The sequence below is a fragment of the Caretta caretta genome, chromosome 3, assembly GCF_965140235.1.
Source record: "Caretta caretta isolate rCarCar2 chromosome 3, rCarCar1.hap1, whole genome shotgun sequence".
Lineage (NCBI taxonomy): Eukaryota > Metazoa > Chordata > Testudines > Cheloniidae > Caretta > Caretta caretta.
Window position 1 is genome coordinate 102,769,159 of NC_134208.1, and position 288,358 is coordinate 103,057,516.

At 41.1% G+C, this 288,358-nt stretch overlaps 1 protein-coding gene across 8 annotated transcripts; it reads left to right on the forward strand.

Moving 5' to 3' along the window:
* Positions 1-14,752: 14,752 nt before the first annotated feature.
* EYA4 (EYA transcriptional coactivator and phosphatase 4) lies at positions 14,753-242,764 on the forward strand. 8 transcript variants are annotated; one of them, XM_048844512.2, is made up of 19 exons: positions 14,753-14,841; positions 34,097-34,198; positions 137,183-137,232; positions 162,745-162,869; positions 178,446-178,544; positions 189,360-189,426; positions 191,795-191,937; positions 192,071-192,214; positions 193,378-193,457; positions 193,706-193,889; positions 206,591-206,727; positions 208,439-208,522; positions 220,796-220,885; positions 229,597-229,655; positions 229,760-229,920; positions 232,267-232,381; positions 234,697-234,818; positions 237,552-237,652; positions 239,423-242,764. In XM_048844512.2, exons 2-19 carry the CDS (start codon positions 34,166-34,168, stop codon positions 239,501-239,503), a joined length of 1,875 nt encoding a protein of 624 aa, XP_048700469.1. In that variant the 5' UTR covers positions 14,753-14,841; positions 34,097-34,165; the 3' UTR covers positions 239,504-242,764. The 8 variants fall into 8 exon arrangements, with proteins under 8 accessions (XP_048700469.1, XP_048700468.1, XP_048700470.1 ...); XM_048844511.2 differs by lacking the exon at positions 237,552-237,652 and adding an exon at positions 237,692-237,792; XM_048844513.2 differs by having other exon boundaries at positions 193,706-193,871.
* Positions 242,765-288,358: the final 45,594 nt, after the last annotated feature.

The window sequence follows — 288,358 nt, forward strand, 5'->3', positions numbered from 1 at the left end:
GATGCAAATATAATAGCATTTACAATAGTTTAAGAGTAGAAATAATCAATATGGTCTTGGTGAAACATCTTCCAAAGCTGTGGATATATTGAATATTTTTCTCTTAACACTGACAGTTATTTTTCTTTTCTGTTTTTTTTTTTGGCAGGTACTCTGGATAAACCTGCTCAAATAAATTCTGGCTTCAGACTCATGTGTAGTATTCTTACTGAGGAATTTGGCCCAGGTTTATAGACAAGTCATTCACTTTTACAGGGATGGGAGGGTACATAAAAATCCTTAGGCTCATTTACACAGCAGTACGGGTCATTCAAAAGCCAGAAGGGCACACAAACCGACTGCATCCTTGCTCTACCAATCCTGAGTATGCTCAACCAATGCAGAAGGTGAAAAGAAAAGGACCAGCACCTGCCTTGTAACTGGGAGGTGCAGAATGGCACAGGAGAGGGAAAACAGGGTGCCACAAGGACTCCTCGTTGTTTTTGCTGATACAGACTAACACAGCTACCATTCAGAAACAGGAGAGGGAAAATTCCGTGAGTTCCCTGCTCTTCTTTTTTTCTAAGCAGCATTCCAACTCTCTCTGTACCTCTCTCCTCCCCTGCTCGGGCTGCAAGAGACTTTCCAAAACGAGAGTTGAAAGTAACCACTTGCTGCTCCCAGAAGGGACGTAAGGAGAGGCTAGAGCCAGGTCTACACTATCATTTGCTTTGAATAAACCACCACCCTGAGCTACGTAAATTACACTGATGGACGGGTCAGTGTGAACAGCATTATGTCAAGCTTCTCCCGCCAACATAGCAACTGCCTCTTGCGGAGATGGATTTATTATGCCAGTGGAAGAGCTCTCTCCCGTTCGCATAGAGCGTTTCCAATAGATGTGCTGCTGGGGCGCAGCTGCATCGGTGCAACTCCACCGACGTAGCACTTCTAATGTAGACTAGCTCTAGGATTAGATCCCTTACTATTTGTTTTTTCAAAAATTAAACATCCATCTTGCTGGAAGCAGTAGGGAATGGGCGGAGGAACGAAGGCTCATGGAGGACATCTTTCTTGGTGGTTCTCTTCTCTGAGTGTCCTGGTTTAGGACAAGCTTCACATTGGTGGGTCCTTTCTCAGTTCCGTTTTGGAGATGTATATCAGGAAACGCCCTATTCATGTCATATAGCCCATTCTGTTGCTTCTTGACTGTCAGGCAATCAGCTGGGGAAGAGCCTGCTGGGATTCCAGGGAGGAGTTGGGAAACCATTTGAGTTGTACGTGACTGACTCAGTGACTTGTCACCTCTAATGATACATACAAGTATAGGCACTGACTTCCCCTCTTTCCCATGGGTGCTCAACCCTCCCTCTGGCCCCTTTCAAGGTCAGCTCCCAGACTACTGCACTGGGCAGCACAGCATGAGGAGGAGGTGACCAGCCCTTTGTGGAGAAAGAAGTGGTTCGAGACTATTTAGAAAAGTTGGACGAGCACAAGTCCATGGGGCCAGATGTGCTGCATCTGAGAGTGCTAAAGGAGTTGGCAGATGTGATTGCAGAGCCATTGGCCATTGACTTTGAAAACTCATGGCGATATCGGGGGAGTCCCAGATGACTGGAAAAAGGCTAATGTAGTGCCCATCTTTTAAAAAGGGAAGAAGGAGGATCCGGGGAACTACAGGCCAGTCAGCTCACCTCAGTCCCTGGAAAAATCATGGAGCAGGTACTCAAGGAATCAACTCTGAAGCATTTAGAGGAGAGGAAAGTGATCAGGAACCATCAGCATGGATTCACCAAGGGCAAGTCATGCCTGACTAATCTAATTGCCTTCTATGATGAGATAACTGGCTCTGTGGATGAGGGGAAAGCAGTGGATGTGTTATTCCTTGACTTTAGCAAAGCTTTGGACACAGTCTCCCACAGTATTTTTGCCAGCAAGTTAAAGAAATATGGGATGGATGAATGGACTATAAGGTGGATAGAAAGCTGGCTAGATTGTTGGGCTCAAAGGGTAGTGATCAATGGCTCCATGTCTAGTTGGCAGCCAGTATCAAGCAGAGTGCCCCAAGGGTTGGTCCTGGGGCCAGTTTTGTTCAGTATCTTCATTAATGATCTGGAGGATGGCGTGGATTGCACCCTCAGCAAGTTTGCAGGTGACACTAAACTGGGAGGAGAGGTAGATATGCTGGAGGGTAGGGACAGGATACAGAGGAACCTAGACAAATTAGAGGATTGGGCCAAAAGAAATCTGATGAGGTTCAACAAGGACAAGTGCAGAGTGCTGCACTTAGGACGGAAGAATGCCATGCACCGTTACAGATGAGAGACTGAATGGCTAGGCAGCAGTTCTGCAGAAAAGGACCTAGGGGTTACAGTGGACGAGAAGCTGGATATGAGTCAACAGTGTGCCCTTGTTGCCAAGAAGGCCAATGGCATTTTGGGATTTATAAGTAGGGGCATTGCCAGCAGATTGAGGGACATGATCTGGAGGATGGTGTGGATTGCACTCTCAGCAAATTTGCGGATGATACTAAACTGGGAGGAGTGGTAGATACGCTGGAGGGGAGGGATAGGATACAGAAGGACCTAGACAAATTGGAGGATTGGGCCAAAATAAATCTGATGAGGTTCAATAAGGATAAGTGCAGGGTCCTGCACTTAGGATGGAAGAATCCAATGCACCGCTACAGACTAGGGACCGAATGGCTAGGCAGCAGTTCTGCGGAAAAGGACCTAGGGGTGACAGTGGACGAGAAGCTGGATATGAGTCAGCAGCGTGCCCTTGTTGCCAAGAAGGCCAATGGCATTTTGGGATGTATAAGTAGGGGCATAGCGAGCAGATCGAGGGACGTGATCGTTCCCCTCTATTCGACATTGGTGAGGCCTCATCTGGAGTACTGTGTCCAGTTTTGGGCCCCACACTACAAGAAGGATGTGGATAAATTGGAGAGAGTCCAGCGAAGGGCAACAAAAATGATTAGGGGTCTAGAACACATGACTTATGAGGAGAGGCTGAGGGAGCTGGGATTGTTTAGCCTGCAGAAGAGAAGAATGAGGGGGGATTTGATAGCTGCTTTCAACTACCTGAAAGGGGGTTCCAAAGAGGATGGTTCTAGACTGTTCTCAATGGTAGCAGATGACAGAACGAGGAGTAATGGTCTCAAGTTGCAGTGGGGGAGGTTTAGATTGGATATTAGGAAAAACTTTTTCACTAAGAGGGTGGTGAAACACTGGAATGCGTTACCTAGGGAGGTGGTGGAATCTCCTTCCTTAGAGGTTTTTAAGGTCAGGCTTGACAAAGCCCTGGCTGGGATGATTTAGTTGGGAATTGGTCCTGCTTTGAGCAGGGGGTTGGACTAGATGAATCATAGAATCATAGAATATAAGGGTTGGAAGGGTTGGAAGGGACCCCAGAAGGTCATCTAGTCCAACCCCCTGCTCGAAGCAGGTCCCTTCAGGGGTCCCTTCCAACCCTGATATTCTATGATTCCCCACTCCACCCCTTCCATGAGGCCCCACCCCTGCCCCGCCTCTTCTCACTCCTGCCCCGCGCCCATTCCAACTCCTTCCCCAAATCCCCACCCCGGCCCCACCTCCTCCCCTGAGCACATTCCCGCTCCCCTCCGTCCCTCCCAGAGCATGCTAACGCTGCCAAACAGCTGTTTGGCGGCAGCCGCACGGGAAACACTGGGAGGTAGGCAGGCACAGGAGCGGGGACGCAGCACACTCAAGGGAGGAGGGGGAGGTGGGGTGGGGTAGCTTGGCTGCCGGTGGGTGCAGAGCACCCACTAATTTTTCCCTGTGGGTGCTCCAGCCTCGGAGCAGTTTTGGGCCCCACACTACAAGAAGGATGTGAAAAAATTAGAAAGTGTCCAGCGGAGGGCAACAAAAATGATTAGGGGACTGGAACACATGATTTATGAGGAGAGACTGAGGGATCTGGGATTGTTTAGTCTGCAGAAGAGAAGCCCCGGAGCACCCATGGAGTCGGCGCCTATGCATACTAACTCTTGATGCAGAGTGCAGGCTGGCAGCAAACTTTGCAAGAAGAGTCCTATAACAGAAACTACAGAACATACTGCCCATTTACATTTTATATTTATTGATTTACCTGTTCAGTTGGTTGAATGAAAGTCATGTAGCCTGAAATAGGAAGGTAATAGTGTCTACCTGGTCTACAATTTTGAGCCTGTGGCTTCATATATCATATCAAATGGTGTATTACCTTTCTATTGCAAACCCCAACTCCAGTCAACATATATTATACTGCAATCCTTTCTATCTGTGTATATATAAGCATACATCCACCCAAAAGAAAGAGTTAAGGCATGTTAGACAATCCCAATTGAAGTTGTAGGGAGGCTTTCCATTGACTTTAATGGGCATTTGAACAGGCCCTAGGGAAGAATAACACCGCTAAGTACTTATGTATAAATTTTGTAGATGGGTTGCAGAAGAATGTTCCTAGACTGTAAGCTCTTTGGATCAGGGACCAACTCAGCATCTATGTTTATACAGTTTAAAAATGTATTAAAGCTAATATTAAAAAATTATATAGTATATAGTTTAAGAAGAGTGTCTGTACATCTGGGTATAGTGCTTCGATTATCCACAAATACAAAGTTTATTTTTAAAGTCATGGGATACATATAGTGCATAATCAGCAATAACCCAATTTAGGTGAATAACTTTAAGAATACAGTTTAGATATTAGCATCCAAGAATTCGAGTACATCACTCATGAAAAGTTATACAGAAAGTTGGTTGTGGAAAGCAAATATGGCAATGAGTGAAGATTGTCCCTCAGTAATTGAGAATTTAGGGTAGGTGCTCCACAGGGCGGATAAAAATCAATGATTCTTTAAAAAATATTTTAAAAATCAGATTTTTTTGATAAAATGCTTTTTGAGGAAAAAACCTATGTAAAGATAGTCTTAATTAAGATACATGTATAGCTCAAAGCTATCTTATCATGGAATAGAGATTATAAATCCTAATTCTATAGTATGAGACAATATATTCATGTAATGTTTAAGAAAAGTTTTGTAAATGAGTTCCAATAGTTCACGGATTAGGGACCCAATTTTATGGGATTCCAGGGGCTTCTGTATAGATTATTTAGGTTAATCTTTCTGTCTACCCAATGGGACTCAGTGTTCAGTCTTGAAGATACCATCAGAGATGCTTTGTTTTGCCATTCTCAAACTGTGGATTTGTGTCTCCAGAGATAACATGCTTGTTAACAGTCAAAATATTTTAAATAAATAAATAAATACATACATACATATATAGAGGTGAGAAATAACAAACCTCAACCCTATTGTCCGTCTGCAAATTTGTGTACACAGAGTCAATCCCTTACCTCTCTCTAAAAATGCAAAGTTTCAAAAAGTTCAATGAATAGAAGATTGTTGGGGTGGAAGAGATCTGGACAAGGAGAAGAAGTCTGGAGATAAATGTGAGAAGGGAGGGACAGGCAGTAGAAACAAAAGTGAAACTGTTTGAGCGGCATATTCCAGAAGTCTTGAATAGTCTTGAGGTCTTTCTGAATGTAGCCTTCATTGATTTGAGATCTACCATACCATTCTCGCACTAGAAGGGAAAACCTATCATGGCAGGAGGATGTAAAAGAGACCCAGTTTGGGAATAAGAACCATTCCAGAAATATATGTTTGATGATGATGTTTTAAAGTCACACCAGTGAACTGGTGGAAGTCACTTAAGCACTTGGATTCAGAGACTGTTGAAGTGATAATCTCACTTTTTACAGCAGTAGCTTCTTCTGCCTGTGTACAAAGAATATTTTCTTCCTTTGGACTAATTCATTCCAAATTGAGAAATCATTTGGGACCTGAAAAAGCAGGAAAGCTTGTTTTTCTTTTCCAGATTATGAACAAACAGGAAAATGAAGGTGAAGACGACTGAATTAGCTGCAGAAGCCAATATTTTTAAGTTTCTCATGTTGACCTGGCTGACATAGTCCATTTAATTTTGGTGTTTTTTTTTAATATTTCATATAACTATTTTAGTTAAAAACAACTTTAACAAAAACAAACCTGATTTTAAAAAACTTGAATGTTTAAATTCAAAAATTCATATGCTTGTTTTGTTAAAATATTATATGTTTGCTATTGAAGAAAAAAAATCCAGGATACATACTGTTGTTTTAATTAACTAAAACAATTTAAATGTCTGTCCGGTGATGTTCTCCTCCTAATACAGCATGGCAAGAAAATCCTCCAAATATTAATGATTAACCTGTTGATTTGGAGACAGTTCATCTCCCAATGACTTCATAAATATCTGCTTCTATTACCTTTGGTCAATGAAATAACCAAACAATCATTCATTTTCTGATATAGTTGTAAAACTAATCTGAAAAGTTTTCAAAATAAATCACTTTAAAAATGTATAGTGTGTACCTTCTAAAAATGAAACCTACATCTATTAAGATTATAACAACCAACAAGAATGCACTTTTATGTAGAAATCTATGATTAAATCGAGTCTTCCTGACTAGTGATTTAAATCATGATTTAAATCAAATCCACCCTGGTTGTCCATTTAGAAAATACCATCCATGAGGGAAAATAGAGACCCAATCCTGATCAGGCCTTTGAATGCTCCCACAGTACAAATATATTATTAATAAAAAATAAGAGTAATAATAAAAATAATACAAAGGGTCTGGCATTTCTAAAGAGTACAGAAGCTGTGAAATGCCATTGTATTCTGTTGATTACCCTTTTGGAATATGGTTATTACTTTAAAACAGCAATAGGACAGTTGTAGGTTGGGGCTTTGTCTGTTGTGATGGATGTTTTTAGTTTTCAAAACTTAAAGCATTATTTAATATTAAATTTGCCCTCAGAATTATGTAACTATATATATATATATATATACACACACACACACACACACAGTAACTCCTCACTTAACATCCTCCTGCTTAATGTTGTTTCAAAGTTACATTGCTGCTCAATTAGGGAACATGCTCATTTAAAGTTGTGCAATGCTCCCTTATAAAGTCATTTGGCTGCCTGCTCTGTCCACTGCTTGTAAGATTTTGTGGAAGAGCAGTGACTTTACAAGGGAGCATTGCACAAGTTCCTCTTCTCTGCCTCCTCCCCCGCCCTCCCAGTGCTTCTCCCACAGCTGTTTGGTGGTGCTTTGGACTTTCGGGGCGGGGGATGGAAGGAGTGGGGATGTGGCATGCTCTGGAGAGGAGGAGGAGTGGGGGTGGGAAGAGGTGGGCCTGGAGCATTCCCCAGCAAAGTCAGCGCCTGTTCTTCTCCGGGTAAGCTGCCACTGTTGCTGCAAAGGTGCTTCCTAGTGTCCTTGCCTGCAGCGGGCTGTGCCTATGTGGGGTAAGCCAGGGGCACTTCCCAACCACAGTACAGTACTGTACAGTATATGCCTTTTGTCTTCCTAAAAAACATTTCCTTGGAACCTAACCCCTCCCCCCCCATTTACATTAAATCTTATGGGAAAATTGGATTTGTTTAACATCGTTTCACTTAAAGTTGCATTTTTCAGGAACATAACTACAACGTTAAGTGAGGAGTTACCTTCTGTATATACGTATACTGTGTTTCAAGCCATACACACACACACACACACACACACACACACACACACACCCCTGATTTCCAAATGGCTTGAAAGTAATTTAAACAGTTAACTTCCAACTGACACCTATGATTCTCAGGTTGGAATCCTCAAAGGCTGACATCTGAAATGTATATTGAAAACTATATCAGAGCAAGCACCTTTTAAACAACTAGAGGACTTTACAATAACCTCTCAAAGGGACTGATAGCTGGCCTTTATTGTCTGCACTGCTTTCTGCATATCATCAAACTGTAAATGCTGAAAGTAAATTATTAGCTTGAGTTCCCTTTTTTGGAGTTACAACATACAAGTTCAGAAATGATGCATCATTTTGAACAAGGCTTGAATAGTACACATAAGAGGGGGAAAAGGAACTTTCACTATGAAATAAAACAGGTTTTCTGAAAACAATCATTTTGACATCATTTTTTGGACTGTCTTTATTTTTCATTTTATAGGTTTCAAATTTAGTGATGATGTTACTGAGTTTCCTGCTTCTATTGCTCATCACCTGCTAAAAATGACTGAAATTGATTGAGCTTCATTTAAATCTTTATTTATACTAGGAGAATAGAGTTCCATCAAAATTTCTGGAAGGAAAGAACACAGTTACACTGAATAACAAGAGTAAGGTATACTGTCCTTTGTAACGGAAATGATGACATATTTTAAGCATTAAAAAATGTACTTGAAATTTTTACTTTTATAAAAATGTGAATAAGCTCCCGGTGGCTAGGCCAATTCTTCTTTCCTGAATATAAGTTACTATATTGTAATGGAAGTCATAGAGTTTACATGCTATTACATTGTAGTAAAAAGATTCTTGGCATGAATTTACATTTGTGATTATGGCATAATGAGCTCAATCACACTAGGAATGAAATCAATGATTGTTTTGCCATTGACTTCACTGGAAGCAGCATCCCTGATGATGGACTAATAAACATGAATATTGGTTATGTAGTTCATCCCAGAAAAGGCCCATAAAATCATTATACCTCACCATAATGTATTTTGTTTATGCCACATACATGACAGAAAAAACTATTTTGATAATGTTAAAAAATATTTATTTGTACTATGTTTCATATCCCATAGAAGTTTGGAATGCTATAAGTAGTTTTGGTGGAGATACCAGAAGTGGACAGAGAGCAACAACTGATAAATTGGAGATAAGATTGCAAATGACTATAAATAAGTTAAGGCAAAAAGCTTTAAAAGAACATTGAAAATTTTCAGAAAGAATCATTAAAATTTCAAGGAACTGTTAAACTGCTTAAAAATTGAACATGGGAAAGTATGAAAAGTTGCACTGGATGGATGACATTAACAGTTTAATGAAACAGATTAAGATGTTCACAGTTTCATAAATCTGTGTATCATATCTACATTTATGAAACCTAAAAACATGGCATCTACTACCATACACCACAATAAAGGCTGTCCAACCAACTCCCAACAGATCCTGGAGGATCTGCAGAAAATCCTGTGCAAAACATCAGCTCTGGCCCTGAAAGCCCTTCCCAGTCCAACAACCCCACCTTCCTAGTTTCAGGATTTCACTGGAACTGTATTAAGGAAAGACTGGCCCTGGCCACAGCTGCCCCCTGGTTCCCTGAAGGTAGTCCACAGAAAAGATAATATGACCTAGGATGGATTACCTTTTCTACTCCTTCCTCTCAAGACCTTTGTACTGTGGAACAACCTCAATGGGGTCTGAATGATGCAAAACTCCCATTGACTTCAGCTGGACTTTTGTCTATGTAAGAAATACCAAACGGAACCCGCTACTGGTAAGCATAAAATCCAATTAAAGACATCCTTGATACAGTATTTGGCACACTACGTTAGACATGTTTTTATGATGAAGTGTTAAATCTAGTCACTCAAAATAAACTTGCCACTTATTAGAAGTGCTTTAATATTTGCAACCATAAAGCTTTGTGTTCAAGGATGTAATATCTTTCATATTTGTTTGATTTTTTTTAAAAAGAGACATCTGAATAACATCTTACATTAAGAAATACTTGAAAAGTGAAGCTAAAAAACAATGTGTTATGTAATGCATTTAAAGGCACACTTAGCACTTCAAGTTTAGAGTGACTAGCCAGTCATAACCTGCTGTTGAACCCACAGCTGAACTCTATATGTAGAATTACTGAAGAGGGTGGGTCGCTTTCTTTTTATACTTGAAATCTGATAACCATGGTAAAAGAACCCCCATTCATTCTTTCTTTGTATGACTGTAAAGCAGCTATGAAGTACCAATAATAACCTTAAGTATACAGATCAGCAAACTCAGCCTAATGAACTTGCTTTTGGATTTGAGATTTGAACCTGAAAATGTAAGAAACTAGATTCTGATATTATCACAGAGAAAACTAGAAACAGATACATAAAAATATGTGTTTGTTCAGTGCATAGCACAATGGAACCATCATCTCTGTTGGGTCTCTAGGCCCAATAATAATAGTAGTAATAATTAATAAGAATTGCCAAAATTAGTATTTTGTGTCAATTGTCAGATTTTTCCTCAGAAAACATAAATATAATCCCTTTGCCTAAAAGAGCTTCTTTTACAATGATGCAGTGTAATTAAATTAATTTCACGTCAGAATTGTTTACAATAATTTAAAAGTGCATATTATTTTTAATAACATATGTAAACAGGCATATTATCTGGAGCCATGCCATTTGAGGCTGTAATCTCGTTAGATTTCGCAAGCTAAGTAGGGTTGGGCCTATAGTACTTGCATGGAAGACCTCCAAGAAAATTCCAAGTTATTGTATGAGCTGGTATTTGTGGATCGGTAGGCAACATTCTTCCACTGACTCTGTAATGAAATGGTGCCACAGCTTGGTGTGAACAATCATAATGCTGTCTTTTAGATAAGAGGTAAAACTAAGATTATGACTACTTGTGGTCCTTAAAGAGCCTATGGCACTTTTTGCAAGTGTAGGAGTGCCTGTCCTGGCCAAATACCAACCTAGGTAATTACATCCTGCCTACTTACATTCCCCTGTTGCTTTAATTGGGTACGATATTATTTTTCTATTCTTCTGTAAAAATGGATTCCATAGCCCCTCCTTGAGCTGCCCTTGGCCTATTTCTTTCATGATCTCATGCATTAGCCTATGTTGGGCCAGCACAGGAACTCACTCGGTGTTGCATAGGCAGCCCTACATGGCCACGTAGCTCCTTTATGGGATTTAAGTGACATGGAGGATATTGTGCTTGTTCTTTGCACTAGGTACCTGATCCAAAGCCTGTGGAAATCAAGAGGAGTCTTTATTGATTTCAATGGGATTTGAATAAGCCCCTAGATCTGAACTGTGTCCTCTCTCAATTAAAATTGTTGTTCAAAATCACCTGTGGCACACATACATAGTTATAATAATTCACTTATTTATCCTGTCAATGACCTCTTAATAAAGAATGTTTGTTTCATTATGAAAACAATTCCCTTGGGGCTACATTTAGCACTCCTGAATGTGTCAAAACTCCCATTGTCTTTGGGCTTGTCTACGTGAACATTTAGTTTGCTGCAAACGGGAGCATAAATCTACCTTGCACTAGCCTGCCGTGCACTAAGTGTCCTTGTGGACCCTGCTGATGTGCACTAGCAGTTTCTCAGTGCACTTGAATTGGAATCAAAGTGCATGAAGTAACTGTTAGTGAGAGTCATCTGGCCCAGGTCTCCCACTAAGGGTATGTCTACATTGCAGTCAAACACCCGTGGCTGGCCCACGTCAGCTGACTCAGGCTCGTGGGTCTTGGGCTGCGGGGTTATAAAACTGAAATGTAGATGTTTGTGTTCAGGCTGGAGTCTGGGCTCTGGGACCCTCGCTGGGTCTCTGAGCCCAGGCTCCAGCCCAAGCCCAAACATCTACACTATAATTTTATAGCCCCACAGACTGAGCCCCACAAGTTTGAGTCATCTGATCCAGGCCAGCCACGGGTGTTTTATTGCAGTGTAGACATACCCTTAGTGGAAGATTTGGCAGAGTAACAAAAGAGCCAGGAATACATAATGGGGGGAGATTTTTTTTCCTCTTCAATTTGAAACCTGTGAAAAACATAACTAATGCATACTGCATTGAACAAAGAACATGCATATTCTTTTAAATCACTTACAGCATACTTTTGTTTTATAGAGGGTGAACACATGGTTAAAAGCTTGCTTTAAAAGTGATGTGTCTATTAAAACAAGCCATGTTACTATGTGATTGTTCACTGTAACAGGGATTTGCGTCACTGAAGTAAATTGGAAGGAAACCAGTCTTCAGAAAACCTTCATTACAGGGATCAGCTACTTTGTAGTAAAATGTACTGCTGTTCACATATCTAATAGAAACAAATGAGTTAGCAACACTTTTTCTTATAAAAGTAGTCTGTTAATAGGATGGGTACTGCGATCACTAATTTCATTTTGCATCAGAGTTGTCAATTTTAATTATTTTCTGCAAATCTGATTTTTTTTACCTTTGCCCCAGTTATCCTCTAAACTTTTGTGTTCAAAATGCACTTGATTTTTCTGGCTTGTTTCTACGCTGTGTCAATTTAATGTGTTTTTTGGGGCTGAGGGAATAGATTAAAATGTTTTTCTTGCTGAATTCTTGAAGGTCAAAGAGTTTTCCAAGGCTGCTTCTCTCTCTAAGTGGCAAGTCTCTGAAGACACCAAATATTGAGTTTTTATAAACTTGTTTTCATGAGGAAAGAATTCCCTAAGGGAGTTACTACTAAACCTGTGCATTGCATAGCTCATATACAAACAATTGCACTAACATGGACATCTTCCTACCAAATCATTTCAGCGGTACGCTGACTTAGGTCCAAATTTTCAAAAATCGGTGTCCAAATTAGGCTCCTAAATCCACCAGGCATCAAAATAAGAGACCTGACTTTCAAAAGCACTGAACACCCCACAGCTTCCATTGAAGTCAATGAGTTACATAAGGACTGAAGCACTACAAATCTGTACAAGTTTTGTTCCCATCTACCTCCTACCTGCATTATATCCAGTGGCATCATTAATAAGCAAAATGGTTTGCTCCTTCAGCGTGGCATCAATTTTCATGACACATATTTTCCCTTTGCAGTAAATTGGTTTTACCATTCCCCCTTTGACTATAAATAATTGTAAAGTTTTTAAAGTAATTATCAAGGACTAGATGGTCTCAGAATTGCCAACACACATTCTTCAAAAATCCTAAATCGGGGCCCTCAAAGTCATGAGATTGGTTTAAAAATAATTAGTTTAAAATATGTTTAGGGTTCTTTATTTACCTTCTGTTTCATAAGCCTTTTTAGGTTCATGTTTTCAATATGTTTTTCACAAGGTAGGGGCTAGAACCTTACTTTTTAAACAATGGAAACTGAGGTTTGTCATGTACGAGCACTGCTGCCAGTGCTGGAGCTCTGAGGAAAAACAAAACTCTCGTCAGACTCACTATAAAACTGCAGGACTAGGTGAGGAAGAGGCGGGAGGGTGCAATGAGTCTTCTGCTCTCCTCCTCCTACCCCTTGTGTGCAGGGAGTGGAACTAAACACAGTCCTTCAACTCCCAGCACATAAGGATTGGGACTTTGCCCCAGAATGCACTGGGCAAGGGCTCCCTTCCACACTGGCCAGGCAGAAAGAAGGGAGACAACTGCCAATGCTAAAAGGGTATAGTGGCAGGTGCTGTTGCGCGTTTCCTCAGTGCTCCCCATATGCACCTGCACATCTCTGCTTTAGCTTCCCCAAAAGTAGAGAGACTGAGTTAGAGCCTTCCTTTTTTAGAAGAACTAGAGATTACAAAGATTACAAAGCAAGGGCCAGCTTGTGGTACCTGTACTCATGTTGGGTATGTTACCGTACCTGAGGCTGGATTGTGATCTGTCCTGTGCATCATCAGTGAAAAGGAGTAGAGGAAGTTTAAGGCGTTCCCTTATTGCCTTGCACTCTACCACTACTTCCAGTGTACAGCGGCTCTACACAGGTAGTTATGGTGTAGGGGAGAGGAGAGAGTGTGTTGACGCTGCTTCTCCAACACATCCAACAACGTGCCCCCTCCCTCCCCCCCTCCAGCTCCGTGCTTTGGGGAGCTTATGCTGCATCCTAAAATAGTCTATGCCCTGGGCAGAGTATAACTCTGAATCAGGGGCAGTGCAACAGCTTGCTGACTATGGGCCAGACCGCAAGTCACCTAGCCCCCTGTGTAAGCAGTGCCAATTGATGTCAGGGAGCAAGGCACTACTCAACCCTAGTAAAGGTGGCACGAGGGGGGGGGGGAGAGAGAGAGAGTTTGTAAATATGAGCAAATGCAGCCCCCAGGTGCGTAACTGCTCAGTAACTAAACCCTGCAATCCTGGCTCAGGCCGAGCTGCCATTGGAGTCAACGGGAGTGAGGGCTGCAGGCCTGAGCCCCGGGGAAGACGAAAGGTCCCGGGGAGGCGGGGGGTTCTAGTTAAGCCTTGACACCTGGGAGACAGCGGCTCTCCTCTCGCCGGCCTGTGCGTGTGCAAACAGCAGCTCTTCCCACGCTGCTCGGCGGGCACAGGGTCAGCGGAGACGGCCGGCCCCGCGGAGGGTTCCGGGTGCGACCCAGTGCCGGGGGGAGGCTGCTGGGGCAGCAGCACGTGTGCGCGCCGCGCCGGGGCGAGAGGGGGTGGGAGGCGCAGGAGCCAGCCCCGCTCCGCACGCTGCCCGGTGAGCTCACCGGATACCCACGCGAGGAAACAACCAATGGCAACATGCAGCTCCCGGGGCTGCAGTAAATACGGTCACAGGCTCAGCCCCCCCCGGCACCGTGCCGCTGCTGTACCCTTGGCCCGGCTGCCTGCAACAGCTCCCTGCACAAGTGCAAAGCAGCGCCCGGGGCGGGGTTGTATCGCGCGCTGCCCTCCCGCTTTGGGAAACCCGCACCCCATTGGGGTTCCTCTGTGTGAAGTAGTTTTCGCGGGGCTGGGGGGGGGGGCAGGTGTGTGTGTGTGTGTGAGGGGCGCAACCAGTTGCACGCCCTAAAGTGAGGAGAGTGGTTGCTTTCTCCCTTACCAGCCCCCCTCCTCCTCCTCCTCCTCCTCAATCCCCTTTGCTCTGGGTTGCGGTGTGTGGCGAAGGGGGGGGGGGAAGAGCCGTGGAGGGGGGGTGTCCTGTTGTTTTGCCGGAGGAGCAGCGCAAAAGGGGAAGCTCGACTTGAAGAAGGGGCGAGAATCAACATCCCAGGAGCAGCCGGCACAGAGAGCTAGCGGCGTGTCCCCGCACCAGAAGGTGAGTGTCGCTGCTCCGCTCCCCTTCGCTTCCCACGTCGCCCCCTGTGTGTGTGTGCGCGCGCGCGCGCCGGGCCGCCCGGCTGCCTGCGCCTCGGGGTTATTGCGGAGCATTGGTTTCTTCTTTTTGAACCGGCTGCCGTGAGACGCGGCAGAGATCCCCGCGAGCAGCGGCTGATGGCTCTGAGCCCTGCTGGGCACCGAGACCGGGGCTTTTCCAACCCCCTCCCCCCAGTCTGCAGGGGGAGAGATCCTCGCAGACTTCTGGTCGCTCCTTTGGCCAGGCTTTTCTGCCCCTCTCCAGGTGACCCAAGGGCTTGCGTTTCGCCCCCCACCCTTTGATCTGCTCTCCCTGGAGCCCCGAGCCCTGCGGGTTTTGTCCCGTTCCGATGCAGTTCACTAGCCCTGGGCTCTGAAAGGCAGATCGGTGGTGCTGGCATGAGTGTATAGCAGGAAATTCACCAGCCTTTTCTTGTCATCCTCTTAGTGCCGCTTTTTGCAGGCGATTGTATTTTCTCTTTCAAGGAACCTCCTCCCCGCCTTGTGGAAGTTTTGTGCTTCGTAGTCAGGGAGACGTACGCGGCCGAGTTTGTGTCCTCGCTGCTAGGGCAGGGAATGTAGAAGAGGTGGTCAGAGATTGAAATTCAACGGGTTTTCTGGAGGTTTGTTGTGGTAACTTGACTAGCGAATCCTGCCAGCAACCTGAACGTGCAGCGTGAGTTTTGTAGGACTACAAACCTTGGGGGAAGGGGAGTTTCCTTAATTTATGGCAGCTTTTGTAAGAACATGCTTAGCTTTCAGCACTATAAAAACGCAGATGGTTCAATCTGGTCTGGAAAATATGCCCTTTTGTTCAGTTGTACATCCTCTGCCATGTAACTTCCAAACTCCCTCCTACCCCCCCAGACTCTGGCAGCATTTAAATCGAATTTCCTTTCTTAATAAAGAACGTTTACAGTTTGCAGCCATTAGAAAATATCTGCTGATGAAAGGAGACGGTCCCATAGTGGCAATAAAATAAGGAAAATACCTTAATGTCTGCAGCCTCTTTCGCAGTATTTGGAGGGAGTGGGGACCCAGGGCTCTCTTGTTTTTGTTCCTCTCCCATTTTCTTTTTCTAGGGGAATATTGTGGTTTAAAGCCAGACACAACCGTATGTTCTCCCTTTCTCCCTCTCCCCCGTTCCCTCTAACTCTCCACTGTAGACGAAAACACAGGAATAATAGCCCGTTCCACCTAGATGCATCAGCGCCGCATGCAGGGGCTTGTGTTTTGGTTTGAAAACACTTCCACGTGGAGGAGAGTCTGTGTGTGTTTGTACTTAATCTGAGGTGGTAACAGGATTCTCTGTGTTTAAACCCAATGGGCTGTTGGCCATTAATTTGCCTCTCTGGCTGTCGTTACGGACGCTTCCAAAATCTGATACCTAAGAAAAACTGCAGGTTAGATTTCACATTAAGGACTCGTAGTTAACAGTTTTGTTTCTCCTACCTCCGTCTTTTTTGGCGCGGTACATAGCATCCATTTAATCAATAGAGAGGAATATTAGTGGGGTATGGCAATTAAACCCAAAGTCGCTTTGACATTTTATTTTTAAGCAAAGGCGACTGTTTGCAGTACTTATGTTTGTGCCCATTTCGTGTCATGCAGTGCAGGGGTTTAGCAGTCTTAAGCATTTTTAACAAAAGTGAAAGGGATCCCAGGATAGAGTCGCTGCCAGTCAGTAATTGGCATCTAAAGTTTCATGTGCGTTTATGAAACTGACTACTATTAGAAACCAAGTAGATACATTGTTGTTTTTCCGCAATCCTGTGAGCAAGATTCAAAGGAAAGCACAAGGAGATACATATTTTTTTTTACTAGTAATAAATATTTTGCATTGCATAGATCCGATGTAGGTAGGGATAGCTAAAAAACAGAGCATTTTAAGTCGTTCGAATTTAAACATTTTAAATAATTGTTTTGCATTAAAATAATAAGAAATCCATATAGATTTTAATTTAAGGTCTGATTTGCACATATTAAAATAGTAGAAGCAGTAATATAAGCAGACTAATTAAAATATATTTAACATAAAGCAATAGACAATTCAGAATTGCATTGAAATTTACTGAGAAGTATATTTTCACCCTATACAGTTATAAATAAAGCATTTTATCTGATTTCTGTTCTCGATTTGATGTGATCTTTCATTGTATTATATATATCTTTTTATGTATTAAGGATTTGGATATAGCATAATTTCAGTTTCCAAATACAAGTTAATAGTGTTTTGTTGCATGTTTAACATTTTTCTCTGATTTCTTAACACAACTCATCACTTCTTAGTGACCATGTAAATCAAAATCTTAACATCACTGTAGACTTTCCACTTTTTCCCCCCTGCAGTGCACCCGTACAGTGCTGCAGAATGTAGATCTTTACATACCTACAACTTATGTTAAATGATATCAAGTAAGTGGAAATACAAATGGACAACTTCTACCCTTCTTCCAGTACATTTTAACATTTAATGTAATCTGGGCTACATCTAAAACAAACAAATTAAAAACAAATCTTTCCTGGTTTGTTTTCTGAATGCTGGTATTCATGTTACCAACTGTTTTTTAATTAATTGTAGTATCTTAAAAGGAAAATACAAGGTGAAAATGTCAAATAGTTACTTTGTACTTGTTACATATTTTAATATTTATTTTTATATCTTTTGGATTGTGTTAAATTATACTATTATATATGCAGTCGAATCATATGCTTAGAGGATTCTTTTATGTAGTAATGTCTTACAACATATTACTACTCTTCTGCAATAGAAATTTATTCTGATATAAGTGACTGAGAGATAATGGACAAAATTATAGATCAGGTTCCCAGTATCACCGAGTTCCTTGTTACTCATACTAAATAAAATGTATTGTGCATGACCATTTGAAATACAGAAAGACAATGTCCTATTTCATATTTTCAGCCTCTGATACAAGCTTTGAAAGTTGTTTGGCTCTTGTGTACCTTAGTTTTACTTTACAGTATTATAATAAAGAACTTTGTGTCAGAATTTGGTTGAGAATGGGCAAAGATAATTATGCACTTTTGACAAGAGTTGATTATATTGAACAGCATTCATTCTATTTTTCAGGTAATGTAAACTACTTTTTTCTGTTTAATATGAAATTCAGTCCAGGAATTTCCTCTCTCTTCTCCTCCCCCCTGTCAAGTGCTGTTGAAAGCAAATACTAATTATTTATGTGTTATCTTTTGCTGTTTTGAAAGTGAGGATTTTATGAACTCTGGGTAAAACGAGTCTCCCTTTTTATAAATGATAGTTTATTCAACGTAGTTCTACTTTGCAGCTGCTGATCATATTTCATAGAGCTGTTAAAGCACTTAAAATCTAAAATTAGGTACTGTCTGGTAGTAAATATTTCAAATCACTCCTTGAAGAAATAAATAGAAAAGTGTGCTTTCAAAATATGACATTTTGAAGTCTTTAATCATACAAAAGCAATCATGCTTTGCTTTTATTAAAAATAATATGCTTACTACTTAAACTATACACAAAATGTGTTTTTAATTTTCTTGATATCTTCTGAACTATCACCATATAGAGACTCTTAAACTAATTGTGTATGAGAGCATAATTAGGCATTTTGTTACAGCAGACAAGAGGCATCCAAATGAATTTCTAACATACCTGTATCTCCACGTATTATTTCTCACTGGGCTTAGAAGTGAAATGTATATTCAGTTGCTTGTTTTCATGAAAGTTTATGTAGGACATTTAATAACAGAAAATATAAAACTTACTTTTTTTTTATCCAGACCTGTGATCAGCTGTTTTATATAACTGCATTCAATTATTATATTTTGCTTTTGTTTTATAGTAGTTACTTTGTTTTCAGTTTGGAACATGGAGCCAAGCTCACCTATCCATTCATAATAATATAGTTTGGATTTTCAAAAAGAATGTAACCCAGACAGAAAAAGTGAATGATTTGCAGATAGTTGTCAAGTGTTTTTAAAGCTTTATAAAAGCCTAGCAATAAACCAGGTTTAGTAGCAGCACCACTTGTACTAAAATGCCTTATGATGATACCCTAGGTTTTACTGCATAGTTTAATGTTCCCTGTGATTTCTGGCCATCTCAGAGTATACATTTATTGTGACGGCAGAAACAATTTATTTCAATTAATAAATGTTTTAAAAATTGTGCAACGGAAAAGCAGCTCTGATACCATGTGAATTAAAGAGAATGTTTAACATTTTGATTGTTGTTTCAAAAGTTTGTAAGTAAATGTGAAAAATGTGATAGGCAGTTTTCTTTTTTAGTTTTAGATATATTGTATAAATGTGAGTCCAACTGTAACCTTTCCTGTCATTGAAAAGCGCTAATTGATCTTGCGGGCCCTGACATAATAATATAGTTTGATATTTGAAACCATTCAGCTTTGGTATGGCCCCTTAATCACCCCTGAGATTTCAGGACATGGTTCTGCTGAAGACATAAAACTATTCCCTTTTTTGAAATCAAATAAAAATGGTTTTTAAAACTAAACTTTGTATGTGTTTTCTTCCTTTTGAAGTCAGTGAGAGTTTTGCCTGCCTAAACTCTGAACTTGACTGTTTAATTAGACTTTATAGTCTGCAGTTAAAAATACTGTCACTTGTTGTATTTACATGTGTTTTATAATGGTGACGTTTTAGATATTAATATATAGAAATAGGTTGTTGGCAAAAAATCTCTTGCACAAAAAAACCCAAGTCCAAGCTTCTGTCTGAATGTCAAATTAAATCAGAAGTGCTTAAAGAAACCTGGGTCCATCTTACTTTATCATAGCAGTGTGAAAGCTTAAATGTGAAGAGCACATATCTGGTGAGTATAAAGTAAATTTTATTTGGAAAGCAAGTTTATTTAATATTTTCATTTTAAGTCCATATTATAAATTATTTTTGGCAATATTACAACCTACTTGGGACACCCATAGGAGGGGCCTCCGTCTAAAATACCATTCGACTCAAAACCTGAGAACCGTACTGGGCACATGTTCTACCTTTTGCTTAAATATTAAACATTTTATGTTTTTTCTTAATCCTGTATTAAAACAGACTGGACATTTCTGCACAATCTCGCTACTGAGCATTCATGCTGACAGGTTTATATATACTACTTGTCACATTTTTCAGCAAAATGGCCACTGTTAATGGCAGGCTCAAAATGCCAAGTATAAGCACTTCATTTTCAAACTTGTCATAGTGTTGTATGGCAAGAAATGATTCCCATAAGAGCTTTCAGTGCTGTGTTGAGCAAGGTCAGTGCAGTTTTTCCGTTTAAATTCCTACTCCCTAGAAAAAGAGGGAAAATCATTGTGATTCCATACTGGGCAGCTGTTGCTAGAAGTACAGTAGAATGAGTAAGTTTATGGAAAAATGGTTAATTGGTGATTGTGTGTTGCTTGAACAACACTTCTCAAGCAGTTCATCTGTACAACAATGGAAGAATGTTGTAGCTCCGTTTTGATTGCCTTATACTGTGGCCAGACTATACATTTTTGTAATTTTGTCTCCTCCGTTCATTATAAAGGCGTGTCATAGACACTGTCTCCCACAAAATACCTGCAGGTAGGAGTAATTTCATACCTGTAATAGCTCTCAACTTTTTTACCTGAAGGTGAATATATTTTTAATTAATTTGACAATGTAATATTCATAGTGTTACACTTTGATACTAACCTGAGATGACCCACTTACATTGACATTGTCAGCAATCTAAAGAATTACTGCTGCCCTTTTTTTTTTTTTTTAAATTGGGTTGAAGAGAGTAAGTATTCTGCTACTGACACATCTATAATTAAACCACAAAAATCTGAATCAACATATCAGTAAGGGTCTGACTGAGACTACAAAAGAATAGAAATACAGAGTTAAGCTTGAAACGTTGAACAGAATTCTGCTGGTTATATGCATATAACTCTATTAAAATCAATGCCTTTGCATGGATGTAACTGGAAACTTGATTTGAGTAGATCCTGAACTGGTGTAAATCAGTATAGCTGTGTTGAAATCAGTGGAGCTATTCAGCTTTATACTAATTGAGGATCAGAGCCTCTAGCTTTATCTTTAACCCAGTCTCTTATGCCTCAGATATTGTCGTACACTCAGGTTACATGCACGGTTTGGAGATTTCTGCAATATCTAGACAGAACAAAGTGAGTTAAAGATAAAGTTACAGTCAAATCTTTCAATTTTCTCCTTTTTTGGGCTTTTCAGACTTATGAAGAAATATTTTGTGTTAATTTTTTATAACAGTATTTAAAAGAGCATAACAGGGAGAACTGTGAGCCAATTACGTCTCTGGAGCATTGGCTCCATTAAACATAGTATATCAACTGACTGTTTTAATTTGTTTTAGGTAATTTGCGTGCTCATGAAAGTGAGCAGTCATAGAACCAAGCATAGTGTAGGTGGGTTAAATGCAAATTTCCTTGCCAAGTTCAGTCAATGCATCTCGGACCCAATCTGCTATTCCAGTTCTGGTCCTCTCAAATGCAGAGAATAATAATTGTGCTTAAAACTATAGTGGTTTTGTGAACTGGATAACTTTTTTCTAGGTAATTCATTTTCAGTTTTCACTTAAACAAGATTTGGATCTACAGTAGGTCTCCATAGGTGAAATGTTAAGCTGGTAATCCAGTCTACTGCCTATATTAATATTTATTCTACAATGGTGTGATAGTCATCACGTTAATCTTGGTTAGTTAATATCTCTTTCACCTCTCAGCCAGATGATTATGTATTCAGTTACCATACCAGGAATTGGCCTTATAGCTGACTCTGCCACTTTAGAGCAATAATATTGGGTGTGACTGCAATGAAAATGGTAATGCCTTTCAGATGAGTTTCCATCTGCAGACTCTCCTACTCATTTCTGGTAGCTATTTAGATGGGTATTAACAGTTAACTTGTTTTCATATCAAATATTTTATACTTATTGTATGTGCCATTTTCATTTCTCTGGGGGGGTACTGGTACAGTAATCAAATTTTGTCTTAGGCCACAAGTGAGATTGAATTTGGAATGCTCTACATAATCATTGATGGATACTTAAAACTACCTGCAGTTTTTGGCTTATTTAGAAATCCTGTACTCAAGAATTCACGATTAGAGTAGAGCTCAGAGATGCTTCAGAATCAGGAGTAACCTGCATTGGGAGAGCTCTGTAAGGCACAGTTTGGAGGTAACACTTTTGGGAAGTTCTGACAGGTTTCTTTCTTTCTTTCTTTTTTTAGGTGACCTTTTAGAGGTGACAGTTCTAGGATTTATTCAATAACTGTGCAGAAATTTAGGTGCAATATGAGATGATGGTGATATAAATTTTCCATTTGGGTTCACTTCTGTTTTGAACCTGTTCTTACGACGGAAAGACAAAGCATACTTCTACTGGAAGAAAACTTTGTCACCAAAGCTGGCAGCAGCAGCTGCTGATTGGGTTCTTTTACGGCTGTCCCGTGAAATGAAGTTGAATCGTTTCTCAAAAGTGGCTGTTACTTAAACCTTCACCATAGGAAAGGGTTTAATTTATGGCAGCTATTTTTTATTCGTCCCCACTGTCGCAAAGTACTACCTTGCACACTATCATATTGCAGGTGTGTTGTGTTGTGTTTGCAGATAACGTGGTACGTCACATGATTTGTTCGTTTTTTATGAGCAATCAGAAACTTTCTAGTGGAAAATTGTAGTTGTCTGTCGGACGTGTCATTTTATACTATGCCTATAGAAGGCGCACAAACGGCATGGTGCGTTTTAATATCCAATGCCCAAGCTGTTGCCTGACAAATCTAATATGATGATCTGTGTGTGACTTTGTATGCAAGGGTCTTGGAGGACTGACCATTTTTTTTAAACTTATGTTTGATTGATTTTTTTCAATACGCTGCTATGCAATATATTGTAAGCGTATCTAGTTTTCATAATTACAGTTGCATAGTTAGTGCCCTTCTTTATGGTTTGAAATTCACCAGTGGTGTGGTACATTATCCTAAGGACTTCCATACCACTTAAGTTCTGCACAGGGACTGCTTGGAGGATCTCCTAGGATCAGAGTGTCCACTGGGGGGATCCAGTATAGTGTCTTTATGCCAAAGAAGGGGACTCTGAGCCATGGGTCAACATGGAAAACCTTCACTGGAGATGGAGAGGCCAGAACAAGCCTAATGGATCCTCATTTTCATGGATTCAAGGCCTCAGCATCCCCCACAAGTGGAGCAGAGGAGTTGTAACCACTGTTTCTGTTCACATAACTAGGGTAAAGGTGCTGGCCTTTAGGTGGTGAGTGGATTTCACCTTCATAGAAACTCTGTTGTTCACGTACATAGAGCCTAAATATGGTATTTCAGTTTTAAAGGCTGGAGTGGATTTCATCCATTGAACCTAAACCAATCTTTATGGTTTTTGTGGGTTTGTTTTTTGTTCTCACAAAGTTGATCTTTGAGTACAGTTTTATGCAAAAGCCATGTTACGCTAATGAGAACCAGGCCCAAAATATGTGTGTGTGTGTGAGAGAGAAACCTTTTGAAAATCTCGATGTAAATTTAAGTAAAGGCTATTATATGCTTTCTGCATCAAAAGCCCATGATGGAAAAAAATGTTCAACATCCAACACTTACTGATATTTTTATTAAAAATTCTTAGAAATTTCCATTAGTTGGCACCCTAACTGTTCTGTTGTTTTTATTCAGATTAATTCAATGCCTATCTTGTGGCTACTATAATAGAAATGATAAATAATGATTTCCCTTGTTTTTCCTCAATTTCTCTAAGAAACAACCTCTGTTCTCCAAGAGTGGTTTTAACAAGAATTACTTATCCTGAGACTGTTTCTGTACACAGGTTTTTACATTTCTGATTGTTTAATGCTTCCCAGAGAAGGGAGTACCTTTTATTCCCAGATCTGCTATTTCAGGGATACTGCCAACTTGTACTCTAATACATTTTTTTTAAAGTTTAAAATAGTTACGCATAACTATTATGGGTTACCCATAACCCTGAGTACGCCTACCAATTTTTGTGGCTTTACAATCACATTTTCCTATATTTCAAAAATATTTTCTGCTGCTCTGTTAAAGACCCACACAAACAACAGTGGAATTGACTGTATGCAAAGTGTTGTCAAATGCTCAATGTAAAGAAGCTAAAAAGGAAACAGAATTTTTTTTCCTTGAAACACTTTCATTTCTGGTAATCTTGGGTGTTACTTCAATAGTTTAAAAATGTTCATGTTCCTCCAAGTCAGAGGATATTGCTGTTGAATACCCATTAATACTGTAGTATACTGCTTGAAACAAATTGAATGAGTTCATCGTATAGTAAGTAGACTTGAACATGAATATAAATGGTGATTTTTTTTTTTTAAAGTTATAAAACGTTTGCTTTTGTTAGAGTTCACATCTATGTTTGGGTTCCACAGCGGTTCCAATATGACATGCTAAGGGTTATTATCCTAGAAATAATTACATTATCACTGATATTGTACAATCTGAGTTATACATCTAAAGTACTATTTTTTTGTTTTTAAAAATTGAATTTAAAAACTGTGGAAAAAAAATCAGAGATGTGTGATTCTTTTTTTTAAAAAGTTGATTGTGTTTGTTTAAGTATACAGGGTATCCAGTGGTTATAATGGTTATTTTCTAAGGGGCCTGTTTAAGTAGAACAAAAATGATTACCTTATAGTTATTTTTCAGTTATTTTCCACAAAAAAAAAAAAAAAAAATAAGCAAAATGCTTCAGAAAGTCACCAAAATATGTAATTTTGGAAAACAAAACCACTGACCCACAAGACCAAAAATAACATAACATTAATGTTTCAAACGGAGTTCTTAAAGTCTTCTCTTTTTGCTTCTCTGCATTACTCATTCTTGAAATTCAGCACATGGTTTTTCTGCATCTAGATATAAAATAAATGTAGTAGAACATATTTATTTGTAAATTAGCTTTTCTTTATTTTTCAGGGGGAGACCAATGGGATTATAGATTAGATTTGGTTGCAAGGAGTCTGGAAGAACTCCTAGGAAGTAGTCTAGAACTGAGGAGACCCAAGTTCAATTCCTTACTCCACCCCAGACTTCCTGTGTGACATTGGGCAAGTCACTTAGCCTTTCTGTTCCTCACCATTTGCAAAATGGGGATAATAACACTTCTCTGTCACAGGGGTTTTGAAAGGATAATCACATTAAAAGGTTGTGAAGCCCTTTGAGATCTACTGATTTAAAAGTGCAATGTAAGAGCAAGGTATAGGCACTATACAAACAAAGAACAAAAAATGATCCCTGCCCCAGAGAGCTTACAAATGAAAGCACTAAGGCATTGTTTCACCAAATGTAAACATCATGCATAGTTTCAATGCTTTGGTAAGGTTTCTTAAGAGATTTTTCTATCTTCCCAGCATCCTTTTTACCTGTCCTCTGGTACCATAGTCATGGACAGCAAGCAAAAAAATATTCTATTGGCATGCATCCTTCCAACTTTCCACCTCCCCTGTGCTTGTATTACATATGCAACTGATGTATGGACCTCACTTCTTCGCGCTCATTGATGACATTACCGATACAGAGTTCATCTGTTTGAATTCTTATTGCTGCTGCTCTACCAAGTGTTAGATTTCAAAGCCTTGCAGGTCAGTTAAGGTCAGAATCAGTGATGCAGAGTATAGATATATTTTTTTAGCTTAATTTGTTTAGTTACTATATATATATATATATATATATATATACACACGTAGTCCTTGAACAGAGTTAGTCACAGACAGAACACAAGCAACCACCTCTTTCAGAAAACTCAGCCCAGACACCAATGCTCAGATCCTACTATGCACCAGAGCAATGGACTCTAATTAGAGGGATGAAGGCAGAGAGCAAAACTTATTATTTTCAAAAACTTCCCTCCTTCCAAACAAACTGAAGTACAAAATTAACACAAGCATACAATAAGGTTGAGTACTGCTCGCACATTAGAAAAGAACTTGTAAGACTATGTGTAACAATACCATGTAGTTATGCACGTTAACACTATGCTAATAATTAAATTGATGCAGAAAAACTTGGTGCCATGAACTAGATATTTACTTTTATTACCATATTTCATTTTCTAGTATCAATTCACATGTCTGAAAAAGAAAGATGGAAAAATTAAGAGGCAAGAAAAGATTCATGGGACTATTTTTGTAGGAAGAATGCAGGGAGTATAGAATACTTAAATTACGGGTGTAGCAGGCTTCTCTGTCTACTTTAACATTCCTGGCAGTCTTACTGTAGGAAGTTCCTTTATTTCAAGGTGTAGGGAAAACATAATTACTGGTCTGTTGGCTAGCTGCTAGGCTCCTCCCATGAGAACAACTACCAGACAGCAGTAGTAGGGCAGTTCCAGACTTCCATTTACCACAGAGCCTTGAGGACACCATTTTTCTGTAAAATGCACTAAAACAATTGTAAATCTTTCCTAATAACTTTAACTTTTATTTTTACAATTGGAAATGCCTAATTCTCCCTCTCATTCCTCTGGTATGTTAGCTAAATTTGCTACCCCATTTCAGCATATGTTCATATACACCGACATACCAGATATTCTGTTGTATAGGAACAGGATGGCCAAGCAGAGCCTGAGGAAGTGTTCCTCCTGCACTACCTCCCTTCAGGCACTTATCAAGGAGGATCTATGCTTATATGCTCATGTTCCCAATGTAAGTTATCTGTTACTGCCTTTTTGAAGGCATTTATTGATGCAGGAAGAGACTGGGTTTCTCCGTCATTGTGTAGGCCCCACAATGTCTCCTACACGCCTTCCACGTATATAGCTAACAAGGCGGTATGCTTCACTCTGAGGCAGCGGGAGCCAGGGATGCGCTCATTGGCAGGAGCGATTTTTTGGTGAATTCCTGGAGTGGTTGCACAAGCTCAAAATAAGGAGGGAAAAACTCCTTTTGATGAGCAATCCCACTTGGACCGCTGGTATCCTAGCCGCAGGCAGCTTTTCAAGGTTCTGCAGCACACAGAAATGAAACAAAAGATGTTTTCTCCACCAAGGGTCACTGGACAGATTCAGGGGTTGGCAGGGCTTGCTCAGATGAAATAAGCCCTTGCATGACACCTTTTCCACTCAGGTGGGTATCAAAGTCTAGATGGAGGGAAGAATCTCAACATTTTGCACGTCATTAGTAGACAGAGAAGTGAGTGTTGGAATTTGTACAAAGAGCCCCACAGAGCTTTCAGACTCTTCCAGAAGAAGATTCCCATCTCCACAAAATTCAAAATGTCTAAAATAATAAAGATATGAAGGATACAATATCTCATCCTCTAGGAAGGGGAGCAACAGAACAAGTCCTAAAAAGAAAAGGAGGACTTGTGGCACCTTAGAGACTAACCAATTTATTTGAGCATAAGCTTTCGTGAGCTACAGCTCGCTTCATCGGATGCATACTGAGGAAACTGCAGAAGACATCATATACACAGAGACCATGAAACAATACCTCCTCCCACCCCACTCTCCTGCTGGTAATAGCTTATCTAAAGTGATCACTCTCCCCACAATGTGAACGACAATCAAGCTGGGCCATTTCCAGCACAAATCCAGGTCATGGTCTCTGTGTATATGGTGTCTTCTGCAGTTTCCACAGTATGCATCCGATGAAGTGAGCTGTAGCTCACGAAAGCTTATGCTCAAATCAATTGGTTAGTCTCTAAGGTGCCACAAGTCCTCCTTTTCTTTTTGCGAATACAGACTAACACGGCTGTTACTCTGAAACAGAACAAGTCCTGTAAGAGAAAGAAAGGAAAGGAGAGTATTCTATATTAATCACAGTTCCCAGCACTTGAAAGTGAGTCTACTAAATTTTTTCCATCAGCTTGAATTCAAGTGGTGAAGCCTTTTTACCTCAACTAACTATAGGGCTCTCCTACACACCTGTCTTCTGCCCCCTGCAGGAATCCTTATCCTTCAAAATAACATTGAGAATACCATATGAGGTAAATCTCACTGCATTTTCTGTGAACTTTCTCTCCATGTATTGGTTTTCCTCAAGAGAGCAGCATGTGCCTATGCTATCAGACTGTCATGACAGCTATTTTTTTCTTCATCAATTATTTATTATATTTAAAACCTTTAAAGTTCTTTAGTGATTTATTCTCCTTTGCGATTAGAAATAGATAACATCTCATTTTGTTGTAGGGTTATTTTTAGTCGGGTCAGCATTTCTTTCTACAAAGTACAGCATTCACACTACTCAAAGGGAAAATATAAAAGTTAAGCCTATAAAGTTAAAAAAACATTTAACTGCCAGCTATCCAAAAACAGCTATTCTAAGACTTCAGTATGAGACGCTAAGAGTCTTTATAAGAACACACTGTAGAAAAACTAATATGCTTTCTACTCTTGCTAAAAATGGGAAAGAGAGACAGCTGGATGCTTTGGGTGGAGTTTTCAGAAGGGCTCATCTTTGGCCTAATGTTGCTCCATGGCTTCCATAGCACATTTGAAAATCCCATCTTTTATGCATACATTTTGAAGAATCTCCAAGTTGTGGGTAGAAGTGCCAGAACCCCTAACAGTGTGTAAAACTTAAGTACCCAAAGTGAAATCCTGGTCTCTTGAAATCAAATAGTTTTGCCATAGACTTCAATGGCGCCAGGATGTTGCCCTGAGATTTGAGAGAGGTTGGAATATTTCTGGAGAGAGAGAGAGAGAGGGGGAAGACAGAGGGTGTAGGATGAGCAGTGCAGCAGTAGGCATGCTCTGAGAAGCCAAACCAGAAGAGAGAGCTGGAATTGAACTTTTTTTGTCTTATTGTTAATTTAATTATTAGTCAAATTAAAACCCAGGAAAGGGGCAATTTTTTTTACCTCTGCACAGTGTGTGGACACTGTTTAAAGTGCGGGTTGGGAAAAATTAACTGATCATACATACAAGCTTTCCTAGGAGCACCAAGATATGAAGAGTTTAAAATAAATAAAAAGCTTCTATAGTCCTTGACTTCTAAGACATTTTAATCTGCTTTAATTATTACACAAGCTGATCGTGATCATGCAGTCATTACTGGAGATGTCAGTGGGAGTTTTGGCTATAGCTTTAAAGTAGTGTTTTGTTTGTCAAAACAATTGGTTTTTCCTTCCAGAATTTAGCTAATTGGTTTTTCCTTCCAGAATTTAGAGATGATAACTATTAGGTTTTTGTTTCCACAAAATCCTTTTCTCTCATGAAGTATGCCTTAAAATTGTATGGAATAAATATGACCTGTTGTATTGCGTCTTGCTAGTCGAGTTTAAAATGGGGAGTGAACAAAATAATAAGATGTATTATTGGTTGGATTTCAAATAAGTGGGGAGTGGTTGAAAATAACAGCTTATTTTCTGCTGGGTAAGAACACAAACCTTTTTTTTTTCTTTTATGATTGTTTTGTGTAAGAAGAATTTGAATCAATAGTAGGCAGAAAAAGATTCTATTATTACTTTTTAATCTACTACCCTCAATACCAAAACTATTGTTTACGTTACTTTATATTTGTCCCAGACACGTTGCTTTTATTCCACATAAGACCGTTCTCCCTCAAAATTACTCCTCCTACTCCTGCTCTGAACATGATGCCACGGGAAACTCTGAGAAAGCAGCATCGTGCTTTTCTGCCCCTTCAAAAGATTCTTTTACAGTGAAATCGTTATGATGGAACAGCATTTTTTAATTTTGTTGAATAGTATTCGTTGCACTGGAATATACAGCTTCAGTGTCCAATGAAATCAAAAGCTTTGAGTTGCTTCATGCACTTTATTTTCATGAATATTTTCATTAACACCAGGGTAAGTTATCATTACAATAAGTCACATATGTATCATATATAATATACAGAAAACTAGGTAAAATAATTTTATAAAATGGGCATTTCCAAGTTAGGACATGCCAATGTGTGATTGCCTGTGCATCTTTAATTCCCCTTCCTGTGCATCCATTCTGTGCACTGAATAAGGCAGGCGTCTTATGAAAAAAATAGTATGTGATCACCTAATTAGCGTATATCGTCATGTCTACCCACAAGGGTACTCTGCACTGAATAGGAAATTATTCATGTTCTCATTATCTTCCCTAGGGCTCTCATTAATACACTATCTCAGTGCCTGACAAATATGAATGAAATTATCTCTTTATCACCCTTGTGAGATAAGAGAGGCGATGCTGAGGTATTCTCCTTAATTTACAGATAGGGGAGTTAAGACAAGCCTGAGGCCACACATTGGAAGAGTGGCAGAGCCAGGATTAGAATTCATGCCCTTCTTCTTACTTCTGATGCTGTTAATTTCTGAAGACCAAAGTACCTTAATTCTAGCTCCCATTGACATCAGTTGCAGTTGAGTACTGAGAACTTCTGTATCTTTGTATGAGGTATCTCACATTGGGCACCCAGGAAATGAGGAATGCACAGTTCTAGCCACCTGTCAAACTTTTATATGAAGTGGCTTCCTCAGCATCAAATAGAAAGTCTGTGAAAGAGAGAAATCTCTTTGTGGCTGTCACCTGCCTTAATCATAAAACCACCCTTTCTCTTTATTTCCCTGTCTTATTTTCTACTCAACTTCTCATTTCTAGAGCAAATGAGGCAGTGATCCTACAAACAGACTAATTCACTACGTAACCCTTATTACTTCCCAGAGCATCTATCCTGTGCACTGAATGAGTCAGGGATCCCTTGGAAAAAAATAGTATATGACCATATAATTAATCACTACCATAATGCATATTCATAATGGGGGCCAAATAAAGGTTGCATGGGCAGGTTATTATGGTAGGCCCCACAGATGTCCCTATACTTTTACTTTGAAAAGGTAATTTTTATTGAAGCAAGGGAAGGGCATATTCTCCTCCTAAATGATCTGTGTTAGAGGGAAATGAAGGAAAGATGACAGCTCTGTTTTGGAGCTCCATTTACCTAAGTTATTCTGGAGGCAATTTGAGACCGTGGAGCAGTCTAGAAATGGAAGGGTGCAAATGGCTGAAAGCTACCTTGGCTCTCCAGTCCCCATGGCTGAAAGTTTGTGTTGCACCTCCCAGAAATGCAGCACAAAATCTCACCCTACAGGTTTTGGATCACCTGGAACGCTCCCCATCAATCTGATTATTTCCTCAACCCTAACTTTCTGCTGAATAGAAGATTGCAGTCAGTCACTGTTACTGGACAGACCACAACCTTGCTATCTTCTAAGCCAAAATCATTTTTGAAAGCATCATATGTGTTACTTACAAGCAGCTAAAGGGAGTTATAAAAATTGTTTTTTCATTGCTCTTAACTTATGTGTGCATCACTAGGAAGAAACACATGTTTCTGCTCTAGATCCAGTTCTGGAAGTTGCAGCTTTAAACCTGATGAAGTGTTTTATGCACCAAGATAAAAAAAAATATGCATTTGTTGATCAGGAAGTCAGGAATCCTCCTAATTAAGACACTTCTTGAAAAGATAAAATTTTTATCTTGAAACATAAAACACTTCATCAGCTTTAAAGCCACATCTGTGAGGACTGGATCAAGAACAGAAACAGATGTTTTTCTTCTTACTGGCTTGTCTAAGAGTTTAAAACCATTACCAGTTTTTTTTTTTTAAATAGTTGAAAACAGTTAAAACCACTTGCAATATAATAGGGATAACAGTACTATCCCTCTCTTTTTAAATCTGGTCCTCTTGGTAGGATAAACTACATGATTGAACTGGTAACTGGATTATTGGCTCATAAAACAGCACGAGGTTGCTATTATACCTTAATTTTATATCTTTATTAGGGAGTAATGCCGGTCTTATTTGAATCACTGAGTTATCTAATAGCTTCCCCCCACCCCTTACAAATTTGTAGAACTAACCCTAAAGAATATGGTCTCAATGCAATTGGTATAATCATTATTATGACATTATTATATAAATAATAATGTGTTCGTGGTTACTTACGATGATAGTTTTAACTTGGTTCAAAATGTAACATCATTTGAGCTCTTAAAATATTAAGAGTACAGTACAAGATATTTACCTAAGTATTAATTCAGGAATTATTTAATCATAACAGCTCACTTGAATTTTAAGACAACAGACAGATAAGCAACATAGCCCTCCTTATAGTATCATAGTACATTTGTGCGAAATTAGAATAGATGTAAGTGAACCAACAAAAACGTTTTGAAATTGATTAACAGTATCAGGCATATTTGGAGCAATACAACTTATACAAGTGACATCTCTAATTACACATTCCTGTGGTATTATTTCACTTGTAAATCATTCAATAAAGACCAGTTAACGAATCAAATTCTTTCCAAGTTCTACGTGGCACTGGCACGTATTTATTCATTTATTTGCCAGTCGTGTCAGTGTAGATAGAATTCGTTCACGTGTATAGTTTTGGAAGTGTATACACAAACTGCCTGAGTGAAATCCTAACTGCACTTAAATTAACGGCAATAGGGGCAGGATGTGTATATTTAAATTATTTAAAATATCAATAAACGCTCTTTCTTTCAAGAGAAGGTGTGACAGCTGTCTGCATTGACTTCAGTGGGGTTTGGATCCAGCTCTTAAAGATGTGAAAATAAGCTCATTAGGTCTAGGTATTATGGTTCCATAGTTAAGCTTGAGTTGAGTTTTGCACTTAAAGCAGGGATTCAACCACTTTGTTTATGTATGAAGCATTAGTCTTTGAGTACAGAATTCATTTTCTAAGTGTTTACAAGTAATTGATTAATTAGTGTTTGTGGGGTGCAGGATTGGAGGTAGATTTGAGAGGTAGGAAGGGAGGGAAATGTAGAGAGGTGCAATTGGCAGCTGGAATTTGAAGTTTGTGTGCATAGGAGAATGTGGAGGGCAGGAGGGAGAGGGATAAAACCCCAGCTGCTTTTGCAGTGCTCTGATGGTGTAAATGCAGCTTAGCTGGCAGGTATGCTCAAGCTGCTTTGTGCTGCCCCAGAAGGACATAAAGTAGCTGGAGCATACTGGTGAATATTGTCATAGAAGTTTAAAATTTAAAATAAATTACTTAAAATTGCTAATTCCTATCTTCAAATCAGTAGAAATATCACCTTGTAACTTTTTCTTTAGATTTCTTGTTTACTCCTCATGTATACAATTTTTGATTAAACACAACCAAAAGAAAGAAACAAACAAAAAAACAAAGGGCAAAAAGTGCGTTCAAACAGATGATGAAGTGTGTATTTCCCTACTTTAACATGTTTGGATTTCTTTGCAGGTTAACCTGACTCTGAGTTTCCTACATTTATTCTGCTTGGCTTGGGGATAATTCAACATTCCCATAATGTATTTTACCCTAAATTACTGCTGTGTACTCTCAACCTTAACTTCATATTGACATCTTTTTTTTTTTTTAAGTAAAATGGCTGTGGCTCTGTAGTTAGGGTTGCAGTAGTCGTTACAACACTGATCTCTTAAGTCACAAAATCTGCATACTTCAAATTACATCATTTGATGCAGTGATGTGTGTCATTCATCCTACTGGAGAAGGTGTAGAGACAGAAGATAATTAGGGTAATGCCCATCATTTAACATACTGTAGGGAGCTGCCTGCTTTAAATCACTCTGTGTATTTTGTTTAATCCAAAAGGAGTTTAATGGACATTAGAAAGAAGATAACATTCTGATAATTACATGATGATCTTTTTCTGCTAGCTGCGTAATGACTATCATTATCCGATGAAGTGAGCTGTAGCTCATGAAAGCTCATGCTCAAATAAATTGGTTAGTCTCTAAGGTGCCACAAGTACTCCTTTTCTTTTTGCGAATACAGACTAACACGGCTGTTACTCTGAAAAAAGTTCTCTTTAAATGAGTATTATGTGTTTTTGTTCTGTGTTCTATAACAACTTTTGGATGTAAATATTAGAAAGGTAATCTTTTGCTGTCTATTTAAACAGCTGCTTTCATTAAACATTTTTAGCTTTTCTACTGCTTTGTTTTCAGAACTGTTTTTTTTTTTCTGGCAGGATCTGAAGAATTATTACTTAAGTGTGTGTTTCTGTTTGTGTGTTTCAAATAGTTTCTGCTTTCCAAAATGACACTGGGCATGTTGAAACACAGAGAGTAAAATCCAGGCCCAATTGGAGTCCATGGGAGCTTTGCCATTGACTTCAGTGGGGCCAGGATTTCACCCAGAATGTATGTTAATACTGGACGTGCTTTAGAAGTAAGAATTAGATCATGACACTTTTTTCCTTTTTGTTTTTTAAAAATTTAGAAACCCCAATTGTAATTTAAAGGGAAGATACTTCTATTGTGGGTGGAAAGAAAAAGAAAAGCTACCTCCATGGAAGACTCTCAGGATTTAAATGAACAATCAGTAAGTACAAATTCAGTGAAGTTTTATCAAAGAAATTGCCATAGTGTTCTGTATGCCATGTTCAAAAGGATGTCTTCAGAAATTTCTCTTTGAGAATGGATGTGAGAAGTGTATCAGTACTAGTTTCTTTGAACAAAAAGACCCTGGGGACCTTCTGGGAATCTAGGTTCAAATAACTTTTTAGGTCAGAGGTGAAGTGAGTTTTCTGGTCTCACCTTTGTCTATTCTTGCACATTACAAAATCACCACACAGTTCAGCAGGGTTTGGCAGAACTGAAATAGTAAGCGTTGATGGACATAATTGAGGTACACTGGAAGAGCAGTATGTGAAGACCTTGCATAGCATCTGCCTGCATTGTGTCTGGCTCAAATCATTCTGTCAAAATATACTTTCATATTGTATGTACTGTGAATTCACACACACACGGGGCTGTTTCAGTGAGGTTAAGATCTGATAAATGTTAACATTTATTGAAAATTAAGGTGAATATTCCTTGTCTTACTAGTTATGATGGAGGAAGATCTTACATACAGTGGGCCAAATTCTGTAGATATATTGGTATGTTCCTATTGAAACCAGTGTATTGCACTGGTATAAGTGAGAGCAAAATGTACGCTACTATTCACAGGCCAACCATGTGTGTTCATGAAAGAACTGGTAGCTCTAACTCTGCAGTTCATTGCTTTTACTTTGCTAGATCTTTTAGAATATAAGAACATAAACATATTATAAGCATGACAAAATTTTTGTGGGAGAATTTTAAAGCACAAAGCATTTAATTTTGCAACAAAGGGAGCACTGTGTACAAGGTTCCTTACCATAAAGATAAGAACATTTATTCCTTAGGTTGCATATTAATTTCCCTTCCTACCAAAGACCATTCACTTTATTGCTGAATAATTAGCCTGTATATGTAATAGCTATTCTAAATTAAATAACTTGGGGCTCCATCATGACTCAAAACCCTTCACATGAACCATACAGAGGGAGGGCCCCCTGCTCCCCACAGAGGGTGATCCATAGTCTGGAGACCTATTTAAGGGGCGGCGGGAGATAGAGCTATTGGTCAACTGGGAGAAGTGAGCAGGTGAAGGGGGGAAGTTGTGCATCATCTTCCCTTGGTCCTGCAGAAATCATCCCAAAAGATAATACAGTGGATCCGCTCCATAGTGCTGGAGAGAGCTGTGGCCAGGATAGTGCATGGTAGTGTGGCTAGAATGGAGCTTAACTGCTAAGTACCAGGAATAAGAGCTGCAAGGTAGCTGGACTGCTGCAGAGATGCAGAATCATTATATGGAAGGCTTTGGTTCATTCTGATCTTCCTGGGACTCCAAGCATCTGAGGGGATCTGCGGGGATCTGCAGGGTTTGGGGACTGGTTCCATGTCCTGTTTTGCAGGGTATACAGAGAATCCCGCCACATCCTCCTTTGACAGAAAAATTGGGAAAAACCTTGGAGATTTCTTGTCCTTTTTTTCTAAGGAGTAATCGGGTGGCACAATGTTTTTATGTCTGATACATTCAGATACACCATCTGCATAATAGACTAGTTGTAACATTTTATTGTAACAAAGACTTTTGTAGGTAATAGGAGTACATAGAAGAATTTGAGAACAATACCTTCAGTTTTTCATTCTTAAAATTTCAGTCAGAACAGAAGGGTTTCTTCATTTTTGCATAGTGGGGAAAAATAATTCACTCCTCAACTGACAACCTTAAGTATGAGATTTTTATGCTGAAACGTGTTTTCATGGATGATTTAAAAATCCTTTAAAATAATTGTTGAATCATAGTGGTGGCACTGCTTGGTACAGCTGTATTTATCTAACACAAGTGTTCCCCAACTTCATTGTGCTGCAACCCCCTTCTTACAACAAAAATTACTATAAGAGCCCAGGAGAGGGGACGGAAGCCTGAGCCCGGATGAGCCCTGCCACCCAGGGCTGAAGCCGAAGCCTGAGCCCTGCCGCCTAGGGCTGAAGTCCTTGGGCTTTGGCTCTGGGAAGTGGGACTCAGTCTTCAGCTTCACCCCCGGGCCTCAGCAAGTCTAACACCAGCCCTGGCAACCCCAGTAAAATGGGTTTGTGACCCACTTTGGGATCCTGACCCACAGTTTGAGAACCGCTGATCTAACATATTCCCAACCAGAACTCTGGAGCATGTAAGAATTAAATGGCATCCTTATTAAATAAATAAAGTTATATAAAGGTCATAAAAGACTTTAAGTAAAGATTCTTGTCTTTTCATATCTGAGGTAACTACTCTGTGCAATTACCTAACAGAAATATTAACAGAAAATAGATCTGTAAATTTAAACTTAGTACAAAAAGATGTATACTTCATGATGGGTAAACTGTTTTTGCAACATTGGATGTTTGATAAGTGCATATTTAACAGCCTCTTTTATATTAAGGGTAGTCTAATTTCCATAATATTCTTCATAGTTAAAACGTAGCTTTCAACTATTATATGAAAAACATCTAACAAATTACAAGGTGAGGTGAAAGTTGAGTTGTGATAATTATTGTATATGGAGGCAGCACTTGCTGTCATTACACTGTTGTTAATGGTATAATGCTTAATGGCACAGAGGATCATACATTCAAGGCAGGATTTATGCTTTTTAGCCCTGCTGACATTATATGTGGTGGTGTTAGTCTTTACACACCAATAGGCCCCAGCAGATTTCTGGGAGCCATCATGCTAAGGCAGTACTCCAACATAGTAAGAAATAGTCCCTACCCTGAAGAGCTTGCAGTCTAAATCAGGGGTTCTTCAACTGGGGTTTGTGACCTCTCAGGGGGTTGCAAGGTGGTTATGAGGGGAATTGTGAGCTTTCAGCCTCCACCCCCAAACCCTGCTTCACCTCCAACATTTATAATAGTGTTAAATGTGCTTTGAATTTGTAGGAGGGGTCACACTCAGAGGCTTGCAGTGTGAAAGGGATCACCAATACAAAAGTTTGAGAACCACTGGATAAACAAGACAGACAGGGTGGGAGAAAGAAAATACTGTTTCCTCTGGTGCCTAACAAAGTAGTGTCACATTATTCCCCTATGCTGCCAGTGCAATTGTTATGTGCTGGACAGTGGTCCATTTTAGTCCAGGACAGCACTATATTGGTATTGGGTGGGAATGCATTCTTTTGTAACTGTTTTATTGACAGATGACGACGATGATGATGATAGATTCCTTTACTTTTAGAAGTTTCCGGAACTGACAGGTTGTTTGTTCAGAGTGACGGGAGGGCAAAACAAATAAATTTTAAACCTGTGAACCACTGCATCTAAATTAACCCTATTTTTATTATGCAACAGTCTCAGCAGGAATTCAAAGTGATCACCTTTAGTCCTAAATTGCTTAGTAGTGTATTTTTGAAATGATTGTCCCATCCTCCTGATCCAACCTGTGGAAACTGAAAACAACAAAACAAGGTAAAGGGGAAAAACAAAGCTATATAAATGTATTTATGCATGAAATAATTCTTCCAGGTGGTGTCAGCTGCAACAAGGCCACGTTCAATATCTACGGGTTTCTCTTAACATTACAAAACAGAACTGGCTCGAGCCCCCATCCAGTAATCTGGGAAAACTGAACACCACCCCGAGGCACCTTGAAGGGTATATCTACAAAGAAAGACATACTGCTGGTCACTCAGCAAAGAAAAACCGGCAGCTGGCCCATGCCAGCCAACTCCAGCTGACAGGGCTCGGGCTGTGGGGCTGTTTCATTGCTGTGTAGACTTCCAGGCTTAGGCAAGAGCCTGAGCTCTGGGACCATCCCACGTTGCAGGGTCTAGAGCCCAGGCTGCAACCAATACCTAAACATCTACACCTCAATTAAACAGCCCCTTGGCCTGAGTCAGCTGGCACAGGCCAGCTGTAGTTTTTAACTGCAGTGTAAACATACCCTAAGATTTCAGTCTAGCAGGTAGAAACTCCTGTCCTCATCCTCTCTAATTTCTATTTGGCTTTGGCATCACCACTCCCTGAATTAGGGCATGCTAAGTATAGTTCTGCTGCCCTTTACTCATGCAATGAGGATAACAACATTTTATTATCCCTGCATTCAATAGTATAGTGAATTGTTATCTAAAACAGCCAAAATTGATCACTTTGCCAAGCAAGTCTGTCTCCTGGTCACTCAGGCACAGTAGTTGTGTCTATGCAAATATGGTTTGCTGCTGAGGTCTTTTCCCCCAGTTCATCACTTATGCAATGGACAACGCTAAGCTTTCCAAGCCTGTCATAAGTATCAGCAGATTTTTATATCTACAATGTGCCGTTGACTCTTTAGGGAGTAGAGACACAATGTGGGTAAGGTAATATCTGTTATTGGACCAACTTCTGTTGGTGAAGGAGACAAGTGTTTTGATCTACACAGAGCTTTCCAGCTTCTTTGGGGAGTAGATTGTGTGTGTGTGTATGTGTGTGTGTGTAGTGGTCCCATCCTAAGGTTTTAGGAAGTCACTGAAGAAGCTTGTGAGGTATTTTGGGCTGCATTGTCATCCATAGGGTGATTATACTCATTTTGACTTTTTTCATCAAACCCAAAATTCTGTAATCTCAATAATGTCTGACTGTGGATCTGAATGAGAGTGAACTGGTCATAATTCAACCCAAATAAGGCAGGTGGATGGTGGTTGGAGGGGAAACTGAGCAATGGGTATGTGATGCTGGTTGGTTGTGATGAGTTGTTTGGGTTAAACCTCATCTAAACTGTTGTGACCCCATTTCCCCTCCCCCTCCGCCAGCACAATAATTTAAGACAGCCAGGAGAGACAGCTAAGCAGCCCCAGATATTTGGACTTTAAGATAAAAGGGGTATGTATGTAAGGCCACCCAGATATTTGGACTTTATGAGTGGAGAGCTCCACAGTGCATTGTCCCACACAAACAAACATAAGTTGGTTGAACATTTCATGACTATTAGCTGGGCTTTCTCATTGGAGAGCCCCCTTTTAAAATTCACTCCCCTGAGCAGTCCATTAGATCTGTTTCCAGCAACCTGAGAACAAGACACATGTATTTTCTTTAGCCCTTACATAACTGTTTTTGTGTGTTGTTTTTCTGTCATTCTGTCTATCTGTCATAGTAATAGACAGTATGAATCAGTAAAATGCAATAGTGTGACTTCCTGGTTCTGTGGCGCAAAAAAAAATATTAAAGTCTGCAGATAGCTGGTCTTCATGAAGTGAGACAGCCTACATTTGTAGCCTTAATTCTGATAGCCTTTTTTGGGATTGTGAGATCACTAACATTGGGGTTTTTTGTGGTTCACTTTCTCTTTTTTTCTTTTTTTGACCATACCATTAAGAAAATAATGCCCCAGTGATTTGCATCCTTAAAAAAAATCTTTTAAGAATCACGTTGAACTGAAATAATCCCAAAGGAATGCATATGGTTGAAGAATTGAGTCTGTCATTCCAGATAATGTGTCGGTCAAGTCTCCAGTATTTCCACTTCAATTTTAAAACTGTAAAGATCCTCCCACCTTTTGTCCCCATACTAGATTCTGCTATTCTTGGTACACTGTAATCTTGGCTCCAGGTACCAATTCCCTTCAAAGAAATGTTATTTCTCTTCAGATCATGCCAAACTACGATTGAGGTCTGTTCAGCAATGGTGATTTAGTAAAGTACTTAGGGACATGCTTAGGTCTGTCACTATTCAGGAAAGCACTTAAATATATGTTTAAGTCCTGTTGTCTTGAAGTAGTTTTTCTCTGCGGCCATGAAGGTTGAAATGGAAGCTGAAATTCTTGTATAATCACCTCATCTAGGAGTTGGGGCTTTCAGAAAAATACCAAATGCTGCAAGATTTGTGATAAATTCGCAGCAGTTGGTGATGCTGAGTTAGAGAGAATCAGAGAGGTGCTCCCTGTCGTCCATGCAAGGGAGACCAGCACTGCTGGATGAAGTCTTTGGTTGAACTGAAAAACGTTGCTGTGTTTTAGAGACAATGGTAGTATGTTTACAGAGAAAAATTCTTCACAGGCTTGAAGCCTTCTAGCGCAGATAACAATAGCAGTGAAGACTGCGCAGTGGGAGCTTTACAGTGGGCCAGAGAGCCAAATACATACTTGGGGTCTGGCATGTACTACCTGCACTGAATCCTGCTTTGTAGGGTCGTCACTGCTCTTGTTACCCCCACTCGCTGCACTGCAGCAAGTGTAGCCTGACCAGCCTATGCACAGCTTTTGGTGTGTAGACCTACCCAACAACTTATTCTTTCAGATACTTCTGCTGCTACAGTATGAAAAGAAAGCAACGGAGAAAGGGTAACATAGGACCATTTGAAAAGTAAGGGAGGAATCCTCGATAAGAGAATTTGAGTAGCTGAGAATTGAAGAGTTTTGCAAAATAGTTTGTTCATGTTAGGAGATGGAACATTTTTAAAGCCAGAGCAATTAAATTAGAAATAAGGAACAAATGTTTAACACTGAGGGTGATTAACCATTGGAACAAATTATCAAGGAAAGTGGTGGATTGTCCAGTCTCCATTTCTTGGGTCTTTAAGTCAAAACTGGATGCCTTTCTAGAAGATATGCTGTAGCCACATGCAAGTTATTGGGCTCAATGCAGAGGTAACTGGGGAAATGTTGTGGCCTGTGTGATACTGGAAGTCAGGTACCTTCTGGCCTTAAAAATCTATGGATCTATCTTCATATAATTCTGCTGAACATTGAGGTAGGGGCTGAAGATGGCCACTGGACTTGTGTACACAGCTAAAAGTCTTAAATCTTAATAAATAAATGCATGTCTTACAAATAGCTAAACAAGGATCTAGCAAACCCATTATTGTATATATTCACTCTGTATTACTAAGCATGCATATCAGAGAGAGTTCACGTTATTTCTATCTTTATCAGGGATAACAGTATGAAGCAGGAAAATGCAAGTTATATACTGTGCCTGGTTTTGTGCACCTTATCACTATCGAGATGTAAACATTCTTTGGCATGCCCAAGGAAAAGCAAGTCTTATTTTTATTTATTGATCTAGTAGCATAGGTGTTCGTGGTGTTTTACAAGCAGATTAAAAGGCCAGGAGCCAAATACTTTGATTTTATATCGCATACAGTAACCCATTGGAACTCACTGGTGATGAATGGGGTTTAACAAAGGACAGAATTTGGCTCAGGATCCATGTCCCCCTGAACTTTATAGTCTATTAACCCTGTCCTGCAGAGAGCTGCACTGTCTTCTATACTGAGGCCCCTGTTCTAAATTTAGATCCATCAAATTATGTCAAGACTATGGTGGCTAGTAGAGAGGGGATGAATAATTTTGCCCTTAGAATTTATCAGTGCTCTGTGCCTTATGTACTCATTTACACGACTGCAATGTGACTGTAAAATACTGCCATTCTGATTTGGTAGTCTTTTACACCCCCTTTGCTCATTCTAAAGGACTGGGCCATCAATTTCTACCTTTTAGAAAAAGCTGCTAAACTGATCCACATATGGAAGTTCTCAGCTGCTATAGGACAATAGGCAGAAGAACTCAAAAGGGTACCAGTTAAATTAAAATAACTGATTCTTAGTTTTGTTAATAACAATACGTTATAAACTTAAAACTACAATCTGTTTTGAAATGGAACGTTTTCCAATTTTGCAACTTTTTTGGTGAATTGTTGCAAATGACTCACCGTTTGTGTATACATCCTGATATTTGGAAACTCCTCATACCAATGGGATGATAGCATGGTCACACACTGCTCCTGAAATCAATGTACACTCTTTCATTCAGTCTTAGAAGGAATAGAATTTGATCGAGATGAACAGCTGTTGTGTTTGCTGAGATGTCTGTATGATAGCTTGTAATATATACTCTTTATTGTGTCATGTCACTAATGTATTTATTTTTCCTATTATTTATGCTTTAAACTATGTACCCATGGTACATTTCAAATCTTTATGCACTGCCTGAGAAGTTGCCTTCTCCTTGGTGCCATGGTGAGGGGGCTAGTGCTGTAGCCAAGACCTTCTATTTGTACTATCTTGGAGCACAGTATGGAGAGAGTGCAGTATCTGTACAGCTTGTTGCCTGGTGGGAGAAAAGGCTCTCTTCACCCTTTGCTCCAATCCCATGTGGCAGAGGGTCTAGCAATATGTAAACTCTCTCTCTCTCTCTCTCTCTCTCTCTCTCTCTCTCTATATATATATATATATATATATATATATATATATATATATATAGACTCTCAGGGAACCAGGACGTGGACTGTCTAGCTTAGTGATCAGTGTGGGGGTCAGGCTTAGTGATTAGAGTGGATGTCAGAAACCAGGAGCTGGGGTCAGAGATGGTGGCTGTAGTCAGAACCCACAGCCAAGGATCAAGCCAGGGGTCAGGAACTGGGTTCCAGAGTCAAGGGTCAAGCTGCAGACAGTAGTCAGAAGCCAGAGCCAAGGGTCAAGTTGGAATTACTTGGAGCAAGAAGATTAACAGGCAAGATGGGGGTCTCAGGCAGAGACAGGGCAGAGACAAGGCTGGGTGCAAGGCGAGGCATCAGGAACAGGGCGACAAAGGAGTAGTCACAGTGGTGGGCATGAGCATTGAGTAGCCAGTGAGATGCTGCTGCCTAAGGAGACAGTCTTCTGGTTCCACCAGCCAATCAGGGAGTCTGCGTGGGTTGCCTCGGACTAGCTCTGATTTCTGCCAGTATACTCCCCCTCACACACACACACCTTGAGGATGCTGTCTAGGAATCTTGGGGCCTGTTTTTTGGGGGTATGTGTGGTGGAAGGCATGCAGGGATGGATGTGGTGTTCTTTGTGCTTACACATGTCCATTCCAGTGTAGGTGTGTATGTACCCCAAGCACAGTTGCCAGAAATGTTTCCCTCAGTGGTACCTGTCAGGTCAGCTCTGGGGCCTTCTGGGGTCGTGTGCTCATAGCACTGGTATAAAGGACCCGGCTGACCCTGCGCCCTCTCAGTTCTTTCTTACCGCCCCGATGGTCACTGGAACTGTTCTGCCCTGCTGTTGAAAGTTTCTCAGTGGACTGCCAGACATTCAAGGGCCCTAATCCCTTGGATCCCTGGATCCAAGGAAATGATAGGCTGCCCTTGATTTGAGAGATGCTACTTTTCTATATTGATCTTCCGAGGCCACAGAAGGTTCGTCACGAGCCACGTGCACTACCAATTCACAGTTCTCCTATTCGGCCTGCAGTTTCCCCACGATTGTTTGTTTACAAAGTGTCTGGCAGAAGTAGCAGCCTACCTGAGGAGACAAGGGGTGCAAGTCTACCCATATCTGGATGACTGACTGGTCAAAGGTCAGTCCAGGGCCCAGGTGAAGTCCAGCATCCACTTTAACGCATCAACATTAAAGGCCCTAGGCCTGATAATAAATGTTCAGAAATTCACCCTCACTCTGGTCCAGAGGATAGAGTTTATTGGAGTGGTGTTGAACTCTACCCAAGCTGGAGCCTTCCTCTCAGAAGGCCAATTTCAAACTATTATGTCCCTGATTGTACAGCTCAAGGACCACCAGATTACAATAGCCCAGCATGGTTTAGGGCTTTTGGGCCACATCAATGCATGTATGTACGCAGTGCAGCATGCAAGACTACACTTCAGGCCCCTCCAGGCATGGCTTGCCTCGGTGTACTTGCCAAAGCACCATCATCTGGACTTGCTTATCACAGTACCTCTCCCAGTTCTTGCCTGCCTTGACTGGATCTGCTGGCGGTTTGCGCAAATGCTCTGTTTTCATGGCCCCAACCATTGGTATCCCTGGTCTCTGGTGTGTCAGCACAAGTTTGGGGGGCACTCCTGGGGCCCCTCAGGACTCAAGGTCTTTTGTCTTAGACTGCTCAATCTGTCAGGTAACCACGCTATCGGTGGTGTAGCCTAGTATTTGGCGTGGGCATCAGGCCTACTGTTTGAAGCAGGCATGAGGCCTAGTGGTTGGAGCAGGTGTCAGAAACTGAGTGTCAGAAACCAGGAACTAGGGTCAGAGCTGGAGGCAGTAGTCTGAAGCCAAAGTCACGGGTTAGGCTGGAGGTAAGGAACTGGGTACCAGGGCCAAGAGTCAAGCTGGAATCCGAGAGAGTGAGTGGGGTAACAAGCAAGTTGGGGTCTCAGGCACGGTCAGGGCAAACAAGGATGGGTGCAAGGCAGGGTCAGCAGGAACAAGGTAACATAGGAGCAAGCACAGTGGTAGCATGAGCACTGAGCAGTCAGCAAGCTGCTGCTGGGCCCTCTAGCCAATTGGGTGATGTAGCCAATGACACAGCCAGCTGCAGGCTAACTGCGCTAGTAGGCAGGCCTTTATTCCTGACATAGAAGGAGGGAACTTGTTGTTCTCTGGCAGTGGAACAGATATTGACACCTCTTCATCTGTAATTCCAGATAAAAGGGAAAAAAAGAAAACAGGGGGAAAGAAATAATTCTTTTTGCTTTTAATCTTTAAGCATTCTTTTGGCCTTAAAATAATTCTATGCCTCTATTTTTTTTGTGGGTAGCTATTTATCCAGTAAAAGAAAAGTCACTGCCACAGAAACTTGTTTCTGTATATTCTTGCTAATCAGCTATCCGGGGGTGGGGGTGGGGGTGGGGGGGGGAAGCTAGTTTTAATTATTGTGCTTGTAATGGGTTTTATGGACAGTATTTTAAAACTCCTGTAAGTGACACAGAGAAGTTTTCACCTTATTTTCAGTCTTCCAAATAATTATTTTTCCTCTTAAATTATGTTAATTCTTTCACAGATTAAGTATAAATATCCTTCTTTTAAAAGAAAAAATTCTTACATAGTTTTTAAATGAGAAAAAAATTCTAAGCTTTAACTTAATAAAGCTCCTGACTACTTGCTTTTTTAAAAAAAATTGTAAGTTTGTATTGGGAGGTGTGCATGCTAATAATAAAATTAATAATAATAATAAAATATAAAATGTGTAGTAGTTATATATTACTTGTGTCCTGGGGCAACAAATAATCAAAGGCTTGTAACTCCTACAAAGGTGTCAAACTTTTTATTTTGTTTTCTTTTAGTAATTATTTAGTGTTCAATCAGCATTAACAGAAGAAAAATAATTTGGCTGTTAACTTGTTAGTTTAGGATTTCAAAGAGCCTTATTAGAAGCTGATGTAATTTCATCCTCTGGGCCTTTATGTAACAGAGTGCATATTTAGATTACTTAATTTTAACCTAGAATTGAACAATAGGTTGAAGTCCATAAAATGGGAGGCTCTAGCAGATGTGTACAGCTATAAAATTGGATAAAAGTCTTTCATTTTTGTGAGGCGAGGACAGCATTAGAATTGTGCATTGTGTAAGTTATTTGTTTTCCATCATACTGTATAGCATATAGTGCATGCCACTCATATTTGTACAGTAGTTATGGCTGGACAATCCCTGGCAGCTCTTGAACCAATGTTATTTTCATGTTTTTTATGAGTGAAGATATTGCATGTGTTCATGTTGCCATCAGTTTTCGGTTACAATTTGCATGTTCTTGCTAATGCCCTGACCCTTCAATTTACAACAGACATACAGTGTTGCGTGCACACAGAGCCATACAGATAATGGGGGCCCCATGTAAGTGTGGCAGTCTTATCGGACATTGTAGATTGCAAGATTGGTGCCTTGAATGAAGCAGATTTCAATAAAATTAGATTTTTAGTGTTTTTTCTTAATTTAAATAAATCATACTCTGCAAAACTACCTTGTATTTAACCATAGCAACAGTGTAGTTGGTAGTGACAATATTGTTGTTCATAGCTACTTACTATTTTTATAGTATTTTGTCATGTGGACAAATTTCTGTCATGCAAAACTATTTCACTTAGTAGTAGTATTATGTCACTTTGTAAAAGGAATGAAGTTTCATTTAATTAAATGTCAACAATACCTTTGAAAGAACATTCTGAAGAAATGATTAATGTAGAAACAAAAAATAATGAATCTACAGGTGGTCGTTTTCTTTTAAAATTTAAAAAGATGTACCAAAGCGAAGTATTGTTGCTTGAAAGGCATTTGCAGAAATATAAATGATACTTAGCACTTGCACAAAGCTTTTCAATGGAAGATCTCAAAGCACTCTCCAAAGCTGGGTAAACATTTTGTTACCCTTTTACAGGTGAAGTAACTGAGGTACAAACAGATGATAAAAGGCCCGCCTAAGGTAACAAAATGAGTTAGTAGCGGGAATAAAACCACATCTCCCCACTCCAGTTCAATGTCCAGTCCACTGAGCTACAAATATCTCCCAGATAGCAACATTGAATGGATTTTCCTAATAAGTAAAATTTCCACATTCCACTAAGACTGAAACTGAATTTAAGTTATTGTTTCTCTTCCCTGGTACTACCTTTTCTTGTGGTATGGTAATCTTGGCACATGAATCGTACAGACTTTTTTCTGATTACTGTGCCCTTTGCTGTGTCACCACTCTATGATGTACATACCGTAATCTACCATAGACCGATATGGTAGGGGTTTTCCCCCCACCAAACTTTAGAAGTTGAGTATGTATTTTGTAATTCTCATTTACTAAAATTCTCATTTGTTGTGACCCTAGCTCTTTCAAACGTGGTAGCAGATTATGTATTTTGACATCTGTTATAATGTGAGCTCATCCTTAATTGATACGTATTGCATATGATTGGGGAAATACAAATTGGGGTTGGGCTCAGAAACAAACTTACTACTTTCACTCTTGATGTAACAGAAATGTACATCTAATAAGAAATAAAAAAGAATAATTTAAATGTTGGTTTTGGTTTAAAAACTCCAGTCTTACTGTTTACAAAAAATTGCAGTGGGATAATTTTTGCAGTTTGTAAAGTTAAACAATAACCACATCTTGAAAACAACTTTAAGTTTTAGGTATCACTGTACCTTTCCTCGTGCATTCCCCCAAACCATTAGCTGTAAGAAGTTATCAAATCAGCTATATCGGAGTTCTCATTGAAAAGACATCATTTGGACCTCTTTTAATAACCAAAGAAACAAATAAAAGAAATTTGTTCCATTGCCACACACTATCTTTAGAATGCTGACAAAAACTGACCACACAAAACGAAATTCGTCATGATTGGTAGTCTCAGTTCCACAGAGCAACAAAACTGGAATTTCAGGTGTGTTGCTAGTTAGGGAAACTTGCACTATATATCTAACTCAAACTAGGCCTTGTATTGAGTACCCATGGACCCCCCCTTCCCCATATATGGAGAATACTATCTTGGATTTAGTAAGTTAAAGACTGAACATGTCACAACCCCATTTCAAGCTTTGAAAGCTGCATTATTAATATGAAATACAAATTCAAATAAGTATATAAAATATAAAACATATAACAGTATTGCCATCTACAAGTAATCAAAAATATTGAGGTGGATCTCCAAAAAAAATCACGAGATTGGCCCAGAAATCACAAGATTTTACAAAACATCAAACTGGGCTTTTTAGTTTGTCTGTTTGTTTGCTTTTTACCCCCTCTACTCTTCTGGCTATGTGTGATAAATTTCAGACTGAAAAGTCAGCTTTTTAATGCACACAAAAAATACTCTTCTCCTTGACTTCTCAGATGGAGACTCCACTTACCCTCTTCTCATCCCTATGATAGGGGACCTCACCTGCCATCCATTTCCTACCACTGTCTTGCCCCCCCACCCCGGCTTGCTGCCCCCTGGGCTTCCCCCCTTCCCTGGACCCACCAACACCACCTCACTGACTCCTTTCTCCCCTGATATGCTTTCCGCATCCCCCAGAGTTTCTCCTCTACCCAGATCCCAAGTAGAGGAGAAGTTCCAAAGCAGCGGGAGGCCCTGGAGCCAATAGCAGCTTTTCCCTGACTCCCATCTCCCTTCTTCTGCCCCTGGACACTCTCTCTGCTGTAGGGTCATACATGAAGGCAGGGCAGGTCTGTGTCCTTAGCTCCAAGGCTGCTGGGTTGGAGGAGTTTCTTGTGTCATCACGACAGCTCCTACTGCAGGCACCAGACTCCTGTGACTCGCAATCAACTTGCAACAGTTAATAACCTGGTCTTTCCCTGGCTACTTGGCGGGCGGTACTCCTACCCACCACTATCCGAGCCTGGGGACTTGACATCCAATCCCCTCCCATTACTGTCCCCTACCCTCCAGCCTCCTTCCTGGCCCCACATCTACCTGTACCTCATTACCCTGCAATATCATGCCACCTTTATTTCTTAGAAAACTACTTCTGTGAAAAGTAAATGTGGAGAATGCTGGGCATCAAGCACTGGGGGAGCAGGAGGCAGATTTCTGCTTTGCACATTTAGATTGGCAGCTCTCTGGCTGCCCAGTTCTGAAGGCAGCACCGTCGGCGGCAGCAGCAGCACAGAAGTAAGGGTGGCAATACCTTGCTCTCTGGCCACCCAATCTGGGCTGGACAGGAAGGCGTTTCTGAGCCATGGGGTTCCCCCAGCTATACACCTCTGACCATCAGGTCCATGGGAAGGGGGCAGCAAGGGGCTGGCTCTGCAGGGGCAAGCCCTGTGCCTCCCCCCGGCTGGCAGCTCTGGGCGGTATCACTGCCCCCTGCCTGCCTGGCCAGGGGCTCCAGACCTGGGCTCACCCATACTCATCCCCACTCCGGCAGCCCAGACCCACCAGCTTGCGGCACTGGGACAGTGTCCCTCTGACCACGGAGCCCTGGGCTGTCGCTCACATCACACTCCCCTAAGGCCTGTGCTGTCAGTAGAAAAAAATCCTGAGATTTGGTAGGTCGATCACGAGATCATGGGCAAGGTTTAATTTTACTTGGAAATCATGTCTCTTGTGATAAATTCGCAAGAGTTGGCATGCTTGATATAAAGACATTTTTTTTTATGCTCAGAAGTGGACATGAGCTTTCCAAGAGAGCCCACTGCAATCCTGCATGAGCGTGCAAAATATTTCAGTTTGTTCTTTGTGTCTGCCACAGTTCCCAACTAACAATTATAGTGCAACACCTTAGATTTCTGGACTTGATCTTCTTCAGGAGGTGTTGCATTATATATAAAGAATTTCTTCTTTTAAAAAGTGGCCTGAGTTCCCTTGGTACAAACTAGATGTTTGACAAAACAGTGTTATAAAGCAATCTACTTTTTGGTAACCCTGTTATATGGTTTAGGCTTTTAATCTCAATGCTTTTATGTCCACTAAGTACAAAGAACTCCTTTTCCAAGGTACAAGTACAGAGTATTGTGAATACATATTTGATTTATTCTTATTAGGTTATTGCCAAAGGTCCAGATTTAGTAGTGTATTGAAGTATATGTGTAATTTTAAGCCCGAGTTGTCCCACTGACTTAAATAGGTCTAATCATATGTTTAAAGTTTGGCCCAGGCTTTAAGTACCTTGCTGACTTGGAACCTATATTGAAAGTAAAAACAATTGTTTCCAGTAGATTTTATTAGCATACTCTTCTAAATGATTTGTAGCAATGGATCATGTTTATTTAGCATCAAAGAACAGCTGTGGTTTCCTGTGTCCCCCATAATCTTTCTCTGAGCTGTGCCTCAGTAGCTGGCTGGCACACTTGCAAATTAATCCTCTTGAGTAGAAAAAAGAAATAGTTGGCATACATAAAATAGCACCAAAAAAGAACTCTGCTTTGATGAAGTATGTCTTAATGATGACCTGTAAAACCAGGCCCATTAAAATGAAGAGCCAAATTGAGCCTTCAATTACACTGGGGTAAATCTGAAGTAACTCAGTTGAGGACAGATTAAAAATCTCCAGACATAAGAGTTTCGGGGTGGGGGGGAGATCAGTGAAGTTAAACGAGATTTACCTCAGCATATTGGAGAGCAGAATTTATTCCAAAGGGTCTGACATCAAGAAACTACAGTGGAGCCTCAGAGTTACGAACACCTTGGGAGTGGAAGTTGGTTGTAACTCTGAACAAAACATAATGGTGGTTCTTTCAAAAGTTTACAACTGAACATTGACTTAATATAGCTTTGACACCTCCAGAGGTCTCTTCCAACCCTAATATTCTATGGTTCTATGACACTTTACCATGCAGAAGAAAAATGCTGCTTTTAACCACCTTAATTTAAATTGAAACAAGACCAGAAACACTTTCCTTACCTTATCAAATCTTTTTTTAAACTTTCCCTTTTTTTTAGTACTTTACATTTAACTCAGTAATGTACTGTATTTGCATTTTCCCCCATCTCTGCTGCTGCCTGATTCATAGAATCATAGAAGATTAGAGGTGGAAGAGACCTCAGGAGGTCATCTAGTCCAACCTCTGCTCAAAGCAGGACCAACCCCAACTAAATCATCCCAGTTACGGCTTTGTCAAGCCAGGCCTTAAAACCTCTAAGGATGGAGATTCCACTACCTCCCTAGGTAATTCCAGTGCTTCACCACCCTCTGAGTGAAGTAGTTTTTCCTAATATCCAACCTAGATCTCCCCCACCGCAATTTGAGACCATTGCTCCTTGATTTGTCATCTGCCACCACTGAGAACAGCCTAGCTCCATCCTCTTTGGAACCCCCCTTCAGGTAGTGGAAGGCTACTATCAAATCCCCTCTCACTCTTCTGCAGACTAAATAACCCCAGTTCCCTCAGCCTCTTCTCATAAATCATGTGCCCAGCCCCCTAATAATTTTCGTTGCCCTCTGCTGGACTCTCTCCAATTTATCCACATCCTTTCTGTAGTGGGGGACCCAAAACTGGATGCAATACTACAGATGTGGCCTCACCAATCCCGAATAGAGGGAAATAATCACTTCTCTCAATCTGCTGGCAGTGCTCCTACTAATGTAGCCCAATATGCCGTTAGCCTTGTTGGCAACAAGGGCACACTGTTGAATCATATCCAGCTCCTCATCCATTGTAATCCCCAGGTCCTTTTCTGCAGAACTGCCACTTAGCCAGTCGGTCCCTAGCCTGTAGCAGTACATGGGATTCTTCCATCCTAAGTGCAGGACTCTTTACTTGTCCTTGTTGGGCCAAATGAAATCTGATGAGGTTCAATCCTTCAATTTGTCTAGGTCACACTGGACCCTATCCCTACCCTCCAGCATATCTACCGCTCCCCCCATCTTAGTATCATCCGTGAACTTGCTGAGGGTGCAATCCATCCTATCATCCAGATCATTAATGAAAATGTTGAACAAAACTGGCCCCAGGACCAATCCCTGGGGCACTCTGCTTGATACTGGCTGCCAACTAGCTATCGAGCCGTTGATCACTACCCATTGAGCCCAATGATCTAGCCAGCTTTCTATCCACCTTATAGTCCATTCATCCAATTGAAACTTTAATTTGCTGGCAAGAATACTATGGGAGACCATATCAAAAGCTTTGCTAAAGTCATGGTATATCATGTCCGCTGCTTTCCCCATGTCCACAGAGCCAGTTATCTCATCATAGAAGGCAATCACGTTGGTCAGGCATGACTTGCTCTTGGTGAATCCATGTTGACTGTCCCTGATCACCTTCCTCTCCTCTAAGTGCTTCAAAATGGATTCCCTGAGGACCTGCTCCATGATTTTTCTGGGGACTGAGGTGAGGCTGACTGGTCTGTAGGTCCCCGGATTTTCCTTCTTCCCTTTTTTAAAGATGGGAACTATATTTGCCTTTTTCCAATTGTCTGGATCTCCCCTGATCGCCACGAGTTTTCAAAGATAATGGCCAATGGCTCTGCAATCACATCAGCCAACTCCCTCAGTACCCTTGGATGCATTGCACCCTACCCCATGGACTTGTGCATGTCCAGCTTTTCTAAAAAGTCCTTAACCTGTTCTTTCACCACTGAGGGCTGCTCGCCTCCTGCCCATACTCTGCTGCCCAGTGCAGCAATCTGGGAGCTGACCTTGTCTGTGAAGACCGATGTGCAAAAAAAAGCATTGAGTACGTCAGCTTTTTCCACATCATTTGTCACTAGGTTGCCTCCCCCATTCAGTAAGGGTCCCACACTTTCCCTGACTACCTTCTTGTTGCTAACATACCTGTAGAAACCCTTCTTGTTATCCTTCATATCCCTTGCTAACTGTAACTCCAATTGTGCTTTGGCCTTCCTGATTACAACCCTGCATGTTCGAGCAATATTTTTATACTTCTCCCTAGTCATCTGTCCAAGTTTTCACTTCTTGTAAGCTTCCTTTCAGTGTTTAAGCTCACCGAAGATTTATCTGTTAAGCCAAGCTGGTCACCTGCCATATTTGCTATTCCTTCTGCACATCAGGATGGTTTGTTTCTGAGCTCTCAATAAGGCTTCTTTAAAATACAGCCTGCTCTCCTGGACTCATTAGCCTTTCAGGTGATCCTGCCCGTCAGTTTTCTGAGGGAGTCAGTCTGCTTCTCTGAAGTCTAGGGTCCATATTCTGCTGCTCTCCTTTCTTCCTTTTGTCAGGATACTGAACGACCATCTCATGATTGCTGCTGCCCAGGTTGCCACCTACTTCTACTTCCCCTACCAATTCTTCCCAAATTGTGAGCAGCTGGTCAAGAGGAGCACGGCCCCTCATTGGTTCCTCCAGCACTTGCACCAGGAAGCTGTCTCCAACACTCTCCAAAAGCTTCCCAGATTGTCTGTGCACTGTTGTATTGCTCTCCCAGCAGATGTCAGGGTAATTATGTACTTCTGATTCCAAATGAGGTGTGTAGTAGACTGGTCAGTTTGTAACTCTGAGGCTTTACTGTATATAGTGTGACAAAGTTCCTGCTCTACCTTGGTGGGTCTTGCGCTTATTGGCGGATTTGCTCGCCTTGGAACTTCACGGCAGCCCTCAGCTTGGCCGTTTTTCTGAATTCACAGTCCAGGCCGACTGCTCCTGTGTCTGACCAGGAGTTGGGAGGATTTGGGGGGAACTCAGGCCCACCCTCTACTCCAAGTTCCAGCCCAGGGCCCTGTGGAATGCAGCTGTCTAGAGTGCCTCCCGGAACAGCTGTGTGACAGCTACAACTCCCTAGGCTACTTTCCCATGGCCTCCTCCCAACACCTTCTTTATCCTCACCATAGGACCTTCCTCCTGGTGTCTGATAATGCTTGTACACCTCAGTCCTCCAACAGTCCGCGTTCTCACTCTCAGTCCTAGTGCCTCTTGTTCCCAGCTCCTCAGACACACACCACAAACTGAAGTGAGCTCCTTTTTAAAACCCAGGTGCCCTGATTAGCCTGCCTTAATTGATCCTAGCAGCTTCTTGATTGGCTGCAGGTGTTCTAATCAGCCTGTCTTAATTGTCTCCAGAAGGTTCCTGATTGTTCTGGAACCTGCCCTGTTACCTTATCCAGGGAAAAGGGACCTACTTAGCCTGGGGCTAATATATCTGCCCTCTATTACTCCTCCTATAGCCATCTCGCCCAACCCTGTCACAATAAATACTATGCATGTTGTTCATTTATTTTATTATTTATTTAAATGTAAAATTAGTTGTCTTCAAATAAAATCTGTTTATGGTTTGTGCTCCAGAGTCATGAAAATAGTCACCAAACATATATCAGAGTAACATAACCTGCATCCACACTGCAGAATAGTTGTGTTAGTGGCTTGGGTATTCGTAACTCTCAGGCTTTATCCTGTACCCCTTGATGGATCAGCCAGTTCAGGTGTAAAGCACCACCACACTCAAGCGAGGGTTTTGTATGTGTGTGGATGGGACTCATGTTAGGGACAACTCTTGAATAGGAGCCTGAGTTAACGCTGCATGAAGACAAGTTGTAAGTTTATGATCCAAGTCTTGTCTTCACATGCAGATAGCTTCAAATTCATAAATCATAGAAGATTAGGATTGGAAGAGACCTCAGGAGGTCATCTAGTCCAACTCCCTGCTCAAAGCAGGACCAACCCCAACTAAATCATCCCAGCCAGGGCTTAGTCAAGCTGGGTCTTAAAAACCTCTAAGGATGGAGATTCCACCACCACCTCCCTAGGTGACCCATTCCAGTGCTTCACCACCCCCCTAGTGAAATTAACCAACTAGTGGTGGTCTGTTAATTTAGATGAAACATTTGGGCCCAAAGAGTCAGAGGCATTAACGTGACCCTCTCACTGTCCAACATTAAACACTGTTAAGCAAGGTCCAGGTTTTGGTATCCAGAGACCTCAGTCTGCTTAGTACCATGGCAAACACACCATTAAAAATCCCTTTAACCCTTTATTCAACATAAACATAAAAGGAAAAGAAGGAAAGACAGTTTATACACTTGAAATGTAAAGTATTACAGAAGGGTTTCATTTTAATAATATCCCTTGTTTCCTTTCCCTGGACAGAGATTTTAGAAGGCACCCCTCCCCTCCACCACCCTCCTTGTCTGATATTCTCTTAGATGGTATTAAAGATGGTAATAACTTTTGCGGAGAAGAGAAGCTGCTAGTTGAACTGGGCTGGAGCTCTTGTTGTTGCTGTTACTGATAGTCCTATTGTTTCCTAGATTTATAGATTCCAAGGCCAGAAGGGACCAGAGTGCTCATCTACTCTGACCTCCTGTAGAACAGAGGCCATAAAACTGCCCCAAAATAATTCCTAGAGCATATCTTTTAGAAAAACATCCAATCTTGATTTAAAAGTTGTCTGTAATGGAGGCTCCACCATGATCCTTGGTAAATTGTTCCAATGGTTAATTACTCTTAAAAATTTATTCCTTATTTCCAGTTTGATTTTTTCCTAGTTTCAACTTCCAGCCATTGGACTGCATTCTACCTTTGTCTGCTAGACTGAAAAGCCCATAATTAAATATTTGTTTCTCATGTAGACTGGAATTAAATCATCTCTTACTACTACTCTTTGTTCCGCTACATAGGTTGAGCTCCTGGAACCTATTACTATAAGGCATATTGCTGATCTTTTAGTCATTCTTGTGGCTCTTCTCTGAACCATCTCCAATTTATCAACATTCTTCTTGACTTTTGGACACTCAAACTGGACACAGTATTCCAGCAGCGACTGAAACAGTGCCAAATACAGGGGTAAAATAACCTCTCTACTTATATTCAAGATCCCCCTGTTTATGTATTCCAGTATCACATTAGCCCTTTTGGCCACAGTATCACACTGGGAGCTCATGGTCATCTGAATACCCACCATGGGCCTCCAAAAATGTTTCAGAGTCACTGCTCTCCAGGATAGTCTCATCCCTCCTGTAAGTATGACCTACATTCTTTGTTCCTAGATGTGTAAGTTTACATTTAGCCAAATTTAAAACACATATTGTTTGCTTCTAGATTTGCACAGTTTACCAAGCAATCCAGGTAGCTATGTATTAGTGACTTTGTCCTTTTCAATATTTACCACTCCCCTAATTTTTTGTGTCATCTACAGACTTTATCCGTGATGATTTTATGTTTTTTTCCAGCTCATTGATAAAAATGTTAACTAGCATAAGGCCAGGAACTGATCCCTGTAGACCGCTGCTTTAAACCCTCCCACTTGATGATTCCCCATTCACAATTAGGTATTGACTCTCACAATCTCGGTGCTGGAAGAACAAAAACATAGCAGGCAGTCTTATCAAGCAATCCAGCGCCTGGCAAACTTGTACCAGCATCAGGCTACTTAGGGTATTGCTCTTAGGTGTCTTTCTGTTCACAGGCTTAATTAGTGTTGCAAAATTTACGGTCTTGGCTGGCTAAGACAGACTTCCCTTAGACAGAAGGCAAAAGGAGAAGGATAGGAAAGAGAACTAAAATGAGGAAGAAAATGGACATGGGTGTGGGGGTCGTGGGAGGTGTGTGTGTATGTGACAGAAACTTACATCACAGATGGTGGTGAGGATGGTGGTGGCCATGTCACCTGGGTTCTTCCCGTGGCCTGGTCTGGTCAGGAGATCTCTTGGGATTAGGACAGTGAAGGCCAAATGGTTTCACAGTGGGCCCCAGGAAATGATGGGTGTGGCAGCCAGGATGGTGTAGGTCTCTCCTTTCCCTTCTCTCATCTTTCAGTAAGACAGCGCTGGCATCCGTCCACCCATATCGGTCAATTTTCCCCTAAAAGTCTCTTTTTGAGGACCCTAAAAGGGGAGCAGTGGGTGGAGTAGCCATTTAGTCCTCCAGTTAGACCTAATTTCCAATTCACCAATTTTGGTCTGTTGATTTCCAGTCCCACACTACTACTTTTTCTTTTTTTCCCCCCTTTTCTTTTTAAGCAGAGATGATCTTAACACAGTCCTTAAATTAGATCAGTAGCCTTTGCTTGGACCAATTCAGTCTTTCTGTCTCCCTTTAGCCCCTTTACCCATCACCGTCTGCTGTTTGTTGTTATAGTTCATTGTGACATTTTATAAACATTCACTCATTTTTTACAGTTGATCTCACAATTGTAGGCCCATTTATCACAACAGTGGCCAAGAGTCAGTGTAGAGGTCTTGTTGCTGGCTCCTAAATGTAGACAAGAGCAGCCAACGTTTGTACTGATTTGAGCTATTCATGGTTTAACCTTGCTTAAAGAATATTATATTTACTTATTTTCATTCTATAGAGAAGAAAATATTTTTTAAAGTGCAGACAATTTACATATATATATAAAATTATGTTCTATTTTTGCATCAAGGGTATTCAAGGAAAAAGCAAAGCCAAAATGGAATACTTATAGGCATAGACACGAAGATGCTGAATTTGTCTCCTATCTCAGCTCGGCTTTACAAAACCGTCCTCCTGGGCAGTGCCTTTGGAGAATCCGTGCCTGAAATTGCAGTTTGTTAAGGACTTATTTGCCTTTGCAGGCCTACTTAATCTCTGATACAATTTCTGTTTTTCACTGAGGCCATGATTTTTACTTAATTTTCCAGATGACTTGCCTAAAGTATAAAGAGGTTAAGTGGTTTGCATACAGTTATTCGATGGGTCACTGTCAATGTCTCAGTTGAATTAGAACTTGGGTAGTCTTGGTTCACTTTGAAATCAGTAGACCACAGAGCCTTTTTTGGCAGCAGGCAGACTGTAGGGATTCGTTTGTAAAATAATTCAGAATGATGTAAATTTTAACTCAAGAAGTTAACATGCTTTGTTTTTTGTAAAGTAGTGAGAGAAAAATTTAGAGACTGGGATTTGTATGGTTTTAAAGTTAACTGTTTTGAAACAATTAGGTGTATTTGACTCGTTGACATTGTAAATGAAAAACTATTGTTATACAATAAAAATTAATGTTATATAATATTACAAGGCCCAGCACATTTTGTTATGGTATACTGATTTCCAATATGATACTTTAGTGTATCGGGGTTCTTAAATATCCTGTTTCTGAATTTGACCTAGTTTCTGAACACAGGTTATTGGGAGTATTACTTCCCAGCACTGACTGAAATTCTTTTCTAATAGTAATCCACTTTTTATAAAAGGTTGTTTTCATTATTAAAAAAAATCATCATTCAAATCTCAGTGTATAACTTTTTTTCTCACTGCTACAAAATGCAAAGCATGGTAACTTCTCAAGTTAGAATTTATACTGGTCTCGATTATTTTATGTGATGATAATGATAATGATTCGTAGCTTTTATATTGCATGTGTCATCAGTACATCTCAAAGCGCTGATGGTCTGTTTTTAATATACTTATCCTTACAACACTGATGTGACAAAGGGAAGCAACATGAATCATTTGTTAGCATTTAGTGTGGAGAGTTAGCATTGGAGGAAAAAGATTTTACTTCATCACAGGTGTAAAAGGAATATTAAAACAGAGCATTTGTCCCAGTTGGAATAATTCATGGATCCTGCCCATGTTCCTTCCCCAGCTCCAGTCTTCCATAGGCTAGAACTTTCATTTGTATTCTTGAGGATGTCATGGTGAGAGACTTACTGTCTGAAAATAAGATGGAAGAAACATAAGAATGGCCATACTGGTTTAGACCACTAGTCCATCTAGCCCAGTATCCTGTCTTCTGATAGTGGCTGGTGCCAGATACTTCAGAGGGAATGAACAGAACAGGACAATTGTTGAGTGATCCATCCAGCCCAGCTTCTAGAAAAAAGAACCAAAGATGTGTCTCTGTTTGATAAATATTATGAAACCTGCTATATCTTTTGATGCAGAAGAAAGGCCCATTTTAATCCCGGATGTTACTCGGGTTCCTTCTCTGTTCTCCATTCCACATCCTCTCTCTGAAGCCCCATTCTGAAAAAAATGGAACTTTAAGCTTCTTTGGGAGCCTAGGCTATAACTCGATCTGCTAAAATCAAAGTAAAGCATTATCCTGTGTCTACATTAGGAAGTATAGCTGAGTTTAGATTAGGTTTAGCTAGCTAATGTTAACTAATCCCAACCTAAACTCAGCCACTTTTCTTAGTCTAATTTAGCTCTAAAGCGGAATTACATGCAATTGAGAATATTTCTTCTACTAAGTTTCACTTTTTTTTGCTCAGACAGGTCAAGGAAAAAAGAATAATAGGTTTTTACAGTAGGAGCAGCAGTGACCACTGTGTTTAAGATTGAAAAAATATTTCTTTCATAGCCCATGTCTCAGTCACTCCTGATTTTGTGAAACCATTTTTTGGGCTGAAATTTTTCAGTGTTTGAGTCTGCCCAAAAGTGAATTTTTTGTTTGTAACTTTAAACAAAAACCCACAAACAGACAAACTAAAAAACCCCACAAATAACCCCCACAATCCCAAAGAACTGCTTATGAGTGAGAATGAAAAAAATATTCTTCCCATCATTTAAATTAAAACAAAATTGTACCTTTTTTAAATATAATTTTGAATAGTCCTAGTAATTGAAACTGCTATGGTTTTGAAAGTTCCAGTTTGGAATGGAAATAGTCTTCCCCAAGCAGCAGTGCAAGACTATTCTGAAAGATATTATTTTTTATTTGAGAGTTACGTGCATTTGAAATTTGCCCACGAAGCATGCCCAGGTGTTTTTCTCAAATTGCTGAGCACATACCTAAGAAAGGATGCACTGTGCAGCTAAATTCCACCCATTTTAAAAAAAACATATTGTGATCCCATTGCACACAGTGAGATACTAAGTTTATAGAGGCTTCTGCTGTTTTCAGGAGCTCTTTTTACTGCAAAGTTGCCCACTGGGGTTAAGAGTTATGGGCCAAATTCTGGTCCTCTGACACAGCCTTAGTAAATGGCCCTTGTGTATTTATGGACCTAAGTGGATTAGGGAGGATAACGTACTCTTACTTACAAAATGGTGACAAGGTAAAGGAGACTCTCACAGCTGCTCTGTGGGTGCTGGTGACACCTCTTTGGCTGCAGACTCTGGACCACCTGTTCAAAGGTTCCTCCCTATTCCCAGGCCTCCCTTTGTTGGTCTGCAAAAAGATAGCTGCCACATGTTAATGCCCTGGAGCACACAGGGGGCACATTTCCCACCTCCACATGCACACAAGTAGTGAAATTGTGTTGATTTAACTGAGTTTCACTCTCACTCACTCTCCGAGGGTGGGAACAATGGGGAGGAGGCACTTTGGACCTATGAGGCGATACTCTTAATGTAGACCCTTTTAAAATGGTGCTGATAAGCAAAGCTATTGTGTGACTCCTGCTTACAGTGTTCTGGGCTTTCAAAATGAATAAAAACCTTATAGAAGTGAAGAACGTCCTGATGTAGGATAGCTATTATGGGGTTTAGGACTCTGCATGCTCTGTGCCCTGTGGTTTAGAAGTAGATTGAAACAGAAGGGGGAGCTCTTCTAAAGAGAAGGGGGAGCAGAAGAGGAGTGCTGCTTACTGGAGCCAGAGTGAGGGGGGGGAGCTCTTCTCTCCCTCTGCTTTTAGCAGAGGTGCGGGAGCTGTGCTCCCGTTACTACTTCTGTGAGTGTGCTGTGTTTTAGTCTTTGACTGTTGTTGCTGAGAAGAAACTGATTCATAGATTTCAAGGACAGACGGGAAGGAACATAGTGATCATCTAGTCTGAGCTCCTGTATAACACAGGATATAGAATGTCTCCAAAATAATTCCTAGAGCAGATCTTTTAGAAGAAACATCCAGTCTGGATTTAAAAAATTAGTGTTGGAGTATCTACCATGTCTCCTGGTAATTTTTTTCAATGGTTAATTACTCTCACTGTTAAAAGATGTACACATTATTTCCGGTCTGAATTTGTCTAGCTCTAACTTCCGGCCATAGGATTGTTATAATTTTGTCTATTAGATTGAAGAGCCCATTATTAAATATTTGTAGGTACTTGCAGACTGTAATCAAGTCACCCTTTACCCTTCCCTTTGTTCAGCTAGATAGATTTAGCTCTTTGAGCCTACCTGTATAGGGCATATTTTCTAATCCTTCTTGTGGCTCTTCTCTGAATCCTCTCAAAGATTTCAACATTCTTCTTGACTTGTGGATACCAGAACTGGACACAATATTCCAGCAGCAGTCACACTAGTGCCAGTACAGACGTAAAATAATCTCTCTTCCTACTCAAGATGCCTCTGTTTATGTACCCAAGGATTTCATTAGCCCATTTGGCCACAGTGTTTCATGGGGAGCTCATGTTCATCTGATTATCCACCATGACCACCCCAGTCTTTTTCAGAGTCACTGCTTTCCAGGATAGAGCTCCCCATCCTGTAAGTAAGCCTGCACTCTTTGTTTCTAGATGTACACATTTACATTTAGCTGTATTCAAAATGCATATTGTTTGCTTGTGACCAGTTTGCCAGGTGATCCAGATTGTTCTATATCAGTGACCTTTCCTCTTCATTATTTACCACTTTGTTATTTGCCCCCAATTTTTGTGTCATCTGCAAACTTTAACTGATGATTTTATGTGTCCCTCCAGGTCACTGATAAAATTATTAATTGGCTTAGGGCCAAAAACAAATCCCTGTGGGGCCTCACTGGAAACACTTCTGCTTGATGATGATTAAGGCTACGATTTAGTCACGGAGGTCACGGCAGTTACAGATTCTGTGACTTTTCCAGACCTCCGTGACTTGTACGACTTCAGGAGGAGGAGGAGGGACTGTGTGCCTCTACCCTGCAACTGGAACCACGACCCTGCAGTCCCAACCCCGCGGCTTCCACTGCAGCCCCCGGAGAGGCCGGGGGCTGCAGCCAGGGCTGTGTGCTCCAACCCCGCAGCGCTACAGGCTTGGCGGGTGATGCAGCTTGGGCCACACACCTCAGCACCCCCAGCTTCCACCAGGGGCTGCAGCTGGGACCGTGCGCCCCTGCCTGGCGTTGTCCCGGGCTTGGCAGGCCTGGGAGCTGCAGCTGGCTGGGGGCTGCAGCCGGGGCTGTGCGCCCCCGCCCCACAGCATCCTGGACTTGGCAGGGGCCATGTGCCCCATACTCGCGGCATCCCAGGCTTGGTGGAGCTGCAGCCGGGTCTGCGCTCCCCCCCCCCCCCCCCCCGTTCCGTGACTTTCGCTGGAGGTTGCAGCTGGGGCTGCATGCCCCCCCTTGTGGCTTCCCAGGGCCGTGTCCCCCTCTACTCCCCTTCCCTGCTGCAGCTGGGGCTTGGCAGGGGCTGCAGTCTGACTGTGCACCCCTGTCCCGTAGCTGGGCCAGCTCTGGAGCAAGGGCTGTGTGTTCCCCGTGGCTGCGCCCCACCATTGCGGCCACTGGATTCAGGGCTGTGCCCCCTGCCATGGTGGGGGGCTTGGCCTGTCAGTCCTCCATTCCTCCCCGCTACATAGCTCTGCCCCCAGTTATTCTCAGTAAAGTAAAGGACAAGTCACGGGCTCCGTGAATTTTAGTTTATTGCCCATGACCTGTTTGGGACTTTTACTAAAAATAACCATGAAAAAAATCTTAGCCTTAATAATGATTCCACATTTACAGTTACATTTTGAGATCTATCAGTTCAGAAGCTTTCAATCCATTTAAAGTGGGCCATGTTAATTTTATATCATTCTAGGTTTTTAATAAAAATGTTGTGCAGTACCAAGTCCAATGCTTTACACAAGTCTGTTATGTCATCACTTTTATCTTTATCAACCAAACTTGTAATCTCCTCCAAAAAAGATATCCAGTTATTTTGACAGGCTCTATTTTCTATAACTCCATGTAGATATTACCCTCCTTTAATTCTTTATTAATCAAATCCCATATTAGCCACTCTGTCATCTTGCCCAGGATTGATGTCAGACTGACAGACCTAGAATTATTCAGGTCATCCCAGTTACCCTTTGTAAACACTGGCACAACAGTTGCTTTCTTCCAATCATCTGGAACTTCTCCTGTGTTCTGAGACATATTGAAAATAAACATTAATGTTGTAGAGAGCTCTTCAGCCAGCTCTTTTAGAACTCTTGGATGCAAGTTATCTGGACTGGCTGATTTAAAACGGTCTTCAGTAGCTTCTGTTTAATAGCCTCCTGAGATACTAGTGGAATGAAAGGAGTGTTATCATATGATGAGAGTACATCATCTGCTTTTCCCCCAAATATAGAACAGAAATATTTATTGAACATTTTTTCCTTTTCTGAATTATTGATAATTCTACAATTTCCATGTACCGATGCAATTGTTAGGGTTCTTTTTGTTTCTTATATACTTAACCCCCCACTACCACCACTTTATTCTCCTTAACTTTTCTGGCCATAGAGTTCTCCATGTGTCTCTTTGCTTCCCTTATCAATTTTCTACAATTCCTAGCTTCTGATTTATATTCCTTATCATCAATTTCCCATTTCTTACATTCATTATATATTATTATTTTTTATAGCTGCCTTTACTTCCCCTCTTATCCAGGTTGGTTTTTTAACCAGTACAGCCTTCTTCCTCAATTGTGGGATTGTGGCTTTTTGGGATTGAGTAAAGTGTTCTTAAACTAGTCCAAATTATCATTCACATTTTTCTGATTAAATTTTTTCTCCTAGCTGATTTGGCTCATAATTATTTTCAGCTTTGAAAAATGGGCCCTTTTAAAGCAGCGAAAATATATATTGCTGTTTTGAACTAATTCTGTTTGCGTATTAGAAATCACTTGTACGTAAGCTACCATTATTTTTTAGTACTCTGTTCAGTTTTTCTTTGTCAGTCAAAACAAGGTTGACTATAGAATTCCCCCATGTTGGTTGCAACGCTCTTTGAGTTAGAAAATTGTCATTATAATATTTCAAAATTAATCGGGTTTAAATCTCTCTTGTGATGGCAAGTGTGCATGTAATGGTGAGTCTTATCCTCCGTTTAAAATGAGGTCCTGAATTTCAGCAGGTTCCAGACATGACGCTTATGTGTGTATGGTAACGATTGTGAAACAGCTTGAATGTTTAACAATGAAGGGTTGTTGCTTCCTCCTTCCTCCCCGCCCCCTGTTAATCTTGCTTTATTTCAAAAATGGGGTAAACATGACAGTAAAACAATGGTGGGGAAACCTCTGTGAAGGGGTCCTCGGGTTTCTCCCTTTTTTATGCCCTTCTGTGGATTTGACCACTGGGGGGAGTACTCTGGCTTACATTTATCAGAATTAGTTATTTTACCAAATGTACTATGTCTTTTAAAACAAGAAATATAGCTTCTTTACATATATGTCTTTGTTTATTGTAAGTCAACAGGGTTAACTACATTTATTTAAATATGAACTAATTTACTTTGTAGAATGTATATTGTATCATTTCTTTTTACATTCTTCCCACTTTACCATTTTGGTTTCACATGAGTAAGCTTTCTGTCCAAAAACATTAAACACCTCTTAAATCTCCTTGTTTGTTTAAATCCCCATTTACATGCATGTTGGCAAAGCAAAGAAACTCACATTTATCGAAAAAAATACTAAACAGACATCTCGAGAACTGAATTGTAAATTCCATACACAACATGGATTTATAGAGAGCAAAGCTTGCTACGCTTTAATGCTTTCTGAAAAGAATTGCAACACAGTTCAAGTATGGATTTTAAAAAGCATTGGTGTGAGATTTTCAAAGTAGCCTAAAGGAATTAGGGTTTTCAGTGAAAGTTAGGCACATAACTCTCTGAGGCACCTTTAAATATCCCAACCTTGATCTTCATCATATTTAATTTTTTGTGTGGTGAATGTTTTTGGACTTTTGTTTTGTATTTCCATGAGAGAGAAAACAAGTGCCAGTTCAGAGAAAAAACATAGCCTTAGTAAGCGTATTCTCTCTTTAATAAAGCTCTGTAATTTCATTGGGGTGGTCCCAATAAAGTAGTCTGGTATATGTAAACTATTTCAATTTGTACATTTTTCAGTGTTTAAACATGTAAAATAAGAAGAAAGCTTGAAAGGAATAGAAAACCAGTGTTCCCCTTAATAATTTTACAACCTCTGCAATCAGTTATCCTCATCTAACTGTACTCATATTTTATGAATTTTTGTGTATGCTGACAAATGGAATTTATAGAAAGTGAATAGTCTTAAACAAATCATCAAGTGGAATCCCAAACAAATGCCAAACTATCAGGTGGCAGTTCAATCCCTTCTCTGCCCCTTGCTAATCAGTTGGTACAGTTTAAATTTTAGTCTGTTCCAAATTATTTTGGGTTTAAGTGACTCAAGCCACTCTCTTGCTGCTTCCTAGAATATGAATTGGATTTACAGGAGGCATCACTTTCATCTTATAAGTGCCTGAATAATAAGAAGTGCTGCTTGCAGTGGTTTGGATTTTCTCTGCATCCTCTTTAAAATCTCTATTCCTTCTCCCTTTCCTCTCTTCCAAACACTCTTAACATTTTTCATTATTTTTATTACCTTTTCTGATTGCATAATAATTGGGAAAAAGTATTGTGTAAAATCTTGGAAAAACTCTCATTGACTTTCTTGGGGCCATTGATCAGCCATTCTTTTAGAATTCTTAAGACCATGAATTGCCACCCTCAGTTTGACCCTGGGCTACTTCAAATTTCTCTCCCTTCACAATCATTATCAGTTGCCTGGACCCTAGTGCCCTAAGTTGTTCTTCCTCCCACTCTCTGTCATTTGTCATGAAATGTAGCCCAGAAAGTTAAGATTGGGTAGTTTGCACATGTGACTACCAGGAAAGTTATGTGGCTGCTATAGCCTAGATCAGTGGTTCTCAACTTTTCCAGACCCCTTTCGCGAGTTTGATTTGTCTTGTGTATCCCAAGTTTCACCTCACTTAAAAACTCTTGCTTATAAAATCAGACATTAAAATACAGAAGTGTCACAGCACACTATTCCTGAAAAATTGCTGACTTTCTGATTTTTACTATATAATTATAAAATAAATCAATTGGAATATAAATATTGTACTTAAATTTCAGTGTATAGTATATAGAGCAATATGAACAAGTCATTGTCTGTATGAAAATTAGTTTGTACTGACTTTGCTAGTGCTTTTTATGTAGCCTATTGTAAAACTAAGCGACTATCTAGATGAGTTGATGTACCCCCGGAAGACCTCTGCATGGGGTTTGCATACCGCTGGTTGGGAACCGTAGCCTAGATGAAGCATGGCTTTGAAACTGATTTGTTTTTCATAATTGCAAGTGGCCATCATCTTTTAGGATTATTAACACAACAGGAACACATTATTTGCTTTTAAATAGCAAATAATAATTGAAATCATACGCTATAAAAGTCACTTGGGGGAAATGATGGGCCTGTTAAGGACCCAATGTTGAAACCATCTCTTTGAAGTCAGTGGCTGTTAGAAATGTGAATTGATCCAAGAGATTTGTTAGATTTTTCCTTCAAGAAACATAGTTTATTCCGAAGATTGTCAAAGCAATCCTAGCACTGCAAAAAATCCTCGTTGTGGGACTAGGAGTGGCTGATGTGATCAATCATCCATGCTTCACAAGTTGACCGTTTGTAAACCTTTAGCTCCTTATTGTTTTCTAGGAGTGAGTTAAGGATTCTGCCAAAATAAAATGCCGTTTAAAATTTTTTGAAAGTGCTGAACGCTGACCTAACTCTGCCCCCACTGAAGAAACTGGAAATTTTATTGTTAATTTCAGTGGGAAAGAATTTGGCCAATGCTGAGTACTTTTGTACTCAACCTACTGAGTACTCATCCTAAATTCATTATAATTCATTATTGATTCTCTACAAGAACATTGGCCCATCATCTCTGTATGTGTCGGCCAGCAAAAAAGTGCTTGTTACAGTTCAGTTGAATATAATTATAATCTGAGTTGGATTTTACCCTTCTTGGGTAATGCAGCTGGATCTATTCTGTTCTGGGCATTAATCTCATAGTGAGTCTTACTGAAAGACCTAGTGTTGAGCTCTGATAAGTGAAGCTGTGAATAATTGGCTAACGGGATATCCTGAAAATGCTAATCCTGCCTGAAGGAGTAATTTTCTTGTCTGTAGTTTCGTGTTTTGGGGAGTTTCTAACGATGTTATATTTTTGTGTGTAAACAGTTGTATATTGGTGAAAGAAGACAAAGAATTATTTTTATCTGACATCATTGCTCCTTTGAGTGCTGTATAGACATGCTTTAGGCATGCACTTGAAGATAGTGAGTTGATTTTTATGTTAACAAAAATTTGAACTTGTATATTCGCTCTGATCCAGACATTAATACTTTGCTTCATTCTCATGTAACATAAGCGTGAAATTCACCAGGTGCACAGGACCCTATCATGGGGGTTTCAGGCAGAGCTATTGTGCTGGAGGTTTATACACACCACACACACACGAATGAAAGGTATATTTACGTTGCTGTAATTGGTGCTTTTACTTTCAATGGGCTATGGGAAGCCGTATATTTTGTCATTCAAGTAAAGTTCAAGGTAGTCTACATACAAACATATAAACAACTGATAAATATAGAAAAAACGACTGTCAGTTTCAAATGATATATTTGAACAATGTGCATTACAGTTGTATCAAATAACATCTGAACATTAGCTAAACTTTAATTTTTGCTTATACAATTATGAATATTAATGAAATGAGACATTTATAAGAAACTTATTGCATGTTTAAGAGTTTTTTGTACAGTATTCCAAATGCACCCTGCTCTTAAATATATTGTATTTAACATTTATAAGTACAACCTCAAATACTACCCCCTCCCCCATTTAACTAAGCCAAGACCCTGAGTATTACCTTACTCAGTGTCTGCAATACTTGCTGCAGAATCTATCCATTAGGACAGAATAGTTTAAATACATATAAGATTTAATCCAAAATATGTTCTAGCTCATGGATTTGTGAAGAAAATCTTTTATAAACGTAACCCAGTGCAATGTCCTACTGCATTTGCATACTACCAGCCTAAAACAGCTGTAAGATAGGTCTGATCTACTCTCATTTATCTTAATGGGGTGTTAATGAGTAATCCTACAGATGGCATTTAAATGCCATCAAAATTGATAACCATTTCTCAGCTACAGAAAATATCAAACCAATCCATTGTTATAGGTTGCAGTGTCATTAATTGAGGCCAGATACAATGGGACATCTCACTGATGTCAAGGGTTGTTGGATTGGTAAAAGCAAACAAGTCTTCTCAAAACATTTAAATCCAAGTGCCTGTGGGCGGGAAGGAGAGGAGTTGCATGTACTCCTTATTGCCAGAAACCTAGGTTCCAGAACCCCATGCTGCCCAAATGCCAAAAGTATCAACTGGCCTCTATCCTGGTATCAGAACCTTCAGCTTTAGAATAGAATATTAGGGTTGGAAGAGACCTTAGGAGGTCATCTAATCCACTCCCCTGCTCAAAGCAGGACCAGAACTAAATCATCCTAGCCAGGGCTTTATCAAGCCGGGCCTTAATTCCACCACCTCCCTAGGTAACCCATTTCAGTGTTTCACCACCCTCCTAGTGAAATAGTGTTTCCTAATATCCAACCTAGACCTCCTGCACTGCAACTTGAGACCATTGCTCCTTGTTCAGTCATCTGCCACCACTGAGAACAGCTGAGCTCCATCCACTTTGGAACCCCACTTCAGGTAGCTGAAGGCTGCTATCAAATCCCACCTCACTCTTCTGCAGACTAAATAACCCCAGTTCCCTCAGCCACTCCTCATAAGTCATGTGCCCCAGCTCCCTAATCATTTTTGTTGTCCTCTGCTGGACCCTCTCCAATTTGTCCACATCCCTTCTGTAGTGGGGGGACCAAAACTGGATGCAATACTCTAGGTGTGGCCTCACCAGTGTCGAGTAGAGGGGAATAATCACTTCTCTCAATCTGCTGGCAATGCTCCTACTATACAGCCCAATATGCCGTTAGCCTTTGTTGGCAACAAGAGCACACTGCTGACTCATATCCAGCTTCTCGTCCACTGTAATCCCCAGGTCGTTTTCTGCAGAACTGCTGTTTAGCCAGTCCCCAGCCTGTAGTGATGCATGGGATTCTTCTTTCCTAAGTGCAGGATTCTTCACTTGTCCTTGTTGAACCTCATCAGATTTCTTTTGGCCCAATCCTCCAATTTGTCTAGGTCATTCTGGACACTATCCCTACCCTCCAGTGTTATCTACCGCTCCCCCCAGCTTCGTGTCATCTGCCAACTTGATGAGGGTGCAATTAATCCCATCACCCAGATCATTAATGCTTTCCCCCAGCAGCTTCTCAGTATCAAAGTCTGCATCACACTGACAACTGCATGGCAGTATAATCTAAATTTAATGCAATATTGTAATAATTAACAGAGACTATTATACTGATTGTTGTTCATTTTCATATTTAAGTCAATAGAAAATTCCTATTTTAATTTTCCTGAATCTGCTACAGAATTTCTAGTTTGCTGCACTGGCATGCTGCTGAAACCAGACATTCTTGCTGTGGAGTTTTGGTCCAGCTTTGCCTCAGAGAATAGGGGGCTAACTAAAGCTTAGCAATATCCCTGTGTAACCCTTCCGCCAGGTGGAGCCAGCAGCAACAAGGGCCAAGTTCAGTATCTAGGGGTTCCTTTTCCACACAAAACCCCGGCTCGAGCCCCCACCCAGTGACCTGGGACAATTACACACCACCCTCTGGATGCCTCTAAGAGGCAATATTTCCCTTCTCACAAGCACAGAGTCTGACTGTAGCAAAAATTTTAATAAAAGGAGGGAAATAACTCGGCATTCATTTGGGAAAACACCACAACTAGGTTCAGAAACATAAACCTTGAGCAAAAGACCCACCCCCAAGTAAGTTGGGCAGTATCCTTTTCCCCTCAGGTTCTTAAGTCCAGCAACCCAAAAGTCCCTTTAATGCGCCTTTAAAGTCCCTTCTGTTCACCCCACTCACAGTTGCTGTCATTGGCCAGTGCAGCCCCAGAGTTCAGAGGTTCATCCTCAGAGTTCATCTCCCACCCTGGGTAGAAGGGGGTAAGGGGGCACCTTACACATTCTGCTGCTCAGGCACTCGCTTGTCGCCCCGCCAGCTGCACCTCTCTGCCAGCCGCCCTGCTGGCCGCTTGCCCCGCCTCTCCACCAGCCCCCTGCGAAGATGTCCTCAGCACCCATCACTTAATACAGCTCTGAGTGATTTCAGCTGTTAGTAGGGGAGCTTCACTGCTGGTGCACACTGGGCAGTGTCTTGCAATAGAGACACTGTCCCAAAGTAGGTCTAATACTTAGACCTAGCTATCAGTGATTTCAGCTCCGCAGCATGTAACAAAACTCTCAATTGAGTCTAAATTAGCTCTTTTATTATACCATGGTGAGAGAAAGGGTCAAATGCTGTCTGGGTCCCTTAAACAGGGCCCACACTATCAGGTACCTGTCCCCACTCTCTCTCAACTCATTGGGCTTTGGAACCCATGTCCCCTGCCTAGCGAGTGATGTTCAGTTGAGGGAGAGTCCCTCCATCGGGGTATGCCAGGTACAGTTCTGCTGCCCTTGGTTCACACAACAAGGATAACAACACTTTATTACTCCTGTCCCAATAACAAGGAGACTGGAGATCCAACACCATCCACAAGTGATCATTTGGGCAAGCAATCCCATCATGCTGAGCACGTAGGTAGGGTGGGTGTGTCCATGCAAACGAGATCAGCTCCTGAAGTCTTTTTCCACAGCTCACCACTAGATGTCAGGGGAGAGCTCATTCAGACTCTGCTTACAACATATTTAAGTCAATAGAAACCTCCAATTTTAATTTTCCTGAATCTGCCACAGAATTTCTTGTTTCCTGTACTGGCGTGCTGCTGCTACCAGACATTCTTGCTGTAGAGTTTAGGTCCAGCTTTGCCTCAGAGAACAGGGGACTAACTAAAGATTAATAATATCTCTGCATTGTGCTATATTCTCCACTGTGCTCTGGGTTCAGCTAATCTGAAATACAGTGAAGAGGAAGGATGCCAGCTGGCTTTAAAGGGGCTGCATTAGTTGGAGCATGGTCCCTTAAAACCAGTCATTATGCAAACCCATCTGGAGTATTCTAAAGTAAGGAGCTGACCTGCTGGCTGGCTCCCACCAATTTCTGAGAGTCTCAGGGGACATTGTCCAGGCCTATGGAGAATTTGGGGTGTAGTAAGTGGTAGGAACAACAAAGGGCTCCATAACAGTTGAGTTTTTCAGCTCATTTCTTGCCAGTGAGCTTTCTGTAGAATATGAATATTTAAAAATTATACATCCAGGTAATGCATTTTCAAAAAAATTAATAAATCACTGAACTCAATGAAAGATTTTAAAATGTTAACCCTGAAGAATAAACCATAAAACTCAGAAAGGGAACAATTAACTACCATGTTGATAAAATCTTGTTGGAAATCTCCCCTTTATTATTCTATGGAAATACAAGTTTCCATTCTTGGGGTTTGAAACTGCATTGCCTTTAGTAATAGCCTGTATTTTTCCTGCATACATTTTTCAAAACTAGCCATTCCCTGGGTAGTGAAAGGAAGAATATATAGTGAAGTTTATTTTTCTTCATGGGTAGTATTTTAAGCTATTGTTCAAATGAAAAGACTCAGTTTGTGAGTTTTGGCTGCATGTCTTTTTGGCCTTCCTTTCTATGTCTATGCAGTGCTAGTTATCTGGCACCCTGGATTGGAAGGATTTAGCTGGAGACTCCACTGCTTCAGCATTTCAATTTTAAAATTCTTTTGAGTTAAGTCTGTTATGTAACTGTTAGCTGAGAGAATTCATAAGGGAAGACATCATCAGTGCTGTTTATTTTACTGAAATAGTATGGGAGCTTTGAATCACTGAAAGCCTTTTCTTTCCTTTCAACCTTCTTTTTAGTACCAAGACTTCCAAGACAGGGAAAAATAATTGCTCTAGGAGAAGAATTCTAAAGAGAAGATAGGCAAAAGACCTATCTGGCTTCAAGATTAAACTCGATAAGTTTATGGAGGAGATGGTATGATGGAATAACATGATTTTGGCAATTAGTTGATCTTTAACTATTCATGGTAAATAGGCCCAATGGCCTGTGATGGGATGTTAGATGGGGTGGGATCTGAGTTACTACAGAGAATTCTTTCCTGGGTGTCTGGCTGGTGAATCTTGCCCACATGCTCAGGGTTCAGCTGATCGCCATATTTGGGATCGGGAAGGAATTTTCCTCCAGGGCAGATTGGAAGAGGCCCTGGAGGTTTTTCGCCTTCCTCTGTAGCATGGGTCACGGGTCACTTGCTGGAGGATTCTCTGCTTCTTGACGTCTTTAAACCACGATTTGAGGACTTCAATAGCTCAGACATAGGTGAGAGGTTTTTCGCAGGAGTGGGTGTGTGAGATTCTGTGGCCTGCTTTGTGCAGGAGGTCAGACTAGATTATCATAATGGTCCCTTCTGACCTTAATATCTATGAATCAAATACACAAGTCAAAAATAGCAGCTAATGGACAGAACAATGACACCAACATTAGGAATTATTAAATTATTATTGCCTGTAGATCACTGAGAATATGCTCTCTAATGTACAGTAGGTGAAGTAAAACAGTCCCTGGCCCAGTTTATTTATAATCTACAAATTATACAAGCTGTACTGTCCACACACAATTTTGCATATATATGCATTAAATTCAGACATAAAACATGAATAAAGTAAATAGGTGGAAGATCACTTCCTCTTTCTCTTATTTTTCATATATAGTTGTTAAGCAATTAATCTGCAATGTTTAGTTATTATTGAAAGGCCTTTTGAAAGATGTGAATTTTAAGGGAGAGATTTGAATGGTCATTATTAGTGAATGGGGTCTGAGGTGACTTTTCTTGATAATTCCTTGCACTAAAAAAATTTTTAAACATAGGAAATTATATCCATGAGGAAAAATCACCAAATGTATAAGCAAAATGCAATCACAATGATATGTTTCTTTTTTGAGTGCTTGGTCATTTCGATTCCATTCTAGGTGAGCGTGCGCCCACATGCACGGCCATCAGAGATTTTTGCTGTAGCGGTACCCATAGGGTCAGCTGTACCTCCCTCTAGAGTGCCGCACTCATGCCACGGTATATCAGGCGCTGCCAACCCACGCCCTCTCAGTTCCTTCTTACTGTCTGTGGTGGTCAGTTGGAGCACCTCTCTTGCTTGTCAAGAGCTAGCGGTTTCTTCCATTGGACTTCATGCCTTTGGGCCTTTGTTCGATTGTAGTTAGTGTTAAGTAGTTGTTAAGTCATTAAGTGCGTAGTTAGTTGATAGTTAAGATCCCAGCAGGGACTTTGCTCCAATCGGGGCATGCTCTGAGCTCCCAGGTTTAAGCCCTGCTCGGCCTGTGGCAGGCCTATGCCTGTGAGTGACCCCCACGACAGCTGTGGTTGGGGGAATCACACATCAACGAGCGTTGCCGGATCCGTAAGAACTTGCGGCCTTGCACCCAGAAGGAGAGAGACATTCACCTCAGTGCCCTCCTGATGGAGTCTGCTCTCCGCCCAGCTTCCAAGCCCTCTACACAGGCTGCACTGAGTACTTTGGCAGTGCAGTGCGCCACCGGCGTCCGGCTCCTCTCGGCACTGTCACTGGTGCCTAAGAAGAAGGCGAAGAAGTGCTCACTGGCGCTGAACAAGAAGACCCAAGGGTCATCTGGTAGAGGGACCAGGCCTGTCCACCAGCCTTTTCCAGTGCAGCGCAAATGTGCCTCCACGGTGAGGGGATTGTGCACTGGAAACTGCTCTGCAGTCTGTGGCACCGCAATGGCAGCAAGGCCAGTGGCCAACACAGTGGCCATATTGGGGAGCATCAGTGGCCGCATCGGAGTGAAGATCGATGGCCCCACTGGCACCAGAACCGGTACCAGAAGCTCGCGCTAAGGTCGGAGCGGGGATCTGGTGCCCACTCCTAAACCTCCCTCTACAGCAGCCGTCAAGCCCTCAGCACCTCCACTGGTGGCCAGAGCCTCCCCCTCTTCCCCAGATGAGGTGGTTGCGGGACCTTCCAGGGCCAGCCCCCCAGATGACTTTAAAGAACACGAAGCCCTTCTCAGGTGGGTGGCTGAGAATTTGGGGCTAGAAGTACAGGAGATGGCGGAGCAGGAGGACATCCTTTTCAATGTCCTCTCGGCCTCCACACCCTCCCTGATCGCCCTACCTGTACATGATGGGGTCCCCAGGATTGCTAAGGCTCTGTGGCAGACCCCATCCTCTAGCCCACCGACCTCAAAACGAGACAAGAAAAAGTACTTTGTGCCAGGCAAAGGTTTAGAATACTTGTATACCCAGCCTCCCCTGGGCTCGCTGGTGGTGTCGGCAGCCAATGAGAAGGACAGTCAGGTCCCCACCACCTCTACCCCCAAGAACAAAGAAGCCAAGAAACTTGATTTGGCAGAAAAATTTATTCAATAGCTAGCTTACAATTCCAAGTGGCGAACCATCAGGCCCTGCTGGGCTGATACCATTTTAACCTCTGGGACAGCCTCCAGAAGTTCCAGGACTCCCTTCCTCAGGGTCAAGGTCAGGGTCAGGCTCAGGAATTTGGCACCCTGGTAGAGGAAGGGACCATGGCAGCCGGATGCTCCCTGCAAATGGCATGGGACGTGGTGGATGCAGCAGGTGGTCGCATCGGTGGTTGTTATGTGACACAGCTCCTGGCTCCAAACGGTGGGCTTTTCCCAGGAGCTGCAGGCTTCAATTCAGGATCTCCCCTTTGATGGAGTTGGGCTCTTCTCTGATCACCCTGGACACCAGGCTACACGGGTTGCAGGACACTAAGGCTACCGTTCGCTCGTTGGGCATGCACACCCCACAGTCTGCCAGAAAGCCATTCTGACCTCCATCACTGTCGAGGCCTTGGCAAGCCCAGCACAGATCTGTGAGGAGAAGGGACACTGCATTTAGCCGTCACCACCCTTCCTCCTCTTGCTCTCCAGCCCAGCCCAGACCCGCTAAGCACCCGGGGGGCCAAAAATGATCGTTTTGAGGGTGCTCTCCCCAGTCAGCCAGTCGGATCCTGCCTGTCCTTTCCTCAACTGTCTTTCTCCCTACTGCTCGGTCTGGTCATGGGTTGCCTCAGACTGCTGCGTCCTGGACATAGTAGTTCAGGGCTATACCCTATAGTTTGTGGATACCCCTTCTTCCCGCTCCCCTACTTCCCCATCCCTCTTCAGGGACCCACTCATGAGCAACTCTTGGTTCAGGAAGTGGACAAGTTCCTGCAGTTGGGGGCTGTGGAGGCAGTTCCTCGGGGCATGGAAGGAAGAGGATTCTGCTCCCAATACTTCCTAATCCTGAAGGCCAACGGGGGCCTCAGACCCATCCTGGACCTGCGTGGCCTCAAGAAGTCTCTCAAGAAGTTGAAGTTCTGCATGGTCTCCCTGGACCATGTCTCCCTGGAAGGTGTCTTTCTTGGTTGCTATAACATTGGCACGGTGGGTGTCTGAGATCAGGGCGCTCACTTCAGAGTTGCCCTATATGGTCTTCTACAAGGACAAGGTCCAGCTGCGCCCACATCTGGCTTTTCTGCCCAAGATTGTTTACCGGTTCCACACGGGCCAGGACATTTACCTGCCGGTCCTCTGTCCAAAGCCTCACGCATCATATGAGGAGCACAGGTTGCACACGCTGGACGTCAGATGGACACTGGCCTTCTACATCGATGGAATGCAGCCGTTCTGTAAGTCAACGTAGTTCGTTGCTGTCGCAGACAGGATGATGGGCTGCCCAGTGTCAGCCCAGAGATTTTCGTCTTGGATCACGGCCTGCATCCGCCACTGCTATGAGCTGGCAAAGGTGTCCCCACCCATGATTGTGATGGCTTATTTCACTAGAGCGCAGGCATCTTCGGCAGCTTTCCTGGCGCAGGTGCTGATCCAAGAGATCTGTTGGGCCATCACCTGGTTGTCCATCCATACGTTCGCATCGCACTATGCACTGACTCAGCAGGTGTGAGACAACGCTGGCTTTGGCAGAGCTTTACTACGAGCTGCACAATGATGAACTCCGAGGCCACCTCCATTGATACTGCTTGCGAGTCACCTAGAATGGAATCAACATGAGCAAGCACTCGAAGAAGAAAAAACGGTTACCTGCCTTTTGTAATTGTTCTTCAAGATGTGTTGCTCATGTCCATTCCATTACCCACCCTCCTGCCCCTCTGTCAGAGTTGTCGCCAAGAAGGAACTGAGAGGACGTAGGGCCGGTAGCGCCTGATATACCGTGGCAAGAGCGTGGCACTCTAGAGGGTTCTACAGTTGGCCCTATGGGTACTGTGAAGGCAAAAATCTCTGACAGCCATGCACATGGGTGTGTGCACACCTAGAATGTAATGGACATGAGCAACACATCTCGAAGAACAACAGTTATGAAAGGTAGGTAACCGTTTTTTCTCTCTTCACCTTACATATACACAATATAGCTTTAAACAAATATCTACAGTAACTCAGAAATGTGAAAAACATAGTGTCTGCCTGGCTGCCAAGGTGAATAATATGAATAAAATGTTTAGACCTGGATATTTGGCTGCATCTCTATTAGGTAACCATCTTTTTTTTTTTTCATGTGCTAATAACTGTTTCTGGTGTAAATGTGCTAGAGTCTGGTAAGAAAGATGTGGAAAGAGACATTGGTGAAGTCATAGGGCAATGACTTGGTGATAAGCACAGTGCCTAGCAGTCCCCAGCTGCTGAGAAGTATTTATACTAGGGCAGGGGTGGTCAACCTATGGATCCGGAGCCACATGTGGCTCTTCAGAAGTTAATATGCAGCTCCTTGTATAGGCACCGACTCCGGGGCTGGAGCGACAGGTGCCAACTTTCCAATGTGCCGGGGGGAGCTCACTGATCAACCCCTGGCTCTGCCACAGGCCCTGTCCCCACTCCACCCTTTCCCACCCCCTCCCCTGAGCCTGCCATGCCTTCATTCCTCCTCCCCGTCCCGCCCTGAACCTCCTGCACGCCATGAAACAGCTGATCAGGAGGTGCGGGGAGCGAGCGGGAGGCGCTGATCGGCGGGGCTGCTGGTGGATGTGAGGTGCTGGGAGCAGGGCCGGAGGAGCTGGTGGGAGGCTGCTGACTTATTACTGTGGCTCTTTGGCAATGTACATTGGTAAATTCTGGCTCCTTCTCAGGCTCAGGTTGGCCACCACTGTACTAGGTTCATCTTATTCTCGAGCACTATCTTTAATATCCGCTTCTAGCTAGTAAGTGTCTGGTAAATTCCCAGATTCCCCTCCTCACAGATACTCTGGTTGTGAGAAGAAGGGAATTTCTCTCCCTCTCTTTCACATCCTTCTCGGAGCCACTGATGCTGTGAAGCACAGTAGCTGACCACCCTACTATCTTTCCCTCAGCCTCTTGTCTGCATGAAAAGGGGGTCAGTCACTCTGTGCTACTCTATCCCTCCCAGTGTCAGCTTTAGCATTGTTTTTTTCCCTAGGACTGTGAAATGTTTTGTAGTTAACCCACTCCTGCTACCACACCACTCCCCCGCCCAAAGGAGTAACTCCTGTGCCCTTCTTGTCCAACCCCTGCCCAAATTCAGATTTTTTTCTACCATATTTACATACCACTCTGTATTAATGTGAACGAACAAGACAAGTTCTGCTTTTTATAAATAATTTTTTATTTTTAAACAGAAACTCTATTCAGACTATTGAACTCCAACTCATGCAAGTCAAAGTATCAGAGTAAAAATATCTAAAAACAGTATCTAGAAAATCACCTGTATCTAATCTAAGGGTAGGTCTATACTACTCACCGGATCAGTGGGTAGCGATCAATATATCGGGGGTCGATTTATCTCATCTAGTCTAGATGCGATAAATCAATCCCTGAGTGCTCTCCCATCGACTCCGGAACTCCATCAGTGAGAGAGGCGCAAGCGGAGTCGATGGGGGAGCGGTGGCAGTCGACTCACTGCCGTGAAGATGCCGCGGTAGGTAGATCTAGGTATGTCGACTTCAGCTATGCTATTCTCATCGCTGAAGTTGCGTACCTTACATCAACTCTTCTCCCCCCCCTCCCCCTCCCCCGTGTAGACCAGGGCTAAAGGTTTGCTGCTGCCCGCAGAGGCTGGGAGCCTCTCTCTGCTCTCCACTCTTACAGGGGGTCTTCAGCAGATCAGCTCAAACTGGGCTACACTTCCTGGGGTATTCCTCCTCACCTCTTTAGTTCTTAGGTTCTTTCTGATTCTGCCTCCCCGCCCAGAGAACTTCAGCCATCTTGCTGCTCCCGCTTTACTGCCTCCCCTCTGCAGGTTTCCCTATTCCCAGGGAGCAGGCAATGAGAGCCCCATCGCTACTCTTTCTGCCCTTTTCTTGACTGACTCTGATACACCCAGGCTCCTGATACACCCAGGCTCCTCCTCACCAAATTTTTCTCCTTCTCTACTCCAGTTGTCTGTTAAAGCTCATTTGGGTCAGCTGATGCTGCACAGGGTATACTGGCCCTGCTCCGTCTTTGGGGGCCAGTGTCATCCTGTGACCCCCTCTTCTACTTTATAAAAAAGAAAAAAGTAACATAATTTACATAGAAGAAAAGGTTTATTATTTTGGAAGATATGCATTTATTGTGTGTTTACTGCATATCTTGGATCCTTTGTTCAATAGTTACATTTTGAAAAACATCCAACCCCTGAGGCTCTACCAAGAGATTTGCAGAGTATTTCAAGTAGACTGACATTTACTCTGGCCTCATAAAGAGCCAAATCAATTAACAAATGAGTTTACGTAACATTTAGATTCTTTTAAGCCTTAGACTCTAGTCAGATGCACACAATTCCATCTTTTAAAATCACATCAGACAGAATCTTATATGTACGGTATACCACCAGAATATCAAATTTTATTGTGTAGCAACCACATATTCAGAAGGGAGCCTACCTCTTTGTTACTGTATCAGCAGAGACGATGGACAGTCATTGGGTATAAAATGTACTGTCTGGGAGATGACATAATTTACCATCTTAAGTTTATTATTCTTTAAAATGCCCAGTGAGGATTTCTGTATTTTAATCCATTAATCGTCAACTATTTCTACTAGTTCTTCTGCTATTCTATATAGAGTTGAAATATAAATTTAAATATATATATTTAATATAAATATAAATAAATGGTCATTCTGTTTAAGGAGGCGCTATTACCTATAGTGCTAAGATTTTATTTCCCTCCAATTTTGAAAAAAAAATAAAGTGGTTCTTATTATATGAGTCTCTCTTTTATAGGTAGATATCTTTTTTAGTAAAAAGTCAGTACAGCATATATTGAATAGAAGCTAAGTGTATAAGATCAATATTACCTTTGGCTTAAGTGTTATTGCTGCTCTGGGACTTAAGTAATTTGCTCACTCTCTTTTTTTTTAAACAAATATTTAAAATCATCCATTAAAATGAGCACTACCACCTTTTTACAACTGCCTCTACCCTTTCTTGGAGCTGCCTGTTCTTTTGCTATGCAACTAAACAATGTTTGCATGTATGCAGAGGAAAGGTGGTTTAATGAATTGCAAAAACCTCTACATCATAGGGTGAAAAGCAGTTTCCACGCTTGGTCTCAATGTAAACACCTTAATATGTAAAGATTCAAGTGGGAATTTTTTTTTAAATGAGCCAGGTTCTGCATCTGTTAAGTGTTCAGTAAAATCCCTCACTGTTTGAACAATAATCTCATTTGAATACTGAATTATGAGACAGTGTTGAATATCCATAAAACTGTCCTTTCCTTACAAAAATCATAGGTCTTAAATTTAAAATGGAGCAAACCACAAGAAACAAATGAATGTGTTTGTGTTCTCTTCCTATTAGGAGTAGATAGATCGTGCTGTATTGTTTCATAGTCAGTGAAGGGAAGGGGAAACATTGACAGAAGCCGTGGAGATGTGGTGGTGGTTGTCTTGGTTTTAGTGTTGCATTCTATACAGAGAAATCTGTCTGGAGAGGAAATTAAAAATTGACAAGTGTGAAGGAAAATCTAAGCTGAGAAGCTGGATGGAAGTTCCATAGCCTATTTCCAATTAACATGGCTTTAAGAAGTGCTTTTGAAGATAGTGAGAAAGGGACAATCCATATTCTAATAGTTGGGGCATTTTCTCACTGCTCAGAAAAGAGGGACTGTAAGTCATCCTTATTTGGCATAGTGAAAGCACAAAGTAAAAAACATATATGTGATTGCATAGCATTGTGATTTGACATTTGATGCTTGAGAGGGCCTTCAACAATTGTTGCATAGTGAAAAGTAAAGCCTTTGGTAGCTGTAAGTCAGTCTATGGTAGCAATGCTGAATCGGTATGCAGAGATCTCAGCACCCTGCTATTTCTGTCCTATTTACTTGTCATGTTACTTTGACTTGAAAAGAATCTTGCTTTACTTTCTTAACTACATCTGCAATCATCTACATGTTCATATTATACACCTATTAATTAAACTGAGTTAGGTTGATTTCTAGGTTCTTAATTTCTGAATGCAGCCTTCTCAAAGACTCTTCTTCATGTTTAATTCTGTGAAAATCTGTTTTCATGTCAGTTCAAGTCTCTTTTTAGTCTGTGTAAATTGTTAGTTTATTAGTCAGAATCCTTTAACATTTAAACTGATTTCAGAAAAGTGGTTTAACTAGCTGCTATATAATTTACTTGAAATGTTGAAAAGTTTTCATAAACTACATTGTAACAGGTGACTGCGTGGTAAAATGCTTCTGGTTTATTGTAAATGTTTGTTGTAGCTTCTTGTGTAGCATTATATCAAGATGTCTTTACTAAAGTTTCTGCTGTTTTTGAAGCCTAAAAGGAATGAAACTATCACACTGTGGTTCATATTTCTATATTAAAATGTAGTTATCTTGCACTGAGAGCAATTCAGAGTCCTTTAAATTCAGAGCTTTAAACTCTTTGGCCCCAAAGTGTTGAGCAAAGGGTATTATTAAACTTTGTGGCTTACAAGATAAAGGTTCAAATGATTCTACTGTAATATACTTTTATTCAACTTAATATTTTTAAATGATAGAAAATAAACATAAATTAGACTAAAGAAGCAATATCTTTTAGTAAAACAGTCGTTTGATACTAAATAAGGGGTGTGATATTCCCTTACATACACATAATTTTTTGACTTGGCTTGCTTCAGAGCAAACCACAGGATTTTCCAACTTGCTGACGGTAACGCATAGAAATGGCAGGATAATGACATGCAGAAATCACAGCCAATCAAAACTTAGCGTTTTCAGACCTTGCCAACGGCTCCGAACATTTTTTTCCTGTCTGCCCACAGTTTGCTTGTTGCTTTGATTAAAGCAGCTTCTTGGCAACCCATTTGCCTGTTGTTGTTTCACTCCCTTTGTTTAAGGTTTCTCATCACAGAATCAGCCTTGAATGTAGCAGAAAAGGCCAACAACAAATAAACTTTGCTTTCAGCTGCAGCCATTGGGAGAAACTGCCGGTGGAGTTGTAGCCTACTTGCATGTTTCGGTGTATGAATTTAATTCCCTCCCAATTCCAAGTTTACAGCAGCCTTATATCTGGCTGCTGACGGGCTTCCTCCCAGCCCGGAATTTATAGAATCCTAGCAATGAAGGGCTGTAAGGGAGCTCAAGAGGTCATCTAGTCTAGTGCATCCCTGTTCTTAAAAACCTCCAATCACAGGGATTCCACAAACTCCCTGGGCAAACTGCTCTAGTACTTAACTAGCAGGGTGACCAGATATCCGGACTGTCCCTATAAAATCAGGACATTTGAGGCTTTGTCTTATATAGGCTTCTATTACCCCTCCCAACCCCCGTCCCGATTTTTCACACTTGCTATCTGGTCACCCTATTAACTAGCCTTACAGTTAGAAAGTTTTTCATAATATCTAACCTAAATCTGCAGCTTAAGCTGATTAATTATTGTCCTACCTCAGAGGACAGAACTGAATTCCTGAAATGCAAGGAGCTCTGGCCGCTCCTCACCCATCCCAACTACATCCTTATGCCTGCAGCTGCCCGTACACTGGGGAAATTCCCCATGGTACCTCTCGGCACCCTTTTTGGCACCTGTATACTGCTGGACCAACATACTGGGGACTTAGTGGGGCCTACAATGTGATCACAAGTTTCTAATATGGCAGGTCTCCAAGTCTCCGCTTAGTCACGTTGCATTTTGGGAAGAATGTGCATGATTGTACTGTGTAACCAAAACCATCATACTCCCCTCCAGATATATCTCAATACATAAACGAAAGCTTACATTCTGCAGCACAGTGCTCAATTCCTTTACTCAAGAATTTTGTGTCTGTTATAATCTATGGTATTATGGCCCCAATTCAGGAAAGCACTTAAGTACATACTTAACTCTTAGAATGTTCTTAAGTGCCTTCCTGAAAAGGGATGCTTTCTTGAATTTGGATCTATATGGTGTTTAAGCTGAAATCTCTCACTTCGGGCCCACTGGGGATGGAAATTGTAAGCCAGAAGGGAAAAGATATGCTTATCTGTCATAATTTTTTTGAGAGCTGCAGAACGCTGGTAGAACAAAAGTTTGATACCAAAGCTTTTGGGAGCCCTATCAATGCTTTAGACTATTTCACTTTTTGATAAAAAAAAGTGTGCATCTGGGGGAAATATAAAATGTGTGTATATGTGTGTGTATATATATATATATATATTTAATTTTGGTTTTATTCAGTTAAATCCATTTGTTCTGAATTAATATAGTTTGTAATTGATAGTACGTATAATTAAAATTCATGTTAGAAAGCTTGATGCCATGAACCCTATTAAAAATGTAAAAAGCTTCCTTTTCCAACTGGAAAGCACTTATCTACTCTTTGTTTTTGAAATTTAGTAGTTTTACTTTTTTATTTTTACAATGAAATTAATTTAGTTAGTTTGAAGATCATGTGATCAGGTGCTCAAATTATATTTATTGGCACAAACCCAGACCTCTGTTCTCTATTAAGTGTTACAGCTGCAATAAATTTGATTTCACCCATGATAATTTCCATAATATATAGCAATCATGTATTACTGATTTAACTCTGTTGCCTTTTTAGCTAGAAAAAGTCACAAATAATTTAGTTAAGATAAAACGCTGTTATTTGCTGTGCATAATTATTTGTATCTACATAATATTTTTAAATTTAAACCAAGATTTGTTTGATAGCTCATTTGGGAGAGGAAGGCTGAAATATACATTAGTTTGTATTTTGCATGTCATGTGTCACTTATTTTGTTCAGTGTGTCCCTATATTTCATTTTAGGACCCTGTTTATCACTTTAGGAAAAAAGCCATCATGACTGATATGTATATCTCATTATACTCAGGTCACATGTATATTTGGACATGTTTGCATGGTAGTAAAACTAAATATGATATACATATTCAGTATAAGAATTCAGAATTCAAATTTTGAGTTCACTAAGGTGAGGATACTGTACTGTAATTAGGCTTTTATATTTTAACTTTGTGGCTTTTTAAAAAGCTTTTGTATGATTTTTCTCTGGCTGCTCCCATTTCAGACTCATAGGTCATTTCTTCTAACGTGTAAGTCAGACATATCCAGCTGCTATTTTCAGTATTTCCCTGTTCAAACAGGGATGTCTCACGTGGTGTGTTATGTGCTCCATTTTTTTGTTTTTGTTCTTTGTTTTTTCCTCTTTCTGCAAGCATGCTTGTCTTAATGAGCTTGGCTGAGGAGAGTCCCCTAAGAGAAGAACTTAAACTGTGAGCAAAAAGGAAGAGGGTAAAAAAAGATGATGGGGTGCCCTGCTTGGCAGTATTCTTGAGTCCTGTAAAACAAATATAATTCGGGGTGTGAGTGGAAATCTGTACTTTGTGGCAGAATTCTTCTGTGAGGATTAAGCTAATACTGACTGGCTGAAATTTACCATCCCTGTGCTTAGCTTGATTAAAGTATAGGGATAACTGAATGTTAAGGTGGAAGGTGGTATCCCTTCATGCTGCATACCGGCGCTGGAGCCAGTCAAAACTGCTAAAATATGCAATGCAGCCACTGAGTCCCCTTTTCTTACCTCTGTGGGAAGGTTTGTTTAGTAGGTCAATATAATCACAAATCGGTGCCATGTCCCTGCACCTCTCCCAATCCACCTGGTCACCCATCCCTCCCCCCTCCATTTTACCTTGATGAAGCCCCCATTAGTAGATTCCAATGCTTCCTTAGAACAAAGTATAGTGCTACAAAATACAGAGGCTATGGACTCCTCCCCCTTCATGGCCTGCCCTCCTCTAAATGGTAGGCCTGCACTGGTTTTGCTGGTCTTCACACCATAGATGCTTGTGGAGAGCAGGAGCAGTAAGATATAGACCTTTGTAGGAAGGGAACTGTTAATTCTAAAGCCTGTTCCCTTTCAACTTCCAAACGTATTACAATATCATTAGAACAGGTGCTTCAGTTCATTATTCTTCCCTCTGAAGTGGTAGAATTTGAATAAAGATTATCTGGAAACAAAGGCTGATGAATAGAATCAGGAAGAGGAACACTCTCTGTACAGGAAAACATTGAAAACAAAACATGACCCCACTCCTAGTGGGTTTATTTATTTATTTATTTATTTTTGTTCTCTAAAGACTTAACAATAAGGCAAAACATGAAAGAAAACACTCATAAGCAACTCTTTCCCTCCTCTTCTCCCTGCCCCCCTTCCCTTCCTCTTCAGATTCTGGGAACCTGGAGTCCTCACTTGCTCCATTCTCTGCAGAGGAAGAAATATCTAATCTTTGTTCTTCGGAGCACTTTAAATAATTTAATAAGTGCAAGTGATTAAGACATTAAGAATTAAAGTAGCTTCAGAATCAGCCCCTGACAATGAGGAAGCATTGCCCAAGTTTCTAGGTGAACACACAAGTAAAAAGTCCTTATTTGCTTCTTCTAAACTGGTGAAGTTGTGTTGGAAGTTAACTGACTACAAAACAAAATTTTAGAGACGCTATACAAAATAAATATTGTAAGACAGTAATGCCTTAAAATGGTACTTTTATTAACCAAAAGTGAACCTCTCAAAAATGGCATATGTTGGAAACATATATTTTACCTAAAGACTCTTTGGAATAAAAATAGGTAGGTTTCTATGCTTCTAGTATTTGAATTGTCAGTACCCTACTAACTAAAAGGTATCCAGCATATTTTTTAGTAGTAATACATATTTCAACTTCTTATCAGAACCAACCAAAAACCAACAGAAATTTTCAAAGTAGAAACTTCTGTTGAGAATGTTATCTCTAGCATCTAACAGTTAAGGGTAAGATTATCTTCATAATGAAGGGAAAATGGGAAAATATTTACACCAATAAGTGCATATTATAATTTCATTTTTAGTTAATCTGTGCAGCTTTAGATTTTGCCTAAAAGATGCCAGTTAAAAAACAGACTAACTGTTGACCACTTGAAAATGCTGCTGAAAATTGTGATGGTTGGTCCAGTTATATTAGAAGGTAAATTAAATTGCAAGGAGTGGGGTCTCAAGCATTTGACATGCTGATAAAATCATGGGAAATTTGATCAGTGTTAGATCTGCAACAGGAAAATCTGTTTCTTACTAGCATTTCTTATCAAAGGCTAGCTCGTCTTCCCATGAGTTTGTGTACTGCAAAAAAAAAAAATAGTTCTAGCAATCCACGCAGAAACAAGACATATTATTTATGTCCTACTTAGATAAATGACTGATAAAAGCCCTTCCAAATGTATCAGTTGAATAAACTATCCTTTGTGCCCAGACTTTTCTTGACCATGGGTCTAGTTATAAACTGGGGGAGGAGGGAGAGAGAAAGAAAGAACTTGTTTATGCCATCTCTAAAAGTTCAGTGTCTGGAGACACTAATAATTATTTGGAGATCTATTATGGCTTTTAAGACATATCTCTTCATATTAGGAGAGTGGACAGGAGGGTGAGGGCCAAGGAACAAGAAGAAGAGGCAAACCATTCAAGTGTGAGCTCCTGGAAGAATTCTGCCTCAATCAGGCACTAGGAAATTAAAAATGAAGGGCTAGATTGTTTTTCCTGTGCTGAAATTCATTTGACATGAGTTTGGAGTGGAAAGGTGTTTAAGGTAGTTGTGGCTTCCTAATTCAGTACCAGCCCAGCCTCTCTGTGAGTGAGAGCCTAGGGGCTGCTTTCTCTTCCACCACTCGTGTACAGTTCCTACCATTGACATAAGCAGGTGCAACTTGATTGAATTAATGTCGTTTTCCCTGCTTAAGTCCGTGGTAATTTTGGCCCTGCGTCACTGGTGCAGTTTACCACGCAACATGCAGCTGTCTACACCTTTTGACTTGGAAAATGATAAGAGAATACTGAGCTTTGCAGGTGTCTAAGATAGTCATCAGCACTGTATTTGTTTCATAAATTTGTGACTTCCAGTGTTGGATAGCAATGGCTGGAATGTCTCCTCACCTTGGTGTTAAATCATCCATAACAAACATTCCAGAGTTCCTTCAGGACAGGATAGATAAAGATCTGGCACTCAGCACCCCAGTCCAGATTGAAGGCAATAAGACTACTCATGCTTACAGTTCAGCATGTGCTTAAATACTTTGCTGAAGACTAAACGCAGTCATTTATAGGAATGGATAGAAAAATGGACAGAATCTCAATTTCTTGCTTTCAAGTTTCTTTTTAAGACCGTATTAAATATTAGACCCAGGATTAGACGGAGATGGTTGTGGTGCCCCGCTTTTAACTTTTATCCCAGTGGTTAGCACATTCACCTGGAATGTGGGATTGAGAGTTTCAGTTGTCCCCTCTGACAGGGATAAAAATTTGGACAGTTGTCTCCTACACCTCTTAGGAGAGTGCTCTAACCACTGGACTAAAAGTTATAAAGGAGCTTCTGGCATCACCAGCTCCTGCTCCAGGAATGGCTGAGGCACCTTTGCTGTCTAACTCCAAGAGAGAGACTCCTGACTCTGATTTCCTTGCTTGTGCATGCATAGTTGCACTAGCTCTCATTGAGTTAGCACCAGCATAAACAGCAGTGTCGCTGAGATCGCAATGGTAGCCACAGCGAAGGAACGGCTGAGCCGGGCTGAGCACACACTTGCCTGAAAAGGATGGGTATGACTCGGCACAACTCAGCCATGCCTCTATCAGTGCTGCGTCGGCTACAATGCTACTTTTAAATGTGCTAGCTTGATGACACCCCAGGAGGTAATGTAGATGTAGCCTACATCACTTTTGCACAACCTGTAACAGTGTCTGTTGCCTACAGGAGTAGAAACAGTGGTGAATTCTAAGATCGCAGTTCCATTGAGGGTTTTTGTTGACAAACCTACAGCAAATCCTGAATGGTATGTGGTGGTACCTACTGCAGTTACAGCTTCAAAATTTAAAATTTGCCAGTTTTACTTTTACATGAGACCTTCTGGTAACACTACAGACTCTGAGAAGGAAGCTGCAGGTTTTTCTTCTGTGAAATGGATCTTTAAAGGAGTTATCTTGTAGGTGAACTGCTGTCAGAAGCAGAGAGCTGTAGTTTTACCTTTTAACATACTTTTCTTTTTTGGTGCATTTTAGTGATCATGAACTTTAGCATAAGTTGTACCTTTCTTATATTGACTTATCCTTTACAAAAACATTAAGCCATAGCAGGTTGTGAATTAGGAGGTTATTGGTGGTGCCTCAGGCAACTTTAGCAATGTAAAATTAGCAGCATTAGCTTATTAATGAATGCCGCTATTATAGTTGATTTCTTAGTTTTTCATTTAATGACAAAAATCTTTTAAAGAGAGTCTTGTGGGGTTCTGTGCAATGTATCCTTTGACTATGGGATATAACACATATGAGAAAATAGTAGAAATGCCTTTTCCCCACTGTTCTGAATATTTTTGTCATAATAATTTTTTTGGAAAATATTTTATATGATCCATGGTTTTATGAGAGACCCTTATCACTTCCCTCTTCCTGGCCCCTATTCTCTTGGCTGTCTTGGCTTTCTATTCACCTGTGGTTGGTGTTTCAGCGACTACTTGATGTCTTGTTTTCCATTAAAAAAAAAAAACCTAAATTAGAAGCAAAATTATTTATTTACGTATTTTTTAATAGAAAGAGAGAGTTAAAAGTAGGGATTGGGCCACTGACTACTAATGCAGCCTGAAGAGTTGGAGAAGCAGTTTATAGCTGTCATTTTCTCCCCCTGAAGATACCTTTCTCTCTCTTCTTCCTCTTCTCTTCCCTCATCACTCTCTACTCCCTCACCTAAAATCTTAAGAAGCTGAATTTGGAGTCTTAAACTAGCTCAATTCAGGTCCCTAACCTAAACTTCAATTTTAAAACTCTCTGGCCTCCTTTGGAGCAGTGCCTAGGCTTGGAAGGTAAGCAATGGTTTCCCTTCGAAGTCCTAGTATACCTTCTCCCCAAGGGCACTAATGTTAGAAGTCTTGTTTGCTTAATAAATTTGAAAACCCTTTTTTAAAAAAAAATTCCCAAGTGACACCTTTTGTGTCCAGGTCTTCCTTCATGTGTGTCAGTAGCAATAGTAGTGAGCAGTGGCCAGTCCTGCTGGTAAAATGGCAAAATCTGTTGATTGATCCACCTGGCAAATCTGTGTCATCGTCAGCATTATTTAAAGGATGGCACAAATGGTGACATCTGGGAGCCAATTCATCATTTAATTAAATTAGCCTGTAATGAAATCTGCCATAATGAGATTAATTTTAATTATTAATCAGGAGCTGACATGGGCACAAGACACCATAAATAATAAATGAGAGCTATGCCTGCTCCGTTTCTAAGAAAGGACCTACTTTACAGCAGTAGTGCTTTTTATGAGGCTGTGCTGGGTTATATATTGGTTTTGCATCAATGGTATTTCAGCATCTTCAAAGGCCTCTGTCTGGAAGGCAGAATGTCTGTGTGAGACCTAAGATATGGGTGTTCAATGTGGTAGTGATGATGTCTGTTATATGGAGCAGAAACATGGTTGCTAAAACAGCAGAAGCGAGAAAACAAAACAGTTTTCAGTGTCAACTGTTACGGAGTATTCTTAATATCTCTCGGTTTGATTTTGTCACAAACAAGGAGATACTTAGCTGATCCCAGCAAGTTGGAATCTTGCCCCAGTTGAGGACAAGATGACTGCAATGATGGGGTCATGTCCAATATGCTGGAGTAGGTATGCTTTTAGAGAAGGTTGATAGAGCTGAGGTTGAAGGAAGTAGAGCACGAGCACAAACGAGGTTGGAAGTTGCAATTTTGAGGGATTTAGGAAACTAAATCCTCCCATACTGACTCCTGCTGAGGGATGAAGACTTGCAATGGACCATTCAAAATGGACGTCCATTCAATGTGTTACCACAGCTACACCATAGCCATGTGAATCTGGTGATAGTGGTATATGATCAGCAGGGTCAAGTGCTGAAGAAGAACCAGACTGAAACAGTAAGAGCTGCTTCTTCCTTATGTTTCACTGACTTGAGAGGTGGAGGGGAAAGATGTGGAGGTGTAGAAGTAGACACTTGAGGTGAAATCCTGGCCATACTGAAGTCAATTGGAGTTTTGCCATTGACTTCAGTGGAGCCAGATTTCACCTTTGGTGCTCATTCACACAGTTATGTCCCTTGTCCAGCTAGATTGCCACATTATCAACATCTAATCAGGTTCTACAGTGACACAAAGGAATTACCTACCTACCTACTTACCATTCCAAAACTTAACCTGGGATAAGAAGTATCATGTAGCCTGAAGTGGATCCACATTTGCCCTCACTGCCTAACAAAAAAAAAAAAACACAAACAAACAGAAACCACAAAGGTGATTAGGAGAGAGTAGAAGCATCTAGCACTACCTTTCTGTTGCAGATTAGTTTCCTTTCCTCCAACCCATCTATTAGACTGGCAAATAATGAAACCACACTCCCAGCAGCAGACTAGTGATAGGAGGAAAAGTATTAGAAATTATACACTAAAATTACTTACAATCAACAATTTTTGTGGTGTTGGAAATTGCATGTAGATGGGGTTATTTATAAAATCACAGAGAATTTATTATCTGGAGCATGGGACTTTGGGGGTGGTTCTGACTATTTAATTTGTGTGTTCTTCATAGCAGGGTCTGTCACTCATTATTTGTTTGTACAACACTTCACCCCCTGTAGCCCAGATCTTAGTTGGGGTTTCTAGGTGCTACTATAATATAAATAAAAAATAACAGTGAATGATATAATTAGAGGAAAACTCTTTTTTAAAATACTGATTAAAAAGCAAACAAACATTATCCCTAAAGGGAGCTATAGTTTGCCTAAAAGTAAACATTGAAGACATGGAGGAAAAGAAATCAAAAGGAAACAGTCCTCTGAATTCTAGATTTCCTTGCTGTATGACCATTTAAATCATAACTCTAAATTCATTTTGCCATAATTTCTTTGAACTTTTATACATGTATGGTATAGTACATATAATGGTATTATGACAGGGTCAGGCCAGATGGCTACAGGAGAGTGATAGAAGGCAGATATATTAGCCCCAGGTTAAGTAGTTCCCTTTTCCCTGGGTGAGGTAACAGGGAAGGTTCCAGAACAATCAGGAACTTTCTGGAAACAATTAAGGCAGACAGGCTGATTAGAACACCTGCAGCCACTCAAGAAGCTGCTAGAATCAATTAAGGCAGGCTAATCAGGGCACCTGGGTTTTAAAAAAGGAGCTCACTTCAGTTTGTGGTGTGCGCCTGAGGAGCTGGGAACAAGAGGCACTAGGAGCTGAGAGTGAGAACGCAGACTGTTGGAGGACTGAGGTGTACAAGCATTATCAGACACCAGGAGGAAGGTCCTACGGTGAGGATAAAGAAGGTGTTGGGAGGAGGCCATGGGGAAGTAGCCCAGGGAGGTGTAGCTGTCGCACAGCTGTTCCAGGAGGCACTCTAGACAGCTGCATTCCACAGGGCCCTGGGCTGGAACCTGGAGTAGAGGGCGGGCCCAGGTTTCCCCCCATCCCTCTATTCCCCCAACTCCCTACTTGATACCAGAGGAGTTGACCTGGACTGTGGGTTCCACCAGAGGGGAAGGTCTCTGGCCTGTTCCCCGATCCACTAGGTGGATCAGCAGAGACTGTGGGGATTGTTCTTCTTCCTTTTCCCCATGCTGGCCAGTGATGAGGCTAACTGAGCAAACGGCAGAGTTGAGCCACAAAAGTGGCCAAACTGAGGGCTGCCATGAACCTCTGAGGCGAGCAAATCTGCCAATAAGCGCAGGACCCACCAAGGCAGAGGAGAAACTTTGTCACAGTATATAAAATATAATAGATTCTTTACCATAATAAATTACTCCTGTTTGCTTCTCCCCCCCCCCCCCCAAAAAAAGAAAAAAAGAGTTAGAAAACACTTGCACAAGCCCAGGATCATAATCAACTATAATGTCAAAGTCAAAACCGCTGTTGCTACCCTTAGGTCTTACACAGAAGTAAATATAAATCAGTACCTTGCCTCCTGGTTGGTTTATTAGCAAAGTAATTTGAGTATATTATTAAACTTTAGCATCAGTGGTGGGTTTTTTTGTTGTTGTTGGTTTGTTTTTTTGTCTGATGGGTTGTTAGTTAGATCAGAAGTAAAAGGAAATGGTGTGTAGAGGGGAAGTTCAGTGGGGAGAAACGTGTATTAACATGGACTTGTTTCAGACCCATGTGGAACACACTCGGGGCCTTTGATGGAATCTCTCAAGCACATCCTCGGACATATTCAACAATCTAAAAGTGTTATCCACAGAAAAGTATCTCCTCATGAATAATATTAAGGAGAAAGCCCTCCCCTTTTTCTCCCCCATTACTACAAATAGACTCTCCTAGGTGCTATAGCTTTTCTAACGCTATTGAGAAGGCCCCACAATAGCATTCCAGTAAAGAAACCATATTCTGCTCAACTGCAGGATGGCTATGATGGCACAGAATTGTTCTGCTCTAGATTATATTGATTATCAGGCTTAGGGTACATCTACACAGCAAAGAAAGACCCATGGCAGAGCTGGTGTCAACTGACTCAGGCTTGTGTGGCTCATGCTGTGTGCTAAAAATAGACATGTAGACTGGAACCTCGGCTATGAAACCCAGGAGAGGGGGCAGATCCTTCAGTCAGGTTGAATGTCTTAATACAGTATGTACGTTTAAGAAGAGTTTAAATGTTTAAAGAAGAGTTACATTTTAAATTTATTTATTTATTTGGAATTTAGACAAGTTCAAAGCATTTACTAACCAAATGCTATATAGAATATTTTGTTCAACAGTTTTCAGTAAAAATGCTTATGTTCCTCCTCCTTACTCGGTCAAAAAATAAAATAAAGATCCCTCCTGGTGTGAATGGTGGTCTGCCAGACTCTAGGAATTCTGCTTCTCCATCCCTGACCCCCCAAGGTAGCCCGTTAATCCAGTTCATTTCTAGACTTTGGGGAGGGTTACTACAAAGCCTCCATGTTCTGTGGATTTTCTTTTAAAGCTTTTGCTTTTCTATCCAGCTCATCCCAGATGCATTCAATAGATGACAGTATGAGGTCCATAGTGGCTAGTCTTTACATTTTTAACAGGCTGTCCCTTTTTTCTATAAATACATGTTAGGGTCTGGACAAATGTTTAGTATCATTGTTAAGTTGCAAAATTCAACCTTGGCCAGTTGGACACAATCTATCTGGAAGAACATACCTCTGAAGCGTACTGTAATAGTCCTCTTTGCACAGGACAGCTGCAATTTTGTACAGATTCCTAATTGCATTGGCTCAAAGTCAAAATAATTCCCAGACCATTAGGTTAACCTCTATTTAACTGCCAGGAAGTGTCTGTTCCCCAAAATTTGTAGGCTGAGATAAACTCTGCATTTGGACTTACGCCTTTGTAACTTTTGCAAGGTTAAAAGGTCTAGAATGGCTCTCTTTAGGGGTTCAAAGTAGTTGCTATTTTTTGAAGCTGCCTTTACAGTAGGCTTATCCAGTAGCACCTGGATCTTCTGATTAGGTCTCTGATTATTTCATTTTTGGTTTGTCCATATTTGCTTCATTTGCAGGAGGATATAAGTTGGCATAAGGAAGCCCAAGTTGGTGTCGCTAACATGCAAAGAAGCTGTAATGTGTAAATGTGACCAATCTAGACTTGGTTAGATGTGTATGTATTAGTATAAGGGGGTTCAGGTTGGTTTAATTTACATACCTAAGAGACAGAAGAAGGTGTAAGTTAGCATAGGAGATGGACTACTTATTAATGTATGTTCCTTTTTAGATGCTTTTTCTTGTTATACCCTGTCTTCCAGCCCTTCAGCATGTCAGCAGCACCATTTTAAACTCAGACTCAGTGAAACTGGATAAGCCAAATTCAGAGGCAGTACAAAAAGGGGTTTACATATTTGTAAATGGGTGTGTATCCAAGACTAAATCTTAACATTAGACTCACTCCTGGAAGATTCTAGAAGGAAATTTTGTCATCACAGGACTCAAGAGACTAAAACTGAGCAATTAAGATTGAAAAGGTATTTTAGTCAGACTGATTAAAGCTCCTTGGGGTCTGATCCAATCCCCACTGAAATCAATGGTAAGGGTCCCATTGACTTTAATGGTGTAGGACCAGACATGTTACTGTTTTTAATACATACTTTACTTAAACAATAAATGAACATTTTGGAGAAAGTGCATCATTGAGAAAGATTCAGTACCCCACCTCTTTCGTTTCAAGTATGAAAGCTTATAATATACTTGCTCTGAGATTGCCAGGAGTTTCTCCATGGAGGCCAGGGAAGGCCAGGCTTAACATTCCTGATAGCTCTAAGGTTTAAAAAAAGTTAAATTCAAACAAACACCCCACCACACACAAAAACACCTGAAACAGTGTTTCCCAATATCCAGTTCTCCAACTTTTTTAAAAAAAACAGCAACCCTTTGCCTGTCACTTTTAGGGTAATCATTGTTAGGGGTGCCCAGGTTAGTTGTTCTTCTGAAAAGAAAACAAGACTGCTTCCTAAAACAGACCTGAGCCTGAGGAAGGTATGTGAAGCTCTGTAGGACAGACACCTCTGATACCAAGATATCAGACCTCAAAACAGACTAATAAAACTGAAACATGAATATAGTAAGTTTCCTCACTCATTGAATTTGACATTAACAGACTGAAATACAGTGAGGAGGTAAAAGCAAATAAAATGTTAGCAAACAGTCTTAAATGTCACTATTGTCACCTTGGATTCCAAGTCTGTTTCTAAACTATCTGTGAAAGCTTGTACAAATTTGAAGTAGTTGAAGGAATCAAATTTGTTGGAGAACTTCAACAACCCCCCCCCCCCCCCCATCTCTGCTTCCTTATCCCAATAGGCATTCCTTGATCACGAGTTCTCAGGAGAATTAATTCAAATAATCATATAAATATCCTCAAGCAAATCCAAGTCTTGATCACATTTCCGTCAGAATTTTATGAAACTTTTAATAATTTGTGCTTGTTCTTCAAGACTCTCTGCTGAAGTTCTTAAAGAAATTTTACATCTTTGGATTGACATGAAGACAGATGTAATCATAGTCACTTAAAATTGCAAGGATTTCTTTACATGGGTGAACTTTAGGTCTATATCCTTCCTCAAAATTGACTTCAAAATTGTACCTGAAACACTTTCAAGTAGTCTCAAAAAAGGCCTGTCTGCAATAAACCCACCTCAGTAACATTCAAAAATACATACAATTGAGAAACCAGAATAAAATCTCAAAGATGCTTCCTTACTTCCAATTTCTGCTTAGTTACCATTTGACATAATTGATTATCCTTGTTTATTTTTAGCTTTAGGAAATTTAGATTTGGCTAATTTTTCATTAATTAATATAATGTTATAGTGTTTACAATCCTTTTGTTTCAGTTACTATGAGCAACCCCTACCTTCTTTACATGGGAGAAAGGAACTAATCAGAATTATGCCTTCTTTTCCTTTCTGTTCAATGTAGCTTTGGAATCAATGGCCATGAAAACCCAGTTTTTCAGGCACTAAGGTCAGGATATTTTCCCCTCCAAAATCTATGAGATTTCATTCCTAAATTCCTGCACAGTCCTCAGAGTCTTCAGAGATTAAAAAACCATTTATGAAAAACCTACTTTTTAAGCAATTTTTAACTTTGCCTTCTGTTCAATCCCAGTGTTAAATTGCCAAATAACTGAATTAATTGTGCCTAAATCTCCCCTCTGACTTTAAGAAAATGGCTTCTATTAACACTGATTTATCTTTAATACCAGTCCCCAATCTCCTAGAATGTGGGAATCTTTGTAGCTCTTTTTTTGTGGTCTACTTAGTAATTTAATGAAGATCGATCCGTACATTCCTACTCTGAAAGTATGACTTTAGGAAGAATTTTCTGTAATATCAGCCTTTGCTTCATTTTTATTTGTCTTGATAAACCTACAAGACTTGCTCACAAAATTCTTGAAAGTCTTGCCAAACGTTTGGCTCAACTTACCTGAAAGAAGTCTTTATCATCTTTCATATAATGTCATATGAAGGGAAATCAGTCGTCGTTCAAACATTCAAAGTCACTGTAGTCTTTTACAACTACTCTTCTAAAAGAATGTGGCTGCTCCATTTCATGCGCTACCTGCTCTTCCATACGCTGTGCTACTGCTCCCTCCAAAAATCCCATCTTTCATTTGCTTCTGGGTCATTCTTAAAAGAATCAGGTTCATTTCTGGATCCTGTCTGTGTTCCTCTCTCAAGAACTTACTCCAAAAGAATGTATCCCTTCTCATTTTGAAAACCAAGCTTGTCATCTGTGGTGTCACTTTTTGTTCTCTGTATGATAAAACTTATAGAATCCATAAATTTGGATTTCTCCAAATTAAAGGACAAATATCAACTTCAAGAATCTCTGAATTTTTACAATAATGTAATCAGTTATGGGGCAGACTTCTTCATCTCTTGAAGATGTGATTGAGATGGAGGGTCAAACCTACTGAGCCACCTATGCTGGGGCTTGCAGTGGGTCCCTTGTAAGGAAGTGTGAACTCCCTTGCACAAAAACCTGGCCAGTTATGAGGCTCTGCTACAACAGTGTACAAGGGCCGTAGCAGAGGGGAAAATCCCTACCACAGGGTAAACCAAGCTGAACGCCATCTCTGAACAGATATAGAAGCAATAGAAAGAAGGTTCAGAGACAAGCTACAAAAGGTATTATATACGTGAAAAGACTTCCCTGTAAGAAGAGATTGAAAAGTTAGTGACTTTTAGTTTTGAGAGGAGATAAATGAGGAGTGGGTACAGTAAAGTTATACACAGCAATGTATGGGTGTAGAGAAGGTAAATTGAACACTCCTATTTACCCTTTCTCATAATAAGGGAATTAAGGGAAATTCAATGAGATTGGAAAGTAGCAAAATTGAAACTGATAAAAGGAAATACTTTTCTACACAATGCATAATTAACTTTTAGAATTCATTGCTGTTAGATATAATTGAGGCTGAGATTTTGGTGGGATTGGATAGACAGATTGGACATTTGTATGGATAATGAGAAGCTCTGAGGTGATATTAGATAGACTTGAATATTTTTAGATGAGATATAAACATTTGTGCTTCAAGATATAAATAAACCAGTAGCTGACAGGATCAGCCTGCGGGTAAGTGATTCCATAATTTGACTGAACAGCATAGATTCTTGCACCACCTCCTGCACCATATGTTACCACTTTCAGAAATAGGTCACTGGGCTACACAGACCAAAGATCTGATCCAGTATGGCAGTTCCTATTTAGTGATCCAGGAATAACAAAGACCGTGATCTACTGGCTGACATCTTTAAAACTGAGCTGTCAGTGAGCACTAGAATGCATAACCCATTGGGGTGAGAGAATTTTTCTTTCTCCCACTGTCCACTGCCCCTGCTTTGCTCTTATATAGACATTTGTAGAAGCACTGCCTACCAAGTCTGGTTTTGGGCTAGCCACTGCCTCAGTTCCTCCTCCCTCTTAGGTTTCCCACTAACTTTAACAGAGGTTTTCACATATCATATAATACCCCTTCTTGGGGTCCTGGTTTGTTAACAAACTTCAAAAGGAAACAAGAACTCCTGCCCTGCTTTCCTAACTGTCTCAGAACCATTGGTGCAGGGTTCTTAATCCTGTCCTTCTTGAGGCTTTCATCCGGTAGACTTGCTATCCAAACTCCTGCTTCCTACAGGCTTACGCTCCACAGGCCCTCTGCCTGTCAACTAGGGAGCATTTATTTGTGTAGAGCACCTCATGCAGCCCTCCTGTTCCTTTGAGTCTTTCCCTGCTCTTTCTCGAACAAAAACTCCCAAAGCTGCCTACCCAGAGCCACCCTCCGCCCCCTCCCCCCCCCCGGCTTCTGTCTTATGTGTGCCCCAGAAAGCCTAATTTAGCCATAAAAACAACAAGGAGTCCAGTGGCACCTTAAAGACTAACAGATTTATCTGAGCATAAGCTTTCATGGGTAAAAACCTCACGAAAGCTTATGCTCAGATAAATCTGCAAAAAGAAAAGGAGTACTTGTGGCACCTTAGAAACTTGCCACAAGTACGCCTTTTCTTTTTGCGGATACAGACTAACACGGCTGCTACTCTGAAACCTGTCAAATAAATCTGTTCGTCTTTAAGGTGCCACTGGACTCCTTGTTGTTTTTGTGGATACAGACTAACACGGCTACCCCCGATACTTGACACCATGCAAGGCACTAATTTAGCCATGTGACCCACCTGTCATGTGACATTATATTCTCCACCTCGGAAGCTGAATTAAGGGTGTTACAGGTGGGGTAGACCCATCTCCCCTTAAAAGACCAGTCACCCTCTGACAATATTATTGTAAGAGGAAACAACCTTTTCCAGTGACACTCTGCTCCCATCCCACCCACCCTCTCATACCTAAACCCCTTAACATCACAACGATATTTAAGTTTTCTAAATACATTTTTGGGGTCCATTCCAGACTCCCTCTTCTCTCTCAGCTATTCCATGGCAACTCTGAGGGTTGGTACCATGGGAACAGAATCTGTGTAGAACTAGATTTGCTCAAGCTCTCTGTCTTCATGAGCAGTTCTGTAGGCTGTGAACAGACATAAAATCCCTCTCAACACCTTGCATGCGGTGCCCAGCTCTGCTGAGTTTTGGCTGCATTGGTGTGGAGCCTGAACATGTAGCTTCAGTGCCCATTACTTACACATACACTGTATACGTGGCAGGATTCGTCCAATAGTAAAAGATAATGTGTTATTGTTTTACTGTTGATTTTAGTCAATAATGGTAACTTGCCCTTTCCCTCCCCTTCCACACATCTCAGAATATCTCAGCTATTACTTAACATTTCCAAACACTTCCTTGAGCTCGTTTGGTGTGCTGTTGTCTTTGTTGTAGTTTCTATTAGTGCATTTCTTTATTTTCTTTCTTTATTTCCTTGTTCTGCTTTTTCATCTTTTCCTTCTTCTTTAAAAGTTTTCCCTCATCAGATTGTGTTACATTCCTGAAAAATTTGAATCTGGTGTTGTGGTTCAGGCCCATCTCTAACTGAAAGTACTTTGAATTAATATACTTGTATTAGAATGGTTACAAAACCACTGGAACAGTATTTTGATACACGTGTTTTGTATGTTTTTTCAAGACTATCGAGGTGCATTTTGTATATTTCTAGATTGGTCTTCACCATACATTACCTGCTTTTCTGTTTTGAGAACATAAAGTTTTGAAAATTTGAATAACAGAATATAACTGATTGGAAATCTGAGGAAGGAGCCTACAGCTGTGTTTCAAATTAAGGCCATATTCCTGCAAAGAATTACACAAATGTTTAACCCTATGTACTGTGAGTAATCCTATTAAAGGCAATGTGACTAATCACGAGCAAAAAAATGAGTACATGCATAAGTCTTTGTATAAGGTGTATTGTATATACTTATTTGTACATAAACAATTTTATTTTAAAAAACATAGTTTAAATGTGAATCTCTAAACTTTTTTGAGGTTCACTAAAAAGTTATGAAAAATATAGTTACACATGTATGTGTATGAGAGAGAAAGCAGGAGGGAGAGAGAATATCTGTACTCATTTTGTGTGGCCAATGACCGGTATCAAAATACTACCTTCAAAGCTGAGAAAAATCTCTTGGCTTACTACAAGGAAATACCATTAATGTTTTTTGTCTGTATTCCATTAAGGCTTGGCAGTTGGTTTCTAGTTTGGACAGATACTTTGTTCACCTGAAAAAGTAACTGGTTTTCCCTCGAATTCTTTTATGTATATCTCTCACTCAAAACCAAAACAAATAACAAAACCCTAAGAACAGCCTTATACATTTTGTGCTCCGTATTGAAATTTTTCACTGTTTGCTTGTTAGCAATCATTAAAAAGCCTGTGGAATAGAAACCTATTCAGAACCAGGAAGCTGGTGCCCAGAAAACACTGTGTGAGAAATGTTCTAATTACAGCTATGTAGATAGGAGAAAAACATCATATTACAGATTTTTAAAAGTGATGCTGTTTTTATATTTCCCATTTTGAAACAGTTTTTTCCTAATGCATGTTATAACCAAGCAGTAGTGTATTATACATACCTCAATTAAAACCTTTTAATTATTTTATAAATGTTATGATTTATGACTCTTTTATTCTTCAGTGACAGTATACAAATCCAAATGCCTTTTTTATGGTTAATCTGTATTTGTACACTTTTATTTCCACCTAGTATATCCAGGACTAGATCTTAGACCTTATTAAAACTAAATAATAATTCCAAACGTATGTGCTGATGCTGAGAAATTGGTAATGATGATGAAGAATGTTTGCTCTCCAGTGATAGTTGCTTGTACGATAATTTACCTTTAAAGTTGTGGTGAAACTTCTGAAATCATATATTTTTGAGTAGGTTGGTGTTGAAATCCATATCCTGGTCCATATTCTGCTCTCTGTTACAGCAGTACATCCCTATTGACAGTATCCTTATATGACTTCAATAGGATTGCAGCACTGTAACTGAGAAGAGAATTTGGCTCACTGTATTGTAACTTTTTTATACATAGAAATACCATGTAAAGTATAAAGAAAAGGAGTACTTGTGGCACCTAAGAGACAAACAAATTTATTTGAGCATAAGCTTTCATGAGCTACAGCTCACTTCATCGGATGTATGTGCTGTAGCTCACGAAAGCTTATGCTCAAATAAATTTGTTTGTCTCTAAGGTGCCACAAGTACTTCTTTTCTTTTTGCGAATACAGACTAACACGGCTGCTACTCTGAAACATGTAAAGTATGTAATAAGGGCTAAATTTTGCTGATACATTGGGTATCAGTGTAACTTAGAGAATTATTTGAACATAAGTGGACTTTAACCGTATTGTCCTTCAGTACTAATTTTAAGGTAGAATGCTTATAAAGTGCTATAGAATTCTTGCATATAGAAGAGTTCAGAAATGTAAAATTTGTTGTTTGATGTGTTCAAAGGACATTGTCATTTTTACTTCTTACCAAGGTAGTTTTATGAGGGATAGGTTTAGTACAGTACTCTCTGTTGATAAAGCTGTTCTTGGAAGCCCCATTCTGCTCTGTTTTGCCCTGGCATCCCAAATGAAATCAATGAGTTTACACAGGTGTAACAGGGAACAAAATGTTTCTTGCAAAGGATTTTTAATAGGGCTGTCCATTAATCGCAGTAACTCATGTGATTAACTCAAATAAATAAATTGCTGTTTTAATTGCACTGTTAAACAATAGAATACCAATTGAAATGTATTTAATATTTGGATGTTTTTCTACATTTTCATATATACTGTATTCTGTGTTGTAATTGAAATCAAAGTGTATATTATTTTTAATACAAATATTTGCACTGTAAAAATCATAAAAGAAATAATAATTTTTGGTTCATCTCATTCAAGTACCATAGTGCAATCTCTTTGTCGTGAAAGTGCAACTTACAAATGTAGATTTTTTTTTGTTACATATCTTAACTCCAAAACAAAACAATGTATAACTTCATTTTGCATCGCAAAATGGGGAAGAGATGGCCAGCCCTCTGTGGAGATAGAGGTGGTTAGGGACTATTTAGAAAAGCTGGACGTGCACAAGTCCATGGGGCCGGACGAGTTGCATCCGAGAGTGCTGAAGGAATTGGCGGCTGTGATTGCAGAGCCATTGGCCATTATCTTTGAAAACTCGTGGCGAACGGGGGAAGTCCCGGATGACTGGAAAAAGGCTAATGTAGTGCCAATCTTTAAAAAAGGGAAGAAGGAGGATCCTGGGAACTACAGGCCAGTCAGCCTCACCTCAGTCCCTGGAAAAATCATGGAGCAGGTCCTCAAAGAATCAATCCTGAAGCACTTGCATGAGAGGAAAGTGATCAGGAACAGTCAGCATGGATTCACCAAGGGAAGGTCATGCCTGACTAATCTAATCGCCTTTTATGATGAGATTACTGGTTCTGTGGATGAAGGGAAAGCAGTGGATGTATTGTTTCTTGACTTTAGCAAAGCTTTTGACACGGTCTCCCACAGTATTCTTGTCAGCAAGTTAAGGAAGTATGGGCTGGATGAATGCACTATAAGGTGGGTAGAAAGCTGGCTAGATTGTCGGACTCAACGGGTAGTGATCAATGGCTCCATGTCTAGTTGGCAGCCGGTATCAAGTGGAGTGCCCCAAGGGTCGGTCCTGGGGCCGGTTTTGTTCAATATCTTCATAAATGATCTGGAGGATGGTGTGGATTGCACTCTCAGCAAATTTGCGGATGATACTAAACTGGGAGGAGTGGTAGATACGCTGGAGGGGAGGGATAGGATACAGAAGGACCTAGACAAATTGGAGGATTGGGCCAAAAGAAATCTGATGAGGTTCAATAAGGATAAGTGCAGGGTCCTGCACTTAGGACGGAAGAACCCAATGCACAGCTACAGACTAGGGACCGAATGGCTAGGCAGCAGTTCTGCGGAAAAGGACCTAGGGGTGACAGTGGACGAGAAGCTGGATATGAGTCAGCAGTGTGCCCTTGTTGCCAAGAAGGCCAGTGGCATTTTGGGATGTATAAGTAGGGGCATAGCGAGCAGATCGAGGGACGTGATCGTTCCCCTCTATTCGACATTGGTGAGGCCTCATCTGGAGTACTGTGTCCAGTTTTGGGCCCCACACTTCAAGAAGGATGTGGATAAATTGGAGAGAGTCCAGCGAAGGGCAACAAAAATGATTAGGGGTCTGGAACACATGAGTTATGAGGAGAGGCTGAGGGAGCTGGGATTGTTTAGCCTGCAGAAGAGAAGAATGAGGGGGGATTTGATAGCTGCTTTCAACTACCTGAAAGGGGGTTCCAAAGAGGATGGTTCTAGACTGTTCTCAATGGTAGCAGATGACAGAACGAGGAGTAATGGTCTCAAGCTGCAGTGGGGGAGGTTTAGATTGGATATTAGGAAAAACTTTTTCACTAAGAGGGTGGTGAAACACTGGAATGCGTTACCTAGGGAGGTGGTAGAATCTCCTTCCTTAGAGGTTTTTAAGGTCAGGCTTGACAAAGCCCTGGCTGGGATGATTTAACTGGGAATTGGTTCTGCTTCGAGCAGGGGGTTGGACTAGATGACCTTCTGGGGTCCCTTCCAACCCTGATAGTCTATGATTCTATGATTCAGCACCTACAAGTCCACTCAGTCCTACTTCTTGTTCAACCAATTGCTAAGACAAACAAGTTTGTTTACATTTACAGGAGCTAATGCTGCCCTCTTCTTCCTAACAATGTCACCAGAAAGTGAGAACAGGCATTTGCATGGCACTTTTGTAGCTGGAATTGCAATGTATTTACGTGACAGATATGGTAAACCTTCATATGCCTCTTTATGCTTCGGCCACCATTCCAGAGGACATGCTTCCCATGCTGATGATGCTCATTAAAAATATATATATATGTTCATTAAATTTGTGACTGAACTCCTTGGGGGAGAATTATATGTCCCCTGCTCTGTTTTACCCACATTCTGTCATATATTTCATGTTATATCAGTCACGGATGATGACCCAGAACATGATGTTCATTTTAAGAACACTTTCACTGCAGATCTGACAAAACGCAAAGAAGGTACCAATGTGAGATTTCTAAAAATAGCTACAGCACTTGACCCAAGGTTTAAGAATCTGAAGTGCCTTCCAAAATCTGAGAGGGATGGGGTGTGGAGCATGCTTTCAGAAGTCTTAAAAGAGCAACACTCAGATGCAGAAACTACAGAACCCGAACCACCAAAAAAAGAAAATCAACCTGCTGCTGGTGGCGTCTGACTCAGAGGATTAAAATGAACATGTGCTGGTCCACACTGCTTTGGATTGTTATCAAGCAGAACCCATCATCAACATGGATGCATGTCCCCTGGAATGGTGGTTGAAGCATGAAGGGACATATGAATCTTTAGCGCATCTGGCACATAAATATCTTGTGACACCAACTACAACAGTGCCATGAGAATGCCTGTTCTCACTTTCAGGTGATGTTGTAAACAAGAAGCAGGCAGCATTATCTCCTGCAAATGTGAACAAACTTGTTTGTCTGAGCGATTGGCTGAACAAGAAGTAGGACTGAGTGGACTTGTAGGCTCGAAAGTTTTACATTGTTTTATTTTTGAATGCAGTTTTTTGTACATAATTCTACATTTGTAAGTTCAACTTTCATGACAGAGATTGCACTACTTGTATTAGGTGAATTGAAAAATACTATTTCTTTTTTACAGTGCAAATACTTGTAGTCAAAAATAAATATAGAGTGAGCACTGTACACTTTGTATTCTTTGTTGTAATTGAAATCAATATATTTGAAAATGTAGAAAACATCCAAAAATATTGTCCAATATAAATAAATGGTATTCTATTATTGTTTAATGGTGCGATTAATCTTGCGATTAATTTTTCTAATCGCTTGACAGTCCTAATTTTTAACATTGCTAGAAACCAGAATACAGTAGCCTTGAATTAGAGGTTGCTTTTAAAATGTTACAAAGAGGGAGGCTTTTATTTTAGTTGAGCATTAAGCTGTTGCTAGATTTTTCTGATAGAAAAAGTAATAAAGGACTATCGTGTAGCACTGCAGAAAAAGGAGCAAGTTGCTGAAAGCTGGATAATTTGGGGATATAGAGATGTCACTTCCTCCCTTTGCTAGGCTGTGAAATTCTTTGTAATTCCCACTGGTAAAGCTGCCAACACAAACAAAAAAACCCCTGAAACTTCCCCTAACTCCTTTGATGAAGTAGAAAAACATATAATTGGAGGAATGCCTTTATCAGTGTAACGCTTGATATCTTCTCTTAGAAGCACCATGGATAGAGTAGAAAGGTGTTAGGAGGATCCAGAAGGAATATAAAAACCTAAGCAGTAGTGAAAAAAGGTTGATAAAATATGTTCCCAGGCAAACATTTTTTTACTAAGAGACTTTAACAGAAAAATCAGCCTTAAAAAATGCAGAGTGTTAAATTGTCTCAAAATTGCAGTATTAATAACTTTATAGTCCAGTTGACTACAAATGTATATTTCTGTGTGATATCTTAAGTTTTTTTTGTTAACTACTTAGTTTTAAGTGAAGTATCTTTAAAAGAAAAAGTTTGAGAGATCAGTATTTAGTTAAAAGAAAAGGAGTACTTGTGGCACCTTAGAGACTAACCAATTTTACTCCTTTTTCTTATTGCGAATACAGACTAACACGGCTGCTACTCTGAAACCAGTATTTAGTTTAAACTCTCAGCAGTAACTGTTTTATGATATGATTTATCTGTTAACACACGGTCAACCTTAAACATAAATGTAATTCTGTGGAAAAAGCTGTAAAAAATTCCCTTTATGAAAAAGCAATGGTCTACTAACCTATCCTTTCCCCTAATTCAGAATTTTATGAGAAGGTTTCACTGTATGCCCCACATAACAGCATAAAAAATCAGAAACAAGAAAAAGGCTATTCAGTACATGAAGCTGTTTCCAATCAAGGGCCAGTTAACAGGCCCAGCTTAGCTAGAGAGAAAGGGTATCATTCTCAAGTACCCACCACAGCTCAAAGAGGAGCCAGACTATTTTCACTGTAGTGTGCTGTGTGACTGAGGCATGACATTAATTTTTAGTTAAAGCTCCATTGCAATGCTTGTATGCAGCACCGTCTGTCTCCTTAAATGATAAAATAGGCAAAGCATATACCATTCGGAAGCATTGCTTTTTCTATAAGGTTGTTTAAGGACCCTTTTGTAGTACTTCCAAAAGTTAGTGTTCCTATTATAATCACCTATTTTCAGTGACTTTTTTTTATATGAGTGTAAAATATTGTGCAGCGCTGAAACTTTGTGTACAGAAAAGAGGCCAAGTAAACTTTCCTACTATATGTTTTGAACATGGAATTTCACCTGAAAGAGAGAAACATCTAAATGGAAAAACAAATATAGTGAAACCTGTACAAGGGACCACTGTCATTAGGTTAAACTCTTAAAAGTTTGCCCCCAAATATCATTTAATTAATTTAAAATACCGAATGCAATTCTCTGCCATCTTTCATAAGAAGACCACCTCAGTTAAGCAATTGTTTTTTTGTTAGTCCCTTGAGATGGCCACCCAATTCAGATTTTATTGTAAATGAAGCTATACATAGGATAGCGTTAAGGGCTAGTTGAGATGAAGGTCTCTTAAGTATTAATTCACATGCTTCTAAAAACACAGACTAAATGCTACTGAAGAAATCAAAATCCCATTTCAAGCTATTCTTAAAGTGAATGGACTTCTTTGCGCTGCTCAGGTGACACAAAGGAACCTAAAACTGGCCGTAGCTAGCCAGCTGAGAATTCTCCTGGTGTTGTGGTTTCAGGAGCTTTCCACTGGTGTAAAGATGGCATAGGCAGCTCCTACACCAGCTGGCCTTCAGCCCTGGGATTAGGCGTGTGTCAGGAGTGGGAATGTTGGGCATGGGGATAGAGTGCCTCTGAACTCTGCCAATTCTCAGATGCCTTGTGATCCTTTAGGCACCGTAATGAGTGGGTGTAAATTGCTCTAACTCATGCTGGGCCCAGGGACAGTGCAGTTTGGCCCTCCGTAACAGGGAGCTTTAGCTAGCTCCCTGATGGCCTCCCCCATCTGTGCCACGTAGAAGAGCATCTGGTCCTGTAAATTCAGCAATTGTCTAGTGAATATCTGAGTATGCTTAGGCTTCCATTGGGTATTTTAATTGTAGATTATGGAGATGCCATCTAATTGAAAAAAATGGAGAAACTTGAGGTGGGCAGAATGCAAATTACTCAGATTTAAACTTGTCCAGGACACTAACACTAACCCCCTACTCTTACTAAAGACTCTTTGGACCTTCAGTGATTAAAAATGGTCAAGATCTCACCAAAAGACTTAAAGCAAAAGCTCTGTAAATTCTGTCTTCTCCTTCCCAGCCCCTCCAAATGTTTTGAAAAATAAAATAGTTCTCCAGCTTTCAAATGTATGCAAAAATAAAGCTGGAAAATTTATCTTCACTCTGATAGCACTTTTTAATATCTGTTTCAGTTCTCACTGGTGGGCAAGCAAAAATGTGTTTTTTAGGATGTTCAGTTAAATTTGCATTAGCAGCCATAAAACATCATGCTGTGATCTTACTAGCTTTCACATGCTAAGCTGAGTCAAGATAGGCCATTATTTGAAAGGGAGCTCATCAGTGGAAGCCGAGGATGTTAGAGGAAGTGATATTTGTAGCTGGGTAGGTGAAACTATCTTTTGAATCAGACTAAATCAGTGGTCACCATATGAACAGGTGCTGTGCTGCTGGAGGCATTGACTTTCAGAAGCAACCCAGGAGAAGTTACAGAAATATTGTACTAAATGAACTAAGTAAAAACAACAGATGGTAAAGTCTTCAGTGCAGAGATCGTGTCTTCATACACCTAGTACAATAGGGCCCTGATTATGACTGGGGCTTTTGGGCACTATAGTAAACATCTAGTAATAATTAGCTATATTTAGTGGGTTGGAATTAAATATTTTTGCAGCTTTACCTTCAATGTCTTCTAACTCTGAGCCACAACATTCTAACCTATTTTTTAGAAGAAATAATCTGAAAAGTGTTTTCACAAAACAAGTTCTTGAAACTGGATACCTATTTCCAAATGCTAGTATTTTTTTAAGGCATCTGGATTAATTTCAGTAGAATAACCCAGATTAGATGACAGCACTGCATTGTAAAATGCAACATGGAAATCTAATGTAAATTCTGGGGACAGATTCTGGGGACAGTCATTATTTTACTGAAGCCAATGAAAAAAACTCTTATTAAGTTTTCAAGGGGTGGAAAGATTGAAGCATTGTCAACTCTCACAATTTTATCATAAATCCTCTGATAGTTTATTTTTTTTAAAAATAATTCAGCTCATGAAGTTGTGTACTTACATTAGAATCTCAGTTTTCATGTTTTAAAAGTAAGTTTCTAGCCCTCATGGTTGTGGAGAAAAGGTGGAATATGTGACCCCTAAAGGCTCACCAGAAAGCAAATGAAAAGACCTGATATTTATTATATTTTCTAATCTCAGGAATTTAAAGTCAGTTTCATGATTTTTTGGGGATCTTATGGTTTTTGAAGGCTTGGTGTTGGCAATCTTGGGATTGGGGTTTCTGTCATATTAATTTGCATTTACAATGTATAATGCATATGTGAGTATATGTATGTATAGACACAACATTTTGGGCAGTTTAAATGTTTGTAAATTTTGATATATTAAAGTGTCTTTTCCCATGAGTTCAGTAAGTTACCCAGTTTGCTTCAGTTTTTTGAAGCATTTGTTTGCTTTAAAGAGGATTTTTTTAAATAAGATCAATATTTTGAAAACAAGAAAAAAAATAACTTTCTGGAAATCCACTGAAGACCACTGAAAATCAATGATCCTTGTGCTTCTCAGTCACTTAGGTGCTTTTGAAAATCCCACCTGTTATAATTAAGTGCACTATGGAGTGCTCTTTATCAGGGAAGGAGGCAAAAGTACCACAGTAGTGGTGAAGGGTTTGAAAGAAGAGAGCATTGGCTCTGCTGCCAGCTCTCCTTTTTTCTGTATAGCTCACAAAACCCCCTCTGTGATCTCTGTATGGTGTTGCAGTTGTGAGAGAATTAGGGAGTGGAGCAAAATGGCGGGAGGTGATAGATCGTGGGCAGACTCAGGGTGGTCTGTTCATCTTCTGGCTGCAGTGATGTCCAAGCAAATATCCAGGCAGAAGCGAATGTTTCAAGTAGCAGCACAATGGGGCCAGGGATCCATGATTGGGGCTCTCTCGTGCTACAGTAACCCACGTATTATATTAACAATAACAATAAAGTATCAGGAGATAGCTGTGTTAGTCTGCATCCACAAAAACAACAAGGAGTCCGGTGGCACCTTCAAGATGAACAGATTTATTTGGGCATAAGCTTTCGTGCGTAAAACACCACTTCTTCAGATGCATGGCCATGCATCTAAAGAAGTGGGTTTTTTTACCCATGAAAGCTTATGCTCAAATAAATCTGTTAATAACAATAAAGATATTTATTTAACTCACCTTCTGCATTTGCAAGCAAGACCCTGCAGAGAAGAGTTAGGATGTAAGTATTAGGAGGCAAATCTAGAGGTAGCACAGGTTCCCCAAGATCATGAAGACCAGCCGGGTTTGCAGGAATACCTCTTCCATAACTGTGTAAAAGCAGAACAAAATCACAGGAGAGAAATCACATCTGTGGAAAATGGTTCCTTCTTAGTAATTTCGGTTTGCAGGTGCAGTAGTTTGCCAGTCATGGAGATAACCTCTGATAGAGGCACTATGGATGGTATTAATGATATGATTATTACTACTTTGTCTGTAATTTTCTCATATTTTTATACGTTTAAAAATATTACCTTTACAATTTTATTGGGCCAAATATTGCCTTCATCATTCAAGGCCCAAAAAACAATGGAACCATCTTGATTCTGCTGTGCCGGGAGGAGGCCAAATGCCCACACACTGTAGTAGTGGGTTGTGTGAGTAATTGCACTGTTGCTCTGTGCATAATGTCAGGTGGAAGGGGGACCTGATTCTGTTGCTCACCAACTCCCACGGGGTTTCCCCTGTGATAGTCCTTTACCTGGGGTTTTTAATCAGGCACCAGGATTTGGCTCTTAATTCACATTGTCTATATATTTTCTCTGGACTTCAGTCTTTACTTTCACAGTATTTTCCATGGAAGCTTTTCCTTTGTTTTTTATTCTAATGGTGAAATAAACCACAAGTGCTTACTCATGCTATGACTTCAACATCTGACATTTTGGTTATTATAGTAGTTAAGAACAGGGATAGGTCTAATACTAATGTCTAAAACAATATTTGAAAGCCGATTATACTCTCCCCAAAACTTTACATATGCTTCAGTAGATTTCCATTGTCAGAGAGGCAGGCCTATATTATACCACATAATACAATAAAATGAGGATTAGTTGGTCTTTTAATACTTGAGATAATTACAGCTGACAAGCACCTGTTTAAGGAAATGCTCTTAAGTACACTGAGTTAAAAATCTAAACAATATTTCCATGAAGTTTTCAGTAGGAGTTTTAAGTACACAAAACAGGTATCTGAATATAAGTATTTATTGCAGTCCTGGCAATCCTTTCTAATAATAAAGAGTTGGGGCTGTCAAATGATGGCACAAATATCCAAATCTGAAGTGACATAGCTTTCTAGCCCAGTTCATCAATCATGTTTTATTAGCTTTAACAGAGCCAGGCTGCTATCTGTCATTTAAATGTTGTAGTGGTGACACAAACTGGTGCCGAAAATGTGCTGCAGGTGTAACTTTCACTCAAAGACTATTTCTAAGCAGCAAGTTGGTTTATACTCATGTGGGGAGAGAGTGCCATCTTCAGTTTCATGTGTCCATGTAAAATAGCACTGAACTTTTTGGCTTTGCCTGGTGGCAGAAGGTGAAAACGCATATAGCGGTGGAGCTCTGGAAAAAAGTCCCTTTAATTAAAACAAACAAACACAAACACACACTCTCTCTCTCTCTCTCTCTCTCTCTCTACCTCACCAGTAAAAGGCTTAAACATGGCACTCTTCCTTACATTTTAAAATATGGTTTATTTAGACACGTTGGTTGAGACACAGAACTTGCAATACAGTAAAGGTCTGTATTGTGTGGGCCAAGAAGTAGGCTTTGTTTCCATCTTTCGGTCTGTGAGGATATGTGCTGTAAAGAATAATAAAAATGCAGGGGGGCGGGGAATGCTAGTGGAGACACAAAACAGTAGCAACCAAATTTTCATTTATTGTGCGTAGAAGACATGAAAATTATTTTTATTTACCCTGTTGTACTTTTTTTATACCTTTAAAGTGCAGTCAATTCTGTGTGTTCTTTAAGAATAGAATTGACTTCATGGTATTTGAGTTGAGGTTCTGGCATTTGACCCTTGTTTTTCTTGGCACTTTTTCATTTTACAGTGGAGCTTGGGGATACTCCCTGTCTCTTGTTTCCAGCATGTTAACATAGTCAAGTAAATATTATCTAGTGCAGTCACATACATTATTCTTGGGAGGAGTATTTTAAAAAAGTTTTAAAGTCCAGATCAAAGAATGGAATTCATTATCCTTGTGCCTGAATTTCTTTTATTTATACGATGAATCTTTTCTGGGCAAACTTATGTTCTTTGCCTGAAATAAATCTTATAACCTTTAGAATATGTTTTGCTGTATTCAAATGTAAGTATAACAATCTTAATATATCTAAATTGCTAGCAGTTTGTAGGCTAAATTATTTCATTTCTATATTTTAAAACTTAGTTTCTTCATATATTAAAGAGCAGATGTGTTGCAGCGACAGCAGGCAAGCAGAGACTAGGAAGGTGATTTCATTAAAAGAGCCTTGGGATAAATGCAGCACATTAGATACCTACTGAAAGACAGGAGCTGTTGATGGGGGTGACCTCTGAATGCAAGTCATCTTACTATAAACAGAAGGGTGTGGAAAGCCATTGGTCAGAGCCAAGCTTGTTTACTATCCAGATCTCCTCTTAGTTAACTTAAATAACTGAACTGAGCTAGGCACAGTGACAGTTCAAGGGAGAACAAAGTGTCTTTAGGAAGAACAAAGTGTCTTTAGTAGTTTCTGAATCTAAATACAATACTGCTGACTTACATAGAGTTTCCTGGTCCTGGAACTGGCTGCTCACCTTAGATGCTGTACAGTGGAATTAAATTGGTGCTAAACATAACACAAGTATATTTTTCTGGAGACTAAGTTTACACAGTTGGGGAATTTGTTTCAGTTCTTCCAAGGCGAATGAGGTAAGCTTATGATGGATTTTAATGTGAGAGATTGATATGCATGTAGTTTAGTGATAAATTGAGAGATACTCATAGGTACTGTATTCACACTCAGAGTCTCATTACAAAAAGAACATACTATCTTCTCTGTAATTTGTTGTTTTGAATTTGGTTTTAACACATACGTTTGATCATAGTGACTCCTGTGTAGCTCATGACTATGAGTTCCTCAAACTCTCTGATTTTGTGTGTTTTCTCAGAAAGCTTCATTTTCATTTTTTCCATTATACTTTAAATTCTGTAGGAAATGAAATGAAGTTTAGATAACATGCAACACAAGTCTCATACTTCATATAATCTGTAAATAGTTTATTAATGTTTGGATAAATTGAATATAGGGAATCCTTAATGGTTAAAACATTATGACAAGTGTCTTGATGGGAAATTATCATTTTTCAGAGCCTAAGCAATAAAATTAATTAGCTGTATTTGGGGAAAAATATTTGTTGTCAAAACTAATTAAGTATACATATGAAGTGAATTTATTTTATTCATATTACATTTTAGGTTATTTCTAACATGATTTGACTTTTGTTTAGAACAGAAGATGATGAATTGTAATCATACTAATGTGTCAATGCTAATTTTTCTTCAAAAGGCTAGCTTTTACCTTTCCTGGTAAACTTTTCTGAAGTGTTATAGGACGTTCGGGAGCAAAACTGTGGTGTTCACATTTGATTGTGATTTTACTGCTTTGCAAAATCTTTGAGAACTTTTTGCTGTGGTTTGTAGTAACATAGTTAGTTAGTTTCTGGAACGTGAATTCTGACTGTCAAATGTTTTTTTACATAGGTTGCTGCGTAGAGTGTTGCTGTACAGCGTGTTCAAATGCATTTTTCTACCTTTGAGTCAGAGTAGTAGGCGAGTACAGCAAAGCTGTTGCTCTGCTGCATTCAGGGGCCATGATGTGAGTTGGCGTAACGATTACTGCTTCTTAAATGTCTGTTTCATTCAAGAGAATCAGACAGGGTTTGCTCTAGGAGTACTGTTTTATTATCCTAGTAAAGGAAACAAAGTTCAGGGGAAAAATTACTTCTGTCCATCTGTGAAAATTGATTTACTGCTTCAGGGAGCTTTATTGTTTAGGGAACCTGTTTTGAAGAAAGGTATGATAAATTATTACAGCCAATAAGTTCTTCAATTTAGTTTCTAGGGTCTGGTTAACAGCAAGCGGCAGTATCCAATTACGTGTTTCTTTTCTTAGATTGCTCACTATTTTGTGAGATACATTTGAGTTGAATGACTTTTAACTGTCTCACCACTTTTTTGTTACTGTGATTTTTGTTTTCTGAACTAAAATAAGTGAACGTGCTAAAAAGATATATAAACAACATATCTTTTTTAATTCCTTGCTTAAAAATTTTGGTTTTTCCAAGCATTTTTCTAAGACAAGTTTTCTTTAAGGCAAGAATTATTTGTTTGCAAGTGTTCGAATGCTTAAATTACATAATTCATTAAATCATTTAATATATTAAGTAGCATCACCACTGTAGGTTATGGCCTGCAAGTGATCTCAAATTTAGCTTTGGGGAAATAATGTGTGTATATAGAGAAAGTAATTGCAGCTGTTAAAGAAATACAAAAGCCAGATGACTTCATAAGTGTATGTTGAGCAAGATTTAATAACTTGTCCAGGCATTCTGTAAAATGGAGCAGGCAAATAAGAGAATTCTGTATATCCTAATTATCCCTTATAGGTATGCTAAAATAGCCTGTTCCTCCTTTATCTTCTGCTGCTTTCTTTCCTTCCTCAGCACATAATATATGTAAATTTTGTAAGTATTAGTATGGACTTTGGGTTGCTTGAAAATGGCAAGCTGAAAAAAAAATAGTATTGTTTAAAATATGCAGTTTTCAACTTCAGAATAAATCCTAATTAATTTGACATTGTAATTGTACTATAATATTATATTTTTAAATAAAACAATTGTATGTCTATGTTACATTTGTATACAAAATGCCTGTATATGATGTGTGGAATTTTTTTATCAATGATAGTTACATTTCCAACTAACAAAACAAGATTGAATAAAACCAAATAGAAAAATACATTCCCATAGAATCTTAACAGGAAGATTTATATTCATGTATCACCACCCGTGTTCCATGTGTTCTCTCACTTAATGCAATATTTAAGAATTAACTTAAAGTAGTAACTAAAAGAAATACAGTATAATTTGCAAGAAAACTGTAGCACAGTGTCTTGAAACATAATGCGAATTTAAAAAACCCTATTATATAATCATTCTTTAAGAAGGTATTGATTAAAAAGTACAGTATTCATATTGTTTGTATAGAATTGAAAGCAAAATGTCAATAAAATCTCAAAATGGTAGAATTCAGAAAGATTTAGTGTTTAAGCTAAAACAAACTTGTGAGTTCCCTAATAAATATTCAGGTGAAAATAAAGTTCTGTCTGACTGATCATATGAATAAATCTCTGAATCATCAAAATTAAGATACTTTAGGAATATCTATAACCTGGCTACTTATCCTTGAAATACGATAACTATGGCTGGTAGTTAAATAAATATATCTAGCAGTAAAAAGTTTGGAATGCAAAAATAATTTGAAAATGTCTTTTATGAAGTATGGTAATCTATTAATATCTGTATTGATGTATGAATTTGAATTATTTGTATGCACATATAATTTGGATATACAAAAGTTTACTTTTTAATCAAATAAAAAAAGGTAAAAGGTTTTGTTACCTCTTCAAAAATCAATCTGTCAGATTTTTGTTGTACTTACTTTTGCTTTGAGAAAGTTACAGAAGTAAGTAGTTGTATTGATATACCAGGTAAGCTCTGCATTCAATTAGAGTCAGGACTGAGGAGCAAAGATATACATTATTCTGAATGTGCAAAATATGAGCTCCACTAAAGCACAATTTAACTTGATTGATACTTGAGTTTTAAAGCAAATAAGAACTAATTTTTGCCTGTGGCAAAAAATCTTTGAAGTTTCATGCTTGTGATGAAGCTGGATTAGTTAAGTGGTAGAATTCTGGCTTGGTGTGACCCTGTTGTGCTTGGCAGGTTGTGATAAATGGGAGAATCTTTCTTAACCTTGTGGCCAAAACATTCCAACATCTCATGTAGAAAAAAAGGATGTGGATGACTTTTCAAGTTAAGTGTGAGAAGAAGGAGACTCTCTTTTCTCTTTTAAGGGATGAGCATGAGTGCATACTGTGTTTATTTTCTGAAGTACTCAGATACGCTTGAGAACACCATGGAAAAAACTAATGCATATGAGTGGCCAGGTACTTTATCATTGTTACACATTCAGTGGTCTAGCTGTCAGAAACACGTCCTTCAATATTAAACTGTATTGAACGTTTTCATGTTCATAATCCTAGTTGTTCTCACACTTTCTAACTGCAATAGTTTTCTTTAAGTAATGCTAATTATTTGCATAAAATAGTCCAAAACAAAGTGGAAGGATTCCCGATTCAAAATGATCGCCTTTTCATTAAAGAATCTACAGTAGGATTGAAAATATGAACAAAATAGAACAAATTTGAGAAAGAACATAAAATAATTGCTGTTGGAAAATTTGTTTGATCATCAGAGCACTTTTGAAAGATAAATACTTTCAACATGAAAATATATCTGTCCAGAGTGCTAAACCTGGACATATTAGTGTAAAACAACAAACCAGTCAAATTTCCAAATCTAAAAAACGAGAGCAAGAGAAATAATTACATATGAGCGGAAACATTATCTATCAAAGCATCTCGTGGTTCTTTCTGTGGTATTTTAAGTGCTATATTACCTCAGATGTAGTCCCTATTGACTAATAATGAAAAATGTACCATTAGTTGATGGTCTGAGATTTACATATATATTTCATACTGTAAATACAGATATTAGTGCAGGTGTCAAAGAGCTATCCCACAGGTAAAAGGAAAAGGCACTAATATTTCAATATTGTTTCTTAATTGTGACTTTGTTTCTATATTGCTTTAATGTACATGCACATAAAAAGTAAATAATAAAATAAGTACATAATCTACCATATTTTGGGGTGTTTTATGTCTGCAAGAGTTGGTTGTGTATCCCACCATGAATAAGTAAGATGAACAACAATATATTATATTTATATTTATATTTTTGATATGAATGTAAATTGTAAATGGTGTAAATGTTCCCAGAGCATGAGATTGATGCCTATTGACTGAATGAGTTACAAGTCAAATTACAAAATAAAAATATATTATATCATAGCTGTGTAACATACATACCTTATAGCATATAGTATCTACAACATGTAGTAGGCTTATGTATGCATTTAGATTTGATCTCCTATGTATTTACTGGAGAGTACTTTTTAACCTGCATTCCAGTGTGTCCTCGGGCACTGTCGTTAATGTGAAAATTATTTAGACCTGTATGATTAATTAAGCACTCTCAATAAATATTTTTTTCAAAAATAATTTCTTTCCCAGCATCTGTTGTATGACAGTACAAATGCACACTGTTAGTCCTTGCACTGGATCCATTTCTTTTGTGAGGTTTTATTTGTTAAAATTCAGTTTGACTAATAATGAATGTAGTTTTTGTAAGTAAGGATATGTATATGACTTAAGAAAGTAGTTATCTTATTTAACTAGCAGTTTATTCAGCAGCGGATTTTTAATGTATTTAACGTAAGTAGTTTGTTGAAATTTTCAGTTATCTGACATAGTTTATTAATGTGACAACAGCTGTTAGAAATTATTGCTATAATACTAAACAAATTAGTGTCACCAGTGAGCAAGAACTGAAATATATCAAACTGAAGAAAAGGGACAGCTGTATATTGCTTTTGCACTGTCAATTTACTTGGTAATTTTCAAGGTGGAATATAATGCCTGAATATTCATTACTTTCTCCCACCATGTCCAGATTTCCCCTTCCATTGATTTTTAATATAGCATTTGTTTAAAATGTGAGTGTTTTTTTTACTGGAATGTTTTTGTTGTGTTGTCCATAAATGTAAATATTGTACAACATCCTGAGTGTTGCAGTGTAGGCGTGAAAAAGTAAAATTATTTGTTGGTATTTTAAATCCCCAAAATCGCACTACGGCTATGTTATATTTCAGACAGCAAGCATGAAAAAGACAGGAAATTCCAAGGTTACAGCTTTTAAAACAAAGTTATCTCCTCCACATTGCCTATTATCAGTGGTGCTGAGTGCCCACAATTCCCATTAAGTGGTGTCTGAAAATTAAGTCTAGGCCAATAGTGTATACAGTAGTGGACCCTAACGGGCTAATACCTCCAATCCTCCAGCAGGTGCAGGGAACTGTCCTGTTGTTCTACTTTGTCCTCATTCAAATCCGTCCTTCAGATTCACTTTTGCCAGGATGCCTACAGAACTCTGCCAGCTGATGATGGGTAGGCAGGTGGTGAGCCAAACCGTGTCCATATTACATGGTCATGTTACTGTTACCTCAACCCCATTCTCTCCAGCCTGTTTGTTTTGTCCACCTGTTGCACCTTGGCATTAACCAAGGCCCTGGTCCTGCAAAGACTCAGAGAGAGAGAGAGAAAGTAATTGCAGTTGTTAAAGAAATACAAAAGCCAGATGACTTCATAAGTGTATGTTGAGCAAGATTTAATAACTTTAACTGTAATAACTGTACATGCTTACCTTTGCACACTGTGAGTTTTACCATTGAGGACAATGGGACTACATACAGTGCATATGGTTATGCAAGTTCACAGATTTTTGCTGGATTGTGTCCCAAGATTGAATGTTCTCTGGAGTAGGGACAGTCTTTTTACTTTGTGTATGTACTGCACCTAACACAATGTGGCCCCAATCATGCGCTACTATAATTCTACAGCTACCCTTACTATTACTAAGTTGGACAGCTGAGTGTATCCATGAACTAGCCAACCAAAATTTGAATGGGATGGGAAAACTTCCTGCCCAGGCAATTAATAAGGCTAGAGGAGTAAATAATCAAAGGGCTCAGAGTCACCAGGGGACTTAAATTGCTTGAATCCCAGATTTACTTGCTAGTGTGATCCACAACCCTCCCTCTCCTGGCCCCCCCCCCCCCCCCAGCTGCTTCCTAACCCTGTAGGTGTCTAAACTCACTAGGTGCCTAAGTTTCTGCCTTTCGGCATGTGTACTGCTGTCTCAGACAGGTGTCTGGACACCTATCTCAAGCCTAAGCCTCAGTGCAATCCTCAAATGAGGGGAAGATAGGTGAGACAACACCTATCTTGCGTTAGGGGCCTGATCTGTTAGTTGCGCTCAGAGCACGCCTACTCCACACAAAATGGCCAGAGAGGAGTGGGAGGCGGGGGAGGAGGGTGAGTTTCCAAAGCACTTGGCTAAAGGTTATAAGGAGTTATGAGTGTGCCATTTTTGCTTAAGCCACCACACTCCAGGACGTGGACTCCTGGCTGTGGATCAGAAACAGCAATAAGAACCTCCCACTAGCCCGGACTTAGTGCTTAACATTGTGAGAGGGATGGGGCTTAGGGAACACCATTCTAATCTGCGTCTCTCATTGGCTAATTTAGGTAGCTTCCTGCCTCAAATGCTGGCTTTTGTGGAACCCATTCTCAGGGGCCTGTCTCTTCCCATTCAGTGTATAGGAAGTCTAGGTACCTAAACCAAGATTTGCAGATTCAAGTGATTTTCAAGGCACCTACAAGTTAAATGTTGCGGATCTGGACCTGGGGCTTTGCTGTGCTTCATTTGGAGGCGGGAAGAATCGGTTGTGTTATGTCTGTTCCAGAGTGTAGAAGGGGATTCTCAGGAGGCTTAGTAATCAAGGCTCTTCAATTCAAAGTCTGAATTAAGTAGGCAAAAATTGGCTGTTTTCAGTGACAGGGAGGATTCAGCATGGTCTTAATTTTATCCGAGCCATGTGCATGTGTCGTTCTTGGGAGATCTCACAGATGGTTCAATACCAAATGAACATAGTATACTTTATGGTACCATAATGCATGAATTTAACAAAATACACAGACATATACTAAAGTATACCCTTGAAAGCAAAAGTAGGAATCTGAAGCACTTTGCATTAGCATTGCTGTGGAAACATTAACTTTTGAACTTCTGTTTGCTTAAATTTTCTACTTGAAAGTTTCATTATTATTTTTTCTTTGCATTGAATTGCCTTGGTTTGTTCTGAAAGAAAGGAAGAAAGTAAAGGAGACGAGAAATGAAAAAGAACCTGGAGGGTCCAGTGGTGGTCCCTGGGTTTCTTATGTAGCATTGAAGGATTTACTCTGTCAGTATCTTCTTATTAAATTGTTAATTGCAGCAAAGAGATGCCTTAACTCGTTATTACGTCTTTGGATTACCACCTCTCATGGTCTCCTGGTTATGTCTAGTTTGCTAGCCCTGTCATCTTTCTATGGAGCTAGAGTGGGATCTGTGAGAGAATGGGACTATGGGATTGTTTCCCTGGATCCTGAGAGTATTTATTCAATACCTGGAGAAAGGTTAGATGATTGGAAAAATCTTTGCTATCAATCCTAGAAAGAGATTCGGGAGCTACTGAGGTGTAAAACAGCATATGCACAAAATTAATGCGTCAAGGATGTGCCCACGTGCATTAGCTGTTTCTCAGCAGACCCTAGACTCCTATCAAAGTCCAGAGAAAGACATGAGCAGCTCCCTGACTTCTCTTTGCTTAAATTTTCAACTTTGTTTTCAATGAAAAGAAGAAAGAAAACTTTCATGCTGAAAGTGGAAACGGTGTTATAATGCTCTGGTGCTCGCATCTCCTACCCCCACCCTTTCCTACCCTCCAACCCCACCCTCAGACACAAATATCATGTTCCAACAACCTGATCTGCAGTGTTCTTGTTCCTTGTATCCGTATGGCCTCTGATGTCTTCATAACTTTTGAAGTGCTTCAGGTGAGATTTCATATGTAATAGTTGATTTCCGAAATCCTCTTTCATACTCGTATTTGAAGTCAATGAGGCATTATTTCACCCCAAAGTTTGACCAGATTCTTCAGCGTTTGGTTTATTCAAAATGGGATTTATTTAATTTTTAATTACAAGAATTAACAATTATCAACTTTTATTCGCCGAAACAATATTTTCTTCCATAAGAAAATGGGATGGACTGTATATGGTAGGTGTGCAGCAGGAAAACAGTTAATTTATTAGCTCAGCTGAATTAATTAATTAGCAGGAGAGATTCATATAACCTACAGTATTACATAATATTTCCTTTAGGTTCAGGCTTCTCTGACTTTTCAGCATAACTAATTTCCTTTTCCTTTGTAGTCATTTTGGTTGCTCGCACCAAATATAAATTCTATGGCTAGTCCCCAAATTCATTTTTTGGTCATCAATTCTGCCAGTATTTTGCAGTATAAAGTTGCATAATCATCTACATTGGAATCTGGCCTTGTAATTATAAGTTGATTGAATCAGTGACTGACATATTTATGACAGTGGATGAATTGATGTAATTATTTTAATAATTGATAAATATCTCTTCACAGAATACTTCATATCAGCTCTCAAAGTTAATCTCATTTAGAGCAAATCTACACTGGAGCTTCCATTTTGTTAAAGAATAAAACACTTACTTTTTAAGAATTGATGAGATATGATAAAGCTAATTTTAGGGCCCAATTCAATAAATCAAAGTATGTCCAGTCTCTGCATTCTGGAAAATTGTGGAAAAATCAATTTTCTGCTTCTTCCGCGATCTTGAGCACAACAGTATCATCAAGATTTTTTTTTTAAACTGAATTGGGCTCTTGGTCATTGCCTTTTCAAAAGTAAATATGTCTGGTAATTCTGTTCTTTACTATAGTTTCAACCAATTTGCCTGGCACTGGAGTTAGGCTTACTGGCCTGTAATTGCAAGGATCACCTCTGAGACTTTTAAAAAAATCAGCATTACATTAGTTGTCCTCCAGTCATCTGATATAGAGGGTGATTTTAGCGATAGGTCACATACCATAGTTAGTAGTTCTGCAATTTCATATTTGAGTTCCTTCAGAACTCTTGGGTGAATACCATCTGGTCCTGGTGACTTATTACTGTTTAATTTATCAATTTGTTCCAAAACCTCCTCTATTGATGCCTCAATTTGGGACAGTTCCTCAAATTTGTCACCTAAAAAGAATGGCTCAAGTGTGGGACTCTCCCTCACATCCTCTGCAGTGAAAACAAATGCAAAGATTGGTGCAAATAATTAATTTAGCTTCTCTGCAAAGCCTTGTCTTCTTTATTTAGCCCCTGGATCATCCAGTGGCCCCATTGATTGATTGGCTTCTGCTGTACTTGAATTTTTTTGTTGTTAGTCTTTGTGTCTTTTGCTAGTTACTCTTCAAATTCGTTTTTGGCCTGTCTAATTATACTTTTACCCTTGGCTTGCCAGAGTTTATGCACCTTTCTATTTTCCTCAGTAGGATTTGACTTCTACTTTTTAAAGGGTGCCCTTATGCCTATTTTACTCTATTTAGCCATATGGCATATTGGAGCTCTTACTGTTTTTAGTTTTTCTTTGCTTTTGTTTTGTTTAATTTGGCAAATACATCTAGTTTGAACCTCTCTTTTGCTGTTTTTTTAAGTTTCCATGCAGCTTGCAGGCTTTTTACTCTTGTGACTGTTCCTTTTAATGTGCATTTAACTACCTTCCTTATTTTTTTGTAGTTCCCCTTTTTTAAAATTAAATGCTACTGTTCTTCTTCGAATGCTTGCTCATGTCGGTTCCATTCTAGGTGTGTGTGTGCCCACATGCACAGTTTTTGGAGACTTTTGCCTTAGCGGTATCCGTAGGGCTGGCTATGATGCCCCCTTGAGTGCTGCACTCGTGTTGGTATATCAGGCACCACTGGTAGTATACCCTCCCAATTCCTTCTTGCTGCCTGTGGTGGTTGGTCGGAGCGTCTCTTTCCCTTGCTTCACAAATGGTCAGCGGTTTTCTCCTTCTTCTGAACCTTGGTTCCAGCTGTAAATAGTTTTGTTTGTAGTAGATTAGTTAGTAAGTAGCTATTAAGTACTCTAGTTAGTTAGTTTATTTAGGGTTCCATCTGGGACTTTCCCCAGGTGGGGCATGCCCCGGTCTCTGGGTTTAAAGCCCTGCTCTGACTGCAACAGGCCTAAGCCTGTTAGTGACCCGCATGGTAGCTGTTTGAAGTGCCGGGGGAAATCCCACATTAAAGAGAAGTGTCGCATTTGTAAGAACTTTCATCCCAGGACATTCGCTTGAGGGCCCTCCTCATGGAGGCTGGAACTGGCCCGGCCAGATGCAATGCCCAGCACTTCGGCCTCGGTGCACAGTGCTCCCCCAACACCAGGCTTGTCCCGGCACTGGTCCCCTTCGCCGGTACCTAAAAAGAAGTCTTAGAAGAGGGACCCAGCACAGAGCAAGCCGAATCAAGGGGCATTGAGAACAGGCCCCTCTTGGGCTGCCCGCCCATGCCAGAGCCACAAGGAGGCTCACCCCCGGGGAGCTCTACCCCACTAAGGGATCCGCCACTGACTCTGGGGAGTGGTAGGGGACCCAGGCTGACAGCGCAGTCAACACCCTCTCAGTTTCCGGCACCCAGAGAGCAATGGACTCTCTTGCCACAGCCGACACCGCATGTGGTGATGGACCTGGCTAAGGCTTCCTACGAGGGCAAGCCAGATGTCAAGGCCTCCCATAAGGCGAGTGAGTGCCACTGGTCTCCGGAGCCAAGGCAGAGCCCCTAAGTCGCTGTGCCCTTGGTCTCCACGTCAGCCCAGGTCACCAGTTCACTGCTACAGGTCGCTGGCACCATGTTCTTGGTCTCCGCCCTCTCGCCGGGCCTCACCTAGAGTGAGACAGTGGTCATCTTACAGCTGGCAATGGTCATCTTCGCACCGACGGTCACCGTTATCGAGACCTTGGGGACACTCCTCAATTTGGCACCGTTCCCCCTTCTCCTGGCACCGGTCAGATCACTCCTGGCACCGGTCACCCGCAGTGACAGTTAGCTGCCAGACCCAGGCCTCAAAAGCCCTGCCCTGGTCACCCAAAGATGAGGACTTCTCCAGCACTGAGAGGGAGTTCAGCCCCTCGCCGAGACAGCACCGCCACGACTGGGCTCCGGAGGGTGCCACCACCATGGCAATACTGACCTGGCAGCAGGGCCAGCGGCCAGCACAATGCCCTTGTTGGAATGCCTGGAGCATATCCGTTATGCCGGTCTCACCAGTCCTCAGACACTGCACCAGACAAGCCCCAGTCGGCACCGGCAGCAGCAGGCTTGGTGCAGGATGTGCCGGTGGGCACTGTGGGGCAGGAATAAGTGTCTACCCCAAGTGCCCTCCCCCTGGTGGAGATGCATATGCCTCAGTCTTCAAGGAAGCCATTCCATCCATCCCCACCCCCAAGGTCTTGGCACTCTTTGCAGGGACCTGCAAGGAGAAGGGACACTGGGTTTAGTTGCATGAGCAACCTGGCCTGATGAAACACCAAGGGGGCCAGAAGCACTCATTTTGAGGGTGCAGTCGAGAGCGACGCACCAGTCACCTTCCTGGATCTACCCCATCTTTTCCTCACCCATCTCCGTCTTTACCATTCGACCTGGTCAAGAGTCACCTCTGACCACTGGGTGCTTGAAATTGTGTCATCGGTCTACACCCTCCAGTTTTTGGACACCACTCCCTCCCATCCCCCCTCTTCCCTCTCCCTCTTCAGGGACCCTTCTCACTAGCAACTCCTTGTTCAGGAGGTAAACAACCTCCTACAACTGGGGGCTGTAGAGGAGGTCCCTCAGGAAATGAGGGGGAAAGTTTTCTACTCCTGCTATTTCCTGATTCCAAAGGCAAAAAGGGGTCTATGTTCCATTCTGGACCTGTGTCAACTGAACAAGTACCTCAAAAAGTTGAAGTTTTGCATGGTATCCCTGGCCTCCATCATTCCCTCCCTGGATTTGGGAGACTGGAATACTGCTCTTGACTTGAAAGGTGCTTATTTCCATATCTCTATCTTCCAAGGACACATACGGTTCCTCCGCTTTATGGTGGGCCAGCACCATTTCCCATTCACAGCACTTCTCTTTGGCTTCTCCTCAGCCTGTGGGTCTTTACAAAATGCACAGCCTCAGTAGCCACTTACCTGAGACATTGGGGGAGGGGGTCCAAGTCTATCCTTATCTCGATGATTGGCTCATCAAGGGCAGATCGCAGGATCACGTGCAGAGCAGCCTCGATCTGATGTGGTCCACAAGCCGTGACCTGGGCCTCTTAGTGAACGAGCAGAAGTCAACCCTCTTACCAGTGCAACGGATAGAGTTTATCGGGGCAGTTCTCAGTTCCACACAGGCCAAGGCATTCCTTCCAGATTTCCATTTCTGAGCCATGTTAGATGTAATCTCATGTGTGAAGGGTCACCCGCTCACCACTGCCTGCATTTGTCTAAGGCTGCTAGGCCACATAGCTGCTTGTATTTATGTGGTCCATCATGCCCGGCTACACCTGTAGCTGCTGCAGGCGTGGTTGGTGTCGGTCTGCATCCCCAACAGGCACAACCTGGACTTGGTAATCAAGGTGCCAGACCCACATCCTGGTGTCACTGGCATGGTGTCTGGACCCTACATTGCTGGTGCAGGGAGTCCCCTTCGCAGCCCCATCCCCATCGCTGACTTTGGTGTCCAAACCCTCAGACCTAGGCTGGGAAGCCCACCTGGGCGAGCTCAGTACACAGGGCCACTGGTTGGGAATTGACCGCTCCCTCCACATAAATGTCAGGGAGCTCAGGGTGGTCCACCTGGCCTGCCAGGCTTTTTCGCCCCAGTTGCAAGGCAAAGTTATTTAAGTCCTGAAAGAAAACACCACCGTGATGTTTTATATCAACAAACAGTGCAAAGCCAGGTCATCAGCCTTTTGCCAGGAAGCTCTCAGTCTATGGGACTTCTGCGTGCAGCATGCCATTCATCTCCGTGGCACAGTACCATCCCGGAACCAGGAACATACTTGCAGATCACCTCAGCAGACCCTTCTCATCTCACCATGAGTGGTCTCCCCACTCAATGTGGTCAACAAGGTCCCCCAAAGGTGGGGGTTTCCCCAGGTGGGCTTGTTTGCAACTTGCCAGAACAGGAACTGCCACCAGTCCTGCTCATTTTGGGGGTTTACAGGGGCTCCCTGTTGGACGCCTTTCTGCTTCCTTGGTAGGGGGCTCTGGTGTACACTTTCCTGCCAGTGCCATTTCTTCTCAGAGCTCTCATGAAGATCAGGCAAGACAAGGTCATGGTCATCCTGATAGCCCCAGCGTGGCTGCACCAACACTGGTTCAGCACGCTCATGGATCTGTCAGTGGCAACCCCGATGCCACTGCCCTCTGGCCAGATCTCCTATTGCAGAACCATGGCCGGTTGCTGCACCTGAATCTGGTGGCGCTGCACCTCACAGCTTGCTTGCTCCATGGTTAACTGCTGAGGAATGGGAATGTTTGGCCCAAGTTCAACAGGTCCTACTCCACAAGAGCAACCGATGTGGCCAAATGAAAACGTTTTATGTGCTGGGCCTCAGCCCACGAGGTTAGGCCTGAGCAGGCCTTACTGCTGCTGATCCTGGACTACATTATGCATCTCAAGCTCCAAGGTTTGTCCCTTTCCTCAATTAAGGTCAACCGGGTTGCTATATCAGTCTTTCACCCTCTGTTCCAGGGCAGGTCGGTCTTCGCAAATAGCATGACGGTCCAATTCTTGAAAGGCCTCAAGTATGGGATCCTGTCCCCTGGTGGGACCTAAATCTGGTGCTTGTGCAACTCATGAGGGCCCCATTCAAGCCCTTGGAATCCTGTTCCCTTCTTCTGCTCTCCTGGAAGGTGGTGATCCTGGTAGCAATAACTTCTGCCTGAAGGCTCTCCAAGATTAGGGTGCTTACATCGGAGCTGCCCTATATGGTGTTCTTCAAGGACAAGGTCCAATTGCGACTGCATCCAGCTTTCCTGCCCAACGTGGTTTTGCAGTTTCACATGAGCCAAAACATATTTCTGCCAGTCTTCTGCCCAAAGCCTCATAAGTCAGAGGAGGAACATAAATAAGCTGCACTCTCTGGATGTCAGGAGGGCGCTAGCCTTCTATATCGAGAGGACCAAACTGTTTTGCAAGAACATAAGAGCAGCCATACTGGGTCAGACCAAAGGTCCATGTAGCCCAGTATTCTGTCTTCTGACAGTGGCCAATGCCAGGTGCCACAGAGGGAATGAACAGAACAGGCAATCATCAAGTGATCCATCCCCTTCGCCCATTCCCAGCTTCTGGCAAACTGAGGCTAGGGACACAATCCCTGCCCATCCTGACTACTGGCCATTCATGGACCTATCCTCCATGAACTTATCTAGTTCTTTTTTGAACCCTGTTATAGTTTTGGCCTTCACAACATCCTCTGGAATTGGCAAAGTGTTACACAGATTGAGGGTGCATTGTGTGACAAAATGGTTCCTTTTGTTTGTTTTGAACCTGCTGTCTATTCATTTCATTTGGTGACCACTAATTCTTGTGTTCTGTGAAGGGGTAAATAACAGTTCCTTATTTACTTTCTCCATATCAGTCATGATTTTATAGACCTTTATCATATCCTCCCTTAGTTGTCTCTTTTCCAAGCTGAAATGTCCCAGTCCTATTAATCTCTCCTCATATGGAAGCCATTCCATAGTCGACTCAGTTGTTCGTCACGGTGGCAGATAGGATGAAAGGTCGTCCAGTGTCCGCCCAGAGAATTTCTTCCTGGATCACAGCCTGCATCTGTTTCTGCTATGATCAGGCAAAGGTGCCTTCCCTGGCAGTTGTAACCGCCCACAACTAGAACTCAAGCCTCGGTGGTGGCCTTCCTGGCCCGTGTGCCAATTTTTGACATCTGCAGGGCCACCACATGATTGTCCATGCATACATTTACATCTCACTGTGCGCTTACCCAGCGAGCCCGAGATGACGCTGGCTTCCGTAAAGCAGTGTTGGAAGCCACACATCTGTGAACTGTGAGCCCACCTACAGGGATTCTGCTTGTGAGTCATGTAGAATGGAATCGACATGAGCAAGCACTCAAAGAAACAAAAACAATTACCTATCTTTTGTAACTGTTCTTCGAGATGTGTTGCTCATGACCATTTCATTACCCGCCCTCCTGCCCCACTTTCGGAGTTGCCACAAGAAGGAACTGAGAGGGCATAGGGCCGGCAGTGTCTGATATACTGACGCACGAGCACGACAATCAAGGGGGCACCGCAGCTGACCCTACAGTTACCGCTAAGGCAAAAGTCTCCAACAACTGTGTACGTGGGCATGCGCACACCTAGAATGGAATGGCCATGAGCAACATATCTCAAAAAACAACAGTTACAAAAGGTAGTTAACCATTTTTGTGGGTTTCTTTGGTATTCTCCCTTCCCTTCCCCCAAGGAGGATAAATTTAATTTTATTGGTTTCAGAGGAACAGCCGTGTTAGTCTGTATTCGCAAAAAGAAAAGGAGTACTTGTGGCACCTTAGAGACAAACCAATTTATTTGAGCATGAGCTTTCGTGAGCTACAGCTCACTTCATCAGATGTATACCATGGAAACTGCAGCAGACTTTATATACACACAGAGAATATGAAACAATACCTCCTCCCACCCCACTGTCCTGCTGGTAATAGCTTATCTAAAGTGATCAACAGGTGGGCCATTTCCAGCACAAATCCAGGTTTTCTCACCCTCCACCCCCACACACAAATTCACTCTCCTGCTGGTGATAGCCCATCCAAAGTGACAACTCTTTACATAATCAAGTCGGGCTATTTCCTGCATAGATCCAGGTTTTCTCACATCCCCCCCACCCCCATACACACACAAACTCACTCTCCTGCTGGTAATAGCTCATCTAAACTGACCACTCTGCAAGTTTAAATCCAAGTTAAACCAGAACATCTGGGGGGGGGGTAGGAAAAAACAAGAGGAAACAGGCTACCTTGCATAATGACTTAGCCACTCCCAGTCTCTATTTAAGCCTAAATTAATAGTATCCAATTTGCAAATGAATTCCAATTCAGCAGTTTCTCGCTGGAGTCTGGATTTGAAGTTTTTTTGTTTTAAGATAGCGACCTTCATGTCTGTGATTGCGTGACCAGAGAGATTGAAGTGTTCTCCGACTGGTTTATGAATGTTATAATTCTTGACATCTGATTTGTGTCCATTTATTCTTTTACGCAGAGACTGTCCAGTTTGACCAATGTACATGGCAGAGGGGCATTGCTGGCACATGATGGCATATATCACATTGGTGGATGTGCAGGTGAACGAGCCTCTGATAGTGTGGCTGATGTTATTAGGCCCTGTGATGGTGTCCCCTGAATAGATATGTGGGCACAATTGGCAACGGGCTTTGTTGCAAGGATAAGTTCCTGGGTTAGTGGTTCTGTTGTGTGGTATGTGGTTGTTGGTGAGTATTTGCTTCAGGTTGCGGGGCTGTCTGTAGGCAAGGACTGGCCTGTCTCCCAAGACTTGTGAGAGTGTTGGGTCATCCTTTAGGATAGGTTGTAGATCCTTAATAATGCGTTGGAGGGGTTTTAGTTGGGGGCTGAAGGTGACCGCTAGTGGCATTCTGTTATTTTCTTTGTTAGGCCTGTCCTGTAGTAGGTAACTTCTGGGAACTCTTCTGGCTCTATCAATCTGTTTCTTTACTTCTGCAGGTGGGTATTGTAGTTGTAAGAAAGCTTGACAGAGATCTTGTAGGTGTTTGTCTCTGTCTGAGGGGTTGGAGCAAATGCGGTTGTATCGCAGAGCTTGGCTGTAGACGATGGATCGTGTGGTGTGGTCAGGGTGAAAGCTGGAGGCATGCAGGTAGGAATAGCGGTCAGTAGGTTTCCGGTATAGGGTGGTGTTTATGTGGCCATTGTTTATTAGCACTGTAGTGTCCAGGAAGTGGATCTCTTGTGTGGACTGGACCAGGCAGAGGTTGGTGGTGGGATGGAAATTGTTGAAATCATGGTGGAATTCCTCAAGGGCTTCTTTTCCATGGGTCCAGATGATGAAGATGTCATCAATATAGCGCAAGTAGAGTAGGGGCTTTAGGGGACGAGAGCTGAGGAAGCGTTGTTCTAAATCAGCCATAAAAATGTTGGCATACTGTGGGGCCATGCGGGTACCCATAGCAGTGCCGCTGATCTGAAGGTATACATTGTCCCCAAATGTGAAATAGTTATGGGTAAGGACAAAGTCACAAAGTTCAGCCACCAGGTTAGCCGTGACATTATCAGGGATAGTGTTCTTGACTGCTTGTAGTCCATCTTTGTGTGGAATGTTGGTGTAGAGGGCTTCTACATCCATAGTAGCCAGGATGGTGTTATCAGGAAGATCACCGATGGATTGAAGTTTCCTCAGGAAGTCAGTGGTGTCTCGAAGGTAGCTGGGAGTGCTGGTAGCGTAGGGCCTGAGGAGGGAGTCTACATAGCCAGACAATCCTGCTGTCAGGGTGCCAATGCCTGAGATGATGGGGCGCCCAGGATTTCCAGGTTTATGGATCTTGGGTAGTAGATAGAATATCCCAGGTCGGGGTTCCAGGGGTGTGTCTATGCGGATTTGATCTTGTGCTTTTTCAGGAAGTTTCTTGAGCAAATCCTGTAGTTGCTTTTGGTAACTCTCAGTGGGATCATAGGGTAATGGCTTGTAGAAACTCGTGTTGGAGAGCTGCCGAGCAGCCTCTTGTTCATATTCCGCCCTATTCATGATGACAACAGCACCTCCTGTTATTACTATTGCTGCTATTACCAGCAGGAGAGTGAGTTTGTGTGTGTATGGGGGTGGGGGGGATGTGAGAAAACCTGGATCTATGCAGGAAATAGCCCGACTTGATTATGTAAAGAGTTGTCACTTTGGATGGGCTATCACCATCAGGAGAGTGAATTTGTGTGGGGGGGTGGAGGGTGAGAAAACCTGGATTTATGCTGGAAATGGCCCACCTGTTGATCACTTTAGATAAGCTATTACCAGCAGGACAGTGGGGTGGGAGGAGGTATTGTTTCATATTCTCTGTGTGTATATAAAGTCTGCTGCAGTTTCCACGGTATACATCTGATGAAGTGAGCTGTAGCTCACGAAAGCTCATGCTCAAATAAATTGGTTAGTCTCTAAGGTGCCACAAGTACTCCTTTTCTTTTTAATTTTATTGTGGTCACAATTACCAAGCAGATCTATTGTGTTCACCTCTTGGGCCAGATCCTGTGCTCTACATAGGACTAAATCAAGAATCTCCTCTCCCCTTGTGGGCTCTACAGGACTAGCTGCTCCATGAAGCATTAATGGTGACTAGAAGTTTTATCTCTGCATCCCATCCTGAGGTGACAATATGGGGATAGTTGAAATCCCCCATTATTATTGGATTTTCTGTTTTTGTAGCTTCTCTAATCTCCCTGAGCATTTCACAATCACTGTCACCATTCTGGTCAGATGGTTGGTAGTATATTCCTATTGTTATACTTATATTATTCTAGCATGGACTTTCTATCCATAGAGATTTTATGGTAGAGATTCATTTCAGATTTCCACTATATTTGACTCTCTGCTTTCCTTCATATATAGTACCACTCCCCCACCAGTGCAACCTACTTTGTTATTCCTATATTTTTTGTACCCCAGTATTGCCGTGTCCTATTGAGTGCTATCATTCACCCAAGTTAATTATAGCAATATTCTCATTTAATACCAAGCACTCAAGTTCACCCATCTGAGTATTTATACTTCTAGCATTTTTATATAATTATAAAATTTGTCAATATTTAATTATCTGCAGAAGAGGACTCTTTTTTTTTTTTTTATTTTCTGTTCAGTTCCTACCTGTACTTTATCAACTTCTGTCCTCTCTTCTGTACTAGAATCTAGAGTATCCCCTTTAATAAATCCTCCCTTAGCTCTTGTGTGTGTTTTGTAGGCCAAGAAGTTATTAATATTTTGATTAATTGATTTATATTACGGTAGTGCATAGAGGCCCCTACCAAAATTAAGGCCCCATTTTGGGTATCTGACTTGAAACACCTACGCCTTCATTTTCCAGAGTACTTAGCATTTTTATACCACTTCATATGTTTGAAATACAGCCCCCATTGACTTTCAGTTGCGGCTGTGAGCACTCTGCACTTCTGCAAATCTAGCTCCAGAGGCCTCACTTCGAGCATCCAGAAAATGAGGTACAAAACAATTAGTGGCCAACCGTTAACATTTTGCTTTAAGTGAGTTGCTCAGTATCCCATAGAAACTCTGTGACAGAGACAAGAATAAAATGAAATTATCCTTGGCAGCTTTCATCTGCAAAGGCCATTCTTTTTCTTCCTGCAGTCCCCTGCCCCATTCATTACATACCTTCCTAGTTCTGCAAGAAATGAGCTTACCGGTAATTCATTATATGACCTTTATTCTTTCCCACAATTTGGTTCATCTTGTGCCCTGAATGAGGCAGCACTTGCCTAGAAAAAATGGGATGTGGTCATATAATTAAAGACTGTATGATACAGGCAATCTTGATTCTGGTATTTCCTACATTTCCTTATGTTTGACTTTGCAATCTTAAATGTTGTTTTAAGATAGTTTTTTTTTTAATGTAGTTTCCTAATTAAAACGAAAAACAGACAAAAAACAAAAACCTTGAGAAAACAGATATTCTGTCATGTATTGACCCCCAACTTGGGGCATCATCAGGGTTTGTGCGTTTAGATCTACAGCAAACACCACTCCCAGTTGATGTAACAAATAACTGATAGCAATAGTAGCCCATGACCAGCCACTTGTGGGAACCAGCCACTGGGGGGAACACGAGACACATACTTTGCCAGTCTCAAATACTTGCAGGCAGCGGAGAAGTATAGAGACTCAAGACTCCTGGGTTCAGTTCCAGGTTTTGGAGAAGAGTGCTCGCTAGTGGCTGTGTCCCAGCCTACTCCCATCCTCCTCTCCTCCTATATAGTCCCTATTGAGTAAATTGACAACCTATGTTAGGGTCTACATTTATAATCTATTAAAAATATTTAAATTAAATGCAGAAAAAATTGAGCTTTATATATTTGCTGCCAAGTTTTAAAGAAAGTCAAACCACTGACCTGGTGGAAGTCACTGGCTAATAATCTGAAACCAGAATTTATTACAGTGCTAAACCCGTTGTTCTGGGCAGTAGCCTGTTCTCTACGTACAGAGAGAATATTTTCTTTTTAGTTTGTTCAGTTAACTCAGTTCAATGACTAGTTCATTCAAAGTTAAGAAGCCAATTGGGAATCAAAAAAGCAGGAAAGCTTGTTTTCTTTTTCCAGTCTATGAATAAAAATTAGGTGTGAGAGGATGAGCTCTATTGGATCTAAAACCTTCAAGAACATGGTGACTAGAAACAATCACTTAAGATCACTAATTACAAATAATATTTGTTTTGTTTAACTTTAATAAATCAGTTAGTTTTGATAAACTTTTTTCCTTATGCATCCAGGACATTTAAGTAGTTGGTTTTATTAAAAAATAATTGAATGCTGTTTTGTGCATTTTTATTAAATTTCCATCCAAATAGAGCTTGATATAAATCACAAATTAATTAATTGCCATCTAGTAAATAAATGCATCAGTCACCATTTTTTGCCGTAATAAAAATGTAAAAATTAAGAATCTAAATAAATGTAAGTTAAGCTATACAGTTGATCAAATCAATATGTATAGGTAGAGTGTATCCTTGGGTTAGCAAAAAGAAGCACCAAATTTAGTGTAAATACTATATTTAGTTGTAAGTCAACATGTTTTAATGGTTACTAGCCACTGAGAATCATCCTTTTATATGAAAATAACTAAGAAGTACAAATGCAAAACAAGATTAAAATTGATTATTTAAATCAAGGTTTCCTGCTTGATGTTTTAAATGATGATGAAAATACTGGAATTTAAGTCAATCCATCCTGCCCCCCATTTCCTGCCACCACCACCCTTCTGCTCCTTCCACTCACCAAGCTCCTGTCCCCTCCTGCTCTGCTCCTATCCAAACCCACACCCCATCTTCCCAGCTCCTGTCTCCCTCCCCCTTCCCCTATCCATTTGCCAGCCCCCTGACTACTGCTCCTTCCCCTTCTGCTCCTATCTTCCCCCATTCCCCCAGCTACTGGCTCCCTCTCTGTGTGCACCTGTAAACAGCTTTTTATCCTTCCCTCTAGTGTCTGTAACCCTCTCTTCCTCTCTGTTTCTATTCTCCCTCTGTTTCCGCTTCCCCCCAGTTCCTCAGCTCCTTCATCTGAGTCAAGCTGATTTCTCCTCTTCTTCCATGCCTCCTGAATTCCTATAAGGGGGGGGGGGGGAGAGAGAGAGAGAGTGAGAGTGTGTGTGTGTGTCCCTGTCCCTGTTTTCAGTCCCTGTGCTTGGCATCACCAGCAGGAGGAATTATAGGAAAAGTTCTGCTCAGCCCCTGCAACTTTGGGGTGGAACATGATCAGTGCAGGTAGAATCGTCAGAGAATTTAGCTGCCAGACTCTAACAAGTCTCTACTGACCCGTCTGCAAAGTGAATTTTTTAGAGGCTTATAACTTGAGCAAATTTGGACAGATTTTCACAGGAATGGCAAAAGGCCCAGCCCATCGCTGACACCAGAGCAAGCCCCCTGCCAAATTTCATGTACCTGCTCCAATGCACGGAGACTCTAGATCAGTGGTGGGCAACCTGCAGCCCGCGGGCCGCACGCGGCCCATCAGGGTAATCTGCTGGCAGGCCGTGAGACAGTTTGTTTATGTTGACCATCCACAGGCACGGCCGCCCGCAGCTCCCAGTGGCCACGGTTCACTTCTCAAGAAAACAATTGTAAGACTTTTTTTTTTATTGTGAGCAACGATATTTTCCCAAATCTCATGTTTAAAACTGGTTGGACCATTTTAGTTCAGATTTTCTAAAAAGTCAGCCTGAAGCAGACACACAGCATGGAAATGTTTATCCCAAATAGTTAAAGTCTGGCAAAGTTATAACAGCTGAAAACAGGGTCTTATCATTCCAAATATTGACTTTATCGTTGTATTTGACTCAGATAGTGAGAACTGCACATGTATTTTTTATTTTAATAGAAAAAACAGTAACAAAACAAAAGTCATCTTCTTAATGCATATAAATACTCATGTGTGCTAATAGATATTGGGTATTATGAAAACAACAGAAAAACAAATTAACAAACAAAAACCAGAAAGAACAAAGGCAAGGATATTTGTAGTCTTTGATAATCAGTTTTCACAATAAACCCTCTATTCACCTCAAAATGTAAAATATTTGTTATGGTCAGCAAAGTGTATTTTACTGTACTGTTGGGATAGTTGTAGAGAAGAAATTGTGTTTGTTTCTTGTAACCACTTGAAAGAGCATCCCTTACATACACCTCTCTTAAGAAGTAATTTTTCTATTTATTAATTTTTTTCTCAGGAGGAGAGTCCTTAGTTAGTTGCATTTCCCTCACACATCAGTCATAGACAAATAGCACCATCTATACCAGATACTTAAACTTCATTTAAAATTTCTGTCACTCCTCATTTTGCTTTTGTTGAGCGCCTGTCCATCTCACAAGGCACACATAATTCAAGATTGTTTTTTTTTATACACCAGTGTTCTCTGTTTTTCTGTCACTTTCTTTTTATGGTAAACTAGTGTTTTATATTTATTAACGTACACTGCAAAGGAATATCACAATATTTTAATGCTTTGAGTTATTCTATAATATGTGTTTATTGTCTATGGCCACAGAACTGAAGTCAGATATCTTAGAGCATAAGTTATTTATCCTTTAGCTCCTGTGCAAGTAGTAGTTCTGCCCACCAAAGGACATGATATTGCTTTTACTTGTTCTATTGATCCATTGACGATAACCATTTAAAGACTTAGGAATGGGAAAATATTGTATAAGTGATAGTTAATACAAATGATAGGGAGATACCAGCGGATGGCTTGCAACTGAGTACAAGTTTAAGAATGGCAGTGTGAGTAGTTTAATTGGGAATTTTTTACCAATAAGTTACTAAACTATGTAAATTAATATTTTGAAATATGCATTCACTTTATATGCAAAGTGGAGGGATCCTTTTCCTACCAAGTTAATTTTATACCTGTTTAGTGAGATACTGTGTTTATGAAAGAACAGTCTTCCTATCAAGAGAAAAGATTAGTGACATTTCAGTTTCTTTTAACTATTTTGAATTTGTCTTCTGAAAAAATCTCCTGTACTTTGGATATTTCATGTACTGTATTTGTACATGTACATCGTGGACTTCTGCTGCTATCTAGGATAGCTAGGCGTCCAGTTTTCAACCAGAATGCCTGGTTAAAAAGGGACTCTGGTGGCTCCGGTCCGGTTAGCGGCGCAGCGGGGCTAAGAGTCCGGTTAGCGGCGCAGCGGGGCTAAGGCAGGCTTCCTGCCTGACCTTGCTCCATGTGGCTCCCAGAAGCAGCCAGCATTTCTCTCCAGCTCCTAAGCGCAGGGGCGCCATGGGGGATCTGCACACTGCCCTGCCCCTGAGCACCGGCTCCGCAGCTCCCATTGGCCAGGAACCACAGCCAGTGGGAGCTGTGGGGGTGGCGCCTGTGGGCAAAGGCAGCGTGCAGAGCCCCGTGGCCACCCCTGCACCTAGGAGCCGGAGCGGGAACATGCTGGCCACTTCCGGGAGCCACCTGAGGTAAGTGCCACCCAGAGCCCACATCCCTCACCCCCTCCCACACTCCAAACCCCTCATTTCTGGCCCCACCCTGGAGCCCGCACTCCTAGTCGGAACCCTCTCCCAACCCCAACCCCCTGCCCCAGCCCGGAGCCCCCTCCCACACTCCAAGCCCCTCATCCCCAGCCCCACCCCAGAGCCTGCACCGCCAGATGGAGCCTTCACCCCTTCCCGCATCCCAACCCCTTGCCCCAGCCCAGTCAAAATGAGCAAGTGAGTGAGGGTAGGGGAGAGTGAGCGATGGAGGGAGGGGGTAAAGTGAGCAGGGGTAGGGTCTCAGAGAAGGGGCAGGGTAGGGGTGGGGCCTCGGGGAAGGGGTGGGCAAGGGTGTTCGGTTTTCTGCAATCAGTTGGCAATCCTACTGCTATTATCTTAATGCCAGTTTTGTGTATTATATACGGTATTTGTTACTTGGCTGTGCACTTGTGTTCCAAACTTACCTTGCTCACATTCCTTATCTAGTATCAGAGGGGTAGCCATGTTAGTCTGGATCTGTAAAAGCGGCAAAGAGTCCTGTGGCACCTTATAGACTAACAGACACATTGGAGCATAAACTTTTGTGGGTGAATACCCACTTCGTCAGATGCATGTAGTGGAAATTTCCAGAGGCAGGTATAAATACGCAAGCAAGAATCAGGCTAGGGACTACTTAGGAACTGTCCAGTTTGGCTGATGTGCCAGCAATGCCCCTCTGCTATGTACATGATGGTGTATATTACATTGGTGGACATGCAGGTGAATGAACCGGTGATGGTGTGGCTGATCTGGTTAGGTCCTGTGATGGTGTCGCTGGTGTAGATATGTGGGCAGACTTGGCTTCGAGGTTTGTTGCGTGGATGGTTCCTGAATTAGAGTTACTATGGTGCGGTGTGTCATTGCTGGTGAGAATATGCTTCAGGTTGGCGGGTTGTCTGTGTACATTGGCCAAACTGGACAGTCCCTGCGTAAAAAGATAAATGGACACAAATCTGATATTAGGAATGGCAATATACAAAAACTTATAGGAGAACACTTCAATCTCCCTGGACACACAATAGCAGATTTAAAGGTAGCCATCCTGCAGCAAAAAAACCTCAGGACCAGACTTCAAAGAGAAACTGCTGAGCTTCAGTTCATTTGCAAATTTGACACCATCAGGTCAGGATTAAACAAAGACTGTGGATGGCTAGCGAACTACAAAAGCAGTTTCTCCTCCCTTGGTGTTCACACCTCAACTGCTAGAAGAGGGCCTCGTCCTCCCTGATTGAACTAACTTCATTATCCCTAGCCTGATTCTTGCCTGCATATCTATACCTGCCTCTGGAAATTTCCATTACATGCATCTGACGAAGTGGGTATTCACCCACAAAAGCTTATGCTCCAATACATCTGTTAGTCTATAAGGTGCCACAGGACTCTTTGCTGCTTATTCCTTATCTAATGTTTCTTTAATAAACAGCAAAGTATTGTGGACAGCAGGCCTTTGCAGTGGTATCTTTATCTGAATGTTTCCAAAGCCCTGACCATCTCATTTTGCTATGCAAGAACTTTCTTCACTTTTTAAGCTGCACCACTACTCTTATTCCAGATTTTCACTGCATTACCTAATTATAAAACCTGTTGTTCCTTTTGCAGTTTGAAAAAAATCACACATTGAGAATTAAGCAAGATGACTAAGCAGATATTCGTGTTTGCTGGAGTGAGAATTATGGCAAAAATAAAACAAAACAGATATTGAATCAGATGGGTTATTTTTAATTTGGTTTTATTTTGTTTTTATGATTATTTGTAGCTGGCATCTGTTACGGTAAATGTGCTGTTAAAATTAGCACCAAAAGAAAATTTCCATTATTGCTACTGACTAGTACTCTATACAATTTACATTGTATGATTATTCTTTAAGATCCAGAAATCAAATGAGTAAAAATGGCTTTCTAGAATCATTCTTGTATTTGCACATCTCAGAGTAGTGTTGCATGGTATCCATTCGAAGTCTTGAAAGGTGGCATTTTTAAAAGTGCTCAATTTTGGCCTAACTCTATTCCCATTGAATTCTGTAAGAGTTTTGCCGTTGACTTTGATGGGAAAAGTTCAGCAGTGTTGTGTATTTTTGAAAATCCCACCCTAACTGTCTGTCAGTCATTCTTTTTAAGACAGTATAACAAAAGGAGGATTTGACAATAGAAGTACCTTTTGATCAAGGTACTGTAATTGTAAATGATCAGAATTTGAATATTTATTGGTAACAGGGGGAGTGTGCAGTAAGTATAAGTGATACTAAGTAAGCCTGAGTGTCAATGAGTTTAGCTGGTCTTAATAGGAGGAATTTTGATATCTCAACCAAGTCATTAGATTGTACATTCAACAAAATGTTTGTCTCACTGAAAGTGCCTGAAATTTAAATTACCAAAAGGTACAAATTGCACTACTCCAGAAGCCCCCAACACCATAGAGGGCCTGGACAAGAGTAGTTTATATTTTTAGTTGGAGGGGTTTTTTTCTCCTTTCGTTGGCTTACAGCAGTATATCACAAAGATGAATCTGAAGGTTGAACTAGAGTATATATAATTGTATATTGTGGATATATGTGAAAAAAATGTGTACATGATATGTAAACTTCATTGACACATTATGAAAATACATTAAACATATAGTTACCGGATTCAGAAAATGAAAATTAATGTCTGAATTATTTAGCTAACACTGCACTTTGCCCCAGAATCTGGTGTTTATTATTGTGAGCTTTAGCAGGAAACAGAAGCAGTATCAATTGGGAAAACATTTCTTTACTGAACTGAGAACAGTATGGCTTTCTAGTTTCTAAGTGGGGAACCTGGTTCTTTGGTTTCTTTGTTCCTAGTTAGACTACTCCCAAGCTATTTTAGTTGAAAATTTTACATACTAATGGAGTCTAGGGAAGTGCAGTTGGCAGCTGTTCATGGGATAATAATGAAACACACTGTTTAGTACTGCATACTGCTGCTGTAAAATGCGGGAAGTATTTTATAGATATCATGGTGAGCAGAGCTGTATCCACTTTAAGCGATGTAAGTGCGTGAACTGTGAGTGAGGAAGTTGTGTTTTCATATGAGAGTAACTGGCAATCATTTTGCTTTTTCAGGTAAAGAAAACGTGCACAGAATCAGATGTTTCAGAGGCTCAGAATTCCAGGTACAGTAACTAAAGTAAATACTTAATGAGAAGAACATGGTGATATGAAGCAATATGGAAGCTATATGGCAAAAGGCATGAGAGATTAGTATTGCAAAGAGTTAATGAGTCTGGCTAGATTACTTTTAAATGCATTTCATCCCAGAGGTGGTATTGATTTTTGCAGTTACTGATAAGCATAGAGATTGGGGATGGATGGGGGGTGGAGAGAGTTTTGATAGTGTATTAATAGGGATTGGTCACCTTCAGTTTAGAAGAGAATCCCATTTAAAACAATAAATATTGTAGTAAAGTCTCTAGATCAATTTTTTTTCTCGTCCCTTTCTGCACCTGTGATTGTTGCCATTCATTTAGTATTGCTATTTACTTTCAGTGCCAGCAGATCAGTTTTTATTTGGGTAAAGGATCCTTTTACCATTATTTTTTTTTAAAATGTTTACTTGTGCAAAATGTGCTAATGTTCATATGTTGGGAAAATTGCGTACACTTCTCAAAAAGTATGTATTAAAATGAATTTTTTCCTAATGTTATATGTAAGTAGAAAAGGAAATTAATTTAACTTAAATGGGGTCACTATCCCTGTCTATATTTTGGACAAGTGATGCAATAATTACTGCAAATGAGCTATCCAGCATGTACATTATTGGTGGTTATTAAATTCTTAAGACACAGGGCATTGTTTTGTCTAAGATTTGTGGAGTGAAACATTTTGTAGGCTGTCATTATGTCTTATTTCTGTTTACAAGAGCTATATTTCAATTTCACAGGGAAAAAAAGTTTAATCACGAAAAGAAAAACACAGAATAAACCTAAAGTAACATTAACAGTCTGATTGAAACACAAAAAAGCTAAGAAATTAAAAATTACTGAAACTTTACTATGCTTATGTATGCAAGACCTCTGACTGGTTGGGACACAATAATACCTATGGACAATAGAATAGTTGTGAGTAGTGCTGTACAGTATGTCAGAATTTCTTTGATTTGCTTTTTACATTCTTCAGTTGCACATGCACAGCTACCATTGGGTTCAGTAGGAGTTGTGCTCATAACTGAGCACAGACTATGAGGCCTGATCTTGCTTCCATTGAAGTCCATGGGAATTTGAACCTTTGATCTTCTTTTAATAATAATCTAATATAAATTTTGTCCTCCCCTTCCCCTCCTCCCCTCTCTTCCCCCCCCCCCCCCCCCGGCCTGGTATTTTTGATTGAAAATTAAGTTTCAGTTTTAATAACCTCACAGCTCTATACAAGTACTTGTAATGCTGTATTTATAGCTAGAAGCAAGTTTTTATGCCAGAGTTTGATATACGATGCAACTGTTGTCTTAGAATGGAATCACTGACAGACCTTTGACAAGAGTGGCGCTAGAGGGCACTGCTATAGCCCACAAAGTTTTAAAGCCTAGAGCAAGGTAATTCTTCTCAAATAAGTCTTAAGTGAAAACACTGCACATAAAATGAAACATCAGCATAAAAATGAATGCTGGAGACACATTGCCTTACCGAACGGCTGCTGGCTTGGGACTTAAGGCCAATATCATTCATTTATTTAGCTAGCTTTATAGTGTGTTGGTTTTGGATTTGAAACTATTACAATAAATGCAGATGGAAAGTGTTTTTACAGTAGGGAAGTAATTAAATTGGGTGTGGGAACTTTGTCAGGAGAATTCTTGGAGTGACATGTGTGTATCAGCAAATTCTTTGTCTTGCTTGGCGTTGGTTCCTCTTTTAGTAAGAAACTTTCAAGATACAGATGTGACTGGTAAATTTGGGCAGAGGGAATCTACTAGCTTATGCAATGTATCAGGGCAAAGAATGCCTTACAGAAGTATCCTGCCATATGTGTGATAAAGCTCAATCATCAACAGCAGTCATTTCTCATTTATACAAAATGGTTGTCAAGCTGACGGATGTTTAACAACAAACATGCGCAGGAAACTACAGTTAGAAGATTTGCAAGCATGATAGATGGATTGATTTTCTCTGAACACACAAATCTGCAAGAAAATGTGCATTAATCTTTAATATCTCAATCACACACAAATTTTGACCCATATATTTTCAAGCAGGACATGAGAATTTAGACATGTACATTTTGTGAGAGTTTCCTGGGAGTGATTGGCTAAATCTCCTACGTCCTGTTTTGAAAGTGCTTTCCTTTTCTCTCTCTCTAGATATTTATGTTTCATCCATTGCTGTGGTATCTGGGGATATCCGTATTATTAAATTCTTTCCTTTTGTTTAAAAATTAAATGATCTGTTAGAAGGTTTAATAGCTTCCCAACATAATGAATTCCTATCATTTAATTTTGGATCCACTGTTGTTAAATTGAGAGAGAGGTTATGACTTGACAAGAGTCATACTGCCAATCAGTGGCAGAGTCAGAAATAGCACAGAGTAGCACTGACTCTCAGGCCACTGTTCTAAACGCCAGATAACATGAACACATAATCAGATTCATCCATCAGTAACTCTGGAGATGTAGTTCATGGGTGCAGCGTACATAATATGCATCTGCACAATGTACATTGCACTGCATTTTCTCGTGTTCTCAGTTTAATTTACTATGGGTGTGCTATTGAGAGGTGCTGACGACCTTTTCCCCATGTTGAATTTAATGTAATTTAAGTAAATGCTGAGTTACTGTGCTATGCATGAGATGCTTAACTTCACTGTTCCCAGTGAGAATTTGTAGAAAAAGCTTAAGCCACATTTTGTTGAGACTGTATATCAAAGCACAAATCTAATCTCCTTACATATAATATTTATGTAGCTGTGGCACTTCTGTCTTCAGTGTTTTACAACGAGTTAATATTGTTTACAATAAGTTAATATTCATCATTTTCAAAGTTATGACATGTTGTTTTTTTAACCAAACTGGATGCCTGCTCGATCTAGTTATTCCCTCCCTCATCCAGAACCAAATCTCGTGGGCAGAAACTGGATGAACTATAAGAAATGAGTGAAATATTAGACTATTTCAGATTCTGAAAACTGGTAGATTGGTAAGTATCAAAAACGTAGAGCCCCATGCTCCCACCTATGTTCACACCCCTTCTTATGAAAGGGAGAATTTCATCCCTTTTGCCTAGCCCAGGGAAGCTCCTCAACCAAGGCTTTTTAGTGTTCTATCCCCGGTCAGCGTGGGCACCTCTGAATTCTCCTCCCCCACTCTGCAGATGCCTTTCCTCCCCACCTGCTCTGCTCAACTAATGGGGTTCTAGAGAGAACTGTAATGGTGGAGGTCCTAGAAGCATGACTTCTGCAGGAGCTGACTTGTGCCACCAGCTGAGCCCTTGTAATCCACGGTCAAGGGAACAAAACTCCTGTTTTTTCCCCTCTGGTGGAGAGGGGTGAGAAATCCTAGCCCACTAACAGAAGAATGAGTAGAACATTCAGTGAGCTGAGTGTTAGAGAGTTTCTTCTGCCCTGCATGAGGTAATCCCACTCCAGGGAAGAATGGAGGCAGAGAGAAAATAGGTAATGTGTCAGGATGGTATCTATGAATAAAAAGAACACTTGAAGATCTTGGGAAATCATTTTGTGGCCTGTAGATGGAGGTTAGCTGACCTTAAATTACTTCTAAAAATACATGGAGGTGGTAAAAAAAAAACCCATGGCTTCTATTACTCACAGAAGCATGCATCTTTGTGTTGGCAAGGTGCAAGAAGGCACTTTGCTTCACAAACTAAAATAAATAATTTTTATGCATATCTTTAATATCAATCTGACAGATCAATTATCTAATGATATGCACTTTCTCCCCATTTATCCTTTTCCTATTTTTTTAATTCAAAAAGTAAAAGAACAGGAAAGAGAAATTGCTCATAAGAAAATTCCAGTGAAAACTTCTACCAGACACTATAGTGCAACACAGGCACACTAGCAATTATATTACATACTCTCACAGTTAGACAAAGCTCATCCCTGAGCACGTGGTTACTTCAAGAATACATGTCCAACAAAAACAGCTGCCAATCTCCAGGGAAACAATGTGATGAAGAAACACATTTGTCAGCTAAACCACTCATGATGTTCTGAATAGAATTGAGGATTTTTATATCACAAACATAGGTCTCCAATATTTCACCAAAATGAGAACCTCCATTAGCTATAAGAAAAGGAGTACTTGTGGCACCTTAGAGACTAACCAATTTATTTGAGCATGAGCTTTCGTGAGCTATAGCATAAGCTTTTGTGAGCTACAGCTCACTTCATCCGATGAAGTGAGCGGTAGCTCACGAAAGCTTATGCTCAAATAAATTGGTTAGTCTCTAAGGTGCCACAAGTACTCCTTTTCTTTTTGCGAATACAGACTAACACAGCTGTTACTCTGAAACCATCCATTAGCTATCACAGCAGTAGTTTCAGTGTGTAGGCTGCACCATCCATTACATGGGGGGGGTGTGTCTCAGTCTCTCACACACACACACCTTATTACAAAAAGTGTGTCTGAAAATCTAAATTACTTCTAATTCTTCACCCATAAAATGTTTTGAGTATCTGCCATGAAAGGAATATACACCTGTTTATTTTGCTATTTGCCTCAATTTCCTGCCAGCTGTTGTTACTCTCTGTGTGTGGTATGCATAGTTTTCTCCAAAGCCAGTATTAACACTGCTTTTTTAATTAGTTAATTGGTTTGGTTGTGGTGTTGAATAGTAGTAAGAGCTGCACCTTTTAGGATCCTTCCTTTAGACCTAAGCACATTGCATCTATACCTTGGAGCCAGTGTTACCAATATAAATTGACCTATATTTATGATTTTATGAGCTGTATTGACACAATATGAGTCCATTACCTATCAGTGTTTGTATCTGCATAAGAAGAGCAGCAGCTCCTTTTGAGACCAGTGAAAGAGAACAATGGATGCTTTTTGGTGCTGAGCACTTTTGAAAATCTGGTCACTAAATGGGAGCTTTAAGACACCAAGATCTTTGGGAAATCTGGCCCTAAATGTCCAAAGCAAAGAAGCATAGGGTTATCATAGGGGAAAGTACTGTGACTAACCATAGAATTATCATTTGATAGAATTATTATATATTAGACATCACCTTCAAATGGAGGATTTATTCTGACGGACAGGCCCAACAGATCTGACTTAAGTTTACTGAAACAGCCTTAACCAAGAATTGCAATGATCTTTAGGTTTCTGTCATGAGAGTCTTTATCTTATTGTAATATTCTGTAGTGTAGTACACTGCACCTATTTACCAGACTGAGACCTCACCTTGCAATTTCTGAGTCTCCGTCCAAGCAGATCTCCTCTCCAATCCCTTTCCCTGCAGCTATTGATTTCTACCGCTAAATATCAGAGTGCTGGGATCCAGCTGCTACCTCCAAATTTTCGATTCTGTGATCTAATCTGCATTGCATTCTGGGGCACACCAAATCTCTGAGCATGCCAGTTTGCATGACCTTGGGGCTTGGAGCAGCCCACTCTCTCTCGCAATCAAACACAAAGCAGGTAGCTCGTGGGTCTGTATTTACAAAATGAAGAAGAGGTTCTGAGATTAACCACCAAGAAAGGGGCGGGGAGTTATTAGGGTGCCAATGGCAGTCTCCAGAAATATAGGTATTGGTGGTGATCCCAGTAGTTGGAAATAACAGCTGTAAGAGATTACATAAAAAACATTGGTTTGTGGTTAGTATGTGCATACTCATGCTTTAAATTTCAGGTGTGATACCATATATAAACGAGTTAGTTCACTTTCTCTCTTTCCTATTTTAAAAGCTAGCACTAGGTAGAACGTATTTTTCTGTGTGCTATGTTTAGTCTTAGCGAGGCTAGACTGGCTCATCTAGGCCAGGGCTAGTCCACGTGACAGAGGCTGTGGAGACTCAAAGCACTCTTGTGGAGACTCAGCATATACCAGGAAAAGGAGTTTGACTGGTGTACTTAATCCACCTCCCTGAACAACATATGCTATACCAGCAAAAGGACTCCTTTGCTAGTATAAAGACGGTGGTCTTTTTTTCACACCTCTACCCTGGCACAGTTTTGTAGTGTAGACCTGGCCTCAGACACTGTCCTGGGTAGGGGATGGTGCGGAGCTGCACCGTCCACGGAGAACTTAGGGAAGCTCATTGAAGCATCGTCCCTCCCTTTGTTTCCCAATGCACTACTCATGGCCCCACTTCCTGTTAGGAATAAGGCACTGCAGCTGTGCCTGCCCAATCTCCTGTCAGCCTACTGAGCACAGCTGGACTGCACAAGCCTGACGGAATGCCTGCCTGTGATTGGCTGAGAAAGCTAGAAGGCTTGTTCTTGAGCCCAGCAGCAGTAGTAGTTCCCTGGCTGCTTAAAGCGTTTGTCCACAGCTGCGAAAACTCCTTTGGCTGCTTGTTCTCAGCCATGCTGTAGTCCCGCTCTTACCTTGTTTGAGCCCTGCTGCTGCCTGGACCCAGTTCTGCCTCCCCTCCCCTCCATTCTTCTAGGTATCCATGAAAAAGCCTGTGACAGATAACTGTTGTGGAGCTGATGCAAGGAGAATGAATGTATATGTAAGCGGGGGAATAATCCCGCTGTTGTGGGGAACTTTCCTGGCTTCTGCACCACCCCAGTGAAGTGGGCTAGCGAAAGGATCTGAGTCCTCGCTCCCACTTCCTTTACCCAGTGGCCTCCCTGCCCTTGAGGACTCCCCTTCCACTCTCCTGTCTGGCAGAGTCCTCGTAACTCCAACAAGGCTGGGCCCAGGATTCCTGGGGGGCTTGACTCCCAACCCTGCTGTGGTCACCTAGGACTTGGGGCTAGGGTGTTCCCACTCCGTGGTACTCTCTGCACTCTCTGCACTGGGCACTTCTCTGACCCACTGACCATTACATACAAGTTAAAGCAAATGCAAGTTATTTAATCAACAATTAATTTTAAAAAGAATAAGTAAAAATGGGAAAGGTTAAAGGAAACACATCAACCTGCTTTTTGGCAGGGAACATCACAAACAGTGTCTCTGGAATGTCAGGGCAATTCACAGTCTGTTCCTTGTAAGTCCCAGGCCTTCTTCTCAGGTTCTGGCTGTGCTGTAGGGATGCTGTGGGTTGGACACTTGCTCTGGTGGTGGCCCCACGCTCTCAGGCTCTAAGTGGTAGGACCCTTCCCAGTGTCGCCCCTGCCCTGTCGGGGTTATGATCCAAGCCTGGCCTGCAGAGCCTCTTGGCTAAGGAGTCTCCCTGTGCTGGGCCCGCTGCCCAAGGTCCCCCTCGGTCTCCCCAGCTGCTCACTGCACCCAGCTCCAGACTGCTCCAGCCCCAGCTCCACCACTCAGTCTCAGTGCTGCTGCTGCTGCTCTGCCTCCAGCTGCCTGGGCTGCTTCTTTGGCCTCTCTGGCTCTGGTTGCTACAGCTCTGCTCCCAGGACAGGTCTGCTCTGCAGGCTGCTTCTGTGACTCTGCTCCCAGGACTGACCTGCTTCCTGGGCTGCTTTTCTGGCCCCTCTGGCTCTAGTTGCTGCAGCTCTGCTCCCAGGGCAAGTCTGCTCTCTCTGGGCTGTGCCTCTGGCTTTGGGGCTGCAGCTTTGCTCCCAGGACAGGGTCTGCTCTCTCTGAGCTGCTTTTCTGGTCCCTCTGGATCTGGCCCAGCTCTGCTCCCCAGCTCAGCTTAGGCCGCTACTTTCTCCTTAGCTCGGCCCCACTCTGTCTGACCCAGGCAAATCCAGTTCACACAGAGGATGGGATCTCCCTGGCCTCCTGACTCCCTGATTAGCCTGCTCGCCCTGTCATTCAGGCTGACCTGGAGCATTGGCCTATCCCCATTGTTCCTGGGGGCTGTCAGTCTCAAGGTCCTGATTCCCCATCAACCCTTCCCCTTTTAGTACTGGGAGCTAGCCAACCAAAACACCCCCACTGAATGTTAGTAAGGGGGCAACAGTCCCCTTACATATATACCCGCATAACCAATGGCAGTGAAAGGGTTGGTTTTATTTTTAGATTAGTGTCTCCTTTTTTCTCCAAAGCTATTTAATTCCAGGAGGGAATAAATGCACCGTAAAAATATTTAGTTGCCAGGAAAATAGTTTAGCAACAGTCAGTTGGTACATAATGTTTTTCTAAAGAAATGAATAAGCAACAGATACACCAGCACAGATGTTTTGTATGAAAAGTTGGTAATAGAATTAAGTAAGTTGAAATTGAAAGTCTGATATAAGTGGTTGTGAAAAGTATGAACTAATGTTTTCAGTCAGCCGTAGGGCCTGATTCTGCAAATACTTCACAATGTTTACTTCAATGGGAATACATACAGTTGAAAACACCACTCCCAGCAGTAAGTATTGGCGGAACTGGGCCCAGATTTCTCAGGCAAGATAATGGCTCACACAAAAGTATCACAGTTTTCCAATTTTAAATTGCTATGTTATGGAATAATGATTCTATTAAATGAGTACATTGCGGAATTTGTACATTTTAATTGTAATTGATTTCTATTTATTATTTACAGAAAGGTCAGTGTAATTATTTAGTCTGAGTCCATCAAAATAATATAATTTGTCAGATGGTTATGCAAATGTATGTAGTGCAGCAAAGCATAAAATTTGTGACAACTGTATTACAAAAAAAACCCTAAAATTTTTGTTACCTTACCATGAAAATATCAATATGTGACTGTATTTAAGATACGTATAGAGAACCAATTTGTGTGCTGCGTATCTTACCTGTTGGCTATCCTCTGACATACTAAGAAGTTAACTTCAGAATTTTAGTCTTACTATTATTACAGAAGAGACCTGATCCAAAGCCCACTGCCCACAGTTGGTGCCTTTCCACTGATTTAAATTGGCTTTGGATCAGGCCTCAAAAGAGCTCTATAAATATATATGGGATAATTACATAAATTACTATAATCTGTTTAGATTACAAACAAAGGGGTATGGAGGAATCGTGGAGAGAAGTTTGAGTGGCTTGTGTTCACAGAATCTTGAAATATGTGTGTCCTTATTCACAATTTTTTGATGCAGCTTTATACGTTTGAGGTTTGTTACAAAAGAAAACATTATTTTTATTAAAATCATGCACAAAATCTCTGTCTCTGTACCTTTTTTAATAAGTTGTGGGCATGCTTCCAAGGCCATTAAAGTTAGTGGAAAGACTCCCATTGACCTGAGTGAACTTTGGATCAAGCCTGGTAAAAGTTTGTAAGAAACCAGAAAAATAGGAGACAAAGTTTGAAAAGATGTTTTTCAAACATAGAAAGTTCTCTTTCAAACAATTTATTTACATATTTATGTACAATGGGATGGTAAAAACCGTATCATATCAAAAATAAATGAGCCATTTCTCAAACAGTTACCTGAAGTTCAAGTGCATAAATACTGGATAATACCCTATGAGGTAAAAGCTGTGGGGGTTTTAAACTAATTACTATAATACAAAAACAAACCAACGACAATAACTAAAGTTATATTTGGAGATGGAAGAGTCCTCTCTGACAAAAACAACATATGCTATACAAGTTCTTAATTTTTCTTTAACTGTTGGTGAGATTTTACCATTCTATTTGTGAACTGTGGTAGATAACATCATAGAATGCACACAGTGCATGCTGCAGTTTTAAAATATGAAGTGTTTATTATTCTGCACAAAATATTTTCCCCTTACAATATACAGCCTTCCTCTCACCCGTGTATGTGAAATCTGTTTGAATCCATAGAATATTGGTTTGAATGATGGCTCTGATTTTTTTATACTGTACTTTTCCAAAGAAAGCACAAAATGCAAACATAAAGTTATCATTTGCCACATAGCGCAGATTTCATGAGTGCTCCAGGGTGGAGCACCCACGGAAAAAAATTAGTGGGTGCTTAGCACCCACTGGCATCCAGATCTCCCCCCACCCCCGGGCGCCTCCCGCCCACTTCAATCAGCTGTTCTGCAGCGTGCAGGAGACGCTGGGGGGGAGAGGGAGAAGCAGGGATGGGACACGCTCGGGGGAGGGAGTGGAACTTGGTGGGAAGAGGCGGGGCAGCAGAGGAGCAGGGATGGGAAGAGGCAGGGTGGAGTGCTGGATTGGGAGAAGGGTTGGGGCGGGCCCTGGGGCGGAGCAGGGGCAGGAAGAGGTGGGGCGCGGTAGGGGCTTGGGGAAAGGGGGCGGGTGGGGGTGAGGCCGGAGGCAGAGCGGAGGTTTGAGCACCCCCAGGGCCCAGACGAAGCCGGTCCCTGTGATTTGCCATTTCTTCTTTATTCACACACAAGTAAGCATCTCTCCTTAAAAACAATGAAATTGAAAAGCGATTTAATGGCTTATAAATAGGCCATTCTTTAGCTTGGTGGGAGAATGCATCCCCTACCAGTTTTATAAAAGCCACAATTAAGCAGCCTCTTAGCCCAAGCCCAAGAGCCCGAGTCAGCTGGCATGGGCCAACTGTGGATTTTTAATTGTACTGTAAACATACCCTTATTGCAATAGTTCTCAACCGGGCGTCCGGGGCCCTCTGGTGGGCCACGACCAGGTTTTAGGGGGGCTGCCAAGCAGGGCTAGCATTAGACTCGCGGGGGCCCAAGGCAGAAAGCTGAAGACCCACCGCATGGGGCTGGGGCCATGAGCTCTACCACCTGGTGCTGAAGCCAAAGCCTGAGCAACTTAGCTTCACTGGGCCCCCTGTGGTGTGGGTCTTCGGGCAGTTGCCTTGCTTGCTGGCCGTGGCTTTTATTTGCAGAAAACCACTTTTATTCCTGGGGAAATTCTGCGTCCTTGCGCAGTGCAGAATTTTTCAAAAATTAATGTGTTTTGCGCAGAATTTCCTTTCCCCCACAAAAATGGGCTTCAGTGCTGCTAGCCACCACTAGGGGCTGCTGGAACTGGCAGAGCATAGAACTCGCACATAGAAGACGGTGCCAGTGGGGAGCAGGAGAGAGCTAGAAGATTTCCGGCAGCTGCAGTTCCCAGCATGCTCTGAGGGAAGGAGAGAGGGTACGCAGGAAACTCTGTGCAAGACTGGGTCCGAGCATCAGACTGTTTCTCCCTCTGGATCCCTGGATTCGGGGGGCAGGGGGGAAGGAAATGGGTGTCTGGTCCGGGGGGCCCTGCGGCTGGGTTCTGGCGGGGTGGGGGTTCGGGTGTATTGGCTGGGGGAGCATGACTGGGCTCTCAGGGGGGGGGAGTGTGGTCCCCCAGCTTGGCTCTGGGGGGAGAGGGACGTGGAGGGGGAGGGGGCAGACAAACAGGAACTGGGCTGTCATAGGGGTTTCTTTAACTCTCTACTCCTGGGGGAATTTTTTGGTGTGTCTGTACTGTTACAGACATACTTGTTGACAAGTATTTTGAAATAAATTACCAAAATAACCTGTAATTATGTAGTGTTATTTTGACAAATAAAATTTGCAGAATTTTAAAATATTGGGTGCAGAATTTTTAATTTTTTGGCACTGAATTCCCCCAGGAGTAAACTATTGTGGCACAGCTGAGTTGTGGAGTTTTTAATAGCATGTTGGGTGGCCTCAGAAAGAAAAAGGTTGAGAACCCCTGCCTTATTGGACCAACTTCTGTTAATGAGAGAGACAAGCTTTTGAGCTTACACAGAGTTCTTCTTCAGGTCTGGGAAACATACTCAGTTAAATACATGGTGGAACCAATATTTTAGCATAAGTAGGTAACACATTTCAAGGGACTATTCAAGGTGAAGTAGCCCATTAACACCCCTCCAGTCATGGGGGGAAAGAAAGGTGTCTGGGAGGGATGGTTGTTAGTGGGTCATAGATTGTTGTAATAAGTCAGAAATCCAGTGTCTCTATTCTGTCCATGATTTTTAGTGTCTAGCAAGGTTATGAATTTAAGCTCCCAGGTTTGTCTTTTGTCATGTAGGTTTCCTTTGAGAATGAGTGACAGATCAGATATAGAGTGATGGCTTTGTGAAAAGTAATGTAAATATAAGGCCACATCACAGTATTTTACAATATCAGATTTTTTGAGACTGTCTGTTGAACCAGATTACCCAGCTCTCATTTTGAATTCAACTGGATTTATTCACAATCAAGCATGGTTTTATGTGCTTTGCTAAATGCGGTCTTTATGAGCCTCTCTGATGAGATTGACATGGGGGCTAAATTTGAAAATGATTTTTGGATGTAGACACCTGTCCACAGGAAACCAGACTGAAACCACCAACAGCACAAGTTTATTAACCATTATGGCACGCTGAGATAGTAATCTTTTTTATTGAATTTCTATGGAAGCTGGTGGGTTAAAAAGTTGGGGATAGTTAGATAAGTGGCCTGTTTGATGTTCTTATAGAGACAATGGTCGTGACTCCATAGTTAATGTTGTGTCTAGCAGTCTGTTTTAAACTGCTTTCATAGCTCCTTCTCCTGTGTACCTTTTCACAGGAATGACATTTATACTTAAAGTTGCTCCAGTGCAAACTACATAACACAAATATTACTTTTAAAAATACGTAAATATTAAAAATATGGAAATAACCAGAGTAAATGATTTATAATTGACTTTCACAGTTTAATAATGATACTGATGTGTAAAAATCACTGTGCAAAACCCAGTCTTAACTCTGACCTATGAGACACTTACAAAATGGCTTTTATCACATTTATTTATCAGTATCTAAAATATTATTAGTGATATGGGTGCGTATATACCTATGTGTGTGTATATAATGTGTAGGGTTTATACATAGTAATGAGCAAATAAGGGTTTTTTAGTTTGGTGGCTGAACTGAAAAATCTGGGTGGAAAAATGTGTCTGGGGTCAGATTGATAAAGAAATTCTTTGGTTTTCTTCTCACCAAAATAAAAGCCAAAAAAAATTTGGGAGGGATTAATGAAACATTCCACTCTAAATGAAAAAATTCTACCTGAAATTAAATGTTTAATTTAGAATGAAACTATTTGTTTTACCCAACGCATTTTTTGTTTCTTTTGGGGGATGGAGATATATAATATTTGTGTGTGTTTTAAATGGTATCAAGTCATACACGTGTTGGACACTTTTGAAACATTTAAACTTTTTAGATTTTTAAAAAGTATTTTGGGCAGAAACTATTCACCAAATTTGAATCCGAATTCAAAACTGCAAATTAACTATTTGTCCAAAAAAAAAATTTTCCCAGCTCTATTTATAAATGTCGTGTGAGCCAACATTAAAGCAGTTATTGGATTGTATAAAGTAAATGTTTACCTGACATTCTACTGTTAGTAAAGCCCTGAAATCAGTTGACTTCAATAGACTTTGGATTAGGCCCTAACTACATATAAAAAACCCTGGCCCCTATCCTGCAAACATTGGAGCTTAACTTGAACCATGTGAGTAGTCCCACAGGTTTCAATGGAACTACTCACATGCTTTAAGTTAAGCACATACTTAAATACTGTGCTGCATCAGGGCCAGAGTGCTCAGTCTCTTGCCATATTGTATCCTGTAATAATGTAAATAAATAAATGATATATAATACACACACACACTTCAAAATGTTCCCCAAACAGCCATTACAATGCCAATGTCACTGGTGCCCAATTTGAATTAGGGCATGTCTACGTTTCCAGCTGGGACTGTGATTCCCAGCTTGAGGGGACATACCTACGCTATCTGTGATTGAGCTAGTTCACTAAAAATTGTGTGTGTGCGGGCGCGTTCGCGTTGCCAACTCTGACTGAAGTTCTTCCATGAGATTTTTTCCCCCCAACATGAGGTAACGTCTTTTTCTTAAAATTTCCTATTACAATCTCCCAGATGGCTTTCCATAGTCACTGAGAGATCGATGCTGATTCCGGGAGACTCCAAGCCAATCTGGGAGGCTTGGCACCCCTAGTGCGTGTGGCTGTGGCAGCGAAAGCGGTGGAAGGGTTTAGGACGGTGGCTCTCAAACTTTTGTGCTGGTGACCCCTTTCACACAGCAAGCCTCTGAGTGCGACCCCCCCCTTATAAATTAAAAACACTTTTTAATATATTTAACACCATTATAAATGCTGGAGGCAAAGTGGGGTTTGGGGTGGAGGCTGAAACTCGTGACCCCTCCCCATGTAATAACCTCGCAACCCCATCAGGGGTCCCGACACCCAGTTTGCGAACCCCTGGTCTAGTAGCCCCAAGTATGTACCTGTCTGAGGCCACAGGTGTGTACTTAGGGGAGCTAACCCCTCCCTTCACTTGCCCTGCTGTGGCTACGCTTTACTTTTAGCATGCGAGCCTGGTCAGAGCAAGCTGCAAGTATGTCTCCTCGAACTGAGAACCATGCCCCCAGCTACAAGTATTTCCTTAGTCGTAACACAGAGGCGAAAGGCATATTAATCCATTACTGTTCCTTGAATCATGCACTACATTCACATACTCCTCTTTAGGAGGAAGATCTGTGGGTAAAATGTTTTACTGAATAAAATGTAAAATCCCCTTCATTCAATTAAAAAATAAAGTATCTGATAAAGGGCTGAGGTGCTTCAGCCTCTGCAGCCACAGCTTTGTCTTATTTCCTTTCATTATCTTTCAACCCTTCACTCTTGGAGTTGCACATTTTATAAGCTATACTCTCTTGTTGGTTGGTCTGCTTGGCTATCCCACAAAGGGAGCAAGAAAATCTTCTCTGTTGTGCTGGGCAACACCACTGCCACGTTTATAATTACAACTTTTCTTTTACTTAGTGAACTGTTCTGTCGGAAAATACAGTCTGCAACAGATGGTTTTCTGGTTTTGCTTTTTGGTTTTTCTGGTTTTGCTTTTTAAGTTTTCCGTGAAGAAAAATTTAGGAACAGAAACAGAACAGCGTAGTTCAGAGATTCTTATAATGTGGGTTAAATCTTAATAGAGAGATTGCCTCATCGACGCCTCCTGTGCACAATGGCATAACATAATTTGGACAACTATAGCAACAGTTTGTGAACCAGTAAACTTTGTTGAAATTGACTTCTGCTTAAAGAAAGAATATAGGTCTGTGGTGATGGTGCCACTCTGGAGAGCTGTTTACTGACCATTAATGGGTGAGGATTTACTTTCTGATGGATCTTTCTTTATGTCTGCCCCCTTCCATACTTTTTAAAAATCAAATCGTACCAAAGCTGTTGATTTGATATCCATAACCCTTTTCATTTCACCTGGCCTATTTGAATTTCAAAATCTTAAAAGGGGAATACACCTTATTTAGTGTATATTAAAGTACCATACTTTTAATTAATAGTTCAGTGTTGTGAAGCTCTTGAAAATTTGTTAGGAAGAGGGTAGGTACTATCTTTTGAGAAGAGGGATAAATCCTAAAATTATAGCCCTAAGAATAAATAGGATTACTTAAAATATAAGAGTTTCAACAGTTTTTATCATAAAGTTGAATGGATTTTGAGCCAAGAAATGGCAATGTTGGTTCATGAAGCCCAGCAAATGTAATCACAGTGACAAGGAGTTCTCTCTCTTGCTTTTCTCCCTTCCCTCACAGTCTATTTTTTGCCCTTGTGGCATCACATTACAGCAAAGCATAGGAGAAGTAATTCAGACTCCATGCCAGCTTCTCTGACCTTCTTGAATAATCCAAATATACTTGTGCCATAGACAACTTTAAATAATAAATGTGTTCAGTTTCAATTACTTCCTACTCTAAGTCCAATAAGTGGATTCTTAGTGGAATTTGTATATTAAACCAGGGTTAGCCCTTTTATGTATATTTACACGAAAGTACATATTTGGATTTGGATCTTTCTTCAAAGTTTGGTTTGGATTTCCAGTTAAGAAAAACATTCTCTGCTGGTTCCCATTTTTCGGTGTGCTGGTTACTGGTTGATATTTCACATTATAGTCTGACACATTTCAGCTACTATATTTGTCAATCTACTCTAGGTACTAAAGTAACATTTAATATCCCAACATTTTTTCAAATCTCCTGTTAACCACCTTGCTATATCCTGGTCAGACATCGTAAAATGGACTCAATGGGCAACAGATAAGAAAAGAAAAGAGCAGAGTGATCCCAAAACGTCTTTGATCTAAAGAAAAGGAGTACTTGTGGCACCTTAGAGACTAACCAATTTATTTGAGCATGAGCTTTCGTGAGCTACAGCTCACTTCATCGGATGCATACCGTGGAAACTGCAGCAGATATTATATACACACAGAGATCATGAAACAATACCTCCTCCCACCCCACTGCCCTGCTGGTAATAGCTTATCTAAAGTGATCATCAAGTTTCATCTAAAGAGAAACCATTCAGGAATATAGAAATCAGATGTCATAGCATTTTCTTTTTATTATTTTAACATCTTTGTCTCTAGCTTGTTTCATGAATATATATTTTAAATAATTTTTTTTTAATTTCTGGGTTCAATTTTTTTATATTTTTTTATTTTTCTTAGAAAGTAGGCAGTGAACGGTTGAATTAAGCCAAGGTAATGTATTGTATACTTGGGCTTTTTTTACACACTACTTAATCAGATCACCATTCTTCATTGTCCTCCACTTCGGATGGCAGTCAGGGGATCCAGATGACAATCTGTGGAAGATATTCTTCCAGAGGCAGCATCTGGCTCCTTGGCAGATTCCTCAAGCACTTCTACTAATGGGTTTGGATTTGCCCATGGGTCTTTTATGTGGTTACATTGCAGATGGGCTGTCTGCACAGCTTTGTCCCTTTTGAATGCATTTTTTAAAAAACTTTCATCCCACTTTTAGATATTTACACACTCTTTTCCAGTTGATATGATTCTTTATGAGTCTTGTAAGATCCCTCTGCTTGATTCTTTGTGTAAGAAATCCCAAAACTTTCCATATATCTAAACGTGCACCTTGAATTGTGTTTGCGATTCTGGATTAACTTCTCCAGTCTCATTGCCAAGTGATATAATTCAGCACGATCTGAGTCTTTATTATTGTCAGATGTCTTTGGGAATGACCCTACACTATCACTTTTAGAGCAGAGTAACTTTACCTCCCCTTGAAGCATGAAATATACTTGCCTTCCACTAGCCTTCCCCCTTTGAAAGCCTATGTTCAAATCTGGATTTGGTTATAAGTGAAAATGAGTCTGGTGGGCTCACCCTGCCCCTTAGGGGAGCCTTGTCTGCTGCTTAGCAGAGTCCTGGACTAGAGTAGCAAAGTTGTTGCAAAGTGATGACTTCCTCCAGGGATCAAAATGGCATTAGTTGTGTCTGTGTCTGTCACCTTCTCATCATGATTGCCCTCATTATCTTTGCTTCCTGGGCTCACATTCCAGTAGGAAAAATTCATATAGATGGAAATGAAATGCCAAATAAGCATCCCACCACTATCCTTTGACATTTATGTAGCAGTTCCTGCAAATGGCTCAGCAGATATTTTCTGGATTGATATAAACAAATTGCCAGACTGATGGTGACCTCACAACAGCAATTACTGCTTGGAGTGAGTGATGTTATCCTTCAGAAGCCCACCCTCGAAGACTGGGACAGAATCTTTAATATCTTTTATTCTTTTCCTGCCTAGGTACCTCCAAGATTCTCTCTTCTTCCAACAGTGGTGCATTTGGTGTCCGAAACAAAAAAAAAAATAAATAAACTGAGGAAAAAAAATTGTTTCAGGTTGAATGAAACTTTTTTTTTACCCAAAATATTTTTCTTTGGTTTAGTTAGTTTGTTTGTTTGTTGCATTTTGGGTGTGTTTTACCCCTTTAAAACAAAATTTAAAACAAATCTAGCTAAATTTCTAAATAAAATATTTTGAAATGAAAAGTCAAAATATTTTGTTTAGAAAATATCTTAGCAACTATTTTGATTTTTTTTTAACATTTTATATATGGCTGAAACTATTAGACAAATCCATGGATAGCTGCAGTCTCCTGAAAGTCTTTGCATTTTTGGGCGAATAAACTGTTTGACAGAAAAAAATTTCTCCCAACTCTACTGGTATACTCTTTGACAGAGTTAGATAACTTAGACATTGTAGTGCTCAGTGTTCCCATCTGTAATTATTATTATTATTATTTGTATTACCATAACATGACTATAAATTCTTTAGTGCTTCTTACCACAAACCAGGTGCTAGTCCTGACACGGTTTAAGAGACACTATCTGAAGGAGAATGAAGGGTTGGGCCCCTGTTAGCGTTCAGTATTATTACTTGTTTTTTCCTCTCAGGTGGACAGCCAGAACTGACACTGTGCTGTCAGTGGTTGTGCTTTTGGTGTATAGTGCCAGGGTGACAGTAAACAGAACAATAGCGGAGTTAATATCATGCCCTTCTATTTCGATTTGAGAAATGATGAAGGAGAAGAAACTGCGCTGAGCCTGCAAGAGAAAAACAAAGTCACTTCAATGGAGAAAACTTTGTGTTATCAGTTTTACTGTTCCTTCGCTGGATTTTGCAGTAGCTTGAGGCTTGGTTGGTTTAAGATTTAGGGCATGGCTACACTGGAAACTTCGAAGCGCTGTTGCGGGAGCGCTCCCATGGCAGCGCTTTGAAGTGCGAGTGTGGTCGCGCGTGAGTGCTGGGAGAGAGCTCTCTCAGTGCTTCTGGTAATCCAGCTCCACCTCCCAGCGCTCGGAGCCTGTTTACACTAGCGCTTTAAAGCGTCTGACTTGCTGTGCTCAGGGGGGTGATTTTTCACACCCCTGAGCCAGCACATTAGAGTGCTATAAAATGTAAGTGTAGTCAAGCCCTTAAACTGGAGTTATATCAGTATCTTGAGCCACAACAAAACACGGCACACACAGTGAATGTTCAGTAAGAAAACCCATATTTATTTCCTTTAATTTCTTTATTTTTTTTATTGATATGCTAATTTGGTTTAGGACTTGTTGCTCATGATAGTGTACTAAAACAAAAAGAGAAATCCATATCCTGTATAGAGTTATTCATAGATTGTTCTAACTGGCATATTCTGTACCACGTCACCCTTGTAAAAAAATCACAGAGATAGCCACCCAGGAAATCAAAGCACCTGCAAAAGCAAATGTTCCTGTTAGTCTAGGAATAATATAATGACTGGGAATGTAATACATTAAAGTATCATTTTTAGGCTTCATCATCATAACGTACTCTACTTCTGGCAACCTATGATATAATAAATATATATTTTTCCCCCACAAAAATCTTTATTTTTGAGTAAAGGCTGCTAAATAGCACATCCTAACAGCATAAATGATAAAAACAAGGAAATAATTATTAAGTCCCACAATATCCCATCTGCACTGAGTGGGTCAGTTTTCCTTTATCAGCTTCAACTTTCTCCCTTCCACTCCCCAGAGTCCACATATATCTGCCCTCACTTAGGCCAGGTTTATTGTCTGGAATTTTCATGTGCTTTGATTCATAAAGGTTTGGTGTGGTTTTCATAAATTACATTAAAAAGAAAAGGAGTACTTGTGGCACCTTAGAGACTAACCAATTTATTTGAGCATGAGCTTTCGTGAGCTACAGCTCACTTCATCGGATGCGAATTTTTTTTTAATTTTTATTTATTTTTATTTTTGCGAATACAGACTAACACGGCTGTTACTCTGAAACCAATAAATTACATTGTACATGGGTTATATGCAAATGTGTAAGTGAGGTTTGGTGTGAGATAAGTTTTTTTGTAACGTTTAGGTAAAGTTATATGAATGGGTTGTCGGTATCGTTAGTGATCATTAGACATTTAGGTAGAAGTTACAGAACTGAAGTCTGTGTGTGTGTGTGGATATGGATGTGTTATATTTTTTTCAGAGTGAAAGCATTGTGTTGGTTGTTCAGAATAAAGATGAAGAGATATAAGTTGTTATCTTTGCTCACCAGGCACATACTCAGAGCATAGCTGGAAAATGTTGACAAAAAAATGAAAGTTTGATGAAAAACAGAAACAAAAAAATTTGTTTCTGTTTTTCATCTAAATTGAGCCTCTGGTTATAGAGCTGGCCTGGCAGCATTAGGAAACGGAAGTAGTTGACAGATCTGAGCAGTTCTATCAGCTAGCCTTCTAGTTGCTCAAAATGATAATTTTAAATGAAGGGAAACTCGTTCTTTAATTTTTGAAGTTCAAAAGCAGACTATGTCTGAAATATTATAAGATTGTGTTTTTGTGGGAGAGAAGTTTGGAATTTGAGGGAACTCTGGTTCTAGGTAGAGGAATATAAGAAACATAATAAAATCTTTAAAAATCGAGCATTTTAAAATGTTTCTTTAGCAAAAGTTAGTAAAGATTTTTATTAAAAAAATATGCAGAGAAATCAGTTGTCTTCTAGGGAGTTATTGTGATAAATTTAGAGAATAAAGTAAATTATTTAAGTGTGAAACAGAGTCCTCCTTTAAGTTCACTTAACTTTGGAATTGCTACCAGTGTTACCTGGTATAGAGTTTGTGCTTGCAGAGCATTTTATTTAGAGAAAGTGTTTTATTTATTTAGCTTTAATTTTAAAGTATTTTATTTAGGAAATTATGTGGTTTGTTTTCTGTTTTCCTGTATAGTTTCATGGTTGATCTGTATGTGCTTCAGAACTGGCTGATAGAAAGTAGGTTTATGTGCAGGTATGTTTAAAAAAAAAAGTTTTAGCCATTTAAATGAACACGTTAAAGAAGACACAGTTAGGGTTAATGTGGTGTTTTCCTGGAAGTCATGAACACCACTCGAGTGTTCTAGTTGGAGAAGGGCCCAAAGCTTGCTCTAGTTCTACCATATTTAACTTGTCAATTTAAATAGGTAACACTTTTCTAAAATGGCTAATATATGTATTCCAGGTGTCTGAATTATTCTATTTTTAACTCATTTAAAATTTTGAAAATAAATGTGCAAATAAAATTTTGCTGTGGAAAAAAGTGGCAAGAATGAACTTATAGTTGTACTGAGAGAAAAAATGGGAATTTTAACAAAAGGATATGCCAATGGTTTTAACTTACTATTTATAATATATTAAAAGCAGAAAACTCCTATATTTAAACAAATGTGACCATTGCCAAGTCAAGCATTCAGAAGTTAAGAAATGCCACAGGTAAAGGTTCCCATACAGTCTTACTTTGGCCTCCCTGTGAATATATGTTGTGATAGTTTTACTTAAAATCATATAGAAGGTCTGTGGCAGAGTCAGAAATACAACCCTGCTCCACTGCTTTAAAACCACAAGATAATAGCCTGTGCACTGAATGAGGCATGGGTCCTATACAATAAATAGTGTTTGATCACATAATTAAACTTGTGCCATACTATACATGCAGAAGAGGACCAAATTAAAATTTCATGGTCATTCTTAATGCTGGCATTTCCTAACTTTTGGAGTGTTCAATTTTGCAACATTCTCATCCTTTAAATTTAATTGCCTAGGTTTTTGTAAAAGCAAACTATAGTAACAGAAATTTCTAGTGCTGACTTCAGAAGGGAGTGTGGTCTGGTGGGTACAGATGAGATAGCTACAGACATAGTTTTGTCACATTCATTCATTTTGCAAAGGCTGCCAGCTCTGGATGAGTCTTGGGTCTGCCGTATTAGCAACAGGGTTCTATTCCCAGCTCTGCCTGAAGTGACCTTGTGTGACCTCTCTGTTACCGTAACTGTCAAATGGGAGGAATGATAGTTGCTTGCATCTTAAGTTCGGAGCATGAGTCCTTGCTCATTGTAAAGGTTGTGAAGTGCACAGAATGGTGGAAGAGCTAAGATTAGGAATCACAGTTCTTTCTAAAGGCTGCTGCTGCTGGGTTCCTAGAGCTCAAGCTCACTGTGGGCTGGGAGCATGCTCAGTGCAGATGCAATGTTTAGAGATTTTAGCAGCAACCTTCTAAAAACCTCTGCTGTGCATGTGCAAATGCCAATTTTCATAGGCTTGTAGCTAGCCAAACCTGTTTTTTTTCTGGGGCAATAGAAGATGCCTCTAACCCCATCCTATATTTCAAGTTTCTGGTCCAAACCATGGTGGTGCTAATGCTCTTAAAAAAAATAAATACAATAAAGGTCAGAAAAGTTATAACAGTAAAACTATCCATTCTTCACACTTATTCTCTGAAAACAGCGAATCCATTTTTGCTGGGCTGGTACAAAAAAAATTCAGGCAGAGTCTAAGCATGGAAAACATAAGCTCAGATGGTTGAAAGTGTGGCAAAGTTATAAACAATTGAAAGTAAGTGTTTATAATGAAAAATGTTAGGCATCTTTAACAATAGACATCACTCTGCCTATAATGAAAGAAACACTTTTTTCCACTAGAAAGCAGGCGATAGTAAACAAACATGTATGTTTAGAAACACTAATTTGTACTTCAGACTTCACTCATCTTTTTCTGTTAGTGCAAGAAAAACATATTGAGCCCAACCATGCTCCTGCTGAAGTCACTGTTAGCAGAAATCTACAAAGCATTTAATTTGAAAAAAATTCATCAAGACGTTGGAATAATTTCATCTTTTTTAGAAAATTTGTTTAGAGCCTCTTACCTGTTTTCATTACCTAATATGCAGTTGGTTTCTTGTACCTTCGCTGAGATTCTTTTTTTAAGTTAATGGTGAGCAGAATGTCTTGAGAAAGGTGAATTAAAATCCATCCCACAAGAAGTAAAATCTAAATTTAAGGTACCATACCTTGGAAGTATTTAAAGGTGCTGCTTGCTTGCTTTATTGGGGGCAAAGCCATTGTGGATAAATACAAATATATGTAAATAGTTTTATGAAATAATTTTAAACCTTATTGAGACTCAACAAGCACAGTGGCACCAACCTAGAGTACATCTTTTTTTCATCCAAACACAATCCCTATTCATGCATTGATCTTTTTAACACAATACTTTTAAAGCATATTGGTAAAATATGGAGTAATATACTCTTCTATATGATAAATGACATAAATATGTGGAATCACAACCACATAGTGTGGTATAGAAGAGGGATGATCTGTTTATATTCTCTGATAAACAAAAAAAAGCTGATAAGATAATTGTTTTCTGTTTAAATAACCCTGATTCATAGCAGAAGTAAAAGGTGTTTGGAAACTTTAAATTATGATATTTGGGGAAGTTTATTATTTTGCATTCTGGAATATTACATGTGTGGGTGTAAGAGAAGAGTAGAGTTTTTACCCTGACTAGAAAGAGGGAACAACTACTGTTTGTTTCTAAGCTGGAAGCATCCATCAGGTATCTCCAAGCTGGTCATTTTTGAGCAGGAAATCATGACATTGCTTTAGTGAACACATGGGGAGAATTAAACTGTATATGCAATGAAATACCAGTTGTTTATCTTGGGTACCCTCTTGCTTTCTTAAACACATACAAGATGGAAACACAGACTTTCTTTAACCTTTAGCTGCATAGCTTCACTGTACAGAAAACTGCTAAACAAAACCTGACAGAACAGTAAATCATTTATGTTCATTTTATTTCATCACTGATCACATTTCCCGTAGACAATAAATGTAATGCTCTGTTGACAGATGTATGGAAATGGATATGCAGTTAGATGATGAAATCTGGGTCAAGACCATTTAAATCTAAGTTTATGCCTTTGCATTATTGAATATTAGTATAAATTTTGTACATGCTGGTGCGTGACCTTCTCCCTACACTTATAAGATTCCCACTACTCATCCAGACCATTGCTGGGGAGAATATCCTGCCGAAAGAACTCTGGTGCATAGAGGGCTCATCTCAAATACTCATTGAAGTCAATGAGATTCTTTCTATTGGCTTTCAGGGGCTTCGGGGAAGGACCTTAATACATTGCCCCAGTTGTGATGTGATGTTTCCCAAAATGGGAAAATGAAGGGCTTTCAGGTCTCATATATAACCCTATGCCTTGGGACAAATGTATCTGAGGTAACTAGAATGTTCATCAAGTTATTTCTACTCTTAGGAGCACAAAATGAGACTCCCCTCTGAGAGACAAGACCGGTTCAAACAATGCAGGTTTTTTCCCAAGAGCATGCAGGAGATTAGCATGGGGGACAGAAAGCTACAAAGGGAAATTTTCAATGATTACATGAGGGACTAGACAAAAATTGACACAACTGTCCCCTGCTCCTCCTGCCCCAAATAACAATTTAAATAGGAACAGGAGCTCCTATTAAACTGCCTCTTATACTCCATCTCCCTCACAGCCATCCTCACTCCTTTACAGAACAGGAAAATTGAAATCCCAATGAGATGCAAGATAATCTCTGTATTGGCCTCGGTAGAAGACACATGGTAAATTATTTTTCTTTTGCAGCTGGCCTGGCAACTATGTGTACAGTAAAGATGTTTTGGGGGCTGGGGGGAAGATCCATGTAATTAATTTGCAAATTGAGAAAGGAAAAGTAGCGCACACACTGCAAAGTGGATTGCAGTTGCCAGTCTAGCATGGACTCTCTCCCTGCATACCTGGAGGCATTCTGTTTGTGTTGTGAGTGAGGCAGCATGTCTCTTAGACCTATCACTGGTGGAGAACCGTCTCCCTCCCCTTGACTTGGCTGTGACATTAAAAGTCGTGGAGGGGCTCTAAATTTGATTAAAATATCTAAATCAGAGATACAATGTTTTGGAAATCATGACTTTCTAGGCTATATGGAAATAACATGGAATGAAAAAAATACATAAAATCTAACCAAACAAAAATGCATAAAGTAATTGGATTAAATAAGCTTCCTATAGGATATTACAAATTCATTCTTTCTGTCGTCATTCTGTTCTCATTTATTAGGCACACAGTTATGACTAGTGGTTAGAATATAGAATGAGGAGTTGGGGGCTTTGGAGATTATTTTCTTAGCTCTGCCATGACTTGCTGTGTGACTGTGGCCTATTCCTTTAACCTCTCCATGTTTCGGTTTCCCCCTTTTCAAAAGAAGGATGACAATATATCTACCTAACTTATAGGTGTATTATGAGTCTTAATAAGTGCGTGTTAATTATATTGTGATACTTGTTTGAAAGTAGAGAATATATTATTGTCTACATCTAATTATAAATAACTTATTCTTAAATCAAGTATAGGAGGGGTAGCCATTTTAGTCTGGATCTGTAAAAGCGGCAAAGAGTCCTGGTGCCACAGGACTCTCTGCCGCTTATTTTTAAATGTGTAAAAATGATGCCAAAGACTTCAAAGAAACATACCTATTTTATTAATCTAAGTATATCTAATTGACTTCTAAAATGGAGTTATAGTTATGTTATCAAATTGTTTTTAAAAATTCCTGAACTTTGCATGCTGCAATACGTTTGCTGCTCGCTGTCAACATGTGTTAGATTTCTTTGAGTATAGCTTTCAAGTAAGAGTGGCTGATGTTTCATAAAAGTAATAATTTAAAAGTAAAAAATATGTTTTCTATGGGTATTTAACATTGAATAAGTAATTGTGGCTCACAAAAATAATAAATTAATAAATTTAAACATTTCTGATATCATCATGTAAACTACAAACTTTGGTAACAGTATTTTTGCTAATAAAGAATAGCTACAGGTTTGTTTTCTCATAAAATAATATTTTTGTCTTTTTTTAAGGTGCAAATGCTGATATTTAGATTGTAAACTCTTTAGGAAAGGAATCATATTGGGGTGCGGTGTGGGGGTACAGTGCTTTACACAACGAGAGCTCAAACCTTGATTCTAGGTATTGTTGCAATAAAAATATTTAAATGTTAATAAAATAAAATAAAATAAATATGTCCCTGTGTTGCTTCCTTTTCTAACAGGTCTATGGAAATGCAGGATCTAACCAGTCCTCATAATCTTGTTGGAAGCAGTGATAATCCGAGTAGTTCCAAACTGGATAAATCTAATCTCAGCAGCACGTCCATCACAACAAATGGAACAGGAGGTAAGTGTAAGACATCATCAATGCACAGAAAGTTGTTATATGTCCTTTTTCTATTTTTAATAAACTTTTTTAAGTTTAGCATTTCAATTTAGTGATGAGCATAAGGCAGATAGATAGACAGATAGATATCAGCCCTCAGCAAAAAAGATGAACAATAGAACATTTTGAATTTGTACAGTTGTTTCCATTTAATTCTGTTCAACAACTTGAAACTGAATGAGGAAAGACACTGGGTCTGGAGACCCAGTTGTCTGCAAGTATTGAAAATTTAACATAAATAATGGTTGTACCATACCAGTCTTTCTCAAATCTTCATTGTATATTGTTCAAGCCATAGAAGTCCTAGAAAGAAACCTTGTCAGGTCATCTAGTTCAGCCCCCTGCACTGTATACCAAGTATACGAAGACCATCTCTGATAGGTGTTTGTCTAACCTGTTTTTTAATGACTACTACTCATTACTTAAATTATTACTTAAATAATTACTGCTCCATGTACCTCTATAAAGACATTGCTGAAGTTTAGATCAATCAGAGTTATGTTTCAATGCTAATAATGGATTTTGCTGCCCTTGGTCTGGTGAATAGTCTGAATGCGACACTTCACAGTGTGAGCAAGGGTGTCAGAATATGAGGTGAAATCCTGGCCCCTGTTGTGTCAATGAGTGTTGTGCCATTGATTTCAACAAAGCCAGGATTTCACCCATGGTTCTTAGATTTTGTACATTAGTGCACTACACTTGTATTTTAGCATTTTATACCAAAATATTGGTCATCCAGTTCTTTCTTCCCACAATATAAAAAGTTTTATTCACTTCTCTGTATGCAAAAATTCCATTAATGTCTGTGAAAATTTACATGTGAGTATGGAGGGAATAGACCCCTCTAGTGATATCTTTAAGATTCAGTATATTCACATTTAAAAACCAAATAGCAATATTCCAGAATAAGGAGGGGCTGAAACTAGACCCTTAAGAGCACTAATAATTATATGTGTATATTTTATTTAAATAAACCAGCTAGAATAGTACTCACAAAAGCAATACCATGCAGCTAAAGACTAGGCTCAAAGTGCAAAAACACCTACTGGCATTGAAGAATATTCATGTATATTGAGCAGACATTCAGACAATGAACCATTATACTATTCCCATTCTCAGGAGACAACATGACTGTTTTAAATACTGCTGACTGGTTGCTGAGTTGCAGCACTCCCTCTTCTGCAACAAGTATGAGAGATCATGGTACAGTGCATGTGTGTGACTTTGTGGCTCCATGACTGCTGTGTTACATTTCTCTTGTTTTGTTTCATTCTTTTGTTCTGTCGTTTAGAACATTTTTATGTGATTTCCTACTTCTTAGAGTCCTTTTGCAGAGTTGGAAAACCAGAAAGAAGCAGTAACAAACATTTATTTTACCATACTTGTTAAGCCATTTCACTAGTAACAAGAATTTTAATTTTCCTAGAATGAAGTTAACTGTATACATCCTCATAATCTGATGGCATCGTTTTCAGAGAGTCTGAGCACCCACAGCTCTGATTGACATCATTGGGAGCTACAGATGCTCAGCTTCCCTTGAAGCCAGATTAATGTTTTTTTCCACAGAATGTCCATTTATCTTTTTTTTATTTTTAGGTACTATATTACATGCTTACCTGAGCAAAAATCAAGGTTGTAAAATGTAGCATAATTATAATTTAAAACATATATATGTTTACAAACATTTTTATGATCCTACAACCAGTTACTACCACTTATTCCTTTCCTCCCATATGTATTATTATGATTTACTTTGCATTGTAGTAGAATCTAGGGGCCCAGTTGTAGATCATGGTCGTACTATGGTACTATAAAAACATATAAGAAAATGATGGTCTCTGCCTCAAAGAGGTTACAATCTGAATTTAGTTTAAATGCGGATATGCATGGTAGTAACTGTTTACAGGATTGGGTTGAGAGGCACATACATGTGTTCAAAGGGGTATCAACCTAGACTTTTAAATTTGCAATTGCAATTTTGTGCACGCAAAACTGTGCAACTAGATTTATACACAAATTAGTCATACTTCTGCTCAAACAAAAATGCAGGCCTTTACACTTACAAAGTATGTCATTATTGCAGAGTTAACTCAGGCTCTTACTTACGTCTGTTACCCCAACACCTCCGCCCGACACCCACAAAGCTGTCTTTCAACCCAATGCTTTCATCCCGAGCTAACTGGCTTGTCTGCAGTATTGGCTAAATCATGGATGCTGCTTTCACTCAGGTTGGTAATCTATCCACTTTGCAGTGAGGACTCCATATAAATAGGGTGACCAGATGTCCCGATTTTATAGGGACAAGTCCTGATTTTGGGGTCTTTTTCTTATATAGGCTCCTGTTACCCCTCACCCCCTGTCCCGATTTTTCACATTTGCTGTCTGGTCACCCTAAGTATAAATCACTCAAGTGCTGGTAGTTCTCCAGTGCCTTCCTACATTTCCTGCCATGTGCACAGAAGGACAGACGCGTTCTCTCATAATTCACTGTGAAAGAATCATAGAGTGGCTCATCTTACAGCAGGACAGATCACCATGGGATATGCCCCCAGAAGTCCGCCTCATACCTGAGTGAGTGCAGCACCAGTGAGGACACAGGAACATGGGTTGGGCTTTGCAGTGTGGCTGCTCGCACCCAAGTGAGGCTAACGCAGGTGCTCAGACCCAGGTGCTGATCACCTAGGGTGGCCACTCTCACATTCCTGGAATACTGGACATTCTGGCAATTCCTGCTTGCCCCAACCAGGTTTCAGAGGGGTAGCCATGTTAGTCTGTATCAGCAAAAACAACTAGGTGTCCTTGTGGCACCTTAGAAACTAACACATGTATTTGGGCATAAGCTTTCGTGGGCTAAAATCCACTCTGTCAGATGCATGGAGTGAAAAATACAGTAGGCAGGTATAAATATACAGCACATGAAAAGATGGGAGTTGCCTTACGAAGTTGGGGGTCAGTGCTAGTGAGGCCAATTCAATCTCGGTGGATGTGGCCCATTCCCAACAGTTGACAAGAAAGCGTGAGTATCAACAGAGGGAGAATTACTTTTTGTCGTGACCCAGCCATTCCCAGTCTTTATTCGGGCCTAATTTGATGGTATCAAGTTTGCAAATTAATTCCAGCTCTGCAGTTTCTCGTTGAAGTCTGTTTTTGAAAAAAATTTTGTTGAAGAATGGTGACTTTTAAATCTGTTATTGAGTGTCCAGGGAGATGGAAGTGCTCTCCTACTGGTTTTTGAATGTTACAATTCTTGATGTCTGATTTGTGTCCATTTTTCTGTAGAGACTATCTGGTTTGACCAATGTACATGGCAGAGGGGCATTGCTGGCACATGATGGCATATATCACATTAGTAGATGTGCAGGTAAATGAGCCCCTGATGGTGTGGCTCATGTGGTTAGGTCCTATGATGGTGTCCCTTGAATAGATATGCGGACAGAGTTGGCAACACAGTTTGTTGCAGGGATTGGTTCCTGGGGTAGTGTTTCTTTGTGTGGTGTGTAGTTGCTGGTGAGTATTTGTTTCAGGTTGTGGGGCTGTCTGTAAGCGAGGACTAGCCTGTCTCCCAAGGTCTGTCAGAGTGAGGGATCGTCCTCCAGGATAGGTTGTAGATCCTTTATGATGCGCTGGAGAGGTTTTAGTTGGGGGCTGTAGGTGATGGCTAGTGGCATTCTGTTACTTTCTTTGTTGGGCCTGTCCTGTAGTAGGTGTCTTCTGGGTTCCCTTCTGGCTCTGTCAGTCTGTTTCTTCACTTCCCCAGGTGGGTACTGTAGCTTTTAAGAACGTTTGATAGAGATCCTGTAGGTGTTTGTCTCTGTCTGAGGTAGTGGAGCAAATGTGGTTGTATCTTAGAGCATGGCTGTAGACAATGGATCGTGTGATGTGGTCTGGATGAAAGCTGGAGGCATGTAGGTAAGTATAGCGGTCAATAGGTTTCTGGTATAGGGTGGTGTTTATGTGACCATCGTTTATTTGCACTGCAGTGTCCAGGAAGTGGATCTCTTGTGTGGACTGGTCCAGACTGAGGTTGATGGTGGGGTGGAGTGGAAATTGTTGAAATCCTGGTGGAATTCCTCAAGGGCCTCCTTCCCATGGGTCCAGATGATGAAGATGTCATCAATGTAGCTCAAGTAGAGTAGGGGTGTTAGGGGACGAGAGCTGAGGAAGCGTTGTTCTAAATCAGCCATAAAAATGTTGGCATATTGTGGGGCCATGCGGGTACCCATAGCAGTGCCACTGATTTGAAGGTATAAATTGTCCTCAAATGTGAAATAGTTGTGGGTGAGGACAAAGTCACAAAGCTCAGCCACCAGGTCTGCCATGACATTATCGGGGATACTGTTCCTGACGACTTGTAGTCCACCTTTGTGTGGAATGTTGGTGTAGAGGGCTTCTACAGCCATAGTGGCCAGGATGGTATTTTCTGGAAGACCACCAATGGATTGTAGTTTCCTGAGGAAGTCAGTGGTGTCTCGAAGATAGCTGGGAGTACTGGTAGCATACAGCCTGAGGAGAGAGTCCACATAGCCAGACAATCCTGCTGTCAGGGTGCCAATTCCTGAGATGATGGGGCGTCCAGGATTCCCAGGTTTATGGATTTTGGGTAGCAGATAGAATACCCCCAGTTGGGGCTCTAGGGGTGTGTCAGTGTAGATTTGTTCTTGTGCTTTTTCAGGGAGTTTCTTGAGCAGATGGTGCAGTTTCTTTTGGTACCCCTCAGTGGGATCAGATGCCCCAACCAGGGTGATCTTGTATGCATGGTGCACTCTGTTTTCAAGAGCACCCACCCCCTACCAGCTGCACATGTGGCAATGCCAGGAGGGGTGGAGCAACATGCTGTTCAAAATGGTAACTCCTATCCAATACTGCATAAAACCACTTCTGGTTTTGTCCCACTACCAGACAGGGGGCAAATCTCTCAAAAAGAGAACCGTCCTGTATAAAACTGGACACATGGCCTTCCTGTGACCACCTGATTTAACTCTGTAATGAAGACATACCCTTAGAGGCTGATTTTGAAAGTTTGAGCCAAATTTTCAAACCCTTTCTATGAAGTTGGATTTTCATGCTTTGGTCACTCGAGTTCTTTGCATTTACAGATATAGGTCAGTGTTGAGACCCACTGAAAATACAGTCCCATATGGTATCCATTTTAAGTAATGAAACCCATTTTTATTGTATATTGTATAATTTAAATATCTCAACATAATGTGTAAATTGTTCGTAGTACGCACACACATTCCAACCATAATCTGTTATTCTGAAAGGCCCCATCCTGCAGAATATGACACACATGCTTAACTTTGCAGGTTTGGGACCAAAGTTAATAAGGTTTCAGAAAGCTGACTTTTAAAAAAAGAAGTTTGAAATGACTCTGTATATGCAAGTCAGCCACTTTAAGGTATTACAAAAATATCTTATATGTGTTCCATGGAGGAAGTGCTGTGCCAGAATAAATGGCTTACTGTGGGGGCTCGACAGCTATGTGCAAAGTAATACATTAGTCTGATTATGGAATATCTCATCTATTCTAATCTGTTATTTTAGTAGATAGAGGTGAAGGAAAAAGTACATTGCCACATACAGCTTAATTCCTAACTAAGCAGCAAGGGGGAAATCCAGTGAGCAGGTACATGCTATCCTGGGAGGTGCTCAGTCTAGTACATAGGTTCTCCTCTGAATCCCACTCACTCAGAGGGCAGTTGGATCACTAGTCCAATGCCTTTTAGATCTCTGTGTCTTGTTGGTAGGGCCTCTCTATGTAGTGTTCCCACTGCCTAGCTGCATCTGTGGTTGCATAGTATTTGCTTGGCAAACTGTGTGATGGAGTATATGCCACACCTATTGAGTTATGACATTGGATGTGGATTGCTGCCCTTGGTCTATTCCCTTCATGTGTTTTCCTCACTCCCATCAATCTCAAATGTTCTGTAACTATCTTTCTCTGCCAGCCCAGTTATACTCGATCAGGTCCCAGCTAATGATAATCTATCCCAGCATGTACCCTTCCATGTTTGCTCCTGGACTCTGTAGTGAGATGTCTTGCACTGGAGTCACAGGCTGCTTCTCCTGTTCCAGTCAGAGTATAGCATCCTACCCTAACTCCCACAACCGGAAAGGCTGCTTGGCCATCCTGACTTTTTCCCAACCCCCTACTGCTGGTTTCAGGAGATACTTTGTGTAGCCTGTCATCTTCCATTGGTCTTTGAGCGACATCCTCACTGCCTGTCAGCTACTTCTCTCCATTATCACTGGGATCTCCCACAGCAATTTAAGGTTTTCTAGGAAAGTCCTCGGGCTTGGATGTTAAGTGAAAGGAGAGCATCAGACATCTGGTTAACGGTCTTGTACACCTCTCTGAACTGACCCTTTAAAAGATCCATACTCGCCTGTTCTCATTGGCCCTTCCTCTCCCTGATCTACGGTCGCTTTCAAGTAGAGTAGAACTTCAGAGTTACGAATACCTCTGGAATGGAGGTTGTTCATAACTCTGAACAAAATGTATGATTATTCTTTCAAAAGTTTACAACTGAACATTGACATAATACAGCTTTACTATGCAGAAGAAAAATGCTGCCTTTTAACCATCTTAATTTAAATGAAACAAGCACAGCAACAATTTCCTTACCTTGACATCTTTTTTTAAACTTTCCCTTTATTTTTTTAGTAGTTTACGTTCAACACAGTAGTGTACGGTGTAGTATTTGCTTTTTTTCCTCTCTGTTGCCTACTTGTGTATTTCCAGTTCCAGATGAGGTATGTGGTTGACCGGTCAATTCGTAACTCTGAAGTTCTACTGTACAGGGGAGGAGAACAGTAGTAGAATCTGCTGCCCATCTGATTATACCATTTTGCATTCTCAGACCTTAAAATATAGCTTAGTTGTTAAAAAATGAAACTTTGCAGGTCATTAGTTCTTCTTGGAGTGCTTGCTCATGTTGATTCCATTCTAGGTGTGTACATACCCACATGCACAGTCGTCGGAGACTTTTGCCTTAGTGGTATCCGTAGGGTCGGCTGTGTCGCCCCCTACAGTGTCACACTCATGCATCAGTGTATCAGGCGCCACCAACCCTACGCCCTCTCAGTTCCTTCTTACCGCCCGTGACGTTTGGTCGGAGCACGTTGTCTTGCATTGCAAGAGTGTTAGCGGGTCTTTCAGCCCATTGTTGTGTCTCCTTTATAGTTAGCTCTTAGGTATTTAGTTTCACGATTAAGTCAAGTATTAGATAATAGTTTTAGTAGTTAGAGTCCCAGCTAGGACTTTGCCGCGGAACGAATGCCCTGTTCCCCAGGCTTCAAGCCATGTTCATCATGTACCCGGCCAATGCCCATTACTGACCCCCATGATAGCTGTTGGAAGTGTCTGGGGGAATCACACAGAAGAGACAAGTTAGGATCTGCAAAAACTTTCGCCCTTGAACTCAAAAGGAGCGGGATATCCACTTGAGGGCCATCCTCATGGAGGCTGCACTTCCTCCTGCCTCCGAGCCCTTCTGGTCGGACTCCACGCCTAGCACTTTGGCGTTGGTGCGCAGCACACTGCTGGTATCAGAACCCACCCGGCACCATTCCCCCTCGCCGGTGCCTAAGAACTGGCTGAAGCCCAAGGGCACGTCAGCACTGCAGGACAAGGGGGAGTCAGGCAAAGTACCCGTGTTAAACCACGGCCTAGGATCCTGGCACTGCAGCCTCAGTCTCCGGGTAGAAGACTCCGGTCTCTAACACCAAGGTCGCCCCTACGAGGCACAGGATGCCCGAGTCATGATGCCGATCCCCGTACCTGCAGTACCACCAGGCCTCCCACCAGAGATCACCAGAGTACATATCCCCATCACCTAGGCAGTCTCCCCCTACTCCGTCCCTCCCCCCCCCCCCCCCCCATGGCATCGATCCCCCTCGGTGCAGGATTGTTCCTGGTCATGGCACTGGTCTCTGACTCCCTGGTACTGCTCTTTGGGCAGGCACCATTCCTTGCCCTTTCCTTACTGTTTGCTGACAAGGGTCAGCTGACAGACTCGGGCATCTACAGTGGTCCAAGCTGGAGGGAGAGCTCAGCCCCTCACCTACGAGAACCGAATCTCCAACGACCTACAAGATGGCCCTCCCAGCCTGGCAGCAGGGGCAGTGGCAGTACTGGAGCCCAGGGGGCATACCCATCATGCCACTGTTCCTCTCAGGCCGCATCGGACAAACTGCCTCCAGCCCAGCCAGCACCAGCATCAGAGCACAGTGCCATCAACAAAAGGGACAGGCAAGGCCAGGCCAGTGGCAAACCCAAAAATAAAGACACCAAGAGACTGGACTTAATTGGCAGAAAAATTTATTCAACAGCCAGCAGCAATTTTGGGTGTCTAACCATCAGGCCCTGCTAGGCAGGTAAAACTTATACTTCAACTCCATCAGCAAGTTCAAGGAGGGCCTTCCACAGGACCAAGCCCAGGAGTTTGTCACCTTAGTGGACGAGGGCAAAGCAGTGGCCAGAGGCGCCCTCCAGATGGTCTGGGATGCTACGGACTTGGCGGTGGTCACGAGGCGCAGCTCCTGGTTACAGTCCTCCAGGCTGTCCCAGGAGATGCAGACTGTCCTTCAGGATCTCCCATTTGAGGGAGCAGAGCTCTTCTTGGAGCTGACTGATGCACAGCTCCACAGTCTTAACGACTCCTGTGCCACCCTCCAGCCCTTGGGCCTGCACACCCCTCAATAGGCTAGAAAGCCATTACGGCCTCCGCCTCCTCTGCCTCTGTCAAGGTTGTGGGGTGTCCCCCAGTCCACCTCCTACAGAGAAAAGGAAAAAGACAAGGGGTTTAAGCGACGCCAGCCTTCATCTTGCCGCTCCTCTGCCCAACCTGGCCCCTCCAGAGACCAGGGCAGCCAGAAATGGGTATTTTGAGGCTGTGCCCAAGGATGGTGCCCCAGCCACTGCCCAGGATTGACACCCCTCCCTCCCCCACCACACACACACACTTTTTCCTCGATCATCTACGCCCCCTCTGGTTGGCCTGGTCGCAGTTGACCTCGGACTGTTTGGTGCTTGACACAATTTCTTTGGGCTACTGTAGCGAAGCAAAGACTCCTCAGCGCAGTGCCTCCTACTGGTTGTCCAGGGAATTAGCTCTTTCCAGCCTTCGGAGCGCTCTCTGCAGGCCAGTGCCTCGCCCGCCGCTGGCCCCGTGTCCCTCCCGGATCCCGATGCCCTTTGCCCTGGGGTTCTGCCCCAGTAGTACCCCCACACTGTGGGTCTCCCCTCCCAGGGGAACCCCCAACCCTCTATCCCCACCTTGCCTCAGTGGCTACTGCCAGTCCTCATCTAGCCCCTGCTCACTGGGGCAGACTGCAATCTGTAATGGCCACTCATCATTGGCAAGAGGTTAGGACCAGATGCCGCTGCCTATTTCCAGGTTGCCCCTCTGCAGCCCAGGACCTTTCTGGGCCTTTATCAAGGCCTGCAGCCTGGGGGTTTACCAGGCTGGAGCTCACCAGCTCCCTTTGCCTTTCCCCAGCATTGCTCCACTTAAGGTACCTCCCTCTCAGCTAGCTAGCCCTTCCATCTCCAGGGCAAGAGTGAGACTCCTCCAGCTTCTGGCTCACAGTCCTCTTATAAGGGTCAGCTGGGTGCTGATTAAGCCAACTACACCTGTGGTCAGCTACATAGCCAGCTTCCCCCAGCTGTTCTTAATCCCTTTTCCCAGCCACAGCCCTCTCCAGGGCTGTTTTTACTATTGCCTCCCCCAGGCAGCCCTCTCCCAGGGCTGTTTTAACCTCTTCAGGGCCGGAGCAGGTTGACCACACCACTACAGCTCCACTCTGCAATTCACGGCTGTTAACCACCCTCTCTCCCACCCCCTTTCCCCATCTCTCTTCAGGGACGCTTTGTATGAGCATCTACTAGTGCAAGAGGTCGAGAGCCTCCTGCACCAGGGGGGCAGTGGAGGAGGTCCCTCCAGACATGAGAGGGAAAGGGCTCTACTCCTGTTATTTCCTAATCCTGAAAGCAAAAGGAGGCCTCAGACCCATTCTAGACCTGTGACACCTCAACAAATCCCTCAAGAAGAAGTTAAAGTTCCATATGGTCTCCCTAGCCTCCATTATCCCCTCCCTGGATCTGGGAGACTGGTACGTCACCCTCGACTTCAAGGATGCATATTTCCATTTTCCCAGGGCACAGGGGTTTCCTCCATTTTTTGTTGGGCCACCGTCATTTTCAGTTGACGACACTGCCCTTCGGCCTCTCGTCGGCACCAAGTGTGTTTATAAAGTGTATAGAGCCAGTGGACGCTTACCTGAGGCACAACGGCATGCAGATTTACCTGTACCTTGATGACTGGTTAATAAAAGGTCCGTCTCAGGATCAGTTACAGCATCATCTTGACCAGGTTTGCTCCACCTGTGGCTGGCATCTGTCTGTATCCCCAACAGACACAGCATGTACCGTGTTCATTCGTCACTTGTATGGTGGCAAAAACCTGCTTCGAGGGCCCCCACCCGCCATTGGTTACGCTTGTCTCCAGTGCTTTGGACCTGGGGTGGGGAGCCCACCTAGGTGATCTCAGCATGCAAGGTCTTTGCTCCCACCTTGATTGTTCACTACACATCAATGTCAGGGAGCTCAGAGCGGTCTGCTTGGCCTGCCACGCCTTCCTACCTCACCAGAAGAGCAGGGTGGTCCAAGTCCTGACGGACAATACAGAGGCTATATTCTATATCAACAGGCAAGGTGGAGCCAGGTCATCTGCCCTTCGCCAGGAAGCCTTCAGGCTTTGGGACTTCTGTGTGCAACACGACATCCATCTTGTAGCTGCGCACCTGCCTGGGACTAGGAATGCATCATCCAGACCTTCAGACCTCGCCATGAGTTGTGTCTCCAACCTGGAGATGATCAGCATCATCTTCCACAGGTGGGGTACTCCCCGGGTGCACCTGTTTGCATTCAGGCACAACAGGGAATGTCCCGGTTTCTGCATCTTTTGGAGGTCTGACAGAAGCTCTCTATTGGACGCTTTTCTGTTCCCATGGTCAGGGACTCTGATGTACGCCTTTCCCGCAGTTCCGTTGATCCACAGAGGTGGTTTAAATACTGGCCCTCAAATAAAGGCATTTGGCCCAAGCAGGCTTTTCTGCGGTTAATTCTGGACTACCTTCTGCACCTCAAGCTCCAAAGCCTGTCCCTGTCTTAAGGTCCATCTAGTTGCTAGTTCGGCTTTCTATCTGCTGCTAGAGGGCAGGTCAGTTTTTGCCCATGACATGACTTCCAGGTTCCTCAAGGGCCTCGAGCTCCTCTACCCGCACATCAGGGACCCAGTCCCTCCTAAATCTCATGTTATCCAGACTCATGGCACCCCCCTGCAAGCCTCTGGCTTCCTGTTCTCTTCTACTCCTTTCTTGGAAGATTTGTGTTCTTGGTTGCAATAACTTCGGCCCGCAGGGACTCTGAGATTAGGGCACTTACCTATACAGTCTTTTACAAGGACAAGGTCCAACTGCATCCACACCTGGCCTTCCTGCGCAAAGTGGTCTCCCCGTTTCATAAAGGTCAGGACATTTATCTGCCCGTCTTTTTTCCAAAGCCACATACGTGGGAGGAGGAGCGTCGGCTGCATTCCCTAGATATTAGAAGTGCACTAGCCTTCTACATTGAATGGACCAAGGCATTCCACAAGTTTACACAGCTGTTCGTCGCAGTGACCAACAGAATGAAAGGTCGTCCAGTGTCTGCTCAAAGAATTTCTTCTTGGATCACTGTTTGCATTCGCTACTGCTACAACCAGGTGAAGGTGCCACCTCCAGCAACTGTCACCACCCACTCAACCAGGCTGCAAGCCTCTACGGCAGCTTTCCTAGCCCAAGTGCCTATCCAGGACATCTCTCGGGCAGCCACCTAGTCACCTGTCCACACGTCCACATCCCATTATGCTTACCCAGTAGGCCCAGGACGATGCTGGGCTCGGTAGAGCAGTACTAGAAGCCACTAGGCTGTGAACTCCGAGTCCACCTCCGAAGATTCTACTTATGAGTCACCTAGAATGGAATCTAGCTGAGCAAGCTCTGTAAGAAGAAACAGTTATCTACCTTTCAGAACGGTTGTTCTTCGAGATGTGTTGCTCATGTCCATTCCATTACCCGCCCTCCTGCCCCTCTGTCGGAGTTGCCAACAAGAAGGAACTGAGAGGGTGTAGGGCCAGCAGCGCCTGATGTGCCGACGCATGAGTGCAGCACTCAAGGGGGCGCCACAGCCGACTCTACAAATACCGTTAAGGCAAAAGTCTCTGACTGTGCACATGGGCACGCACACACCTAGAATGGAATGGCCATGAGCAACACATCTCAAAGAGCAACCGTTATGAAAGGTAGGTAACCATTTTCTCCAGAATGTGAGTCAGACATTTTGGCCATCTTAAGCCATTAAATCAAGTAAATAATTTATATTGTAAAAGATGTTACTTTTGGGAGCCACATTCTAGACTAGCTGTCACTGTTAGCGGCACTCCAATATACTTCCATCTGAGATATTTTTTATTTTTTTACTACTGTTTTGATTTTTTAATTCATGGTTTTAAAAAATAGGGCATCTGATTTATACTCTGTAAAGCAGTAATTCAGAATTATGGTTTGTAATTCAAATTTTTAAGTCACCCTGCTCCCCTTACTGGGATATATATTGTAGCCGTGTCAGAACATTATGTGATGCCACACACTGTGTTATATGTGCTACAAAACCTAGGAAAAACAGTGTATGTTTAAATGGTGTGATCTTCTATTTTGATCTCAACTTTAAATTTGATTGCTTTTTTTTCTTTTAAAGTTAAACTGGTTTTTGGTTAGTTTAATGCTGTTTTTTCATGGTTTAATTATGTGCAACATGAAAAATAAGGGCAGTATTCCAAAAGTCTAGCCATGCAGAGAAAAGGTCTTGATGACTTCCTTACTCTGATAAAATCTGAATGTAATAGACTAGAGCTGTTTAAAATCAAGGATATCTCGAAAGGTATTTTCCATATGTATTGTTGACAAAATGTAATTCTAACTTGGTATTTTCTATCAAATTAAATTAATCTGAGAGTTAAGGGAATGGGGGAGAGTGATTGTTTGACAGGGAGAGGAAAACTTGGTGAATATTTGTGCCCAGGAAAGTGCGCTGCACATCACAATGGCTGGAGCTAGGGGTAGTTCAGTACAATACTTTTCCATTCAGTATTTAGGCCCCAATTCAGGAAAGCAGTTAAGCACATACTAAGTGCTTTCCTGAATATCTATCAGTCTAGCTACAAGAGAAGAATGATGGTCCATTGGCTAGGGCATTAACCTAGGACTTGGGAGACGTGGGTTGAGTCCACTAGAGTCTGTGTATGACCTTGGGCAAAGAATTTAGCATCTCTGTGTCTCAGTTTTCCATCTATAAAGCTGGGTTAATAGCACTTCCTTACTTTGCAGGGGTGTTGTGAGAATAAATACATTAAAGATTTTGAGGTAGTCATAGACTACTGTGATGGGGGCCATATAGAGAGAGAAGAGGAGATTGTGGCAGTCGTAAAGGGAACAGAGACTGCAAAGGAGACCAAATTAGCAAGCTGCATACTTTTTGATATATGTAGAGACAGAGGTGCAAGCCCTGAGCCTCTTCGCAATGAAGTCAGTAAATGGTGTTCCCCTTGACAGCACAACTGTCATTTATGCAGCAGATAAGGTTTCATTAGCATTAGCAGCAATGCAGGACAATCTTTGTTTTATGGAGAAAAGCTTTTCTTAATTTCTCATATGTATTGTATTTAGTATAAAAACACATTACCCAAATTTTGGTGTACATTTTCTTTTTGTTCCAGCTGCTTTCTCATTGCAAAAACTATTTCTTATCAGTGCAGGGAAAAGTCAGTCCATTTCCACATTTATATTTGAACCCTCCATCTCTTGGAAATTATCTCAGGACAGAGATGTGGTGAAACATAGGATTTGATTTAAAAATCAATTTACATTTACAATTTAATTTACTGTTAATTTTTTTTCTTTTTCTTTTTTTTTTTTTATTCCTCTTCGAAATTCTGGTGCTGTGGAACAATTTCAGTGGCCTTCTGAAGAAGTAATTCTTTCTGTTGGGCACTTAAATAGATATCCCTAACATTGACATGTGCAGAGCAATCTCCATGACCCTGTTTTCCAGGATGGTGCAGTGGAGAATAGGAGGACCATTGGTAGGAGTAAACCATTTTGACCTCTCTCTCCCATCCTACACTGTGAAGCCAACCAACCACACTGCATTTGTTCAGGCTGTCCATTTGTTGGCACCCTTTAAAATGCACATTTTACATATTAAGTTTTACATAATTCCCATAAATAATCAAAAAGTAAATTTCCACTGTCCTTGTTTGAAATTTGCATGTGTACACAATGTCCCAAATTCCATCCATATTTCCTGTAGTGTTGCTGTTAAGTATCAATCACCCAACTCATCACCCATGTGCCTATGAAAGATCCATTATGGATGGGGGACAAAGGCAGATGTGTGTCATTTCAAATAGCTATTATAGATCTCATAGCTTGTTCAGATAAAAGCCACCAAAGAATTTGGCTGAGATTTTGAAAAGGGCCTAAGGGAGTTAATTCACCAGTTCACTTATGACTTGCCAACATGGTGAAATTGATCAGCTGAATAATACTGATATAATTCCGCTATTGTTCTGCTGGTAAATTTCTCAGTGTAAGCTCTTAAGTGTCTTTGAAAATTCCAGACTTTTCTGTTCTTAGAATTAAAATGGACGGTATACCACATGTCTAGTAAAACATACAAGGTGTGATTTTCATATGCACTTAGCCCTCAATACCAGTCTCGCTGTGTAAAAGAGCCTTCTCATAAATGAAAATCAGGCCCCCAGTATTTATCAACTGGCAACTAATATATGATGTAAATATGCACATCTACCTAACTGTATGAGTGTTCTGAATGTATTGTGGTGCAGCTATAATTTTTTATTTTCCTAGGGCAGCTTAGCCTCTAATAAAAGCGGAAGTCTAATTAATTTCTTAGCAAATTAATTAGAAGCTGGCTTTTCATGGCTATCATTTGTGCACTGTCTATAGTTTTCTTTTCTTTTCTTTTCTTTTCCCCTCTGGGGAGAATAAGTCACCAATTTTAGTATGGGTTAGCTTTGAGGTAAGAAAAAAAACACTGGGGTGGCAGAAAGCTTGCACTGTGAAAGCAATATGCTGCTGGAAGAGAACAAAAACATACTGTACTGGCTCTCAAGCATAACTATTTTTTTATGTGCTCTCCTCTCCTTCCTGTCCACTAGTTTTTGGGAATTGTTAGAATCAATTAGATTTAGATTGAAATTAATCCAGATAATTATAGCAGACTTTCAAATAGATACATAAATAGATGCATGTGTGGCCATTTCAGAAAGTGCAGTAGCAGACTGTTCTCATAAAGTTCTAAACTTTTCAATCGCATGTCTGTTCTAGCTGGACTGCCACTCGTGACACTGGCATGAGGTCTCCGATGTAAATTTAGAAGTAAAATCTCATGTCTACTTATTCTTCTATGTGTAGTGTCTCTTCTTGCAGTCAAAACAGAGCCCATGAACAGCAGTGAAACAACCACCACCACCACAACTGGAGATGGATCGCTTGACACTTTTACTGGGTCAGGTAAAGCCATAATAAGATCACATGTTATGAGATACACACTAATGTAGCATTGGTAACTTTCACTAATGAACATGTCAGTGCATGGAGGACACCTCTTAAACTTTGTGAAAGTTATAAAGTAGGTTTTAATACCAAAGAGGAGTAATACCATTTTTGAAAACACCTTAACTTGCAATTCTCATCAGCTGTGTTCTTAAGAAATGTATTTACTACAACCATTCTTGTGTGCAAGAATATTTAAGTAACAATGGTCACATACTGTAGCATTATTTATAGTTTGTAGGCCCATATAATATCAGCAGGAGTGAGATAAAATTAGATTGTATTAGTATTAGCAATTATAATTTATAAAATGTAAATCTGAAGGCTATATTGCTTTAGTAATCCTAAACTTCACTCCAATAGTGCTTATTAGCTGATGAGGCTGCCCTAAACTATCTTATATATGGGTCTAAATATAAAGTATCTGTTTGATTCAATATAAATAAGCTTATCTTCCCAGTTGGGTTTTGAAAAAAAAACAACCACATTATTTGTAAGTAGCTGCCTAAAATGTATTAAAGATTACTGAAGTACAAGAAAATACATATTGCTTGCATTATAACACAAAATTGGATCTTGGTCATATTAATATTAATGCAGAGAAGAGAATGGATCCAGCCCATTATGCCTGAGTTATCATGGCTCTTACCAGCAGGCTGAGAATAATTTAACTTTGTTACTGAATGTAATATATCCCCAGGGCTGTTTCCAGAAGATATGGTGTATACAATATAAAGGTTCAGGTCAGATGAAACTTTTTGTGAAATAATTTCAAAATCTTTAGTTTTGATTTTAATCTTTTTTCTTTGTTTAACCTTTTCTTTCTCTAATAAGCTTAAATTTTGAAACAAAAAGTCATTTCATGCAGGAAAACTGAAATTTTTTGTCTAAAAGGGGTCAAAACAAATCATTTAGACAACTTAAAAACCATTAAGTTGGGAGATTTGTCAAAATGGACTCTGTTTCATGAACAGTTTTGGTTTTGACAAATCAGAATTTTTTAGACAAAAAAAGCAATTAGTTGAAAAATTTACAACCAGCAGAAAGAATTGTGATTTTTGTATTGATAGTGTACATTTGTTGACCCATACTGTATATTTAAGAAATCTGGGCTTTACTCCGTGTATTGCAAAGTCTAGGGCAAGAATTTCCAGAAGGGATGCTTAGAGTTATATTCCTAAATCCATATTTAGGCACCTAAATAAGGGCCTGATTTTCCAGTGTTGAGCACCCAGCAGCTACCATGAACTTCAAGAGGGTGAAGGGTGTTCTGTGTTTTTGAAAATCAGACCACTTATATGGTGGTTGCAATGAACCTGGGAATCTACATGTAGGCACTCATTTTTTAAAATCTTAATGCCTATGTATTAAAGTAAAACATGAGTCTACTCCCTATCTTGGGCCACAGAGTCGGATACAAAATGATTGAGGGGAAAGCACTATCGGGAGGGAAGACAGGCAGCCCCTCAGAACTGGGTACTGACTTCTTCAGTCACCAGCTATTGTGGGGCCAATAATGAGGGAGTAGCATGTGCACATAGCTGCTTATCGCGGGTGGGGGCAGGCAGGGGGGAAGTGCAGAGCTTTCAATGTGTTGTTTTTGTTATGTTTTAGTTTGAATTTTAGCTATTTTATCTGAGGTGTTACCTTGCCACTATTTAAGGATGTGTGCATGTGGGGTTTTTTTAATAGCAACTACCGGTAACTTTCCAAATATACCAGCTGAAACAATCAGAGAAATATTTTTTTCCATATGTTTTTTTGTTGTTGTTTAGCATCTATGCCACAAAGCTGGTCAAACCAGGCTGCCAAATTTGCAGTCACAGGGGATCCTGGCTTAAAGGGAAGGTGAATACAGTGGATCTAATTGTTGTTAAAGCAGCAAGGTGTTCCTATGACAAGTATCAGCCATTCGGAACACCCTACCACCTGAGAAAGTCATAATGTCAGTGTTGCCCTATCGTTTTTAAAACAATGAAATCCATCATGAGGCATCCCCTCTTCTGGAGCAAAGTTTCCCTTTGGATGCAGACTTGGCAGCCAGAGATAGCCAGCTCCAGGGAGGGGATTTGTGTGGGAGGGTGAAGAGGGAGGGGAAAAAATTCTGTGGATTGATAAAATGCCCAGGTCTGTGAGCTGAAATCATCTAATCTGTTAAATTAATATGAATAGATATAACTATGTGACATTGGACCACAGTCGGGAGTATTTCCTACTCTCAGGAACCCTGATTCAACACTTAAACACATGCTTAAGCACCATTAAAGGGACTTAATCAATGCTTAAAGTTATGTGTGCTTAAATGCTTTGTTGAGTAAGGTTGGACTTAAGCATGTGCTTAAAAGCTTTCCTGAACTGAGGCCAGAGTGATGTGACTGATGAACTCCCAGTGCTGGACCAGTCTGAGAGTCCACCATTGTGCACTCTCTTTGCTTCAGGTATTCAACTGTGTTACACCCTATTTTCCTGACTTACAGACAGTAGACAATAAGCAGGGCTTTGGAGCTGAGAAGGAGGCTGAACAAGCCCTGCACAATGTAGTGTATCCACTGCTGCTTGGTGACCTTATTGAACACTAGAAGTGATGAACAGATAGATGGTTCCGTGGTATATACCAGGGCAGGATTGGGTTTCTAGTGTATTGAGAGTTGAGACTGCATAGATGATTCTATAATAAATCCTCATTTTCAAAGGTTAACATTTTGACTCTTTGAAATAACACTGGGATGAAACTTGCTGGCAAGCATGCATGCTAGTTACTTTTCATAACTATTTTACAATCAAAAGTACCTGTGAACTTGACTTCAGTTATTAACTTTTTGATCTCATAATATAATTGCAAACTTAGAGCCAAGTAAAGGTTAAATAGCATAAATGCCACATATTAAAATAAATAGGAAATGTCACATCTCAGACTCAATAAACTAATGTTAATGGTGAAAGAAAAGCTGCTCGGTTCTAGTAAATTTAGAGTTAAACTCTCACAGACCCCTTAATTCAGCCTTTGGTATTACAATACATACCGAGTAATCTGTCAGAGGATTCCACAATGCTTTATGATGTTACCACTGAGAAAATATTTCTCTCCCCGGTATGACTTAACTAAGTAGACAAATAATTTCGTGCACCACTTCTACTGCAATAGGATGGTGTATCTGTAAAGAATTGGTTTTGGTATTTAATATTTTATAAAATCCAGGAAACTCTGTGATACTGTAGAGGACTATATTGTGCAATACCAATGTACTGTACATGGGGCTGCAGGACACTGAGAAAGTTTAACTCAGAATTTTCTTGCTTTGACAAATTTGCCTTGACTGTAGTGTTAGTTCAGCATACAGTTTCATGTTTAAATTGCTTGGAAAGTTAGGTGAATTTGAGAATTATTAACAATTTTAATGGAGTAGTAAGCAACTTCTAGGCTTTCCATCTTCATCCATGTTCAGTAAATATTTATTGTACACAAAAAAAAACGGGGGTTAGAAGAACATTATTACGGTTACAAAATCAAGCATTCAGAAGTTAGGAGATTGTGCAGGCAACCTGAAATCTCCATCTCAGTTTGTCCCCCTTGTGCATATGCATTATGATACAGTCTTTCATTAGAAGATCACATACTACTTTTTTCCACTGGATCCCTGGCTCATTCAGTGCATTGAATGCATGGTGCTCACTTAATGAGCAGCTTTTCAATTTTTTGTATTTTTCTCATTGTTCAGTGTGTGGCCCCAGGCCTTATTTACTGCACGCTACTCAAACCCTGCCCAATATCACACAAGAACTCTGTGGCGGAAGCAGGAATAGAATCTAAGCATTCAGCTATGTTAACCCAGAGATCTTCCTGCAGTCCCCCACCTCACTCACGCCGTACCTTCCAACTTCTGCAACAAAAGAATCAGGGGGTTCTATACATAAGTCTCCATCACTACACATCCTTAGTTCATCCCCCAATTAGTCCATCCTGTGAACTAGGCTCAGGGATGCAGGTTCCAAGTAGTGCTTACCTCAAGTGGCTACCGGCTCCCGGAAGCAGTGGCATGTCCCTTCTCCAGCTCCTACATGGAGGTATGGCCAGGTGGGTCTGCACGCTGCCCCATCTGCAGGCACCACCCCTGCAGCTCCCATTGGAGTGCCGGAGGGGGCCATTGAAGCACGTAGGAGCTGGAGTGGGACCATGTTGTGGCTTCTGGGAGCCGCATGGTGTGACTCTGACCCTGCACCCCGGCTGGAGCACCGGAGCAGGGCAAGCTCCAGACCCCACTCCCCAGTGGGAGCTTGTGGGCCAGCTTAAAATGGCTTGCGAGCCACATCCAGCCCACGGGCCATAGTTTGCCCACCCCTGTGTTAGGTGATATACAGATACATAAAATATGCTCCCCAAAGTTCTTACAATCTAATTCAACATATACAAATTGATGTAACAAACTATCAGAAAGGTTTGAAAAGGGAGGATGAGAGTAAGCCCTGGTCTATACTGCGAGTTTAGGTCGAATTTAGCAGTGTTAGGTCGATTTAACCCTGCACCCATCCACACGACCAAGCCTGTTTTGTCGACTTAAAGGGCTCTTAAAATCGATTTCTGTTCTCCTCGCTGCTGAGGGCTTTAGCGCTAAAATCAACCTCGCTGGGTCGAATTTGGGGTAGTGTGGATGCAATTCGACGGTATTGGCCTCTGGGAGCTATCCCAGAGTGCTCCATTGTGACCGCTCTGGACAGCACTCTCAACTCAGATGCACTGGCCAGGTAGACAGGAAAAGCCCCGTGAAGTTTTGAATTTCATTTCCTGTTTGGCCAGCATGGCGAGCTGATCAGCACAGGTGACCATGGAGTCCCAGAATCTCAAAAGATCTCCAGCGTGGACCGAACGGGAGACACTGGATCTGATCGCTGTATGGGGAGACGAATCTGTGCAGGCAGAACTCTGTTCCAAAAGACGAAATGCCAATATATTTGCCATTTGCCATCAAGGGCATGATGGACAGAGGCTACAACAGGGGGACACAGCAGTGCCACATGAAAGTTAAGGAGCTGAGGCAAGCCTACCAAAAAACAAAGAATGCAAACAGTCGCTCCGGGTCACAGCCCCATACATGCCGCTTCTATGATGAGCTGCATGCGATTCTAGGGAAGGCCCCTACCACTACCCCACCACTGTCCGTGGACACCAGCAAGGGGGGAGTCTCACGCAACAGGGATGAGGATTTTGTGGATGAGGAGGAGGAGGTTGAGGATAGCGCATAGCAGACAAGCGGAGAATCCCTTCTCCCCGGCAGCCAGGAACTGTTCATCACCCTGGAGCCAATCCCCTTCCAACCTTCCCAAGGCAGGCTTCCGGACCATGAAGCCGGAGAAGGCACTGGTACACTCTGGTGAGTGTACCTTTGTAAATATAATACAGGGTTTAAAAGCAAGCGTGTTTAATGATTAATTTGCCCTGAAGACTTGGGATGCATTTGCGGCCAGTATAGCTACTGGAAAAGTCTGTTAACATGTCTGGGGATGGAGTGGAAATCCTCCAGGGACATCTCCATGAAGCTCTCCTGGAGGTACTCTAAAAGCCTTTGCCACACGGTGTGGGGAGGCCCGTTCATGCTGAGCTGTTCGCATTTGGCTGAGAGGGATCTTCCCTGATACTAGCCACACGGTGGGGGACGTAGGGGTGAAGCACATGTTCTATGTAATGTGAATGTGCTTGATTCAGTGTGAAATAGTCTTCCCTTTGTTCTCTAAAATGTATCTTTTTAAATACTACTCTCCCTTTTTTTCCTCCCACAGCTGCAAATGTTTCTACGCTCCCCCATCATCTTCATCCCAGAGGCTAGCGCAGATTAGAAGGTGAAAAAAACACACTCACAATGACATGTTCTCAGAGCTCATGCAGTCCTCCCGCACTGAAATGCGTGGAGGCAAACAATGGCAGAGTCCAGGAAAGCGTTAAATGAACATGAGAGGAAGGAGGAGCACGCTAAGAGGAGGCAGGATGCAATGCTTAGCCTAATGGGGGAGCAAACTGACATGTTCAAACAGCAGGAGCACAGACCACCACTGCAGCCCTTGTATAACTGCCTGCCCTCCTCCCCAAGTTCCATATCCTCCTCACCCAGATGCCCAAGAACGCAGAGGGGGGAGGCTATGGGCACCCAGCCACTCCACCCTAGAGGATTTCCCAAGCAACAGAAGGCTGGTATTCAATAAGTTTTGAACTGTAGTGTGGCCTTTTCCTTCCCTCCTCCCCTCATCCACCACCCCACCCGGTGCTTCCCTCCTCACGGGCTACTTGCGAGTTTTCCCCCTATTTGTGTGATGAATTAATAAAGAATGCATGACTTTGAAACAATAATGAATTTATTGCCTCTGAAAGCGGTGATCGAAGCGGGGAGGGCGGTTGACTTATAGTGAAGTGGAGTCAACCAAGGAAGTGGATTTTCATCAAGGAGAAACAAACAGAACTGTCACACCGTAGCCTGGCCAGTCGTGAAACTGGTTTTCAAAGCTTCTCTGATGCACAGGGTGCCCAGCTGTGCTCTTCTAATCGCCCTGGTGTGTGGCTGCGCGTAATCAGCCGCCAGGCGATTTTCCTCAACCTCCCACCCCGCCGTAAACGTTTCCCCTTACTCTCACAGATGTTGTGGAGCACACAGCAAGCAGCAGTAACAATGGGAATATTGGTTTTGCTGAGGTCTAACCTAGTCAGTAAACTGTGCCAGTGAGCTTTTAAACGTCCAAATGCACATTCTACCACCATTCTGCACTTGCTCAGCCTATAGTTGAACTGCTCCTTACTACTGTCCAGGGTGCCTGTGTATGGCTTCATGGGCCATGGCAATAAGGGGTAGGCTGGGTCCCCAAGGATAACAGTAGGCATTTCAACAGCCCCAATGGTGATTTTCTGGTCTGGGAAGTAAGTTCTTTCCTGCAGGTGTTCAAACAGACCAGAGTTCTTGAAGATGCGAGCGTCATGCACCTTTCCCGGCCATCTCACGTTGATGTTGGTGAAACATCCCCTGTGATCCACCAGTGCTTGCAGCACCATTGAAAAGTACCCCTTGCGGTTTACGTACTGGCTGCCAAGGTGGTCCAGTCCCAAGATAGAGATATGCGTTCCGTCTATCGCCCCACCACAGTTAGAGAACCCCATTGCAGCAAAGCAATCCACTATGACCTGCACATTTCCCAGAGTCACTACCCTTGATAGCAGCAGCTCAGTGATTGTGTTGGCTACTTGGATCACAGCAGCTCCCACAGTAGATTTACCCACTCCAAATTGATTCCTGACTGACGGGTAGCTGTCTGGCGTTGCAAGCTTCCACAGGGCTATCACCCACTCGCTTCTCAACTGTGAGGGCGGCCCTCATCTTGGTATTCTTGCACTTCAGGGCAGGGGAAAGCAAGTCACAAAGTTCCATGAAAGTGCCCTTACAGATGTGAAAGTTTTGCAGCCACTGGGAATCATCCCAGACCTGCAACACTGTGCAGTCCCACCAGTCTGTGCTTGTTTCCCGGGCCCAGAATTGGCGTTCCATGGCAGGAACCTGCCCCATTACCACCATAATGTCCAAATTGCCAGGGCCGTGCTTTGAGAGAAGTCTGTGTCCCTGTCCTCATCGCTATCGTGATCACGCTGTCGTCACCTCCCCACCTGCTTTTGCAGGTTCTGCACATACTACAGGATAATGTGTGAGGTGTTTACAATGCGCACAACAGCAGCGTGGGCTCCATGCTTGCTGTGGTATGTCGTCTGTAGGAGAGCAGAGTTGCAGCGGAACCGATGGATGACGACGGATGCCACGAGAATAGATATTTATACAGAACGACGAGAGGACCTGCGAGGTGGATTCATGGCACCAGGAGAGCAGAGTTGCAGCAGGAGCAGTGGATGATGATGGTTAGCAGTCCTACTACACCGTCTGCTGACAGCAGAATGGTGGCTGCATGGAAAAAAGGCGCGAAACGATTGTCTGCCGTTGCTTTTACAAAGGGAAGGGCGACTGACAACACTGCCCCATCAGGCATTGGGAGCTCAACCCAGAATTCCAATGGACAGCAGACACTGCGGGAACTGTTGGATAGTTACCCACAGTGCAACGCTCCGAAAGTCGATGCTAGCCACGGTACTGTGGACGCACTCCACTGACTTAATGCGCTTAGTGGGGACACACACAATGGACTGTATAAAATAGCTTCCTAAAAATCGACTTCTATAAATACGACCTAATTTCGTAGTGTAGACATACCCTAATAATGAAAAGAACTTGGGTTACATAGCCTAGCTATGTGCATGATTCAATATCTTCAGAACATTCAGAGATTCATAGATTCATAGATTCATAGATATTTAGGCCAGAAGGGACCATTATGATCATCTAGTCTGACCTCCTGCACAATGCAGGCCACAGAATTTCACCCACCACTCCTAAAAAAGACCTCACACCTATATCTGTGCTATTGAAGTCCTCAAATTGTAGTTTGAAGACCTCAAGGAGCAGAGAATCCTCCAGCAAGTGACCCGTGCCCCAGGCTACAGAGGAAGGCGAAAAACCTCCAGGGCCTTCCAATCTGCCCTGGAGGAAAATTCCTTCCCGACCCCAAATATGGCGATCAGCTAAACCCTGAGCATATGGGCAAGATTCATCAGCCAGATACTACAGAAAATTCTTTCCCGGGTAACTTGGATCTTACCCCATCTAAAAACCCATCACAAGCCATTGGGCCTATTTACCTGTGTGGAGGTTTCTAATATTATTAACTATATGCAAATAAAAGAGAGATATGTAATACTTTCTAGGCATCTGTATTTTTTTATCCCAATATAAATCAATTTAGGTCCATGAAAGAAGGAAAACTACTAGTACAATACTATTGGTACAGTCATTAAGGTGAAATGTAAAGAAAATGAAAATCTGAAAACAAGACACATTCAAGAATATTTTCTTAAGTCTTTCTAAATGCACAAAATAGAGAGATGGGTGTGCAGAGTTGTTTAATTACATTATGCCTTTTACTGTAAAAATGCTAATTTCACTGTGAGTGATTTGATAAGAAAAACAGTTCATCCACTGTAGCTGTTTTAAAGTTTACTTTGTACCAGTTACAGTAGTATGATAACGTGTTTTGTTTTTCAAAGTTGGTCAGTTAGCTGGATCTCCCACTTCTCAAAATACAGTTCAGTAAATAAGAGAAAAAGAAATGGCCTGATATTTAATCTAATTACATTACTGGTCAAAAAACAGCAGAGATGCCATTAGTGGATCATTGAAGTTCATTGACCTGAGAATCTGCAAAATCACCTTGTGTAACTGTTTCGTCTTCATAAAGAAAAGAGCATTGAGCTGTTCTAGGGAAGAGAATTATCCTCCAGGAGTTCAGCAAATAAGAGAGAACCCTTTATAGTTTTATAAGTAGTTTGCTTTGATATATGCTGTGCAACTTTCCAATTGAAACTGGTAGCACAGGGTCTAGATATTATTGTCCAATATTTCCTAATTTTCAAGCTAACCTAATGCATATTTAAGAGGGATTAATTCTTTTCCTTCTGCTACATTTTCCTAAATGTTCTAAGTATGTTTAAAATAGCTTAAGAACTATGAAGTTCTGCATGTGTTCAAAGCAGTAGATCTTAAAGGCATTCATTAGACTTGGATGTAGAAATATATCTTATTTCATAAAATATATAGGAACCCAAACCTATTTGTCACTTATACAATTCTAAAAGTTGGTTTGCAGTACCATTATGAACAACTCAGGAAGTGTATACTTTGAAGTACAACTATGATTGATTAGACTACAGAAATTCCAGTGTTTCGTTGTGTACTACTTTAATCTTTTGAACAGTGAATGAACAGCAGATGGCCTAATAAAGACACTCTGTATATTTGCTCAATATGGATTTGCTCTGAAGGGATTGGTTCAACACTTTAGAGTACATATATTTGGAATACATCTGTCTTAGTCAAGACAGATGGTTAAAGGAAAGTGAAATGTCCAGATTCTTGGAATTAGTCCAATTTGGGTGCTGCTTTTGATTGAAAATTTTAATAGGATATGACTATCATTCTGTAAGTTTTTTCGGAAGAATACAGCTGCTAATAGTATAAGCATATAAAAGGCGACTGAACTGGGATTTGTTTTACTTACATTTCAAATAAAAATATTGCCAGTGTCTTGCTCTAACTGATCTGAGGACAAATAGGTGACTTTGTTTTCCCGGGCTATCAATTTGATATCTTTCATTATTGCGAAATTCACTAAAAAATTCAAACTTGAAAGAAAAAATATTTTGCAAATTCCAAATTGTATTTAAACTTGCAAGTGTCAGGTTTTTAAAGGAGATTTTATATTTTTTTTCTATTCTATGTAATACTATACATTAGATCACAAGCTTTTTTAAATGGCAGTTTTGTAATACATTATAGGAAGTTTCCATTAGTGACAGCTTCATGGCTTGTGGATCAAATATTATGTGTGAATTGTATACCTCTAAAATGTATGCAGAAATATATAAATCAAATTTAAAAGGTGCTGCATGCGGATATTGGGAGACAATGATTTTTACAACTTGTGTTACTTGGGAGTTTACTGTATGTTTTCAGTTTGCATATTAAAAATATGGTAGTTTAGCCTTGATGAAAGGTTGTCCCATTTTAGTTAAATACTCTTCAAATATTTACTCGCTTAAATATTTCAGCATTCATTATCTCTGCAAAGGTTTTGGTATCTGAATTAAATCCATTTTTGTTTTTGTTAAGTGTTGCACTCTTGTTTTCTGTTTTGCAGTAATAACAAGTAGTGGCTACAGTCCAAGATCAGCACATCAGTACTCGCCGCAGATATATCCCTCCAAGTTAGTGACCACATCTTTTCTAGCCTATCATAGTGAATGACCAAGACTTCAGGCAATTCTGTTGTTCAAAGTTTCCAACAAGTGTTAATACACAGTAAATAAATAAAAGTAGTAACAAATAGCTACATAGTTAAGAATTTAAGACTTGATACTGATCCCCATTAGCATCATTTCTCTATTTTTTTTCTCTCTCACAGTTGGTGAAGACCTTGATCTGGCTCTTAGATGTGCAGTTATTTATTGTTGCACAACATATATAATTGATTTTGCACACACATGTAAGGGCAAGATTGAACCCCAGTGGTCAAGTTTTCAAATGTAGGCACATAAGTTGTGCTGACATAATATGCTTAAACACATGGAAACAGGCACTTGATAGGGAAAAAAACACAGTTGTATGTGCAAAATGAGTACTTGAATGCATAAGTACCAGTGCATTAAACAAGGAGAACTCTCTATACGTACACGTTCCATCGTCAGTATTGCCAAGCATTCAAAAAATCATGAATGAGGCACTGCAGAAGTATGTTGGATTCTTTTTATTTACATTCTGGTCCTTAAACCAGTAGGAGTCATGTTTCAAGCTTTTCTCTGCAACTATAAGGGCTAGATACTTACTCCCTTCCGCCACTTAAAATTGAGATTCTCGTGTAGTCACATGACTTCATAGAATCTCAGGGTTGGAAGGGACCTCAGGAGGTCATCTAGTCCAACCCCCTGCTCAAAGCAGGACCAATCCCCAATTTTTGCCCCAAATCCCTAAATGGCCCCTCAAGGATTGAACTCACAACCCTGGGTTTAGCAGGCCAATGCTCAAACCACTGAGCTACCCCTCCCCTTCAAAGAGCTGGGACTTTAACAAAACACCAAATATTGTGAGATTTGAGATAAAATCACTAGAGTTGGCAGCACTGTAGTGCATGGAAGTACTCATTTGCATGTGGCACTACCAGTTTTGTGCACACATGTTCCTGATTGCTGTGTGAAGTTTGTTTGCTTCTGCATACTTGACAAGGCCGGGTAGGAGGCTATGTCTGAAAATTTGGCATTATGTTTCTAAAATGAAAACACTGAAACGTTACCAGGTTATGCTTTCTTAAGCTACTTTGTTTTGGTAAATTTGTATTCACATTATGATGTAACAAATATGTAATAAGATGACAAGTAAATGTCTGAACTCTGCATATTAGAGAGACTCTTTAATATCCTGTGACCAACACGGCTACAACAACACTGCATATTAGCGAGACAAGGTGAATGAGGTGAATGAATCTTTTATTGGACAGACTTCTGTTGGTGAAAGACACACGCGTTTGAGCTTACATAGAGCTCTTCTTCAGGCAACTACAACAACACTGCAAACAACAATGAACTAAGTGTAGTCTTTCTTATTGCACTTACAAGGGGATTTGGCTAACAGTGCATCAGATATTCTTGGCCAAATATATTACAAGGTCTTATTGAATTTTTTATTTACTATAATAATTTTTGGCATCTAAATTAAAGTGTAATCTTTTTCTGATAGCAACTGCTTCCAACTATGCTGAAGTAATTAGGAAAAAAAAGCAAAACAAATTAGTATTTGCTATTTAGTCACGGCTTTTAATGGCTACGTTTCAGTTACAATAATTCTTCAGAGTGTGTTTGATCACTCTTGGTCCATAAAATCTTATTTGACTTATTAAACATTCCAAGACAAATATTTCTGAATACATTTTTGCAACTCTGGAGGGTAAAATTTTTAAACCTGATTTTATTCACAAACAAAAGATCACTTTTATTTCCATTCTTTTTCTGTAACCCAAATTTTCCAAATGTTGGAAGCCCATCTTGTTGTTAAAGTATTACTGTAGGCATTTTCAATGCCACTCTATATGGGCTCGATCCATCTCCCATTGAAGTCAGAGGGCCAGATCCTCAGCTACAACTGAACTGCACACAGTACAAGTTTGTGTATCTTGGTGCTCATGTTTGTACTTCCCTGATCCTGCTGCCACTGTGTCTAGGGCAGTTCTCCTTCACTGGGTTTGAGCAGCCTGAGGGCATCTCTGATTGACTTATGCCAGATGCTCATTGCTTCAAAGGGGGGTGGGGTGCAGAAGCCCTATAGAGCTATGCTGACAGTGGGATGATCCACCTGGGGTTGGATACAGCAGCTTTAAGGTTATATCATGCTGGTGATATGGTACAAAACATCCATGCTGCACCAGAGAATGTGACCCAGAGAGTCTCCATTTACTTCAGTAAGGTTAGACTGGATTCTAGAAGAGTAATTGTTGACAAAACTGTTTATTTACTTCTTGAAACCTTTTTCTTTTATTGCTTGAACATCTGTTGCCACAGTAATGCTATTTTTCCTAATATTTAGGCCCTATCCACACATTCTTTCTACACCAGCAGCTCAAACAATGTCTGCATATTCCGGACAGACCCAGTATTCAGGAATGCAACAGCCTGCAGTCTATACAGCCTACTCACAGACTGGACAGCCTTACAGTTTACCTGCTTATGGTATTTTGCTTCTCATTGTTATTCCTTCTTAGCTAGAAGTAAGATTGACTGTCAATATGAACATTCTTTACTTTTCTCCCCATCTGCAAGAAAATATTTTAAAGAATCGGTTGAAAATTAATTTCTCACACAGACTTGGGTGTAATGTTGCCAGGCATCAAGACGGAAAGCGGGCTTTCGCAAACACAGTCACCACTGCAGAGTGGGTGCCTCAGTTACAGTCCGGGGTTTTCCACACCACAGCCAGGCCAAACACCATATTCTTACCAAATGCCAGGTCAGTAACCACCATCGTCATTTTCCATCTTTCATTTCAGAGGCACTACTCATGAGTGAGGTATTGCTCAATGTGAGTAGGAATATCTGAAGTAGGCCTTTAGGTTCAGATGTTCAAAGGTATTTAGGTGCCTATGTCGCATTAAAATAAGTGAAATGTATATGCAGGCTGATATCATTTGACTTCATGCATGGTATTATCTTTTAATGTAGCATTATGATGTGCATTTCTTCATAAGAAACAGTTATCAAAAGACCAAGGGCCAGTATTTAAAGGCTTAAAGATGCAGATAGGCACCTAGTGAGATTTTCAGAAGAGCCCAAGCAGGTTAGTCACTTAATTCCCATTGAAATCAATAGGAACTAGGGGCTAGATTCACAAAAGGACTTAGGCCCCTGACTGCCACTTGAGGTGCCTAAATCCCAGAATCAGGTCCCACTAGGCTTCACAAAATCCCCGCTCAGCTGCCACTACACCCTGTAGATGCCTAAACTCACTTGGCACTTTACATTTTTGTTGCATTAAAAGTTCCCTTGGCATCTAGGTTTCTGCCTTTCAGCATGTGCATTGCAGCCCCATTCCAAACATGCAGCTGCCTAAGCCCCAGAGTGATGCAGAAACCAGAGAAGGTAGGCGTTCTTCCTCCTAACTAGCTTGCCTGCCTATAGACGAGCTTACACAAAACAGTGGGAAAAGGAGGCCTGCTTCCTTCAGTTCTTAACCCAGTGGATAGGGTATTCATCTAGGATGTGAAAAATCCTTGGTTCAAGCCTCCCTTTTACCTGCGCGGGAGAAGGGACTTGAGCTGTTTTATGCTGAGACTGGATGGTTGCAAGTGAAGGTGAACTAAGCAATGAATATACATAATGAGAGAAAGAACAAGAGAAAACAAACAAGGGAGTGGTTGAGGCACTGTAGTAAGCGTGAAGAGGTTTTCTTGAACACAACCACATATACTCCAAGTTTCCATGAACAATATTAAAAGGGAAAAATAAATCTGGAAGCAGTTTTTCATTTCTGTTGAGCATTCATTAGAAATTTTTATATTTTAAAGTCAGAATCTCAGTTATTTGTGCTTCTGATTTGTCTGTGTTGTAATATGAAAAATTTTCTTTTGAATACACAAATAGGTTCTTATAACAAATTATTTCCTTTATCTTTAGGTTCTAGTTTTACACCCTCATCTACTATTTATGCAAATAATTCAGTCTCAAATTCTACAAACTTCAGTAGTTCACAACAGGTATGAATATCAACACTTTTATATGTGCAACAGAATAAGAAAATATTTTAAGTGATCAGGCAATTGCATAATTTGACCAATTTAGGTTAAAACAGGACTATTGTGATTGAATCTTTAATAGGACAGCAGGGTACTTTAATATCTAACCAAATACTGCAATCTTCATGAGAAAATTTGATCAACCTTTTCATTTAAAATACACGATAAAGAAATGGGTTCACTTAATAAATTGCCTTTACTTTTTCCAGGATTATCCATCCTATACAGCTTTTGGCCAAAACCAATATGCACAGTATTATTCAGCATCAACATATGGAGCATATATGACCTCAAACAACACAACTGATGGCACGTCTTCCTCATCATCAACCTATCAGCTACAGGAATCTCTCCCTGGCCTGAATAGTCAACCAGGTACAGATCTTCATCCAGGTGAAAAACTTTTGTGTATTTGATCCCATCAGTTTAGATGCGTGAAAGCAGAATTGGGTAATTTTTCAACATAGGTAATTTTGAACCAAATGGGGATAAGCATGAACTTTTATACTCAGCTCAGTGTCTCTAAAAGAAAAAAAAATGATTATGGAAACAATCATGAGATATTAAAAAATAATGTATATTCAGGTTATATATTAAACCGCAGCCAGGTAATTTTGGCAAACTGATATATGTATCATTGTGGGAATGAGAAAAGACACAACAATCAAGTATGCATCTTTGAGTGTCCGAAACTGCTGTGCTGTAGCAGGACCTCTCTAATTCACACTCAGAAAGGCAATCCCACTTCAGCTCTCAGCAAAGATTTAGTAACAGAATGGGTCTGAGATCTTGTGTTACTGACACCTAATAATAATAGTACCTAGATCTTCGTCCATAGATCTCAAAGTGTTTTACAAAGGAGGCTAGTATCAGAATCCCTATTTTACAGATGGGGAAACTTAGGGCATGTCTACACTATACACTTAAGTTAACCTAGGTTAGGTCGACTTACAGCCACCGCAGTAATTACTGTGGTGATTCTTATCCACACTGCCCTTCTTCTGTTGGTGATGCATGTGTTTCCACCAACTTAAAAGGGGCAATGCAGGGGGCGGAGAGCCAGGGCTGTCAGCTCTGCACAGCTCCTTGCTAGTAGCCTGGCATCCCACTGGGCTGCCCCTCCCCTCTTGGCTCCCTGTTCCCCACCGGGAATGGGGCAGCTGACCAGACACTGGGCACAGATCTCCCCACTGGGAGTCCTGCTTCTCTCCATCAGCAGTACCACAGCCAACTGGAGTCTGGGTGCAGAGCTCCCCGCTCTGCACAGCTGTGCTCCCAGTGGGGAGCCGAGACCCCAGGGGGCAGCCAGGCTCCTGGTGGGGAGATCTGCACCTGGAGTCCAGTCAGTTGCTATGCTCCCAGCGGGGAGCCAAGAGCCCGGGGACCCTGGGTGGCAGCCGGGCTGGAGTGGAAAGCCAGGATCTTGGGGAGCAACAGGGCTCACTGCGGGGAGCAGGGAGCCTGGGTGGCAGCCTGAGCCAGGACCCTGAGTGGCTCAGCTGGGAAGCCCAGAGCCCGCTTTCTTGTCAATTTCACAGCTCCATGAAATTGACGAGAATGATAGCCAATAGATGTAGGTAATGCAGTGTCTACAGGGACACTGCATTGCCCTAAATACACCAACATAAGCCCTACACCTCTGGTGGAGGTGGAGTTATGATGTTGGTGTTGTAGGGCACTTACATAGGCAGGAACAAGGCTGTAGTGTGTACACTGACATAATTAAGGCAGCTTGTATTGACCTAACACTGTAGTGTAGACCAGGCCCGAGGCACAGAGAAGTGAAGTGACTGGTTGAAGGTCACCCAGGAAGCCAGTGGTAGAGCCAGGAATAGAATCTACATCTCCAGAGCCAGTCCAGTGCTCTATCCACTAAGTCACACTGCCTCCCTTATTACAGCATATTTACTAGTACAGTATATTGTGAAGTATTATCATAAATAATTAAAACCAAACTACAGTTGTTTCTTTATTTAGACAAGCACTTATTAATGTGCATGCCATATTGCTAATTCACAAAATTCAGCAAGTCACAATAGAGTTATCAGGTATTCGTATCAATCTGTTTAAATTATATTAAGAGAGTTACAGTTGCAAAGTAAAGCACTCAGAAGCCAGGACAAGACAAAATTAAGTTTGCCTGACCAATTATGTGCCCTTGGGCATAAAGCATTACAGTATTTTATTATATGATCATGCTAAACTTTACAGGACCCCATCTCATTCAATGCATGAGGTGAACATTGCTCTGTGAATGAGGCAACTGTTCAGTTTTTCTTGTTATCCCCATCATTCATCTTATAGCTCCACGCCTGCTTCCTACACTGCACACCATCCAAACACTGCTGCCCATAACAATTGCGTTTCCTTCTTTGTAGACTTTTCTGTGATGCTCATTACATTAGTAGGTGAGCATCTCACAGAGGTTAATGAATTGATCCTTGCAAAATCAAGAAGTATTATCCTCATTTTACAAATGTGAGACTATGGTACAGAGAGATTAAGTGGCTTGCTCAAGCTCACATACAAAGTCTATGAGAGAGACAGTGAAAGACCCCAATCTCCAAGGTCTCTGTCTAGTGCCACATGAGCTTTATTTGTCTTCTAGGGGACCCTGCTTCATTCATCATACACTATACAATTTCTGCAGTGTGGACCCGATCCAAAACCTATTGAAGTCCTGGGAAAACTGTCATTGCCTTTAATGAGTTTCGGATCAGTCCCTGAATGCAGAAGGGGTGCACTGGACCCCAGACCAATTCACTACACAAAGCTGTTTCATTCTCTTTCTAGGGAATGAACTGAATGACATGGGGGTCTTTCAAAAATATGCAGTATTATATTAATAATAATGAATAAGCAGAAGGGGAGGAGTTAAGGTTGTGCAAAAAATTATACACAGATCTGGCAGCATTACCTACAGTTGAGATTGCCTGACATTTCCCATTACAAGACCTTTTTTTCAGTTACTTATAACTTTAATTGTATGGGCTGAAATTTCCCATGCCAGGTGTCTGCCTCAGGCTGAATTTTTTTTGGAAAGTGTGTGTTTATATAAAATAGGAAAGTATATTTTGTTCACTCCCTTGGTTCTTGAAAGTAGCAGAACCATTTTGGCACAAGCTTAAAAAAAATATTAACTCCTGGACTCAGAACAAACCTGCCAAATTGAAGACAGAAAGGTAAAATTATGTTGTAATCAACTGAAATTAGAACACTTGAGGAATGAACATTCACTGTAGATGTTGCTCCACATATCATTTAAAAGATTCTGTTGTATGCTGAAAGAATGTAATGAATACTCATAAAATTATGTTTTGAGAACTCTACATGCTTCAGGACACTTTATATTTCCTACACACTTAAAAATATTTTGTAGTGAGTAGGTTTGCACATTATCTCATCTTGTAGCTGTGCTTCTTAGAAGTGATCTGTTAGCATACTGTATGTACAGAATCTCTTATGATAGTGTTTTATAATCTGTATTCAATGTACTATAGAAGGGAACTTTATACAAGCTAAATAACGGAAAACCATGAGTGTGTAAGTATAGTGAAATAGTAAGAAAGGTTTTTATGGTTAAACACATGAGTATGTATCGGATGCATACTGTGGAAAATACAGATGTTTTTATACACACAGACCATGAAAAAAATGGGTGTTTATCACTACAAAAGGTTTTCTCTCCTCCCACCCCACTCTCCTGCTGGTAATAGCTAATAGATAAGCTATTACCAGCAGGAGAGTGGGGTGGGGGGAGAGAAAAACCTTTTGTAGTGATAAACACACATTTTTTCATGATTTGTGTGTATAAAAACAAACATCTTCTGTATTTTCTGTATTTAAGCATGCATCCGATGAAGCGAGCTGTAGCTCACGAAAGCTCATGCTCAAATAAATTGGTTAGTCTCTAAGGTGCCACAAGTCCTCCTTTTCTTTTTTGCGAATACAGACTAACACGGCTGTTACTCTGAAATCTCCCTTTTAAATAGTTTATGCATCTGAACTTGTACCTCTGCCCATGTACTTCCCATTTCTGTGAAGTGCTGAATGAGTCATGCGATACTATGTGCACAGTGCAACACCCATTTTGAAAATACATTGCATGCCTGTGTTCTTGTTTGTTACTTTAAAAATACACTTGCATAAATGGAGTGCAGCATTTTGAATGCTTAGTCCAGGGATCAGCAACCTTTGGCGTGCAGCCTGTCAGGGAAAGGGGGTTTGGCAGGCTGGGATGGTTTGTTTACCTGCAGTGTCCGCAGGTTCGGCCGATCGCCGCTCCCACTGGCCACGGTTTGCCGTTCCAGGCCAATGGGGGCTGCAAGAAACAGCGCGGGCTAAGGGATGTGCTGGCCGCCGTTTCCTGCAACCCCATTGGCCTGGAATGGCAAACCACGGCCAGTGGGAGCTGCGATCAACCAAACCCGCGGATGCTGCAGGTAAACAAACTGTCCCCGCCCTCCCGCGGCTTTCCCTGACGGGCCACATGCCAAAGGTTGCTGATCCCTGCACTAGGGACATCGTGGCTCAGAGGTAGCAACTGAAAAGAGCTTCTGGTTACTGCTTCACCTGGTGCATGGGGAAAGGGCATAGTGAACCTGTTGCTGATATACTGGGATAATGGTGCTAGGGCTTGCCTCTGCACAGGAAGGAATAAGCATGTGCACGAATCAGTCTGCGTTGACTTTCCTTGTGCACACTAGCCTATTCAGAAGCAGCACACATTGGAATTTTCACTGGATTTGTGTGTATGCCTGGGTCTTCCCTCCCGGAGGGCCCTTTGCAACAACTGTGCTCTTACTCAGTTCAGTTGTGGCAGGTTCAGTGGCAGGGATACACCAGTACCTGAGTATCACTATGTCTGCAATTACAGGCCATACCATGTTCATGCTTAACGCTTTCCTGTCACTTTATTGTAGCCATACTCTCACTTGCCAGTGAATGAAGTTTCCCAAACAGGATCCTTAGCTATGTGTTGAATGTAGGAAAAAAGGAAATAATTTCACGCATTGCAATTAATATTTCTAACTTCAGTGAACTGCACTAGGACTTCCCAATCTCTAAATAAGTACACACATTTTTGGGTCCTTCTGTGTATGAACAGTTTGCATTTAATTTCTGTCAGATTTGACACACATTCTTACTACACCAGAGATCTGTATTTTGGTCAGTTTTTTTAAGTTTAAGTTTTCTGAAGCCATTTAAGGATAAAAAAAAATAAGTTCCCCCTTTAATATGGATGAGCCTGCTGTTTGTAAAAAGCAAATCCAGCAAATTAAGCGTACAGTTGTTCAAAAACCCATGCACTACTGACTTCTGCAGTTCTAAAATAGAAGCATGCCTTGCATTCAAGTAAGAGACAGCTGGTCATTCTGATTTAGAGATTAGTTTAATGAAATAAAGTTGGCTCTAAATACCCAGAACTTACAAGGTACAGTGATTAGTTACAGTACTGATTTATGGATAATTATGCAATCATGTACCGTGTTGGTCCAAAGAGAAGCCTGGGGCAACTGGTAATAATTAATGTTAAATGGAAATTGTAAATAGCATTCAGTTGTTTACTTCAGCTTTTAGGAACTTTCATAGAAGATTTAGAAAGATTTGTTTAATTTTTGGAAGAATTAAGTAAATTGAATAATTGGGAACAAATGCTTTAATATGTTACTTTGTAATTTAATCTTGATTTTATAAAACATTACATTTTTCATATATATTAAATTTTCTCATGTGTTGGAAATAATTAAAAGGTTCAGGCCAGAAATTTGTTTTTTTTTTCTTTTAGTCTGTTTTTTATGTAGTCGTGGAAGAGCTAGTAAATAACATTTCCCTTTAAAAGGGTCCCCTTCTATAAGACACATATTCAGAACTCTTGTTGAAATCAGTGGAAGTTCTGGTTGTGCAAGGAATCCAATTTCGAGTTGTCATTTTGTACTTCTTCATTTAACCAAACATATTTTCTTCTATCTCTTATGGAGGACAAGCCAATACTCCTTGACCTTATTTACTTCCCCATCACTAAAGGTAATGGGGAAGTAAATAAGGTCAAGGAGTATTGGCTTGTCCTCCATAAGAGAGACAAAGGAGTACTTGTGGCACCTTAGAGACTAACAAATTTATTTGAGCATAAGCTTTCGTGAGCTACAGCTCACTTCATCACTCAGGGAATAGAGTTGGTTAATTAATCAGAACTCCCTCTCCTGACTAATTCTGCAACAGCAAAGCAAGAATACTACAGAGTCATGATTAAGCAGAAGTGATTTATTTCTGTTTAATTTCCCTATCATTCCTCAGCAAATTATAACAATTTTAGATTCGGGGTAAAATTTTCAAAAGTGCCTAAGGACCAGATTTTTAAAGGTATTAATTTAGGTGCTGGTATTTATAGAGATGCAGATAGGTGCCTAAATGCCTTTAAAATCTGGCCCTCAGTAATTTAGGGGTATCTAAGACCCGTTTTGAAAAGTGATTTATGCATTTGGAAATATAAGCCTCATTGAAAGTCAGTTGAATTTAGACTCCTAAGTCATGTTTGAAAATGGATATTAGACTCCTAACTCATTTAGGCACTTTCGAAAGTTTATACTAGGTCAAATTTTAGCTCTGTTTTCTTGCCTCTATAAGTCTGTCCCTGTTGCCCCCCACCCCCCAATCTTCCTGAGGGTACATATGCAGCTTTGTCATTTGTGTAATGCAGCCCTCCTAGTGAATGTAGTAGACGTGATTTTTCTATACAGTTTCATAGGATGGTTTTAAAGCTTATAGAAAGTATTTTTCTATTAATTAGGTCATGAGAATAAATGCTGTATAGCCCTATTTAATTTCTATAGACCTCTGCTGGTTACATCTATATAGAAATTTTCTCTGAAGACATTATCATAGGTAGTATGTATGCATGTAGAATAAAATATTAAACTAAATACAGAGACATGGATTACTGAATGGTATAAAGAAACACTTTGAATAAAACTTATTTTCTAGGGCTTTCAAAAGTTATCAGTATTGTGCTTTAATTTTTGTTTGATGTTTTTGGTAAGAATCAGTGTTTACAAACTACTTGCTGCTTAGTTCACCTGTTGGGCTATTTTGCTGGGGAAGCAATAAAACAAAAAAGCTAGACTTGGATATAATTTTGTTTTTATCTTATGTGGGGCAAAGAAAGAAATGTGTGGAATAGTTCTGCTTTGCATGAAATGATTGTGCAGCCACTACAGCAAATTATTGGAAAATAGGTAAATACATAATTACTTTTCACTAGAAACTCATGCCATATATATACAGATAGATTTCCATCTCTTCAGTTGTGTATAATTGAAGATCTGTATCAGATCATAATTGTGCCATTATCACTTGTGTGGGCTTTAAGTAGCTTCATAGATTTTAAGAAAGTTTGGAATTCTTTTAATTCCCGCACATGACAAACAGTATTTTATTCTAATCAGGACATAATAAAAACTTTGAAGGCACTCCTCATTGTTCCATTTTACTTATTTAACAACCGTTGGCACATTGTTGACTAAGAGGAAAAATGAACTAAATGATTTACTTAATGGCAATAAAAATAATTATTTTTTACTAGAAATGTGTAAATTCACTCAACCAAGTGTCTGTAATTCCCTGGGTCCTCTCTGTTCCCCCTTTTTAAAGATAGGTACTATGTTTTCCCTTCTCTAGACCTTTGGGACCTCATCTATCCTCCATGAGTTCTCAAAGATAACGACTAATGGTTCAGAATTTGCTTCAGCTAGCTCCTTAAGTAACTTAGGGTGAATTGTGGCAGGCCCTGCTAACTTGAATACATCTAATTTATCTACTAGGGCTATCGATTAATTGCAGTTACTCACACAATTAACTCAAAAAAAATTCATTGTGATTAATCGCAGTTTTAATCACACTGTTAAACAATAGAATACCAATTGAAATGTATTAAATATTTTTGGATGTTTTTCTACATTTTCAAATATATTGATTTCAGTTACAGCACAGAATTCAAAGTGTACACTGTTCACTTTATATTACTTTTATTACAAATATTTGCACTGTAAAAATGATTAAAGAAATAGTATTTTTCAGTTCACCTCACACAAGTAGTGCAGTGCAATCTTTTTATCATAAAGCACAACTTACAAATGTAGAATTTTTTTGTTACATAACTGCACTCAACAACAAAACAGTGTAAAACTTTAGAGCCTACAAGTCCACTGAGTCCTATTTCTTGTGCAACCAATCATTAAGAGAAACAAGTTTGTTTACATTTACGGGAAATAATCTGCTCGCTTCTTATTTACAATGTCATGTGAAAGTGAGAACAGACATTCACATGATACTTTTGTAGCCGGCATTGCAAGGTATTTACATGCTAGATATGCTAAACATTCATGCTTTGGCCATCCTTCCAGAGGACATGCTTCCATGCTGATGATGCTCGTTAAAAAAAGTATGCGTTAATTAAATTTGTGACCGAACTCCTTGGGGGACAATTGTATGTCTTCTGCTCTGTGTTTTACCCACATTCTGCCATATATTTCATGTTATAGCAGTCTCAGATGATGACCCAGCATGTTGTTCGTTTTAAGAACACTTTTGCTGCAGATTTGACAAAACGCAAAGAAGGTACCAGTGTGAGATTTCTAAAGATAGCTACAGCACCTGACCCAAGATTTAAGAATCTGAAGTGCCTTCCAAAATCTGAGAGGGATGAGGCGTGGAGAATGCTTTCAGAAGTTTTAAAAGAGCTACACTCCAATGCGGAAACTACAGAACCCAAACCACCAAAAAAGAAAATCCACCTTCTGCTGGTAACATCTGACTCAGATGATGAAAATGAACATACGTTGGTCTGCACTGCTTTGGATCGTTATCGAGCAGAAGCCTTCATTAGCATGGACGCATGTCCTATGGAATGGTGGTTGAAACATGAAGGGATATATGAATCTTTAGCGCATCTGGCACGTAAATGTCTTGCAACACCGGCTACAACAGTGCCATGAGAATTCCTGTTCTCACTTTCAGGTGACGTGAACAAGAAGCGGGCAGGATTATCTCCTGCAAATGTAAACAGACTTGTTTGAGCGATTGGCTGAACAAGAAGTGGGTTTGTAGGCTCTAAAGTTTTACATTGTTTTATTTTTGAATGCAGTTATTTTTTGTACATAACTCTACATTTGTAAGTTCAACTTTCATGATAGAGATTTTACTACAGTACTTGTATTAAGTGAATTGAAAAATACTGTTTTTTATTTTTACAGTGCAAATATTTATAATAAAAAATAAACATAAAGTGAGCACTGTACACTTTGTATTCTGTGTTGTAATTGAAATAAATATATTTGAAAATATGGAAAACATCCAAAAATATGTATATACATTATATTCTATTGTTTAACAGTGCAATTAATCATGATTAATTTTTTAATCACAATTAATTTTTTAATCACTTGACAGTCCTATTATCTACATATTTTTAATCTGTTCTTTCCCTATTCTGGTCTGCGTTTCTTCCCCCTTGTTGTTAATATTGTCTTAAGCATTTGGTCACAACCTACCTTTTTAGTGAAGACTGAAACAAAATAGGTTTTTCATTCCTCAGCCTTCTTGATGTCATCCTATAGCTCTCCTTCCCTGCTGCTAAATAATGTACTTAAATTTTCCTTTATCTTTCTCTTGTCCTTAATGTACTTATAGAACCCCTTCTTAATGCCTGTTATGTTCTGTCAAGGTTCCTCCCCCACTCTGAACTCTAGGGTACAGATGTGGGGACCTGCATGAAAAACCTCCTAAGCTTATCTTTACCAGCTTAGGTCAAAACTTCCCCAAGGTACAAAATATTCCACCCGTTGTCCTTGGACTGGCCGCTACCACCACCAAACTAATACTGGTTACTGGGGAAGAGCTGTTTGGACGCGTCTTTCCCCCCAAAATACTTCCCAAAACCTTGCACCCCACTTCCTGGACAAGGTTTGGTAAAAAGCCTCACCAATTTGCCTAGGTGACTATAGACCCAGACCCTTGGATCTTAAGAACAATGAACAATCCTCCCAACACTTGCACCCCCCCTTTCCTGGGAAATGTTGGATAAAAAGCCTCACCAATTTGCACAGGTGACCACAGACCCAAACCCTTGGATCTGAGAACAATGAAAAAGCATTCAGTTTATTACAAGAAGACTTTTAATAAAAATAGAAGTAAATAGAAATGAAGAAATCCCCCCTGTAAAATCAGGATGGTAGATATCTTACAGGGTAATTAGATTCAAAAACATAGAGAACCCCTCTAGGCAAAACCTTAAGTTACAAAAAAGATACACAGACAGAAATAGTTATTCTATTCAGCACAATCCTTTTCTCAGCCATTTAAAGAAATCATAATCTAACACATACCTAGCTAGATTACTTACTAAAAGTTCTAAGACTCCATTCCTGGTCTATCCCCGACAAAGAAGACTACAGACAGACCCACAGACCCTTTGTTTCTCTCCCTCCTCCCAGCTTTTGAAAGTATCTTGTCTCCTCATTGGTCATTTTGGTCAGGTGCCAGCGAGGTTACCTTTAGCTTCTTAACCCTTTACAGGTGAGAGGAGCTTTCCCCTGGCCAGGAGGGATTTCAAAGGGGTTTACCCTTCCCTTTATATTTATGACATGTTCCTTGTTAGGTATAACTCATTTTGTGCTTTAGCCTTTCTAATTTTTTCCCTACATGCCTTCACTATTCTTTTGTATTCATCCTTAGCAATTATATTCATGCTTCCACTCTTTGTAGGATTCCTTTTTGATTTTCACATCATTAAAGAACTCCTGATAAAGGCATATTGGCCTCTTACTGGTCTTCCTATCTTTCCTTATCATTGGGAGAGTTTGCTCTTGTGCCTTTAATTTTGTCTCTTTGAGAATCTGCCAATTCTCCCGAACTCCTTTTTCCATTAGATTTTCTTTTCATGGGACCTTACCTACCAGTGCTCTGAGTTTGTTAAAGTCTGCTTTTTTGAAGTCCATTGTCCTTATTGTGGTGCTTTTACCTCTTTTTTCCTTAGAATCATGAAATCTATCATTTCATGATCACTTTTGCCCAGATTACCTTCTACCTATCTTTCTATCTTCAGATTAATAACCACAAAAAATAACTCTTTGTCAGAATCAAGCCTAGACTGGCTGCCATTGGATACTTCCTTCATCTTTTTAATAGTCTGTAAAGATATTAATATCTCAGTATGTACATATGTATGACTGTATAGTGTAGGGTCATTGACTGGCCAATTTTGAGACAAAGTTTTTTTCTGATTTTGATTGCTGTGTGGACAGTGATGGGGGCAGAGTTCAAGTTGTGTGTTTAACCTCAATACATACATGTTATTGAGTTACTGTGGTTTGACTACAGCTTTTTAAATGGTTTGCCTTTGTATATGTAAACTTTAAAATGTTCTTAGTTTGACCTGTGTGACCTGTTCTTTCTCTTGGCATTTTATACATGTAGGTGCAAATGGTCTATATTATTCACTTGTGACCCTAATAAAAATGTTCTTAGAAAAGAAAATCAGGAAGAAAAAGGAAAGAATTGCCAATTGAATGTATACATTCCTTAATATTGAGCGATTTGGCTTGATTATAAACTCTGTAGGGGGAGGGACCATCTTTTTGTTCTGTGTTTGTATAACATTTAAAGTACAATGGGGTCCAGATCCACTCCTAAGTGCTATGGTAATACTAATACTAATAATTAATAAAGAATTGATGCTGCCCATACTAAGTCACCCTTGATTTAGGCCTCCCAAAGCCAACTCTCTCTCAATCATCTCAACTTTCAATCATCCAAACTGAAAAGTGGTTCATAGTGTTTCCCCACAGTGGGTGAGGTAATAGCGCTTACTGGTCCAGCTTCTGTTGATGAAAGTGACAAGCTTTCGAGGTCCACAGAGCTCTTCTTCAGGTCTGGGAAAGGTACTCAGAGTGTCACAGCTAAATACAAGGTAGAACAGATAGTTTTGTCCTGACACCATCCTTCAATATATTTTAAAGAACCATCTGTAATGCAGCAGCATAGAACCCAACAGATTAGAAAAATTGGATGGCACCCTTGAATCAGTTCACTGAACACTTTGTCAGGTATAGCTGTACTCCATTGCTGTTGTGAAATAGTCATGAAATCATTATTAAAGCAGACAAAGGGGGAGGATACATGTCTTTTCACACTTAGGAAACTCGCTTAATTAGCTAGTCCTTAGATACGTCACCAGAAATTTCTGGAGGTGCACTAGGAGAGAGTGCTTGGAAGGAAGGAGGATTTCTGGTTACTGGGAGTTGGGATGGAGCAAGTCTCAAACAATCCCTCCTAGGTAGCTCCATTCTCTTTCCCCATCCAACCTTCCCAATGTGAACTTCCTTATCCTGCTCACAGCTCTTGGTTGACTGCTGCCTGTGTTTGTGACCAGCAGTGGTAAGGTGGATTACAATGGGGAAATCAGGCTGAGAAGGTAGAGGGATAACCTGGCATAGAGCTGGTAGCATGGGAGAGTAGGGAGGTGGATAAGGAGATTAGGCTGTTGGTCTGTCAGAAAGGAGGAGGTGGTTGGGGATTCTGATGTCTGCAGGAGTATTTAGTATGTCCTCCATATTTAGGGATAAGGATGGTGGGTCTCCTGCTGGTGCGGAGGGGAATTGACGTTGAGTCTTCACAGCAATAGAGGACGTTGAAATCTCTCTAGCTGACCTCCTAACATAGGAAATGAGATATTCTCACCTTAAATTTAAAAAAAAAAATCATGACATGACCATTAGTATGGTATTTCAGACAGCTTACTTTGATGCCTCACTTTTTTATATATATGTGCATATTAGTGCATTTAAACCCTCTCTCCATTTCTCAGGAGATTTATTGAAGTTTGTCTTTGGTAAAATCAGAATGTATTTGTGATATCTGCAGTTTCCTGTTACATAAAACTGAAATTGAGAACCGCTCTTCTGCATTTTATGTTTATAGCATGTGCATATCTTGTGTTTGGGTTGGCATTTAATCTGTGTAGAGACATTTTTAAAGCTTTTATACCTTCTTTAAAAATTAAACACTGACCTTTTTCCATGGATTTTTTGTATTTTTAGGGGAGTTTGACACAGTACAGAGCCCCTCAACACCAATCAAAGATCTTGATGAGAGAACGTGTCGGAGTTCTGGGTCAAAGTCTCGGGGTAGAGGGCGGAAGAATAATCCATCACCCCCTCCGGACAGTGACTTGGAGGTATGCCCTCTGATAACTGATGAATGGTAAACTGAAGGTAGATTCAGCAAATTAAAGCAGCGGAAACAGATTTTAAAAAATGGCATGAACCATATGAATCATTAATTGAAAGTACTAGATTTCTAGTAGTTATTTTAAATGTATACAATATGGGGCAGATACAATGTATACCTGAATACACTGAACGTAAGATAAGTGTCAACATAATACATACGTGCATATTGTCTCTTCCAATTTAATGTGGAATAGGTCTACAAAACAATTTAAGGTTTCTTTGTTCATATTTTTTCTGATTAACTTCTATTTTGTGTATTATTTAATTTTCTTTTTAAAAATAAGAAAATTCAGATGTATCAATCCGGTTATCTACATATTCAGTGTAAAAATATGCATTACAAAAAGGAATGCATAAATATGAGACATCCATGTTTGGCCCTAATCCTGCAAACACTTATGGACTACTTTAACTTTACCCCTGTAGGTAGTGTCATTTAGTAGTTATGCTCCACTATTTGAGAGAGCAAGGCCATAGCAAAGAAATATATCTGCGTAATGTACAAGATGACGTTTTAAAACACAAGTGTCCCAGCAGTGGAGTGATTATATTCTTGTTAACTCTGTTTTAGCACTGTTCTGACAGTGTGACAGAAGAACAACACTCATTGCATGCATGGTATATTCCAGCACTGGGATCAGAGAATTGTTCTGCACATTTGTGTGATGTGCCTTCTCCCACTGTGATACTGGCGCTCTGTGCTAATATCATTGGACTGCTCCACCCCCTGTGCATGTAGTGCATATCTCCACATATATCACCAGAAGTCAACTTTGTTATCACTTGGCTGTTCCTGCCCCTGCATCTCTTCTGGAGGGACAGGGTTGACCGTATCACTTTGCATCAATCTCAGATGCCATAGCTTTTTGTACAGAGGGTGAGGAATTTTATCCTGATTTTGGCCAAACTGTCTTTGATTTTTTTGTAGTTTCCCACAAACTATTTTTTTTTTTAAATTAAGCAGTTGTAATTTTTTACATTTATGGGAAGATTTCCATTTTCCTTTCCTTAGTTTCATTTTCACTGGTGAATTTCAGAAAAAAACAGCCTCTTACCAACACTAAGAAATTTCCCTTAAAAATGAAAACAAAATAAAAAGTTAAAATAAGACATTTTGTCCAAAAATATTATTTAAATTCCTTATTCTGTGTGAATTACTGTGACATAATAGTACTTGTGGCATGTAGAGCTAGCACCAGGAGTTGATATTATCTCTGTTGGAGGAACAGACTGAAATCAGTATGAGTTGCACATAAGAATCTGAGAGTAGAATTTATCCTTAAATTAATAGCTCTTTACAACAAAGTAATTGACCCAAAGTTTACTGACATCTGTAGTATGATGTATCTGTAAGAGAGACAAAGTGGATGAAATAATATCTTTTATGGACCAGAAAAAGATTCTATAGTATGTGACATATATGAAACCTTGTAAAGGTTATAGAGTAATTAAAAGATTGGAAAGTATTGAAAGGCTTAATGTCCTCTGTGTTTTTATAGATTATTTTAAGGTATATTTTATTATTTTAAGGCTGATTTTCAGAATAACCTACTCATTTAAGGGCTTTTTAAAGCACAGGACATGACTGATTTGATTTTGGATCATAAATCTTATTTCATGATTACATACTGATTTTGTCTCCATTTCTGTTTTCAGCGTGTATTTGTTTGGGATTTGGATGAAACGATCATCGTTTTCCATTCGCTGCTTACAGGATCCTATGCACAAAAATATGGCAAAGTATGTGACTCATTAATTCAATAATAGATTCAGACTACTGATACACTTGGCATTTTTACTGTGCTTTTCATCTTCAGTGTGCCTTACAAAACTTAATTAACATTCATATGCCCTTGTGAGGGAGGGAGGTGGGAAACTGAGGTACAGAAGTTGTGATTTACCCAAACGGAGCAGCCAAGGGGACAGATGAGGTGCCTACCCTTAGGTAAGATGTGAGATCCAATAGAGGTAGAGTTTCTGAGGTAGGTGCTATAGCTGTAAGGAAGAGGCTTCATTGAGGGAGAGGTGCTGAGGTTTCTGGTGCAGCTGTGAAAAGCTGTTGCAAATGGGTACTAGATTTGGGGGGAAAGGGGAAATAACTGGTGAATTTGGAAGCAGGGCAGGGAAAAGGAATGAGTAAACTGGATGATGAAAAAGGAAACAGAACTGATGAATTTGCAGGGAAAGGAAAATGTTAAGTCAGAGTAAATGGGTGGGAGGCAGACCTGTCTAACCTTCCGCTTTAGGGTGGAGGCTCTGGGTTTATGATGTACTCTCTAACACCTCAGCCTTCCTGGTGAGTTGCTGGTGTTCTTGGATGGCTGTTGCGTTGGGCAAGGCCAGCACCAAGCCAACAATGGCTGAAACACCCTCTGCTGCGAATCAGTTATTGCTTTCATTGTACACAACTACTCCCCTCTCTGCCACTGAGAAATCCAAAGGTGACTGGAGAAGAAGCCCAGAACAGGGAGCAATGAGCAGCCAGCAGTGAAAGGGGAGAGAGGGAGAAGCAACCCAGAAGTACTAGCAACAGGAATTTCCTCACCTACTGAGCAAGGAACATGCGCAAAGTACATTTTATACAGATTTTCTCCAGGGTTTTTGCTACACTGACATTGGCAGGGCTGATGGCAGAATGAATGCTGATGATTTGGGTGGGGGTGGCAGCTGACAAGATAGAGAAGTCCATGAATTACAGGGTGGCATGGTTATGTGGTGTGTATGTAACCCTTCTGCCCGTCAGAGTTGGCAGCAACAAGGGCCGGGTTCAATATCTAGGGGATCCATTCCAATAACACAATGCAAACCGTCTCAAGCCCCCACCCAGTGACCTGGGACAAATATATACCATCCCCGCTGGGCGCCTCCAAGAGGCAATACTTCCCCTCTCGCAAGCACATAGTCTGAGTGTAGCAAAAAGTTTTTTAATAACAGAGAGAAACAATGTGGCATTATGTTGGGGAAACACCACCAACAGGATTCATAACACAACCCATGAGCAAAAAAAACCCACCCCAAGCAAATTGGGGCATGCCTCTTTCCCTTTGGTTCTTGAGTCCAGCAACCCCAAATCACCCAAAGTCCCAAAAGTCCAGTGACCCAAAAGTCTCTGTCCCTGATCAGGGCAGCCCCAGAGTTCGAAAGTTTATCTGCGGAGCTTTACCTCCCAACCTGGGTGGAGACGGGACGGGGGTAAGAGGCACCTTACATGATATGAAGCTGACCGCCCCACAGCTCCATAGGCCTTCACTCCGCTCCGCTCCGCCAGCCGCCCCACGAACTCCTTCGCTCAGCTCCGCTCCGCGGCCCACAAGCCTCTCGCGCCGTCCCACAAACTGCTCCACCAGCCGGTCCACAAACTGCTCTGCGTCCCACCAGCAGCTCCCGCCATCCTACGAACTGCTCCACCAGCCTGTCCACAAGGCACTCCAGCCGTCCCGCAAACTGCTCCACAATATATCTTCAGGCTCCCCCACTACTTAACACAACGCTCACTGATTTCAGCTCTTAGTCAGTTCTGCTCTTTGGTGAATTCAGCTTGTAGTAGGGGAGCCTCAGTGCTGGTGCACTGTTAGCCCAAAGTGAGCTCAGCAGCCTGCAACTAGACTTCTAATGAAATCAAAATTAGCTCTGATATTCCACAGTGGAGAGAGGAGGAAGTGCAATTAGCACGTAAGGCCCTCACCATGGGGCCCATGCCACCAAGTATTAATACTTGTCCCCAGCCTCTCTCCATTCACAGAGTTTTGGAACCCATGACCCTTGCCTAGCGAGTGCTACTTAGTTGATGGCGAGTCCCTCCATCATAACAAAAGGCCAAGTACAGTTCCAAGCACAGTTCCCATAATCAGGGTAATAACAATTTATTCTTCCTGCCCCAATAACAGAGACACTGGGGATCCCACAGCAGCCAAAGTGACCATTTGGGCAGCTATGGCCTCATTCTAGGTGGGGTGGGTGTGCCTATGCAAATGAGATTGGCCCCTGAAGTTCTTTTCCACAACTTGCCACACCTCACCACCAGATGTCAGGGTGGAGCTCATCCTGACACTGCTTACATGTATAAGAAATAAGTGTGGGACTGTGTGAAAGCAGGAGAGAGAAAAAGCAACAGGTGTGAAGCATGTTTCTGTTAATGAAAAAAAAAAGGAGGGAAGAGAGTTTGGTGTTAATGCACATGTGGAGGTGTTTGCAGGAGAGTGTGCACGGATATGTGTATTTGGAGACGCAAGTAGTTGTTTCTCCTGGTGTTTATGAAAAGGGTGGGCTAGTACCTTTTTGTCTGTCATGGAAATTCACCAGCTCAGTTTTGGAATGCTAAAATAAGATTAGCTATTCAGCTCTGGTACGAATGACACTTGTTTTACACCTTCACTGTGCCTAATCAGTGCATGTTGTACTGTTTTGCCACTTATATTACCATACATCCTACACACTCTTCTAATGCTATTTTTACAAAAAATATAATTCCATTCACTTTAACAAAAATTACTCCTTTTTTATATCTCTGTAAGTGAGAGAAGAATCAGACCAAACATGCAACTTACATCATTTCTGTCACCATTGAATGGGGCCCACAGACCTTCATGGGAGTTGCTATATTTGGCCCAATGATTCAGTTACTTGTAATTTTAATCCAAGTGTGCTTGCGGCCTTTTGGATGGTATAACTATTCTGATGAAGTTTTTTTTCTCCATCTCAGATATTAACAATTAAGAAATTTTTTATCATTGTTGTTGCAAAGCTTTTTAAATTGAAATATGTTACAGAGCTATCAATCCTTTCTGGATAACTTTGAAAACTATTCTAGCAATAGCTGTGCAGAGATATCTTCTTGGTTTCCTTCTCTTGGGTTTTTTTTCTCTCTCTCTCTTTTTCTTTTCCCCCCCCATATCTGTAGGGACATTTAGATGAAAACGGCATCACTGCTTTGTAAAAACTCATCTTCTCCTACAATTTATTCCCCATCAAAGGCCAGAATATGTGGTAATGACTAATTACAGCAACCAGTTGTGATATCAGATAGAGATTATGAATTTATTTCCATAGGTCAGGAGTAACTCAAGTGAAAGTGAAATGAATTGATATATGCTACTGAGATTAGAATCGGGATCCAAGATTTCAAGTGATGATGAACCAAGAGAGAGGATTTCTTAAATAAAAGAGATCCTGTTTTCATACTGCTAGACATAGTAAAATCAAAATCATAAGGATACAGAGTCATTCCCAGAGTAAATTAAGAGATGGCAGATACTTTCTTTTCTAGAGTAGTTTTCTTCCTAGTATTATGGTAAACATATTTAGGATGATGATGTATCATTGAGACTCAAATATGTAGTAAATTCTTGTCTGATAGTTTATATGTTGCTGCATATATCCTTTTTTTATATGGAGGAAGGATGGTTCAGTGGTTAGGGCACTAGACTGAGGCTTATGAGACTGCAGTTCAATTCCTTGCCCTGACACAGTCTTCCTGTGTAACCTTGGCCAAATCACTTAGCCTCACTGTGCCTCAGATCACAATCTGTAAAATGGGAATAATCATCCCTACCTTGAAGAGGTGTTGTGAGGGTGAATACATTAAAGATAATGAGGCACTTATATGGCCTCTATTACCATAAAATCTAAGTACCTAAAATCTAGATATACTTCATTGTTCAAAAAACATCTTGGGCATTGATCCTTTCTTGTGATTGTGCTGCTTCAGTGGCACAAAGTTGGTTTAAGACCAGTTTAAACAGCCACTGGTATAGAATCATAGCGGTGAATCCTACACTTTCCCCTTTATTGTCTCCTAGTATTGGGGGAAGCGCAGCTCCCAACCTGTGCCGTGATGTCTGGCTTTAAACTGTCAGGGTACTTTACCCTGTGTCCCCTGATTCTCAGCTCTTTTTGTAAATATGTTTTTTCTGTAAATTTTGTTGTCATGTTGTTTATTAAATAAATTTTCTCCCAAAAGAGAAAAGATGCGATAACATGAAACAGAAGGATAAGGATCTCTCAATATGTTTTTCAGGGTTTTGTAAATGTTAGTGAGTGAGTAGCATGATGCTGCTATAAATAGGGAGAGAGTGTTTTATGGTGAACAGAGTGGTCAAATTGCATTTTCAAGGTGTGAAATTCTGGGATTATACTGGTACTTAGATGGACCATTTTCCAGGGTTTCACCTTTGTTCTACTATTCTAACATTTATACAGACACTCTGAATGTACAGATGGATATATATACACACCCTCAACTATTCCCCATCAAAACACAGACCTGCCATCTCTTGTCCTTCTCTTTGCCCTATTTCTTGTTGTGACCTGGGAGAAACAAAATATCTATCTTTTAGGCCTTACTGCTCTAATTGTGGCTGTGAATGGAAATGCAGAACAGAGTGGAGAGCTGACTTAGCTCAGTGTCACAGTCAGACTGGCAAACTGTTTGTATGCAAGGCCAGTACACAGCCATAGAGGGACCAGCAGATTAAAAAATTCTTCTTTTAAATCTCACCCTCCTTTCCCACAGGCAGTAGCCTAAGGGAGAAGAGAACGGTGATCCTGATTTCATTTTGGGCTTCTAGTGGGACTGCAATCATAGAAATCTAGACCTGGAAGGGACCTCAATAGGTCATCTAGCCCAGTCCCCTGCGCTGAGCCAGGATTAAGTAGTATATAGACTGTCCCTGACTGGTGTAATATAAATAATACTGTAGTAGCATTAACAAACTCTGACACATTGAATGAAGATTTTTTTAACATGAGCAAGATTGTAAGTGTCTCATTAAAATATATGGCAAATTGCTTCTTCAGGGGAGGGAGCCAATTGAAAGAATAGCTTGCAGTTTTCCCCTGAAGCAAGAGAGGCTTTGTATGAGTTTGATCAGTGCAGAGCTACAAGATATTAATTAAAAATCCCCAAAGTCACAATTAAGTGATTTTGTCTGATTTTTTTTATTGGACTTTCCAGAGTTAATTATTTTTTGTTATCTAAACATGTCTGTCTCTCAGCTTGTAAGGTTACTTTGCTCATCTCATTTGTTGATGCTCTTCATGCACCATAAAATTAGTACACTTCTATTTTTAATTATTTACTGCAGTAGCAAATTATGATCATTGGTATCTGAGCTGTTCGGTTATGACCTGTGTGGCTGAGGATGGTTTTTGCAGCTGAGCACCAGTTGGCACATAGAGTTTTCTACAATGCTAAACTCTTAAATAAGGATTTGTTGATGTGACAGGACATGTGTTTAGGAGACTGTCATCATCTGTTACATTTTATGAGGTACATTCCTGTTCTCTTATTAACAATATGTATTCTTCTTTCTACAATGTCCCAGGGATTTCTCACTGTTTTGGAGCTGATTAAGCTGTACCCAACGTGGTAAAATCATTTATTTCTTTAAGGTCAATCCAAAGGGCAAAGATTTTCCAAAAATACCACAAGTCAAAGTTCAGGCTGGTAAAAAGGAATGACTGCCTTTCATGGCACTGCAGAGGGAAAAGTCTTAGTTCTCCAAACTTGAATGTGTGTTACTGAGAATTCAGGATGATGTTTTCGACAGCCTTAAAAATAAGTGCAAAATGTGACAGTACAATTGAACAGACAAAACCCGACAGTATATTTTAAAAGAAAAGTCAATGTTCTGTCTATGGTAAAAGTGTATGGAACTTTATCAAGTAGATAAGTATTGTGACAATTTGAGTCAGATGTAAGCTAGTGCCAAAATGTATTCTGCTTTTTCCGACAATTTTCTGATTTTTCTGATCTACCTACATCTTTTAGTTGTTTCCAGTTAATCTCTCCTTTTTATTATTATTATTCAGTGTACAAGGGGCTCAGGGGATTGATGATTGTTGGGGCCCTACCAAATTCACAGTCCATTTTGGTCAATTTCACAGTCTTGGGATTTTTTTAAAGAGTCAGTCTCAGTTTCAGATGTTTGCATCTGAAGTTTCATGGTGTTGTAACCATGGGGGTCCTGACCCAAAAGGGGTCATGGGATTTCACCCTTACTTTTGCACTGCTGCTGGTGGCGGGCACTACCTTCAGAGCTGGGTGGCCAGAGAGCAGTGGGGTCACAGGGCATGGGGAGGTTGTTACTTGGGGTAGGAGGTAGGGCCAGCCTTTCAGCTGGGCGACTGCCCAGGGCCCCATGTTGGGGGGTGCTGTGGTTCTCCCCCACCAGCCCAAGGCCCCTTTAACACCTGAACGCTGGGCCCAGAGCCAGGGAAGGGCAAAGCTGGGGATGTCCCAGCTGGGGGCTCCTACTGCAGATGGAGACCAGTACATTAGTCCCTGCCAAGCTGGGGAGGAACAGGACTTCCTGCAGGAGCCACTCCCAGGGCCAGGTCAGACCCACCTCTGGAAACCTCCCCTGGCTGCAGGAAGCTCTGTGGGTGCGCTGCCTTCAGAGCTTCCTGCAGCCGGGGGAAGTTCCCAGAGGTGCATCTGACCTGGCCCTGGGAGTGGCCCCGGCAAGGCAAAAGGAAGTCCCATCCCTCCCCAGCACAGCTGGGACAAGCAGCTGGAGCCCGGCACATGGTAGGAGCCTCACTCCCCTACAATAGCCAGATTTTATGGGGGCAATCAGATTTCACAGTCCATAACGCGTTTTTCATGGCCGTGAATTTGGTTGGACCCTAGCGTTAACTGGTTCAAATTTGGCCAGCCTTGTTTGTGATTGAAACATGGGAGCTGTTTTGATGGCATATGATAACAAGTTGGTGGTATCTTAGAGGACAAATGCTCACACCACAAAAAATCACCACCAGTATTAACGCTTCATGATCACCCTTTGATGGCAGTCTCTGAAGACAGCCCAAAAATAGAGAGTGGCCCATGAAGACCACGCTATCCTCTCACTCTCAGTGATTGTCTGTCCAGGTCAGAGTTGAGTCACATTAGCTGAGAGGTACAAGGATACTTGTTACTACCCTCGCTATACCATCTCCCAGCTGTCACCTTTCACCAGCACTAATATACTTTAAAAAGACCATTCAGCTGCATTGATTGTTTCCTGTATTTTGGTCAGATGTCTCAGGACCTCTCATTTTGCTCTTATACTCTCTTGTTGTCAACCCCCTACTTTCATCCAAGGAGTGATAGACAGGAACTCCCCGGGGAATCCAGCAACAGCGCCCTCTCTTCCTCTTCTCCAGCGTCCATAACACCCTCCCAGAATGAGTCTCCCCAAAGAGAGGGAGTTGGACTTAAACCTGAGGCTCCCACCTGACACTAGGAGTGCCATTAGGCCAGCAACATTAACATTTAACTCTAACATTTCCACTTGTGAGGCAAACTTTTTCCAAGGGACAGTGCTATTCCTATTAAGTTCAGCAATACTGCCCTTTTATAGGTGTGTTCTCACACCATTGTTCAAGTTTTTTATGTTGATTTATATATAACTAGAGAAAATAATATGAAAATAGGTTGTTTTTATTGTATTTGAATACAATAAATAAAAGGATTCAGTGAGCATTTCTTGCCAACACCTGCTCTTCCTGGTGGTATTGAACAGCATGCTGCCACTAAAGAAACTAAGAAGTTTGGACTTTATCTAGGACCCTATCATGATTCTCTCCTCTTCAAAACATATAAATATTGGTTCTGCTGAGATATTTTTACTTGGTCTCCTAGGAGGCATTCCAGTGATGGCTCAATCTAGCACAGAAGTCCAGACAGTCTGGCTCCAGTTTATACCCTCTACTAACGTAACTAAAAGCACTGGTGTTTTTGCTATAGAGAAGTGCTGTAGCTGATCTGGACTCCATTGAATACTAGTAATATCTGACTACAGAGGATGCCTGTAGAGGCCAAAGGGCTGCTGCTATTGTTTTTTTTAATTCATCTGTGGAAAGTTACCAAATTTTTTAATAATAATTTTTTATATGTGTTGTTTCAGAGTAACGCAGAGTATATTAGCAAAAGTTCAGTCTGCTTCATTACATTTCTTTTATAGCTACATTGTGTATAACTACTGTGGGTGTCCCTTTGCTTCTTCCCTACTTAAATTTCTTGCTCTCTTTTCCATATTTTTCTCTTGTCCTGTTTTAGTTTGTACTCTAGTATCTAAGTCTGTGTCCTCAAATACAAGTTAAGAGACAAAGTGAAGATTAGGTTATTCCTCCACATTTTGAAACCCTTTGATTAAGCTGACCAAAGTACATGAGAGTGCTTCTTACCCCTTCCTTCCTCCCGTTTGTGTGGCAAGTACTGGAACTTGGTCTCTACTGTTTGTTAAAAAGTGCATTATGGAATTTGGCAAATTTGCTTAAGGAGGCCAGATTTTCTCCTCAAGAACTCAGTAAATTTACCTTGACAGAATTTCATTATTCTGAGATCAAAAACTGAATATATGAGAAGCTGAAATGAAGTATCTTAATTTTGTTTTTACTTTTTATTATATATACCAAAATGCTACATATTATTTTATGCAGTGGTGTTGTAGCCATGTCGGTCCCAGGATAGTAGAGAGTGGGTTATAGATTGTTGTAATAAGCCATAAATCTGGTGTCTGTATTCAATCCATGATTTTTTAGTGTCTAGCAACCTTATGCTCCCAGGCTTGTCCTTTGAAAGTGTTGTGCAGGTTTCCTTTGAGGATGAGGACTGAGAAGTCAGAAATGATCGCTTTGTGAAAAGTGTTCACCACAGATGATAGGACGGTTTTGTATGTTGTTATTTTCCTCTGAGTTCATTTGAGAGCATAGTTATTATCTGGTGTCACCCACATAGTTGCTATTGGGGCATTTAGGTCACTGGATGAGGTACACCACATGTTGTGACAGGCATGTGTCTCATTTATATCTTTCAATTACACTATTTTTTCTCTCTTCCAGTAAAATGTAACTGGAATATTGTGTTAAAAACAACTGGCTTATGATGCAGTCATTTATAGTGTATTTCCACAATTAAGTGGAATCCCATGCACTGCTACAGACTAAGGACCAAGTGGTTAGGCAGCAGTTCTGCAGAAAAGGACCTAGGGGTTACAGTGGATGAGAAGCTGGATATGAGTCAACAGTGTGCCCTTGTTGCCAAGAAAGCTAACGTCATTTTGGACTGTATAAGTAGGAGCATTGCCAGCAGATCGAGGGACATGATCATTCCCCTTTATTCGGCATTGGTAAGGCCTCATCTGGAGTACTGTGTCCAGTTTTGGGCCCCACACTACAAGAAGTATGTGGAAAAATTGGAAAGAGCCCAGAGGAGGGCAACAAGAATGATTAGGGAGCTGGAGCACATGATTTATGAAGAGAGGCTGAGGGAACTGGGATTATTTAGTCTGCAGAAGAGAAGAATGAGGGGGGATTTGATAGTTGCTTTCAACTACCTGAAAAGGGGTTCCAAAGAGGATGGATCTAGACTGTTCTCAGTGGTAGCAGATGACAGAACAAGGAGTAATGGTCTCAAGTTGCAGTGGAGCAGATTTAGGTTGGATATTAGGAAAAACTTTTTCACTCGGAGGTTGGTGAAGCACTGGAATGGGTTACCTAGGAAGGTGGTGGAATCTCCTTCCTTAGAGGTTTTTAAGGCCCAGTTTGACAAAGCCCTGGCTGGGATGATTTAGCGGGGGATTGGACTAGATGACCTCCTGAGGTCCCTTCCAACCCTGAGATTCTATGACGTCCAGTTCCACCTAGAAAAGAGAAAACAAGTGAAAAGGGCTAAGATCCCCATCTTGCAAGCAATGTTCCTAACTTTACTCACATGAGTAGGCCCATTGACAACAATGAGACTACATATGTGAGTAAAGTTATGCATGTGCATAAGCATCTGCAGGATTGGGGTCAATCAGCATACTGCAGAAATAAGAGTTATGAATTTCATATTTAAGGGGGGGGCAATTCTCTTAACATTCACTGAAAAGGATTTCAAGTGGTTAGAGAAGAAAACTAGATGCTGTCTCATGTATCTAGCCAGTTTGTTCTTTTCTAAAATTACTAGTCTATTTCATGATGATGGTTAACATCCAGTGGTTATTCCTTGAAGACAGCACGGATCTATCATCTCTCAGCTCAGGATTCTATCCCCAGCTCTCCTACAAACATCTCATGTAACCTTTGGCAAATCACTGAACCCATGTTTTTCTGTCACCTCCTCTGGAAAATATACCTGTGCACTTCCTGCACTTTTCACCCAAGTACTCTTGATGCCAAATGGTCATTTTAGTGGAGAATTCAGGAAGAAGCCATTTTACAAGGTCCTGGAGTTTCCTTTTAGAAAAATAGTCAACATGAAAATATTGAAGTTGAATAGTGAAGCTGACAGAAAATTTGGTCTCATTTCCAGCTAATGACAATTTCTTAAACACTTCACTCTTCTTGCTCTTGAAATCTGCTTCTTGCCTGGGCCAGTGCCAAAATATGTCTGTTTCAAATTTTCCCATTCGGTTTTAAGTGCTTCAAAGCAGGAAAAAGTTTTTGCAAAGTGCCTACTGCAATGGTGGCCTGGTCCTGATTGGCAAAATCTTTGTTCATAACACAAATAAATGATGATTTGTGGTTTAGAGTGATTCTGCTGACAGAGGGATACAAAACGTTACATTATTTCTAAAGACAGCAATTTTAAGTCTTTTAACCTCAAAGTACTTAATTTACTAAAAAATTTCAGAAAACTCTGTAGCTGTCAGCAAGTGAAATGTGGATTTTTTAAAAAAAATTACAAGAGGATCAGATCAGCCTTATAATGGGAGTATGGTGGCAGCCTAAACTATGGAGAGTCTAACTCCTGTCTGTAATAAACCACAAACAGCTGCAGACCATGTCCAGCAGCAGGCCTTTACAACTTGAATTAAAGGAAGAACTCTGTTAGCTATGAGTTACAAAAAGACCTTTATGTGTTTTCCTGGTACTGTGGGTCTCCCAATCAGTAGTGCCATGGAGTACATGAGATTGGCTAAGAGCCTACAGTGAAAGGGGACTGGAGATCAGCATCTGCTGGGGTCATGAATTACAAATATAGAGGGAGAGTTTGGAATTTGGTCAGGTAAGTGCCTGCAGTGAAAGGAGGATAGATAGTGGGGTTGTGTGGGAGGAAGAACAGGTGTTCAGTTGGAGTAGTTGTGAATTAGGCCAGGAAGTGTTTTTTGAGTAGCAGAAGGTGTGGGAAGAGAACTGGTATTGGAAAAATGCATAGGTGGGATGAAGGCTATTTCTCTAAAGTGAAGCTTGTTTGCGGGATGGGTGAAGATTCAGACTGGTTTTTGTTTTGTCATAAGGCGTACACATTAGAAATCGAAAAGACGTTTTAAGTCCCCCCTCCCTTGCACCATATAGCATTATTCCATACAATACAATAGCTAGTGAGTTTTTTCAGTTTTACGTGTCCTCACTAAAGAGGCTTCTGACACTTAATTTGAGAGACTATTATGCAGTCAAATGTTGGGAAGATTTTTCTGATCCAAAATGAATTACTATGGTGTAATGGATGGTGTAGCAAACTGGATGTCAGAGAATGTGTTTTGTGTTCCTGGCTATGTCACTGACTCACTGTGAATGTGACCAAGTCACTTAACTTCTCTATATCTTAGTTTCTCTGTCTGTAAAAGGGGAATAAAGACCTGACCAAACCTTTATACAACGCTTTGGGGTCCTTGGATGAAAAATGTAAACTATTCTTATTAAAATAAATATTTTCTTTACTAAATTCATCTTATGACTTCTAATGAGCAGTTCTCCTCTTTGGTACAGCTGTAAATAATTTAGTTAGACTTTAATATTTCACCTTCTGCAAATATGTAAATAGTTATCATGTTTCTCCTCAGCCATAGGTTAGCCAATCTATCAATATTTAGCTTTTTAGACAATTTTTCATAAAACAATCCTTTCAGCACCCCAAGGATCTTGCTGTTAGTCTGTGAACTCCCTTCAACACATCAATCCCTAATAGTAACTTTATAGTAAAAAGTTCAGACCCAGAGAATTTTAGAGAAATTACAGCAGAATGTTGGCATACATCAACTTTTGAATAACTGCTACCTGAATGAATTGTAATTAAATATCTAACCTAATTTTTCATTTTCTAAGGATCCACCAATGGCAGTGACCCTGGGCCTGCGAATGGAAGAAATGATTTTTAATCTTGCTGATACACATTTGTTTTTTAATGACTTGGAGGTAAGAATCTACAGAATGTAACATTGACTGTTTCATCCCAGAACATGACATTAAAGGTTTCCTACCTGTTAGTATTTCTTACACATAGCAATATGGACATTACTCTGGGGTTGGTCCTACTCACTGAACAATCACAGGCAGTCATATTGCAATAATTTTTAAGCATTGGGGTACTTACATGAAGAGTGGGGACATCCTCAATATGTCACCTCTGTCCCCTGCAACAGTTCTTTTCACTGTAGCTGTTAGAATGTTTAAGTCTGCAGATTTTGCTGCGTCTGCAATGTTCTCATAAGAAGGGACGTATTTGCCTCCCACCTCTTCTTTCTCAGCTTAAGTGGTCCCTTTTTGCCTCTAAAAGACCTTGTCTGAACAGAAGAGTTTGAAGTCCTCTTCTTAAACTCCTCCTTTGTTGCCTGCCTCTTGGCTTTCCCATATTCTCAGGGTAAAAAGAGCTACCCTTCCTTTTCAAGGGAAGAAGGAGAGTTTTCATTATTCTTCTCAGACTCTCATCAGTGAGTTTTGATGATAATAATGACAGACTTTTAGTCATGAACAGGCAATCTGGACATAATCATCATTCATGTCTCTAAAGAAATAGAAATTGAGAACAAACCCTAAAGTGTCTCCAGAGCTCCAATTTCAAAACCTTACCCTTAAAATAAGAAAACTCAGGTGCAAATTTTCTTTTCCCCTTCTCAACTCTCTGAAGAGCATTGTGGGTTTAGGGTTGAAGACTCCAGACAAGAAAGGCACATCAGTAAAATACAGCACAGTTGTACATAGTATAAAAAGAAAAAAAAAACCCTATATCTGTTTCATTATTAAAATATTCTATTTCCTTCCCCTCAGCCAATACAACAGATAGACTTTGCTAAATCCTGTTCAGTAGCTTCTGGATTCCCTTCAGATTTATTTTTGGTCAAAAAGAAAACTGGGAGTTTTCAGACTGTCCTTTAGCTTTTTTTGTATGTCATCTGTTTAGTCAGACAAGCTATAATCAAGATAATGAACCTCAGTCTCCTATTTCAGGTGTCTCTCAAGGAGGTGCAAATCCTTATTCACCCATCCATTTCAAATTCTTCCACTTATGAGTTGGCCTTCAACATGTTTAATTCATAGCCCTTAACCCTGCATGTCTTCTCCTCACAAAATGTATTCAACAGATCAAAGTATGTGCACCTGGAGGCAAGTGCCCATCTCATGTTTTTCATCTGGTTGTTTCTCCAATTACCAGCCTCTTTGTGCCATGCACAGACATGCTTCAGGAATCATCGCCTAGCCCAAGTGTTCTTCCTCATGGTCTGAGATCACAAGGAAGCGTCGATGCAATCAGTCATGCTATTACTCAAGTCATGCTCTCCTCCCTCTGGTTATAGCTGGCAGACCACCGGGGATCACTCACCTGTTAGGGTCACCATAGATCCCCTGCTTAAGTATCAACTATTTGATAACCAGAGCCAACAGCAATACTGTTTATGCATTGTGCTCCACTCATGGAGTCTAGTTCTGTTGTTATGGAATGTGACAACCTCACAATTGTCAGTTTTTTTCTGAATAGGCAGACAAGATTTTTCAGATCCACTTCTAATTTGGATCAGAATACCTTCCCCGGGAAGACATTTTTACCACCCGTTGCAATCAAAATTGACAAGGTTTTGCTTCAAATTCTGAGAGAAAGGAACCTGATGGATGGATGTATTTTCCTTCCATTGGGGCGGGGACTCTCTTAATCGGCACTTCCCTTTGTTCCACAGCCAATAGGGAAATCAAGAAGTACCAAGCTGATGATGTCTTCATTGCCCTTCGCTGACCTCATTGTCTCTGGTTCTTCCAAAGTCACAAAATAACGGTGTCCCAAGCTCAGATCATTCCCCTTACCTTCAACCTTTTGTCCCAAGACCTGTTCTTCACCTGAGCTTTACCTCCTTTCTCCAGCAATATGAAATCTGAGAAGTGAAACCTTGGCTCTTCCTCAGCTAGTGCGTGTTTTATTGCAGTCTAAGTGAGATATCACTTGACCATGCAAAAGCATTTAGTGAATATTCTCTTTCTGGTGCCCCACAGCAAGGGATAGATTCTAAATCAATTTTTCAAAGCATTGCTTAGTTTTCGTTGTAATGAACCTTTGCCCTGGCATGCTCAGATTTCAGGTGGCAGCCATAAGAACCCTAAGTTCCTCATTAGCATGTGTCCAAGTTTCTTCAAGCTTGTACTGAGTTCAAGGCACCAGTAAGCTCCCTCTTCCAAAGTGGAACTTCACCTTGATTTTATAATGGCTTTGTTTTTTTCTCTTTGGGCCATTTGCTGAAGTTTCACTTTGTTTTCATTCTCACTATTAAAGTTGTCTTCTTTGTAGATATCATGTCAGTTTATAGATTTAGCAAATAGGGCAATTTCCATGCAGGAACACCACCTCCTGTTTTTTCCTGATAAGGTTCTTTTAACACCTTGCCCTAAAAGTCATTCTCAAGCTCCTTTTGGCATTTGGCCTGAATCAAAACATTTTCCCATTTTCGATAGCTTGCAAAGTTTCTTTTGGGATGTAGATGAAGCTTTTTGTCCAAGAATCTAGCATTCCAGTGAGATTAGTTTAAGCCAAATTTCTTGAATACAATTAAGTATTTTCTAGCCTCAACACTATTGCAAAACCAACTGTTTGTATTACAAGGTAGGACCAAAAAAAGCTTCCAAGACCTCTGTTTTGAAATATAGCAGAAGGCCAAACAGGACTCTCCACCTTTCCTGAAGTCACAACTCCGGAAAATCAGTGTCCGCCTTGGAGTTAGTAAGGGTCTGGACAACATACGCAAAAGTCTGCAGGATGGCCACTTGGGAATCCCTTTACCTATGGAGGGAATTTCTCCGCTCTCTAAGATTTTTAATAGCGCTCCTTGATTAGGGAATTTAGATCTTCACAATGACTGGCCAATCTGCTGTTCGTCCTTTCTAAAAGCTCTACTAGGGTTCTGTTTTATTCTCTCCCCACCCTTTCTTTTCCCCTTCCCTCTTGAGTTGAGTACAGTTGTGGTTGGATACATTGGGTTATGCAGGATGTTCTAAAATCAGTCACTCTTGGTTTAGACCAGTCTCCTTTAGTCATTCCTTCCACAAGCTCCGCTGTCCAACATCTCTGACTCTCAACATGCTTTGTGTCCTAGGTTTTATGCCCTGGGCAGCATTGGCCAAGAAGAGTACATCTGTCTCGGATGGGGAGACGTTCTCAGATATAACTGGGTCCTGAGTTGTTGATGATCTTAAACATCAAGACCAAGGCCTTCAATTGGCATTAGAGGTAGTGAAATGGGAAGTAGTGGAGGGGCAGAGCACTAGTTCTCTCATCAGATGAAGAGCTGAGCCACCATGTTATGCATGAGCTGGAGCTGCTTTATTCCTGTCATCTTCATCTCCAAATATAGCGCATGATAGTAATATAGTCTGGAGGTGACCAATGTGTGGATTACGTGCCCATCTACTTGTGATGCTACCTTTAGTCACCAGGTCCTCCAAGATGTTCTCTTCTTAACCTTCTTTGTCCTTTTCCCTCTCGTTTGATGCAGCCACTACTTGTCAACTGCTAGTAATAACATAGAATCATAGAATATCAGGGTTGGAAGGGACCCCAGAAGGTCATCTAGTCCAACCCCCTGCTTGAAGCAGGACCAATTCCCAGTTAAATCATCCCAGCCAGGGCTTTGTCAAGCCTGACCTTAAAAACCTCTAAGGAAGGAGATTCCACCACCTCCCTAGGTAACGCATTCCAGTGTTTCACCACCCTCTTAGTGAAAAAGTTTTTCCTAATATCCAATCTAAACCTCCCCCACTGCAACTTGAGACCATTACTCCTCGTTCTGTCATCTGCTACCATTGAGAACAGTCTAGAGCCATCCTCTTTGGAACCCCCTTTCAGGTAGTTGAAAGCAGCTATCAAATCCCCCCTCATTCTTCTCTTCTGCAGGCTAAACAATCCCAGCTCCCTCAGCCTCTCCTCATAACTCATGTGTTCTAGACCCCTAATCATTTTTGTTGCCCTTCGCTGGACTCTCTCCAATTTATCCACATCCTTCTTGTAGTGTGGGGCCCAAAACTGGACACAGTACTCCAGATGAGGCCTCACCAATGTCGAATAGAGGGGAACGATCACGTCCCTCGATCTGCTCGCTATGCCCCTACTTATACATCCCAAAATGCCATTGGCCTTCTTGGCAACAAGGGCACACTGCTGACTCATATCCAGCTTCTCGTCCACTGTCACCCCTAGGTCCTTTTCCGCAGAACTGCTGCCTAGCCATTCGGTCCCTAGTCTGTAGCTGTGCATTGGGTTCTTCCGTCCTAAGTGCAGGACCCTGCACTTATCCTTATTGAACCTCATCAGATTTCTTTTGGCCCAATCCTCCAATTTGTCTAGGTCCTTCTGTATCCTATCCCTCCCCTCCAGCGTATCTACCACTCCTCCCAGTTTAGTATCATCCGCAAATTTGCTGAGAGTGCAATCCACACCAGATTATTGGATATTACCACCTGCAAAATCTGCTCCCTATTTGTTGTCTTGTAATTTCCAGAAGTTCCCATGCATTGAGGTATTCCTCTGGAACCTAGTAACCAATGTTCTAGTCAGTAAAGCTTCTGCTATTATTTGAGGCTGGGTTTTACTTTTCTCCAGCAGTTTCATTCTTGAAGTATAAATTTTAGGTAGCTCGAAAAGTATCATTTGGGACCCTAGTTGGTAGCCTTGCCTTATATACAGTGGCTGCATGCTCTAGAAAATTCTTGCAGCAGAGCCATTTTAGACTGCTTAGAGGGTGGGGCCAGCCCAGTAGTAATGTTTGGATTAGTGGCAATTACATTCATTAGAAGATTGTTGTACAGGTAAGGAATAAAATTATATATCGTCCTACACAAATATTAAGTCTAAGGATTACTGAGAAATTTTGGTAGAAAATAATTCAGTTCTAGTGCTTTCCCCATCACCATAAACACATGCACAAAAATCAGTGTCTACAAATATTAATAATAGTAATTGGGACTTAGGTCCTGTATGTGTGCAGCAGTAAAATAGTCTATTGCTATTTATTGTAGTTTTATCATAAGTTGTGGGAAACCCAAATTCATACAGTTTAAAGAAATATACATACGTAATATTGGTTTAGAGAGTAAGAAGGGTAATGAGGTATGAAGAATCTATAAGTTTACTTCTTTCTCATGTTGAAATGAAAAAAAAATCAACCTATGCTATTTTTTCTTTCATATAAAAGAGGGGAAAAGTTCAGGTAGCAGTTTAAATAAGCCTCAAAACTTGGCAGGCAATTCAGTCCAGTTTTAACAGAGACTGAGGCATGTACATGAAATGGGTGGTTCTGTACATCCTGAAAATGTGTAGTGCTGAATATCTGCAGTATAAAAGCATTTTTGTTTTCAGTGCAGTGAGTCACTGTTTTTACTGGATAATGAGATTACTATCCATTCCAAGAGGATAATTTTTATGGACAATTTGAAGGCTCTGCACTTTCAGTAAAATTTTCAAGCTCTAAAAATTCCTATAGGTAATTAACTGCATTGAGGTGTTATTTAAATAAATATTACTGCAAACAAAAGTCAGTTATTGTACCTGGACTAATTCTGTACACACACAGTAATAGAAAATATATTTTATCTTTCTTAGTTTTGAACTTGCACAGCCAGTGACCCACTGTGACTTGAGTGTAGCCAGTACTGTAGCGGTTATGAAAGGTATTTTACCTTAAAATTCAAATTAACAGAGAGCTTCCCCCCCCCCCCCCATTTCTATCCCATCTTTCCTATAAACAAGTTACAATCTCCTAATGTTGTGCAACATGCTCATTGTTTCCCCTGGGAACAGGAGGGAACTGACTAAAATCTGTACAAAATTTCTGGACTTGGCTTTATGGTGAACTTGAACATTTTTGGTATGAAAGTTTATCCAAATTTTACAAATACTTTGGTCTAGTGTGACTTTAAAAATCGAGAAGAAAGGAATACTTCAATAGAATAGAAAGAGCACGAGTCTGCTCTAAGGTCTCCTTTGTGAGTGTTCAGTAATGCACCAAAGAAAGAAGCAAGTAACAATGCTCCCATAGCTCTGAAACAATTGGTTAAGAGGGTGAGCCATAGACTCAGTGAGGAGGGGGAATTGGAAAACCACATGTATTTCGATCCTATGGAAACTGAAAAACCCTCCTGCAGAGACCAGCAGCAAGGAAGTCAGAAAACTGCATGCTCTTGGACCCTCTTTCTTTCCTCCCCATAAATTGATGAATTTGGATCTGCCTTTCAAGTTGTAAGACAAAAATTCAAAGGAGAAGAAAAAGCCTGAGCCTTTGCCACCCACTCTTATTCAATTTTGCTGATAATTTCATTAAGTCAGTCTCTGGAATTTTAGATGTTGGTTATGTGCCAATTATTGGGTCTATTCCAAACAAAACTATTTTGTAGTACTAAAATGTACTCTAACTCCAGTACTCGTTATAAAATAGCTGAACAGTTAAACAACATTCAGCTATACACACTCCTTTTTATTCGTGCATACTTTGTGTATCCCTCATTTCCTCAGCACACACAAACTCACAGGGTCAGATACCTTTACACCCTTGACTAATATGTTACTCTTTGAGCAATCCCACTGAAATCAGCGGAGTTGCTCTGGAGTATGATGACTGCTTAACATGAGTAAAGATATCAGAATCTTTTCCAATGCAATATGGAGTCTGATTCTAGCATGCCCAAGATCAACTGTGTGGTATATCCACCACTGGCACCTCTCCATAGGCACAAACAATAGTGAGGGCAAGAGAGCAAGAAAACACTCCTTTCCCCCCCTTCGCCCTCCCCCCATTTTCATAGAAAAACTTTGTTTAAGGCTCTGAATTCCAATAGCGTTTTGCTAGTTCCTGTCAGAACCAGGAAGTCCAGAGGTCCACACAAAAATAAACAAAGTTGTGGGTTACCTGAACTTTTTAAAATGCCCAAAAAAGTTCTGTTTAGAGTGGGTTGTTTTTTATTTTACCAGCATCAGTTTGTGCAAACCTACTATTTTTCCCCAGTGTCCACATTTATATTCTATAATATTCTGCACCCTGCAATAATCCCGTCTCATTTAGAGGGAGAAAAATGCATTTTATTACCCCCAAGGAAAGAACAATCCTTGAACCCAAGGAGCTCTTACACTTCTATGGCAATTACATGATTGGGTTAAGCCAAACAAATAGAATTTGGCTGCTAGTTCTTTTGGGTATATTACAGAATGATAAATCATAAATACAACTATTAAAATTATGTTGTCTGCACTCATTTTGTCCACAAATTGGTTCTAAAGTCTAATCTGACTTTAACAGGCTTACTTTGCATGGGAAAAAATCATCGTGTTAACTGTTATAAAGGCAATAAAGTGTTGGACAAAAAATTCTTATGAAATTTCTAAAAATTACATCTCTAATTAGATGTCCTGCCTTCCTGGTTTAAATTCTAAATTTTCAATGTGTATATTCTGAAACTTCTCCTTTCTTCAGATTTTAAATTTTCTTAGCAGTTATACTAGACTGAGCTTTGAGACTTCGAAAAAGTGCACAGCTGGACTGGTGATTTTGTTTGACGATGACTGAGAGAGCTTGTCATTTAAGGGTATGCAGTTCTGTAAGTGGATAGCTCAGCCTAAGTGATTTTATTAACGTGCGAGTTAAAGCAGTAGAGTGGGTGAATCAGTTTTCAAAACCATCCCTCAACCTTTTTTAAAAAATTAGAAAAAGTTTGACTGTTTTTCAATATAATCCTTTAATCCAAACCTTCACAAATTGTGATTATTTTCACTTGTGACAGCATCACTTAAATATGTGCAGGTAAAATCTCCAAACTAGTGAATCCATACATGTCCTTCAGATGATATACTATAACTGTGGTACAGAAAACAAATGTAAAACTATCCATGCAGCACTTGTGTACACGTTCACTGAGAGTATTTTCTTGTGATCCCACATTCACCTCTTTTTCTCCGTAACTGTGAACAATGGAAAAACCTTAAAAAAAACAGTGCCTGAATAAAGAAAAAGTTCTTTTTAAATTATACATTTTCTCTTTATGTTCCATACTTCCTGTTTTTTTTCTGGGACTGGACATAGTCAAATACTACAGGACAGGCTGTTTCTGTGGTTTTTTTCAGCCCAGCTGAAACCAGGAAGTAGTGGAGCCCTCAAGAGCTTGATTTTGTGAGGTTTCCAAACCAAAGAGGTTTGGGTAAGTTCAGATAAGACTTGGATAAGCATCCAGACTTTTGGAGGCTTAACAGAAATGACAGATCTTTGACATTTGTCTAGCTTTTATATAGAATGGAGAACAATGGTCTGAACTGATTTTTGAAATGCTGGGTTAACACACATCTTACCAACGCATCAGAGAGAGACTAGGAGAGGGTTTTTTTAAAAGAAATTCTGTCTAAAATCACATTGAAGTACCTTATAACTTTCTTTGGCGACTCCATTTTAACTCTTAATTTGAATAGTGTCTGAGGAGTTGAAATTTCTTTTGTTTCGAAAGAAAAGTTAATCATGATAGAGTGTGTAGACACTGCCATCTTCTGGCACAATCAATGCTACACACAGGTTGTTTCATTAATGCCTGTACTAAAGACATATTGGGAAGTATTAACACATACGTGAACCTTTAAAACAAGTTATCTTTTTACTTTAATTTTTCAATAGGAATGTGATCAAGTTCATATAGATGATGTTTCTTCTGATGACAATGGGCAAGACCTAAGGTAAGATATACTCTCTTTCAAAATTTTATTTTTTGCAAGATTAAAAAAGTTCATTTTACAGAAATAAATTGTATTTATTTTTAATATATTTTGGGTGTTTGCAGTACCTACAGTTTTGCAACTGATGGCTTCCATGCAGCTGCAAGTAGTGCAAACCTTTGTCTGCCAACAGGTGTAAGAGGAGGGGTTGACTGGATGAGGAAGCTGGCTTTCCGTTACAGAAGAGTAAAAGAATTGTATAATACTTACAAGAACAACATAGGAGGTAAGGTTAGGACAAGTTGAAATATTATGAAGTTACATTTGAAGACATTACTGTATGGTTATGGTAATTAAGTAATGCTACCTTACTATACCCTTGGAAACTCCACAGTGGAATTAGTGCTATTAAAATGTAATATAAACGACCAGTCCAGAGTTGTGCAAGGTACCCTGCCATTAAGAGTGATGGCTAGAATTTTGCTTCTCGGGGACGAAGAGGGAGACCCTGGAGAATTGTGATAGCAGCACACACAGAGTGAAATTCTGGCCCAATTGATGTCAATGGCAAAATTCCAGTTGAGTTCAGTGGGGCCAGAATTTCATCCTTCAGACACAATTCCCTCGGACTTACTGGCTGTTCCAACCACCTACAATATTTTTTAGGAGAAAGGTCAGGTGTCCTTCTGCTTCCTCCCCGCTGGTGCCTTCATGCCGAGTCTGACTGGTCTGTTCCCCCATTCTGCTCTTTTGGTGGGCAGGGTGGTAGCCACACTCTCTTCCAAATCCCATTGAAGAAGTCCACTGGCAGCCAGCCAGGTCAGTCCACTGCATGCTGCAGCTTTGAAGCCAAAAAAGCTCTTCTAGTCCTGCTGCCGTGCCCTTTCATAAACTCTGTAGCAGACTCCCCCACCTGCGAGTTAACAGTCAACGTCTGATCTCTCACAAGATGATGGCTTCACACTCTTGGGCATCCAAGTGGCAGTAATAGCAGCAGTGTTGAAAGTGTCTTTGAGTTCTACTGTTGCAAAAGAAGGCTGAATGAACCCAGAGGATCCCTCCTGTAAGATTTAGAGGGCCAGCCAGCCCCAATCTGAAGAGCCCTGAGGGATCCAGATCAATCATCCACCCCCAGAAGACATGGTCTTCTCTCCATTCCCCTGTTCCAGACACGACTGAGTGGGAGACCCCAGGCCTGTGTGATGCTGAGGGTCCCAATGAAGCTCTCGACTATTGTAACAAGACTGACTTCATTTGAGGCTCATTTAGAGAGGAACCTAAACTCAAAACTCTCCTGTGAACTAAAATATGTAGGGTTGGCACAGCTTTAGAACCAAGTCCCACTGTCAGAAATGGGAATAATGAATTAGGACGATGTGGACAAGGAGTTTTAGTCACCATAGTAAACATTTCACTGAGAACTGGACTGACATATATCTTCGCATTTTTATTATTGAAGAGTATTTACTTACAGGAAAATGAAGCAGTAAGAGCATTTGTAGGTGGTGACTGTTGCATGGCTTAAGACCAAGTGGCTTAAGATACCTGAGATGTTAATGATATCCCAAGAAATTATCCTGTCCGGAGTGTCATATTACCATTATGAAATGGAATTTTTATACATTAAAAATACAGGAACAAACTGACCTACAGATTTACTGGACATTCATACAAAAGCTCCTACTGTGTCGAGAATTCTAAAGATGCTATATTCCATTTTCAAAAATGGGTTACTGAGCCACTGTGCAAGAATCTAAAGTAAACAGGATGGTTGTAATAGCAGGTATCAGTATGAGGGTGGAGTCCGTCTACCTAGTGTATTCTGTATGTATTTTTCTTTTCCCCCCACAAACATCGTTTATGCTTTATTGATTATCTAATGTATTCCACCCTTTGTGGCCAATTCATACATGCATCCTGCTGCCTCCAACTTTTGTAACATTATTTCCTCACATTGTGGTCTTGTTGACAGAGAAACAGAAAACCTGACTGGGCTAAGTTATGGTCAAAAGTGTTCTGCCCTTCACATCTAAGGGGACTACAAAGAGGTTGGAGGGAGGCTTTTATAGTTTATGTGAGACATGATTAAAGGAAGGATGACATAAAGTCTACAAATACTTCAAGGCTGCAACAGCTTCAGATACCAAGGTTGGATAGAAATTGTTTAGGGTCCATAACTAGAAGTAATGAGATAACATTAGCAGAGATAATTGGGGCTGCATTTCGGTAGGATGTATGGTTATTAGGCTGTGGATAGTCTTACAACAGAAGTGGTGGTAGTCTAATTGCTTTGGGGAAAGTACTAGAAAATGTACTGTAGGGAAGAAACACACACACACACACCCTCAAACAACCGGGTATCTAAGCTGGTTATTAATGAGAGCTCAGGTGTCTTTCAGACAAAATTATTTAAGTCCTAGAATCTTAAACATCCCCATTACAGTGTGGAGAAGTAAAACCCCAATCCAGTCATCACTGAAGTCAATGCGAGTCTATCCATTGACTTCAGTGGATGAATTTTATCAAGCCTTAAAAGCAGAATTCAAAATAGAATAAATTACTGCAAAATCTGCATGTTCCAGCTAAAGCACAGTTTAATTTGTTTGTTTTTCCTTACTCATTTATATATAAGGTCTCCTTGGCCCTGCTAAAAGAGATGCGTGGCTGCAGTTAAGAGCAGAGATTGAAGCTCTGACCGACTCCTGGTTGACAAATGCACTTAAATCATTATCAATTATTAGCACTAGGTATGTACTTGTGTATATTGTAAGAACATTAATATTAATTTATTTTATATTAAAAATACAAGTGCCACAGCAGAATAGCCTTCATAAGTAACCCTATAGTAAATCTGTGAAGTGGAGGGGTGAAACTCTTAAGTTAACAGATTTCAGTTCTTTAGATGTACGTTAAAGGGACACTTACAGTTAATGTAAGCCTAAAATGGACTTCACCTTTAAATTATGTCCTCTAAATTCAAAATCTCTCTATCTTGTGTTTCTGCATAGTGTCTGCCTGTAGTGGTACCCGAGCACGGCACAACATTAGAGCACAAAAGCCCAGAACTCAAAGGTCTCTGTCCATTCCTGCAGAGATAATAATTATGACTCTGGGGGTATGTCTAAACTGCAGTGTGAGACCAGGGTTCAAACTTGGGCTTATGCCTAACCCCCCTTCCACCAACACACAAATTGCTCTGACCCGGGGTCTGAGGGCACCATAGGGGAAGAAGGACCAAGCCAGGACCAAGGGTTCAAGCCCTATTGCTTGCAGTGTAGACACAGCCATTGGATTCATGCTCTGGGAGTCCACCCTTAGCATCCCATAGGCTGACTTTCTTTGTTCTGTAGACAGTCAAGTTTTCACACACTACACAATGAACAAAAGGCTAAGGCAGCCACATTTTGGGTGGGCTCTAGGGAGTCTGGGATATGGGTGGTTGTACTCAGGCTGCACAATGTGTTGTATACACTGGAGCCCCAGATTGGGACTGAAGGTTCAACAGTTCCTAATCTGGGGTTACAAATTAGTGTAGATGCTCAAGCCCTAGGTTAACAAATCCAGGATCTGCGAACTCATGTGCTATTAACCCTGGACTTACATTGAAATATAAACATGCCCTGAGTGGATATGCAGGTTTTTTTAGAGCAACTCTCTGTTTAACCAAAGTAATTAAAACGCAGCATTCCCACCCCTAAGAAATAAAAATAAGGTTCATTGCTGGTTCTCCAACAATGATATTCCCAGAGCAGTACCCGTTCCCTCTGAGCTAATCAGTACTGCAAGTGCAAAACCACGGAAAGGAACAACATGGAGCTACATTGTCTTCCATTTCAAGAGTAACATGGGTGAGAGATGAATTGGTGTTAAGGGAAAAGAACAAAATGAACAACTATTTTAAACATCTACATGTTTTTTTAATAAACAGCAGCTAAACTGGAAAACTGTTTTTAGCAGTATCTAAAGAAAGAAAAAAATAGAAGTACAAATAATTTGTGCATGTGTGTTTGACACCATACTACTTATTTCTAAAACTATCATCCACACAGTATTCAAAAACTGCATTGTCATTTAAGCAATAATGGCTTGTTGGAAAATTATTACCGATTACATAAAGACCAGTCAGAGATGTTTAAATAATTGTCAAGTATTTCATGAGTACTGTACATTTATCAATCCTCACAATGTATCTGAGGTAGATGGGTATTAGCTCCATTTTACTGAGTAGGAAGCTGAGACATAATGAGATTACATCACTTGCCAGAGGTCCCATGTTAAGCCTGTAGAAGAGCCAGGATTAGAACCCACAAGTTCCTGGTCCTAGCCCCCTGTTAACACCAGTAGGCTACACTAGGGATCAAGCCCTTCCTTGTCTAACCTTGTAATAGTGTTAAATTCCATTTCTGGTTGTAGAGTTGCTGCCATCTGAACTCCTCAAAGCCAGACTGAAGTGACATTAAAAACTTTCCAGTTTCATCACTGATTAGGTTTTTCTCTCCCCTCCCCTTGGAAAGATTGCTCTTTCCACACTTGAAATATTAAGATGGTGATGTTCAGTTTTGAGGCCACCATTAATTTACAATTCTTGGGTGAGAAAAATATGTATTTCTCTATTGTCCCTGTCCTTCCCCTTAAGGCAGGAATGACAAGTCATTTTTCCCCCTCCTAACTCTTTTGCATCTGATTGTTCCTTAGTCACCAGTCACTGCCAATTTGAGAGTGCTGTTTTGGCAACGTTTTTGAAAGTGACTAGTGATTTGGGGTGTCTCAATTTTTGAGCATTTATTTTGACACATCTTAAAGGGAGCCAGTTGTCACAGCACTGCAGACCTACGCACTTGCCTGAAACAGAAAAATCTTCAGACAAAGGATAAGATTTTTTTAATAAAACTGTTCTCAACACTGGTTAAGTGATGGTAATGCATTTGGATTGACGGTTAAATGTCAGGAAACCCTGAATGCCATCCTCGGCGGCCAGTTTTATTTAGCAAAATAGGAACGGTGTAATTTTTTTGAATGATGTACCATTATGCAGGTTGAACAATTATTTCTCTCCCTTCAGGAGTAACTGTGTAAACGTTTTGGTAACAACCACCCAACTCATCCCAGCACTTGCAAAGGTCCTGTTGTATAGTTTAGGAGGTGCTTTTCCTATTGAAAATATTTACAGTGCAACCAAAATAGGTAAGAAAGTCTTTAGTCCTCAAAGACTGCATTTGCTTTATCATATGAAAATATTTTTTCTTATTAGTTACGGATGGATTCAAAGCCACTTCTCTGATAGCATGAATGTTTAGGTAGAAAATAAAGTGTGCATTGCTTCAGTTTTTAAGATTTATTGACTGTTTAAATACTGTTAAGAAATTTAAAGATCTATGTTTGCTATGAGTACTTCTAATCCCAGTACTTGTCACATTTATATATAGAATATGTACCATCTAAATATATAACTCTGTCACAGGGCGACACTGGCCCTTTTAGAGCACCTTTTAGTGCACCTGATCAGTAGGCTCCAATTTGGCCAATTAAGAGGGCACCTGGGTATAGAGCAGAAAAGAAAGCCAGTGAGAGAGAGAGAGAGAGAGAGAGGTGAACCAGAGCAGCCTGTGTGGGAATCAGGGACAGGTGAGAGCTACCAGGGACTATGGGAAGTTCCTAGAAAGAAGCAGAAGGTGTTTTCTGGGAGAAAAGCTGAAGGCAAGAAAAGCGCCTAGAGGGGTTTGTTGGCTGACTTCCCCAAGCAAGAAAACTTGGGTCAGAGAGCAGGAGGAGCCTGCTGGATACAGGCAGAGCTGCGAGGCAGAGAGGACTGAAGATAGGGGAGTAATGGAGGGGCTTGCCTGCTGACATCTCTAGTGCTGGATGCAGGGGAACTGAGAGGGGGCCAGAGGAGAGGCTGCACTGGGGGTTCCTATTGGGAAGAGCAGGATTATACCTCAGTTGGGAGGGCTGTGGTGGCTGTCCTGGTACAAGGACAGGGGATGACTAAAAGTCCAAGCAAGGTTGAAGAAGCCAGTATGTTATGTGTTTCATCATACAATAAGTTTAGTTTTCATGACTGTTTGCACTTGAGTGAGAAATGGACTACATGTTCGGGACTTTGGTTTTGGACCATTTGCACAAGGTTTTATAATAAATCAGCCCCAAGCAGGATATTTATTATAGCAAGAGAACCTGAAGAGGAGTTACTGGGGACTTTGGAATGGGACATTGAGGCAGGCATGCCTATTGTGCCATGGCCTGCCACAAGAGGGTCTTCCCTCTTACATTCTCCCTGTTGAATTTCATCTTTTATATGTTAGATGTACGTTATGTAATTCCAGTGCTTTTTATGAACCAGCATTTTTATAAATTCAGCTACCTCGTCAGCATTATAAGAGAGGCTCAGCTAATTTCTATTATAAACTAAGATCTTCATTTCATACACAGCAATTTCAGGCATCCAATTCCCTTCAAGTCTGTTAAGTAACTTCTAATTAACTTCTTGTATTATACAGTGACAAATTATACTCTTGAAATCTACAAAATAAAATTTAGTCTTGGATTTTCAAAGGTACATCTAAGACTCCTTTGAAAATGCAAATTGAGGTGCATGCAGAGTGATTATAAAATATGAGGAAAGAGTGAAGGTTTCCACCTGATGAAAGGTTGTATTAAAAATTCTTAAAATGATTGTGACATTTAGGTCATAGGACAACCCAAGTTTCTACTGAAAATCTAGGGAGAATTTCCTGTCGAATATGATATGGCCTCACTTTTGACTTCTGATGGTTTCAGAAGAACTTGCATCTGAACATTAAAGGTCACCAGAATGGTGATTTCCAAATAGCTAATAATTTGGAAGAGTTCATATCTGACAATTCATCCATTCCAAATTTTAACTAAAAAATATGAAGATTGAATTTATCAATCAATCAGATTTCATTGGCAAAGTGTCATGAATATATTTGTTTTTAGAACAACATTTTTTAAATGTGCCTTTCAGCAGCACAAAGAAAAACTGATATTTTTAATTAGCTACATCATTCCATAATGAGGGGATGCATGAAATCATTTAAAACTTTCTCAAAGAATTAAGTATAGCAAATAGCCTAAATTACATTAAACTGCCAATTTAATGGATCTCATTTATGGCAACCTGCACATTTTAACTAGTGTGCAAATTGCATTCAGACTACAGCAAGGAGTGATATTCAGAGTAGCACCATCTGCCGCAGGAAAGTAGAACTCTTGCCTGACATGCAGCGGAATTTTGCCCAGTACTACATCCCTCCCCTCTCCCCACATCCTTTCAGGTGGGTTAGGCCGCTGGGGTTGTACAAAAGGAGTGGTCCCTGCACTCTGAGCATAGCATCTGTAATTGGAGGTGGCCCTTAAACTCACTACAATCTGGTCCTCATTCAGCAGTTCCAAAGCACAGTGTTTTCCTAATCATAAACCTCCTTTCTTGTCACTGGCTGAGCCCACCTAATCCACAGTCTTGCAAAATGGCACATGTTTCAGGGGCATCTTCTCAGCAACTTTGTTTCATTTCATTCTTCCCCCTAGCTTTGAGTGCCCATTGTCCCATAATGACAGCTCTTTCCCTTTCAGTAAATACATTTTAAATGAAACTGCTACTGTCCTTAGGGGAAAAAATTAAAATCTGCAAGTATTGAAATTCAATTTTATGTTTTTACAATGGTGGTAATACCATCCTCCTGTTACGGCCAAGATCTGTACCTAATATCAGATAAATCTGCTTAGTCTGACCAAAGGAATTCAACAACTGCTTTTTTGCTGGTTGTATCTGTGAAACAAGCCAAAAGCTGGGAGTTATGAAAAAAAGCACACTTTTTGATAGGATTCACTTAACTCTTTGTAAAGCTTCAGGATAACTCACATGATGGCTTGAATAAGTAGTGCATTGTTTTTCAGGCAAAGAAAGCTGTTTTGAGCGTATAGTGTCCAGATTTGGCACTAACATAACTTATGTTGTGATTGGAGATGGACGAGATGAGGAGCATGCAGCTAACCAGGTAACTTCACTCTGAACTCTTATCTCATTTATCTTCCAGGAAAAGAAAGTTGCTTTGAACGAATAATGCAAAGGTTTGGCAGAAAAGTAGTATATGTTGTAATTGGGGATGGTGTAGAAGAAGAACAGGCAGCAAAAAAGGTAACCTGTCTCATGAAATGTTGGTGTGATCTATAGAAAGGCTTGCATTAGTAACTGTTTCATTTCCGCTAGTGTTGCACAATGGCAGATTGGCAAATAAGTTAAATATTCAGAGGCACCAAGAGCATGATAAGGCCTACACTTACATTAAAATAAACCATTTGGATTCTAGCATTTGCTCTATGACAATCTGGGTAAGAAATGTACCCCACAAAATTAAATGAATGTTAATGGGGAGAACAAAGCAAATGAAACCTAACAAGTAGTAATAAAGCAAGAGGGGTTTGGGTTAAAACAACACGGGGAAATTAGTCAGAGCTATTGGAGAGAATGCAGAAAACCAGCAAAAAGTATTGTGCCAAAGTTCTACTATCATGAAGAAAAACAAACGTTATTAGAATATACATGGGGAAACATGATTGATTTTAAAACCTAGTTTGTTTCAAGAAATACTTCTGCAAAAGGAGGACACACATGTACAAATAGTTTCTTCAAAGTAAAAAACAGTTTATTTTCAGTTTTCTCAAAGTAAAAATTTAAGTATGATGTATAAGCAATTAAATTGTCAATATTTGAAAACAGAACAAGTAGGAAATCTTTCAGAAGTCAAATGCATTCCCCTGTAACTCCCAGTAACGTAGAAAAGCTGTACTCTGAATGTTGTACTCTTTGCCTCCTGAGTTATGACCAGAAACACCAAGAATTAGCACTATGGATAGCAAAACTTAAATCTTTCTAGCATTTTGATGGGTCCAGTGTGTTGTTTTGACATTTACACTGTAATGGAAACAAAATCAAAATGCTCATTCCAAATGGTTGCTTATAGAGGTGCAGTATTGGTGATGGGTCTGTGCTGAACACAGGTGGTTGGTTTCGGCAGTTTCCAGTTGGCATGCTTCTCTCTAACTGTAGCTGTACTTGCATGAATAGATATGGTTTTCAGAGGAATAGATGAACACAGCAGTTTACAAATAGATCTGAACTGAGCAAAAGAAAGAGCGTAGTTCCAGGGAGCTAGTAGAGTGTCTAGCAGCAGCCTTCGAAGAGTGAACTGGCATAGGTAGATCTGTAATTCACTATACTGCATCTACCAGCAGACATTGATGCTTTCTGCAGTATCGGTCATCTTTATTTAAACTAGTGTTTTGAAAGTTTCTCTCTAGAAGAGTTTTCCCCCAGCTGGGGGGAAAAAAGCAAAAACAAAAAATACTTGTTTCTGTTGCAAAATGTTACATATGAGCCTTTCCTTCAGGACTGTCCTATAACCCTTTAAATGGGGTTATTGAACTTTTTTAATAAATAAATTGTGATCATCCTTTTTCTAAAACATTCCATAGTAGAAATGAGCAATGTCCCCTAGCCAAAGGAAGGGAGTTGCATTCAGTGAGTTTTGGGCTATTTCCAGTGTGAATAGTGAAACCAACTATCAGATTAGCTCCTCCTAGTATAAGAATTAAGCTCAGATCTATTTCGGTCTGATTTTTGTCGGTATTTTACTAACAAACATCAGGCTGCAACCATAACATTACAAATGTATTGTTGCGAGTTTAACTGTATTTATTTGCTGTGCACCTTCTGCTGTTGACAAGGTGTTCATTTTCCCCTCACTTTTTCCCCCTAACAAATGTAGCACAACATGCCTTTCTGGAGGATATCAAGTCACTCGGACCTCTTGGCTCTACATCAAGCACTGGAACTAGAGTATTTGTAACTGTGTTCTATAGTTGGCGATCCTTTTTTATATTTCAAGTACACTGAATTTTTATGTGTGATTCGATGCCTCTGGCTTAACACATATGAATTGTCTTAAGAAGGGAAGAAATATTTGGAATGAAAATTCCACAATGAAGAATTCAGATTGCTGAATGGAGTTAAAATGTTAGCGCTACATAAGGAAGCTCTATGGTCTTATATATGCAACATTTTTAACGAATAAAAACTATGGAGGTTGCTGATACACACCAAATCAGCCCTAATGGGAGCGAACAAAGGACTCATGATGGCAAAGCACCAACATGCGTTTTCTGACCGACACGGTGGTGGTCAACAACATTCCTCAATATGGGGTATATTCTCAGCACTGAGGTTTGAACCAGACTTTAGCCTACCTAACCCAGAAAATCTGAATTGGAATGCACTCAGACTGTATAATGACAATCCTGTCTAGATCTGTAATTTGTGTAAATTATTGATGAAAATAATTTACTGTGATTTTATTAGCAGCTGATTTTTGGAAGTGGATGCAATTTTTCTTTTTTGGGGGAGGGGGTGGGGAAGGGTTATATAATATTGTCTCTTTTCTAAGTTTGGCAAACAGAATGTGCATAATGATGTGTTGTGCCTTAAAGACAAGACCGTGTTTGTGTGTTACAATGTAATTTTGGTTAAAAACTATGTAGATAAACAAGAAAAAAAAATTGTGAAATTTTTTTGACATGACCAAATTTCAAATTCAAGTAATCAAAAAGCAGGGCTGCACCAAAAGCGTTTGTTTTAGTAAGAAAAAAATAAAGGAAAGTTTGTGGTTTTTATTTGGTTTCTGAATAGTTCCACTGAGGCAAGTTAAGAGGCTTTTGGGAGGCTGAAATGATATTGGGGACCGTTACCTTCAAAGCTAAAGCAATTACATCTTGAACATCTACACATTAACATCTTGAACATCCTTTCTTCATTCTCACATGAGAAAACTAAGAGCCATATTCATTAGTTACTTACAGGATACCGGAAAAAACATGCAGAGCGCACCTGCCATTTACAGAAAACCAAATTAAGTCTCTTCCATTTCCCTCTTTCCCGGGTTAGGAAAGGCCTGGAGGATCATATTCCACACTAGTCCTACCACCTCACATCTGATTTCAGTGTCATGAAGCAAGTGGAAGTGTTAATGACTGTAGTTTATTGTGGAGGATGGAAATTGCTCTTCCTTGATACTAACATGTGTACCCACTTGTTCCAACTGTGAGTGAACTTGTCATGATAGGATGTGAAATGCAAAGGACGTCTATGTAAGGACAGTACTCAATGATACTCCCGTTCTTTGCTGTGAAACCAACTTATTTCTCTTCTATTCATAGGGAAAATACTTGTTGCTTATTTAAACTACATTGACCATGTCAAAGTCAGGTGTTTGGGTGAAATCCTGGCCCCACTGAAGTCAATGGCAAAACTCCTTTATAACTAACTCAGTCAAAAGGAATTCCTTTGCCTCCCTTTGCCTCCCTTGGAATTTTGTACACAAGTCATTCAGACAACAGACGGGTATGCTACTGCCTCAAGTTTAAAATGTGCAGCCCTCACACTGGTCTTGCCACATATTCAATTATTATATGCCTCCACTTTACAGGAGAAATTTGTGGGGGTGGGATTCCTTTTTCCCCTCCCTTGAAAGAGTCCTAGGGCTGTGAATTATTTACAGTATGGTACCTGATCAAATTTGGCCTAAAAATAAACTGATGTAAAAAGGTTAATATTTTAAGTTTTCATTTTTTATTGCAGTGGAAGTTTTTTTTAAGTGAAGAGATTTTAAATATACTGAAGGACATTAGTCTTCAAAATGATTTTAACATTTGCTTTGAAAAGGAACGTGGCAGCTCTAGTAATATGTAGTCCACAGCCTGCCATCTATTTAAAAAAAAAAAATCACAACTTCATGGGAGTTATGCATGTGAACCGATGGCAGGGTATGGCTCAGAGGATAAAGTTTTGGTATGTTTTTTACAGCATCTAGCACAATGAAGCCATGATAATATTGGAACCTCTATGCATTAGCTTCATACCATTAATAATAATAATAGTAATACATAATTCACAAAATCTTACAGCGCCTCACCACTTTAGGGTTTAGCCCTAAACCCTTTACACTTCACACATACACAATATACCAAAGCTCTTTCCAGAAATCCAGATGCAGATATACTTTACTTAAGGAAAAAGTAACACATGTGGTATCTTTAAATACAGTCTCATAGCAGATACTTTGATAAGGCTGCCTGCATGAGAACTACAGGCATGAATAACCAAGGCAGGTATTTTACTCAAATTGGACAGTTCCAAATAGGTATGGTTGGACCTAAAGTAAGCTTTGAGTGCATTTTAATTCAATGTATATAATACAATAATAACTGCCTCCCTTCAACCCCTACCCCCAAAATGAATACAATGTTATATTTGCAAATACTGTGTGCAATTAAAATATAGACTATTGTGCCTTTTGCCGTTACTGTAGCAATCTAAAGTGAGTACAGTACTTGAACATTAGGCACTTTTAATACTGCACTTGCAAGATATAAATACAGTGCAATTTCAATCACAGAGTAAGCAATATCTTAAATATGATAAGGGGTAAGCTCGTACAGTTAAATATGAAAAAGTAAAGTGAAATCTAGAAGCAAAGCTGTCTTAAAAACATTTGTTGGTTGTGCACAAAGATATAGGTGATGGCTGACTCCCAGAATTATGAGTGTCCAGTATAAGCAGCAATATATGCGCCAAAAACAGGCGCAAAAGCATGTTCCAGTCTAACCCCTGACACAGGAGATCTGCCCATATCAAAATCCTGGATCCAAACACACCTGAACATTTGGGGGCGGGGGGGAGGAAGAGAGAGTTGAAATCCAAATCCCAAATTTGAATGTAGTCTTGCCAGGAAGACTATGTGTTAGCGGTGAATTTGGATCCAAACTCCAGGGTTTTAGTTCAGGAGCCAGCTCTACCTTATACCAAGCACATGCTTGAATATGGGATTTAGTATCTCCAAAGAGGAACTTTTTAGTGACATGAGCCAAAATTGCGTTATGACTCCCAGGAATAGCAGCATTTTGGAAATTTAATTGAAGCCAAGTGTCTCTGTCATGTATTAGCAAGTTCTAGTTTATTTGGGCCTACATAATTTAAGAAAATGTAAATTAATATTAAAAGCTTGTAAAATATATGTACATCTTTACTACTTCTCAATAAATACATTTGGAACTGTTGTCATTTTCTGCACTATACTGCCCTGCAAGATTTCTAGTTTTGTGTTTGAAACCTCATTGCACAGTAGTCTCTTCTAAGGGCAGGATCTCAAGTCACTACGTCTTAGCCGTTTTCTTAATATGAATTCCTGATTCATTTATTTATTACCTGTAACGTTTTTATGCTGGTTTCAGAGTAGCAGCCGTGTTAGTCTGTATTCGCAAAAAGAAAAAGGAGTACTTGTGGCACCTTAGAGACTAACCAATTTATTTGAGCATGAGCTTTCGTGAGCTACAGTGTAGCTCATGAAAGCTCATGCTCAAATAAATTGGTTAGTCTCTAAGGTGCCACAAGTACTCCTTTTCTTTTTGTTTTTATGCTGGTGTCTTTTCTACATGCAAATGCATCAAAATTTAGGTTGTTTTACACCGGAGACAGTTTGAACTACTGAAAATTAACAGGTAATCTGGTCAACAGCTCAGCCCTCCTCATGTGAGTTCCCATTATGGCAGTATCTTTGTAGTTATTGCTTTGTGGCCCCCTGTAGCTCAGAAGTAGTGATCCTGAGCTTGAGGAAGGAGTCACTCTGTAGCAGTTTCCCATCATTTGATTTATAGATTGTCATTGGTACTTAATTGCTCACTCAGGCTCCTGCATGAAGCAAGGGAACAGCAATGACAGATGTTTTCTAATGGGAAGTGGGTGCAGGGATATAATTTATTAAGGACTGACCATGCCATAAGGCCCCGATCCTGCAAAGAATTAAACATATGCATAACTTTATGCAGGTGAACCAGTCCCATTGACGTCAAAGTCATGAACATACTTACGTTTTTGCAGGGTGAAGACCTAAGTCTCCTTATAAACCAGTCTTCTCTTTGGTGTCTAGAAGTGACAAGGGCCAGATCCTCAGCCCATAAAAAATCTGCTTTTATTGAAGTCAGTTGTTAGTGGAGCTACACCAGTTGAAGACCTGACCCTAGGTAAACAACAGTAAGGAGGGGGAAATAATTAACAGAAGGTGCAAATTTTCGTAAGTCTTGTTAATCCCAATTAATTCAAAACAAAAGGTGCACATCCTCCTATCCTATAAGAAACCCTGAAAGAGTGCGACTCGAATGACTAAAAATGCTTGTATTAGCTTGTGCTGGACTAAGGATGTGGGGGAACAGAATATTCACTTTCTCCTGCAGAGGTCAACGGGGATAAATGGCATGAGACCTCTACAGAGTAGATAAGCACCACTCTGCCACAGCACTTACTGTCCATGATTTTTAACTAGTGAAGCACATGTAGATAAGTAGATTTATCAATGATTGTTACAAAGAGCTCCAGCCTACGCACAAAGCACATGGCACCAAGCAAAGGCTTTCTGAAAAGTTCACATCCTTTATATTTTCATATGCTTCATACTTTTAGTTTCTTGTTGGAGACCTAAGGATGTAATTCGCAATGTGAGTGGGTAGGATGGACAGTAAACTAACATAAGCCTAGTCTACACTAGTAAATTGAACCACTACTGACAGTCTTCAGAAACTAGTCCCCCAGAGCTCATTTATGGCTTAGCATAAATCAGACAAAACCATTTTAATACCATTTCAGAAAACCCAATGGAGCCAACCTGCTCTTATTCACTAGTCATTAATGGAGATTAAGAACATAAGAATGGCCTTACTGGGTCAGACCAAAGGTCCATCTACCCCAGTATCCTGTATTCCAACAGTGGCCAATTCCAGGTGCCCCAGAAGGAATGAACAGAACAGGTAATCATCAAATGATCCATCCCCTGTTGCCCATTCCCAGCTTCTAGCAAACGGAGGCTAGGGACACCATCCCTGCCCATCCTGGCTAATAGCCATTGATGGACCTCTCCATGAATTTTTCTAGTTCTTTTTGAATCCTGTTATAGGCTTGGCCTTCACATCATCCTCTGGCAAGGAGTTCCATAGGTTGACTGTGCGTTGTGTGAAGAAATACTTTTTTTTATTTGTTTTAAACCTGCTGCCTATTAATTTCATTTGATGACCCCTAGTTGTTGTGTTATGAGGAATAACACTTTCTCCACACCAGTCATGATTTTATAGACCTCAATTATATTCCCCCCCCACCAAGTCATCTCTTTTCAAAGTTGAAACGTCCCAGTTTTATTAATCTCTCCTCATATGGCAGTCATTCCATACCCCTAATCATTTTTGTTGCCCTTTTCTGAATTTTTTCCTATTCCAGTATATGTTTTTTGAAATGGGATGACCACATCTGCATGCCATATTCAAGATGTGGGCATACCATGGATTTATATAGAAGCAAGATGATATTTTCTGTCTTATTATCTATCCCTTTCTTAATGATTCTCAACATTCTGAGTGGATGTTTCAGAGAACTATCCACAATGACACCAAGATCTCTTTCTTGAGTGGTAACAGCTCATTTAGACCCCATCATTTTATATGTATAGTTGGGATTATGTTTTCCAATTTGCATTACTTTCCATTTATCAACATTGAATTTCATCTGCCATTTTGTTGCCCAGTCACCCAATTTTGAGAGATCCTTTTGTAGCTTTTCACAGTCTTCCTGGGACTTAACTATCTTGAGTAGTTTTGTATCATCTGCAAATTTTGCCACCTCACTGTTTACCCCTTTTTCCAGAGCCTTAATGAATATGTTGAATAGGACTAGTCCCAGTACAGACGCCTGGAGGACACCACTTTTTACCTCTCTCCATTCTGAAAATTGACCATTTATCTCTACCCTTTTGTTTCCTATCCTTTAATCAGATACAAATTGATGAGAGGACCTTCCCTCTTATCCCATGACAGTTTACTTTGCTTAAGAGTCTTTAGTGAGGGACTTTGTCAAAGGCTTTCTGAAAACTAAATACGCTATATCCACTGGATCCCCCTTGTCCACATGCTTGTTGACCCCCTCAAAGAATTCTAGTAGATTGGTGAGACATGATTTCCCTATACAAAAACCATGTTGACTCTTCCACAACAAATTATGTTCATCTGTGTGTCTGACAATTTTGTTCTTTGCTATAGTTTCAGCCAGTTTGCCTGGTACTGAAGTCAGGCTTACCAGCCTATAATTGCCTCTGGCACCCTTTTTAAAAACTGGCATCACATTAGCTATCCTCCAGTCATTTGGTACAGAAGCTGATTTAGATGACAGATTACAGACTACAGTTAACAGTCCTGCAATTTTCACATTTGAGTTCCTTCAGAACTCTTGGGTGAATATCATCTGGTCCTGGTGACTTATTACTGTTTAGTTTATCAATTTGTTCCAAAACCACCTCTAATGACACCTCAATCTGGGACAGTTCCTCAGATTTGTCATCCAAAAAGAATGGCTGAGATTTGGGAATCTCCCTCACATCCTCAACCGTGAAGACCGATGCAAAGAATTCATTTAGTTTCTCCGCAATGGCCTTATCGTCCTTGAGTGCTCCTTTAACATCTTGATCGTCTCAAAGTCCCCACCGGTTGTTTATGAGGCTTCTTGCTTCTGGTGTACTTAAAAAAAAAAATTTGCTATTACTTTTTGAATCTTTGGCTAGCTGTTCTTCAAATTCTTTTTTGACCTTCCTAATTATGTTTTTACACTTCATTTGCCAGAGTTTATGCTCCTTTCTATTTCCTCGCTAGGATTTAACTTCCACTTTTTAAAGGATGCCTTTTTGCCTCTCACTGCTTCTCTTACTTTGTTATTTAGCCACGGTGACACTTCTTTGGTTCTCTTACTATGTTTTTTTTAACTTGGGATATACATTTAAGTTGACCCTCTATTATGGTGTCTTTAAAAAGTTTCCATGCAAATTTGCAGGGATTTCACTTTTTGGTGAGGTACCTTTCAATTTCTGTTTAACTAACCTCATTTTTGTGTAGTTCCCCTTTCAGAAATTAAATGCTACAGTGTTGGGCCACTGTGGTGTTTTCCCCACCACAGGGATGTTAAATTTAATTATATTATGGTCACGGTTACCAAGCGTTCCAGCTATATTCACCTCTTGGACCTGATCCTGTGCTGCACTTAGGACTAAATCAAGAATTGCCTCTCCTCTTGTGGGTTTCTGGATGAGCTGCTCCAAGAAGCAGTCATTTAAGGTGTCAAGAAACTTTATCTCTGCATCCCGTCCTGAGGCGACACGTACCCAGTCAATATGTGATAGTTGAAATCCCCCATGACTGAGTTTATTTTAATAGCCTCTCTAATCTTCCTGAGCATTTCACAGTCACTATCACCATTCTGGTCAGGTGATCGGTAATGTATCCCTACTGCTATATTCTTAGAGCATGGAATTATAAGAGTATGGAATTACTATTCATAGAGATTTATGGTACAGTTTGGTTCATTTAAGAGTTTTACTTCATTTGATTCTATGCTTTCTTTCATATATAATGCCACTCTCCTACCAGCACAACCTGTCCTTCCGATATATTTTGTACCCTGGTATTATTGTGTCCCATTGATTATCCTCATTCCAAATTTCTGTAATCCCTATTATATCAATATCCTCATTTAATTCAAGGCATTCTAGTCCACCCATTTTATTTAGATTTCTAGCATTGGTATATAAGCACTTTAAAAACTTTTCAGCAGTCTCCTATTACATTATGTAATTGAATGAGACTTTTTTCATTTGACTGTTTCTCATCAAATCCTACCTATATTTTATCTTCCATCCTCTCCTCCTTACTAGGACATAGAGAATCTCCATTAGTAGATCCTCCTCCAAGGGATGCGTCTGTCTGAACCGCATACTCCTCCGTACCTGTTGGCTTTCCCCCCAAAACCGGTGGAAACATCATGCACTCTAAAAGCGTTTTGTTTGGTCTACAGCCTAGCACACCATTTTCAAGAGCAGTCCTGGTAGACCCATTACAGAAAACTGGATCTGTTTCCCAGTATAGATATCTGCATCTGAGCCACAATCCACAAATATGGTCTGTAGATATAAAGCAGATATCCACAGATTTGCAGGGCTCTACGTATAGACAGGGCTTCAGTGGGCCTTCATAACAAATTCCTGTTGAGAATCTCTTAGCTTCTATCACAGAGCTGCTAACAAAAAATACCCCAGTCTTACTATGTATGATGCAAGCAGGAATGCCTGCTGCTTCCCATTAAAAGAAAATCTAACTGTAAATTACCAACAGAATCCTATTACTTGCTATTCCAGCAATTGCAACTGCATTATAGACCCACCCCTGCAATGTGGCCCCATGTGAGGCATTCACATTTAAGGGGTTAATCTGATTCTCCAATTTCCATCCCGCTGACCAAATAATTGATTCAAATCAAAATCAGAACTTCATTAGTGTAACTATGGTGCTCTGAGTTGATAACTGGATTTTGGCAAAGAGCCCAGGAGGCACTGAAATAAGGCCATGTAAAAGAGCTAGTGTAAAGTTGCTGGTATTCTGTCTTTTTTGCCTCTTGCCTATTAATGTTTTTGCATAAAGTACATGTTTGCACAAGATGCCAATAATGATACCACTAACATTTGGACTTCTGGATTTCAGAGGTCTTTTACCAATCTCATTTGTTTTCTAAATGCATTTAGCAACTCTGATTATATTTTACCGTACACACATTTATCTTTTTCAGTGTATTTAATTAGATAGTAATACTACTTCTATTGTTGCCAATATGTTACTATCGCACAACATGGTAAGTGCTGTCCGAACATATAATAAGATGCCCTTTGAGTCAGGGATAAGATGTCTACACTGCAAAAGACCGGAGGCAGTGAGTCTCGGAACTTGAGACACCTGACTTGGGCTTGCAGGGCTCAGACTAGGGGGCTGAAAATAGCAGTGTAGATGTTCCGGTTTGATCTGGAGCCCAGGCTCTGAAACGCCACAAGGGGAATGGGTCTGAGAGCTGGTGCTGAGCCTGAGCCCAAATGTGAAATATAGACATACTCAAAGAGTTCACAGTCTAAGCCACATGACTAACATTGGACGGGGTTGGGGGAGGGCAAACACAGTCAAGTTAATTATTTATCAACAGTTTCCAAATGGTCCCCTCAACTGAGCCATCGTTAGCTGGCCAATTTCACGAAGGTATCACAATAGGGTTATATCTTAAGAAGGAATTTCAAAGATGAGACGGTAGCAACTTTCCAGTCTAGCTCAGAGTGGGGAATTTTACCTTAGCAAATGGGGTTTTTCATTGCTACGAAAAGTTTTCTTGTTTAAATGAAAACAACAAAGGATTTTTTTGTTGTTGTTTTTAGCAACCAAAAACTGAAAAATGTAGAAAAATTTTGATTTTGGAAAACCTCCCAAAATTTGCTTTTTCACCGAAAAACCTGAAAAATGTTGAAAAAGGACATTACTTCTTCGAGATGTGTTGCTCAGATCCATTCCAATTAGGTGTATGCGTGCTGCGTGCACAGTCATCAGAAAGTTTTCCCCTTAGCAGCCCCTGTTGGGTCAGCTGTGGAGCCCTCTGGAGTGATGCCTCCATGGCACCCCCCCAGTACCTTCCTACCACCACTATGGCATCTTGCTTCGCAAGCTCTCCACGTTTTCCTTAGCTTCTATGCAATACAAACAGTATGAAGTAGTTGATTAGTTCATAGTTAGTTCATAGCTAGTGTAGTCCTAGTCAGTCAGTCAGTCAGCTGTTGGGTTGGGGGCTTTACCCTTCACCCCAACCACAATCTTCTTTAGGGACTTACATGCCTTCCACCCCGGACACCTTTGAGTCTGCAAGAGAACTCATTGTGATGACAGCACCGAGTTCCCCAGCCTTTCATCCTAAACCTCCGATACTGCAACGGGCGGCATCGTCCCGAGGAAAACTGGGGATGATCCTCCCCTTGACTCAGCCTCCAGAAGCAAGGTGCCACTTGGACTTGCGATGCTGCTTGGACTCGTGGCACTAGTCCAAATCCCACCAGCACTCCTGCTCACAACGCCAATCGCCTTTGCGCAGTAGGTCCCAATATCAGTACCGTTCGTATCGGCACCGATCTGGCTATCCGCACAGACCCCAGCTTGCGACACTGTTCCTCAGCCTTGCAGCACCACTCCCCAGCCTCATGGCACCGCCATGGCCATTGCGGTCTCAGGCCCCATCTCAAGCTTGGGGATGGGGTCCAAATATTCACAGCAGCCCCGGCACAAGTCGGCGTGGGACAGACCTGACATAGGTGCAGGGCTACGGCCTGCGCAGTGGCACATACCAGTGCAGTGGCTGTTTTGGACCTCATGGGCATACCACCAGGCCCAGGGCGCACAGTCCAAGGCTTCACGCTTGGTGGCATCTGAACCTAGGGTGCCAGAGGCAGCGGCCAGTTGTCCCCCCCCTAGGGAGGTAGAGGACTTGGTGGTTGCACTGCCTGCTCTGGAACCCACCCCTGTTCCTAAGCCAGACGCTGGAGTGGCTGGCAGGGAACTAGAGGCAGGGCAGGACGTCCCCGAGGACGAAGACGTCCTCGTCATCCTCCACGAACAAGGCGGAGATGGGTGCCTCTGCCTCAGGGCTGCCCCCTATAGATAGCCACGCTCACCAGGAACTCCTATGCAGGGTGGCATGGAATATGAACCTGCAGGCGGAGGATGTGGTAGAGTCAAAGGACCATATAGTGGCTATCTTGGCACCAGAACAACCATCCAGAGTCACTCTACCCTTCATCAAAACTATACAAGCCAATGCAAGGACCATTTGGCAGACCCTAACCTCCATCCCTCCCACCGCTAAGGGGTGGAGAGGATGTACTTCGTACCCTCCAAAGGGTATGAGTACCTGTTCACAAACCCGGAGCCTTGCTGGTTAGTAGTGGTTGCGGTGAATGAGAAGGAAAGGCAGGGATAGCAAGCCCCAGCTCCTAAGTCCAAAGATTTATTCGGATGCAAAGTATACTCCACTGGGGGCTTGCAACTCATGACTGCCAACCAGCAGGCAATCCTGAGCAGATACAGTTTCAACTCCTGGAACTCAATGCTGAAGCTTAGGGAGCTGGTACAGCAGAGTCCAGGGAGGAGTTTGGGGCCATTGTCTATGAGGGCAAGGCAGTGGCAGGGACCTCTTTACAGGCCTCACTGGATGCTGCGGACTCGGCAGCGTGCACCTTGTCCTCAGGGATAGCTATGAGGCATAGCTCATGGTTGCAGGCCTGGGGGCTCCCGCCCAAGGTTCAACAAATTATGCAGGACCTACCCTTTGACTGGGTGAGTCTGTTTGCCAAACAGATGGACTCCAGGCTGCATAGCCTCAAGGACTCCAGGGCGACAATGAAATCTTTGGGTATGCACACCCAGCAACCCAACAAAAGCCCTTTAAGCCCCAACCTCCGCAACAGCCCCCGTATCCTCCTCGGCCAAGGCAGGATTTTTACTGGCATAGGTGTAGGAATGGCAGGCGTAAGCCTTCCCATCCCCCATCCGGACAGGGCCAGGGCCCGAATAAGTTTTTGTCGGGCTCAAAACAGACATTTTGAAGGTGCATCTGAGGACGGGGCACCTGTCTCAATGCCAGATCCTTCCCATGTTTTTTTAACTGTATCCCCACTTCTACCATGCCTGGTCTCAAATAACATCAGACTGCTGGGTTCTTCGCATGGAGAAGTGGCATATTCTCTCCAATTCTGCTTCTACCCTCCCTCCCACCTCCCTTCCCCACCCCTCTTCAGGGACCCTTCTCATGAGCAGCTCCTTATCCAGGAGGTGCAGGTGCTCCTTGCCATGGGAATGGTGGAGGAAGTTCCTCAGGAGCAGGGGATTCTAATTCCTGATACTTCCTAATCCCCAAAGCCAAGCGGGTGGGGGGTGGTCTCAGACCCATTCTAGACCTGCAAGGACTCAACAAGTTCATGGTAAAGTTGAAGTTCCAAATGGTCTCCCACAGCACAAATATCCCTTCTCCAGATCTGGGAGACTGGTTTGCCACCCTTGACGTGAAAGATGCATACTTTCACATAGCGATTCAGCCTGCACACAGAAACTTTTTAAGGTTCGTGATTGACAAAAAATATCATCAGTTCATGATCCTCCCCTTTGGCCTGCTGACAGTCCCACGAGTGTTCACCAAGTGGATGTCGGTGATAGCAGCCTTCCTCTGAAGGACGGACCTTACCTCAACAACTGGCTGCTCAGGAGGCACACCAGAGAGCAGGTGGAATGGCAAGTCTGTCTGGTCAGATCCACATTCGAGAGACTGGGTCTCCTTCTCAACATGAACAAGACAACCTTGTCACTGACCCAGAGGATAGAGTTTATTGGGGCAGTGTTGGACTTGGTCTACAAAAGCAAGTCTGTCAGAGTCCCGATTCTAAGCCATGACGAGCATCATTCGAGGCCTGAGACAGTACCCGACCACTACAGCGAGGAGTTGTCTGGGTCTCCTCAATCACATGGTGGCCTGCACACATGTGGTCCGGCATGCCAGGCTGAGGCTCAGGCCTCTGCAGACGTGGCTCACTTCAACATACTGCCTGGGGCGGGACAGCCTGGCACTAGTGGTCATGGTGCCACAGCAGGTGCTAGAGTCCCTCCAGTGGTGGCTCAATGCTCAAATAGTCTGCAAAGGAGTCCCCGTCAACAGCCCTCAGCTTTCCTTGTCTCTAGTTATGGACGCATCAGCTCTAGGTTGCGGTGCACATCTGGGAGATCTCCAAACACAGAGCCTCTGGTCACAAGGCGAGCTCTCTCTCTCCATATCAATACCAAGGAGCTGAGAGCTGTGCGATTCGCATGCCAGGCCTTTCAGACTCAACTGCAAGGCCAGCACATGGCAGTCACGATGTAAAACATTGCAGTGGTGTTGTCTATCAACAAGCAGGGTGGAACCCATTCCTCATCCCTCTGTCAGAAGGCTCAGACTCTAGGAATTCTGTATAGCCCACTCCATTCACCTAGAAGCATCATATCTGCCAGGAGTCCAGAACATAACGGTGGACCACCTCAGCAGGTCCTTCCACAACCACAAGTGGTCCATCTAGCCGGATGTCATCTACTCCATCTTCCAGAGGTGGGGGTTTCCCTGGGTTGACCTGTTTGTCACCTGGAGCAACAGGAAGTGCCCAGTGTTTTGCTCCTTCCAGAAGAGCAGCCTGGGCTCAATCGCAGACGCATTCCTGCTACCCTAGGGAGGCCGTCTGCTCTATACTTTTCCCCTGATCCCTCTTGTGCACAAGGTCCTACTCAAGGTTCACAGGGATGGGTGTGGAGATAATTATGCTGGCGCCAGCATGGCCTCGACAACCTGGTACACCGCATTCCTGAATCTGTCAATCGACATGCCAATCATGTCGCCACTCCTCACCAACATGATCATATCGATTCCAATTAGGTGACTCCAAAGCCTTATCTAGGCGGTGGGGTCGGAGTTATGGAATCGTGATCACTCAGGACCAACGTGGTCTTCATTACCCAGACCTCCGGTCCCTCCACCTCATGGCCCGGGAGCTTCATGGCTGAACCCCATGGAACAAATGTGCTCGGAGCAGGTGAGGGAAATCTTACTTGGCAGCAGAAAGCCCTCCATGAGGTCCACATATGCAGCGAAGTGGAAGAGCTTCACCTGTTGGTGTGTCCAGTGTCATAAGCCCCCACTTCAGGCTATGTTACTCTTATTCTGGAGTACCTTATACACCTTAAACAGCAAGGCCTGGCAGTGGCGTCCATAAAGGTACACCTAGAGGCTCTCAGCTTTCCAGCCAGGAGTCTCGGGACACTCCATTTTCCCCAACCTCATGGTTGGTCTGTTTCTCAAGGGTCTGGACCGGCTACATCCTCAGATTAGACAGCCTGTTCCTGCATTGACCTGAAAGTAAGTGGGGGGGGGAGGGCATTTCCCCAGAATATCAAAAATAAAATGAACAGTGCATTCCACAAGTTGATGCTACAGATGGACAAGCCGGTGCTATAGGGAGAAGCAGTTTGTACTGGAGGCGCAATAGAGCAATGGGGAAGTGGTACACACATACATGAGGTACAGCAACAAGTCTGGAGAGAACAGAATGATCCCAGCTAAGCTGAATAAAGAGAGCAATACTGAGCCTTGGGAGGGAAGTCCTAATCTGAGGCCAGGAGAAGCAATGCACATTAACCAAAGGAATCCGACATTTTTCAGATACATTGCTGCAGGATGAATGTGTGGGATACTCTGAAGAAACGACTGGGAGTCATGGTACTGTAAAACAGCTCAAGGAAGGTATCTGCCTAATGTTCAGTTAAAGACTGGACTGAATGCAAGAGGCAAACAGAAATGTTGTGTATCAAGAAATGATATGCCCACCTCTAGATCACTATGTTCTATATGCCTTGCACTGGTAGCAAGAGATTGAAAGAGAGACAGAGAGATTGCAAAGACTAGGATTATCTTGCCACCAGAAGAGCAGAGTTCGGAGCATTTGATTGAGGTACTCAGAATTGTGAAGATCCTCAATTCCAGTCTGCAGGGATCATTTCTCGGGGCAAGGAGGTAGTTCAGTCTCCCTGTTCATGTCAAGTTCTAGCCTCTTTCTTAAAACTGCTGAAAATGGTGCTATTACACTCACAGACTTTAAGGCCACAAGGACCATCATGATTATCTAGCCTGACCTCCTGCATATCGCAGGTCAGAGAACCTCATTCGCCCACTCCTACAATAGACCCCCTAACCTCTGGCTGAGTTACTGAAGTTCTCAAATCATGATTTAAAGACTTCAAATTACAAAGAATCCACCATTTACACTAGTTTAAATCTACAAGTGATCCATCCTGCAGATGAAGGCGAAACCCCCCAGGGTCTCTGCCAATCTAACCTGGGGGGAAATTCCTTCCCAACCCCAAATATGGTGATCATTTAGACCCTGAGCATATGGGCAAGACTCACCAGCCAGACACCTGGGAAAAGTCTCTGTAGTAACTCAGGTTTCAGAGTAACAGCCGTGTTAGTCTGTATTCGCAAAAAGAAAAGGAGTACTTGTGGCACCTTAGAGACTAACCAATTTATTTGAGCATGAGCTTTCGTGAGCTACAGCTCACTTCATCGGAATCCTCCCCATTTAGTGTCTCATCACTGGCCACTGGAGATATTTGCTACTAGCCATTGTAAGCAATCTCAACAGACCATCCCACCCTTAAACTTATCAAGCTCAGTCTTGAAGCCAGTTAGGTTTTTTGCCCCCACTGCTCCCCTTGGAAGGCTGTTCCAGAACTTCACTCCTCTGATGGTTAGAAACCTGCACCTAATTTCAAGCCTAAACTCGTTGATGTACAGTTTATATCCATTTGATCTTGTATCCACATTGGTGCTTAACTCCTCTCCCTCCCTAGTATTTATTCCCCTGATGTATTTATAGAGAGCAATCATATCTCCCCTCAGCCTTCCTTTGGATAGGCTAAACAAGCCAAGCTCTTTGAGTCTCCTCGCATAAGGTAGGTTTTCCTATCCTCAGATCATCCTAGTACCCCTTCTCTATACCTCTTCCACTTGGCATTCATCTCTCAAACATGGGAGACCAGAAGTGCAAACACTATTCCCGATGAGGTCTCACCAGTGCCTTGTATAACAGTACTAACACTTCCCTGTCTCTACTGGAAATACCTTGCCTGATGCATCCTAGGACTGCATTAGCCTTTTTCACAGCTGCATCCACTTGGCAGCTCATAGCCATCCTGTGATCAACCAATATACCCAAGTTTTTTCTCCTTCTCTGTCACTTCAACTGATATATCCACAGCTTATAGCAAAAATTCTTGTTGTTAGTCCCTAAATGTATGACCTTGCCGTTTGAACTATTAAATTCCATTCCATTTCTGTTACTCTAGTTTACAAGGTTATCCAGATCTTCTTTTATGATATTCTGATCCTCCTCCATATTGCCAATACCTCCCAACTTTGTATCAGCCGCAAATTTTATTAGCACTCTCCACTTTTTGTGCCAAGATCAGTAATAAAAATATTAAATAAGACTGGTCCCAAGACAGAGCCCTGAAGAACTGTACTAGTAACCTCCCTCCAGCCTGACAATTCACCTTTCAGTATGACCCATTGTAGTCTTCCCTTTAACCAGTTTCTTATCTACCTTTCAATTCTCATATTAATCTTCATCTTCTCCAATGTAACTATTAATTTCCCATGTGGAACTATATCAAATGCCTTACTGAAATCCAGGTAGATTAGATCTACTGCATTTCCTTTGTCTAAAAAAAAAAAAAAAATAGTTATCTTCTCAAAGAAGGAGATCAGGTCGGTCTGGGGCATGATCTGCCCTTTGTAAAACCATGTTATATTTTATCCCAACTACTGTTGGGCTCTATGTCCTTAACTACTTTCTCTTTCAAAATTTGTTCCAAGACCTATTGCTGATGGTGCATTTTATAATAAGTCAACAAGATATATATTTTAAAAAAAACACACACGTCTCACTCATCTTGTACTGCGATTGGTATCCTCCCATACTTCCCCACATTTTGTCTGTCACCTTCAGATATTCTTAGAGTGTTACTAGATCATCCCTGCTCCTATCCCGCTGGGCCACATTCAGATGCTACCTTTAGTAATGCCTGCAGTTTTAAAACATTTATTTATTTGTGTTTACATTACAGCTGACCCTTGGAATGTATGTTACACTTCTTCTTGAGCCAGTGCTAGGTGGTAATTAACATGAAACCTCAGGGGCAGCTGAGCCTTACTGTGCACTCATTTGAAAGAAAAAAGATGAACAAAAAATAGTCCACAACTGAAATGCAGGAGCTGGTAAGTTTTACTCAGAGTTTGCAAGCCACCGATCTGTCAAAAATGATCCCATTTTCAACAGCCGCTGCAGGTCCCCAATATGTCAAATGTTCAGCACATAAAGCAGATCATTTTGAGGGACAATGGCTCTAAAGTAATTCATTGAGGAGGGATAAACTCTGCATCTTCACACTTTGAGCTGAACTGTGGCTTTGTCACAAGCCCCAAGTATCATTACTCATTCCTTATTATTTAACATTTATAGGGAAAGCGTACTGTTGCATGGCCCTAGGAGCAGACAGGGAACCAGATTCCAGCCTCCCAGTTTCCCCCTGCTCCAGGGAAGAAGCAACCTGCCCCAACCTCATTCTTGGTGCAGATTACTTCCCCCACCACGATGGCAGAGCTACACTTGACGGCACGTGCCAGGTGTGGGGGGAACAGAGCCAAGGTTCCACCCACCCTACCCATGCCCAACTACTTGCATTAAGAGGGGGAGTAGGAGCTTGGTGCAGGTTTTTACAATGTGGGTACCACACCCAGGGGAAGCTCTTTGCACCCCTCTTGTTTTACTGAGCAAGCGTGCAGTTAATTAAGCCCACCTTATTCTGAACATAGCCCTATTGGTTTCAGTGGGTGACGGTGCTGCTCAACAATAAAATGGCAAATATGAGCTCTTGAAAAAGCCAGGCATTTGTCAATCCCAGAAGTGCCTTAAAATGTTTCTAAAAATCCGATCTCTTGTTTTGATCCTTGCATTTAGCTTGAGAACACAATTCCTCATTTCAGCCCAGATCAAGTTTTTTTTAATTTTTTTAACAGCTGAGCCATGTCACCCTAAAATTAGGAGTGTATTTATAATGGAAAGGCTGACTCAACCTTAACACTAATAACAAGGAAAATACATTATAATGAAACAACAAATCACAGCTTTGACAGTAATGAGGCGCTTGCTTAGACATTTATCTGTCCTTTTCCAGGGCAGTAATTTTATGGTTGAAAAAGCTTGTTTTTAAAGTTTATGTCCAGGAAGAGGTTGCCAAGGCCTGGCCGAAATTACCTCGTTTAGCAGATGGTAAAAATGTATATAATTAATGCATTCATTTTACTTTCTTAAAAACTGGTAAATGAACCCTATAAGAATTTCTTCCTGAAAGCTGAATTTATTAGCTACAAAACACAGCTCCTTTGCCAACTCTGTTTCAGGAAGATTGTATCCTATGTTCCCTCCACTTTTAAATTGTTTTCCACTAAGTCAGAGTATTGAAAAGTCTTGGGTGGCTCCGTACACATCCATGGAAATCTTCAGAGTGGAGGCCACCTCCCTTCCATCTCTTTCACTCAGGAGGTTTTCGTGATAAAGATTCCTCTTCGACATACAGAAAAGCTGACAAGTCTGTCACTCGTTCTCCAAAAATGGCTTTAAATCCATCAACTCTCTAGTACCTAATAAAATCACATGTTTACAATGTTAAAGGAAATCAGGTGTTTGAATGTTAAATGAAAAAAAAACATTTATGTACTGTTAGAATAATGCCCTTTACATGGCCTTTCTCAGGCTATCCATCATTGCAGAGATACTGTGGGGTCCACATGCTGGAATGTTGGGCAATAAGCCAGAATTAACCATAAATAATGCATCTGAACTGACACCCTTGGTGCTGGCAGACATGGCAATAGGGCACAGACAAAGAAATAGCCCTTCCCCAACCACCTGCTGTCAGGGAGTAGAGGAGACTTGCTGATTGATGAGTACAGCAGAGTACATTGCACAGAATAAGGCCCTATCTATACTGAGAATAGAGCTTGCTTAGAAACCTGGGCTCCTAACAGCCTCAGCTCTGTCCACTCACCGGTCAAATGTGTGAACATGAGTCTGCAGGATCCTTGGGCAAGACTTTCAAAGCCAGCTAAGAGATTTAGATGCTTAACTCCCATTAAAGGTTCAGAGTTCCAAAGAAGCCTAAGGGAGTTAGATGCCTGACTCCTAGTGACTGTTAATGGGAGTTGGGCACCTCACTCCATTACGTTCCCTTTGAAAATCACAACTGGAATCAGGGGCAACTGTGGGTAAAATCATGCCCTGAGCGAAGTCAGTGGGTGTCTTGCCATTCACTTCAACTGTGTCAAGGTTTCATCTTATGTGTCTCATTCCCCCAGATGGCTCTGAACATATCAATACATGTTTTTAACATGGTTTTCAAACAACTCTTTTCTCAGTGTAGCTGTGGCCTAGCAATGCCCTGTTAAAACACTGGGGTGGGATATGTTTCTACATTAGCCACCACTCCTTGTTTAATTCCTTAACCTAACCCCCACCCAAACCCTAAAAATATACGACTATCCATTATTCACTTCAAACGCAGGGAGACGACCTCTCAAAAGGCTACCAGCTGTGGCACACTACAAGAAAGCCTTCTCATGGCATGTTTACTAAACATTTGGTCTCTCCCAACCTTAATCCTGGAAGGTGAATTCTCATCATGGTTATTCTCACAAATCCTGTTAACATGCAGCCAGAAATTGAATGGTAAACATTTAACAAGGAGAATTACCACTCTCTTCTGCGCTCATTCTTTCCCTCTCCGTTAAATAATCGTACACAGAACGGAAATCCTTCAGCTGCCTGTAAATTGAGGCCTGTCATGTAATTCCCTGACCATGACGCTCTTAATTCTGTGATGCTTCCACAGTCCATTGGCCAAGAAAAACAGCAGTTGAGGGGAGGGAGTTTTTCCACTGTCTATCTTAGGTATGTACATGGCTCCAGTATCATAGGATCTGAGGATATCAATTCTTTAACCTCAGATGTGTTACAGGGATGTTGTGAGGCTAGATAAGTGCTATTATCCCCATTTTACAGATGGGGAACTGAGGCACAGAGAGACTAAGGGCTGGATTTACAGAAGCACTTAGGTGCCTGACACTTTAGACACTTAAATCTGGGAATCACGCCCCACTGGGATTCATGTAACCCCTTGTTTAGCTATACCTGAACACTATAGGTGCCTAAACTCACTTGGTGCCTTCATTTAGATCCCTAAAGTCCTATGTTTCTGCCTCTGAGCATGTGTACTGCAGCCCACGACTTGTATCTGGACACCTAAGCCCCTGAGTTCTTGCACAAACCAGAAGTTAGGTGTTCCTCTGTCTAACTTGTCTGTGGGGGCTGATCCAGTAAACATGCTCAGTCCTTACCTATTAGGTTGGGCTCCTATAGATGAGTTTACACAGAATGGCCAGGCAGGGAAGAGCTATTCGTTTGTAATCTTTAGCCAAGTGGCTAAGGTACCCACCTGGTATGTGGGAACCCCCAGTTTGAATCCCTTCTCAGGTGGAGATGAGACTTGAACAGGGAATTGAAACTGCCTAGGTACGTGCCCTACTCACTGAGCTATGGGATTGTCTGGGGTGGGCTCCCTTGGTCTCTCCTGTTGAAGGTGCTCCACTGTGGATAAATAATTTAAAAATTCACTGGAGCAGGGGAACATAAGAGTGGCCATACTGGGTCAGACCAATGGTTCATCTAGCCCAGTATCCTGTTTTCTGACTATGGCCAGTGCCAGGCGGTTCAGAGGGAATGAACAGAACAGGGCAATTTATCAAATGATCCATTCCCCATCATCCAATCTCAGTTTCTGGCATCCAGTGGTTTAGGGACATCCAGTTATACTTTTGGCCTTCACAACATCCCCTGGCAATGAGTTCCCCATGTTGACCGGATCCTGGGCCTCCCATATGAATGCTCTAACAAGCAAGCTACAGAATCATTGGCATACAGTCATGCTCTTTCCCGCTTTGGCGCTATGATTGACTCATTACTTATCCACAGTGCATCGACATTGGGCCAGAGAGAAGGCAAGAAATGAAGTGGTTTTGCTCAAGTCCTTTTTGCATGTCTGTAGGAAATAGGGGCCACAACTTGGCTTGGGATCTTCCTGTTGCAATCCAGGGGGAAGTATGTTAGGGGGAAAGGCGCACATGGTGTAAGAGCCTAAACAAAATTAAATAGAAAAAAAATGGTCCTTTTTGTTAGGGGACTTGCAGAGAAGACCCTCCTCTCTCCTACATGGATGCCTCTAACACCATCCTTCCTGCTCCAGACTCCACAGAGCTCCACATAAGGGTAGAGAGGAACACTAGATTGGCCCATCCACTCTTGTTCCCAGCCTCAGAGATGCATACATTGTGCATATTCCAAGCTTGTGGACCTTGGACAACAGAACTTCATGCAATTCTTTCTTCTAATTTCTTTCTTCATGCAATCCACCTTGCAGCCAAGTGCTCTCTGTCTATGCTGACATTTCAAATCTAACCTGAGGAGTCTTTCAGCAGACTTGTCAGTCTCTGCTGGGTCTAAGCTGGTGTCTTCATATCCTATATCCTTATTAGCTTCTATGTGTGAAAGATGCTCCAGCCTGCATTGCATGACTGACATGCTAGAAAAGCCCCAGGGGTGTGAGATTTGAAGAAACAGAAAATGTCAGATAAGATCCTACCATGGATTTGTGAAGATATCAGCAAAGACCTTAGTTCAGTTCTGCCTCCCAACTTATCCAAAGCTTCAAAAATCATCCTTACTGTATACCTCCTTGGAGACAGCATTGGTACTTAACTTCCTTGGGTTGGCCAAATATGTCTTGTTTTAAGGTCTTATCCCTCTGTCCTTGATTGTTTGGGCAACACAGCTGTTAGGGCCTGAGCTGGACCTGCTAACTGTGAATTATAAAGAACTTTCTTTTGGCATCCTTAGCTGTTTTGAGGAAGCTAAGACAGTTATTTTTAAATGGCACTCCCATGTCCTGGGTATCTCTGGCCCACATTTTCAAACTACGATGCCTAAGGATAGCTTCCCAATTCCATATTTAGCCACCTACATAAAAGTGATCTGAGTTTCAAAAGTGCTGATCATCCACTAATCCCACCAAACGCAGCAGGAGCTTAGCACTTTTGAAAAATCAGACCACTTTATTCAGGGGCCTAAATATAGATGGAGGAGCCTAACTTCAGACTCCCAGGTTTGAAAATTTTGGACACGGTTTTCTACCTCTCTGCTTATAAACAATTTACTTCCACTGATGTTTTATGTGAAATTATTTTCTGATGTGAGAAACCCACATTCAAACAAATTGCAGGTACATTCAAAAATGTTAGGTGGACTGGAGACATAGGAATTTTTAACATCCCTCAAACTCCAGCCTTCCGCCTTTGATTTTACTACATAAAACATTAATGTAATCAGACATCCCCTTGCAGAGGATTATCTATCCATCATGGATGGGCACCTAGTGAGAGCTTCAAAAACCAGCTTACCTGATGTAACAGAGCAAACTGCCCCTGAAGAAATAAAAAGGCTCTCTCACCAAGTAATTTTTTTTTTTTTGCTAATGTAGATACCAGTAGATACCTTCTGCAAAGAAGAAATTAGTTTTAGTCAGATGGAAGCTTAGATGGGTAACCATTTTTACTAACAGCTTAAAAGAATTGCACCACAATTAACAATAAGTGTTTCTCCAAAACCTAATTATCCATACACTTAATTACACAGAACTTGTAAGGCTGTCTATTTGCACCACCAGGTGGCTCCCAATAATATTACAGGCTTGAGAGGGGCATACTGAAGAGGTTAACTCGGAAGGAAACCTATTCCTAAGAGAAGTCTAATTTGGAGACCTAAGGAAGACACAGGGATGGAGAAATCAACTACAGATTGGTTCTCCCAATGCTCCTGCATTAAAGTGATCACTAATATTCTTGTATTAAGCAATTGTTCCTCTAAAGGTGGCATCACCTCCAAAGTTCTAGAGCCATAGGCAAAGAAAAGGCCAGCAATTTTCACTTTGGGCTGGGAGACGCCATTTTTCCCTGTGTGAATGAGCTGAGGAGAACAGCATTTTTACAGCTTCACATAGCACCACACGTGGCAGTGACACAGTACTGCATCTTCCCATGGAGAGGAACAGGAAACCATCAGTACTAACTTGCTTGTTTTTCTATACCTTTTTCTTTTCTTCTTCTGGGCTGGCCTCCTTATGTTCATGTAGTGGTGCTATCCCCTTGCCTTCTGATGGCCAAAGCAAGCGAAGGAGGAAAGAATTATTGTTTTATTGGGTAAACAGAAAACGGGAACAAAATTTATGTGGAAAACTAATAGAAAAGTAGAGGAGGGACTGGCTGACTGAAGCCAAAAGGGAGGCTTATAAAACTTGTCTCCTGCCCCAAGACAGGGGCTACAGCTCACAAACAAAAATTGGGCTCTTAGCATAGGGTAACTGCTGGTATACAGGAATTAGCTGCACAAAAAGGAAGCTTACAAGTGGAAACTTGGACAGATAACTCAGGAGAAGTATAAAGATATTGCTCAAGCATGCAGGGTGTAAATCAGGAAGACCAAAGCACAACTGGAGTTGCAGCTAGCAAGGGGTGTGAAGGGTAACAAGAAGGGTTTCTACAGGTATGTTAGCAACAAGGTGGTGGTCAGGGAAAGTGTGGGACCCTTACTGAATGGGGGAGGCAACCTAGTGACAGATGAGGAGGAAAAAGCTGAAGTACTCAACGTTATTTTTTGTGCCTTGGCCTTCACAGACAAGATCAACTCCCAGATTGCTGCACTGGGCAGCACTGTATGGGGAGGAGGTGAGCAGCCCTCAGCGGTGAAAGAACAGGTTAAGGACTTTTTAGAAAAGCTGAACATGCACAAGTCCATGGGGCTGGATGCAATGCATTTGAGGTGCTGAGGCAGTTGGCTGATGTGATTGCAGAGCCATTGGCCATTATCTTGAAAACTCATGGCAATCAGGGGAGGTCCCAGACAACTGGAAAAAGGCAAATATAGTTCCCATCTTTAAAAAAGGGAAAAAGGAGAATCCAGGGAACTACACACACAGGTCAGCCTCACCTCTGTCCCTGGAAAAATCATGGTGCAGGTCCTCAAAGAATCCATTTTGAAGCACGTGGAGGAGAGGAAGGTGATCAGGAACATTCAACATGGATTCACCAAGGTCAAGTCATGCCTGACCAACCTGATTGCCTTCTATGAGGAAATAACTGGCTCTGTGGATATGGGGAAAGCAGTGGACATGATTGATCTTGATTTGGTCTCCCATAGTATTCTTGCCAGCAAATTAAAGTATGGATTGAATGAATGGACTATAAAATGGATAGAAAGCAGTCTAGATTGTCAGGCTCCACGGGTAGCGATCAACAGCTCCATGTCTAGTTGGCAGCCAGTATGAAGTGGAGTGCCCCGGGGTCTGTCCTGGGGCCAATTTTGTTCAACATCTTCATTAATGATCTGGATGATGGGACAGATTGCACCCTCAGCAAGTTCGCAGATGATATTAAGCTGGGGGAAAGGTAGATACCCTGTAGGGTAGGGATAGGGTCCAGATTGACCTGGACAAATTGGAGAATTGGGCCAAAAGAAATCTGATTAGGTTCAACAAAGACAAGTGCAGAGTCCTGCACTTAGGACGGAAGAATCCCATGCACTGTTACAGGCTGGGGACCGACAGGCTAAGCGGTAGTTCTGCAGAAAAGGACCTGGGGATTACAGTGGATGAGAAGCTGGATGAGAGTCAGTGTGCCCTTGTTGCCAAGAAGGCTAATGGCCTATTGGGCTGCATTAGTAGAAGCATTGCCAGCAGATCGAGGCAAGTGATTATTCCCCTCTATTCAGCACTGGTGAGGCCACATCTGGAGTACTGCATCCAGTTTTGGGCCCCCCCACTACAAAAAGGATGTGGAAAAATTGGAGAGAGTTCTGCAGAGGACAACGAAAATGATTAGCAGACTTATGAAGATAGGCTGAGGGAACTGGGCTTTTTTAGTATGCAGAAGAGAAGAGTGAGGGGGGATACAACTATCTGAAAGGGGGTTCCAAAGAGGATGGAGCTAGGCTGTTCTCAGTGGTGGCTGATGACAGAACAAGGAGCAATGGTCTCAAGTTGCAGGGGAGGTCAAGGTTGGATATTAGGAAAAACTATTTCTCTAGGAGGGTGGCGAAGCAGTGGAATGGGTTACCTAGGGAGGTGGTGGAATCTCCATTCTTAGAGGTTTTTAAGGGCCAGCTTGACAACGCCATGGCTGGGATGATTTAGTTGGGGTTGGTCCTGCTTTGAGCAGGGGTTGGACAGATGACCTCCTGAGGTCTCTTCCAACCCTAATCTTCTATGATCCTAACTTGTATATGGTGAGTCAACTCATTTTGATCGAACCTTGTTTTTTGATACAAATGAGTCTCCTTAATTGCTCTCCCTCTTCACACACTAAACCAACAGGATACTTCAACATACAGTTCTATGCGACATCGTCTTCACCAGGCAGCCAGTCACCAGGGCTACGTTCATCCCTCTTCAGCATTCCACATTTGTGCCGAGTCATGAGTCCTGCATGTATTCTTGAGCCCGCAGAACTCTCAGCTGGTGGCACTTAGATACAGAGATGCCAAACAACTGAACACTCGATGCTCAAACTCACAAATGCAGTACCAAAACTGCTATATGGTGACGCAACGAAGCTACAGATCAAATAACCTGAATATAGGGAAAGGCCACAGGAAACTTCAGCTACATTCTCTGTTAGGCTGTTTTATCAGAAAGAATAGTTTGTAATTGTAAATATTTTCCATATTCTCAAAGCACTTCAGCTGAAAACTTTTTGCTGCTAAGTTTGCCCCTGTCTAAAGTCCCATGGTAGCAAATTCAGTTTCAATGAGGCTTTTGACTACTGGCGCACATTTATTCAGAGGTATTCCCACTGTTGATTTTAAAATGACAATGAGTAGAACAAGCCTGACTAGATTATTATTACTTCTTTCACCACCAGGAATTGTTAGAACGGAGTCTGAGAAATAAAATCAACGTGTTGACATTTGCTCTGTCAATAATGGCAAACTGAGTAATAGAATGTACAGACTATGGAAGCTGATGATGGTTTATATAATTCTTTCCTGATTTTTGCATCTAATCCAGGTATTCTCATTTTTCCCCCCCAATGAGAGGACTACATCCTAACACAGATTCTCTCATTGGCCAGCTCACCTTCTTTCTGTGAACACAGACTATATCCCATTCTGTTTCTAATCCCACAATGTCCTGGTGTTATGTGACAGCAATTGCTTACTTAGAAAAGGAACACTGGGGAAGAATTTGGTGTATATTTAGCTTCTTTTAATATAATCAAGCAGGTTGAAACAAAGAGAAGAGCTAGAATTGTGTGACCAACCTGCTCTCTACAGACCATCAGCAAGGGCTCAGAGGGTCATCAATGAGACCTGCTGATCTAATCTATTGCCTGTTTAATTACAATGTGTTTTCTTATCGTAATTCAAACTGTCTCTTCAGGTGGAATATGGACTATTCATATTTCCTTTTTCTCTCCAAAATACTCTGTTATTCTTATAAACCCAGGAATTGCTATATCAACTGTCCATCTAGGCAGATATTCAATTTCTGAGGAGGGACAAAGTCAGACACATCAGGGGAAAGAGGATAGTCTTGTAGTTAAAGCTCAGAGTCCTGAGAACTAGGTTGCACTGTCACCTCTGAGACAGTCCAATTACCTTTGTTCAAAATTCACAACTAATTTGGGGTTCCTCTGTTTTTAGATGTTCACCATTAGAACAAGAGAGTCTGGTATTTTATATCTGATTATAATAAAAGAAGTCTTTGTTGGTCTTTGTGCAAAGAAATATTTACTAACTAATAGGGCAGATTGGTAAATTTTGTATTTTTCTAAGCCAAAAATCATGCTCATGATGAGCATGTTACATTCCTATATATAAATTATGCCTCCATTAAATGCATGTTAACTCACTGCAGTCAGTGGACTTCCATGAATGTAACAAAAGACAGAATTTGATCTACTAAAGATGAAATCCTGGCCTATCTCATGTAGGAGCGCCAGGTAGGGAAAGGGACACAAAAGCTCCTTCACTTCTGAGGGTTTATACAGATACAAGGGTCTGGACTATTGTGAACCCAGCTAACATGTCTATGGATGTTCTATAGTTCAAAAGAGCCATAGTGAGCTTGCATGGGCTGGAGGCCCCAGCCCACCTACACAGCAGCAGGTGCCAGAAGAACTTTACGCTACTTCCTCCTGGAGCAACAGTAAGGTATTATACAGCATTCATAGCCATGGCTTCCCTGCCCTGTACTGCCAGGAAGGCTTGGAGACCCTCCTCTCAGCGCGATACATACTCCTAAAGGCAGGATTTTGTGCTAACATCTAATGAGTTACAGGGTTCTCTTGAAAAAAAGAAAAGGAGTACTTGTGGCACCTTAGAGACTAACAAATTTATTTGAGCATAAGCTTTCGTGAGCTACAGCTCACTTCATCAGATGCATGAAATCTCTTGGGGATTTCGCTCACTGGTTAATGTTCATAATCTCATGTTATTGCTCTGTCATCCATGGATTTTGTCTGTCTGTAACTACTGAATGCATGTCTGTTAGCACATTTCTTTTCTTTCCTCCAAAAGCTATTGCTTTTAGTGGAAATGGGTACCATATGTTTTATAAGAACACAGAAATTGACAATTTATCTGATCTGGTATGGCAATCTAGTGCAGTACCCTGTCTCTGATTATGGCCAGCACCAACTGCTTTAGATGAAGGTGAAGAATCTCCATAAAGGATAAACTATGCAATACCACATCTATGGGAGAATTTTCTTCCTATCCTGAGCCAGTCAGTGGTTGGCATATGTCCTGAAACATAAGGTTGCCAACCCTTATAAATTACTATCTGAGCCAGTGTAACTGATGATATTTTTACTACACATATAAAACATAATCCTTTTTCAAATCCTACTGAGCTCTTTGCCTGAATAATATCATGTGGCTCTTAGAACCAAAGGTTAATTACTCATTGGCTGCAAATGTATTCCTTTTTAACAGTTATAAATTTGTTTTTTAAATTTCCTTTGGTGTCCACTTGCTCCTGCACAATATTATGGGAAAAGACAAGGTAAAGAGGAGTGCTTAATTGACCTTTTTATCATTCATTTTCTCTACCTCTATCATGCCCCTCTTGGTCAATGCCACTGTAAACTAAACAGTCCTAGGGACTGGTGTGATTTGATTTGCAAGCTCCATTGATTTCAATAGTTCGATTCAATTTACCCCAGCTGAGGATCTGCCCCCTAATCTTTTTAGTTTCTGCTCACATAGAAGATTCTCTGCCTTCCTGACCATTTCCATTGTCCTTCACGTTATCCATTTGTACTATGTCCTCTGAGATGGTGTGGCCAAACACACATACATTCTCTCACGGTGCAGAGCACCACAGAGTCACATTACAACAAACACATACGAGTAATTGGCCAGCAATCTTCCTCCGAGTTTTGCAGTTGTCACAGAGCCTTAAGCATGCCATACTGCACCTCACCCAGACACATCACTGAACTACACTTGTGGTGGGTGCTTCCCGCCCCTGGCACCAGTCCTTGCAAACCTTGCTTCAACAATCTTCCTTTGCTCATTCTACCCACACGTCTCATGAACTCAGGTTTTCTTCATCTGATCTCGATATCCAATATTGGTCAGGATGTAAATTCGGGCAATTACCTACTCCTAAGTCATGTGAGAAGTATAATTAAGGCACAACAATTGTCTATAGCATCTCTGTTGGAAGGCAGGAAGTCTCAATGTCCTCTTTCCTTAAAGTCCATGTTTCACATGCATGTCGCAAGATGCTAAATACAAGAGACTGCAGCAATTTCATTTTACACTTCCTGGTAATGCTTTTGCTTCTCCAAATGTGGCTGTCGCTAAAGCAGTTGTGTTATGTCAGATCTCTATGTGATGTTTAGAGCCCTTTGTAGTCATACGACCAGGTATTTGAAGTGCTCAGTGCACTCCATGCCTCCTCAGTGAAGTTTTGGAATAGCCTTCCAAGGGAAGCAGTGGGGGGCCAAAGACCTATCTGGCTTTAAGATTAAACTCAATAAGTTTATGGAGGAGATGGTTTGATGGGATAATATGATTTTGGCAATTAATTGATCTTTAAATATTCATGGTAAATAGGCCCAATGGCCTGTGATGGGATGTTAGATGGGGTGGGATCTGAGTTACTACAGAGAATTCTTTCCTGGGTATCCGGCTGGTGAATCTTGCCCATATGCTCAGGGTTCAGCTGATCGCCATATTTGGGGTCGGCGAGGAATTTTCCTCCAGGGCAGACTGGAAGAGGCTCTGGAGGTTTTTCGCCTTCCTCTGTAGCATGGGGCATGGGTCACTTGCTGGAGGATTCTCTGCTCCTTGAAGTCTTTAAACCATGGATTTGAGGACTTCAGTAGCTCAGACATAGGTGAGAGGTTTATCGCAGGAGTGGGTGGGTGAGATTCTGTGGCCTGCATTGTGCAGGAGGTCAGACTAGATGATCATAATGGTCCCTTCTGACCTTAATAGCGATGAATCTACATGAGAGGCCATTGTCCCCTTTTTCACTGCTGTGTATTCTCATCAGGATCACATCATCTGTTTCTCCCAAAGGTGAAGCATACGGGTATCAGAGGCACGGCATTATTGTTGCAAACTATCACATATGGAATTTTTGCCAGCTAGAAGTGAGAAAACTTCTGGTTAAGTGAGAGAATCTTTCATTCTGGGTAGAGGAATGGGTCCATATGTTCAGCAGTGATGGATTTTTCAGTCACCTACATGGTAGGCAGCAGAGGCAGAGAGATGTTTTTGACTGGCTGGGCTGACTATCCATATTACTCCTCTCACTGAAAAGCTCCTCCAGAGAGTTTCATTCACATATGACAGTTATCATAAGTCTTTCAAAAACGTTAACAATATCACAAATCTGCCCAACAACTAGGAAATAGAAGTGTTCAACCTGAAAGTGATGTTTTGGGGTCCACCCAGACCAGTAAGGGGTTCTGTCACCACCTGGCATGTAACTTCGGGGGCCTTTTTTGTGCTATGCAGCTATGGTTCAATTCCCTGACATCTATACCCTGCCTGCAAGCATAAGATCTCACCAGCCTAGTTACTCCAACAACACTTCCAGTACTCAAATGCATCCTCCCAGAGTTCTTAATTACCAAACACTTAGGGTATGAAACCCTTCCCTCATATACCAGCCACTTTGGCACACACAGTTTGCACACCAGACCCCTGCTTGGGATAAAAATAAACCAAAGGTCTACGTAATAGAAAAAAAACCAGATTCAAAGATAAAAACAGTAAGTGAAAACACACACACACAAGTTACACAGAAAACAAAGACAACCTCAGGTTTTATACTTTCATATTAGATAAAATCCTTTTTTCTAATAAGAGCTAACTGTTGCTTTAAAACAGTTTTCCAGTGTACCCCCTGGCTATAGGAGGGAATCCAGCATTCACAGACTGCATCCTGCCTTGAGACCATCCCCTAGGGACTGGATGGTCTTCAGTTCAAACCCCTTCCATTTTAAAAAGATTTGCAGTTTTTTTCCCATCAGTCCCTATAGATATTCGAAGTGTGGAAAACTCCCTCCTTTCTTAGGGCTTGGCTACACTTACATGGGGATCCACAAGCTGCAATCGATGCATCGGCGGTCAATTTAGCAGGTCTAGTGAAGACCCGCTAAATGGACCCGAGATCATTCTCCCATTGAGTCCTGTACTCCATTGGATTGAGAAGAGTAGGGGGAGTCAATGGGAGAGTGTCTCCCATTGATATAGCATAGCGTGGACCCCGCAGTAAGTAGATTTAAGCTATGCTGATTTGAGTTACGCTATTCACGTAACTCAAATTGCATAGCTTAGATCGAATTTCCCCTGTAGTGTAGACAAGGCCTATGTTTCTTAACACTAGGGTTTTCTTTTCAGTTTCAAGCTGTTCCTATTTCCTTTGATGATTCCTCATTGTTTTTTCCTTTTGCCTAGCCTAGACAATGGTTGGGTGCTTGAAGTCAGTCTTGTCTGGTTGGGGAGGTAGCCCATCCCTGCCCGATTGTTATCACCTCACAACTGTGCTGTGATGCTGAAGCTGCATCAAAATTACAATGACAATTTTCTGTGTGTGTGTGTGTGTGTGTATTTATATATATAAAAATACACACACACACACACACACACACTTTCATCTCCACAACCTGTGTGTGCATGTATCATGACTATTTAGTTCAGTGCATTACAAGCTTTCATAAACGATCTTTATATAACCTTACAATAAAATAATATAGTATGCCATCAGTTGGTTTAACTGTTTTTTAAGGGGGCTTAAACCTTCTGTTCTCCCTTTGGGGTGTCTGGACTCCGATTGTCACACTGACAAAGACATAAACTGGGATAACCCAGACAGTCAGTGGTTAAATGTAAGAACACAATTATCTACCAGGTCTCTCTCACACTTCATGGGATGGGTCCAGAAATTCAACAGTGATGAGATTTTTGCATTAGTTACACCCTCCCCTCCCCCATCACTATCAATTGTTGAGTGAGCTATGGCTTGCACAACCCTACTGATGAAGTCTGCTGCACCCAAATGAAGTCTTATAGAATTTACTCAATGTATGCAAGGATGACCTGTCAGCTGCCCTGCAAAACTGTTCATATCGTGCACTGGACTGGTCAGCCCATGAAGCTGCCATTGCCTTCATGGAATGGCTTTAATCTCAAAAGGAGGAGTTCTCCCCTTGGCTTTACATGCCTAGGAAAATACCCCTTAATATATCTTGCTATGGAGGACCTGGAATATCTGTGGGTATAAGAACTAACAAAATTAACAAAAGGTGGCATTACTGAAGGGCTTTGTTCCGTTAATATAGATCCTAATTGTCCTCTGGAGATCTAAGGTATGCCAAACTGTTTCTGTCATAAATATAAAGGGAACGGTAAACACCTTTAAATCCCTCCTGGCCAGACGAAAAACCCTTTTACATGGAAAGGGTTAAGAAGCTAAGATAACCTCGCTGGCACCTGACCAAAATGACCAATGAGGAGACAAGATACTTTCAAAGTTGGAGAGGGGGTGGGGGGGGGACAAAGGGTCCTCTCTGATGTGTGATGCTTTTGCCGGGACCAGAGCAGGAATGCTCACTAACTCTTTACAAGAGTTCTGACCTGCAATCTAGTTAGATATGCATTAGATTCTGTTTTGTTTAAATGGCTGATAAAATAAGTTGTGCTGAATGGAATGTATATTCCTGGTTTTGTGTCTTTTTGTAACTAAAGGTTTTGCCTAGAGGGATTCTCTATGTTTTGAATCTGATTACCCTGTAAGGTATTTACCATCCTGATTTTACAGAGGTGATTCTTTTACTTTTGCTTTAATTAAAAGTCTTCTTTTAAGAACCTGATTGTTTTTTCATTGTTCTTAAGATTCAAGGGTTTGGGTCTGTGTTCACTTATGCAAATTGGTGAGGATTTTTATCAAGCCTTCCCCAGGAAAGGGGGTGTAGTGCTTGGGGGGATATTTGGGGGGGGGGAACATTTCCAAGTGGGCACTTCTCCTGTTCTTTGTGTAACACTTTGGTGATGGCAGTGTTTAAACCTAATCTGGTAAAAATAAGCTTAGGGGGCCTTTCATGCAGGTCCCTGCATCTGTACCCTAGAGTTCAGAGTGGGGAGGGAACCAAGGTATGCCAAACCCTTTCTTTCAAATGGGCGGGATTCAGGCAAGAAGAAGGGAGCTAAATAGCCTGGGAATTGGTGGAAGATGGAAATTAACTTGGGGATACATGAAGGATCTGTCCAAAGCACCACCCTGTCATTGTGGGGGGGAAAAAACACAAATTTTGAAGGAGGATAGAGAGGGTGCCCAACTCTGATATCCTTTGAGCTGGTTTCATGACCACTAGAAAAGTGACCTTAACTGTTAGGAAATATTAGTGACACTTCAGACAGGAGTTTGAAAAGTGGAGCCAAGAACATATTTAATATGAGGAAATCCCATGGAGCTACCCCGTGAATAGGAAGAAGCCTGATTGGGTGGGCACCTTGGAGGAATTTTAATGTGTGGGCAATTGGTCAGGGAGGTTGACCCTTGGCTGTCAGAACTGAGGATATAAAGGACACTTGAGTTTTGACTGACTTGTATTGTAGCCCCAGAGACCGTCCAGCTTGCAGAAATTCTAGGAGCAATTTGTCCAGTGGTGATCCTGCTCTGTATCCTTTTGATGTGCACCAGGAATATATCTTCTTCATAGAACTGTATACAGAGAAATGTGGGAAAGCTTTCTGGACTGCCGTGGGATACAGAACATCTCACTGGAAAATCCTATTTTTTTTTTCAATCTAACATCTCATTTACCAGGCAGTCAGCTTCAGAGATGCCAGATCGCGGAGGAACAGACCACCCTGAGCTAGTAGATCGAGAGTAGAGTTTACAGAGGCCATAGCAATCTCCACAAGACCTGAAAACTAGGGCTGTCTGGGGTAGTGTGGTGTGATCTCAAAAAAACATTGACTGTCTCCTTCATAGAATCATAGAATATCAGGGTTGGAAGGGACCTCAGGAGGTCATCTAGTCCAACCCCCTGCTCAAAAGCAGGACCAATCCCCAACTAAATCATCCCAGCCAGGGCTTTGTCAAGCCTGACCTTAAAAACTTCTAAGGAAGGAGATTCTACCACCTCCCTAGGTAATGCATTCCAGTGTTTCACCACCCTCCTAGTGGAAAAGTTTTTCCTAATATCCAACCTAAACCTCCTCCACTGCAACTTGAGACCATTACTCCTTATCCTGTCATCTTCTACCACTGAGAATAGTCTAGAACCATCCTCTTTGGAACCACCTCTCAGGCAGTTGAAAGCAGCTATCAAATCCCCCCTCATTCTTCTCTTCTGCAGACTAAACAATCCCAGTTCCCTCAGCCTCTCCTCATAAGTCTTGTGTTCCAGACCTCTAATCATTTTTGTTGCCCTTCGCTGGACTCTCTCCAATTTTTCCACATCCTTCTTGTAGTGTGGGGCCCAAAACTGGACACAGTACTCCAGATGAGGCCTCACCAATGTCGAATAGAGGGGAACGATCACGTCCCTTGATCTGCTGGCTATGCCCCTACTTATACATCCCAAAATGCCGTTGGCCTTCTTGGCAACAAGGGCACACTGTTGACTCATATCCAGCTTCTCGTCCACTGTCACCCCTAGGTCCTTTTCCGCAGAACTGCTGCCTAGCCATTCGGTCCCAAGTCTGTAGCGGTGCATTGGATTCTTCCGTCCTAAGTGCAGGACCCTGCACTTGTCCTTGTTGAACCTCAAATTTCTTTTGGCCCAATCCTCCAATTTGTCTAGGTCTCTCTGTATCCTATCCCTACCTGCCACCATATCTACCACTCCTCCTAATTTAGTATCATCCGCAGATTTGCTGAGAGTGCAATCCACACCATCCTCCAGATCATTTATGAAGATATTGAACAAAACCGGCCCCAGGACTGACCCTTGGGGCACTCCACTTGATACCGGCTGCCATCTAGACATGGAGCCATTGATCTCTACCTGTTGAGCCCGTCAATCTAGCCAACTTTCTACCCACCTTATAGTGCATTCATCCAGCCCATACTTCTTTAACTTGCTGACAAGAATACTGTGGGAGACAGTGTCAAAAGCTTTGCTAAAGTCAAGAAACAATACATCCACTGCTTTCTCTTCATCCACAGAACCAGTAATCTCATCATAGAAGGCAATTAGATTAGTCAGGCATGACCTTCCCTTGGTGAATCCATGCTGACTGTTCCTGATCACTTTCCTCTCCTTTAAGTACTTCAGGATTGATTCCTTGAGGACCTGCTCCATGATTTTTCTGGGGACTGAGGTGAGGCTGACTGGCCTGTAGTTCCCAGGATCCTCCTTCTTCCATTTTTTTAAAGATGGGTGCTACATTAGCCTTTTTCCAGTCGTCCGGGACTTCCCCCGATCGCCATGAGTTTTCAAAGATAATGGCCAATGGCTCTGCAATCACAGCCGCCAATTCCTTTAGCACTCTGGGATGCAACGCATCCGGCCCCATGGACTTGTGCACATCCAGCTTTTCTAAATAGTCCCTAACCACTTCTTTCTCCATAGAGGGCTGGCCACCTACTCCCCATGCTGTGTTGCCCAGCGCAGCAGTCTGGGAGCTGACCTTGTTAGTGAAGACAGAGGCAAAAAAAGCATTGAGTACATTAGCTTTTTCCACATCCTCTGTCACTAGGTTGCCTCCCTCATTCAGTAAGGGGCCCACACTTTCCTTGGCTTTCTTCTTGTTGCCAACATACCTGAAGAAACCCTTCTTGTTACTCTTAACATCTCTTGCTAGCTGCAGCTCCAGGTGCGATTTGGCCCTCCTGCTTTCATTCCTACATGCCCGAGCAACATTTTTATACTCTTCCCTGGTCATTTGTCCAATCTTCCACTTCTTGTGAGCTTCTTTTTTATGTTTAAGATCCGCAAGGATTTCACGGTTAAGCCAAGCTGGTCGCCTGCCATATTTACTATTCTTTCGACACATCGGGATGGTTTGTCCCTGTAACCTCAATAGGGATTCTTTGAAATACAGCCAGCTCTCCTGGACTCCTTTCCCCCTCATGTTATTCCCCCAGGGGATCCTACCCATCAGTTCCCTGAGGGAGTCGAAGTCTGCTTTCCTGAAGTCCAGGGTCCGTATTCTGCTGCTTACCTTTCTTCCCTGTGTCAAGATCCTGAACTCGACCAACTCATGGTCACTGCCTCCCAGATTCCCATCCACTTTTGCTTCCCCTACTTATTCTTCCCGGTTTGTGAGCAGCAGGTCAAGAAAAGCTCTCCCCCTAGTTGGCTCCTCCAGCACTTGCACCAGGAAATTGTCCCCTCCATTTTCCAAAAGCTTCCTGGATTGTCTGTGCACCGCTGTATTGCTCTCCCAGCAGATATCAGGATGATTAAAGTTGCCCATGAGAACCAGGGTGTGCGATCTAGTAGCTTCTGTGAGTTGCCAGAAGAAAGCCTCATCCACCTCATCCCCCTGGTCCGGTGGTCTATAGCAGACTCCCACCACTACATCACTCTTGTTGCTCACACTTCTAAACTTAATCCAGAGACGCTCAGGTTTTTCTGCAGTTTCATACCGGAGCTCTGAGCAGTCATACTGCTCCCTTACATACAGTGCTACTCCCCCACCTTTTCTGCCCTGCCTGACCTTCCTGAACAGTTTATAACCATCCATGACAGTACTCCAGTCATGCGAGTTATCCCACCAAGTCTCTGTTATTCCAGTCACATCATAATTCCTTGCCTTCACCAGGACCTCCAGTTCTCTCCGCTTGTTTCCAAGGCTTTGTGCATTTGTATATAGGCACTTGATATAACCTGCTGATCGCCCCTCATTCTCAGTATGAGGTAGGAGCCCTCCCCTCACAGACGTTCCTGCCTGTGCTTCCTCCCGGTATCCTGCTTGCCCACTTACCTCAGGGCTTTGGTCTTCTTCCGCCTGTGAACCTAGTGTGGAGGACTGAAGAACTCATCATTACTGAATTTATGGATCCATCCCCCAAAGTGAGAATACCTGTAAGCCAAAACCTGGCCACATTTGCAATACTTTGCAAACCCCAAACACAGAAGTACCCTTTTATGACAAAGTCATATAAAGGGATATGCTCCTGCTAAACCCTGGGGTCTAAACATGTCCAAACTATGGGAAACTGTGGCACCAGATCTGAACTTTGCAGCTCAAAATAATACCTAGTTGTATGTCATGGTACCTGCAATACTCCCTCTGCTGCAAGGAAACTAGAGGTCTTGCCTATTCACATGACCCATTGGTTTGAGCTGGAGTCAGCGTCCCACCCTTGGTGTGCCATGAACGGCATTCACAATCTTTCGATGACTTTCCAGCCTGGAGGAATAAAATGTCAAGACACTAAAGATGGGATTTTCCAAAAGCATTCAGCATTGGTCCAAGTCTGCAACATTGGAGGTCAATAAGTTGAGCCAACAACTTTTAAAATCCCACTTTAAAAGCCTGATGCCATGAGATATCGAGTGTCTCATCTGTGGTGCTGAGAAGTAAGCTTTTCACCCCCCTTTTCTGGAGCCATTTAGTCCCCTGTGCACCTGGACAGCTACTCTGGTCAGCAAGAGAAACCCTGGTTCCATGCCTTTACTCACTGCCAAGCCCCCTCCCACCCAGCTGCTTGCAGCAAGGGGTATAGGGAGAGCAGCCACCACTCCCGCACCATAGCTGGAGTCATAATTTGAATAAGGGGACCCTTATTCGCCTCTCTGGCAAAGCAAAGGACCGATGATCAATCTAGCCCTGAATAGGGGGGAGAAGCTATCCAGTGGGGTGACCAAGGCTGAAGATTCTATTACTCACACATTAGAATCAAAATGTTTTCTACTAGCATAACACCAATAATTTATCAAGTGTAGCATACAAACGTGCTATTTTTGTTTTATAGAAAAAAAGACTAGAGAAGGTTAGCTATGGTTATAGTTTTAGGGAAATTAAATGATTACTCTTGCTAAACTTTCATATGTCCTTCAATTTTATTTCCAATAGAAAAAAAAGTGCAAGTGAAAGACATAGGTAGTAAAATACTGCCATCTCCTGGCCACATTTGTGTTTTGTGCTTCGTATCATTAGCTGGCATGGCAAGAAAGTTGTGAATATTAAAGGCACTTTAGATTAGGGCCAACATCCCATGAGGATGACACATTAGAAAAGATATAAAATCTTTGTGGCTCCATATTCTTACACACCCTTTTTTGTAGCACTGTAGCATCCTCTTAACTTGGGTGCACCCATCTGGAAATAGAGACACGGGAATTAAGCCATGAATGATGCATCAGCAGCTCTCAAAAACCTCATTGTGCTGGGATATACTCCCTTTCAGGGTTGATTAAAAAAATTAGCTTAGTACAAATCTCAAAGATTAAGAAAAAAATGTATTTGGGCATTTTGGAGTGAATAAAAGGCAACACAATAGAAGGTTTATGCTGGCAAACAGCAATCCATATTTGTTAAAAGGTGTTGTTGGCCAATTCACAGCACACATACTATCTAAACAGAAGTGTGAGTTAGCATAGCCCGGAGTCCATGCAATGAATTTGATTTATTCCCCAATAACTTGTCCAAAATAAGTAAGCATTTAAAGGGGCCAGATTAATGGACTCCAAAAGAAAGTTCTTTCCTTTCCAACATCATAGTAATACATAGAGGAAAACAGAAATTCACAGATACCCAAAACTACATGAAAAACTACAATGCAGTTTTGAGACAAACAAAGTCAAGGCATGCGAATACACTGATTGAACAGCATCACCCAGTAGCACAGTACTGCTACTCTGAAACCTATTTTTTGTGCATTGATGTGATGAGAGACACACATCCCAGAACATTTTATCTGCAAGCTCATAGTCTCTCTCATTGGCTGTTACGCTATAGTAAAATATGTTCAAGATGTAAGTTTGGGGGAAGCTGGGTAGAATGTTTCAGAGTAACAGCCGTGTTAGTCTGTATTCGCAAAAAGAAAAGGAGTACTTGTGGCACCTTAGAGACTAACCAATTTATTTGAGCATGAGCTTTCGTGAGCTACAGCTCACTTCATCGGATGCATGCTGTGGAAAGTGTAGAAGATCTTTTTATAGACACACAAAGCATGAAAAAATACCTCCTCCCACCCCACTCTCCTGCTGCTAATAGCTTATCTAAAGTGATCACTCTCCTTACAATGTGTATGATAACCTGGATTTCTGCTGGAAATGGCCCAACTTGATTTTCTCACCCGACCCCCCACACAAACCCACTCTCCTGCTGGCAATAGCTTATCTAAAAAGTGATCACTCTCCTTACAATGTGTATGATAATCAAGGTGGGCCATTTCCAGCATAAATCCACCCTATACCGGAAACCTACTGACCGCTATTCCTACCTACAGGCCTCCAGCTTTCACCCTGACCACACCACACGATCCATCGTCTACAGCCAAGCTCTGCGATACAACCGCATTTGCTCCAACCGCTCAGACAGAGACAAACACCTACAAGAGCTCTATCAAGCATTCTTACAACTACAGTACCCACCTGCGGAAGTGAAGAAACAGATTGATAGAGCCAGAAGAGTTCCCAGAAGTCTCCTACTACAGGACAGGCCTAACAAAGAAAATAACAGAACGCCACTAGCTGTCACCTTCAGCCCCCAACTAAAACCCCTCCAACGCATTATCAAGGATCTACAACCTATCCTGAAGGATGACCCAACACTCTCACAAATCTTGGGAGACAGGCCAGTCCTTGCCTACAGACAGCCCCCCCAACCTGAAGCAAATACTCACCAGCAACCACATACCACACAACAGAACCACTAACCCAGGAACCTATCCTTGCAACAAAGCCCGTTACCAACTGTGCCCACATATCTATTCAGGGGACACCATCACAGGGCCTAATAACATCAGCCACACTATCAGAGGCTCGTTCACCTGCACATCCACCAATGTGATATATGCCATCATGTGCCAGCAATGCCCCTCTGCCATGTACATTGGCCAAACTGGACAGTCTCTATGTAAAAGAATAAATGGACACAAATCAGATGTCAAGAATTATTCATAAATCAGTCGGAGAACACTTCAATCTCTCTGGTCACGCGATTACAGACATGAAAGTTGTGATATTACAACAAAAAAACTTCAAATCTAGACTCCAGCGAGAAACTATTGAATTGGAATTCATTTGCAAATTGGATACAATTAACTTAGGCTTGAATAGAGACTGGGAGTGGCTAAGTCATTATGCAAGGTAACCTATTTCCCCTTGTTTTTTCCTAACCCCCCCTCCCCCCCAAGACGTTCTTGTTAAACCCTGGATTTATCCTGGAAATGGCCCACCTTGATTATCATACACATTGTAAGGAGAGTGATCACTTTAGATAAGCTATTAGCAGCAGGAGAGTGGGGTGGGAGGAGGTATTTTTTCATGCTTTGTGTGTCTATAAAAAGATCTTCTACACTTTCCACAGTATGCATCCGATGAAGTGAGCTGTAGCTCACGAAAGCTTATGCTCAAATAAATTGGTTAGTCTCTAAGGTGCCACAAGTACTCCTTTTATTTTTGGGTAGAATGTGTTAGTTTTAACCATATTATCAATGCTAATAATACCTCATAAAAGCACTAGGGGGCACTCCACTCTTTAGCTTCACCATAAATCAGCTTCTTAGCAAAACCCTCATTTCTTTTACCTACCTATTTCAACTGTCCTACTATAGAGAAAACTGAACTGCAAATGGGGGGAGGGCGGTGATCTTTAGTCAGTGGGAGTTCTGTCTGAGTAAAGACTGAGAATCTGTCCCAACATTTGAATTGGTGAGGCAGTTGAATGGTTTATGGTATACATGCATAATTTTACACATTCCAAGCACACATTTTGTTAGTCACATTAAACAATGCACTAGGTCTAGTTCACAAAATGTTGCAATTTACTTGGCAATGGAATGGCAGTTTTCCCCACAGAGATTAGTCGTGTTAATTGTTTTTTTTTTAAATCAGAGGGGACCCGTTAGGGCTGTCAGAGTAGCAATGTGGAATAAAGAAGAGTTCACACAAACACACAGAGTAAAATTACACTGAACAGGTGTGTGCTTTCCCCCACAATAGGTATTAGAAGCCCTTCATTTAAGATTTAAGTCGGTACTTTTCGATAGGCGAACACACAGCGCAAAACAATCTTAACTAGCTATAGACTGATCCAAACCCCCTGGAACGGTTGTATTGGCCCACACTGTTGCCATATGGCTTTATCCATCAGTGGAATAGTAATAACGTCAGGGGGTGGAGTTTGTTTGCGAGGCCAGGGTATCTAGGATCTTTCCCTCGATTAAGTCAAGTTAAAGTCAATACTGGTTACTCTTATAGATTTCCACATCTGAACCATTGCACTTAGGGTTTTCCTTATTTTTGTAATGGCCTCAGAATTATGCACTAGAACCTGAGCTCTAAAGTCTTTTGTTTATCCACAGAACAGGTACAGCATGGGCAAGGGCAGTTCATGCTGCCTCAAACTGACTTGCCAGGATAACTATTAACACCTTCGTGACTAAGATAATAGTAAAGCTAGTAGTTCAGTGCTATGGAGTGGAGGGGACACAGGACTGAGAGCCAGGTACTTCTGGGGTCCATCTCTCTGCCACTGATTTATGTGGCCTTAGGTGCTTAAGCAAGTTATATCTCAGTTTCCCTCCACTTGTAAAATGGGCATATGAATACTTACATACCGCAGGGGGATGTTGTGAAGTATAATTAGTATTTAGACAGTAGCTTGTGTCCGTATAGCTTGTGAAGTTATAAAGTGCTGACGATGCTAAGTGTTAGTCACTCTTACCTTCTGCATGGAAAATACGAGTAAGGATGTGAATGCTTATGCTTCTTTCCCCCAACCCCTCCCCTCCGGTGATGTAGACACATCAGGAATAATATCATTAACTAAGCACCTTAGAGATGCTGAGCACCCACAATTCCCAAAGAATTCAGGATCAGATCTTATGTAGTTCTCCAACCACACATCAGATGTTACAACGTTTAGTCGCTGACATGGGCTGAAGAAAAGCTCTGTGCCCTACATCAAGTCCCTGATCCACCCAATCTCCTACTTTTTGGAATGTAAATAAATGAACCCTTCTCCTTCTTCCCCTTTAAAATCTAAAGTTCAAACAACACTTTACACCTATTGTGAATCAACCTCTGAACTAAGAAAGAACAGGACTGTCTGGATTTTATTCCAGGGTTTATTCTCAAGCCTATAGGAATTCCTCTACCATTGACTTCAGTCTCGCATTCTTGCTGTGTGATAGGTAGCAATGAAACAACAAGACTCTTGCCTAAGCTTTCACTTCCTGCCAAGTCCTCTCCTCTGTGTGGCACCATTTCTACCACTGGACACTGGAGTAATTTGAGGGTTGACTTGAAAACAGAGATGCAGGAGATTCCTAGTGAAAGTTTCATCATCCGCTCTGTAAAGACTTCAAGTTAAGTTCCAGCCAGACCACGATATAAGGCTGTTTTAATATATGCCTAGAAAGGTCTGTCTTTTTTGCTTATGTTGATACCTATACCTCAGGAGCAAGATGAGCAGAAGGGGATTGGGGCCATGGAGCCCTAATCCCCGAGTGCAGTGGGGTGCCTTTTACTACAGTGCAGGCAGATTCTAGGTGGCCACTGGAAGAACGCTGCAGTGTAAGGGAACCATCTTGTGATGTGGAGCCAATGTAATGGCTCCTCCATCAAATCTCCCCACTGCTAGCATAGGGATCATGGTCAGGGCTTCTGTATACCTTGCTGATTGTCAATGACTCCATGGGGACATATGGCAGCTTGTAACCAGCATAACATAGAGCCTTCAGGATGCTCAGAGATCTACTATAAAGAGTATATACCAAGATTTTGGGGTGGGGGGGAGAGCAAAGGCCATCTTTTCACCTACCCCCGCCCCCCCCCACACACACCCCAGAGATTCATTGTGTGCTACCTAGCCTGTCTATAGTTGAGGATCTGGTCTTGTAAGCTGGTAAGGCAATAAATATTAGTGACGGATAACAAACCAAGCTGAAGCTTTGCCCCAAACTCCTATCAAATGTAATTCCCAACTAAACCCTCTGGAAGGTTTGAAAGACATTGAACCCCTGCAAGCTCTCTACTACTCCTTACATGGGAAAGCAGGTCCTACAGGAAGGTTGGTGTTCCACTCTTCCTTCTAGGGTGATGATTTTTTGGGTGGGGGAGGGGGACAGCCAGCAGGTTAGCTTCTCTATCCTGCAGAATGCATGTTTTTAAACAGGAAGCCCACCCCCAAAGTGCAAAAACTCAGAATCCTCCATTAGTCTCTGTGATTCTTACTGCTTTAAACTTTATTTTCCTTAAATAGCCTTCTCTTCCTGATGCCTCAACCTGTGTCTGTATAGCACTTAATGTTGATAATGTAGCCTGAAACCTTTAATGGATACCTAAGGTTACACCACATCAGTGTTAACTCTCTGGCTTGTTTTAAAGTTTTTAAATAATCTTGGCCAAAATTTTCCATTCTATTCAGCCTTTACAAACTTTAACCTTTATAGAATTTATTGCAGTTTATACTTTCTCCGCATGGATGTCATTTCCAAAATATTCAGTAGAAAAAAACAGTCATTTCCAATATGTTTTTTTACAAGAAAATGCAGTGATTATTTGTTAACATCTGGATTTTTTCAGCACCACTTCATAATAGAGATGATCCTGAACTGGAACACCTGACCTAAGCTCTCGGACTTTTGGGGAACTTCAGGTCCAAGTTCTTTGGGGTTGGGACTGTCTTCATTCTGTGCCTTCTACAGCGCTGAGCACATTTGTGACGTGCCAACACACACTAATCATCCAGAAATGAATGCCTTGGGTAAATCTGTACTTCTTAACAAATCACACACACAGTGGGGTGGGAGGAGGTATTTTTTCATGCTGTGTGGTGTATATAAAAGATCTTCTACACTTTCCACAGTATGCATCCGATGAAGTGAGCTGTAGCTCATGAAAGCTTATGCTCAAATAAATTGGTTAGTGTCTAAGGTGCCACAAGTACTCCTTTTCTTTTTGCGAATACAGACTAACACGATTGCTACTCTGACACCCCTTCAGTGTTACCCAACCTAGGTCCTGGCCTCAAACAAAGCCACTTTTACCTTTTGTAAAATGTAATACTCATCTGAATAAGTAAGTAATGGGCAGGAATAGAACACAAGTCTATTAGCACCATAGAAGTGTCCCTAGCCTCTGTTTGCCAGAAGCTGGGAATGGGTGACAGCTCACTTAATGATTACCTGTTCATTCCCTCTGGGGCCCCTGGCATTGGCCACTATTGGAAGATACTCGGCTAGATGGACCTTTGGTCTGATCCAGTATGGCCGTTCTTATGTTCTTAGAAAGTGCTACCACCTAAGCTAGAGGACTAATGCTATCACAGACTGGTAGAAAGGGAACATAAGATTGTCCCAGCAGAGCAGCTGAGGTTTCACCTTGTTTAGGGTACTCTCTGGCTGGCGTAGAGCAAGACTAGCTGTATGCATATGGTGTAGGGGCTGTGGCCAGAGCACCTTGCTTTCCAGCAATCCCCAAAATACGTTAGAGCAGCACTGAGGTTGCTGTAACTTACATCAGGGACTCAACCAATTCTCCTAGCTGCTGCCAGTATTGTGGGAGCACAAAAGGTAATACTCAGCATGGCTCAGCTAGACCCAGGGGTCCAGGTTATCAGATTTGTACAACACACACACACACACACACACTCTTACAGAACAGTATGTCACAGCATTAACCCTCTTATAAAAATGACAATAATTTACCATAATAGCCCCAAACACAGTAGCATTACCATCATCTTTGGTGTATTGGACTGAGTGCTACAGTATATTTTCTTCAGCATCTGCTTTTGAAAATTTGGCCTTATACATGCTTAACAGTGGAAACAAAGAAAAGGAGAAAAATCCTGGCAGTTGGTAGAGAACAGAAGGAGAGCATAGATTGAAAAGCGCTGCAGCAGGGGCGAAGTAATGGCAATTGATATGCAGGGGAAGTCATAGGAAACAATGCAAGCTAACTTGTTCCAGCTGTGTGAAGAAGAGCAGGGACAATGCCAGATGTACTCTAGCTCTGGTTAGCATGAGCAGAAGTGTGGGATGGAGGCCAAAACTATGAAAAAAAGAAGAAGCTTGTTTGTGAACAAAAGACTAAACTAAACAATCTCGTTGCTAAAATACACGCAAGAGATCTTCCCTCCTCTTGTCCCCTTGTGCAAATCATATCTAATCTGGTAAAACACAGTTCTGCTCAATTCACATGATAAACATTGGAGGTCACGCTGAATGGAGAGATAACTTGGAGTGTTTTGGTTGTGCAGTAGTTGAGTCCAACATTTTAACAAACTACTGCTGGTGTGTTTGAGAAAATGCATTTTTTAAAGTGTGGATCAGTATGTGATTCACAAAGGGGAAAAAAGCTCTGAGAGTCTCTTTAGTCTGAATGTGACACAGAACTGTAGGTAACTTTGGAAGGTTTTTTCCTGGGATTTACCCTTCCCAAAAAGCATTTCAGAGAAATTAGATAGGCAGAAGAGCTGAACAGATTAGCTGATCCAGTCTATCCATCTGTCTGGCCAGGATTGTTCTACCCAAAGCAAAAGTTCTCAGATACCATAGTGGCGTGTGCATTGTAAGAACCTCAACAGATTAGGAGGGGACAGTTTCTAGCACTTCTCCAGAGCTTCTTTGCTACTGAATGTCCTAAAACAGGTTTCATTTTGACTTTGTTTCATTAGCATGTGTAAACCACTGTGCAGTGGCCTTTCCCATTGTTGCCCTCCACAACCCCTGGCTTGTATTGTTCTTGTCATTAACTGAGGATAGGGTACTGTTTTGCAATCTGCTTGAAATGGCATGACAGATCTCAGGGAGCAAAGAGGCTGTTTTGGCTTTGCCACTTTTATTGTTGTCTGGACTATAAAAAAATATTAAATCTGTATTTTCACCTAAAGGATTCAGCCAAGATCAGAGCCCACTGTACTACAGACAATACAAACATGTAACAATCCCTGCCCTGAAGAGCTTAGAGACAAAACAGGATACAGCAAGTATTATCCCTCTGGCTAATGAAAGCATGGAGAGAGCAAATGAGTTGCCTATGATTATGCAAGAAGTCTAACAGAACTAGGAACAGAAACCCAATTCTCAAATCTCATTCTAAAGCCTTACCCACAAGATCATCATTCCTCACAAAGCTAGGGTCCCTACAGCTGTTAACTGCTATAGAATTTTTGAAAAAGTTCCTGTTTTTTTTCTACTGGGCTCCAAAGCCCAGCCTAGATAGATGTGAGAGGACTGAGGATAATCTGTGATCTTTATGAAAAGTCAGTTAAAAGCTTTCAACATTTAGTCATTGGTTCGCATTCGTTAGCTTTTTATGCATGGGAGCTGGAACTAGGGGGGCAGCAGCACCCCCTGGCTGGAAGTGGTTTCTATCCTATACAGGGTTCATAGTTTTGTTCAATGGCTCTCAGAACCCCCACTACAAAAAACTCTTCCAACACCACTGTTTTCAAGGTTATCTCCATATGGAAAATGGAAAGAAACCTGCTTAAAAAAAAAAAAAAGAGAAAGCTGAGAGATTCTCCATTACATTTCTGTCCCTTAAATTCGGGGAACCCAAAGCTGTGGGTTTTGCAGATCCAAGAGGCCAGCTTTTCCTGAACCCAAACCCCAGATCAATGTTCCAATCAAAGTTCACATCTTAACCCTATCATAAAATGAAATCCAACATCAAATCTGAACACTCGGAAAAATTTGGATTCAGATCTATAATTCAGCTCTGGGATCTTGGTTCAGATCCACCCCTCCTGTTAAGTGAGAATGGTGGTGGCAGATGGTTTGCTAACTTGTGCCCTGGCATGAGTTGCATTTCTTGAAGATCTACAAGGACAGGACAAAGCAATTCAGTTCTTCTGATGGAAAAAAGAAAAGTAGAGGCAACTCTACAGCTCTGAGCACAGCAACAGAATGGCAGCAATAGCAGAATCTGCTCTCTGTCCACGGTCTCTGAACATTGTTGCATTTGTCCTTCCTGAAAGTATGATCTGTTGGCACACACTTACTAACATGTACAGAGGAAGATGTTGCGTCATAATGTGAACACGCCATTTTATAGTGATTGGGGTTGCTTTCCCCCATACACAACCCCTTTGAATGATAAAGGCCCCTACTCCGAGAGTCAAAATGCCATCATTCTTAAGTATCTGTTTTGTGTTGTTACACAAGAGGTCTAATTTTAATAACCTGGCATGAGTCACCTTTGTGCCCAATTTCCCAGGAGCACAATTGAAAGACTGACTATATTAAAAAAGGAAAAAAAAGAAAAAAAAAAGACAAATTGCATGCGTCTAATCTTGTGCAATGTTTTGACTACTAAAGTTGTTCCATAGCAGTTCATTAAAGGACACATAAAATATTTAAGTTTACATTTTATAAAAAGATCAGGAATGCTTTGGCTGATAGTTCTCTTTCTATCAAGCATCTGTTTCCTACTTTTTTAAAAAAAAAAAACGGCTTACAGCGGTGGTTGGGCAGTTATATACTAATAGTTGATCTTAACTGGATGAAAACATTATAATTTCTTACCAAAGGTTAGAGTCTCTCTCCAATGCAGCTTCCTATGGCCGCAACCAGCAAATGTCTGTGCACCAACATCTGGTTTCAAAATATTAAAAAAAAAAAGTGATAAACATTTCCAGATACAATCCATCTGGATTGGAGAATCCAATATTCTCCATCTGCATAATTTTGCTTTTCTTTTAAAACTATAACACAGACTTTGGACCTATTTTACTAAGGAAGAATCATCACCCTTATAAATGCAGGACAAAGCTAAGGGTTGAGTTTCATTGTGATGGAATGTCGGTACATGGCTGGTTGTTGTGTCTAACGGGGCATTTATAATAACTTTAGATTGAAATTCCTTGTTTAGTTATCAGAAGGTATCTGCATTGGAGAGGAGCTTGCACTGAAGAAAATAATGTTCAGAATGCAGTAGTCAAGTTTTCAGAGTTTAATTGCCATAAGAGCATAACAGTTAATTGATTGATAGCAATCTGTACTTAGGCAGCATCCAGGCACTGTGCAGAATCAGTATGGATTCTGAGTTGGCTGACAATGTGGTAATACATAATTTATCTTTTATCTAATGTCTGATGCACTGCTGACATGCATATTATTTGTCTTTAGATTCCTGTTTGACAACTCTTGCAATATTGTAAGAGTGAGGGGAAGGGAATTCTATATTACGGAGGGAAACAAAAATGATTCATGTGCTCCAGCCCCCTACTTATGAGGAGAGGCTGAGGGAACTGGGATTATTTAGTCTGCAGAAGAAAAGAATGAAGCGGGATTTGATAGCTGCTTTCAACTACCTGAAAGGGGGTTCCAAAGAGGATGAATCTAGACTGTTCTCAGTGGTGGCAGATGACAGAACAAGGAGCAATTGTCCTAAGTTGCAGTGGGGGAGGTATAGGTTGGATATTAGGAAAAAAAATTTCACTAGGAGGGTAGTGAAGAACTGGAATGGGTTACCTAGGGAGGTGGTGGAATCTCCTTCCTTAGAGGTTTTTAAGGTCAGGCCTGACAAAGCCCTGGGTGGGATGATTTAGTTGGGGTTGGGTCCTGCTTTGAGCAGGGGATTGGACTAGATGACCTTCTGAGGTCTCTTCCAAATCTTTGATTCTATGATTGTCAAAGCACAGAGTGGAGTCACTTCCTGTGAGATGACTGCTGCCTGTGTGACTGAGCAATAGCAACAAAAGCGGATTTCTTTCTCTACTTTTTCTTCCTCCGACCTCGTCTTTGTTCCCTAGCTGACGTAGGAAGCTGTATATAGCAGATTTATTGGCTGTTTTACCAGATGGAAAGGATGTGTGCTCCATATTCATAAATAGCATGCTATTTTTAATATATCAGGGGTAGCCGTGTTAGTCTGTAGCCACAAAAAACAACAACAAGGAGTCCGGTGGCACCTTAAACACTAACAGATTTGTTTGGGCATAAGCTTTTGTGGGTAAAAACCTCACTTCTTCAGATGCATGGAGTGAAAATTACAGATGCAGGCATAATGCATCTTCAGCAACATACTAATGAAATATTTTTAAAGCTAATTTTAAACTAAGGTTCTGATGACTAACATGTTCTGAGTAAATATTACAGTAATGCACAACTGTTTTTGTCAGTAAATTCAGAAACTGACAGTATATGCCTGGGGGTTGACAAATGCCTGTTAAATGGCTTCATTACCACTTGAATGGCTTTAACAGTTTCAATGTTGTGCTAATAGGTCTAGCAGGCTTTTTCACTTTTAAGTTACTAGATCCCCTCTGGAGTAAGAGTCACCAGGCTGCAGCCATTAGCTGTGGGAGCCTGCAGGAAGGGTCAGAACAGGGATAGGAAGAGGCGGGTGGACAGACACTAAGACCCAGGGGTGC

Coding starts and splice junctions, on each gene's coding strand:
- EYA4 (XM_048844512.2), top strand. CDS start 34,166: ATGGAAGACTCTCAGGATTTAAATGAACAATCA. Junction 137,233..162,744: donor TCAGAGGCTCAGAATTCCAG/GTACAGTAACTA, acceptor CTTTTCTAACAG/GTCTATGGAAATGCAGGATC. Junction 229,656..229,759: donor GACAATGGGCAAGACCTAAG/GTAAGATATACT, acceptor GGGTGTTTGCAG/TACCTACAGTTTTGCAACTG.